This window comes from Cucurbita pepo, chromosome 1 (assembly GCF_057944985.1).
Source record: "Cucurbita pepo subsp. pepo isolate OVF chromosome 1, ASM5794498v1, whole genome shotgun sequence".
In the NCBI taxonomy this organism is placed as follows: Eukaryota; Viridiplantae; Streptophyta; class Magnoliopsida; order Cucurbitales; family Cucurbitaceae; genus Cucurbita; species Cucurbita pepo.
Window position 1 is genome coordinate 11,120,877 of NC_141798.1, and position 288,358 is coordinate 11,409,234.

Here is a 288,358-nt window from a genome sequence, read left to right on the forward strand (position 1 = left end):
CTTTAAATGCAAAGAAGCTAAATCTAGATCACAACCAAATGGATTGTACACTCGTTTGAATGTACCTAACGAACCCTGGAGTAATATATCTATGAATTTTGTTCTTGGTTTACCGCACACTACAAAGGGTAAAGATAGTATTTTTGTTGTGGTAGACAGATTTAATAAGATGGCTCATTTTATTGCATGCAATAAGACAGACAATGCAAAACATGTTGCTGGCTTATTTTTTAAGGAAGTAGTAAGATTACATGGAATCCCTAAAATAATTGTTAGGGACAGGGATGCTAAAATTCTAAGTCAGTTTTGGAAAGTATTGTGGGTAAATTGGGTACCAAATTGTTGTTTTCAACTACATGTTATCCTCAAATAGATGGACAAAACTGAGGTAGTTAATAGAACATTAGAAGCATTGCTTAAGGCTATTATTTTTTAGAATATTAAGTCTTGGATGCATGTTTGTCGTTAGTAGAGTTTGCATATAATAAGCAATTCATAATACCACTCATTGTTCTCCTCTGGAAGTTGCTTATGGATTTAATCCACTTATGCCTCTTGATTTACCCCCTATTCCTTCTAATATTTTGGTGAGTGACGCAGCTACAAGTAAGGCATACTTGATCAAAACATTGCACAACGAGGTGAAGGAGAGAATTGAGAACCAAAATTTCAAAGTTGCTTCAAGGATTAACAAAAGATAGAAAGAAATCATTTTTAAATCTGGTGACTGGGTTTGGATACATTTTCGCAAGGAGCGATTCCCATCTCAACGGAAGACAAAGTTACATCCAAGAAGGGATGACCCTTATCAAGTCCCGGAAAGAATTAATATTAACAAAGGATGAAAGTAAATCATTTTTAAACCTGGTGACTGGGTTTAGATACATTTTCGCAAGGAGCGATTCCCATCTCAACGGAAGACAAAGTTACATCCAAGAGGGGATGACCCTTATCAAGTCCTTGAAAGAATTAATAACAGTGCATATAAAATTGATCTTCCCGGAGACTTTTCAGTGATGATTTTTCTGATTCGAGGACGAATCCTTTTGAAGAGGGGAAAAGTGATTCCTAATTCGAGGACGAATTCTTTTGAAGAGGGAAAAAATGATAAGAATCACGGTGTTCCAAATGAACCTATTACACGAAATTGGTTCATTTCTAGAATTAGAAGCTGATACGATCGACTCGAAGTTGAAAAACTTTAAAAAATGTCAACAACAAAATTTGAACCTACACGAGTAAAGCCCAATAGATTTCAAATTTATTTCCTTAGCCACTCAAACATATCAATGTTTGTTGGAAGATTTTATTGTTTTTTTCGTTTTCATTTTGTAATGGTCAAATTGTCAAAATTGACTTCGTATTTTTTTGGAGATTAAAGGGGGGATCGGGATTGAATCCCAGCCACAAATGTCTTTTGTCGGGAGACTATAAATACCCACAATATGTTATATAAAATCAGATTCGTTGATGAATGTAATTCAGATCTCAAATTGAGATGTTTCCCTTAGAAATCCGAGCATCATATTTGCCATTTCTAAGTTTCAAGCAATTCTTGTGGTAGAATTGCACCCGAGCCATTCAATCAAGTCTTGATCAAGTTCGATTGTGGAGGGACTCAATTTAGAACAAGGTTTCCAAATCTTGCTTCTAGATCTTCGATCGTAGGAGGTAATCTAATTCTAGCCTTATCTCTTGGTTGATCCAAATTTCGTACAAGGGGTGTTAATTACTTTGATTCAAGGGTTCTTGCTTCAACAAAAGCTGGATCGTTGGGCTGTGGATTAGGGTTGCCTTATCAACTTAGGTCATTTTCAATATGAATGTCCAAGAATGAATAGAATTGAATTATGCAGAGTTGAAAGAAGATGAAATGCTATTAATGACTTATTGAAACAAAAAGAAGTGATGCTTGATTATTAGACTCTAGTTGCTCAAACCATATGTGTACAAATGAAGCTATGTTTTCAAGCTTAGACAATAACTTTTCTCACACGGCCAAACTTGGAAATAATACAAACATGAAAGTTACTTGAAAGAATTTAGTGGAATTAACTTTGTAGGAGGTTTGTTACACTATTAGTAATGTGTATTGGGAACTTGAACTAAAAAATAATCTCGCGTTCGACACCTACAAGAAAAAGGAATAGGAGTGTTGTTTAAAGATGGTGTATGTAGCATTTATCATCAACAAAAAGTAAAAATGATAGAGTCAATTATGAGGGCAAACCGACTACTCATTTTTTTTACTAAACTATCTACCACAACAAATAAAGGAAGATGCCTTCAAGGTATATCTGAAGAGGGTGAAGGAAATATGACATTCTTGATGATTTCAGATTATGTGAATTTTGAGGAAGTTCTCCAAAGTTCAGGAAGGAGATTGGTTGTGGATGAAGAAATTAACTCCATTGAAAAAAAAAATCAAACATGGAACTTTCTTGAGCAAAGAAAATAGGAGTAAAATGATTTTATAAGACCAAGCTAAATGACTCTGTAGAAGTTGATTAATACAAAGTAAAATTGGTGGTAAAATGCTACACACAAGAGCATGTAATTAATTGTACGGAAATGTTTGCACCCATGGCCAGAATGTATACTATGAAAATGATCATTGCTTTTTGCATCCGAAAAGGTTGAAAACTCTATTAGTTAGATGACAAATCTATTGTTCGACACGGTGAGTTAAAAGAATGGAGGAGATGGTATATTGTAACAGCTCAAGCCCACCATTAGCAAATAGTGCCCGCCTTAGCTTATTATGTATCATCGTCCATCTCATAATTTTAAAACACGTATTTCAAAGTTATGAACGGGTACTCATCCACATAATCCACGTACGGCAGGCAGGCAGACGTAATAAAGTAAAAGCAGAAATTATTATTGGAATGGATGGATATTGGGAGATAAAAAACTAATAATTTGTTTCTGTAATTCGACATTCTTAGTTTTCATTAGTTTTCATTGATAATCTCTCCAATAAGTGTTTGGTTGGAGTTTTCTAAACATCATTTGCATATTCATCCAATTTTCTAAACCATTCTTAAAAAAAAAAAAAAAAAAAAAAGAGTGTGCTTTTTCTTTTCTCTCTCTCCTAATTTGTTATTCATTTTTATTCCTAATCTTATTGTAAATATGATAATTAATTAACTAATTCATCTGGATTTACCAAAATTAATTCCATTAATTGTTTAATTATAATAAATTATTTAAATATACATTTAATACAAATAAAAGTTTATTAATAGAATGGAATTACTTTTTATTAAAATTATAATTAATTAGCTAATAATAACTTTAGCATTATTAATTAGTTAACTGGAATTTTTTAACTTCCTAAAAAGTTTATTAACATAATTTAATTGTAATAATTATTTTATTTTATTTTAATTAATTCTTCTCCAATTAATGTAATATAATTTTATGAAAATCGTTAAGCATATTATTCATAATAAAAATAAATTAACCTTTATTGAATTTAAAATATTTTTAGTAATTTCACCTAATAAAAATAAAATATAACAATTATATAATGTAATAAAATTGTTGAAAATAGTTACAAAAACTAAATAAATATATTATTATTTTTATATAAAATTTTAATAACATTATCAATATCAAACACATTTATATAATTTTTAAACATTTTATTTCCACACATCCTATTCATACATTTTAAATGAACAAAGCCTTGAATAGTGTATTGTAGAAACATGGACTTTTAGTTTCATGAAGAACAAAAAAGGAGAAGAATTAACACGGGGAGATTTTTACTTGCTGTTTTTTCCCCCTTTGGGAGGGGTATATCTGTCTAATCACACTCGGACCGAAATAAGGACTAGTAAACGATGATATATGATGATGATGATGGTACTTGGAACTCTCGACTCGAAAAGAAACTAAAACAACACCCCTTAAGATAATTGCTTCATCACTTGAAGCATTTGGCGTCCAACAAAGCCTCTCCTTCAAAAGGCTCATGATCTTCAATCATCTGGTTCACGCGTTCCTTTTGTGCCTCGTCTGATATATCCACCTTCCTCCATTCATACAGTTCCATGTCATAGCACTCGTCCAGGACGAACTTTGGGATCTCTTGCCCACGGAACAGCCACAATCCCTTCACCTTAAATGGAGGTTCGGATCCAATCACTAACATCTTCCCGAAAGCATACTTACGTGCGAGATCCATCCGCTGGAGAAAGCCACCAACCTTGTTCAAAGTCACGAACGAAACAGTATTCTCATCGTCGTACTTGTAATCACAGAACCAAAGAGAATATCCCTCTGGATCGTACATGTCCCAAAATCCTGCAACAAATTTAGGAGAATGCTTGTTTATTATATGTAGTGAAACTAAATGCAAGCAAGAGAAAGCTAACAATTACATTATCCAGATCATCAGTGGAGTAGTCAGAAAACTTGAAGAAATAAACAAGTTTGAAGAAATAAAAATTAAGTGCTAGTTACTGTAGATACGAATGCTCTAAAGATAGTAAATAAATGATTGCTTATTCACACAAAGAGAAGACAAGGTTTATTTTCCGTAAAAGTTTTGCATGCTTTCATGTCATCGAACCATTACTCAACAAATGACAATAAAGGTTCCCACTTAGATGGCGGGTATCAATCATTGATGCGATCATTCTCCAAAACAATTCACCTGAAAGGGTTCCATACCTTTGATTGCAACCTCCCGGAAGTTGGTTTTGGTATTCGAGTACAGCCGCTTCCACTCGTCCAGAATCATCTTACTGGGAGGAAGCAAATCGAGAGGATTTTTGGGTTTAGGCTTTGGTGCCTCATCCTCTCCCTCGCCAACTACCGCCTTGGGCTTCTCTTTTTCTGCTTCCTTTCTAGGTTCTTTCCTTACCTCATCTTTGTGCTTTTGCTTAGCAGATTCATCAGGTTTCTTAGCAGATTGAACAGGTGGAACTGACTCTGCCTGCTTCACCTCACCCAGAATTTTTTTGAAGTTTGGTTGATTGACTAAGGTCCAGAAGTACCTCTCAACATGTGGGAACTCTGAGGTAAAGCTCTTAGTCATTAACTTAGTAAAACCCAATAAGAGGTTGCAAGTCATGATGATGTCAGCTAATGTTACAAAATGACCAACTAGGTATGTGTTTGAAGCAAGGTGCGTATTCAAAGCTCCCAAAGCTCTCTTCAATGCAGCAATTGCAGCTTCCTCAACCTTAATACGGGAAGAAATGTTATCAAATCATATGAGATGGCATTCAATCCAGATATAACCGCATTATCAGAAAAAAAAAAAAATGATGAATATACAGGTGTTTGCACTCATAGAAGCTAGGACTTGACCAAGAAAGGAGAAAGATAATCAGCTCAATTGGCCACAAGAATTCAAATAATCCGAAAGGAAGCATTTTAAGTATGAACACAAGCGCAAAATAAACCAGAGAAATTAATCAAATGGCCACAAGAGTTACTTACAGGTGGAAGATAAGCAGCTCTCCCAATTCTAGGTCTATACCAAGTCAAAATATTAGGATCTATCTCTAATGATGCAAAATCAATCCATTGTTCAATATGCCCCTGAAACACAATCAGAAGCAACAAACATGATAATTAATAAGCATAATTCCCCACGGTCGTAAAATGTAGGTTTAATACAAAAAGAATAAAAATGTTAATGTAACTCATCTCACATAAGCTATCGAAGATGAACCAAACAGAGGACTATCAGCCTTCAAGCGCGCAACTGCATCATCAAATACACAAACAAGTCAGATTTAACACAATCAGTTAACCAACCCGAGGTCTAGAAAATGGTTCGCATCATTTACCATAACGGGCTATCGCATTGCTCTCAAATATGGGGCCATCGGGCGTTTCCAAAACAGGAACCTAAAAATGCGAGAAATTGTCATTGAATGTTGATTCATCTATAACAAGTAAGCAAGATCTTTGACAAGACGAATTTCCGCTTATCAAATCAGAAACCAACCTTCCCAATAGGGTTCATCTTGATAAACTCCGGAGTCTTGTTTGAGACTCCCATCTCAAAGTCTGGGATCAATTTCACTTCGACTCCATTGTACTCTGCAGCAATGAGAGCCTTGAAAGAATTTTTATTCGTCTTTCCTGCGTGTATCACCTGCAATCAAACCCAGGTCATATACATCAGACAACATTCGAGATAAATTTCTTTTGAATTCAATTCATTGAAAATTAGTTCAATACAAGTATCGATCACACACCAGTGCCATGGCTGAACGGAGAAATGCTCCACGCTCTGGCTTCAGATCTGGCGACATAACAAAATGAACAAAATCAAGTGAGTAATCAACAGTAAATGGAAGTTATAAGGAAGTAGTTTCCGCCATGGCAAAGAACAATGAAAACACTTTTGATTAGCAAATAGAAGGCATAGAAATCGATAATGATTACGTTGAAGATTGAAATGGAGAATTAGAGACCTGAGAGAGGGAGCTTAACTGCAGAATCACGAGAAGCAGTTGGAGGCGAAAAAGTCGAGAAGTGGAGTAGGGTTTTGCAGTTCGATGCAGAATTTCCGAAGGCAATATAAAATTTACATATATGGAATATTGGACTCCTCGTTCGTTCTTTTTATTCTTTTATTCTTTTATTCTTTTTTTCCCCTCTTCTATTAATCTTAAATAAATAAATAAATACTTATTTTAATTCCTAATTTTGATATATTTTTTTTTATTTTTTTTTATTGATGGTAAGATATGATGAAAAATGAGATCAAAAGACTCTAGTTGACTAAGTTAGGCACATTTAAAAGGTATTAATTAGTTCATTATTGTCACTAGTGCCATAATTGCATTTTCTAATGACGTTCACTCGCACTTAAATGAGTAAATCAACCAACTTAAATTTAGCGACACGAGTGACGTATACCCAAACTTCTGACTCCGTTTTGAGAAAAAATGTTTTAGAAAATTGGGGTAGTGAGATTTTCGAGAAACGTTTTGAAAGCAATTTTTAGAAAGTAAGTTATATAAGGAAGTAAGGGACAACAATGAAGCAAAACGAAGCATATAACTCTGTGTAAGAAAAATTGATGACTAGTCATATTCCCTCTAATATATTTTGAGTAATTTTATGTATGGTAGATCGTGCATATTTTATTAAATGCTTATAACATAATTGTATTTATTAAATTATTTGTGAAAATTTACATTTATGAAAATACTATCACAGTTTAAATCTCTCCTCTAATAGACTTAAAACCCATAAATTTGAAGTGTTACATCCCATCTCGAAGAATCACATCTCATTGTCATCAATTGTACCTACGTAACTTAACAAACACCTATATTTGAAGAGTTGTGTCTTATCACGAAATGAGAAAAGAAGAATTTATTTAAAAAGTCGGGTAAAAGATCAAACAAAAGATTCTCTTCCATAGCTCATCTAATGGTTCAAACATTCTAAAGCCTTTCGATCGACTCTAGTTTGTTAGCAAATTGTAACGACCTACATTTACTATATGAACGGACCATTACGATATGCATGTTATGGACGTTTTCAAACTAACTTCAGTGGAAGATAATCACTCCAAAGTCTTTACAAAAAGAATATGACAGCGAAATTCCTTAAACCAGTTAGGCTGTACAAAAGAATTTCTTCAGCAACGGAGCCAAGTGACACAATCGCACTTTCGAAGGCAGCGGACTAGCGATTGTGCGGCACTCACTTTCAAGCGACAAGTGTGCTTAAGCCAATTTGTTCTTGTGTCGCCTACGGCCAAGCGACGTATGATCGAGCCTCTAGCCTCGGTTTTAGAAAACGGGGAGAGAGAGAGATTTCAGAAAGAGAGATTTTGGAAAGAGACGTTATATAAGCAAGCAAGAGGAAGATAACAACGGCTTAGCATATATAACCTTGGGTAGGGAGAAGTTGACCACTAGTCATATCCCCCTATAGTACATTCTGAGCCATTTTAAGTCTGGCAGGCCTAGACATGATATTTTTGAGGCGTCATACGCCCTAGAATTACAAAAGGAAAAACACTAGAATGAAAAGACATGACAAGGGTTTGGCTTGTCATGGGCATGCGGCCATGGGCAACATGCCCTGACGAGCATGACCGTGACATCCTCCCCCACCTAATTGGTTGACGTCCCTGTCAACCGACTACTTTCAAACCTTGTGATGTGGGTGGCGGCGGAGTTCAGATCTTCGGCGCGTTCCCAACTGGTTTCCTCTGTAGGGAGATTCTTCCATTTGACCAGGAATTCACGAATCGTCCGTACAGGTCTTCCTATCTTCCTAACCCTGTCGGGTAGGATCTCTTCTACTTCTTTTGTTTCTTTTTGCTTCAGATCGATGCTCGGTCTTGTGGTTGATTTTCGTTGGTCGTCGTCTGGGTCAGGGTGATAAGGCTTCAAGTTGCTCACATGAATTACTGGGTGGATTTTCATCCATGCGGGTAGTGCAACTCGGTAGGAGGTAGCCCCGATCTTTTTAAGGACTTCAACCGGGCCTTCATATTTTCGAACTAGTCTCTGGTCCTTTCGGCTGCGAAATCTGATCTGTTATAGTCTCAGCTTGATAAGAACTTGATCTCCTACTCGAAATTGAAGGGGGCGACGCTTCTTGTCCGCCCACTTTTTCATATGCTTGGAAGCCTTCTCTAAATATGCCCGGGCTATATCTGTCGTCTGCTTCCATTCTCTTGTAAAGTTGTGAGTTTGAGGGTTTTTCCCTACATAAGGATGATCAATAATATGGGGTAAGGCCGGTTGTCGTCCACTTACAGATTCGAAGGGACTCTTCCCCGTAGACGAGCTTGTTTGGCAATTGAAGCCAAATTGGGCGACATCTAACAGTTGTATCTAGTTCTTCTGGCGAGCGTCGACGAAGTGACGTAAGTATTCTTCGAGCAAGCAATTGAACCGTTCTGTCTGTCCATCGGTTTGAGGGTGATAACTCGAGGAGATGTTTAAGGTTGTTCCCAAGAAGGCGAATAACTCAGTCCAGAATGTCCCAATGAATCTGCCATTCCTATCACTGATGATGCTTGACGGAATGCCCCATAACTTTACAACGTGTTTGAAAAACAGTTGGGCTGTGAGTTCCACCAAGCATAATTTGGGAGTGGGGATGAATGTCGCATATTTTGAGAATCGGTCTACGATAACCAAGATGGCGTCATATTCTCCGACTTTTGGGAGGTGTGTTATGAAGTCCAGAGATACACTTTCCCAGGATCTTGTTGGCATAGGTAGAAGTTCCAAGAGTCCAGAGACTTTGGCTTTCTCGACTTTGTCCTGTTGACAGATGAGGCACGTCTTGGTGTATTGCATGATGTCGTCTCGCATGTTTGGCCAGAAGTACCCCTTCTTTATTAGGGCGTATGTTCTTTGCCACCCAGGGTGTCCGGCCCATAAGGTATCATGACATTCCTGAATGAGCTTCTTCCTCAGTTCCCCCGTTCTTGGGACATACAATCTGTTTCCTTTGGTTATCAGGAGGTCTCCCTCAACCCAAAACTGTCGTGTCTTTCCAGCTTTAGCTAGTTCAACGACGGCTTTGGCCGATGGATCTTTGTGTAAATGTTCCTTGATGATGTCGCGCATCGATCCATCGATCTTACTTGAATGAATATGGGCTAACATGCACAGGGCCGCATGTTCGCCCTTCCGACTCAGCGCGTCGGCTGCTTGATTACTCTTTCCTGCTTTGTGTTCGAACTTGAAGTCGAATTCGGCCAACGACTCCTGCCACCGGGCTTGTTTTGCTGTTAATTTTGGTTGATCAAAGAAGTGGCAAATGACGCTGTTATCCGTCTTCACTACGAACTGTGATCCCAAGAGATACTGTCTCCAGACTCGAAGGTAGTGGACTACAACCAACATTTCTTTCTCGGAGACAGTGTATGTTCGTTCGGCATCGTTGAGCTTTCGAGTTTCGTAAGCGATGGGGTGGCCTTCCTAAATAAGGACCCCACCTAGAGCAAAGTCGGAAGCATCGGTTTCTATTTCAAATGGCTTTGTAACATCTACCAACCCGAGGACAGGACCCCTCGTCATGGTTGTTTTCAGATTTTCAAAGGCCATTTGACAATCATTCGACCACGACCAAGGGTGGTCTTTCTTCAACAGCTCTGTCAATGGGGCGGCTCGTCGTGAAAACCCTTCGACGAACCGCCTATAGTAGTTGGCTAATCCTAAGAAGGACCGCAACTCGGATACGGAAGTAGGAACTTTCCATTCTTTGATAGCTTTTATCTTGTTGCTATCCATACTAATTTGTCCACATCTGACGACATGTCCAAGGAAGTTGATGCATGTTTGTGTGAATGCACATTTCTCTTTCTTCACATACAGTTGGTTCTGCCGTAGCTTGTCAAACACCAGCTTCAACTGCACCTTGTGTTCCTCGAGGGTTGTGCTGTAAACAACGATGTCGTCGAGGTATACTATGACGAACTAATCCAAGTATTCGTAGAAAACCTGGTTCATCAACGTGCAGAAAGTAGCTGGGGCGTTTGTCAAGCCAAAGGGCATTACTAGGAATTCAAAGGCCCCATATCTTGTTACGCACGTCGTCTTGGGTTCGTCCCCTTTGGCAATACGTACTTGATAATATCCTGATCGTAAGTCCAACTTTGTGAAGTACTTGGCCCCGTGAAGTTGGTCAAACAAGTTGGATATTATCGACAAAGGATATTTGTTGCGTACTGTCTCCTTGTTTAAGGCTCTATAGTCTATGCACAGACGCAACGTCCCATCCTTCTTCTTCTGGAACAGTACGGGGGCTCCATAAGGTGCCTTTGCCGGGCGAATGAATCCCGCCTTCAGCAACTCATCCAGTTGTTTCCTCAATTCGGCTAGCTTGGGCGGAGCCATCCGGTATGCATTCTTCGCTGGCGGTTTAACCCCGGGGAGGAGTTCGATTTCGTGGTCAATGCCTCGACGAGGTGGTAGTGTTTGGGGTAGACTCTCTGGATTATGTAGGTATAGCTGTTTAGTACTTCCTTGATTTCCTCTGGGACAGTCTCTTCGGTGGTTGCTTCTTCCATCAGTGGTATGGCCATGAATGTAGGTTCCTCTTGTGCGAGTCCCCTTTTCAGCTGTATGCCCAAGATCATTCGAAGATTACCTGGTTGCTTGATGCTTGCAGGTATTACTGTGGGGTTGCGGTCGGTGATCACCAAGCATTTTGCCAGTGGCATTGGGATGACCTTGTGTTCTAGGAGGAACTCCATCCCAAGTACCACGTCGAAGTCGTCCATGCGAACCACGACAAGGTCTAGCTCTCCAGTCCAATCCTCTATTTTGAAGGGGACTCCTTTGGAAACTCCCACAATAGGCAAGGCTTCGGAGTTGACAGCTTTCATCTTCCCCGGGTCCTTTCCTATGGTGAGTCCCAATCTTCGGGCTTCTTGATCGGCAATGAAGTTGTGGGTTGCTCCAGAGTCTATCAGAGTGCTCTTGCTCGGTCGAGAATTTATTGTTGCATCTACGAACATGAGCCCTTTCTCTATTATCTCCTTCGGTTCGACTTTCCGTTGGAGGGCTGACAAGAATTTGAGTGCGCCCATTCGGGGGTTGTCGTGATCTTCCTTCTTGTCTAGCATAGTCTCGACCCTTGCCTCATTGCTCTCTTGAATGGACACTTGGAGCACAGTGAGAGAGGCCCGATGAGGACAGTAGGACACTTTGTGGGGACCTTTACACAGCATGCATTGAAAAGGCGTCGTCGGGTGGTTCTTTGGATGGTAAGGCCCTCGAGATGTCCCCGCTTGATTGTTCTGAGGAGGTCTATCCGTCCATCCGCTCGGTCTGTTGGGGCTTCCATTTCGATGACCTGGTGGCTTGTATGTTTTGCCCCCAGTGTTTGGGGCCGGTGTCATTCTTCTTTGGGATCCCGCTTCGTTCCCACAGTCTAGGAGTCTCTCGGCGTAGGCCATTGCGGCATCTAGGGTTTGGACCTTGTTCTCATGTAACTTTGTTTTGGCCCACGGCTGTAACCCATTTATAAAGAAGAACACCTTGTCCTTCTCTGCTGTGCCCCTGATATCCAACATCAGGGTTGAGAACTGTCTGACATAGTCTCGTATGTTTCCAGTATGTTTCAGGGCTACTATTTTCTCCATTGCTATCTGTCTTGCGTTTTCGGGGAGGAATTGTTCCCTCAACTCTCTCTTGAGGTCCTCCCATGAGTCGATGGTGCACAATCCATCATCGATGTCTTGCATCTTCGTACGCCACCACAGTTTGGCGTTGTCTATGAGATACATCGCGGCTACAATCACCTTCTTGTCGTCGGTACAAGCCGTCGTGGTTTTGAAGTACTGTTCGACATCAAAGATGAAGTTTTCCAACTCTTTGGCGTCCCGATTCCCTTTGAAGGCTCTAGGGTCTGGGAACCTTAGTTTGTTGGATCCTGCATTAGTTTACCCAGCCGTGACGCCCTCCACGGCTTTCATGGTCACTTCAATCCGAGTGCTCATGGCGGCCATCCTTTCTTGGAGGTCGTCGATTGTTGTTCTGAATTCATCAGCTAATCCATTGAACAAACTCATCAATGTATTTTGTAGTACGTCGAACTCTTCGCCACGTCCCTCTTTGTGCGCGACAGAGCTATCCGGACTACCAGACGATTTTGGGCTGCTCGTAGGAGCAACTCTTTCTTCGAGCGAGGTCACTCGAAACATCAGTTCTGCGATTGGCAACCCATCCAGGCGGTTGCCCATTGCGTCAACTTCTACGACTTTCTCACTCAGTTCGGTCACCCATTTTTCCAGGAGACAGAGAGTGTCAGGGACTTCTTTTAGGAACAGCATTTCCTCTTTTATTAGCGTAAGTCGGTCGGCTTGTGCTTTGGGTGTCGACTTTGTCGTCGACATGATCTCGGTCTTGATGATCTTACGGAGCTAACAAAGCTCTGATACCACTTGACACAATCGCGCTTTCGAAGGCAGCGGACTAGCGATTGTGCGGCACTCACTTTCCAGCGACAAGTGAGCTTAAGTCAATTTGTTCTTGCGTCGCCTACGGCCAAGCGACGTATGATCGAGCCTCTAGCCTCGGTTTTAAAAAACGAGGAGAGAGAGATTTTAGAAAGAGAGATTTTGAAAAGAGACGTTATATAAGCAAGCAAGAGAAAGAGAACAACGACTTAACATATATAACCTTGGGTAGGGAGAAGTTGACCACTAGTCATATCCCCCTATAGTACATTCTGAGCCATTTTAAGTCTGGCAGGCCTAGACATGATATTTTTGAGGCGTCATACGCCCTAGAATTACAAAAGGAAAAACACTAGAATGAAAAGACATGACAAGAGTTTGGCTTGTCATGGGCATGCGGCCATGGGCAACATGCCCTAGACGAGCATGACCGTGACACCAAGCGCCAAAGAGAGCTCGATCATTTTCTGCTAAAGAATCAGTCAATGGCTTTAATAATCTTTCTTCCTAAAATTGCATTAACCTTGGAACTATGCACGACTGTACCTCACAGTTTTGTTTGAGCTTCATGAACTCCCAATAGCCTTTAAGAAGCCTCACTCAGCACATGCCGTTTCTCGCATGGTGAAGCAACGACTCTGTTTGACCTTTGTTGTTGCACGTCTTTTTTATCTTAGCTTTGTCGATACGAGCCTTGTGTCACGGTCATGCTCGTCCAGGGCGTGTTGCCCATGACCGCATGCCCATGACAAGCCAAACCCTTGTCATGTCTTTTCATTCTAGTGTTTTTCCTTTTGTAATTCTAGGGCGTATGACGCCTCAAAAATATCATGTCTAGGCCTGCCAGACATAAAATGACTCAGAATGTACTATAGGGGGATATGACTAGTTGTCAACTTCTCCCTACCCAAGGTTATATATGCTAAGTCGTTGTTATCTTTCTCTTGCTTGCTTATATAACGTCTCTTTCCAAAATCTCTCTTTCTAAAATCTCTCTCTCCTCGTTTTCTAAAACCTTCTTTTAAAATCGAGGCTAGAGGCTCGATCATACGTCGCTTGGCCGTAGGCGACGCAAGAACAAATTAGCTTAGCTCACTTGTCGTTGGAAAGTGAGTGCCGCACAATCGCTAGTCTGCTGCCTTCGAAAGTGCGATTGTGTCAAGTGCTATCAGAGCTTTGTTAGCTCCGTAACATCGTAAAGACCAAAATCATGTCGGCGACAAAGTCGACACCCAAAGCACAAGCCGACCGGCTTACGCTAATAGAGGAGGAAATGTTGTTCCTCAAGGAAGTCCCTGACACCCTTCGTTTCCTGGAAGCACGGGTGACCGAATTGAGTGGGAAAGTCGTAGAAATCGACGCAATGGGCAACTGCCTGGATGGGTTGCCAATCGCATAACTGATGTTTCGAGTGACCTCGCTCGAAGAAAGAGTTGCTCCTACGAGCAGCCCAAAACCGTCTGGTAGTCCGGATAGCTCTGTCGCGCACAAAGAGGAACGTGATGAAGAGTTCGACGTGCTACAAAATACAATGATGAGTTTGTTCAATGGATTAGCTGATGAATTCAGAACAACAATCGACGACATCCAAGAAAGGATGGCCTCCATGAGCACTCGAATTGAAGTGACCATGAAAGCCGTGGAAGGCGTCACGGATGGGCAAACTAATGCAGGATCCAACAAACTAAGGTTCCCAGACCCTAGAGCCTTCAAAGGGAATTGGGACGCCAAGGAGTTGGAAAACTTCATCTTTGATGTCGAATAGTACTTCAAAGCCACGACGGCTTGTACCGACGACAAGAAGGTGACTGTAGCCGCGATGTATCTCATAGACGACGCCAAACTGTGGTGGCGTTTGAAGATGCAAGACATCGAGGATGGATTGTGCACCATCGACTCATGGGAGAACCTCAAGAGAGTTGAGGGAACAATTCCTCCCCGAAAACGCAGGACATATAGCAATGGAGAAAATAGTAGCCCTGAAACATACTGGAAACATACGAGACTATGTCAAACAGTTCTCAACCCTGATGTTGGATATCAGGGGCACAGCAGAGAAGGACAAGGTGTTCTTCTTTATAAATGGGTTACAGCCGTGGGCCAAAACAAAGTTACATGAGAACAAGGTCCAAACCCTAGCTGCCGCAATGGCCTACGCCGAGAGACTCCTAGACTGTGGGAACGAAGCGGGATCCCAAAGAAGAATGACACCGGCCCCAAACACTGGGGGCAAAACATACAAGCCACCAGGTCATCGAAATGGAAGCCCCAACAGACCGAACGGAGGTAACGACAGACTAAGCGGATGGACGGATAGACCTCCTCAGAACAATCAAGCGGGGACATATCGAGGACCTTACCATCAACCACCCGACGACACCTTTACAATGCATGCTGTGTAAAGGTCCCCACAAAGTATCCTACTGTCCTCATCGGGCCTCTCTCACTGTGCTCCAAGTGTCCATTCAAGAGAGCAATGACGCAAGGGTCGAGACTATGCTAGACAAGAAGGAAGATCACGACAACCCCCGAATGGGCGCACTTAAATTCTTGTCAGCCCTCCAACGGAAAGTCGAACCGAAGGAGATAATAGAGAAAGGGCTCATGTTCGTAGATGCGACAATAAACTCTCAACCGAGCAAGAGCACTCTGATAGACTCAGGAGCGACCCACAACTTCATTGCCGATCAGGAAGCCCGAAGATTGGGACTCACCATAGGAAAGGACCCGGGAAAAATGAAAGCTGTCAACTCCGAGGCCTTGCCTATTGTGGGAGTTTCCAAAGGAGTCCCCTTCAAAATAGGGGATTGGACAGGAGAGCTGGACCTTGTCGTGGTTCGCATGGACGACTTCGACGTGGTACTTGGGATGGAGTTCCTCCTAGAACACAAAGTCATCCCAATGCCACTGGCGAAATGCTTGGTGATCACCGACCGCAACCCCATAGTAATACCTGCAAGCATCAAGCAACTAGGTAATCTTCGAATGATCTCGGCCATACAACTGAAAAGGGGACTCGCACGAGAGGAACCTACATTCATGGCCATACCACTGATGGAAGAAGCGACCACCGAATAAACTGTCCTAGAGGAAATCAAGGAAGTACTAAACAGTTATGCCGACGTAATGCCAGAGAGTCTACCCCAAACACTACCACCTCGTCGAGGCATTGACCATGAAATCGAACTCCTCCCCGGGGTTAATCCGCCAGCGAAGAACGCATATCGGATGGCTCCGCCCGAGCTAGCCGAATTGAGGAAACAACTGGATGAGTTGCTGAAGGCGAGATTCATTCGCCCGGCAAAGGCACCTTACGAAGCCCCCGTACTGTTCCAGAAGAAGAAGGATGGGACGTTGCGTCTGTGCATAGACTATAGAGCCTTAAACAAGGTGACGATACGCAACAAATATCCGCTGCCGATAATATCCGACTTGTTTGACCAACTTCACGGGGCCAAGTACTTCACGAAGTTGGACTTACGATCAGGGTATTACCAAGTACGTATTGCCGAAGGGGACGAACCCAAGACGACGTGCGTAACAAGATATGGGGCCTTCGAATTCCTAGTAATGCCCTTTGGCTTGACAAACGCCCCAGCTACTTTCAGCACGTTGATGAACCAAGTTTTCTACGAATACTTGGATCAGTTCATCATAGTATACCTTGACGACATCGTTGTTTACAGCACAACCCTAGAGGAACACAAAGTGCACTTGAAGCTGGTGTTTGACAAGCTACGGCGGAACCAATTGTATGTGAAGAAAGAGAAATGTGCATTCGCACAAACATGCATCAACTTCCTTGGACATGTCGTCAAATGTGGACAAATTAGTATGGATAGCGACAAGATAAAAGCTATCCAAGAATGGAAAGTTCCTACTTCCGTATCTGAGGTGCGGTCCTTCTTAGGATTAGCCAACTACCATAGGCGGTTTGTCGAAGGGTTTTCACGACGAGCCGCCCCATTGACAGAGTTGTTGAAGAAAGACCACCCTTGGTCGTGGTCGAATGATTGTCAAATGACCTTTGAAAATCTGAAAACAACCATGACGAGGGGTCCTGTTCTCGGGTTGGTAGATGTTACACAACCATTTGAAATAGAAACAGATGCTTCCGACTTTGCTCTAGGTGGGGTCCTTATTCAGGAAGGCCACCCCATCGCTTACGAAAGTCGAAAGCTCAACGATGCCGAACGGAGATACATCGTCTCCGAGAAAGAAATGCTGACTGTAGTCCACTGCCTTCGAGTCTGGAGACAGTATCTCTTGGGATCACAGTTCGTAGTGAAGACGGATAACAGCGCCATTTGCCACTTCTTTGATCAACCAAAATTAACGGCAAAACAAGCCCGGTGGCAGGAGTCGTTGGCCGAATTCGACTTCAAGTTCAAACACAAAGCAGGAAAGAGTAATCAAGCAGCCGACGCACTGAGTCGGAAGGGCGAATATGCGACCCTGTGCATGTTAGTCCATATTCATTCAAGTAAGATCGATGGATCGATGCGCGACATCATCAAGGAACAGTTACATAAAGACCCATCGGCCAAAGCCGTCGTCGAACTAGCTAAAGCTGGGAAAACACGACAGTTTTGGGTTGAGGGAGACCTTCTGATGACCAAAGGAAACAAATTGTATGTCCCAAGAACGGGAGAACTGAGGAAGAAGCTCATTCAGAAATGTCATGATACCTTATGGGCCGGACACCCTGGGTGGCAAAGAACATACGTCTTAATAAAGAAGGGATACTTCTGGCCAAACATGCGAGACGCCATCATGCAATACACTAAGACGTGCCTCATTTGTCAACAGGACAAAGTCGAGAAAGCCAAAGTCTCTGGACTCTTGGAACCTCTACTTGTGCCAACAAGACCCTGGGAAAGTGTATCTCTGGACTTCATAACACACCTCCCAAAAGTCGGAGAATATGACGCCATCTTGGTTATCGTAGACCGATTCTCAAAATATGCGACATTCATCCCCACTCCCAAATTATGCTTGGCGGAACTCACAGCCCAACTGTTTTTCAAACACGTTGTAAAGTTATGGGGCATTCCGTCGAGCATCATCAGTGATAGGAATGGCAGATTCATTGGGACATTCTGGACTGAGTTATTCGCCTTCTTGGGAACAACCTTAAACATCTCCTCGAGTTATCACCCTCAAACCGATAGACAGACAGAACGGTTCAATTGCTTGCTCGAAGAATACTTACGTCACTTCGTCGACGCTCGCCAGAAGAACTGGATATAACTGTTAGATGTCGCCCAATTTTGCTTCAATTGCCAAACAAGCTCGTCTACGGGGAAGAGTCCTTTCGAAATTGTAAGTGGACGACAACCGACCTTACCCCATATTATTTATCATCCTTATGCAGGGAAAGACCCTCAAGCTCACAACTTTACAAGAGAATGGAAGCAGACGACAGATATAGCCCGCGCATATTTAGAGAAGGCTTCCAAGCATATGAAAAAGTGGGCGGACAAGAAGCGTTGCCCCCTTCAATTCTGAGCAGGAGATCAAGTTCTTATCAAGCTGAGACTAGAACAAATCAGATTTCGCAGTTGAAAGGACCAAAGACTAGTTCGAAAATATGAAGGCCCGGTTGAAGTCCTTAAAAAGATCGGGGCTACCTCCTACCGAGTTGCACTACCCGCATGGATGAAAATCCACCCAGTAATTCATGTGAGCAACTTGAAGCCCTACCACCCTGACCCAGACGACGACCAACGGAATGCAATCACAAGACCGAGCATCGATCTGAAGCAAAAAGAAACAAAAGAAGTATAGGAGATCCTAGCCGACAGGGTTAGGAAGATAGGAAGACCTGTACGGACGATTCGTGAATTCCTTGTCAAATGGAAGAATCTCCCTACAGAGGAAACCAGCTGGGAACGCGCCGAAGATCTGAACTCCGCCGCCACCCACATCGCAAGATTTGAAAGTAGTCGGTTGACAGGGACGTCAACCAATTAGGTGGGGGAGGATGTCACGGTCATGCTCGTTCAGGGCGTGTTGCCCATGGCCGCATGCCCATGACAAGCCAAACCCTTGTCATGTCTTTTCATTCTAGTGTTTTTCCTTTTGTAATTCTAGGGCGTATGACGCCTCAAAAATATCATGTCTAGGCCTGCCAGACATAAAATGACTCAGAATGTACTATAGGGGGATATGACTAGTTGTCAACTTCTCCCTACTCAAGGTTATATATGCCAAGTCGTTGTTATCTTTCTCTTGCTTGCTTATATAACGTCTCTTTCCAAAATCTCTCTTTCTAAAATCTCTCTCTCTCCTCGTTTTCTAAAACCTTCTTTTAAAACCGAGGCTAGAGGCTCGATCATATGTCGCTTGGCCGTAGGCAACGCAAGAACAAATTGGCTTAGCTCACTTGTCGTTGGAAAGTGAGTGCCGCACAATCGCTAGTCCGCTGCCTTCGAAAGTGCGATTGTGTCACCTTGCGCACCCCATGCTGCATTTGTTTCTCGTTTCTCGTGCTCCTTTAACATTTTAACATTTCCTCAAGGTTTCCACCAGCAGGCATCAGGGGTCCCCTGAGTAGTGAATTCTCATCTTTGGAGCATAACTCTGATGAAAGTTGAGAAAACCATTGAATACTTTATTAAAAATGGATTACTGGATACTTTTCTTAGTAGACTCTTTTTCAGATGACTGATCATCTATCTTGTATGAAGATTTTGGTGTGTCTAGTAAATGGTGAGACCATTCATGCTTTTCTGAAGATTCAACGCCATTGAAATGGTTATATGACACATTAAAACACTCTTCTGGCCCACAGCCGAATCATGAACCACCTCGAACTGCAATGGAATTGGAATACCTGGACAACTTTACACCACCATGCTGCACATAAGATCTTTGTTTTCTAAGTTCTGCACCTTTGGCTCCAACTGAAGAACCTCTTAGATTATCACGCTGATTCCAGTTCGTGTTTTGTGAAGAACCCAATGCAGTCGACGCCATTTGCGTTGCTTCTTTTGGGGGTTCGATGCGAAAGCCAGAGCCACCATCCTCTTCAGGAATATACTTTTCACTGAAACTTGTGGGATTATGCTGCCTTTGTTTCTTCTGAATTGCACAAATGAACTAAACTATCAGCCCACCTAAGTTTTAAAACACAAAAGCTTGTATTTAAATGCATCTGGAACCATCTAATTACCTGTATGGATGCCTGCAATTCAGCATTTGCATCTGGTGCAGGAATCGCTTTTGATTCTCTGGGACACTTTTGAGCTGCTTCATGTTCACGTGCTACACTGATAGGAGCTCTTCTTCTGGTTTCACAGATGATTTTAGCAAGAAAAGAAAGAGGCCAACTAAATATCAATAAAGAATTTACCTTCAAGATTCCTCGTCTCGGAGCTTCGCGTCAAACTCCTTGCTTGGTGGGTACTTTGGCAAAGTAGAGGGATCCGAGGGAAGCGGTTTGGTGGTAAAGAACTGAAAGAAAACATAACATTCATCAAGCACGCGACCATAAAATTAAGGGATGTAAACTATTGGTTAAATGTTTTGAAAATTATATTCTACGAAACAAAAGCATGTTTAGAAGCACTCTTCAGTTATCAAGTCTTCTGAAGTATGAATTTTAGTTGCTGATGTGTCGGAAATAAGTCATTTTCTATTGGGTCAATGCTGAATAGTCTTATTCACATCTCTCTTCATAAGAAACTCAATTGATTTAATGCAATATCCACTAAAAGCTCACCTCTTGAGGCAAGCTACAGAAGATTTTAGTGTCTGTAAATTGTTGAAAAGTGTATAATCAAGGTTGGAACCTTGAATGTATCTCAATTTTCAAGTCAGGTACGAGAGATACGGTCATGATTCCTGCACGAAACAACAAAGAGGCTGGATAGCTTTTTGGAAAGTGATATTCATTTCAAAGCAAGATAAAATTGATTTGCACCCTAAGAATCAAGGGGTTCATATTCATATTTCTTATGATATGCTTAAGATGAAAGGAAATGTCATGGATGAGGCACAAGTAAATCGCAGAGTACCGCATTAGAAGAGAGAAGGAAGGTGAAAGGAAAAGCATGAGAATTGGGTTAAGGAAGGAGAAGTGGTTGAAATTACTGGGAGTAACAATGGTTATCTTTAAGCTATGCGCTCTGAATGACGGGAAAAACACCTCCTTGGCTTTGAAGGAGAAATTTTTTAACCACCCCAAGCTCACTACGGCAGATATTGTCCTCGTTAAGAAATTTTGAAGGAGAAATAGTATCTTGTTAAGAAAACAAAAAACACGACTCGAAAGAAATAGAACTTTGAACAATGAAGAAAAACAAAACTCTCTCCTCTTCCACTTTTGGTGGCTCACAGGATGATTCATCAGCATACTGCAAAGTCACAGCTTAAGCATTCTAAGTACAGGACAAGTTTTTAACTTGTTTATCTTCAAAAACCTCAAGAAAACAGGAAACTTGTAACAAAAGGAAACATAAGATTTAGCTCATTTCCTCTTTCTTTTTCTTTGTTTTTTTACCCCATAAAACATGTCATTGAATAAAAAAAAAAATGATTACCTGACTTTGAAGGGCAGAGGAAGCTGTTCCACGGCCATCAGGTTCCACCGCAAGAAGCACATCCAAAAGCGCCAATGCAGAGGAAGGGAAGTCTTTGAATGTCTCAGCAACCGCTTGTAAGGATGTTGAGGTTTAAAGATGGTGGCATGAGGTAATCTTGACTTTTTCCAGTATTCTTCAGACGGGGAGCCACAGAGTTTGAAGATCTTATGTAGTTGCTCCACCTATTGAAGGTCACACATTTACGCCTCGTTTAATAATCTAAATTTATACTTGTTTCCTCCTCATTTTTCAATTATGATTTTCACCTTCGTTAAAAAAATACTTAGAATTCTTAGTCAAATTGTATAAACGAAAAGATCTTTTTAGTTTTTAAAACTTGACTCGGTTTTTAAAAACATTAGTAGAAAGTGGATGACAAAACATAGATTCACAGTAGAACGTTAGTAATACAATTTATAGTATCCAAATATAAAAGGGTCAAATTGTTGCATAAAAAAATTAATGTAATAAATAATTTAACATCAAACCCACTAAAGTATACATCAAAAGCTTGCACGCAAAAGAATCTTAAAACATGAATGAGAAAAAAAAAAAACTAGCAAAAATAAGCAATATACACAGCTACTGAAACATATTGGTATGAGTTAATATGCAATAAAGGTCTTTAGATAAGATAATACCTCTGTTCTTCCAGGCATGATAGGCTTCCCAGCATATAATTCTGCAAGAATGCAACCTGAACTCCACAAATCAACAGAAACTTCATAGTCCTTTGCACCAAGTAAAAGCTCAGGTGGCCGATACCACAAAGTTACCACACGACTTGTAAGAGCCTGCTTTTGACGGGAATGGAAGAAGGTTGATAGCCCAAAATCACCTATCTTTAGGTTACCATTATTGTCAATCAGAAGATTTGAGCCCTTGATGTCACGGTGCAAAACACCTTGGGCATGGCAATGTTCAAGGCCACAAAGCGGCTGTTGCATATAGCATTTAATCTGCACGTCAACACACATCCAGCATATTAGTCTAGGTTCAATCTTCTTGTATCATCATTATTGCTATACTAAATGAATCGAGCGTACAACCAGTTGATTTCAAAATTTCTCTTCCTTCTTATATGTTCAGTAAAAAGGCACCATCTGCTTGAACGTACAAGTCCTTTTCTTTTCTTATACGTTCGGTAGCCCCTTTTTTTTTTTTTTTTTTTTTTTTTCTTCTTTTCCTTTTTCTCACAGGTTTAGAAGTTGCAAGAGAGTTTACCTTTGAATGAAATCAATGATGGATTTAGCATAAGAATAGAAAACATAAATATAAGACTAAGACAGATGTGGAGGCACATCAATGGTCTTTTTCTGTATCACCTAAACACAGGATAAATATGTCCCAAGAAATTTTGAATTATACATTTCATCTAAACATGTTCTTGTGAACACCATGTCCATGCAAAAATGTCTCAACTTTCCATAGATAAAAGGATTGTATGCAGATTGACAATATTTAAATAATTATCATCTAAGAGGAAATGACTCTTTAACTTGTTTGTTGCTTCCAATTGAGATTTCCATATACGTTATTCCTTAATGATCTAAAGTTAATCACTAGCTGGGAAAAGTCAATGAGGGGTTGCTGCCAACCCTGCAAGATCATGTTCCATGTACTCAAATATGAGGTATAAACTGCCCGATACCCTTGAAGTAATAAGCCCTTCAAGCTTCATGACATTGGGGTGGTCAAGCCTACGCAGGATAAGAATTTCCCTCGCCATGAAACGAACGCTTTCAGGATCCATGTTAGAAAATTGCACCTTCTTCAATGCAACAATCTTGTTTGTTTCAATATCGTGGGCCCTGTACACACTGCTGTACGTTCCTTGTCCAATCTACATTCAAGATATCCAAAAAATTATCAGTATAAACTGAGAGTAAAGACCAAGATATATATGTTAAAGAAAACTAGTGTTACATTAAATTTAATAATTGTTTAGCAGCAAGACCTACCCTGGACAAATACGGGTTCAAATGTAAAAAAGAACGACAGAAGAACAGGTGACAAATGTTAAACTCTTTCGAGGTAATCTGATTAGAGGTGGTAGTATTCAGAGGTTTAACTAGTGAATCAGTACATGTATCAAGTTTAAACTTAGTGTACTATCGTGTATCTTAATGTAACGTGTATTGTAGATTTTATTTTATAATTAATAATTAAATTTAATATATGTATAGATAACGACAATAAAAATTAAGAAAGAAAAACAAAGGCCATCATCTCTATTCGATTTTTATTTTATATATAAGAAAACGAGGTTTCATTGAGAAATATGAAAGAAAGTAAAAGTGCAAACAAAAAGCAAACCCACCAAAGGAGCCTCAACTCCAATTACAAGAATGGACTCCAATTGTAAAACTAAATGATGAGAATGAATTTTAATAAACTGCTGGTTGCCCCTAGATTGTTTGCCAATAATTCTCAGAAGGAAATCAAGGATGTTTTAGAAGATCCTTTTAAAACTGTGGCTTCGATCAACCCGTTCATGGCAGATAAAGGCTTTGCTAAGGTTTGATGATAGTTCTATTCGAAAGAGCTTTGATGGATAATGGAGATTAGTTGGAGATTTTCATTTAAGCATTATCACCCTGAACTTACTGAAGGATATGGAGGTTGGATCTGGATAAAAAGAACTTACCTTTGAGATATTGAGAGCTTAGTACGTTTAAAGTTATAGGTGAATGTTTTGGAGGCCTTGTGAGTGTTCCCATAAGTTCTTGTAATCTAAACAAGTCAAAGGAATTTGAAAAGTCATTCAAACAAATATCACCTTTGAACAAGAGGCAAAGATATAAACTCCACGAGGGAGTGAAAAATAGAACACAAAGAACCAAAAAAGAAAAAGATACAGAAAATAACTTCCACAACAAAAACTCCAAGCAAACCGAACAAAAAGAAACTAGTAAAGAGCCTAAAGGACCAAACTCAACACAAAAGATTGCCTCTTGAAAACTTAATCAAAGGCAACATCTGAGAATCACCTAAAGACGTCTCATTAGTGATCGTAGTAGTCATCTTTGAATTTTCCTTTGAAAGATGTTGAAAATATAGTGATTGGAGTAACAAATCATCAAAAGCCAGTGAACAACTATGCTGAGGAGACTTTTCATCTTCGATTACTGAACTATTGAATAATGTCCAACAGAATCGAAAAATCTTTTAAATCCAAAGTGCTCTTATTAGACATCAAGACACAAGGAATATCAATTGGAGGATATCCCCAAATTGAAGGGAAAACAATTCTTTTGAATCAATAATTTCAATTGTAGCAAGGATGAACTCAACGTAAGTTGCGCTACAATCAAACAAATTCAGGGTCTTAGATTGAACTCGAATCAAACCACCAAATTAATGCCTTGCTGCATCAAAAGTGCATATATTCCAATATGAGGACAATGTGATTTTAAGCCAGCCTCCATAACCTCTAATTTTTGTTTAGTATGCTTGCTTATGTCCCATTTTTCTATCTTCAAACGGAAATGACCAATGACCCAATGGACCAAGACCAACTAAAAGATTTGTATCTTACAATTGAAATAATGTTTTATCATCCATAAAAGAATTAATAGAAAAAAAATGGGTTCAAAGTGGACTTCAATGTCCATTCAATCGAGAAACCACCAGCATAGAATTCCAGTTTAATTAAGAACTTATTTATCTTTATCCCAGATTGCAGATGGAGGGCTTTGGACAAAAACAATCTTTAACAAACGGAGGAGGAGGGTAGAATGAATCCACAATGTCCATGTAGGAACGAGTGTCGCATTTCAAAGGCTGAGAATCCTTCAAGCAAAGCTTCTCAAATTGCATGATATAATCTCTCAACAAATCCCAAAAAACAAGTCAACCACGCTTTAAGAAACCCAAAGGAAGACTAATCACCTTCCTCCAACCAAAATTGGCCATATAATACAATCAATAATTGCTCCAGAAGAAAACCAACGTTTCTGAATTCTAGTAGTACCAAACTCATCTCTATCTTGTTTGGAAAAATTATGAGTATCGGGACGAAGCATCATTTCAACCGCAGCTTTCTCAAACCAACGAAGGTGAGAGAATGAAAGTGGAATGGCTGACTTAAATTTCTGGTCTTCTAAAAAGAAAAACTCATTTTTGAACCAAATGCAATAGTAGCTCTTATCAATACAGCAACTACTACGATTCATTGAAAACCCAAGGCAAACTAATTACCAAATAAAGAACCAAGAACAGAAGGGTAGCCAATGTACTGACAGCTTACGAAATAAACTAACAAGGCACAAACTAGTAGAAAGTGATCTACGAACAATGACAGAAAATGACTAGTGAAGGGACCAGGTTCACAGCCCAAGAGATGCTGAGCAAGGCTAGAGAGAAGAGAAAGGGAAAGAAAAAAGAACAACCGGCAAACAACGACAGAATCCAACGGCGAACATACAACAACTAGCGGCAGCAAGCAATGACAGCTAACGGGGAGGGTTTAGGTTTTAGGGTGAGAGAAGAAAAAGGGAGGGGAAGGGTCGCAAGCTCAAGAGCTACTGAACGAGGTGAGAAGTTAGAAAAGAGGAAATAAAAGAACAATTGGCAAACAGCAACAATTTCGACAATTTTGAACCTACAACAGAGTAGAGATGCCTTGGCTAATAAGTTATATCCATGTTATTTCTATATCAGCATTATCATATCATAGCAACATCAATTTTGAACCTACAACCGAGTAGAGATGCCTTGGCTAATAAGTTATATCCATGTTCTTTCTATATCAGCATTATCATATCATGGCAACATCTTCCCTTTCCTTAATAACTAATCGCATAGGCTACTATTGGACACTATATAATTTGATTATGAGGAACTTGTACATACTTATATTTTAAATTAGTAACCACCAAAACCTGAGTTAAACCTTTCAAAAATGATGCAACTCGTAAGATCATAAGTTTATAACAAAAATAAAAAGTCCAATCTGAATAATTCAACACTTTTTTTCTTTTTTTTTTTTGTTTTAATGAAAAACTGAACTTTCATTAAGAAAAGAATAAAAGAATACAAGGGGATGCAAAACCAAGCCCACAAAAAGAAACAGTAAAAATCCTTAGATGGCTTTCTGGTGGTCACTGAGTGATTTTGTTTTATCCTTTGGAAGATCAAGGTTTCAAAGAAGGTTAAGTTGTTTGTCTGGCAGGTTGTCCATGGTTTCTTTAGATGATTCCATGGTGGTTACTTAGTGATTTTGTTTTATCCTTTGATAGAGAAGGTCCATGGTTGAGTTCACACTCTAGACCAGCTCTCGTTAAAGTGGCCATTGTTGTTTGGTCGGTTTTATTTTATCCTCTACCAAAAGGCTAAGAAAGACCTGAATCATCTCCTTTGGAGATGCACTTTGCACGCTCCGTGTGGAGCTATCTTTTGGAGGCATTCAACATTTAGTTAGCTCACCATAGAGACCTTGTTAGAACGAATCCCACGAGCTTCAAAACATTTAGAATCTAGTTGAATATATGTTTCCGTTGTTTGTTTCTTATTTTTTTCATTTTGAAATTTCCTTATTCTTTCTCATCTCATCACATTTTGCTCGATCATTTAAACAAAAAAAAGTGACAATTATTATCATTATTATTATTTTATTTTTGTGTTCTATGTTCTTATAGTCCTGTTCTAAAACTTTATATTTTATGAGATCTTGAAATTTGGTTGCATAAAGGAAATTATATGTATTTTTGATAAAGATCCAAGAAAAGATTCATTTTATTGTCTCTTTATATTTTTCCAACATGGATCAACCAAGTCTATGTTTCATCAAACACAAAAACTTGTGAGAATCATGTTAATAATTATCTATTTTGGATATTTCAAGGAAATTTGGATGAAATCCACCGATCTATGACATAACTGCCTTAATTACGCCAAGAGTTGAATTTATGGGACCAAGACCAAGTACAAGAGACATATCGTACAACCTATTCGAAAAAAAGGAAGATTGTCTTATGCCGCAAGACAATATTTCAAATGATGATATTGTTACTAATGACGTAGAGACCAGCAAAGACATTGTACAAGTATATGTTGCTCCCGACCATTGGAAACAAAAAGTGAAGAAAGTGAACAGGGAAAGAGCGTGAACAATAAATATTTGATGTGTGTATAGAGACTAAAACGAAAGAAGGTTATAAAACAATGTTGTATACACAAGGACAAATCCACAAACATAAAAGGTGAAATGACTTTCTTTCTAAGAGGAACACTTAAACAAAGTGTATCTACTTTTTCTTTGGAAATTAAAATACTTATTTAAAAACAAGATTCAATGGTCGATCCCAAGAGCCAACAATGAATTCATGGAAAAACAAGACCAATGGGCTATACAAGAAGCGACACTCCCATTCACTTTTACATTCATGCATGACCTAAAGATAAAAGTAAAGATCTCGAGAAGATTAAGACCCCGAAAAGCAAATGATTTTAAATTTGCATTATAAGGAGATCAATTGGATTTGAGGACAAATCCTCTTGAAGAACGGGAGAATGATACAAATAAGGTGTCTGAATCATGCTACAAAAACTTCATGATGGTTGAGAAGATCGTATCATACATCTTTGGATTTAGGGATGTTTCTTTATATTTTTCAATTTTAAAGCATTATTTTTTAATATTTTAAGTTACAATTAGTTAGTAATCATTAAGGGCACGAGAGTTACAACATTTCAATTGACCATAGGTTATTTTAGATTTATTTTTAAGGTTATAAATAGTCATTCATGTTGTTGTTTTAGTTCGAAGAATTTGAATATTAAAGTAAAAGTTGCATATTATGTCTTTTAGACCATGACTTTGTTCCTTTGCATTAGTTATGTTCAGATTTACATGTTAGAGTCATTCAAGTAGTCTTCAGTTTATCTTGTGAAGAGATTCGAATCACGAGTTTAGGTACAAGTTTTCTTTACTCTTGATCTTGATCATCAAGGTAATCTATTCCTAAACTTTTCCCTAAGTTGATTCCTTATTGGTTTTTCGGTGTTTTGGATAATTTAGATCAAAAGTCTTGTTCTTCAACAAGGTTGTTAGATCAAATCCCAAGAGTTACATAACAAACAGTTTGTCCCTAAGAACAGTAAATCCCCCCCGGTTAGATCAATATACTACTTGTCTTAGGAACAATAAACTAGTTCCGGTTAGACCAATATACTACCTGTCTTAGGAACAATAAACTAGTTGTTACTTCGCCTTTTCAAGCTTGTCCATACCTAAATCCCATACATTCCTCCTCTAGGGAGTGCTCTAACTCCCTCGGGGTTCATAACTTAAGGATTTTTGGGTACTCTTAGCTCTATGTTTTACGTTTTAACCTTGCACTAATTGCGCTGGGCCACTATGACCCCTAAGAAGACCTAGGGTAATTCTCATAAGTATGGAAGAGCCTTTCGTCTTAAAACGATGTTCATACTCCACACATAACTATCTATTAGGCTCTAACCGGAAGGTTCTCACTAGTGGAGGCGAGCAGTAATTGTCTGTTTCTAAGATAATAGACTACTTGTTACTTTGCATTTCTAGGCTGGAATAGTAAACTTCCTGCTCACACCCCTCTCGAATTAGAACAATATACTACCTATCTTAAGAATATTAAACAACATGTCATATTGCCTTTTGAGGCTAGGACATTAAACTAACTGCTCACAACCCTCTTGGGTAGATTTCCCAACCGATTGTATCGGAGCTACCTTAGTAGTATACCCTATATGCTAGGACCCTTTGTGGGTGACAACTAAACTCTATGTATCAAGTAAATCCTAACTTCTCTTAGCTAGTTCACGAATAAAGGTTTCGTTCTAATCGTCCCTATGATATATCTGGTCAACTCAAATGTTTTGTGGAATCCAAATCTAAGTTTTGAAACCAACATAACGTAAAATAGCAGCTTACGGTCTAACATAATCATAGCATACATTCTAGAGCACATAGCATTTCATAAGTGGGCATATACGGTTCCCAAACCCTCTATCATGCATCTAAGGTCAATAAGACACATAAATCATGTTTAACATGCTCAAATAAGAGATAATAAATCATACTAAATAATGAGCTAAACCGTAAACATTCAAGTTTTCTAGGCTTAGCTATCATGAATCTAGGTTGATTAGGCTCCTAAACATGATTTCTAATCATTTGTTCATGTTCCTAATCAATGCCTACAAGTATTTCTTAAAACTTGCTCCATATGGTCACTTACATGTCGGGTGTATTCGAGATCACTTTTCACAGGCTTCCTCAAGCTGAATTTTTCTCAAATTTCTTAGGTAAGTGCCAGATTGAGCTGGTTTCTAAAACGACAAGTAACTACTTAGATTTTCTTTCCATTAATCTAGCTGCAAATGTCAGCCCAATCTCTTATACCAGAGTATATACAAAGTCAATCTCTAATATCAATCCTATCAACCAATTCATTCCTCTTTCCAGCCTTTACCTTGTTGGCCTAGTAAGACAAATTTGCTTACTTCCTATTCCTAACCACATTTATAAGTGATCTCCAACAATTAGTCGACCTCTCTGTACTCTTCAACAAATCTATGTAAGTCAAGCCTTTCGTATCTCAAAGTGGAATCAACATTAACGTAGAGCATCTCCTTTATGAGGTCCTTCATTATAGAAACCACAAGACTTAAAAGTTGTAAATGTTTATCAACCCATTGGACATCAGAAGCAACCATAATACCAATGTGAAGCCATACGAAAAGTGTTACCCTTTAGAGTACTACTCAACTTTCATAAAAAACTACTACTACTACAAAAGTACTCATACAACTCACTGACAATTTTGAGTACTACTTGTCAATCAACTAAAAGTCAAACTAGAAACAAAAGTACTCGACTTCTATGTCTCTTTCGAGAATCTCATTCAATCTATAGCTCGGTCCTGTTTCGGGTAGTGGCGCATTTGTTCAACAGAATCAATTCAGTCAAAGGGGTGAAAAAATGTATGACAGTCCAAATTGAATTATGGAAGATGAATAAAGTATACTATGTTTAAAAATCAGTACTACATTTACGAGTGAATAGATCAATTCTCCAAAACCCAACCACCACTTGTTTTTTTGTTCTTTTTTTGCTTCTTTTTCCTCTCAAATACAGATAAATAAAAGGGGGAAAAAACTATATGGAGAAGGCCGTGGCAGAAGGGGGGAGTTTTTTTGTAGTTAATAATGGGGAAAATTATTCCTAAAGAGCAGGTGGGGGAGTTTTAGGTGCAACATTAGGAAGGCCATATTAATCTGAATAAAGCGTACAAAATGGTACGAGTTTCATACAGGCATAGGGCTTGATTATAAAAACTGAACAATTTTGGGGTAGTAGAGGAATACAGAGTTAGTCAGCCTCAAGTTCAGAGCCAAACTGCTCCAAACGAGCAGCATCGGCTTCAAGATCCCTCACCAAACCATGGTTCACTAAACCATCGTCCTCGCTTGCATGAATTTGTCTTCCACCAAACCTGTGCAATTCATTAACACTAAGCTACCTTCACAAAATATTCCCCAAAACAAGTCTGGTTTTGTACAAATCTCATTCAAGTTTCTAGACATCTAAAACCGTCTACTTTGGTCTCTCTGAACTTTCAATCTTGTTCCATTTTTCTCCAACTTTCAAAACTTTCCTTCCAATCCTAAACTTTTCAAAACAAACTATTCGGGTCTTTTTAATCTTATTTTGTTTGTAACAAAGGAATAGCATTGCTTGATTTGCTTACCCCAAAAAAGAAATCTTGATTATGTGTTTTAACTCAATAACATGAACATGTTTTAGAGACACGTAGGCAGCAAGAATTAGAATAGTATAAATTAAGGAGTATAAAGTTCAAGGATTAACATGTTTGACAACCATTTGAATTTCGATTTATTCGTTTCGGAAAAATAAATTTATAAATACTATTACTCATGAGTTCCTTTCTTTGTGGTTCAAGTCCCCTAAGCTTTCAAAATCTAAACCAAATTTAAAAATATATTTATGAAATTTAGTTAAAACTGAGAACTATAATATGGTATGGTAAAGAAATGGTGAGAAACAAGAAGAATTTTCAAAAACATAAAATTAAAAACAAAATCATTGTCAATTGAGCTTAAAATAAACATTTTGAAAGTGTAGAGACCAAGCAAGCTCTTAGAAGTAAAGTAACAAAAGTGAGATTTAAACTAAAAACAATTAGCTTTGAAAAAAAAAAGTAAAGAAACAGCAAAATGTGTTACCATCTGCCATTCATTAATTCTATACATTTCTGAGCGTCACTCCTATCCTTGAATCTTATCAGAACCACACCTTGGGGATGGTTTTCACAAACCTGTACCCAACCAAACCAAAAGAGACAAAAATCAAATATCAACAACACAGCACTCTGGTGCCTTAAACCTAAGACAACTTTATTTTTGACACGCTAAGATGCTATCATTAACTTGATCGCATTTTGTTTTTAAAAACAATACTAATTTACCTTAACTGAATCCACAGGACCAAACCTTGTGCTTTCCTCCTTGACATCTGTTTCTATTTCTGAAGCTAAATTTTCATCGGCCTACAAAAAAGATGCAACGTTCTCATTTAACAATTCCAAACAAGAACCAGAAATTGTTTCATCAATAATTACATTACATTGCGAGGTTACTAACCCTCAACTGGTGTCCAAATAGATTTTCAGTCAAATTAGAAACTACTTAACATGGAAATAGATAACACATCTACACATTGTATGTTTTGAAAAAATTAAATTAAATTAACTTCAAAAGGAAAGGCTGGCAGTATTGTGCTGGCCAACGCCATAGACCAGCTAAGCTAATAGACATAGAGGTTTGAGTATTAACAAAACTGGGTAATAATTATGTCAGACTTAAGTGTTAGAACTAATATACAAATTTATTACTAACCATTCATAAATATAATAAATAAATAAACAGAATTTTAAATTTATGATTAAGAAATTAGAATACTACACCGCAATAATGATATTGAATTCCTAAACTGACATATTATAAAATAAAATATGTTACTCAACTGAAAGAGTTATTTAGTAGAAGTCCCCTCCACTTTGACCGTAAAAAATGAATAAAATAACAAACATCTGTTATTATCACGTTAAAACCTAATTACTGCGAGAATACACATAAGATTATAGAACTTACCCTCATTTCAGCAGGTGTGAACATAAAACGGAGAATAACAGTTGCAGGAATTGAAATTTTTGCATCGTCTCGGCCGCCTTCACAACGTAAAAAGGGAAATTATTACCAAGTGTACTCTACGAGGGTTAAAAAGGGAAATTAATCCCAAACACATTTCTTTTATAAGAAACTATATATCCAAACAGATGATTAGAAGGAAAAGCTGGGCCGGGGGGCGGGGGTTCTCCAATGGTCAATGGTAAAGAATCCATCCTCAATTTGTACCCAACTTTTCTTATTCCATCCCATCCCTTTTAAACTCCTTATGAACAAATGATATAATTCATCTATTTTCCACACTCAATCTAACGGTGGTCTGATGAAATATCGACTAATTGCCTAAAACTTCAGCATGAGCCTTAACATTAGAGCATGTATCATTGGAGAATGGGTCCTAAATATGTCTATCCCCATCCAAGGATTAAAACCCCAGCTCTCAATTAATAAAAATAAGTGATCAAGCTTCTTAGAATCCAACATATCTAGCACAAAAGTAATTGTGCACAAAAAGAAACAATGATGGCTCTAACATACTACGAACAAAAAAGCATTATAAAAAAAATTAAGAATAAGAATATGAATAACCGTAATGAAGAATTTTTTGTGCATGTTTAATAACAGAAGAAAGCAAAATATTCTAGGAACTAAACACATACCCCAGCCAAGTATCTTATCTTCAACCTTTTTAAGTTTCTTTTTCTTCTTGTTGTCTACTTTTTTGGCTACAAATGTATCCCCTGCTTGTGGAAGTTCATCAAATGCAATAAAAGGTTAATAACGATGAACATGGTTGTCACGGCATTGAAAACCAAAGAATTCTAGTTATGTGAAGAAAAAAATGTAAAAGATGTTAAAACATGAATCACTAGGGAGTAAAACACTACCTTTTTGCTCAAACTTAGCTTGACTAACAGACATAAGAATTTTTCCACCTGGTCGAAGAGGTGTGCCATCCAAAATTTGCATAGCCAAAGAAACAGAGGGTTCCTATCCAAGCACACACAGAATAGACCATATGGAGACCAAACAATAACAATCACAAAGGAAAACTATACAAAGAGATTAGGAACATAAAGAGGTGGATGGTAAAAATGAGGATTAAAAAATTACCTTCAGATAGGAGACTAAAGCATCACCCTTCTTCTTCCCTGTCTCTCTATCAACATACAACTTAACACGGGGTTTTTTGGTTTCAGGATCCTGCCAAAAAAAAGTCACTTTACAGATTAAGAATAGAATATATTTGTAGGAGAACAATATATTCAACATACAAACGCATGTTTCAATCAATACCGCATACACCACTGACACTGAAGTCATAAAGAATTCTTTGCCAACCAGTGGATCACATAAAAATTATTCAAATGCCACTTCTTAATTTGAATGAACTAATATTAAGATGTACACATGAAGATTCCAGTGGGAACGGCATTGGGATGCGTCAAGATTGAGGATAAGGATATTCACCCAGTCCCCGACCAGTGACCAAGTATAAACTTCGCAATATTCCAAGGAATAAATCGATAGGATGAGTGCATATCTCCTATCCAACAAAGATTTTATTTTTCAATCAAGGATAGATTTTTAACCAAAAAAAAAATCTCATTTTCATTGTTTCAAGGTGGGTGGCACAAGAAAGCTAGTGGAGTCGAAAAATGACGATTGATAGACATTAGGTCTGAAAATGGATAAAACTGAACTTCAATCAACGTGGAACAGGGGGATCATGGGCTGGTTTTAATTTCGACCACTATGTTTCACAGATCTACACATGCATATGTCATAGCTATACAATGCGACCCTATTTACACTCTAGAGCCAGTCCCATAGAGGTCCTACAAATTTAGTGGGACCCACCCACGATTTACTAAAAGGCATGTAGCTTGATTGGTTTGAATCTAAGTCATGATCTGGTAGTGACTGAGGAAAAGGCACACACGGACACAATATAAATTATAGCAAGACCTAGGAGGAGTATCTGAAACAAACATAGATTGTTCTAGCAGCTTTGCGTAAGCACCAACTTCAAGCCTATCCGAAGTTGTGAAATTACAACCATATAAAATTTTGAAACTTTATTGAATTTGGCTTCTAGAACTTATTTGTGGAATGCTTTGATAAATGAAGTCTGAAATCTCTCTTAACGAATGTCATTTGTCAGGGAAAAAAAGGGCGATCAGTGTAATAATCCATTAAAACGGTTAATGGATGTTTGATGTTTCAATGCTATGCAGTGGTAGGGGCTTGAGACAAGGGGATCATTTGTGATCAATCGAAGCTAGGTTTTTGAGACAATGGTAAGCCGAGAGAAAGTATTCATGCCACTAGGGGGGTCTGTGGGAACATTTTGAGAAGAATGGTGTTGAGAAGTACGGACAGTAACATTCTGTAGGGTTTTCAGGTGAGAAAGATATGTTACCCTTGTCTCATCTTCAGTTTGCCGTTAATATGATTTTCTTTTCTTTGGGAAAATAGTGTGTTTCAGGTTTAAAGGTCGACGTAGGTAAGTGTTATGTACTTGGCATTAACTGTGATGAGTCGATGCTAAATAGGTGGGCGGCGTTGGTAAGTAATTTTACTTAAGAGGATATGAAACCACACTTTCATTCAGGAAAAAAAAAAAAAAAAAAAAAGTGATTCCAAAAGATCAAGCCCACAAAAAAAATCCCACTAAAGAAAGGGACTTCAATCAAGCCAAATACGCATCAAAGGATAATTACAAAAAGAATTTGACACTAACACCTAAAGAGAAACATAGAACCTAAAAATGAACCAAATGATACACTGTTCCTCACACTCTACTCTAAAAAAAGAAACTAACCCAGTCGAGGTGCCTTCTTGTGATTTTCTTTGGTGGTGGCATCCTTATTTAAAAGAAACTATGTATCAAATATGGAGTCAACACAACCAGTACAACCAAGTATTGAATTTATCTACTCGTGTAAGCATAGCCTGTCAAACAATAAATACCTCCTTGATTATTCCACATTTTGAAAAAACTTCCACAACCTGCAACATATAACAGAAAATTACAGCATCCAATGAAAACTATGCTCAAAATGCAACTATTAGTAGGTGCCTAGAACATACTTCATCAATAGTAACATCCTCTGGCAGCCCTGTTACGTAAACATGTGTATTTATTTTTAGTTCAAACCAACCATCAGAACCTTTATTTGCTTCCTGCAGAAGCAGAAAGAAAAATAAAGTTAGAATAGCAAATAATTTTTCTAGAGTAGCCCTCATCTACTCTCATAAATAAATTACAGATACAATGCAAGGAAAAACCTTTTTCTCAACTTGATTGTCACACAATTTTCTCTTCCCATTCTGTTTGGTTACAATCTCCTCACTTTTTCTGTTAGCTTCTTTTGTGACATGATCATATTCTTCCTTGATGGAGGTAGAAGGAACAGAATCACCTTCTCCTTTGATGGACGTGCAAGGAGCATCGGCTTCAAGCTGTGGAAAGACTTCTTCTTCTTGCATGAAAGTCATGTCTTCAGGCCCATATTGCTCATGTTTAAAAAATGCATCATCCTGTTGCGAGGTCAAGTCATTTCAAAATTATATCTAGTGTTTGATACTACTGAAGATCCATTCATATATATACAATGCTTCAGTAGTATCAAAGTCAAGCTTCTCAAATTCATTATTCTACACAATCCAAATAGACTACACAGTCAAGTTTCCCATTCCAGACTACACAACTCCTAGTTCCCTAACTCCAAACTACACAAACCCAGCTCGCTGAACCCTTAAACCAAACACATCCCAGTAGCTTATTGGAATTTGTGAATAATATATATAATCAAGCACATAAGTTCAACAGTGACACAAACAAATTACTTGTTGAGGAAAGAAGCCTAGAAGAATATCCATAAAACACACTTTTCTGATGAATAACATAACTTTAATTGAGGAAAAAAATGAAAGAATAAAAGGGAAAGAAAACAAATAGAACCCACAAAAAAAAGGAATCGAAGTATAATAGGGATGTCAATCAAGTAAAATGGGAATCAGGACTTAAAGGATAATTATAAAAAGCCTTCGTTAATGGAGCTCAAAGAGAAACATGGAACCTGGCGAGGGACCACACATCATTTGAAGTCCTCTAAAGATTATAACATTCCTCTCACCTCACCGGTCCCACAAAACAACACGCACCTGGCCTTGCATAAAAACCCCTCCTTATCGCAAGAGGGCAGATGAAATAAATAATTATAAAAAGCCTTCGTTTTTGTGGCAGGTTGGGGTTTGTTCTACCTTGTGGGGTCTTTGGAGTGGGAGAAATAAATAAGAGCAGGAAGATCTTATAATGATATTTGATCTCTTTTTTTAATTACCATTTTATTGGCTGGAGGTTTCTTTCCTTTTTTTTTTTTTTTTTTTTTTTTGTATGATCTTGTATTCTTTCATTTTTCTCAATGAAATTTTGGTTCATCATTAAATAAATAAAAAAAAGAGACCAGCCAAGAAAAGTAAAAAAAAAAAAACATAATAATGAGAGACTCACTAGAAGGACTAATAGTCCAGAAGCAAACATTAACCCCATGTGGGTACAAAACCAACCAAAAACGAATTGAACCATCTCACACATAGTAATGCATAAAGCAAGAGAAGTTCATCAAACCCAAGGCAATGAACTGTCATGTGCTCCTAAAATTGCTTTAACCCTATTATTTCAGACCCACTCAATAGGGAGGCAACCTTATATGCAATGATTCCATGCCACAAAGCATCAACTTCCAAAAGGAATCACCATTCTACGAAATAAAAGCAAAATGGAGTCCCAAAATTCCTTGGTGGAATATCTCGAAACTCAAAGCTTCGATGTAATTTGGGATTTCGTTCAAGGGAGGGGAAGGGCCTTGGATGATCAATTTATTGTTTTTTTAAGCGATAGCTAATAAGGTGGGCATGTTGTCTGATTGTTTGGAATGTGGTTCTTGGAAGATTACTTCTAGAAGAACTCAAAGGGGGAAAAATTTTCGAATTTAGTTTTTTGATGACTATGTTGAAGGGAAGGCTTCATACCATAAGCAGAGTCGGCAAAAGAGTTGGGGGATTATATCCTTCTAGAATGTTTTTGGTTCACTCATTTGTAAGGGCTCTCAAAAATGCTCCTTTGTTATATGCAGTTTCGTCCAAAGTTGTTGAAAGACAAAAAGTCCAAGAAGGGTAATAATTTGATTTGGATTTTTCAATAAAATGGCCAAGCAGATAGACTTCAAGAAAGAAAAAAAAAAATTGCCTCTTATGAGATTATTTCCTACAGCATGTATTTTATACACAAAGGCTTGTGAAGAACAAAAACATGATTTTCTTCATTCTTCATATGCAGAAGAAGTGTTTGCAATCCCTTCTTCGACAATTCAACATCCATTAGGTGATGATGGTGGGTCCAAGCAAATTATTTCTTCGATTTATTTGAGGATTCAAGTTAAAAAGCTAATTTAAACTGAAATGATTGAATGCAGTCAAAGCAACAACTTCAAAATTACAGTAAAGAAATCAAAGATCACGTGAAAAAAAAAATCACTAAATGGGATGAGAGGGTTGATGTAGCTAAGTATAAAGCATCTTCTTAGTTTTCAATATTCACACCATTCAGTAACATTTTTTTCCAGGATGTCGGGTGTAATTGGAGATCATTTCTATAATTTCCCCTTATTTTGGGGAGCCATTGTTTCTTTTGAATGTTTACAACCTTTTTAGGGTCTGGGTATTCCTATTGTCTAGGGTTAACTTGTATAGCAAGCGTCATACTTGGTAACTTTTCACTAATTTAATGAAAAGTTGTTTTCAATTAAGAATATATGTAACATCCCAAGGACTCCTATCACTTCCGACCGTGTCACCCAATAGCATCTTTTCCATAAACACTTTATGCCACAAAACTTCCTGTTCATTACAATTTTGATTGATTACAAAGAAAGAGTGCACCAAGATTATTATGCTACGATCATACATGAATCCATGAGAAGATAGGAAATAAAACTACAAAAAAGAATGTCGTCAGAAAAACTAAAAGACAGCCTTATGTGGAATGTACATATAAAATAAAAGATCTTTTGTTTATGGTTGAATTTCTAACAAATCAACCTTGTAAATTTCTATGCATAGAAGAAAAACAATGATAAGCGCCTACAATGCTGAAATTTGCAAAGCTAGAGGTCCTTCTAGAATCCTTGCAAAACGTTCACAGAGAAAGCTAACTTAACGGATTGATTCCAACCAAGAGCTGGTTAGAAGATGAATGACTCTTAGATCGAACTTGAAATCTATGATGGTCACTCTTAGATACCAAGACAATTCACTCCAAAATTAGCTTGATCAAAACTAATTCAATGAATCGGTTTAAACATCAAACCTAAAGCAAGGTTTGAAAAAGAATAACACCAAAAGGTATCAAGAAAACACAAAGGTTTTGTCTGTATTCAACCATACATCCAAACATGAATATTACGTGCCTTTATAAATAGGCCTAAAAGATAACCCAAACATAATAAGGTTCAGCCACCGGCTACAAATCACTAATAAATGCTATTAAATATAAATTGAAGAAAATAAGGCAATTCATAAATTGTCTTAATTGGTAATTCAACTACCAATGGTAAGTCTTCTAATCACTTTCCAATATCAGCCACTCCATTATTTTCTTGATTTGATTCTTGAATCTTCTTTGTATTACTTCTTGTAATTGTTGTACATGGAAGTGATCAGTTGTTGGATTCATATCAAACAAAGTAAAGGAAAACTAGAAAGGTGGGGGAATAAGACTTAGATCTATAGAGCTTGGCAACTGATTCACGTTTCAAACTTTAAGACTCTTTCAAGGAAAACATAAGACGCCACAAATTCACTCCTACATCATGAACAAGGTTTCACAGAAAAATACCTGAGGTACCCAGGCCCTGAGAGCCCTGTCCCACTTGTATGTAGTCCCATCATCATCGGTGAATTCCTCCTCTCCCTCCGGTGGTGTAGTAGGTCTGTCCAGATCACCTTCCACCATACCAAAATTCCTACTACCAGAAGGATTAGACACTTCAGCTGTGGCTACTTCTCCAACTCTCTTCTGATATTTCTCAAGCTCTGTTAGACAACACTCGTACAACTAAGAGAGGCAATAAACCAACCTACTCATTATTAAACTTGTTACTGAATACATATATAGACAGAATAGCCACACTAACCGCTAGTAACTACCCTTAACCGATAGTAACTACCCTTAACCGCTAGTAACTACCCTTAACCGCTAGTAATTACCCTTAACCGCTAGTAACTACCCTTAACCGCTAATTACTTCCCTCAACTGACATAATTTGAAATACAAACCGTAAATACAAATAAATTACGGTTAATACAAGATTAAATAAACTAACAAATCATCCCCTTAATCTTGTATTTCGATCTTCACATTCTTACATTCTTCAAATCAATTCTTTCAGTAAACGTCCTAACCATATTCCTTGACAAGCAGCTGACGCCGCCACAATATACTCCGCTTTTCAGGATGAAAGCTGCCGCAATTATCTCCACCTTCCTTCTTCTCTGTCTTCCTTTCAATGGGCAACTGCTTTTCATCGACAGTTTTAATTACCTGTTCTACTTGTCCGGCCAATGGCTTTTCCTCAACAGGTTTAATTACCTGTGCCACTTCAATTGCACTGCCGGAAACAATGGCCTCCTTCAACTTCTCTACTTTCGTTTCTCCGGCGACTGGTTTTTTAATAGCACAGTCATTGTTTCCGTCCTCCTTCTCCTTCTTCTCGCCGTCACAGTCCTTCTCTTTTATCTCCTTTGCTTTCGCTACCTCCGTTGTCACATTCTGGACCTCCGCCACAACGCCATTGCTCTTCTCCTCGGATTCAAACTTCACACCGCCAACGATTTTCTTGCCATCGCTCTTCTTCTCTTCTCGCTTCTCTATTTTTTTCTCCGATTCAATCTTCACATCTCCATGTCCTTTTATCTCTACAAGTGATCCATCTCCGAACTTCACCGTGTCGGTCACTGACTCGTTCAATTTCGAGAACCAACTTCGACAACCAGTCATATGATTGCTGGCTCCCGTATCTAGGAACCAAGTGTTGCTTTTCTTCTCAATTTCTTCCGGGACAACCTTCTCTTCATAAAGAGCCATCTCCGTCAACTCTGGTGAACCGAGAGTTCGGACTTCACAAACTTGTGCTGTAAGTAAGGCTGGCTCATCCTCATCACTTTGCGTCTCAGTTAAATGCGCCTGATTCTCCCTTTTCTTCGATCTACAGTGGGATGCATAATGATCCTCCCTTTTCTTCGATCTACAGTCGAATGCATAATGGCCAATCTTTTGGCAATTATAACACTTCACCTTCCGACATTCTGAGGCATAGTGGCCTAGGCCTTGACAATTGTAGCATCTTACCTTGCTCTTGTCAGCCTTCTTCTCTTGATGAAACGAGTCGTTTCCACGACCATGGCCTCTCCCTCTCCAGTGACCACTGCGACCTCGCCCTCGGCTATGGCCTCCATTGTCGCTACGTTTTTTCTCTTTCCATTCTCCTTGAGTCAATAAGACATGCTCAACATTCTCTTTGTTGCTACCGATCCGTTCCTCATATGCTTTAAGACGGCCGATGACTTCCTCCATGGTCATCACCTTTAAATCGGCAAATTGCTCTATTGCCGATGCGATATGAAGAAACTTAGGAGGTATTGAGCGGAGGAATTTTTCACCAAGTATGCCTCTTCAAACTTGTCTCCAAAAGTACGTATTTTATTAACGACTTCTGTCAACCTTCCTGCATAATCATCAATAGTCTCGGACTCCTTCATATTCATAATTTCAAACTCAATCTTCAGAGTTTGGATCTTTGCCTCCTTTACACGTTCAGCACCGAGATGAATAGTTTTTAGTGTCTGCCATGCTTCCTTTGCTGTCTCTTTCTCTGCTAACAAAAACAACATCTCCTCACGGATTGCTTGATAGATAGCTGCTAAGGCCATTTGATCCTTCCTTTCATCAAGACTATCCAGAGACTCAGTTGATTCGATTGCGTCCCACACCCCTTGAGCACACAAATAGACCTTCATCTTCATAGCCCATGCTGCGTAGTTGGTTCTCGATAACGTCGGGTATTGGAGTGTTACCAGACCTTCCTTTGTTGCAGACTTCGACGACTCTCCTCTCTCTCCAGTGTTGTTATTATTTCTCGGCATGATCTTTGGCATGTAACCAAGCTCTAATACCAAATGTTAGACAACACTCGTACAACTAAGAGAGGCAATAAACCAACCTACTCATTATTAAACTTGTTACAGAATACATATATAGACAGAATAGTCACACTAACCGCTAGTAACTACCCTTAACCGATAGTAACTACCCTTAACCGCTAGTAACTACCCTTAACCGCTAATTACTTCCCTCAACTGACATAATTTGAAATACAAACCGTAAATACAAATAAATTACGGTTAATACAAGATTAAATAAACTAACAAGCTCATCATCATCATCGTTGGCGAGAACTAAAACACTCAAAGAGCGTTAAGCAATAATTTGACTAGACTAGTTACTCATGAACATAATTAATGAGACATGAACAAGACTTCACCTGCAGCTGACGAATCAGACTCTTGTTCAAATACTTTCGTTGTCAACCCAGGAATAGAAGATAATGGCTGCCAGTCACTTTGTCCTTCAGACCAGGCCAGGGTATTTTCCAAGAGATACCCATTTAGAAAATGCTCTGCCCAGGGCGAATAAATAACTAAATAGATGTTTAAATAGCTCTTAACCAAGTGAACATGATACAGCGTGCTATTGATACTTGTACAACTGAAATTCAAGAAAGAAAGAACGAAAGTAAATTCGAGGAATAACCGGCAGTTCACAATACATAAGTAAGATTGTCATGGCATGAGGTACCAAGGTACATTTCGATTCCTGTATGTCACTCATATATTGCCCTCGCGAATAACAAAAAAACCACAAGTGATGTTTGGAACAATATCAATCAGCTATATATACAGAAATGTTTCAGTTCTTATAACTCACCACGCAATTCAGAAAATGCATATGGACCAACATGTTGCTGATCTTCACCAAGAATATACCATCCAGCTTCAGTCACCATTTCTGAGTTCCCAACAGAACTGTTATCCATGCCTACAAAAATACTGGAGACGAGCACACACACAAATCCACACCACTAAAGCAAACCTACAAAGCTCAAACATTGACAATTCAAACATTTGATCTTCAAAATGGATTTAAACATACAAGTTCAAATATCAAGCAGCAAAAAACGATTCACCAATAAAAAAACATATATTGAGAAACATACGTACGCATATATATGTGCGTGTATTGGAACGGCTTTAGCTCAAGCGGACGGGAGGAGAGAGGGAAGCGCTGAAGGAAGTCGAGAACACAGAGAGGGCTCCGGTTGTGGGTTGAAGTGGAAGAGAGGAGAATTGAAGGAGAAAAAAACCCTATGGAGGAAAAATAATCCAAATATTGCTTAATGACCATTTAATTGAACCATCACTCCCAAATGCGGATCTCACAATAGTATTATCATAAGTTCTCCTCGCTTTACTTTGGACCTCCCTAAAGGCCTGGAGATAATATTTTTCATTCGTAAACTCATGATCTTCCACTAAATTGATACTCACTCCTAATAATCCTAGGTTGTAGGAGGGAGAAGTAGTTTATCCTTTAAATTAAAATTTTGAGATTTATGTCAATTATTTATTTAATTTTTAATAATTTTTTTATAATTAAACATTATTATTTTTATGACAAATTAAATATTATTAATGTAATTTTGAATGATATTTGATTAACCTCGGTTCAAAAAATAGTTTATAGTATATGAACGAGGTTGAAAGTCTTGTCTTAATAAAACTATTGATATGACACACTTTGTAATTATTACAAATAATTTGATTTGATTCATTTAAGGGGACATGTAAGTGGAGTTATCATATAATGAGTTTTTATTAGACTAGACCACGATATTTAATCTTTCTTCATAAATATGTTAATTGAGAAGATTAATGTTTCATAGGATGATCATATGCGACTTTATAACGCCTCAATTTTCGAGAATTCGAATCTGGTTTGCGAACTCAAAAGTAAAAAGAAGGATAGTTTTTCTCAATTTCGTAAAATAGGGGAGAGAAGAAATTAAAATCAGACATAAACGGTTAAGCAAACATTAAAAAAAATTAGAGTACAAAACACAACCACCAATGTCAAAATAATTTTCAAAGTAATACAAGTCCCAATAAAAAAAAGGGATTCAAATAAAGACAACTCGATGTAGGGGTCCTCCCTACGGTCATATGTGCATCTGCTATCAAACAACGGCCTACGATTCATCTGTAAAACAAAGATTAGCAAAAATGAGTATTAAAATACTTAGGAAGCTATCTATTATTTGTAGCCTCGCATCTAAAATTCTTCTATTTAGTGTTTCTTAAGTCATGTGATAAACCAAGACCCTAAAGCTGGCCAATTCCATGACTTTAGTTCTTTTTAGTTCTATCAAACTCTTAAGGTTCATATACCCTACTTACTCTTATTTCAGGGGTGTAAACTCATTCATCACGGTGTATTTAATGAAAAGTCACTCATCAAGGTGTATTTAAGGTTTCTAGATGCATTTAGTAGCTCATTTTCTACTTTTTCATAGTTAATCTAATCATCATTCTTTCTATACATAAGTTGGGGTGAGGTGTCCTTATCTATCTCAAGCTCTATGGAAGTTTAATAGGCAAGGAGAAGTCGTCACTCACTATAGGTGGCCTCTTAGTCTCCCTACAACTCCATACGTGTCTACTACTGAGCGCTAGCTAGAAACTCCTTTAATGATGCTTAACAAACTCCATACCCTTGTATCATTCCAGGTTCTTAGATAGTGCAAGTCAAGCTCTCACTAAGCACAACCGAAGCTCCCTCAGTAGTACCTTCTAATGTGTCACGAACCCTAAGTGGGTAACGTGACATTATAATATGCTAAGTAGACTCTCACTAATCAAGGCAAGTTCACAATTAGGAGTTGTCCTCTAACTGTCCCTACATATACCTAATCGATTCCATATCACCATAATGGACCCCAAACATGATTCAAGGACCAAGGAAAGAGGAATTATTGGCTAAGGCTACTAGTAGATCATGCATATCCTCTAGATCATATGCTCCAAGGCTTTACTCGGTCACCACCTACTATGGAGGCCATGTATGCACTTCAACCACCTCTCTCTTTTTCTTTATTTTCTTTATTGAACTTACTATAACGCCCAAATCTATGGTAGATATTGTATTTTTTTTTTTTAATTTGTTTTTCTGGCTTCCGCTCAAAGTTTTTAAAACTACACCCTTACAAAAAAATGTTTTGTTCTCCTCCCCAACCAATGTGGGATCTGACAATCCACTCCCTCCCCCGGGACCAGCGGTCTCGTTGGCACTCGTTTCCTTCTCCAATCGACGTGGGATTCCACAATCCACTCCACCCTCGAGGCCCAGCGTCCTCGCTAGCACTCGTTCCCTTATCCAACCGATGTGAGATCCCACAATCTACCCCCTCGAGGCGCAGCATCCTTGCTAGCACACCGCCTCGTATCCACCCCACTTCGGGGTTCATCCGACCATTCTGTTAGTGGATCTCACCATTCACCCCCTCGGGACCCAGCGTCCTTACTGGCACACCTCCTCGTATCCACCCCCTTCGGGGCCCACCACTAGCAGATATCATCCTCTTTGGGTTTCCCCTCAAGGTTGTTATACAAGAGAGGTTTCCACGCCCTTATAAAGAATGTTTTTTTTCCTTACCAACTGATATAGGATCTCACAATCCACCCCCCTCGAGACCCAGCCTTGTTGGCACACTGCCTCGTGTCCACCCCCCTTCAGGGCTCAACTTCCTCGCTGGCACATCGCCTAGTGTCTGGCTCTGATACCATTTGTAACAGCCCAACCCCACCGCTAACATATATTGTCCTCTTTGAGCTTTCCCTTTCATGCTTCCCTTCGAGGTTTCTAAAACGTGTCTACTAGGGAGAGGTTTCCACACCCTTATAAAGAATAATTCGTTCTTCTCCCCAACCGACGAAGAATCTCACTATTTCCTCGTCTCCCCTCAAATTTCAGGACATCAAACTCATCCTTAAGAGATTTGGCAGCAACATCATTTTCTCTAATGGACTCAGAGACCCTTATAGCAGCGCGGGTAAACAAAAACCAAAGCTCCAACCTTTATTACACATAAAGAACAATCAACTTTACTTCAACTCTCTCTCTTTTTGTGAATGCAGAGTGTTGCATAACTTATCTGACAGTCTCCTTGCACTCCATACGCCTAATGGGTTGATTCAGACTCATAAATTCTAATTTCAAAGCTTTGTTCTCTTGAGCTGACATGTTTTGAACTTTCTAGGATCTCATTGTTTGGACATTTTACGAGCAAATGAAATGGATCCACAGTGGTTGGTGGAACAAAGAGAGACAGAGGTTAACATCATTAAAGGATGGATCAGTAAGTACTATGCTGATCTTGGCAGTCCAAACAATATATAAACAACACATAATGATGATGAAACACTATAAATAGGATATGAAAATCATCTTGACATGTATGCCACTGGAGATGAATTTATGAACTTGTATTGATGTTAGTGCTGAAAACATTCATTGAATAGCTAAAGCATACTGCTAACAGATATTGTCAGCTTTGACTCGTTACGTCGTCGTTAGCTTCACGGTTTTTAAACACGTATGCTAGGAAGAAGTTTCCACACTCTTATAAGATATGCTTTGTTTCCCCTTCCAATTAATGTGGGATTTCACAATCCACCCCCTTGGGAGTCCAGCAATCTCGTAGTCACACCGCCCAATGTCTGGCTCTAAAACCATTTGTAACAACTCAAGCCCACTGCTAGAAGATATTATCCACTTTGGCCCATTACGTTTCACCATCAGCCTCACTGTTTTAAAACGCGTCTACTAGGGAGAGGTTTCCACACCCTTATAAAGAATGCTTCATTTTCCTCTCCAACCGATATGAGATTTCACAGTCCATCACTTACACTTAAAATATATGAACTTGAACATTCTCATAGATACAAACTTGAAAGTTCACGAATAGTTGAATCGTTCAATAATGGCTCCTAAAAAGAAAGGTGGATATTTTGGTGCTTTTCTCATATTCTTGGAAATTGTATGAAAAGAAAAAGGGGCCGAATGAAGGGGCTTAGAACTTTATGACACCCTCACAAAGAGGTTTCAACAGCATGCACCAAAACCATTATTGAAGTTCTCCACTCAATAGCAGATGCTTAAGTTTTTTCGATGGATTTCTTAGCTTGTTCTCATTCAACCCCACTTCTCATTATCACTCCAAGTGGCTTACACAATAGTTATCCTACAAGGATCCATGATATGAATCCAACAACTGATCACGTGCATGTACCCGAAGGACCGATTACAAGAAGCAAGGTTAAGAAGATTCAAGAGGCCTATACATTGCATCTTCAAAAGCTAGCTAGTGTACCGGTTGAAACAAAGACTTTTGAGCCCAAAAATCTTTATAGCATTAGCATATCAAATCAAGAAGACAATGGAGTGGCTGATATTGGAAAGTAATTAGAAGACTTGCCTTTGGTAGTTGAATTACCAATTAAGGAAATTATTAATGCCTTATTTGCTTCATTTTATATTTAATAGCATTTATTAATAGTTTGTATGAATTGCCTTATATTCTTCAATTTGTATTTAATAGCATTTATTAGCATTTATTAGTGGTTGGTGGCTGAACTTTATTTTGTTAGGGTTATCTTCTAGGCCTATTTAAAGGCATGTAATGTAATACTCATGTCTGGGGGATTTCGTGGAATACAGAAAAAAAACCTTTGTGTTTTCTTGATAACCTTTTGGTGTTATTCTTTTTCAAATCTTGCTTTAGGTTTGATGTTTAAACCGATTCATTGAATTAGTTTTGATCAAGCTAATTCTGGAGTGAATTGTCTTGGTATCTAAGAGTGGCCATCATAGATTCCAAGTTCGATCTAAGAGTCATTCATCTTCTAACCAACTCTTGGTTGGAATCAATCCGTTAAGTTAGCTTTCTCTGTGAGAGTTTTGCAAGGATTCTAGAAGGACCTCTAGCTTTGCAAATTCCAGCATTGTAGGCGCTTATCATTTGGTATCAGAGCATTTGGTCGACATTCTTTGGCCGCTCTAGAGGTGAAATATCTTTACTGTTTTTTTTTTTTTTTTTTGTATCAATTTGTTTCTCCCTCTCAGATTCTCGAAAAAAAAAAAAAAAAAACCAGCCTTTACATTTTTAATCTAGTACCAAAAGCCCACCTTTGAGTGTTAAACACGGTGTCCCTGAGTGAAATTTTTGTGAGAAGTGTGGCGAGGCCCCTTGATAACAAAATGTCACATAATGGGGAAGGAGTACCACCAGTACCAGATCTTAATACAACCATTCTTCAAGCAATTCAAGGTATGATGCAAATGATGATGGAAGATAGACAAGAAAGAAGGGCGCAACAACAAAGACAAGAACGAACATTAGAAGATGAAGATATAGTAGTACAAGAAAGACAAGTTGTTGAAGGAAGATGGAGAGGAAGAAATAACCATGCAACTATTATGCAACCTAGAAGGATGAAAAGAGTACATGAAGATAGAGATGGAGGAGTTAAACTCAAAATCCCACCATTTTGTGGAACGGCAGATTCTGAGGCATACTTGCAATGGGAAAGAAAGATAGAGCATGTGTTTGATTGCAACACCTATAGTGAAAATAAGAAGATGAGACTTGCTATTGCCGAATTTACCAATCATGCTGGTGATTGGTACCAACATCTCAAATCCGAGAGAAGAAGAAAAGAGGAGGATCCAATAGAGACATGGGAAGAACTTAAAGAAGCCTGAGGAAAAGGTATGTTCCAAAACATTACGAAAGAAATTTGAAAACTAAATTGCAAGGTTTGAGGCAAGGAACAAAAAGTGTGGCGGAATATTATCAAGAAATGGAGACTATGATGGAAAAAGCAAATGTTAGAGAAGAAGAAGAAGATACCATGTCTAGATTCCTTGGAGGTTTGAATCGAGAAATTGCTCATTTTGTTGACAGAAATCCACTACCATATCTGGAAGACATGTATCATTATGCTCTCAAAATTGAAGACCAATTGAAGGAAGAAAAAGAGCATTAAAAAAGATACACATCACGAACTAACATCTTTTCAAATTCTAAAACTTGGAACAAGGATAGTTTTGTGAATAGAAATGAATCAATGTCACCAAAAGAAAAGTTTGTGGCTGCTAAAAGAGTGGAGGCTGAGAGTTCCAATGGTAAAAAGAATGAAGCTTCAAAGATAGTAAATGAGAAGTCTAGTTCTATTCAATGTTGGAAGTGCAAAGGGTTTGGACACATGAGCAAAGAGTGTGTTAATAAAAAAGTTATGGTGATAAGGAATGGTACACTTGATTCAGATGATGAATGTGAGGATCATGATTCACAGCTTGTGGAAGAAATTGCAGCATATGATGATGAGTATGTTGAAGAAGGTAATTCCATATCTTTGATTACAAGAAGGGTACTCAATGTTCAAATCAAGGAAGAGAAATTTGAAGATCAAAGGGAAAACTTGTTCCACACAAGATGTTTGGTTAAAGGAAACCCATGCAGCTTGGTGATTGATAGTGGAAGTTGGACAAATGTGGTAAGCAGCTTCCTTGTAAAAAGACTTCAACTTTCTGTCCATCCCCATCCAAAACCATACAAACTTCATTGGTTAACAAACAAAGAAGAAATTAAGGTGAACTCTCAAGCTCTTATTTCTTTTACTCTTGGAAGATATAAAGATGAAGTTCTTTGTGATGTCGTACCAATGCGTGCGGGGGACATCTTATTTGGCCGACCTTGACAATATAATAGAGAGGTAACATTTGATGGTTTGATGAACAAGTATACTTTTACTTTGTGTGAGAAGAAATTTACTTTACTTCCATTGTCTCCATATGAAGTATATTGTGACCAATTGAAATTAGAGAAGAAAAGAAAAGAATCTGAAGAACAACAGTGGAGAGAAGAAACTAAGGTAAAGGTGAGGAAAAAAAAAGTGGGAAAAAAAAAACAATATTCAGTTCTTGTCCGGAAAGAACGAAGAATTTGATTTGAGGACAAATCCTTTTAAAGAAAGGGGGGATGATATGAATCCAACAACTGATCACGTGCATGTACCCGAAGGACCGATTACAAGAAGCAAGGTTAAGAAGATTCAAGAGGCCTATACATTGCATCTTCAAAAGCTAGCTAGTGTACCGGTTGAAACAAAGACTTTTGAGCCCAAAAATCTTTATAGCATTAGCATATCAAATCAAGAAGATAATGGAGTGGCTGATATTGGAAAGTAATTAGAAGACTTGCCTTTGGTAGTTGAATTACCAATTAAGGAAATTATTAATGCCTTATTTGCTTCATTTTATATTTAATAGCATTTATTAATAGTTTGTATGAATTGCCTTATATTCTTCAATTTGTATTTAATAGCATTTATTAGCATTTATTAGTGGTTGGTGGCTGAACTTTATTTTGTTAGGGTTATCTTCTAGGCCTATTTAAAGGCATGTAATGTAATACTCATGTCTGGGGGATTTCGTGGAATACAGAAAAAAAACCTTTGTGTTTTCTTGATAACCTTTTGGTGTTATTCTTTTTCAAATCTTGCTTTAGGTTTGATGTTTAAACCGATTCATTGAATTAGTTTTGATCAAGCTAATTCTGGAGTGAATTGTCTTGGTATCTAATAGTGACCATCATAGATTCCAAGTTCGATCTAAGAGTCATTCATTTTCTAACCAGCTCTTGGTTGGAATCAATCCGTTAAGTTAGCTTTCTCTGTGAGCGTTTTGTAAGGATTCTAGAAGGACCTCTAGCTTTGCAAATTCCAACATTGTAGGCGCTTATCAATCCACAAACCATTATGTCAAAGAATATGGCCGGTCCCCAATTGGTCCATTCTTCTTCACTTGAAATCATCAAAATGCCTCTCTCTACCAATAAAAATAACTTTTTGGAAAAATGGTAGTGTGCTAAGTTCGGTCAAGTCAACAAGAATAAGAATCCAGGGGTTTTCGAATTTTCATCAATGTGCCAACATTTTCATGTGTTTATAAGTTCAATACGGTGATAAATGAAATATTAGTATTTCTATTATAACTTAGAAAAAAGGGTTTAAAATATCAACAAAATAGATCTAATATTAATAATAATTGTACTTGGTAAGTTTTTGAATTCTCACTTTTGTGTCTAATAGATCCACAACTTAAAAAAATATCAAATAAATTAGCGTATTACCTCGCTCAAGTTTTCTAGAGTATTTCTCTCAAACATGACCTGAGGTTCGAGCATACGTTGATATCATCCACGAAATTTGAAATTCACATCACTGATTTGTTCACTGGGTTAGAACAAGTGTCGCATAGTCGCTATCCCGCTACTGCAAAAGTGCGATTATGACAATGGACAAGTCCATTACCAACTTCTACATATTCAAGGTCTTGCTCCAATTCCGCTTCTACAAGGTCGAAATCCGAGGCCAGGTCCATGATAGGTTTCAAGGGTCAAGAATACGATTAGGTTATGGACTTGAAGTTGTCATCAACCTCGGCTTCCCCACAAGATTATCTTTAGGGAAGCGTCGTATTCGTATGGCCTGAAATTTTCCCGGCTGCCCTGTCTTTCCCGCACTCGACCAGATGCTCATTTCGTTGATTGAGCTGGGTATCCTCCATCCCCTTTTGGGCCGCCCGATTATTTTATATCTGAAAAGTTTTAATATCTAAAAAAAAGTTAATTTTTAAATAGAAAATCGAGTAGTGGCCAACATTACAATAAACAAAATGTCAAGAATCTAGCACAAAAAATATATTTTATATTTGTTTAAGGTTTCAGGAAGAAATTCTGATCTAGAAAGTTGTGCTACAAGAGACCTGGAATTATTGGTAGTTTGTAAAGATATGCAAACCATACTTGAACGCGCACTCTGTCAAAACAATCCATCGTTCAAAGTTGCTCGAGATGGGCCTACGAATGCTGGTCGACCCTCACCAAAGCAAAAGATGATGATTGCTTCGGATAGCATGTAGTACAACACTGAATCCATGTGGTTCATGAATATGTTTCCAACTCCGATGGAAACCTAAGCTACAAACCACGATTATACTGCACGAAACATAGCCTAAAATCGCGTACGTTGCTATTCTAGTCATGTCTGTTTCGATGACGTCGATTTCGAAGTTCCATCAATAGGTATGTTTCCCATTCCATTCTCCATAGCTTCTCTCTCGTCCTTCTTGCTTCTTTTAGTTGAAGCGTCCTAATCTTTGGGCTGATTTTGATGGATTGATATAGAAGATTCAAGAATTATTGGGACAGAATTCAACCACGGATGGCTGAGACATTGTGCTGCTCTTGGTCTCTTTTTCGGTGCAAAATCCAATAAAAGAACAAGAAAGTCAGCCAAGTCATTAGCATCTTGCTCGCTGAAATCTTACTTCTCAGTCAACACCTTATTAAGAGACCAAAAGCGCAATTGACGATTATGCCTCAACTCACCATATCTTTTAAAGTAGGTTAAAATAAAACTCACTAATTTGTGAAATAAATCTCACACACAGTAACGATAAAACGCTCCGATACTACTTTGTGAAAATACTACTCGCGTACTTGTGAAGGAGATATCAAGAGGGGAGAGACAAGCAGACAAAGAAGCTGAAAAAACCTTTTTCTATTACACTATACTTTTGTTTTTCTTTTCTCTTCATCTCCGTTCTTTTGCTCTGACTTAAAAGGGATGTATTTATACCTTTTATATTTCTAATAATAGGGGAGAGAACTCTTGGTCTTTTTCTTTCAACTGGCTTTTTTTCAAATTTAACTTTCGTAACCTAACAAATTTACTCGAGCTTATTTTGAACGAAAACTAACTTTTAGCATTTAAGTTTAATCCAACAAAACTCCCCCATAAACTTAAATGTTATATTCAACGACTCCATCTACGTTGTTTTCGTTTTCTCGAGCTCAGTTGTGATTTCTTCAATTTCTTCTCCTTGTCCTCGAGCAACAGACTAAGCTTGTCCTTTTCTGATGAGACTTCATTTGGAGCTTCTCGAGAACAACCCATTTGAGACACCAACTTCTCATTTTTCCCGTTCTCAGCCATGCTAGACTCGGACGTCATAACTGATGGTGTTCATATAACACATATATTAGCAATTTGGATCTTAGGCACTCCAAGTACATCAATTATAATAAATTAGCTAGCATATTCAAAAGTATTAAAACTCAATGAGTTTGAATACTAACCTTTTGTAGTTTAAATTTCTTTTTCCTCACGAACCGGTTTCGAACCACCACTAGTGTCTTCCCTACTATTCTCCGACCTTAGAACAGGATTGTGGAATCCAGTGAGTGACTAAATTTGAAAGGAATTTAGTATATGTAAAGACAGAGTTTTGAGAGAATTTCTCAAAGTTTTTCAAGAATACTTTCCATGTACTTGATCACTCTATTTATAGAGCGATATTTGCATGTTCATGCAAATTTGAGATTACCAAATTTGGACCCTCAAAATTCCACTCAAATTTGTGGGATTATGGGGCAAGCATGAAAGTTTGAATCAACCAAATTTTGTCACTCAAAATTCCACTCAAATTTGTGAGGTTTATTTGGCAAACTTGCAAGTTTGGTTAAACCAAATTTTGATACTCAAAATTCCACTCAAATTTGGAGATTATTGGCAAACATGCAAGTTACGATCTGTTACGATCGTAAGAGCTCCAGCGGGATGATCTACTTCCGCTCAGGCGGCGCGATCTGCTGGCAATCAAAAAAACAAAAGGTAGTTGCTTTGTCTTCCAGCGAAGCAGAATACATCGCCTGCTTCGACGGCGGCAACACAGGGGGTCTGGCTTGCGCGACTGATGGAAGAACTCATCGGAAGAAAAAGCGATCCACCAATACTATACGTGGACAACAAAGCTACGATTTGTTACATTAACAAATTGGTATCAGAGCTGTCTTCTTAAGGGATCAAATTGGTATCAGAGTCGTCTTCTTAAGGGATCTGTGATATCAAAATGGGAGGACAATCCAGTTTTTCAGCTGTTGCACCACAAGTCTTCGATGGAGATAATTATCAAATGTGGGCAGTTCGTATGGAGACTTATCTAGAGGCTTTGGATCTTTGGGAAGCAATATAAGAGGATTACAAGGTCCCTCCACTTCCAGCAAATCCTACTGTAGCACAAATCAAAGCATGGAAGGAAAAGAAGACAAGAAAATCAAAGGCAAAAGCTTGCCTATTTGCAGTTGTATCTCAAATGATCTTCATGCGAATAATGTCCCTCAAAACAGCAAAGAAAATCTGGGATTACCTCAAGGCTGAATATGAAGGAGATGAGAGGATTCGTGGAATAAAAGTCCTGAATTTGATTAGGGATTTCAAGTTGCAGAAGATGAAGGAGTCTGAGTCGGTGAAAGAGTACTCTGACAGACTTCTCAGCATTGTCAACAAGGTGAGATTGCTTGGTTCTTTGTTAAATAATTCCAGGATCGTTGAAAAGCTGTTGGTCACTATTCCAGAGAAGTTTGAAGCCACCATTACTACTCTAGAGAACACCAAAGACCTGTCAAAGATTTCTCTTATAGAGCTCTTGAATGCTTTACAAGCACAAGAGCAAAGGAGGTCTATGAGGCAAGAAGGGGTGATTTAAGGTGCCTTACCTGTTAAGCATCAAGACAACAACAAGTATAAACACAAGAAAATTTTCAAAAAACCAATCGACGAATGGAGATTTATTTGCCAATTATCAGAAGACAAAAGGAGGAGGTTCCAAAGAATCCTATTCACCTTGCCACCATTGTGAGAAGAAAGGTCATCCACCATACAAGTGTTGGAGAAGACCTGACGCCTTCTGCTCCAAATGCAATCAACTTGGACATGAAGCTATGATTTACAAAGTCAGAGGTCAGGTGAAAGAAGTAGATGCACAAGAAAAAAAATTTGTTGTCTTTATTGAGAAATGTTCTCAAGACCTATTGTCAATGTGAATCGAATTAATTGAAGAGTACATGATTGGTGATCAAAGGTGATGAGAAAGCTTTGTTCATATCTTCTAGTTGACATATTGGATGTCATGATCTCGAAATTAAGTATTACAAAATTCAAGAAAAATCTTATGACTAAAGCTATGATAGGAATAGTTCCTAATTAGCCATAACCGTCATAGTGGGAGAAATTTTTGAAATTACTCTGTAGAAAGAAAAATCTAAATGAAAGTAAATTTGATTTACTAGATTTTTGGTGGAGACTAGGTGACACCACCTGAATAGTTGATATAAGATCTACTATCAAGATTTGCTCTTCGTTGCATTTATATGTAATTCTTGAAAAATACTTGATGAGGTAGAATAGATTCTACTAGTTGACACTAGAAAATCAACCTCAAATGTTGAACATGGTGTTTTTAGTAACCATGAGAGAAATTCAATTTCTCGTAATTCATACGGTATGAATTACTTTGAACTATTAAAGTTTATATTTTCAAAATTGTTTGAAAATATGTTAAGCTCAAATGAAGTACAATTAGTATATGTTAAAACGTTAACACTTATTATAGATATTCATGATTGGTTTTCTTCTAGGGGATGATACTTGACTTTGGCCATTAATTTGATTAACATCAAATTGAATACGATGAAAAGACTAGTAAAAGGTAATTCTCTAAACGTTTGAGTTAATTACTTTACATGTCTATAGATTTGGCTTTTCATGCAAGATAATAATCATTGGGTTTTTATTGAATAAGGCTACAATACCAAAGACCTTAGCTTATGCATTCTTCTGACCCAAGTGGTCTCATGAATGCAAAAGTTAAAGAATATTGTTAATATTCTATCAATCTGATTGATGATTATTCAATATATAAATATCCTTACCAAAAGTAACTTTTTTTTTTTTTTTTTTTGAAAAGTGACTAGAGTTAAAATCCATTTTGGTAAATCTATTAAGACCTTATGATCAGATCATAATGAATAGTAGGAGAACATTGTGTGCTAGAATTAATTGATAGAAAGTGGAATTGATTTCCAACTCTAAGCCAAATATAATCTTGTAAAACTGTGGTGTAAGATGAGAAAACAAGACTATATTAGATGTAGTCACGTATTAAAAAAAAAAAAATTATACACCATTGTCAAACTCTTGTTAGGATATGCAATAGGACAGTGAATCCTGATTGCCTTCAAAATTGTCTATGAGACAATATTTAAGATTTTGAAAGTGTAGTAAACTTAGTTTACACCACTTCAATAATTGTAATTGAGCATATATGCTGAAACAAATATGTTCAAAATTAAGCGTAAGTGTAGGCTACTCCTAAAGAGAAACAAAATAGTCTTTTATTTAATTCTAAATAGAAAAACATATTTGTATGAAAAATGTGATTTTCTAAAGAAGTTCAAATAAAAGACATACACCTTTAATAAGGTGAGATAATGTTAATTAAATAATTTCAAGTGAAGCGGCTAATAGTTAACCAAAGTTGTTAACAATTTAATTTCACTTGAGAGTCAAGTGGATCCTAGTCATTTATTGGATAAGCTTCGTAGTGGGAGAGTTATGAGATGACTCAATCCTATTGATATCCAAATTGTCATGTTAGATGACCGAGTGGAAAGCTTATTACCCTCAAAATAGTTATGAGGAATGACAACGAAGGATGATTAAGTTAAAAGTCATAAAATCCAGGGTTTTGTAGATGTTTTTGATGAGGTTAAACTCAAAGGATAAGAATGGGTCTACAAAAGGAAAATTATATATTAAGAAGATATAGATCTTCAAAATAAGACTCATGACAAAGAGTTGAATTTAACCGGAGAAAGTAGCTAGAAGTAGACTTTCTCTCATGTTGTCCTTTAGAGTCTATTATTGTTCTCTGATTCATTTTTATATGAGATATGTTAAATGAATATTTAGAATTTTTTTGTGAAAAGAAATCTAAGAGGATGCATCTACCATACTATTATATGGATTTATTATTAAAGATAAAAAGCAAAAAGTTGGCTAAAATAGAGGTTTAAGGATAAACGTTAATATTGTCTCATATATATTATACTGACAAAATTGTTGTCAAATATTTGAGCAAGACTTCAAAGAATGATAATGATCATTGAAATATGAAGTCAGAGGAATAGTATCCTAAGTAACCTCAAATGTTGAGATTATGATTAATTATCTTTCCGGAGTAGGAGACAATTAATGGGTAGATGAGAATTAACGTTAAATATACAATTAAATTATATTAGTTAAACGAATGGTATGACCATCAAGTGAAAAAATAAAGTTTTCTCCAAGTATCGATGGATAATGAGAATTGTTTATTTTGTGTATGGAGTTAAAGATTTGATCTTTAAATGATACACTAGTTACGTAAATTTAGAAAAATTTATGTTAAGATCAATTTTACCTTAGATTGTGAAGTAAGTATACAAGCGGAATATTTTTTATGCTTTTAAAGCAACAAAATGACTTGTATGACTATAATAATTTCTTAAACATTTGAAAGGTGTTATAGATGTGATTTAGTCTGTTACTTTTCATTGTGATGAAAGTGATACAAAGACTAATAGAAGGAAATTATAAAATATCAATCTATAAAGAATGATATTGAGAGAGAAAGTATCAGTGGTGGTGACCAAGATGACCTTTAATGATAATTATTTTGATTTATATAAAATGGCTCTCTAAGCTAAAGTGTTTAAAGGTCATCTAGAATGTCCAGGATTACGAGACATGTCCCATCTTCTCTAGGGCAAGTGGGAGAACATGTTGAATATAGAGTATGCCCTAGAACACATGTCTCACCAGCTTTAGTGCAAGTGGGAGATTGTTGGGATTTATGCCCTAAAGCCTAGTAATTTTTTAAAAATAATTTTTATTATTGTATTTGTAATTTAATTGTTATCCATTGTATGAAAATCCAAGGTTATTAATGTAATCTTGAATAGTACGTGGTTGACATACAAGAGGGTTGACATACAAGAGGATCGTGGTCAAGTAATAACCTAAAGAGTCTATAGTATATGGATAAGGTTGGGTGCCTTATCCTGGTAACACTATTTGGTACGGCCCACTTTGTAATCGTTACAAATGATTTGAACCAAATCGTTCATGTGGAGACATGTAAGTGGGGGTATCCTATATAATGAGTTTGTATAAAACTGAACCAAGAAATATTTAATCTCTCTTTATAAATTCGTTAATTGAGAAGATTAACATTTCACATGATGATCATATGCAACTCGATCTTAATCCTGAGTGAGTTATGAACTCCTACCTATATGGTCTTGTCCTTTGATTTACATGGGTGAGAATGACTCTTTTAGTCGATTCAACATGCCTACCATTTTGGGGACTTAACCAAATAAGGAGTTGGGAACATAATATCATGAGATGGAATTCACTCCGTTCCATATAAGGAAAGTAGACGAGATGTTCTCTTAAGTACTGATTTCGGGACTTGAACAATGGGGCCCCACCTTCTCATTGGCTCGAGAGGGACTTGGTTTATGATTGGATCATAAACAAATTGTTCATTAGAGAATCAGGGGTACTTAAGGTGAAAGATGTAATTATAGGGGTAAAACGGACTTTTGATCAAGCTGTAATTATGAACAACTCGTGAAGGTCGACTTGCTTGTAATGATTATATCAATGGACATAATCGACTAACTCAAACATGGATTTTTTCATTAGGTGAACTCAACCTTTTGACTTTCTTTAATTTAAATAATTAATTTCAAATCAAAATAATATTAAATAATTAATTAAACCATTTAATTAATATTTAACATTAAATAAAATGTCAATCCCATTCCACCATATATTGATTATGAATCCTATTCATAATTAAAATATTTAAATCTTATTTAAATATCTTCAATTCTCTCTTTTTGTTTAATTCATAATTAAAACAAAATGCAGTTAAATATATGGTATATATTTAGCATATATTTCCTAATTTGAATTCAAACACTTCGAACTCACTCGTCACACTGTTCTAAGGTTTAGTCTGATATGAGCTAGCAGGGGGACCTAATGGACCTACAGATCATGGGCTCCAACGATCCGAGATTAACTGGCTAAACTCATTAACCTTGTTAACCAACATTCGTTAACTACTAGGACACTCCACTATAGCCTAGTAGTTGCACTCCCCTCACTATAGATATATTTTTGTCCATTTGATATAATCATGATTAGTAAGTCGATCCTTCACAGGTTGTTCGTAACTAGAGCTAGGTCAATTTACTGTTTTACCCCTAAAGTTAGTCCCACCGATCCTCTCATGAACAATTGGTTTGTGGTCCAACCACCAAACCGAATCCCTCCCGAGCCAATGAGAGGGTGGGGCCCCTTGTTCAAGACTTGGAGTTAGTACTTAAGGGAACAACCTCTCTACTATCCCTAAAAGCGGGTAGGAGTGAATTCCATCTTACACTCTATGTCCCCAGCTATTCATCCAGTATTACCCCTAAGATGGGAGGTTTATTGAGTCGGTGAACTCGGGCCACTCTCACCATGCAAATCTAAAGATAAGTCTGAATAAACAGGAGTTCATAGTTAGCTCAGGATTAAGATTGAGTTACCTAGGTTATCGAATGAAAAAATGAGTCTCAACAGTAAACGACATTATAAAGTGAGAGTGGTTTTCTTCATGGTCCGATCTTATGCAATACTCATTGCATAGGACGTCCCCACTCACATATCTCCACATGTACAATTTAGTGATCACATTGTTTATATCATATACAAAAGTGGGCCGCATCCATAGTGTCCCCAGAATAAGGTACTCAACCTTATCCCTGTACTATAGATCATTTTGACTATATACTTGAACTTGATCCACTCTTATATCTCTACATATAGTTCTAGTAATCATACTATAGCCAGAGTATTCTTAGTTTATTGGATTTGGATTAATGATCATAACATTCAGTTCATTTAGTAACAATCTTTACTGAATAAACATCAATAATAACTTTATTGAAAACATAATATTTTTTTTGTTTACAAACTATGAGTTTTAGGACATAAAACCAAGCAGAAGGATAGATTAAGACGAAGAAGTGGATGAGAGAGCTCAAAGGAGGGGAATTCAAGTGAAGAACAACAACAAAGTTTGATAACTCTCTAATCATTTACTCTCCTTTCTTATTCTATGAATTTTACATGATTAAAATGATGATTCATTTGTTTAAATAAGTTTATATGGAGAGCTAAACCTTATAAGGGAAGGGGGAGAGTTTTATGTGTTAACAGTGTAATTTTTAGTTTGTTAAAAAGTTGGTATTAGTGATTTACAAATTTGTTTAGTTAACCACTTTAGATACATAGTTCTTCTCTTATGGGAAAGAAGAGAGCAAGAAAATTCTTTTTAATACTCTAGTTTCATTGCATGGATACTTGAAGGTAATGGAAGGGTTTGAAATAATTCTTGTTAATAGAAATTACAAAACAATTAGGAAAGTAATCACCCTGCATTACCCTCAAAAGAGCACTTGAAAATTTATAAAAAAGAAGATAAAATCCACCACAAATTTCAACAACTTATCTATTTAAACTCTCCTGGCCCAACCTTCCTCATTATCATTGATTTTCTCATTGCTTTTTGTTTTTCTACCCTAATTGACACTCTGTGTAAATTTTGTTTAAATAATTTAAGCTCATCAACACACCTTTGAATGATACTAAAAAATCACTTAATTTTCAGCAACAAAAGTAACTAAACAAAATAGGTTTTCTATGCAATCAATAATTTACTTATTACTTGCTACTTGTGATAGTGGATACTTACATGTCCTCCCTTAAACCGGATGCACGAACCGCTATAGGCCCTTGGATGTCCTCCCTTAAACCCGTAATAAAATTAAAGATCTTCTTCTTTTGTTGTATCAATTAGTTCTAACGTGAACTTGCATAACCTAGTGAACTCCAGGCATACTCTTCCAATGTCTTACTTTTATGTTTGAGGCTCAGGAACTCCTCCTAGATTTGGTGCATGGCACAAAAAAAGGTGCATATGCCCTTAACTTGTAAGTGGCGTAGAACCTTGTAGATTTTCATGCAGTATAGAACCTTGTAGATTTTCATGCAGTAATTATATTGAAAGGTTGTTTCTATTGCTTCTAGCTATGTCTCGCTACCACAAGATCTACCTTACCTCTATCAAACAGGGGTGGATTGAACTTTTTAAAGGCTCTTAAGAATTATGACTCTTTAATGGTCCCTTGCACCATTTTGCATGTTCTCATTTAGATTGAATGACTAGTCGGTAAATATTGTGCTGAATCTTAACAAATTTAAATAAAAAAAGGGTAAAAAGAGAACTTCATGTTATGCTTGTGAAGTACACACGATGATATAAAAGTATATTAGTGGTAAGCGCATAGTATATATTATTCCTTATGTACACTATAACTTCAAAACTACCATCTATATAATAATGTATCAAGAAATAAAATAAAAGGAGAGAAATAAAAATTGATAAAAGGTATGGAATTATTTTTTTATTCAGCTTTGCGTCTTACTTTACTCTAAGAGGGTACTCGATTGCGAATTGCTTTTAAGCCGAGAAATCAAACCTGTACAGCATAGAGTAAACATTTCGAACAACATATATTCCTCGATAGAACCTTGTTTTTGCTGTATGAGTACTCATTTTCATACGTTTTTCCATGATCTATAACATTGTGGTTACGAGCAAACAAAAATTTCAGAGAATCGAGACCTTTAATGCTCTCCCTTTTATCTTAGAGTTAAGTTGAAACGTTAAAATGTCATATCTTTGACCACGATTAATCAAATTAGATGATTTTTTTTTTTCATTTTATGTAACTTTTTGAGATCTACACGTAGGCAAGCCGGCTTGCCTAACCCTTCATCCCAAAATATGGCCGTTTTGACCTTAAATTTTGCTTATAAAAATTTTTCTTCCACATTTCACCTCTTTGAAATTTCAACCAAAGCACTTTTTCATATCTAAGATAATTCTATTTTTTTTTTCTCTTTTTGTACGTATATGAATCTGCCATAACATATCATGGATGCACGTCAGCACTCAAAATGGCCAGTGGGGCCCATGCAGGTAAAACTGTCCATTTAATCCACAAGGAATCACCATTTACATAAAGAATCATAAAAAAAAGTTTGGAGGGTTTCTCTCTATTAGCTGAATTAGGTAAGTGCTGAAATTAGGAGGATAGCTAAATTCATGTCATTTTCCCTTGCCCAAGCACGCTTAACTGCGGAGTTCTCATGAGATCCGGTGAATTAGAACTCCAGATGTGCTCGAGGCGACGGGATCCATTTGCCCTCTGAGCGAGGGCGATTGCCATTTGTAATGAAAGGGGGCGGTTGCCATTTGTAAAGAAAGGAAGATAAGAGTGGGGAGAAATTGAAATAACAATAAACGAAATATAAAAAAGGGGTACAACACGAGGACTTTCCAAGTGGTCACCCAACTTAGTACTACAATCACCCAAGTACGCTTCACTGCGGAGTTCTGATGAGATTCGGTGCATTAGTGCTGGTATGATCACACCCGACATGCAATGCGCACAAAATTGCATTTAACGCATGCGGGGCGGCATGATCGAGGAGAGGGTGGGTGCACGCGCGTGCTCGAAATGGGCGGCGGGCATGATCGAGGCGACGGTGGGTGCACGCACGTGCTCGGAATGGCCGGCGGGGCCTACGCAAACACGTCGGGAAGAAGGACCGCGATGGGCGTGAGCGTGCGAGCGGGGGTGGTTATCATTTGTAAAGAAAGGAAGATAAGAGCAGGGAGAAATTGAAATAACGAGTAAAAGCAATTAAAAAAAAAAAGGTGCAACACGAGGACATCCCAAGTGGTCACCCAACTTACTACTACTCTCGCAAAATGGGGTGCATCACGAGGACTTCTCAAGTGGTCACCCAACTTAGTACTACTTTCGCCCAAGCACGCTTCACTACGGAGTTCTGATGGGATCCAGTGCATTAGTGCTGGTATGATCGCACCCGACATGCAATGCGCATAAAATTACATTTAACGCATGCGGGGCGGTGGCGTGATTGAGGCGACGGTGGGTGCACGCACGTGCTCGGGGAGAATGAACGCGATGGGCGTGAGTGTGCGAGCGGGGGCGGTTGCCATTGGTAAAGAAAGGAAGATAAGAGAGGGAGAAATTGAAATAACGAGTAAAAGAAATAAAAAAAAGGGGTGCAACATGAGGACTTCCCAAGTGGTCACCCAACTTAGTACTATTCTCGCCCAAGCACGTTTAACTACGGAGTTTTGATGAGATCTGGTGCATTAGTGCTGGTATGATCGCACCCAACATGTAATGCGCACAAAATTGCATTTAACGCATACGGGGTGGCATGATCAAGGAGAACGTGGGTGCACGCGCGTGCTCGGAACGGGCGGCGGGCGTGATCGAGGCGACAGTGGGTGCACGCGCGTGCTCGGAACGGGCGGCGGGCGTGATCGAGGCGACAGTGGGTGCACGCGCGTGCTCGGAACAGGCGGCGGGCATGATCGAGGCGACGGTGGGTGCACGACGTGCTCGGAACGGCTAATGGGTCCCGCGCGGACACGTTGGGGAGAAGGAACTGATGGTGTTAATATAACACATGCGGAAATAATTTGGATCTTAGACACTTTTAGAACATTAATTATAGTATATAACTAGCATGTTCATAAGTATTAAAACTTAATTAGTTTAGATACTAACCTTTTGTAGTTCAAACTTCTTTTTCCTCACGAACCGGTTTCGAACCACCACTAGTGTCTTCTCCACTATCCTCCGGCCTTAGAACGGGATTGTGGAATCCGGTGAGTGACTAAACTTGGGAGGGATTTTGTATATGTGAAGAGAGGGTTTGTGAGAGGTTTTTCTCAAGGTTTTACCAAGAAGAAGAAGACCTTCCATGTACCATGATCACTCTATTTAAAGAGTCATGTTTGCATGTTCATGCAAATTTGAGATCACCAAATTTTGACACTTAAAATTCCACTCAAATGTTTGGGATTATGTGGCAAGCATGCATGTTTGAGTTAACCAAATTTTGACACTCAAAATTCCACTCAAACTCGTGGGATTTATTTGGCAAACATGCAAGTTTGGTTAAACCAAATTTTGACACCTCAAAATTCCACTAACATGGATTTTTCCATTAAATGAAGTCAACATTTCGACTTTCTTCATTTTAATTGAACAATTAATTTGAATAATGAATTTCAAATTAAAGTAACATTAAATGATTAATTAAACTATTTAATTAATATTTAATATTAATTCAAATGCCAATCCCAATCAATTCCGACACATAATTGATTAAGATATTTAAATCTTGATTAAATATCTCAGATTCTCTCCTTTTGTTTAATTCGTAAATAAAACAAAAATGCGGTTAAATATATCGTATATATGTAGCGCATATTCCCTAATTTGAATTCGAACACTTCGAACTCACTCGTCGCACTGTTCTATGGTTTAGTCCGATATGAGCTAGCAAAGGGACCTAATGGACCTATATATCATGGGCTCCAACGATCCAAGATTAACCGGCTAAACTCATTAACCTTGTTAACCAACATTCGTTAACTACTGGGACACTCCACTATAGCCTAGTAGTTGCACTCCCCTCACTATAGATATATTTTTGTCCATTTGATATAACCATGATTAGTAAGTCGATCCTTCACAGGTTGTTCGTAACTAGAGCTGAGTCAATTTACTGTTTCACCCCTAAAGTTACTTCTTGTTCCTTATGTCTCACTAATCCTCTAATGAACAATTGATTTGTGGTCCAACCAGTAAACCGAATCCCTCTCAGGCCAATGAGAGGGTGGGGCCCCTTGTTCAAGACCTGGAGTCAGTGCTTAAGAGAACTACCTTTCTTCTATCCCTAAAAGTGGGTAGGAGTGAATTCCATCTTGCACCCCACGTCCCCAGCCGTTCACCCAGTCTTACCCCTGAAATGGGAGGCCTATTGAGTCCGTGAACTAGAGCCACTCTCACCCATGCAAATCTAAAGATAATTCTGAATAAACAGGAGTTCATGGTTAGCTCAAAATTAAAACCGAGTTACCTAGGTTATCGAATGAAAAGAAAATCAGTCTCAACAGTAAACGACATTATAAAGTGAGAGTGATTTTCTTCGTGGTCCGATCTTATGCAATACTCATTGCATAGGACGCCCCCACTCACATGTCTCCACATGTACAATTTAGTGATCACATTGTTTATATCATATACAAAAGTGGGCCGCATCCATAGTGTCCCCAGAATAAGGTACTCAGCCTTATCCTTATACTATGGATCATTTTGATTATATACTTGAACTTGATTCACTCTTATGTCTCTACATATAGCTCAAGTAATCATACTATAGCCAGAGTGTTCTTTGTTTATTGGATTTAGATTAATGATCGTAAAGTTCACTTTATTCAATAACAATCTTTACTGAATAAATAACAATAATAACTTTATTGAAAATAGAATATGTTTTTGTTTACAAACTATGAGTTTTAGGACATAAAACCCAACAGGAACGCGATGGGCGTGAGCGTGCGAGCGGGGGCGGTTGCCTTTTGTAAAGAAAGGAAGATAAGAGCGGGGAGAAATTGAAAGAACGAGTAAAAGAAAAAAAAAAAAAAGGGTGCAATATGAGGACTTCCCAAGTTGACCCAACTTAGAACTACTCTCACCCAAGCACGCTTAACTGCGGAGTTCTGATGGGATCCGGTGCATTAGTGCTTGTATGATCGCACCCGACATTTAATGTGCATAAAATTGCATTTAACGCATGCGGGGCGGCATGATCAAGGAGCCGGTGGGTGCACGCGCGTGCTCGGTGTCACAATCGCACTTTTGAAGGTAGCGGACTTGCGATTGTGCGGCGCTCACTTTCCAACGACAAGTGAGCTAAGCCAATTCCTTCTTGCGTCGCCTTCGGCCAAGCGACGTATGCTCGAGTCTCCTACCTCGGTTTTAAGAGAATATTTTAGAAAACGAGGGCAAAGAGAGATTTTCGAAAGAGAAATTTTTGAAAGAGATCTTATATATGCAAGAAAGAGAGAAATAACAACGACTCACAATATATAACCTTGGGTAGGGAGAAGTCGACAACTACTCGTCTCCCCCTATAGTATATTCTGAGGCATTTCATGTCTGACAGGCCTAGACATGATATTTCTGAAACGTCATGCTTCCAAGAAATACAAAAGTAAAACATAAGAATATGAAAAGACATAAAGGGTTGGGCTTGTCATGGGCATGCGGCCATGGGCAACACGCCTTGGGCGAGCATGATCGTGACATCCTCCCCCACCTAATTGGTTGACGTCCCTGTCAACCGACTACTTTCAAACATGGCGATGTGGGTGGCGGTGGAGTCTAGATCTTCGCCGCGTTCCTGGCTGGTTTTCTCCGTAGGGAGATTCTTCCATTTGACAAGGAATTCATGAATCGTCTGTACGGATCTTCCTGTCTTCCTAACCCTGTCGGCTAGGATCTCCTCTATTTCTTTACTATCTCTTTGTTTCAGATCGATGCTCGGTCTTGTGATTACATTTAGCTGGTCATCGTCCGAGACAGGGTGATAAGTTTTCTAGTTGCTCACATGAATTACTGGGTGGATTTTCATCCATGTGGGTAGCGCAACTCTGTAGGAGGAAGCCCCGATCTTTTTAAGGACTTCAACCGGGCCTTCATATTTTCAAACTAGTCGATGGTCCTTTCGGCTGCAAAATCTGATATGTTCTGGTCTCAACTTCATGAGAACTTGATCTCCTGCTCGAAATTGGAGGGGCGACGCTTCTTGTCCGCCCAGTTCTTCATATGCTTGGAAGCTTTCTCTAAATATGCTCGGGCTATATCTGTTGTCTGCTTCCATTCTCTTGTGAAGTTTTGAGCTTGAGGGTTTGCTTCCATTCTCTTGTGAAGTTTTGAGCTTGAGGGTTTTTTTCGGCATAAGGATGATCAATAATATTTGGTAGGGCCGGTTGTCGTCCACTTACAATTTCGAAGGGGCTTTTCCCTGTAGACGAACTCATTTGACAATTGAAACAGAATTGGGCAACATCTAGCAGTTGTATCCAGTTTTTCTGGCGAGCGTCGACGAAGTGACATAAGTATTCTTCGAGCAAGTAGTTGAACCGTTCCGTCTGTCTATCGATTTGAGGATGGTAGCTCGAAGAGATGTTTAAAGTCGTTCCCAAGAAGGCAAATAATTCGGTGCAGAATGTGCCAATGAATCTACCATCCCTATCACTGATGATGCTCGACGGAATGCCCCATAACTTGACAACGTTTTTGAAAAATAGTTGGGCTATTAGTTCAGCCGAGCATAATTTGGGAGTGGGAACAAACGTCGCATATTTCGAGAACCGATCTACGATAACCAAGATGGCGTCATATTCTCCAACTTTTGGGAGGTGTGTTATGAAGTCCAGAGACACACTTTCCCAAGGCCTTGTTGACACAGGTAGAGGTTCCAAGAGTCTTGAGACTTTGCATTTCTCGACTTTTTCCTATTGGCAGATGAGGCACGTCATGGTGTACTGCATGATATCGTCCCGCATATTCGGCCAGAAGTACCCCTTTTTTATTAGAGCATACGTTCTTTGCCACCCAGGGTGTCCTGCCCATAAGGTATCATGACATTCCTGAATGAGCTTCTTTCTCAGTTCTCCCCTTCTTGGGACGTATAATCTGTTTCCTTTAGTCATTAGAAGATCTCCCTCGACCCAAAACGGTCGTGTCTTCCTAGCTTTAGCTAGTTCGACGACGGCTTTGGCCGATGAGTCTTTGTGTAAATGTTCTTTGATGATGTCGCGCATCGATCCATCGATCTTACTTGAATGAATATGGCCTAACATGCACAGGGCCGCATGTTCGTCCTTCCGACTCAGCGCATCAGCTGCTTGATTACTCTTTCCTGCCTTGTGTTCGCATTTGAAGTCGAATTCCACCAACGACTCCTGCCACCGGGCTTGTTTTCCGTCAATTTTGGTTGATAGAAGAAGTGGCAAATGGCGCTGTTATCCGTCTTCACTATAAACTGTGATCCCAGAGGTATTGTCTCCAGACGCGTAGGCAATGGACCACAACCAACATTTCTTTTTCGGAGACGGTGTTTCTCCGTTCAAAATCATTGAGCTTTCGACTTTCATAAGCGATGGGGTGACCTTCTTGAATAAGGACACCGCCTAGGGCAAAGTCGGAAGCATCTGTCTTTATTTCAAATGGCTTTGTAACATCTACTAACCCAAGGACAGGACCCCTCGTCATGGTTGCCTTCAGATCCTCAAAGGCCATTTGACATTTATTTGACCACGACCAAGGGTGGTCTTTCTCAAGGAGCTCTGTTAATGGGGCATCTCGCCGTGAAAACCCTTCGACGAACCACCTATAGTAGTTTGCCAATCCTAGGAAGGATCGCACATCGGATACGAAAGTAGGGATTTTCCACTCTTGAATAGCTTTTATCTTGTCGCTATCCATGTCGATCTGTCCACAACTGATGACATGTCCAAGGAAGTTGATGCATGTTTGTGCGAAGGCACATTTTTCTTTCTTGACGTACAACTGATTCTGCCGTAGCTTGTCAAACACCAGCTTCAAGTGCACCTTGTGTTCCTCTTAGGGTTGTGCTGTATACAACTATGTCATCGAGGTATACTATGACGAACTGATCAAAGTATTCGTAGAAAACCTTATTCATTAACGTGGAAAACGTAGTTGGGGCGTTTGTCAAGCCAAAGGGCATCACCAGGAACTCAAAGGCCCCATATCTTGTTACACACGTCATCTTGGACTCGTCCCCTTCGACAATATGTACTTGGTAGTACCCTAATCGTAAGTTAAACTTCGTGAAGTACTTGGCAGTACCCTGATCGTAAGTTAAACTTCGTGAAGTACTTGGCACCGTGAAGTTGATCAAACAAGTCAGATATTATGGGCAGTGGGTATTTGTTGCATACTGTCACCTTGTTTAAGGCTCTATAATCTATGCACAGACGGAACGTCCCATCCTTCTTTTTCTAGAATAGTACAGGGGCTCCGTAAGGTGCTTTTGCCGGGCGGATGAATCCTGCCGTCAATAACTCATCTAATTGTTTCCTCAATTCGGCTATCTTAGGGGGAGCCATCCGGTACGCGTTCTTCGCTGGGGGTTTAACCCCGGGGAGGAGTTTAATTTCGTGATCAATGCCTCGACGGGGTGGTAATGTTTGTGGTAAGCTCTCTGGCATTATGTCAGCATAACTGTTTAGTACCTCCTTGATTTCGCTTGGAATAGTTTTCTCAGTGGTCACTTCTTTCATCAGTGGTATAGCCATAAATGTAGGTTCCTCTCGTGCGAGTCCTCTTTTCAATTGCATGACCAATATCATTCTAAGATTACCTGGTTGCTTGATGCTTGTAGGTATTACTATGGGGTTGCGGTCGGTGATCACCAAGCATTTCGCCAGTGGCAGTGGGATAACTTTGTGTTCTAAGAGGAACTCCATCCCAAGTACAACGTCAAAGTCGTCCATGCGAACCACGACAAGGTCCAACTCTCCTGTCCAAGCCTCTAATTTGAAGGGGACTCTTTTGAAAACTCCCACAATAGGCAAGGCCTCGGAGTTGACAGCTTTCATTTTTCCAGGGTCCTTTTCTATGGTGAGTTCCAATCTTCGTGCTTCTTGATCGACAATGAAGTTGTGGGTCGCTCCTGAATCTATCAAGGTGCTCTTGCTTGGTCGAGAGTTTATTGTTGCATCCACAAACATGAGCCCTTTCTCTATTATCTCCTTCGAGTCGACCTTCCGTTGGAGGGCTGACAAGAATTTGAGCGCGACCATTCGGGGGTTGCTTGATCTTCCTTCTTGTCTAGCATAGTCTCAACTCTTGTGTCGTTGCTCTCTTGAATGGACACTTGGAGTGCACTAAGAGAGGCCCGATAAGGATAGTAGGACACTTTGTGGGGGCCTCTACACAACAGGCATTGTAAAGGTGTTGTCCGGTGGTTCCTTTGAGGGTAAGGTCCTTGAGATGTCCCCGCTTGGTTGTTCTGAGGAGGTCTATCTGTCCACCCGCTAGGTCTATCGTTACTTCCGTTTGACCTATTGGGGCTTCCATTTCGATGACCTAACGGCTTATATATTTTGCCCCCAGTGTTAGGGGCTTGTGCTGTTTTTCTTTGGTAACTCGCTTCTTTCCCATGGTCTAGGAGTCTCTCAGCGCTGGCAATTGCGGTAGATAGGTCTTGGACCTTTTTCTCGTGTACTTTTTTGGTCCACGGTTGTAACCCATTTATAAAGAAGAACACATTGTCCTTCTCTGATGTACCCCTGATATCTAGAATTAGGGTTGAGAATTGTCTGACATAGTCTCTTATGCTTCCAGTTTACTTTAGGGCTATTAGTTTTTCCATTGCTAGATGTTCTTCGTTTTCGGGGAGGAATTGGTCCCTCAACTCTCTCTTGGTTTCTTCCCACGAGTCTATGGTGCACAATCCATTCTCGATGTCTTGCACCCTCATACGCCACCAAAGTTTGGCATCGTCTACGAGATACATCGAGGCTACTGTCACATTTATGTCATCGGTACAAGCCGGTGTGGCTTTAAAGTACTGTTCGACATCAAAGATGAAGTTCTCCAACCCTTTGGCATCCCGGTTCCCTTTGAAAGATCTGGGGGTCTGGGAACTTCAGTTTGTTGGATCCTGTATTAGTTTCCCCAGCCGAGACGTTCTCCACGGCTTTCATGGTCACCTCAATTCGGGTGCTCATGACGGACATCTTTTCTTGGATTTCATCGATCGTTGTTCTGAATTCGTCAGCTAATCCATTGAACAAACTCATCATTGTATTTTGTAGCACATCGAACTCTTCGCCACGTCCCTCCTTGTGCGCGACAGAGCTATCGGGGCTACCAGACAGTCTTGGGCTGCTCGTAGGAGCAACTTTTTCTTCGATGGCTCACTCGAAACATCAGTTCTGCAATTGGTTCCCCATTCAGGCGGTTACTCATGGCATCGATTTCTACGACTTTTCCACTCAATTCTGTCACCTATGCTTCCAGGAAGCGGATGGTGTCAGGTACTTCTTTGAGGAATAGCATCTCCTCCTCTATTAAAGTAAGTCGGTCGGCTTGTGATTTGGGTGTCGACTTTGTCGTCGACATGTTTTTGGTCTTTGCTATTTCACGGAGCTTACAAAGCTCTGATACCACTTGTCACAATTGCACTTTTGAAGGCAGCAGACTTGCGATTGTGCGGCACTCACTTTCCAACGACAAGTGAGCTAAGCCAATTCGTTCTTGCATCACCTTCGGCCAAGCGTCGTATGCTCGAGCCTCGGTTTTAAGAGAAGATTTTAGAAAACGAGGGCAAAGAGAGATTTTCGAAAGAGAGATTTTTGAAAGAGACGTTAAATAAGCAAGCAAGAGAGAAAGAACAGCGGCTCACAATATATAACCTTGGGTAGGGAGAAGTTGACAACTAGTCATATCCCCCTTATAGTACATTCTGAGGCATTTCATGTCTGACAGGCCTAGACATGATATTTCTGAAACGTCATACTTCCTAGAAATACAAAACTAAAACACTAGAATATGAAAAGACATAAAGGGTTGGGCTTGTCATGGGCATGCGTACATGGGAAACACGCCTTAGACGAGCATGATTGTGACACTCGGAACAGGCGGCGGGAATCGAGGCGATGGTGGGTGCACGTAAGTGCTCGAAACGGCTAGTGGGGCTCGCGCGGACACATCGGGAAGAAGGAACACGATGGGCATGAGCGTGCGAGCGGGGGCAGTTGCCATTTGTAAAGAAAGGAAGATAAGATCGAGGTGAAATTGAAATAACGAGTAAAAGAAATAAAAAAAGGGGTGCAACACGAGGACTTCCCAAGTGGTCACCCAACTTAGCACTACTCTCGCCCAAGCACGCTTGATTGCGAAGTTGTGATGGGATTTGGTGCATTAGTGTTGGTATGATCGCACCCGACATGCAATGCGCAAAAAATTGCATTTAACACATGTAGGGCGGCATGATCAAGGAGACGGTGGGTGCATGAGCGTGCTTGGAACTGGCGGCGGGCGTGATCGAGGCGACGGTGGGTGGACGCACGTGCTCAGAACGGCCAACAAGGCCCACGCGAACACGTCGAGGAGAAGGAATGCGATGGGCGTGAAAGTAAGAGCAGGGTCGTTTGCCATTTGTAAAGAAAGGAAGATAAGAGCGGGGAGAAATTAAAATAACGTGTAAAAGAAATAAAAAAAAAGGGTGCAACACGAGGACTTCCCAAGTGGTCACCCAACTTAGTACTACTCTCGCCCAGGCACGCTTGACTGCGAAGTTCTGATGGGATCCGGTGCATTAGTGCTGGTATGATCGCACCCGACATGCAATGCGCACAAAATTGCATTGAACGCATGCGGGGAGGCATGATCGAGGAGACGGTGGACGCACGCGCGTGCTCAGAACGAGCAGCAGACGTGATCGAGGCGACGGTGGGTGCATGCACGTGCTCGAAATGGCCGGCGGGGCCCGTGCAGACACGTTGAGGAGAAAGAATGCGATGGGCGTGAGCGTGCGAGCGGGGGCGGTTACCATTTGTAAAGAAAAGAAGATAAGAGCGCAAAGAAATTGAAATAACGAGTAAAAGAAATTAAAAAAGAGTGCAACACGAGGACTTCCCAAGTGGTCACCCAACTTAGTACTACTCTCGCCTAAGCACGCTTAATTGCGAAGTTCTAATGGGATCCAGTGCATTAGTGCTGGTATGATTGCACCCAACATGCAATGTGCATAAAATTGCATTTAACGCATGTGGGGCGGCATGATTGAGGAGACGGTGGGTGCACGAGCGTGCTCGGAACGGGTGGCGGGCGTGATCGAGGAGACGGTGGGTGCACGGGCGTGCTCGAAACGGGCGGCGGGCGTGATCGAGGCAACGGTGGGTGCATGCATGTGCTCGGAACGGCCGGCGGGCGTGCTCGAGGCGACGGTGAGGCCTGCACGGACACGTCGGAGAGAAGAAACGCGATGGGCGTGAGCGTGCGAGCGGGGGCGGTTGCCATTTGTAAAGAAAGGAAGATAAGAGCGGGGAGAAATTGAAATAACAAGTAATAGAAATAACGAGTAAACGAAATTAAAAAAAGGGGTGCAACACGAGGACTTCCCAAGTGGTCACTCAACTTAGTACTATTCTCATCCAAGCACGCTTAATTGCAGAGTTTTAATGTGATCCGGTGCATTAGTGCTGGTATGATCGCACCCGACATGCAATGCGCACAAAATTGCATTTAACGCACGCGGGGCGTCACAATCGCACTTTTAATGGCAGCGGACTTGCGATTGTGTTGTTAGGATCGCACAACAACGCACACGCTCGATCTAGATGAACACAAAGAACAGGATAGAGGAAATTGCATGGAGAACTCTGGCTAAAAGGATTTTTTTATTGATGACTTCAGGTATGTACAACAAGAGAGAGTACAGAGAATAGAAAGTACATTTCCAAAGCTTTACTGGACGGGATATATATATGGTTCAGTCTACTAAATATAGCTTTACCAGATTTAACCATCTACTATATATAGCTATTTACCATATATAGTTTTACCATATATGGCTTTACCAAATATAGCTTTACCGGATATAGCCATTGACCAAGCTATAAATACAGGGAGCAGACTCCATAACTTAACAATTCTCCCACTTGGAGACTGATCCTACACCATACCAATTAGGGCTTTGCATAACCTTAATTTTCCAACATCAACACATTTTGTCAACATGTCTGCTGGATTCTTTGCACCCTCTATCTTCTCCAAACACATATCGCCTTCTTCCACTAACCTGCGAGTGAAATGGTACCGTCTTCTAATGTGTTTTGACCTTGAATGATAGACTGAGTTTTTCACCAACTGTATGGCACTCTCTATCTATATAAAGGATCTTCTTGCACTGCTTCCGGCCTAATTCTTCTAGATAGTCTGTCATCATATCATCTCCTTTCCAACTTCAGCTATGGTCACGTACTAAGCTTCAGTAGATGAAAGAGCAACACATTTCTGAAGCTTGGACATCCAACTTACTGCTGTTTCATCTATAGTGTAGATATACCCAGATGTGCTCTTGCTGGAGTCTACATCTCCACTCAAATCAGCATCCACAAAACCTTGCAGAACTACTTTGCCATTGCCATAACAAAGTGTAGTATTGGATGTACCTCTCAGATATCTCAGAAGCCACTTCACAGCTTCCCAATGCTCCTTCCCTGGATTTGCCATGTACTTGCTAACTACTCCTACTGCATGTGTTATGTCAGGTCTAGTGCAGACCATAGCATACATCAAACTCCCAACTGCAGAAGCGTACGGAACTGATGTCATGTGCTCACTTTCCTCAACTGTCTTGGGAGATTGCCCATTTGACAATTTAATATGATTTGCCAAGGGGGTAGTCCTGGGTTTAGCGTTATTCATCTTGAATTTGGACAACACCTTCTCAATGTACTGCTCTTGGGATAGATTTAATGTGCCAGCAGATCTATCTCGAGAAATCCTCATCCCAAGGATCTGCTTCGCTGCACCTAAATCTTTCATCTCAAATACTGAAGACAAGCTTGCCTTCAGGTGGTTTATCTCCCTCATACTTGATCCAGCAATTAGTATATCATCCACATACAGGAGTAGAAACACATAAGAATCAGTGTATTTCTTGAGGTAGCAACACTGATCCTTTTCACTTATGTGGAAACCACTCTTGCTCATGAAGGAGTCAAACTTCTTGTACCATTGTCTCGGTGCTTGTTTCAGTCCATACAAGCTCTTATTGAGCTTACACACCACGTGCTTCTTGCCTGGAGCTGCAAACCCTTCTGGTTGTTGCATATAGATCTCCTCATCTAGATCTCCATGTAAAAACGCCGTTTTTACATCCATTTGCTCAAGGTGCAAATTCTCCGATGCAACAATACTCAGCAGAATTCGGATAGTAGTTAATTTCACCACTGGAGAGAAGATCTCGACATAATCAATGCCTTTTCTTTGTGAATATCCTTTAACTACTAACCGAGCCTTAAACCTCCTTCTGCCATCTGGTTCAACCTTGATTTTGAACACCCATTTGTTCAACAGAGCTCTCTTTCCTGTAGGCAACTCAATCAGCACCCACGTATTATTCCTTTCAAGTGAGCTCATCTCATCATCCATGGCTTGCTCCCACTTGGTTGAATCTTCCACTTGTAGGGCCTCATCAAAGGACTCTGGTTCTTCTTCGTCAGTCAGCAACAGATAATGTAATGAGGTTGAATATCTATCTGGTGCTCTAGTAGTTCTGGATGATCTTCTCAACACCTGCTCAGGTGCAACTTGCTCCACGCTAGTTCTTCAGCAATAGGATCAGGAGTTTCTTGAGCTTCTGTTGTACCATCACTGCGTGAATTTTCTTGCCACTCAAGTTTAACTCCCACTTGCTTCGTAGTCTCAGAGTTTATCTTCTCTCTATCCTTGTACATGACATTTTCATCAAAGGTCACATCACAGTGTCTTAGGATCTTCATATTTTTCTCATCCTAAAACCTGTACCCGAACATGTCAGAGCCATAGCCTATGAAGTAGCATTTCACAGCCTTAGCATCAAGCTTATCTCTCTTCTCTGGATCAACATGAACATACGCAGTACAACCAAAGGTTCTCAAGTGAGAGTACTTGAGTTCTTTTCCTGTCCATACTTCTTCGGGCAATTTGAACTTCAAGGGTACTGACGGCCCTCTATTAATAAAATATGCTGCTGGGTTCACAGCATCAGCCCAGAATGTCTTTGGCAGTCCAGAATGAATCCTCATGCTTCTTGCTCGCTCATTCAATGTTCTATTCATCCTTTCTGCAATACCATTTTGTCTTGCATTACCGGGAATTGTTCTTATTAATCTAATTCCCTCAGCTGCACAAAATATTATAAACTCTGATTTGTTGTACTCTCCTCCATTGTCAGACCTCAGGCATTTGATCTTCAAGCCCGTCTGATTTTCAACTTCAGCTTTCCACTTCTTGAAGGTGGTAAACACATCTGACTTGTGTTTCAGAAAGTAAACCCATACCTTCCTGCTGAAGTCATCGATGAAGGTGACGTAGTACCTTGATCCACCAAGTGATGAAACTGGAGATGGTCCCCAGACGTCTGTATGGACCACTTCGGTTCTCTGGCAGCCTTTGTGAAACTAACTCGTTTCTGTTTGCCCATAACGCAGCTCTCACAAAGACCCATATCAACAGATTTTAAGCCTTCTAAAGCTCCTTTCGCAGTCAGCATCTTCATTCCTTTGACGCTCATATGTCCAAGTCTATTGTGCCATAGACTTGAATTGGAAGCACTCTCAGCAGCAGCAGTCATGTTTATACACTCTGCAGTGGTGTATAAGGTTCCGGATTTTGTGCCACGTGCAACAACCATGGTGCCCTTCACAATCTTCCATGAACTCTTTCCAAACTCTGCTGCATAGCCTGTGCTATCCAACTGACCAATAGAGATCAGGTTCTTCTTGAGACCAGGAATGTATCTGACATCTTGTAATGTCCACTGATTTCCTGCTGGAGTTTGTATGAAGACATCTCCCTTTCCTTCAATCTCCAAGGTTTTGTTGTCGGCAAGATACACCTTCCCGAAATTTCCCGATTTGAAATTTCGAAATAATTCCTTACTTGGAGACGAATGGAACGATGCACCTGAATCCAAAATCCAGGATTCAGCTGAGATGTCCACACTAAGGATTAAAACGTCCTCAGCATCTTCTGTTGTATATATAGAATCATCATCATCTTCAGATTTATGATTCTGCTTCTTCTTCAGTTTTGTTCAATCTGTCCGAAAGTTTCCTTTTCCCCCACAGCTCCAACACGTTACGTTGGGTTTGTTTGGAGATTTTCCCCGGTTCTTTGATTTTGAACGCCCATGTTTGTTTGAGCTCTTTGATTTGCTTCTTCCCCTTCGATCAACACTGAGAGCATTGCCTGATGAATCTCCAGTTTCCCGTTTGCGAATACTTTCGCTGAGAACTACATCTCGAATTTCATCAAACTCCAGTTTATCAGATTCTCGGGAACTGCTGATTGCGGCAACAACAGTATCCCATGACTCGAGTAAGGATGACATCAAAATCAACGCTTTAATTTCATCTTCGAAATTAATTTCCACCGAACCCAATTGACTTATGATCATATTGAATTCATTTATATGATCAGCAACACGTCCACCTTCAGACATCTGTAGATTGAACAATCTACGCATCAAATACACCTTGTTCATAGCCGACGGTTTTTCATACATATTTGACAGTGCCTTCATCAGATCTGACGTTGTCTTCTCCTTGATGATGTTAAACGCCACGTTTCTGGATAGTGTCAACCGGATCATCCCTAAGGCTTGTCGATCCTTGAGCTTCCACTGTTCCGTGGTCATGGTTCCGGCTTCACCCCCAACAGAGGTTCGTGAAGTTCTTTCTGGTACAGATAATCTTCAATCTGCATCTTCCAGAAACCGAAATCGGATCCATTGAACTTCTCAATTCCAATCTTTGAACTTTCCATCTTCACAGATCGTGGTGAATTTCGCCTTGCTCTGATACCAGTTGTTAGGATCGCATAACAACGCACACGCTTGATCTAGATGAACACAAAGAATAGGATAGAGGAAATTGTAAGGAGAACTCTGGCTAAAAGGATTTTTTTATTGATGACTTCAGGTATGTACAACAAGAGAGAGTACAGAGAATAGAAAGTACATTTCCAAAGCTTTACTGGACGGGATATATATATGGTTCAGTCTACTAAATATAGCTTTACCAGATTTAACCATCTACTATATATAGCTATTTACCATATATAGCTTTACCATATATGACTTTACCAAATATAGCTTTACCGGATATAGCCGTTGATCAAGCTATAAATACAGGGAGCAGACTCCATAACTTAACATGTGCGGCACTCATTTTCCAACGATAAGTGAGCTAAGCCAGCCCAAGCGACGTATGCTCGAGCCTCGGTTTTAAGAGAAGATTTTAGGAAACAAGGGCAGAGAGAGATTTTCGAAAGATAGATTTTTGAAAGAGACGTTATATGAGAAAGCAAGAGAGAAATAACAACGGCTTACAATATATAACCTTGGGTAGGGAGAAGTTGACAACTAGTCGTATCCCCCTATAGTACATTCTGAGGCATTTCATGTGTGACAGGCCTAGACGTGATATTTCTGAAACATCATACTTCCTAAAAATATAAAAGTAAAACACTAGAATATGAAAAGACATGAAGGGTTGGGTTTGTCATGGGCATGCGGCCATGGGCAACATGCCTTGGACGAGTATGACCGTGACATACCGACTACTTTCAAACCTGGCGATGTATGTGGCGGCGGAGTCCAGATCTTCGTCGCGTTCCCAGCTGGTTTCCTCCGTAGGTTGATTCTTCCATTTGACAAGGAATTCACGAATCGTCCGTACAGGTCTTCCTATCTTCCTATCTCTTTCGGCTAGGATCTCCTCTATTTCTGTGCTGTCTCTTTGTTTCAGATCGATGCTCAGTCTCGTGATTATATTTCGCTGGTCGTCATCCGGGTTAGGGTGATAGGGCTTCAAGTTGCTCACATGGATTACTGGGTGGATTTTCATCCATGTGGGTAGCGCAACTCTGTAGGAGGTAGCTCCGATATTTTTAAGAACTTCAACCGGGCCTTCATATTTTCGAACTAGTCTCTGGTCCTTTCGACTGCGAAATCTGATATGTTCTGGTCTCAACTTGATGAGGACTTGATCTCCTGCTCGAAATTGGAGGAGGCAACGCTTCTTGTCTGCCCACTTCTTCATATGCTTGGAAGCTTTCTCTAAATATGCCCATACTATATCTGTTATCTGCTTCCATTCTCTTGTGAAGTTCTAAGCTTGAGGGTTTTTTCCTGCATAAGGATGATCAATAATATGAGGCAATGCCGGTTGTCGTCCACTTACAATTTCAAAGGGACTCTTCCCCTAGACAAGCTCGTTTGACAATTGAAACAAAATTGAGCGGCATCTAGCAGTTGTCCATAAAATTGTCCAATGTTTGCAGCATTTGAAACATCACGGGTTTTAGCTCAAAAGTAGTAGCTTGCATTTTTGGTATGATAATGCACGAATTTAGCTCTTCCACAGCTAGATATGCATATACTCTGATTGCTCTTTCTCTGCCATCTACTAAATGAATAGAATCAGCAATGATTCTCTCTAAATTAGCCATGCTCGATTTTCAAACTTTTGATTCATTTGGGCTCCAAAGTTTCTTTGATGTATATTTTGTTATGTCATTCTCAACCTTTGCTCCCTTAGCCCTCCCCTCCCCTAAAGGTTCTCTATTTTAAGATCCAAAATAAACTCCAAAAGGGTAGGTGGGTTCATACACCCACTTTTGTAGTAGAAAATTGAGTTGAAATAAATTCAGCTTTTTTTTTTTTTTTTTTTTTTTTTTTTTTTTTTTTTTTTGGCTAAAACTCACTGTAATCTTCAACAAGTAACTAAATTAGGTTCGGCAAAAAATTTGATTACTTGTATATAATAAAATGGTGTAAAATTCATAAGAATAAGTGTAGGTATACACTATCACAGTAGTAAGCAATAAATAAATTATTAATTCCATAGAGGACCTATTTTTTTTAGTTACTTTTGTTGTTGGAAATTAAGTAAATTTTTAGTAACACTCAAATGTGTGATGAGTTTAAACTTTTTAAACAAAATTTATGCAGAGTGACAACTGCTTTAAGAAAACAAAGAGAAATGAGAAAATCAATAATAACGAAGGAGGATGGGCTATAAGAGATAAAATAGATAAGTGGTTGAATTTGCAGTGGATTTTAGCTCCAATAGGTTCTCAAGCCTTCTTTCAAAAGTCATCCAGGGTGATACTTCCATAATCATTTTGCAATTTCTATTAACAAAACTCTAGAAGAAGAATTATTCGCAACCCTTCAATTACCTTCAAGTACCTTCAAGTTTTCTTGCACTGGAACTAGAGTATTAAAGAGAATTTTCTTGCTTTCTCTCTCGTCTTTTGAATAAGAAAACAACTATGTATGTAAAGTGACCAACTAAACAAACATGTAAATCACTAATAATAACACGGAAAGTTCCTTGAAATTAGAAAACAACACTTTTTCCCTTCTTGAGCACCTTAAGATTCCTTCAAGATAAAGAATTAAAAGTTCAGAACGTTCCATAAATATTAGAAAAATGTCCTTTTATCCTTTAGGCTCACTTTTTCCTTTCTAATCTTTTTCTAAAGGCCTTAAATCCCTAAAATTATCTTTTAGGGTATTGAAATGACTTGTTTAAGGCCTTTATTCTTTCTTGTATGCCTTGATTCCTTTTCTGGAATCCTTTAGGTTACTTTTAACTTTACTTTGGGTGTTACATGATGTGATCGAGCTAATCTTCCAGAATAGTGTTTTAAGGCTAGGACTATTTCCATGTATTGTCTATGGAGTAGAAGTGGACAATCCAATGGGATGCACTCTCTTTGAACTCGCCCAAGGGCAAAGGACGTACAAATAATGGGCTCAGAACCCAAAACATAAGAACACATGCCTACGCCCTACGAATTCAAAACCTTAGGACTAAAGTCCTCAAAATAGAAATTATGCTTAAGGACCCAAAACCCATGGCTAGATCCTAAGGACGCAGGTCCTTAAAAAAAAAAAACATGTTTAGGATTTGAGTATGGTACCCTAACATTCTCATTAATACGATTAAGAGTGTATAAGTAGGCTACTTGCTAAGTTTTATACTTATTCTAGTGTTTACATATTTTTTAGGTAACAACTAAGCATTGGAAAAGGAAGGGAACAAATCTAGAGTAGGTGCCATAGAGAGTAATCTTAAGGTTAAGAGCCTCCATTTTGTATCAATTTGTGTGACAATAATTTTGAATTTTGTTCCCTTATGTATCTAAACTTTAAAATTATATGTTTTATTTTTAAATTCTTTTAAGTCTTTTGTAGTCTTGAGACATCTATCCTAGAGAGTATATTATACACAACAATATGATCATAGTAGTTAACAAGCACAAAGATTCGATTCCTCATGATTGTAATTATTGTACAATACAGATACTGCTTTAAAAAGTTACCAACTAATATTTAGTAGTGAATTATCTTGATTGATTGGAATCACATTCGTATCAGAATTAAAACGATTACAAGGTCTTGTGATATAGTGAGCTTAGAGATTAGCTGACTAAGTCTTTAAGCATGAAAGTGGTAATGATCTAAGTTATATAAATATGATTTATGGACAATTGTGAACCTATAAATCACCTATTTACCGAGTAGTTTTACACACATTTACACTAATCTTTCTTTTTAAACGGCACTCAGCTTACCTTGACTTATCAAATGAGTTATGAAACTTAAATAGATTAGATTTTGGATAGGCTTTATAACACTGAGATCATACTGAGATCATGTGTATGTATATTACTTCAAAATTGACACATAAACATTTTATGGGATCCGTAGTGTTATTTTTTGTATTACTTGAAATTTTATTTATGTAGTTTCTTGTAAATCAAAGTTTTTTTTTTTTTTTTTTTTTTTTTTCTTTAGTAACCGTCCATGAATTAAATATTAAAAAGACACGGCGTTACAAAAAAAAAAAAAAAAAAAAAAAAAAAAAAAAGTGAAGTTTTAGGGTTTATTTCATGAAATTTCTTTACTATATATATATAACAAAATAAAGAAAATATTGGGTTCATAAACCAATTTAGAATCAAACATAGTTGAACAAATAAGAGCAACAAAGATGAACAAAATAGAACCATATCCCTCTCCACCGAGGATTAACAAAGAGAACGATCACGAGTCCCAACAATACCATGAGATACGATGCAACAAAACTCCAATAGAACGTTTCTACATATTCATTAATCTTGTCATCTTCATCTCTTATCAACTCCTCATATTGATTCCTTGGTCTCCACTTATGACTGGAGCAACCTTTTCCAGCAACCACCCCACAAAGATTAGGGTTACCTAAATAGCTGCCCTCAACAAATGTTCTAAAGTGCGGAGACATAGGGATTATGCCCGACAAGTTGTTGTAGGACACATTGAAGAACGAAAGAAAGTCAAGCTGAGATAGGTTGGAAGGGATGCCTCCACTCAACAAGTTATAAGAAAGGTCCAAGCTCTCCATTTGTTTCAATTCACAAAGGGTCTCCGGTATCCGCCCTTTCAATTTATTGTGTGAAAAGTTCAATGCATGGATCTTTTGTAAGTACCCAATTTGTGGTGGGATTGTTCCACTTAGCTCATTGTTTGATAAATCCAATCCACACATGTACTTCAAAATATTTCCTTTATATTGTTCTAATCTATTCTTGGTCATGAAATTTACTTCAATCTCCCCTTCCGAATACTTATCTTCATGACTAATTCTCCAAAACATACCTTTTCCATCAAATAAAACATCAATCTCAACGAAGAACACACTTTTAAAATCAAGTCCCATTGATTCATATGAACTTTTAGACTCTTTTGAGATCCCAAACGACATGTTACCTAGGCAGGAAGGAATAGATCCCTTGAGTTTATTACCCGAAAGATCCATAATACTCATTTCTCTTAACCCACAAACATGTCTTGGAATTGAGCCACGCAAATGATTTCCTTTTAATAAAAGGAATTGTAGACTTGAAAATTTATTAATCCAAGAAGGAATATGTCCTGAGAATCTATTTTGACTCAAATCAAATGCCAGTAGCTCCTTGCTTTTGGAAAAAGCCTTTGGAATTGGGCCTGAGAAGTTGTTGTGTTGCATGTACAAGTAGTTCAATGAAGGAACATTGAAGCAAGAGGGTATAGAGCCATGTAATTGATTTCCAGAGACGTCAAAGAATTTGAGAAATTGAAGAGAGCAAAGTTCAATTGGTAATTTTCCTTTCAAATGGTTTTGTGAGAGTTGAAGATATAGAAGATCGGTTAAGTTACCAATCCAACGGGGAATTGAACCTGAGATACGATTCTCTGATATGTCCAACACAATTAAATCAGGACTATCTTGTAATTCATCTTCAATACTCCCACTAAAATTATTGTTTCCCAATTGCAAACGACTTAGCTCAGGCATGCTACTAAATATAGACATCCTTATCTTACCCGAAAATTTATTATTTGACAAATCAAATATATTCAAGCTTTGTAATTTTCGTATTGACAAGGGAATATTGCCTTGGAAGCTATTTCTTGAAACGTTGAAATGGGTAAGACTTGGGAGAAGGAAGCCCATGTGATACGGGAGGTGACCATGGAGAGTGTTGCAAGAGAGTCGTAGGTGAAGTAAATGGTGTTTGAAAGGAGGCAGTTGGAGGGTGGCAGTGAGGGAGTTATTGGTTAAAATTAGGTACTCCAAGTTTGTGTTGTTTTTCAACAGCCATAACGGAAATGTTCCGACCAAGTTATTATGGGAAAGGTCGAGAAACTTAAGGGCATGTTGGGACATTAAAAACATGGGAATCTTGGAAGATGTCTTGCTGTTTAGGTTGCAATGGCTTAGTTTGAGGACATTTAACTGAAAAGTGGGTAAGAAGGAGGGGGTTTCGGTTTGGACTTGTAAGTTGTTGGTGTTTTTGGTTGAGAGTTGGAATACTTTGAGATTTGATAGGTTGGCTAAGAGGGCCAATGAGAAGGTGCCTTGGAAGTTATTGTCGTCCAGCTGTAAGATCTTGATTGATTTCAGGGTACAAATGGTGGATGGAAGGGTTCCGGTGAATTGGTTTGAAGAGATGTCTAGAAATTCAAGGCTGCTTATGTTCATCACACATTCTGGAAATTCACCTGAAAAATTGTTGGAGCTGATGTCCAATTTCACCAAATGCTTTGTTTTGCATAATTCTGCCCAATAAAATGCATTCAAATATTGTCCACAAATATTGCTCCAAATATCGTTAAAAAAAAAAAAAAAAAAAAAAAAAAAAAACTTTTCTTACGAGAAAAATACATTAAAACCTCTTATTTTAGTGAAATTTATGGATTTTATTAATGGAAATAAATAAGTTTACAAAGATTTTTTATATGTTTAACATTAATGGATAAAAAATATTGTTTTTTCCTTTTTTTAATAAATTTAAAATTCATGTCTCTCTTAATTAAAAATAAATAAATAAAGAAGGTTTTTAGATTTCTAGTTACCTGGTAAGAGTTTTGAATCGTTGAATCCATTATTGTTGAGCGTCAATTCTCTCAAGTTCTTCAAATCTGTTCGGAAAACAAGAAAAAAAAAAAAAAAAAGGAAGAAATTTAATAAAAGAAAGATTAGAAAATTGAAATCAGTAATTCGAGAGTACATTTGTGATTAGTGAAGGCAGAGAAGGCATTGTGGGACAAGTCGAGTGATTCCAGCTTGGGAAAAGGGTTTAAGAGAGAAGCGTGGAACAAGTAAAGCATGTGGTGGGAATGGTCGATGTCCAACAGAGTAGACAGAGAGAGGCTTAGTATGTGAGGTGTGGGAGAGTGGCATTCAACTCCCTCCCACTCGCAGCAGTTCCGCCCACTCCACGACCGAAGGGAATCGATGCTAAAATTATGGGCATTAAAGAACCGCTTCACCTCCAACAATCCCAACCTTTCTTTCTCCAAGCAACCGTTGCATGCGTGGTGCGCTAATTCAAACACCAATATCACCGCCACTACCAATCTTCCTGACATTCTCGATATCTCTCCTCCACTTCTCTCTCCTTTGCCTCCGCTTTGCTTTAACTACTCTCCCATGGAACATCCAAAGCCTGTCCTTTAGAAGTGCTTCTAAACCCCTGGTGGAGCATCCACCGCCAACGCTGGTGGAGCATCCCAACTTTTCCACCACCTCCTTTTTCTACTTTTAAATTAAACCAGATTATTAAAACTTCATATATTCTAATTTGTTCTTCATAACTAATCATGAATCCCAAAATTGTAAAAGTAGGAATTTAAGTAAAGACATGAGGCCCTTGCTGATGCCATCATTCATACATGAGGCATTGCCTCTACCTCAAAGACATAGTATGAGTATTTATAATAATACTCCATTCATGAATTGGTGGAGTAAGGTAGGGTTTAAGGCATAATACTTTTTTATACACGGTACTAAGGAGACTCATATACAAACCCCTAGACTTGACTATAGGCTAACACACACTCACGTTGCAAGACTTCAACCAAAAAAGCATTTTGATATTTTCTTACATCATGCATAACATACTCATCCATGTTGGCCAACTAGTTATTTATATCATCTTTCTAACTTTACATAATACATAAAACATGTTTCTCGAAAATTTTAAACTTAAGGGCATAATGGTAATTTTACTATAAACATGGTAATTTATTTTTTTATGTAGGAAGATTAAGATATTTAGGTAAGATTTTCAAAACATTATGACATGACTAAAAAGTTATCCCTTAAAGTTAGTCCTATTGACATAGGGTAAGCTCAATATATCAAGCAAAAAAAAATAATAATAAAAAATTCTACACTAATAAAATATATTAAGAATTCTAAGAGATCAGACAACTTATACCAACCTCACTATGATACCTTGTACTACGGGATATTTAAATCTCCAAATATAAATTTAGATTCTATACTTTTAAGTGATAAATCTTAAGTGTAAAGATCTCATCATTTTCTTCACAACTCATACTTCTTTCCTACCGTGTCTCTCCATTTCTTGAATAATGAAGTTTATACGATAGAACTAATCACAAATTGATTCTAAACTCTTCTGGTGGTAGAGCCTCAAATATGCTCAAACAATTTTCTTCACTCTATATCCACGCCCTTAAATGCTTTCTTCAATACCGCTCAAGCTTCTTGAAAAGACTTTACAAAGACGATCCACTCAAACGTGGCGTCGTCTATCCTCTATTCATAAGTAAGTTTGCGTGTGGTTCGGTGCTAATATATATATATATATTAAAATAATAAAATTTAGAGGTGGAGAATGAGTTAGGTTAGAGAGGGCATCTTCCGTCCCTACCTCGAAAGAGAAGATGTCGGGTCCCTACTCTCATTTAAATTCATACTTTCTTGTCTCAATCGAGTTTGCCCCACAAATAATTTCACACTCTATTCTAAATTAATTATGGATATTTAAATTTTACAAGTACCAAACTCTTTAATTTTTTATACATAATAATAATAAAGACAATTATTTTTTATTCACAAAAAATGTAAAATTTACATCATAGTAATTTTTTTTTTTATTATTTTAAAAAATGTTGATCTAACATAATTCAAAGATAAATATAAATTAAAAGTTTTATTGTTATTTTTATAAATAAAAAAAAAAAAAAAAGTGATTGAAAGTTTGAATAAGTGGAAAAAGAGAGAAGAGAAGTGGAAACACCTTTTTTGTTTGTGATCAAAGGACTAATAATAGTAATAGTAATAGTAAAATAGTTAACTTTTGGGTATTTCTTCAATGTGTTAATAATGTCTTTGAACCATTAATTTTTTCAAAATCATTCCTTTCTTTTTGTTTTAACACTATCATTTTGTCATTAATGTCCTTCTTAATCACTCCGACCATATTGTTCCCATGAGGTCCTGCATTAAGAATCATGGTTGAATGAGATTATGTAATGGATTGAAAAAAAATGTTAGAACAATTAACACTCGCCGAAAATCTCATAATGTTCAGTGACGGCCACGAACTACTTGCACAACCCAGCCCCCTTACTCTTCTTTTAGAACCGCCCTTGTAAATGTTTGATTAATCCACCACACCTAAATGGTGTGAAAGTTATCTTATTTATAATCAAATAAATTACAAGGATATGGAAATAGTAATAAATGGAAATAACAATAAAGGGAAAGATACCTATGAGATATTTGACTTATAATAAAATATCAAATATAATATATATGGAAAAGTATAATTTATTACTAAATATCATTAACAGCTTTCAAGCCCACTCTACCTGGTCAATAGGTTCGTGCTATCTGAGAGCATGAGATACTGAGAGAAGGTGACGGTAGATGAACGATTCTCCATCGGACTGAAACAACTAGTATGATTAAGGAACTTTGCGTTAGCACGATACGAAGGACATGACACCAAAGTAGAAACAGAAATAACTCATAACACACCACGATAAGCAGAACGACGCCTTTCTGTCATGGTTTCAACATAGTCTCATTTTCAGACTATTTATTTTCAAATAAATGGTGACGTCATGCTTCTCTATTTCATGTTACACGAACGCCCCATCGCCTTGGGTGTGAAGGAGAAGTGGACAGAGACTTAAGGCTGCGGGATTTGGATGGAGGGACGATGGAAGGGAAGTGTCGAAAGTGTGCGGAAAGAGAGAAATGAAATCGAGATTTTTGAAGAAATCAGGCGAGGAAGAAGAGATCCATCGGATTCGGATCCAAGTCGGATACCCACCTCCAGCAGCCCACGGTCCAGTGAGAAACCGAAACCCAAACGACCCTAAGCCCTTGTGCACCCACCGCGCTCGTGCTCTTAAAACGTGCATCCACTGACAAACGGCACGCACTCTAGCCCCTACACGTGCGTGATGTGTGTCGACTCCATCGGCTCACCGGGCTCGTTCGGCTTGGCTAGGCTCCAGCTACGGCTTGGCTCCATGATTCAAATTCGAATTAGATCTTATATTTGGACATCATTCCCTATGTTTTGGACCGTCCCTGAGTTGATTTTGATCTAAGGCAAGTCGTTTTTCCTAGTTTTAAATTAAATTAAGTTAGGAGTTCGACTATTACTAAGGCTATTGAGCGAATATTCAAATAGGTGAAGCCTCAACAAAAGCGAGAATAAATTCGAAGGACAAAACCAAGCTAAATTTGAAGGAGAACTTCGACTAAGGTCAACCAAGTAAATGGTCCTACTATCGGTTCAATCGAAAGACTTGTTTTACGTATAATGACACGTGTCTAGTGTTTCTTGCACGTGTCATGTATGTTGATATGATATTATGATGTGTTATGATGATACTATGATGTATGATGACGAGATTTGCTATGATATTATGATGTGTTATGATGATGATATGATGTTATGGTTATGTAATGTATTATGATGCTATGATAATTATGATGCTATGATAATTATGATGATGATGCATTGTGACATGATGACATGAGATGTATGATGATAATATGACAGAGTATGATGATATCTCATGTTACAATGATGTCCATGTATGAAATGTCGTGTTGTGTTTTGATAATAAGGAGTTTTCTGATACAAACCCCTAAACAATGTTATGAATGATGAATGTATGAAAGCTACCTAGAGTAATATGTGAAAGATGTCTGGGGTTGTGTGGCATGAATGATTTAAGATGAAAAGCATAGGGACTTCATGCATATTGTATGTACATTTACATCAGGATACTATCCATTTCATGATGAGTGCAAACACATACACTATGATGATGAACATCTCTTGCATGATATTTGAGAGTTTGTTGTACCTTCGAATGTCTGACTACTGTCAACTAGTTCGACCATGCAGATCCAGGGGGTGTGTAAACACGCCTGGTGAGCTCATGCTTGCATGTGTGGGGTGTGTGTAAGGAAGTAATACATATCCAATTTATCCGAACAGGAGGCCACCTCTATGATGGTTTTAAATCATAGATCGTTAATCATGATTGCATATGTTTGCATTCACTGACCCCAACACTGGGGCTACTTACTAAGTATTTCTTAAAATACTCAAGTCATGTGCTACTTGTATATTTCAGGTAAAGGCAAGACACCCATATACGATTGACGATGACATCACAATTGAATACCATGGAACTTGAATAGGATAGTTGCATCTAATTTTGTAGATCGTTGGTTAGTATAGTGATGACTATTTTTATATTTACTTTAAGTTATTTTAATATTTCCTCACCACTATTTTAAGATCTTTTCTTAAACATATAAGTCTATGCCATTATTTTATGAAGTCGCCTAATGAATTTTTCCGGCCTAAGAAGCTACATCATGCATGTAGACTTTAGGTTAATAGAAAATTAGGGTCGTTACATAATACTTCATGACTTATAATGACATAAATTTTCTATAAGACGTGCATATATATTCCTGATATTTTATTCATGTTTATCACACATGGTACGTTACGGTGTCTCATAGGGCACAACGTGATCCTATTAATATAGAACACATGACTCAATAAACAAAAGTACATACATCACAACAATTATTAGAATACATATAATAACCGGTAAATATGGCACAGATTACATGTTATTCATGTCATTTATGTTCATAAGTTTGCTTTGGTTGAATGTTCCTAAATTAAGCTCACATAATCCAATTTCACCTACGATATCTCATCCATACATAAATTGAGCTTAGAATCTCATCCATACATGTTATTTATGTTTATTATTGTATTTCACCCCTACTCAGATACCACAAGAAAACTCCAGCTCATACTTTTTAAAAGAAATTGGTAGGGAGTAAACTATATTGTTTAGACACTAATTATAGAGTTATAATTACATGATACCTTTTCGAAAATGAATATTAAATTTACTAAATGGCCATCACATGATGACTACTGCACTACATAACTTTATACTCATACCCCACTTAATAATTAGTTGAGTCAAATTAATTTGATGGTGGTTTTAAAAACTATTTCAACTATATCTATAAATTTCAATTTTGATTCTTAAAAAATAATGTAATTTACTCGTTTCATATTTTATTTTTTATTTATTTATTTTTGTTTTAATTACATATTCTCGGAAAATTTAGGTCACGATGTTAACAATAAAAAATCAACTGAAACTAAAATTAAAAGTTTACAAAATAAAAAATAAAAATAAACCTTTAACTTTCAACAACTAATTAAGAGACATATTGATTAAAATTCGGAGTAATTTATTATTCAAACCTAAAAAAACTCACGTGGGAAATTGAATGGAAGTTTCCAAAGTGCTATGTAGTTGTGATAGTATTCAACCATATTATTACTATCCCACTTAGCGTGGCTAGTGGAGTGATTTCCATGACCTAATTTCTTTCTCATATTTTTAATCATCTTTAATATTTTTATAGGCATAAGTAGTCGAAAATCTTATTTTAAAATATTTAGTGAAAAAATGACATATTTCAAGATATCCTACGGTATTTATCATTGACTACGATCTCTATCATTTATTTACAACGTGAGATTTATGCGAGGTTTCGTGGCGATTCTTGGACAATTCTTCCCTCTAGAATTTGTTCGCTTTTTGGCCCTTAATCTCAAATTAATTAATTTTAATTAATTAATTAATTGATGTTTTGATTACCTTCAATTATTAACAATTTTCAGTATTTTGTCCACAGTGTAAAGTTAGGAATAATGATTACAACGTCTTTTTTGGTTCATTCAAATTAGATATAAAACGAAGAAGTTTTAGTCAAAACAAGATACCCGATATGATGATGTGGCAGCAAAATTGACATCATGGACCAATCGAATTTAAAACAATATACCTGACGTGATGATGCGATGACAAAATTGATAATGTGGTGACAAAATTGACATCATGGACCAGCGACAAAATTGATATCATAGACCAATCAAAGTATGACATTTATAACTTTAATAGAGTAACAAATGGTGGAATTTTCGATTGCTTTTGAATTAAAAGAAAAGTATTTGAATTATAAAATCATTTCACTACATTTATAAAAGTTTTCAGATATTTTTAATAGAAAGAAAATTATTTGAATTATTTAAGTTATAAAATTATTTAAATTTATAAAATTATTTCAATTACATTTATAATGATCTCATAAGATTATTTGAATTACAAATGATTTGAATTATAAAATTATTTCAATTACATTTATAACGATTTCAATTAGATTTATAAAACTTTTCAATTACTTCTACACGTCGTTTTCTTTAATATTTTTTTTATTACATTACTCTATATATATATATATATATATATATATATATATATATATATATATATATATATATATATATATTAATGAAATATGTGGTCTATAGTTTTTCATGATAAATTTACAAAAATAAATAAATATTATTTTTCGTGATCCACAGTTCACGTTTTAGTGGTCTGTATCGATTCCTATTTTTACAACTTGATCACTATTTAAACTCATCACCTCTTCATATTTTTCAGAACACAACACACAATAACATTTCACAATACACAACTTTCATAGTTTCCTTGCTCTCTCCGAAGCTTCCAATTTTATTTCTGGTTTATCTTATTCTTGGGAGAGATGTCTATTGTATTGTGAGAAAATTGTAAATCTATTACTTCAGAGAGTTAGTGTGTTTCTATAAGATTTCAGACAATTGTACCGGTTTGATCCTGAGGCGTGGAAAGGATTGAGTTTGCTCTTGAACTCATAAAAAGAGCGGTGTACCGGTTTGATCCTGAACCGTGGAAAGAATTGAGTTTGCTCTTGAACTCGTAAAAGGAGCGGTGTAGTGGTTGGGCTCTGATCCGAGGAAAGAGTCAAGAAGGGTTTATTCAAATTTTCAAGAGGCGCTTGGGGAGTCGAGTAGGTCGAGTTTGACCGAACCACTATAAAACTACCGGTGTTATATTTTCTAACCATTTTCCTATTTAAGTTTTAAATTATTGTTAAATTTTGATGTATGGTATTAAGTTTTATTGTTATTAAAAAAAAATTTAATAATTATATTGTTGAAACCCTATTCACCCTCTAGGGTTGCCATATCGATCCAACAATCATTGGGAATGAGTTCGTGGGACGCTAATTTGGAGTTAGATAGAACTTTAGCTAAGACCATCAAAATAAGTGGTTTTACTATTGGCATGGTTAGAAGTTTGTTTTATGTATGATGACATGTGTCCAGTGTCTTTGTACGTGTCATATGTTTGATATGTGTGATGTATTTATAATATATTTGATAATACAATATATGGAAAGATACCTATGGTAAGAAGATGTTTGGCTATAATAAAATATCAAACATGATATATATGGTCAATTATAATTTAGTACTATATCCTAAACAATAATACATGTTATGATATGGTATGTTGCATGACATGATATAACACGATGTATGATATGAATGATACATAATAAAATGTTTTGACATGATACACAACTCTAGATATGCTTTAAAGGCTATGCTATAAAATGATATGATATGGAAAAAGAAATTGGAAGGGGTTCTTGCATGATTTAATTAATGTGAAAAATATTGAGACCTCGTATATTATTGTATGTTAGATGCATCAAGATATTATCCTCTTATGATGAGTATGGATGTGTAAATGATGAAAAGAAAAAATGATCGTCATGTTTAACATGATGCTACGTGGGTTGCAAGTTAACATGATGCATAGAGTAGCAAACATGACACGTGTCCCAGTGTCATGTTTAACATGATGCATAGTGTGGTCTACAAATCAATATGTTTCTAGTAGATCTTGCAGCCTAGGATCATGAGCGATCAGAAGCTTACCCGTTTGCATTCAGAGATTTTTTTAGCCCAAGGAGCTAACTCTGAATGTCCTAGAAACGAGAGATGTGATTTAAGCCATCTAGATGTCCCTAAAAATCTAGTAGACCTCCACGACATTTAAGAATGATAATGGTAGCCTCCGAGGCGATAGTAACTAGTATAGTATTAATGAGCTTCCATTTCTCTTTCCACTCCGATACGATACCATCGAGGTAGATGTGAGGCTGGTTAGATTTGTGTTACTCATTGGTTTGATTGATTACTCTACATGGTGTATCTTTTCTGTGCTTGGACGTTGATCACACTAGTAGTTAGTGGTTATCGTGCATTGAGGGTTCGTCCAACGAGAGGACATTAATCATGTGGGTAACTAGTGGAGCTAGCATGTATCAGGGGGTAATGTTCTCACCCTTGGGCGACTTCATGGCTTGTGGGATGAGTTCACCAGCTAACCCCTCATAGATGACGAGCAAGCTAGCACTCACCATGTTGTCCCCCACCTGGTACAAGGTTACGTGGGGTAGCGCCTCACCTCAAATACTGGTTACCGTTGCGTAGGCTAAGCTAGCTAACCAAGATTGTGCACAATAATAGCAATACACCTAGAGTCTCGAGTAAAGCATGTGGTCAAAGATGCAATGAGAGCCTACGAGTAGGTTGCTTACTGGGTATATTTATATACTCACCCATTTTTCTTTCTTTTTTCATGTGTTTGAAGGTTGTCTGTCGAGGTGGGGAAGCGTTTGAGGTGTGGTCATAGAGGAAGTCTCTGTAGATCGTTAGTCCATTTTTGTATTTGAATATTTTCTATTTTGTTTTGTAATTATATCTCAAACCTTTTTTTATTTTTTAGTTTGTAATAAATTTGAACCCCTTCTTATAATTGAATTTTATTTTAACTTTAATGATGGCCATGCTTCATGTCTTTATTTTGATTTAAATTTTATCACATTAATTTTTTATTTTATTTAAACGGCCTAGAACCCTTAAGAACCTAGTTGACCTCCATGACATCCAAGAATGACAAAAGTTCAGTTGGGTTCAGTTGAATTACCCTACATAGCACATCCATCCTATTAAGGGACGTAGGATTACGCGGGTAGCCTTAGTAGCTGGCAAGCATAGAGGGTCGCTCCCTCAATCTTGGGTCGCTAGATAGTCCTATGGGTAGGGTTCACCAGCTAGCCTCCCATGGATGATGAGAGCAGACAAACACAAACCATAATGTCTCCACTAGTAAAAAAGTCTTACAAGGTAGCACCTCGACCCAAGAGAAAAGGTCTTATAAGGGTTCACCAGTTAGGATGTTATTCCATTTTTTATCAAATAGACTCGAAAGGTCAAATTCATATACTCTCTACCAACTAAGCTCGTTGTCGAAAGAGGGATTGAAACTATGACGATGAGGTGACAAAGTGCAAGAAAATAGGGCAGACGTGGGGTAATAGAAGCTAACCACAGTCAAAGTTGACTAGGTGAACAGGCAGCCAATTAGTAGTTTTTCATGTTCTATAACCTTTCAAAATCTAATTTTCAAGACTTTTTCACCAATTTTCTTCTCTCGATTCATTTTAGGACCCACTTGGGACATTTGAGAGGATTCGAACTTCCAAAAACTAGAAAATTGAGCACCCAAACATCCCAAATTGAGTAAATGCTCATTTTAGACTATTCTATATAAGTTTATATGTAGGATCGATTTGGAATAGCGTGAATAGAGAGCTTATGACTAAATTATGGATGCTTTAATTCATTAAATACAAAAAATTTGCACTTAAAGTTGCATCTAAAGCCTCATGACCTACTATTAATTTTGCTAACATGAATTTCTCTACCTAGGCTATATATGTGAACCGAGGGCCATACGTTGACCCCCAAGGATGGATAGTTAGGAGACGACACTGTTCCAAAACTTCGAGTCTAGTAGGACCATAAATGTGCACTAGGGTGTGATGAGTAGTTCGAAACCCTAGATCAATACATACAAGTTGCTCGGGGTAACTCCCCTCAATTCTCAAGGGTTTAGTACAACTAGGGGAGCTCAAGACCCTTAATGATATTATAGATTTGAAAGATTTTCTTATCAGCTCATGAGGGGCGAAAAGGCTATGTTACCACAAACAAACCTAGATGTCTGATTTTAGAGCGTGAATACAAGTTATACCAAAGTCGACCCGTGTCTTAGCATCTAGTGTTGAGTAGATCAACAACTTACCATACAAGAACAATTAGTGGGCTCACCAGCTCACTCCTAATCATGAACTCATTTACAAGGAGGGATAGAGGTCTCAATCATGAACTCATTTACAATGAAGGATAGAGGTCTCTATGGCGATTATAGATATAGGGGTCCCTTCTCACAAGTTGTATGGCCACGTGGGGACTAACAGTCAAGAAAGTAGCTTCTATTAGTGAATCTATAATAGGAATATAGATCCGCAGATAGTGGCCACCTAGGAGCTAGAGTAGCAAGTCGTGCCTTTGAACAGTACAATGCACCATATAAAGACCTTACTTGGGTATGACTAAGGGATCCCCAACTATCCCTTGATCGGGAACTCGTCTACAAGGGTGAAGAATCACATGAGGGTAGTAGCTTGGCAAGCACGAGGATCACCCTCTCTCTCAGTTGAGATGCATTATTTGGTCTATTAGTGAGTCACCCTAACAGTTGACCAATATCGAGCGATATTTCTCATAATGTCCTAGCCGCTTAATAGTTGGGAGCAGTTAGTGGTCACACCTCACAAATACTTGACATTGGGATGCGTGACATGGGTAGGAAGTAAGCAGCATGAAATTGGACAACCAAGCGTAGGAAATGGAATATTTAATGATTTCGCTCATTTGCATGTTTTTGGACTTCTATTATACTGAATTTAATGTTGGGACTCTAACATGATATGTTGAATGTACTTTGCTAGATATGCAAGAAGGTTGGAAAACTTGATTAGGCCCTAATTTATGTATAGGCATGATGAAATGTTTCGTTCCCCTCTCCAACCGATGTGGGATCTCACAATCCACCCCTATTGGAGGCCAAGTGTCCTCCTAGCACGCTACTTAGTGTCTAGCTCTGATACCATTTGTAACAACTCAAGGCCATCGCTGGTAGATATTGTTCGTTTTGACCCGTTACGCATCGTCATCAGTCTCACAGTTTTAAAACACATCTACTAGCGATTTATTTCCACACCCTTATAAGAAATGATTCATTCCCCTTAGCACGTGCGTGCACCCACCGTCGCCTAGATCATGCCGGCCCGCATGCGTTAAATGCAATTTGTGTGCATTACATGTCTGGTGCAATCATACCAGCACTAATGCATTGGATCTCATCAAAACTCCGCAATTAAGCATGCTTGGGTGAGAGTAGTACTAATTTGGGTGACCACTTGGGAAGTACTCGTGTTGCACCCCTTATTTATTTATTTTACTCGTTATTTCAATTTCTCCCCATTTTTTTCCTTTCTTTACAAATGGCAACCGCCCCCGCTCGCACGCTCACGCCCATCGCGTTTCTTCTCTCCGCCGACCGTTCCGAGCACGTGAGTGCACCCAGTGTCACCATGATCATACCGCCCTGCAAGCATTAAATGCAATTTGTGCGCATTGCATGTCGGGTGCGATCATACCAGCACTAATGCATTGGATCCCATCAGAACTCTGCATCTAAGCGCGCTTGGGCTAGGGTAGTACTAAGTTGGGTGACCACTTTGGGAAGTTCTCATGGCAACCGCCCCCGCTCGCATGCTCACGCCCATCGCGTTTCTTCTCCCCGACGTGTCCGCGCGGGCCCCACCGACCATTTCGAGCATGTGCGTGCACCCACCGTCGCCTCGATCATGTCGCCCCACATGCGTTAAATAAAATTTGTGCATATTTCATGTCGGGTGAAATCATACCAGCACTAATGCACCGGATCCCATCAAAACTTTGCAGTTAGGCGTGCTTGGGCGAGAGTAGTACTAAGTTGGGTGACCACTTGGGAAGTCCTCGTGTTGCACCCCCCACTCGCATGCTCACGTCCATTGCGTTTCTTCTCCCCAACGTGTTTGCGCGGGCCCCATCGGCGTTCCGAGCACGTGCATTCACTCACCATTACCTCGATCATGGCGCCCTGCATGCGTTAAATGCAATTTGTGCGCATTACATGTTGAGTGCGATCATACCAGCACTAATCCATCGGATCCCATCAGAACTCCGCAGTTATGCGTGCTTGGGTGAGAATGGTGCACTTGTTTTTTTATTTCTTTTACTCTTTATTTCAATTTTTCCCCGTTCTTTTCTTTATTTCTTTACAAATGGCAACTGCCCCCGCTCGCACGCTCACACCCATCGCATTTCTTCTCCCCGACGTGTCTGCGCGGGCCCCACCACCACAAACAATTGATCTTCTTCTTCTAGATCAACCTCTTGTGCATCTACTTCTTTCACCTGACCTTTGACTTTGCAAATCACAGCTTCATATCCAAGTTGATTGCATTTGGAGCAGAAGGTGTCAGGTCTTCTCCAACACTTGTATGGTGGATGACCATTCTTCTCACAATGGCGGCAAGGTGGATAGAATTTTATAATTGACAGATGAATCTCCATTCGTCGATTGGTTTTTGACAATTTTCTTGCTTTTATACTTGTTGTCTTGATGCTTAACAGGTAAGGTACCTTCTATAACCCCTTCTTGCCTCAAAGACCTACTTTTCTCTTGTGCTTGTAAAGCATTTAGGAGCTCTGTAAGAGAAATCTTTGACAAGTCTTTGGTGTTCTCCAGAGTAGTGATAGTGGCTTCAAACTTCCCTAGAACAGTGACCAGCAGCTTTTCAACGATCCTGGAATCATTTAACACAGAACCAAGCAATCTCACCTTGTTGGCAATGCTAAGAAGTCTGTCAGAGTACTCTTTCACGGACTCCGACTTCATCTTCTGCAACTCGAAATCCCTATCAAATTCAGGACTTTTATTCCACGAATTCTCTCATCACCTTCATATTCAGCCTTGAGGTAATCCCATATTTCCTTTGCTGTTTTGAGGGACATTATTCGTATGAAGATCATTTGAGATACCGCTGCAAATAGGCAAGTTTTTGCCTTTGATTTTCTTGTCTTCTTTTCCTTCTGTGCTTTGATTTGTGCAACAGTAGGATTGGCTGGAAGTGGAGGGACCTCGTAATCCACTTCTATTGTTTCCCAAAGATCCAAAGCCTCTAGATAAGTCTCCATACGAACTGCCCACATTTGATAATTGTCTCTATCGAAGACTGGTGGTGCAACAGCTGAAAAACTGGATTCTCCTCCCATTTTGATCTTAGAGATCCCCTTAAGAAGACGGCTATGATACCAATTTGTTAGTGTAAGAGTGAGTGATTGAATGGTTGATGAGAGATTGTATTATGAAGAGCAAGAAGGCTCTCTACACAGAGAACACCTATAGATATTTAGAAAATCTACCTAAAAATCTGCAGAAAATATAGTACAAACCAGTAAACAAATCAAAAACTAAATCAAATCAAAACTAAAGAAAATTAAAACTAAATCAACTCCTAACTCTAAGGAGATTTAATCAGATACTAACGGACACCAATCTAAATAAACACGTGATCTTTAACAGAAACCACTACTAAGAAAAGAAGAGACACTTCTCCTACATAATAAAGAAAAATAGTCCACGTGTAAATTCATCATTTAGTCTGAATTCAGTAAGGCATGTTGTTATATAAAATTTTTTATACCTGTTTAAAAGTTCTCTGATTTCCCCATTATGCATATTATTCTCTTCACGAAAATAAAAGGTCTTTGAACTTCAGCTGGATGTAGCCTACCGATTAGGAGAGCCCTCTAACCAATTAGGCACATCCTCCACAAAGATAACATTTTCATGTGAAGCTCCAGTGGCATTTTGCAGATGAATATCTCCTCTATTTGTCGTACTCAAGAATTCGCCAGACCAATTAATAGTGATGCTTTCCAACTGAGTTTCCTTTATATCTTCTTCAATGTTATTTTTCCATTCATCCGGTTGAAAACCAGATGCTTGCCAATCATTTGGCTCAACTCCCAAACCTAGTTCTTCATTCAATTCCTCGTGAGAAGTAGATTCCAGCAGATCTACATTTTCAAGATCATTGTCTTGAAAACTTCTAGAATGATCTGATAATACTCCAATATCATCATTTTCCTCACGGGTATCAATTTACTAAATGGAAGATTCAACATCCGATATGCTAGTATGATCCTCGACATCAATTTGAGGAACTTCATGGTATAAAAAATTTGCAGTAGTTTCTTGTAAAATTCTTCTCATACGTTGTCCTGAATCTTCTCTCATCTCCATCGAGTTGATATCAGCTGTTTGGTTGGCTAAACCATTCTCTGCAACCTATTCTTGTGTACTTTCAACCGCATCAAGAGATGCTTCCGTACCTTTAGAAGTAATTCCTTCTAAATAATATATGACTTCAGCAATAATTCCTTCTAAATAATATCTGACTTCAGTTAGACCAATGCTGTAAGAGCCGGCGTTATGACTTTCCACATTAATTGGCCCAGAACATCCCGGAAGATCATCTAGGACCTCAAAACTCCTTGTACGATTCAGGTCAGTTAGAGAATCACCATCATCACTGTTATATGTGGTGTCAGAATGTCGGCTACTTGCTTGATCTTGAACAGAATTATCCAATCTGGAGAAGAATCCTTCCCTAATTCAAAGAAAGTCAAAATATCATTGTTATCATCAAAAGGGATAGGCCAGCATTACAGGATGGACAAGCAGGTCAAGTTGCCAGTGAACTTGAGTGAAAAACAATTGGCAAAAATTCAAGGTTGACACTGAAGGAAACAATACACGACTCTCCTTCTAAATCAAGAGAATTAGGGAATTTTTCTTCCTCAAACTTTTTGTAGTACCCAAATCCTGACCTTTTACACTTTCACAAACTCCAAAGTAGCTTACTATCGTTCAACTTTACAACATTTGGAAACTCCCAATCAAAGAATGTTAGTCTTCCAAGCAGGTAGCAAGGTTTAGACCTAAGACTTCTTGGTTAAAGTTAACGACCTTTAACCACAATGCTCAGTGATCAGATTTGTGTTTTCTTGACTATAACTGGTAATGAATTCAAGTTCAATGAGGAAAACAAACAATGTCCATCAATGTTAACATTAATGTAGAAAAAGACGTTAGTACGAAGGTTTGTTAAGGTCTAGATTTAGTTTAACCAAATTAAGACACAGTAATGAGTGACCAGATAACTTTTGGATTGAGGATATACAATCGCATATGAAATTGATCACTATTTCTCATACCTCGGTAATTCAGAAAAATTTAGTTTCCTAATAATGTAATTAGCATTAAGGATGTCGCTAGACATTAGATATTCATCTTACATGCCAATGGTGATTGGAGTGGCATTGATGAGACACTTGTAGCAATTTACATGGCAGTAATTTCACACTAGTTGTCCATTCTTGAAGTTTCTCTTATCTACAAGCAATTTACTAATGATATTCAAACGCGGCAGTATAGGTGTCCTGAGGTTTTTCTTGGATCTAAATATTCGACTCTAGCAGGTATGTGGTCATTTACTTGCATTTGTTTTGAGTTCGCCACTGGTGATGTTCTTGGTGACAACTATGAAAGGGATAAGGTATGTTGAGAGACTTTTTATTTTTTATTTTTTATTTTTTATTTTTTTATCAGTATGATTATTTTTTTCTTGCTTATACTCATTAATTCTTAACGTGTAACATTTGTTAATCGAGTCTCACCTCCCCTTGGGAAGCATTATTTCTACTCATAGTAAAGTTCCACATTTTCAATCGTTTGAAAACCATGCTGAAAAGTTATTATTATTATTATTTTTCTTTATTGTTGTTTGTTTGAGTCTCAATGAGTTATAATTTTATTATTTGACACGTTTCTTCTGTTGTAGCTGTAAGAGCGGCATAATGTGGAAGTTTACCTGATACTGAAATATTTGGTCGGTTGTTTTTTGTTTGGTTAACTGGTTGAGAAGGCTCAATTTAATTTCAACCATGTCATACACTACATATGCCAGGTGAATAATTTGAAAAGGCTGTCGGTTGGAAAATATAAAGAATTTTGCTTTTAACTTGATGCCTCTCTTTCCGTTTTTTTTTTTAAATACAATGTGGCTATTATCTTAGCTAATCGTATTCCCCTTAGCTCGTAGGATAGTGGTAGTATACATATGGTATTTGTTTCTTATTTTTTTAAAATAACTATATGTAATATCATGTCGACATCACTGGTATACGTGTTCTCGGAACATCAAAACAAGACTTTGCTATGAGTATCAGCTTATTATATGGAACTTCTCTTCTGGAAGTTGTAATTTCTACTATTTATTTTATTTTCAGGAAAATTTCGCATTGATGGTGGAGCTGCTTGGAGTGATGCTCCCAAGGTAATGTTAACATACTTGCAAATACCATGTTGTCTTTATTTTATATATTTGAAAAAATTTCACTTATTTATATTTTGCTGTTTCTTAAAATATTGTGCACAAATTGCATTACGTGGCCGCTATTCAAGGGACTACTTCGACAGATATGGTGAGTTGAGGCATATTCATCAATTGCCCTTTTGGCCTCTTAATAAGGTGCTGACTCAGAAGTATGATTTCAGCGAGCAAGATGCTAATGACTTGGCTGACTTTCTTGTTCCTTTATTGGATTTTGCACCTAAAAAGAGACCGAGAGCAGCACAATGTCTCAGCCATCCGTGGTTGAGTTCTGTCCCAAGAATTCTTAAATCTTCTCTATCAACCCATCAAAATCAGCCTGAAGATCAGGACGCTTCAACTAAAAGAAGCGAGAAGGACGAGAGAGAAGCTATGGAGATTGGAATGGGAAACATAGCTATTGATGGAACTTCGAAATCGACGTCATCAAAATAGACAGGACTAGAAATGGCAACGTACGCGATTTCAAGCTATGTTTCGTGCAGTATAATCATAGTTTGTAGCTCAGATTTCCGTCGGAGTTGGAAACATATTCATGAACCACATGGATTCAGTGTTGTCCTACATGCTATCCGAAGCAATCATCATCTTTTGCTTTGGTGAGGGTCGACCAGCATTCGTAGGCCCATCTCGAGCAACTTCGAACGGTGGATTATTTTGACAGAGTGCGCGTTCGAGTATGGTTTGCATATCTTTACAAACTACCAATATTTCCAAGTCTCTTGTAGCACAACTTTGTGGATCAGAATTTCTTCATGAAATCCTAAATAGATATAAAATATATTTTTGGTGCTAGATTCTTGTCATTTTGTTTATTGTAAGGTTGACCACTACCGGGTTTTCTATTTAAAAAATGAACTTTTTTTAGATATTAAAATTTTTTAGATATAAAATAATCCGGCAGCCCAAAAAATGATGGAGGATACCCGGCTCAATCAACGAAATGAGCATCTGGTCGAGTGCCGGAGAGACTGGGCAGCCGGGAAAATTTCAGGCCATACAAATATGAAGCTTCCCAAAAGACAATCTTGTGGGGATGCCGAGGTTGAAGATGACTGCAAGTCCATAACCTAATCGCATTATTGACCCTTGAAACCTGTCATGGAGCTGGCCTTGGATTCTGACCTTGTAGAAGCGAAATTGGAGCAAGACCTTGAACATGTAGAAGCTGGAAATGGACTTGTCCACTGTCACAATCGTACTTTTGCAGTAGCGGGATAGTGACTGTGCGACACTTGTTCGAACCCAGTGAACAAATCAATGATGTGAATTTCAAATTTCGTGGACGATATCGATGTATGCTCGAACCTGAGGTCATGTGTGAGAGAAATACTCTAGAAAACTTGAGCGAGATAATACGCTAATTTATTTGATATTTTTTAAAGTTGTGGATCTATTAGACAAACAGTGAGAATTCAAAAACATACCAACTACAATTATTATTAATATTAGATCTATTTTGTCTATATTTTTAACCCTTTTTTCTAAGACATAACAGAAATACTAATTTTTCATTTATAACCATATTGAACTTATAAACACATGAAAATGTTGGCACATCGATAAAAACTTGAAAACCCTCGGATTCTTATTCTTGTTGACTTGACCAAACTTAGCAAACTACCATTTTTTAAAAAAGTTATTTTTATTGGCAGAGAGAGGCATCTTGATGATTTGAAGTGAAGAAATGGACCATTTGGGGACATGCCATATTCTTCTGACATAATGGTTTATGGATCCTTGTAGGATGACGATTATGTAAGCCACTTGTAGTGATAATGAGAAGTAGGGTTCAATGAGAACACACTAAGAAATCCATCAAAAAAACATAAGCATCTGCTCTTGAGTGGAGCACTTCAATAATGGTTTCGGTGCCTACTGTTGAAACCACTATGTGAGGGTGTCATAAAGTTCTAAACCCCTTCCTTCGGCCCCTTTTTCTTTTCGTACAACTTCCAACAATATGAGAAATGTTGGGTTTTAGGTCCTAAAACTCATAGTTTGTAAACAAAAACATATTCCATTTTCAATAAAGTTATTATTGATGTTTATTCCGTAAAGATCGTTATTGAATAAAGTGAATTTTACGATCATGAATCTAAATCCAATAAACTAAGAACACCCTTGCTATAGTATGATTACTTGAACTATATCTAGAGACATAAGAGTGAATCAAGTTCAAGTATATAGTCAAAATGATCTATAGTACAGGGAGAAGGCTGAGTACCTTATTCTGAGGACACTATGGATGCGGCCCACTTTTGTATATGATATAAACAATGTGATCACTAAATTGTACATGTGAAGACATGTGAGTGGGGGCATCTTATGCAATGAGTATTGCATAAGATCGGACCATGAAGAAAACCACTCTCACTTTATAATGCCGTTTACTGTTGAGACTTATTTTTTCATTCGATGACCTAGGTAACTTGATCTTAATCCTAAGCTAACTATGAACTCCTGTTTATTCAGAATTATCCTTAGATTTGCATGGGTGAGAGTGGCCCGAGTTCGCCGACTCAATAAGCCTCCCATTTCAGGAGTAAGACTGGGTGAATAGCTCGGGACATAGGGTGTAAGATGGAATTCACTCCTACCCACTTTTAGGGATAGTAGAGATGTTATTCCAGGTCTTGAACAAGGGACCTCACCCTCTCATTGGCCTGAGAGGGATTCGGTTTGGTGGTTGGACCACAAACCAATTGTTCTTTAGAGGATCAATGGGACTTACGGAACAAAAAGTAACTTTAGTGGTAAAATGGTAAATTGACCCAGCTCTAGTTACCAACAACCTGTGAATAATCAACTTACTAATCATGGTTATATCAAATGGACAGAAATATATTATAGTGAGCGGGAGTGCAACTACTAGGCTATTGTGAGTGTCCTAGTAGTTAACGAATGTTGGTTAACATGGTTAATGAGTTTAGCCGATTAATCTCGGATCGTTGGAGCCCATGATCTGTAGGTCCATTGGGTCCCCCTGCTAGCTCATATCAAACTAAACCTTAGAACAGTGTGACGAGTGAGTTCGAAGTTTTCGAATTCAAATTAGGCAATATGCTTTTAGTTACGAATTAAACAAAAAGAGAGAATTAGAGATATTTAAATAAGATTTAAATATTTTAATTATGAATAGAGATTCATAATCAATATGGGCCGGAATTGATTGGGATTGACCTTTGATTTAATGTTAAATATTAATTAAATTATTTAATATTATTTTGATTTGAAATTAATTATTTAAATTAATTGTTGAATTAAAATAAAGAAGATCAAAATGTTGACTTCACTTAATGGAAAAATCAATGTTTGAGTTAGTGGAATATTGAGTGTCAATATATGGTTTAAGGAAACTTGCATGTTTGCCACCCAATCCCACAAATTTGAGTTAAATTTTGAGGGTCAAAATTTGGTAATCTCAAATTTGCACCTCCATGCAAATATGACACTATAAATGGAGTAATCAAGCTGCATAGAAATCTTCTTCCAAACTTTAAGAAAATCTCTCAAAACTCTCTCTTTACATATACTAAATTCCTATCAAGTTTAGTCACTCATCGGATTCCACAATCCCGTTCTAAGACCGAAAAATAGTAGGGAAGACACTAGTGGTGGTTTGAAACCGGTTCGTGAAAAAAAAAAAAAAAAAAAGAAATTTGAACTACAAAAGGTTAGTATTCAAACTCATTGAGTTTTAATGCTTTTGAACATGCTAGCTAATTTACTATAATTGATGTACTTAGAGTGCCTAAGATCCAAATTGCTTCCGCATGTGTTATATTAACACCATCAATTGGTATCAGAGCAAGTTTTAGGCACTTTATTTACATTAATTTGAGCATTTTGGGTACCATGAATGAAATTTTGTGGTTGCTAAAGTGGATGTTTATGGTTTTTGGCATTTTTTTATACTTTCATTTGATACAATTATTGTAATTGGCCTAATGTGTATGGGCTTTAATGAGTGAAGAAATGTTTGTAATTTTTATGGAGTCATTAGAGTCCATTTTAGGTTGTAATTGATCGAAAATGGAAGAGATAGCAAGCTAAACCGAAGAAGAAGATGGAAGGGTTGGTTCGGCCAGTTCGTAATCCTCAGGAGCGGTTCAAGTTATTTTAATTATTAATGTAATAATTTAGTTAATTGTTTGCTTTAAAATGCCAAAAACAATCCACTTTTTAGTGTGTTTATTTAATTATGCATTATGAAGGTATGTTTTAATTAAATATAGATTTAAAATCTCACCATAGGCTAAGCATGTTTCATGCATTATAAGTATGTTATAAGTGTTATAATGTATAGTATGCATGTTTAGGGTTCCATGAGTGATAGATATAAATTGTTATATTATTGCATGGAATGGAGATTATATAATGTTATATAAAGCATGTTAGATGCATGTTATAGGTTATTTTCAACGTCATAAAACGAGATAGACGTTAAAATCTATAACAAAGATAAATGCATGCTCACTTAAGGTTAATAACCAAGCACGATCAATTTTAATAGTTAAAATAGGTCAATATCTTGTAAAACTGCGATTACATGAAAGCTCACCAGGCACGATCGTGTCTAAGGCTGGAGGTACTTAAGTTGACGGTTTATGGAACACCTGCTACCTGGAGATCGGGCCAGTACTTGAGCTTAGTTAGCCCAGTTTTGAGCATGCGTGAGTGATGTAAGGATTATTTTAAAATGAAAAATCACCTAAACATCACAGGTAAAAATCTAGTATAAATGTTATACTTGGAAAAATCACCTAGACTTAGGTTATATTTAATTAGCAGGAATATACCTAAGTAATAAGTATACCCAAAAGTCTAAAATACTTAGTGGGAGGAAAAATGTATATGAGATCCATCGTTTTCTTTTTACTCTCTCTGAAAAATTCACACCGTGAGATTCATGCTCAGCCTCGTGTCGCCCTGGGAGCGGCCTCCATTCGGAAGGTATTTGCATGAGTCAATAACAAGGTGAATAGAGAAAGTATTTATAGTAGGTGGGAGAAGGAAATATATCAACACATCCTATGGTCTCCACCACTAGGTTGCACCGTGAGATTCTCATGTTCCGCCTGCATGTTGCCCTAAAGCAACTACCCATTCGGAGCGTTGTAACATGGGAGTCGAAACAACGCAAACTCCAGAAATGGATAGGATTTCTTAGGTTCATTCCCAACTTTGGCTTATTCATTCAATAGTATTGTTGGGGCTGATCTCTGAGGTCTGAAAATGGCGGGTCACACTTACGAAGAATTACTAAGAATTAGTATATTCTTGACCAAAGTGGCGATAACTAAAACCCGATAGGAAGAAGAGTTCTGGGATTAGTGTTTAAGTCAAGAATGTCTTGGTTTAGTGAAGGAGTGATTGACTGCCACTCGGTAGTAGTTGCTCTAACTCACTAAAGTATCGTTGCAAATTAATAATTTTTGGGTAAATTATTACATTTCCTAAACCTGGTTGGATTAAAAGGGATTAAGTCAATTCACTAATAGAATTTGTTTTTAAATCTCAGCATGTCAAGCTCAATAATAAAATTACTTGCTTTTAAGAAATTAAACGGCAATATTTACGCAACAAGGAAATCAAACCTAAACACAATACTTGTAAATGATGATTTGAGGTTTGTTTTAACTGAGGAATGTCCCCTAAACCCCGGCTCAAATGCAAACCGAGCAGTTTGGGATGCATATGACAAAAGGGGTAAGGAGAAAGATAAGATTCATACTGACTGCAAACGCAAGGTTCAAAATGCAGATAATGAAAAATGTTTCCATTGCAATGAAAACGGGCACGGAAAAAGTCACTGCCCAAAATACCTTGTAAAGAAGAAAGCCGAAAAGACAAAACAAGGTAAATATGATTTACTAGTTGTAGAAATATGTTTAGTAGAGTATGATAACTCAACCTGGATACTGGATTTAGGGGCCACTAATCATATTTGTTTTTTTTTTTTTTTTAGGAAACTAGTTCCTGGAGAATGCTTGCAGACGGCGAGATAACACTCAAGGTTGGAACAGGAAAAGTTGTCTCAGCAAGATCAGTAGGAAATTTAAAGTTGTTTTTCGGAGATAGATTCATTATATTAGATAATGTACTTTTTGTTCTTGGAATGAAAAGAAACCTAATAATTATCTCTTGTTTATTAGAACAATTGTATAAAGTATCTTTTGAAATCAATGAAGTGTTCATTTTCAAAAGAGGTATTCATATTTGTTCTGCAAAACTAGAAAATAACTTATATATGTTAAAATCGAGCGAAACAAAAGCTATTTTAAATACCGAGATGTTTACAACAGCTGAAACTCAAAATAAACGACAAAAGATTTCTCCTAATACCTATCTTTGACACCTAAGACTAGGCTACATTAATCTCAATAGGATTGGGAGATTGGTTAAAAGAGGACTTCTAAATGAGTTAGAAGACAACTCTTTCCCTCCATGTGAGTCCTGTCTTGAGGGTAAAATGACTAAACGACATTTTTTCGAAAAAGGTTATGGAGCCAAAGAAACCTTAGAACTCGTACATACAGATCTCTATGGTCCAATGAATGTCAAAGCACGAGGAAGGTATGAATATTTTATCAGTTTTATTGATGATTATTCAAGGTATGACAATCTTTACCTAATGCATCACAAGTCGGAAGCTCTTGAAAAGTTTAGAGAGTATAAAACTGAGGTTGAGAATCTATTAGGAAAAACTATTAAAACACTTCGATCAGATCGAGGTGGAGAGTATATGGACTTAAGATTCCAGGACTATATGATAGAATATGGTATAACGTCTCAACTCTCAGCTGCTGGTATGCCTCAATAGAACGGTGTATCAGAAAGGAGAAATAGAACTCTGTTAGACATGGTTCGATCTATGATGAGTTTCGCTTAATTACCTGATTCGTTTTGGGGATATGCAGTGGAGACTGCTGCATACATTTTGAACATGGTTCCTTCTAAGAGTGTTTCAGAAACACCTTATGAGTTATGGAGAGGGTGTAAAGGTAGTTTACGTCACTTCAGATTTGGGGATGCCCAGCACATGTGTTGGTGCAAAACCCTAAGAAATTAGAACGTCATTCAAAATTATGCCTATTCGTAGGATACCCCAAAGAGACGAAAGGTGGTTTGTTTTATGACCCTCAAGAAAATAGAGTGTTTGTATCAACAAACGCTACATTCTTAGAGGAAGACCATGTAAGAAATCATCAACCTCGCAGCAAACTAGTATTGAGTGAGATTTCTACAGATGCTACTGATAAAACAACAAGAGTTGTTGATCAAGTTGGTCCTTCAACAAGAGTTGTTGATGAAGCTCACACTTCTGGTCAATCACATCCTTCTCAAGAGTTGAGAATGCCTCAACGTAATGGGAGGGTTATAACTCAACCCGATCGTTACTTGGGTTTGGCAAAAACACAGGTCATCATACTTGATGATGGCGTTGAGGATCCATTGACCTATAAACAGGCAATGAATGATGAAGATAGAGATCAGTGGATCAAAGCCATGAATCTTGAAATAGAGTCAATGTACTTCAATTCAGTCTGGGAACTTGTAGATAAACCAGATGAGGTAAAACCTATTGGTTGCAAATGGATCTACAAGAGAAAATGAGACCAAGCCGGTAAGGTACAGACCTTTAAAGCTCGACTTGTAGCAAAGGGTTATACCTAAGAGAGAGGGTGGACTATAAAGAAACCTTCTCTCCTGTTGCTATGCTTAAATCGATTAGAATACTCTTGTCCATTGCCACATTTTATGATTATGAAATTTGGCAAATGGATGTCAAGACTGCCTTTCTAAGCGGCAATCTTGAGGAGAGTATCTATATGGCTCAACCAGAGGGGTTCATTGAATAGGATCACAAGCAAAAGGTTTGCAAGCTTAAAAGATCCATTTATGGGTTGAAGCAAGCATCTCGATCCTGGAATATAAGATTTGATACTGCGATCAAATCTTATGGCTTTAAACAGAATGTTGACGAACCTTGTGTTTACAAGAAGATAGTCAACTCTATAGTAGTCTTCTTGGTGTTGTACGTTGACGATATCCTACTTATTGGGAATGATGTGGGATTTCTGACTGACATTAAGCATTGGCTAGCGACACAATTTCAAATGAAAGATTTGGGAGAGGCTCAGTTTGTTCTTGGAATCCAAATTGTTCGGAATCGCAAGAATAAAACACTAGCATTGTCTCAGGCATCGTACATCGACAAAATATTGGTTCGATATAAGATGCAGAACTCCAAGAAAGGATTATTACCTTTCAGGCACGGAGTTCATTTGTCGAAGGAACAAAGTTCTAAGACACCTCAAGAAGTTGAGGATATGAGACATATTCCCTATGCATCAGTAGTCGGTAGTATGATGTATGTATGCAATGTTGTGTACCCGACCCGACATATGCTATGCTGTGGGAATTGTCAGCAGATATCAGTCCAATCCGAGATGTGCTCATTGGACTGCCATTAAGAATATCCTCAAGTATCTTAGGAGAACGAGAGACTATATGCTAATGTATGGCGCTAAGGATTTGATCCTTACATGGTACACTGACTCAGATTTTCAGACCGATATCGATTCGAGAAAATCAACATCAGGATCTGTTTTCACTCTGAATGGAGGAGCAGTAATATGGAGAAGCATAAAGTAAGGTTGCATTGCTGATTCCACCATGGAGGCCGAGTATGTTGCTGCTTGTGAAGCAGCGAAAGAATCTGTATGGCTTAGGAAGTTCTTAACTGATTTGGAAGTTGTTCCAAATATGCATCTACCTATCGAGGAGCAGTTGCAAATTCTAAAGAACCAAGAAGCCATAAGCAAGGAAAACATATTGAGCGCAAATATCATCTCATAAGGGAGAGTATGCAACGAGGAGATGTGATCGTCCCAAAGATAGCTCCAGGGCACAATATTGCAGATCCATTTACGAAGCCCCTCACGGCTAAAGTGTTTGAAGGGCACCTAATGAGTCTAGGACTACGAGTTATGTAATCTAGGCCAAGTGGGAGAAAATGCATGGGTACATGATGTCCTAGTTTATTGTATTTATCTCTTTCTCACTACTGAACATTATAAAACCCCACTAGAGTTTTAGTCCAAGTGGGAGTTTGTTTGGTTTAATGTCATAAAACTCATAGTTGGTAAACAAAAACATATTCTATAAAGTTATTATTGATGTTTATTCTGTAAAGATCGTTATTGAATAGAGTGAATTTTACGATCATTAATCTAAATCCAATAAACTAAGAATACTTTGGCTATAGTATGATTACTTGAACTATATGTAGAGACATAAGAGTGGATCAAGTTCAAGTATATAGTCAAAATGATCTATAGTACATGGATAAGGCTAAGTACCTTATCCTGGGGGCACTATGGATGCGGCCCACTTTTGTATATGATATAAACAATGTGATCACTAAATTGTACATGTGGAGACATGTGAGTGGGGGCGTCCTATGCAATGAGTATTGCATAAGATCGGACCATGAAGAAAATCACTCTTACTTTATAATGTCGTTTACTGTTGAGACTGATTTTTTCATTCGATGACCTAGGTAACTCGATCTTAATCTTAAGCTAACTATGAACTCCTGTTTATTCGAAATTATCCTTAGATTTGCATGGGTGAGAGTGGCCCGAGTTCGCCGACTCAATAAGCCTCCCATTTCAAGGGTAAGACTGGGTGAATAGCTGGGGACATAGGGTGCAAGATAGAATTCACTCCTACCCGCTTTTAGGGATAATAGAGAGGTTGTTCCCTTAAGTACTAACTCTAGGTCTTGAACAAGGGGCCCCACCCTCTCATTGGCCCGAGAGGGATTCGGTTTGGTGGTTGGACCACAAACCAATTGTTCATTAGAGGATCAGTGAGACTTAAGGAACTAGAAGTAACTTTAGGGGTAAAAATGGTAAATTGAACTAGCTCTAGTTACGAACAACCTGTGAAGGATCGACTTACTAATCATGGTTATATCAAATGGACAGCAATATATCTATAGTGAGGGGAGTGCAACTACTAGTCTATAGTGGAGTGTTCTAGTAGTTAACAAATGTTGGTTAAAAGGTTAATGAGTTTAGCCGGTTAATCTCGATCGTTGGAGCCCATGATGTAGGTCCATTAGGTCCCCTTGCTAGCTCATATCGGACTAAACCTTAGAATAGTGTGGCGAGTTAGTTTGAAGTGTTCGAACTCAAATTAGGGAATATGGGCTAAATATATACGATATATTTAACTGCATTTTGATTTAATTACGAATTAAACAAAATGAGAGAATTTGAGATATTTAAATAAGATTTAAATATTTTAATTATGAATAGGGATTCATAATGCACGAATTGATTGAGATTGGCATTTCATTTAATGTTAAATATTAATTAAATTGTTTAATTAATCATTTAATATTATTTTGATTTGAAATTAATTATTTAAATTAATTGTTGAATTAAAATAGAGAAAGTCAAAATGTCGACTTTAATGGAAAAATACATGTTCGAGTTAGTGGAATATTGAGTGTCAATATATGGTTTAACAAACTTGCATGTTTGCCCATAATTCCACAAATTTGAGTTGAATTTTGAGTGTCAAAATTTGATTTTACCAAACTTGCATGTTTGCCAAATAAACCCTACAAAATTGAGTGGAATTTTGAGTGTCAAAATTTGGTTTGATCAAACTTGCATGTTTGCCAAATAAACCCCACAAATTTAAGTGAAATTTTGAGTGTCAAAATTGGTAATCTCAAATTTGCATTAACATGCAAATATGATTCTACAAATAGAGTGATCAAGGTACATGGAAAGTATGCTTGAAAAACTTTGAGAAATTCTCTCAAAACTCTCTCTTTTCATATATTAAATTCCTATCAAGTTTAGTCACTCACCGGATTCCACAATCCTGTTCTAAGGCCGGAGAATAGTAGGGAAGACACTAGTGGTGATTCGAAACCGATTCGTGAGGAAAAAAGAATTTGAACTACAATATGTTAGTATTCAAACTCATTAAGTTTTAATGCTTTTGAACATGCTAGCTAATTTACTATAATTGATGTACTTAGAGTGCCTAAGATCCAAATTGCTTTCGCATGTGTTATATTAACACCATCAGCTTCCACACCCTTATAAGAAATGTTTTGTTCTCCTCTCCAACCGATGTGGGATCTCACAATCAACCCCTCTTGGAGGCCTAGTGTCCTCGCTTAGCACGTTACTCAGTGTCTAGCTCTGGTACCATTTGTAACAACCCAAGACCATCGCTAGTTGATATTGTCCGTTTTTGCCCGTTACGCATCGTCATCAACCTCACAGTTTTAAAACACATCTACTAGCGATTTATTTCCACACCTTTATAATAAATGCTTCATTTCCCTTTCCAACCGACGTGAAGTCTCACAATTTTAAACGAGAACCGACTTACTTCCACCATATGATCCACCAAGAACAATCACAGGACAATCTTTAGCATGCAACTTCATTTTAACATGTATAAGAACATCAGCATTATCTGCTATTGCTTGACCAGAGTTGAAATAGCCTAAAGTGCTTGCATTCACACTTAAAATTCCACTCAAATGTTTGGGATTATGTGGCAAGCATGCATGTTTGAGTTAACCAAATTTTGACACTCAAAATTCCACTCAAACTTGTGGGGTTTATTTGGCAAACATGCAAGTTTGGTTAACCAAATTTTGACACCTCAAAATTCCACTAACATGGATTTTTCCATTAAATAATGAAGTCAACATTTTGACTTTCTTCATTAATTCAACAATTAATTTAAATAATGAATTTCAAATTAAAGTAACATTAAATGATTAATTAAACTATTTAATTAATATTTAATATTAATTCAAATGCCAATCCCAATCAATTCCGACACATAATTGGTTAAGATATTTAAATCTTATTTAAATATCTCCGATTCTCTCCTTTTGTTTAATTCGTAAATAAAACAAAAATGCGGTTAAATATATCGTATATATGTAGCGCATATTCCCTAATTTGAATTCGAACACTTCGAACTCACTCGTCACACTGTTCTATGGTTTAGTCCGATATGAGCTAGCAGAGGGACCTAGTGGACCTATAGATCATGGGCTCCAACGATCCAAGATTAACCGGCTAAACTCATTAACCTTGTTAACCAACATTCGTTAACTACTAGGACACTCCACTATAGCCTAGTAGTTGCACTCCCCTCACTATAGATATATTTCTGTCCATTTGATATAACCATGATTATTTAGTCGATCCTTCACAGGTTGTTCGTAACTAGAGCTGGGTCAATTTAACCGTTTTACCCCTAAAGTTACTTCTTGTTCCTTATGTCTCACTAATCCTCTAATGAACAATTGGTTTGTGGTCCAACCAGTAAACCGAATCCCTCTCAGGCCAATGAGAGGGTGGGGCCCCATGTTCAAGACCTGGAGTCAGTGCTTAAGGGAACTACCTTTCTTCTATCCCTAAAAGTGGGTAGGAGTGAATTCCATTTTGCACCCCACGTCCCCAGCCATTCACCCAGTCTTACCCCTGAAATGGGAGGCCTATTGAGTCGGCGACCTAGAGCCACTCTCACCCATGCAAATCTAAGGATAATTCCGAATAAACAGGAGTTCATGGTTAGCTCAGGATTAAAATCGAGTTACCTAGGTTATCGAATGAAAAGAAAATCAGTCTCAACAGTAAACGACATTATAAAGTGAGAGTGGTTTTCTTCATGGTCCGATCTTATGCAATACTCATTGCATAGGACGCCCCCACTCACATGTCTTCACATGTACAATTTAGTGATCACATTGTTTATATCATATACAAAAGTGGGCCACATCCATAGTGTCCCCAGAATAAGGTACTCAGCCTTATTCTTAGACTATAGATCATTTTGACTATATACTTGAACTTGATCCACTCTTATGTCTCTACATATAGTTCAAGTAATCATACTATAGCCAGAGTGTTCTTAGTTTATTGGATTTAGATTAATGATCGTAAAGTTCACTTTATTCAATAACAATCTTTACTAAATAAATAACAATAATAACTTTATTGAAAATAGAATATGTTTTTGTTTACAAACTATGAGTTTTAGGACATAAAACCCAACAATATCCTCAATTTCTTGAGGTGTCTTAGTACTTTGTTCCTTCGACAAATGAACTCCATGCTTGGAAGGTAATAATCCTTTCTTGGTGTCCTACATCTTATATTGAACCTACATTTTGTGGATGTACAATGCTTGAGACAATGCTAGTGTTTTGTTTTTGTGATTCCGAACAATTTGGATTCCAAGAACAAACTGAGCCTCTCTCAAATCTTTTATTTGGTATTATGTCGCTAACCAATGCTTAATGTCAGTCAGAAATCCCACATCATTCCCATTGAGTAGGATATCGTCAACGTACAACACAAGATTCGTCAACATTTTGTTTAAAGCCATAAGATTTGATCGCAGTATCAAACCTTATATTCCAAGATCGAGATGCTTGCTTCAACCCATAAATGGATCTTTTAAGCTTGCAAACCTTTTGCTCGTAATCCTGTTCAATGAACCCCTCTAGTTGAGCCATATAGATACTCTCCTCAAGATTTCCATTTAGAAAGGATGTCTTGACATCCATGTAAGGATCGGGCTGACGAGATGGCTCTAAAAGGCGGTAAATTTTTCCTTCTTGATAAAATCATTAAAATTTAAAACATAATTTACATTATAACAAAATAGTACGCGCACATTACTAATTTAAAATACGACATAATGATTAAAACACACCCACTACGTTGAGGTATTCTCAACTCTTGAGAAGGATGTGATTGACCAGAAGTGCGAGCTCCATCAACAACTCTTGTTGAAGGACTAGCCTGATCAACAACTCTTTTTGTTTTTATCCGTAGCTTCTTTAGAAATCTCACTCAATACTAGTTTGTTGTGGGGTTAATGATTTCTTACGTGGTCTTCCTCTAAGAATAGCATTTGTTGATACAAATACTCTATTTTCTTGAGGATCATAAAATAAACCACCTTTCGTCTCTTTGGGGTATCCTATGAATATTTTGAACGACGTTCTAATTTCTTGGGGTTTTGCACCAACACATGTGCTGGACATCCCCAAATCCTGAAGTGACGTAAACTACCTTTACGCCCTCTCCATAACTCATAAGGTGTTTCTGAAACACTCTTAGAAGGAACAATGTTCAAAATGTATGCAGCAGTCTCCACTGCATATCCCCAAAACGAATCAAGTAGTTGAGCGAAACTCATCATAGACCGAACCATGTCTAACAGAGTTCTATTTCTCCTTTTTTATACACCGTTCTGTTTAGGCATTTTAGGGGCTGAGACTTGAGACGTTATTCCATGTTCTATCATATAGACCTGGAATCTTAAGTCTATATACTCTCCACCTCGATCTGATCGAAGTGTTTTAATAGTTTTTTCTAATAGATTCTCAACCTCAGTCTTATACTCTCTGAACTTTTCAAGAGCTTTAGACTTGTGATGCATTAGGTAAATATAGTCATACCTTGAATAATCATCAATAAAACTGATGAAAAATTCATACCCTCCTCATGCTTTGACATTCAATGGACCACAGAGATCTGTATGCACGAGTTCTAAGGTTTCTTTGGCTCTATAACCTTTTTTGAAGAAAGGTCGTTTAGTCATTTTACCCTCAAAATAGGACTCACATGGAGGTAAAGAGTTGTCTTCTAACTGATTTAGAAGTCCTCTTTTAACCAATCTCCCAATTCTATTGAGATTAATGTGGCCTAGCCTTAACTACCAAAGATAGGTATTAGGAGAAATCTTTTGTTGTTTATTTTGAGTTTCAGCTGTTTTCAATATCATGGTATTTAAATTAGCTTTTGTTTCGCTCGGTTTTAACATAAATAAGTTGTTTTCTAGTTTTCCCGAACAAATATGAATACCTCTTTTGCAAATAAACACTTCATTGATTTCAAAAGATACTTTATACAATTGTTCTAATAAACAAGAGATAGATATTAGATTTCTTTTTATTCTAGGAACAAAAAGTACATTATCTAATATAATGAATCTATCTCCAAAAAAAAACTTTAAATTTCCTACTGATCTTGCTGAGACAACATCTCCTGTTCCATCCCTGAGTGTTATCTCGCCTTCCGCAAGCATTCTCCAGGAACTAGTTTCCTGAAAAAAAAGAACAAATATGATTAGTGGCCCCTGAATCCAGTATCAAGGTTGAGTGATCATACTCTACTAAACATATTTCTACAGCTAGTAAATCATATTTACCTTGTTGTTCCTTTTCGACTTTCTTCTCTGCAATGTATTTTTGGCAGTTTCTCTTCCAGTGCCCGTTTTCGTTGCAATGGAAACATTTTCCTCTATCTGCCTTTTGAACCTAGTGTTTGCGGTCAGTAGGAATCTTGTTTTTTCCCTTACCCTTCTTCTTTATCAAAACATTTTTAGAAGTTGAAGGACCAAACTAATTTTTGGAGGATGATCCTCGTAGTAATTTCTTAGAGACATCAACATTTGTTTCTCTTGTTTGTCCCTTGTTCGTTAAGAGAGACTGATAAGTCTGAAGCTCATTGGGAAGAGCAGTCAAGTTATATTCTATCTTGTTCATCATCGCATTTGTGCGGAACTGGAAGAAGCTCTTCGGAAGAGACTCCATGATAAAACTGACTTGACTCTTCTCATCAATGACAGCTCCATTTACTTCTACCACATTGAAATGGACCATCATGTCCAGGACATATTCTCTAACTGAGGTCCCTTCTTTCATACAGCAGTTGTAAACATATTTTATGGCGTCATGTCTAAGGGAGAAGGACGGTTGTCCAAACATCCCTTTCAGAGATTGCATAATCTCTTTAGCAGTACCCATAACATTGTGTTTCTTAGCCAAAACATCAGATATGCTGGCTAAAATGTACACTCGGGCTTTGTCATTTGCCTTTGTCCATCTGTCATATGCATCCCGAACTGTTCGGCTTGCATTTGAGTTGGGGTTTGGAGGACATTCCTCAGTTGAAACAAACCTTAAATCATCAATTACAAGTATTGTGTTTAGGTTTGATTTCCATTTTGCGTAATTGTCGCCATTTAATTTCTCAGAAGCGACTAATTGTACTATTGAGCTTGACATGCTGAGATTTAAAACAAATTCTATTAATGAATTCACTTAATCTTTTTTAATCCAATCAGGTTTAGCAAATGTAATAATGTACCAAAAAATTATTAATTTGCAACAATACTTTAGTGAGTTAGAGCAATTGCTACCAAGGGGCAGTCAATCACTCCTTCACTAAACCATGACATTCTTGACTTATAAACACTAATCCCAGAATAACTCTTATTCCTATAGTGTTTTAGTTATCGCCACTTTGGTCAAGAATATACTAACTCTTAGTAATTCTTCGTTAGTGTGACCCGCCATTTTTCAGATCTCAGAGATCGTCCCCAACAATGATATCAAATGAAAAAACCAAAGTTGGGCATGGACCTAAGAAATCCTATGTTACGACCCTCCGAATGGGTAGTTGCTCAAGGGCAACATGCAGGCGAAACATAGGAATCTCACGGTGCAACCTACTGGTGGAGACCATAGGATATGTTGATATACTTCCTTCTCCCACTTACTATAAATACTTTTTCTATTCACCTTGTTATTGACTCATGCAAATCTTATTTAAATATCTCCAATTCTGTTTTTTTTTTTCTTTTTTTGAATTCATAATCTAAACAAAATGCGGTTAAACATATCGTATATATTTAGCGTGTATTCCCTAATTTGAATTCGAACACTTTGAACTCACTCAGTCCGATAGGAGCTAGTAGAGGGACCTAATGGACCTACAGATCATGGGCTCCAACGATTCGAGATTAACCGGCTAAACTCATTAACCATGTTAACCAACATTTGTTAACTAGTAGGACACTCCACTATAGCCTAATAGTTGCACTCCCCTCACTATAGATATATTTCTGTCCATTTAATATAACCATGATTAGTAAGTCGATCCTTCACAGGTTGTTTGTAACTAGAGCTGGATTAATTTACCGTTTTACCCCTAAAGTTACTTCTTGTTCCTTAAGTCCCACTAATCTTCCTTAAGTCCCCTAAAGTTACCCTATGTCCCCCGCTATTCACCCAGTCTTACCCCTGAAATGGGAGGCTTATAGAGTCGGCGAACTTGGGCCACTCTCACCCATGCAAATCTAAGGATAATTTCGAATAAACAGGAGTTCATAGTTAGCTCAGGATTAAGATCGAGTTACCTAGGTCATCGAATGAAAAAATCAGTCTCAACAGTAAACGACATTCTAAAGTGAGAGTGATTTTCTTCATGGTCCGATCTTATGCAATACTCATTGCATAGGACGCCCCCAGTCACATGTCTCCACATGTACAATTTAGTGATCACATTGTTTATATCATATACAAAAGTGGGTCGCATCCATAGTGTCCCCAGAATAAGGTACTCAGCCTTATCCTTGTACTATAGATCATTTTGACTATATACTTGAACTTGATCCACTCTAATGTCTCTACATATAGTTCATGTAATCATACTATAACCAGAGTGTTCTTAGTTTATTGGATTTACATTAATGATCGTAACATTCACATTATTCAATAACAATCTTTACTGAATAAACATCAATAATAACTTTATTGAAAATAGAATATGTTTTGTTTACAAACTATGAGTTTTAGGACATAAAACCCAACAATCTCAACTCTCAGCCCTTGGTATAGCCTAACAGAACGATGTATCAGAAAAGAGAAATAGAACTCTGTTAGACATGGTTCGGTCTATGATGAGTTTCGCTCAATTACCTAATTCATTTTAGGGATATGTAGTGGAGACTGCTGCATACATTTTGAACATGGTTCCATCTAAGAGTGTTTCATTAACACCTTATGAGTTATGGAGAGGGCGTAAAGGTAGTTTACGTCACTTCAGAATTTGGGGATGCCCAACATATGTGTTGGTGCAAAACCCCAAGAAATTAGATCGTCGTTCAAAACTATGCCTATTCATAGGATACCCCAAAGAGACGAAAGGTGGTCTTTTTTATGACCCTTAAGAAAATAGAGTGTTTGTATCAACAAACGCTACATTCTTAGAGGAAGACCACGTAAGAAATCATCTACCTCGCAGCAAACTAGTATAAAGTGAGATTTGTAAAGAAGCTACTGATAAAACAACAAGAGTTGTTGATCAGGCTGGTTCTTCAACAAGAGTTGTTAATGGAGCTCGCACTTCTGGTCAATCACATCCTTCTCAAGAGTTGAGAATGCCTCGACATAGTGGGAGGGTTATAACTCAACCCGATCGTTACTTGGGTTTGGCAGAAACACAGGTCATCATACCTGATGATGGCGTTGAGGATCCATTGACCTATAAACAGGCAATGAATGATGAAGATAGAGAACAGTGGATCAAAGCCATGAATCTTGAAATGGAGTCAATGTACTTCAATTCAGTCTGGAAACTCGTAGATCAACCAGATGGGGTAAAACCTATTAGTTGCATATGGATCGACAAGAGAAATTAAGACCAAGCTGGTAAGGTACAGACCTTTAAATCTCGACTTGTAGCAAAGGGTTATACCCAAAGAGAGGGGGTGGACTGTGAAGAAACCTTCACTCCCGTGACTATGCTTAAATCGATTATAATACTCTTGTCCATTGCCACATTTTAAGATTATGAAACTTGGCAAATGGATGTCAAGACAGCTTTCTAAATAGCAATCTTGAGGAGAGTATCTATATGGCACAACCAGAGGGGTTCATTGAATAGGATAACTAGCAAAAGGTTTGCAATCTTAAAAGATCCATTTATGGGTTGAATCAAGCATCTCGATCTTGGAATATAAGGTTTTATACTGCGATCAAATCTTATGGCTTTAAACAGAATGTTGACAAACTTTGTGTTTACAAGAAGATAGTCAACTCTACAATAGTTTTCCTGGTGTTGTACGTTGACGATATCCTACTCATTGGGATTGATGTGGGATTTCTGACTAACACTAAGCATTGACTAGCGACACAATTCCAAATGAAAGATTTGGGAGAGGCTCAGAGTTTGTTCTTAGCATCTAAATTGTTCGAAATCGCAAGAACAAAACACTAGCATTGTCTCAAGCATCATACATCGACAAAATATTGGTTCGATATAAGATGCAAGACTCCAAGAAAGGATTATTACCTTTCAGGTACGGAGTTCATTTGTCGAAGGAACAAAGTCCTAAGACACCTCAAGAAGTTGAGGATATGAGACATATTCCCTATGCATCAGCAGTCGGTAGTATGATGTATGTATGCAATGTTGTGTACCCGACCCGACATATGCTATGCTGTGGGAATTGTCAGCAGATATCAGTCCAATCCGGGACATGCTCATTGGACTGCTGTTAAAAATATCCTCAAGTATATTAGGAGAACGAGGGACTATATGCTAATGTACAACGTTAAGGATCTGATCTTTACAGGGTACACTGTCTCAGATTTTCAGTCCGATCTCGATTCGAGGAAATCGACATCGGGATCTTTTTTCACTCTGAACGGAGGAGCAATAATATGGAGAAGCATAAAGCAAGGTTGTATTGTTGATTCTACCATGGAGGGTGAGTATGTTACTGCTTGTGAAGCAGCGAGAGAATCTGTATGGCTTAGGAAGTTCTTAACTGATCTCAAAGTTGTTCCAAATATGCATCTGCCTATCACTCTTTATTGTGATAATAGGGGAGCAATTGCAAATTCTAAAGAACCAAGAAGTCATTAGCGAGGAAAACATGTTGAGCGCAAATATCAACTCATAAGGGAGATTGTGCAACGAGGAGATGTGACCGTCACACAGATAGCTTCAGAGCATAACATTGTTGATCCATGTACGAAGCCCCTCACGGCTAAAGTGTTTGAAGGGCACCTAGTGAGTCTAAGACTACAAGTTATGTAATCTAGGGCAAGTGGGAGAAAATGCATGGGTACGTGATGCCCTAGTTTATTGTATTTATGTCTTTCTCAATATTTAGCATTATAAAACTCCACTAGAGTTTTTGTAAGTGGGAGTTTGTTGGGTTTTATGTCCTAAAACGAATAGTTCGTAAACAAAAACATATTCTTTTTTCAATAAAGTTATTATTGATGTTTATTCGATAAAGATCATTATTGAATAAAGTGAATTTGACAATCATTAATCTAAATTCAATAAACTAAGAATGCTCTGGCTATAGTATGATTACTCGAACTATATGTAGAGACATAAGAGTGAATCAAGTTCAAGTATATAGTCAAAATGATCTATAGTACAGGGATAAGGCTGAGTACTTTGTCGTGGGGACACTATGGATGCGGCCCACTTTTGTATATGATATAAACAATGTGATCACTAAGTTGTAGATGTCGAGACATGTGAGTCGGGGCGTCCTATGCAATGAGTATTGCATAAGATCGAACCATTTAGAAAATCACTTTTACTTTATAATGTCGTTTACTGTTGAGACTGATTTTTTCATTCGATGACCTAGGTAACTCGATCTTAATCTTAAGCTAACTATGAACTCCTGTTTATTTGAAATTCTCCTTAGATTTGCATGGGTGAGAGTGGCCCGAGTTCGCCGACTCAATAAGCCTCCCATTTCAAGGGTAAGACTGGGTGAATAGCTGGGGACATAGGGTGCAAGATAGAATTCACTCCTACCCGCTTTTAGGGATAGTAGAGAGGTTGTTCCCTTAAGTACTGACTCTAGGTCTTGAACAAGGGGCCCCACCCTCTCATTGGCCCGAGAGGGATTCAGTTTGGTGGTTGGACCACAAACCAATTGTTCATTAGAGGATCAGTGGGACTTAAGAAACTAGAAGTAACTTTAGGGGTAAAAACGGTAAATTGACCCAGCTCTAGTTACGAACAACCTGTGAAGATTCGACTTACTAATCATGGTTATATCAAATGGACAGAAATATATCTATAGTGAGGGGAGTGCAACTACTAGGTTATAGTGGAGTGTCCCCTTGCTAGCTCATATCGGACTAAACTTTAGAACAGTGTGACGAGTGAGTTTGAAGTGTTCGAACTCAAATTCGGGAATATGCGCTAAATGTATACGATATATTTAACCGCATTTTGATTTAATTACGAATTAAACAAAAAAAGAGAATTAGATATATTTAAATAAGATTTAAATATTTTAATTATGAATAGGGATTCATAATCAATATGTGCCGGAATTGATTGGGATGCATTTGATTTAATGTTAAATATTAATTAAATTGTTTAATTAATTCTTTAATATTATTTTGATTTGAATTAATTATTTAAATTAATTGTTAAATTAAAATAAAAAAAGTCAAATTAGTGAAAAAAAATCCAGGTTTGAGGTAGTGGAATATTGAGTGTCAATATATGGTTTAACCAAACTTACATGTTTGCCACGTAATCCCACAAATTTAAGTGAAATTTTGAGTATCAAAATTTTCTTTAACCAAACTTGCATATTTGTCAAAAAAAAAAAAAAAAAAAAAAAAAAAAAAAACCAAAATTTGAGTGGAATTTTGAGTGTCAAAATTTTGTTAATTCAAACTTGCATGCTTGCCACATAATCACAAATTCGAGTGGAATTTTAAGTGTCAAAATTTGGTAATCTCAAATTTGGATGAACGTGCAAATATCACTCTATAAATAGAGTAATCAAGGTACATGTAAAGTCTACTTGAAAAACTTTGAGAAATTCTCTCAAAACTATTTTTAAGTATACTAAATTCCTTTCAAATTTAGTCACCCACGATTCCACAATCTCATTCTAAAGCCGGAGAATAGTAGGGAAGACACTAGTGGTGGTTCAAACCGGTTCGGAAGGATAAAGAACTTTAACCTATTTCAAATTTAGTCACTCACTGGATTCCACAATCTCATTCTAAGGCCAGAGAATAGCAGAGAAGACACTAGTGGTGGTTCAAACCGGTTCGGAAGGATAAAGAAATTTAACCTACAAAAGGTTAGATTCAAACTCATTGAGTTTTAATACTTTTGAACATGCTAGCTAATGTATTATAATTGGTGTACTTAGAGTGCCTAAGATCCAAATTGCTTCCGCATGTGTTATAACAACACCATCATATCGACGCCTGCCGAGTCGCGCTCTGTCCCTTGTCGATTTGTGCTCTGCTGCCCGCCGCCCTTTTTTTCTTTTTCTTTTTCTTTTCTCTCTCTCCTGCAATCCGCAGTTCTTTTCTGATCCACCATTTTCTGATTTTCATATCTTTTGAATCGGAGCTCGGATCGATATGGTTCTTCCGGTGAGGGCTACGTCTTGGTATTTTTTCGTGATTTTAGCCTCAACATAGAACGAGATTTGAACCACAAAAGTTCGCTTACCGTCTCGGACGATTCCCAATTTTCTGACAAGTTTCTTCACAAAGTCAGCTTCCCTAGATGAACGTATTCAAACATTAGGTCCCAATTCGTAAAGGTTAGTCTCGAATATGGGAAACATTCAAGAACTCACCTCGATTCTAGACGAAGTCACGGCTACGACTCCTGGATTCTCCCAAACCCTCTCTCAATCTTACCTTTCTTTTATTTGGTGGCCTCTAGGGTTCCACTTGGACCCCTGTAGTCGGTGGAGAGGCAAAGGGGTGAAATGATACATTTTCCCCTCTATGGGCTTGGGCCGATTTATTTATTTATTATTATTTTTATTTCGGCGTTACACTACCACATCTGGATTTGAAACCACTACCTCCAAACTTTAAATGTGTATTTAGGTGACAAGGAGACACTACCCATCATCATCTCAGCAACATTATCCTTGACCGAAGTGGATATGCTCCTAGGAATGTTAAAGAAGCACAATGGGACAATAGGTTGGACATTGATGGATATAAAAAGAATTATTCCTTCACTATGTATGCACAAGATTCAATTGGAGGGAGGACAATTTAAATCCTTTGAAAAACAAAGACATTAAATCAAATGATGAAAGAGGTTGTTATTACAAGAGATTATTAGGTGGTTAGATGTTGGAATAATATATCCAATTGCAAATAGCAGATAGTCAGTTCTATTTAATGTGCTGATAGCAGTAATGGCAAATGAATTCAATAAGTTGATCCTCACTAAAATAGTGAATGAACAGAGAGTTTGTGGATTACAAAAGATTGAACAAAACTATATGCAAGGACCATTTTTCCCATTCATTGATCAAATGCTTGATAGACTTGTTAGAAAGTCACATTACTGCTTCGTAAATGGTTATTTGGGATACAACCAAATTATAATTAGTCTAGAAGATCAAGAGAAGACCACACTTACATGCCCATATGGAATTTTGGCCTTTAGAAGGATGCCCTTTGGACTATGTAATGCTCCAGAAAAATTTTAACGATGTATGATAACCATCTTTATAGACATGGTAGGAACATTCATGGAGATATTCATGGATGACTTCTCGATTTCTGGAGAATCTTTTGTAACTTGTTTATGAAATTTGGAGAAGGTTCTGCAAAAGTGTGAAGAGAAGAATCTTGTATTCAATTGGAAAAAGTGTCATTTCATGGTAGGATAGTGCGAGGCCACAAGATCTCAACAAGAGGAATACTCTGTGAAATGAGTAAAAAGTTTCTTAGGACCTACACGATTCTAGAGTAGGTTTATTAAGGATTTCTCATTGTATTGTGAGGCAAATAGACAATTTTTTATTTTTTTTATTATAAATAATGCAGGACAACCTTTCAAGCAAGGATCCCATTCCCTTTACTTTACTGTAATATCAAATCCTTATAGGAAGAAAAAAAAAAAAAAAAAGAAGCACTCCATCCTAGGAAAAAAAGGAAAGGTATTTCATCCTATCTATTATGCAAGAAAAACATTGAATGTGACTCAAGTGAATTGTACAACAACTTAAAAAGAGTTTTGCTATAGTATTGTTGTTGAGAAATTCAGAGCTCCCTCCTTCTTACTCATAATAGAATAGTAAGAATAACTATGTATTTAAAGTGGCCCACTAAACAAATATGTAAATTATTAACAACTATACTCTAAAATCACACCTAGACTGCATAACTTTATGCCTCCCCCATAAGTTTTAGCTCTCCATACAAGTTGAATTAAACAGAAGAACCCACATTTCAATCATGTAAAATTGATAAAATACGAAAAGAGGGTAAAGAATTAGAGAGTTATCAAGCTTTATTGTTGTCCTTCAGGAAGTTCCTTTCCTTTGAGTTCTCACGTCCACCTCTTTACCCTAATCTATTCTTCTTGGTTTTCTTTTCCTTCTATTGTCAACTGTTGTTGTATTGGGGTTCTTCTTCTTCCTTCTCTTTGGTTTCACAGCAGTAGAACCCTCAGTTGCCTATTCCATGTTTTCTATTTAGTGGATCTCCTCATTTTTCAAGTCACATTTCCTTGTTTCTTCCCATTTAGAGCTGAGAAAGGATAAGTTGTCCACCTAGAATGTTCTTAATTGGGTAATCAATGACCCACGGGGGTGGATTAAAATTTTCATGTCATGCTCAAAAAGTTTGATTTTCGAATTACTTCAGCATTAGGGTCAACAATTTGTTTCTACGAGTAGGGTTGTTTCCAGATTTGCTACAACATCATGGTTCAGTATAAATGTTCTAGAATTTTACTAATTAATTTTACCAATGAAAAGAATATTGATTATTTATATTCTTTTCATGTTGAACCGCAATTGACTATTTCATGTTTATTAATTAGAACTAATGGAGCAAATAATAAGAAAATGTTTTGTATGAGTGCATCATTACCTACAAAAGAAGACTTAATATAACTCTACTTTTGGGGAGTTATTGACTTATCTTTTTTTTAACCCTAAGAAAGAAACAATATAAAAGTTAGAGAATTTACTTAAATATGAGAGCCACCAAAGGAGAAAAACGGAAAAGACACAGTTATGCTGCTATAAAAATAAGAGAAAATAATTCTGATAGCAGAAGGAAAAGAATATCAAGAAGGATAGATTAAGACAAAGAGGTGGATGAGAGAGCTCAAAGAAGCGGAATTTAAGTGAAGAAGAACAACAAAGTTTGATAACTCTCTAATCATTTACCCTCTTTTCTTATTCTATGAATTTTAGATGATTAAAATGATGATTCATCTGTTTAAATAAGTTTATATGGAGAGCTAAACTTTATAAGGGAAGTGGGAGAGTTTTATGTAGTTTAAGTATGTTAACGGTGTAATTTTTAGTTTTAATTTGTTTAGTAGGCCACTTTAGATACATGATTCTTCTCTTATTCGAATCTCTTATTCGAAAGAAGATAGCAAAAAAATTCTCTTTAATACTCTAGTTTCATTGCATGGATATTTGAAGGTAATTGAAGGGTTTGAAATAATTCTTGTTAATAGAAATTACAAAACGATTGTTAAAGTAATTACCAAGCATGACCCTTAAAAGAGCGCTTCAGAATTTATCAAAAGTTATAAATTATGGATTCTAAATTCTTATTCAGAAGATATTGATTTGAAAGATATTGGTACTAAAGTTCTCAGAAGAGTAGATCCCACCAAACTATAAGTTCTAAGGAGAAAAAGTAATCCCATAAAATAAAATATGACTAAAAAATCTAAATCTAGTTGGATAACATCGTATACGAAACAGTTTTATATTTACTCCAGGTTCAGCCATATTTTAAGTAAATATTGTGCTGAATCTGAACAAATTTAAATAAAAAAGAGTAAATAGGAAATTTCATGTTATAAAGTACACATGATATGTATATTAGCAGTAAGCATATGAAAGAAAAAGAAAAAGAAAAAAAAAAAAAAAAATCCTACATAGTATATATTATTCTTTATGTACACTGTAACTTCAAAATTACTGTCTATAATAGAATGTACCACAAAATAAAATAAAAGAAGAAATAAAAAATTTATAAAATTCGCTGCTCCATTTTGCCTCTTATTTTACTCTATGTTGTACCGGTTTGAGCAATTCACAATCGAGTACCCTCTTAGAGAAAACATTTTGAACAACATATATTACTCGATCCAACCTTATTTTTGCTGTATGAGTACTCGTTTTCATACGTTTTTCCACGATCTATAACATCATGGTTATGAGCAAACAAAAATTTAAGTGAATCGAGACATTTAATGATATCCCTATTATCTTAGAGTTAAGTTGAAACTTTGACACGTCGTAACTTTGACCACGATTAATCAAATTAGATGATTTTTTTTTCATTTTATGTAACTTTTTGAAATCTACGCGCTGGCAAGACGCCGATGGCGGCTTGTCCAACCCTTCAACCCAAAATATGGCCGTTTTGACCTTCAATTTTGCTTACACAAAATTTTTCTTCAACATTTCACCTCTTTGAGATTTCAACCCAGCACTCTTCGAGCTCTATGATAATTCTAATTTTAGTTCATTTTGTACGTATAAGAATCAGCCATAACATATCGACATGGATGCAGGTCAAAACACAAAATGGCCAGCAGCGGGGCCATGCAAGTAAAACTGTCTATTTAATCCACAAGCAATCACAATTTACCTAAAGAATCAAAAAAGAAATTGAAGGGATTTCTCTCTATTAGCTCAATAAGGCAACGGCTGAAATTAGGAGGATAGCTAAACTCATGCCCTTCGCCCTCGCCCTCGCCCCAAGAAACAACATCATGCAAGTAATCAAGCATGTGCGAGAACGCACGCTTAACTGCGGAGTTCTGATGGGATCCGGTGCATTAGTGCTGGTATGATCGCACCCGACATGCAATGCGCACAGATTGCATTTAACGCATGCGGGGCGACATGATCAAGGCAACGATGGGTGCACGCACGTACGGGGAATGGCCGGCGAGGCCCGCGCGGACACGTCGGGGAGAAGAAATGCGATGGGCGTGAGCGGGGGCGGGGGAGGTTGCCATTTGTTGAAAAGACAGGAAGAAAAGAACGGGGAGAAATTGAAATAACGAGCAAAAGAAATAAGAAATAAAAAATAAAAAAAGGGGTGCAACACGAGCAAAAGAAATAAGAAATAAAAAATAATAAAAAGGGGTGCAACACGAGGACTTCCCAAGTGGTCACCCAACTTAGTACTACTCTCGCCCAAGCACGCTTACCTGCGGAGTTCTGATGAGATCCGGTGCATTAGTGCTGGTATGATCGCACCCGACATGCAATACGCACAAATTGCATTTAACGCATGCGGGGCGGCATGATCGAGGCAACGGTGTGTGCACGCACGTGCTGGGAACGGCCGGCGGGGCCCGCGCGAACACGTCGGGGAGAAGAAACGCGATGGGCGTGAGCGGGGGCGGGGGAGGTTGACATTTGTTGAAAAGACAAGAAGAAAAGAACGGGGAGAAATTGAAATAACGAGCAAACGAAATAAGAAAAACACGAGGATAAAAAAAGGGGTGCAACACAAGGACTTCCAAAGTGGTCACCCAACTTAGTACTACTCTCGCCCAACCACGCTTACCTGCGGAGTTCTGATGGGATCCGGTGCATTAGTGCTGGTATGATCGCACCCGACATGCAATGCGCACAGATTGCATTTAACGCATGCGGGGCAGCATGATCGAGGCAACGGTGGGTGCACGCACGTGCTGGGAACGACCGGCGGGACCCGCGCGGACACGTCGGGAGAAGAAACGCGATGGGCGTGAGCGGGGGCGGGGGAGGTTGCCATTTGTTGAAAAGAAAGGAAGAAAAGAACGGGGAGAAATTGAAATAACGAGCAAAAGAAATAAGAAAAACACGAGGATAAAAAGAGGGGTGCAACACGAGGACTTCCGAAGTGGTCACCCAACTTAGTACTACTCTTGCCCAAGCACGCTTACCTGCGGAGTTCTGATGGGATCCGGTGCATTATTGCTGGTATGATCGCACCCACCATGCAATGCGCACAAATTGCATTTAACGCATGCGGGGCGGCATGATTGAGGCAACGGTGGGTGCACGCACGTGCTGGGAATAGCCGGCCGGGCCCGCGCGGCCACGTCGGGGAGAAGAAACGCGATGGGCGTGAGAGGGGGCGGGGGAGGTTACCATTTGTTGAAAAGACAAGAAGAAAAGAACGGGGAGAAATTGAAATAACGAGCAAAAGAAATAAGAAAAACACGAGGATAAAAAAAGGGGTGCAACACGAGGACTTCCCAAATGGTCACCAAACTTAGTACTACTCTCGCCCAAGCACGCTTGACTGCGGAGTTCTGATGGGATCCAGTGCATTAGTGCTAGTATGATCGCACCCGACATGCAATGCGCACAGATTGCATTTAACGCAAGCGGGGCGGCATGATCGAGGCAATGGTGGGTGCACGCACGTGCTGGGAACGGCCGACGGGGCCCGTGCGGACACGTCGGGGAGAAGAAACGCGATGGGCGTGAGCGGGGGCGTGGGAGGTTGCCATTTGTTGAAAAGACAGGAAGAAAAGAACGGGGAGAAATTGAAATAACGAGCAAAAGAAATAAGAAAAACACGGGGATCCGGTGCATTAGTGCTGGTATGATCGCACTCGACATGCATTGCGCACAGATTGCATTTAACGCATGCGGGGCGGCATGATCGAGGCAACGGTGGGTGCACGCACGTGCTGGGAACGGTCGGCGAGGCCTGCGCAGACACGTCGGGGAGAAGGCGATTGGCGTGAGCGGGGGCGGGGGAGGTTGCCATTTGTTGAAAAGACAGGAAGAAAAGAACGGGGAGAAATTGAAATAACGAGCAAACGAAATAAGAAAAACACGAGGATAAAAAAAGGGGTGCAACACAAGGACTTCCCAAGTGGTCACCCAACTTAGTACTACTCTCGCCCAACCACGCTTACCTGCGGAGTTCTGATCTGATCCGGTGCATTAATGCTAGTTTGATTGCACCCGACATGCAATACGCATAGATTGCATTTAACGCATGCGAGGCGGCATGATCGAGGACACGGTGTGTGCACGCACGTGCTGGGAATGGCCAGCGGGACCCGCGCGGACACGTCGGGGAGAAGAAACACGATGGGCGTGAGCGGGGGCGGGGGAGGTTGCCATTTGTTGAAAAGACAGGAAGAAAAGAACGGGGAGAAATTGAAATAACGAGCAAAAGAAATAAGAAATAAAAAATAAAAAAAGGGGTGCAACACGAGCAAAAGAAATAAGAAATAAAAAATAATAAAAAGGGGTGCAACACGACGACTTCCCAAGTGGTCACCCAACTTAGTACTACTCTCGCCCAAGCACGCTTACCTGCGGAGTTTTGATGAGATCCGGTGCATTAGTGCTGGTATGATCGCACCCGACATGCAATACGCACAAATTGAATTTAACGCATGCTGGGCGGCATGATCGAGGCAAAGGTGGGTGCACGCACGTGCTGGGAACGGCCGGCGGGGCCCGCGCGAACACGTCGGGGAGAAGAAACGCGATGGGCGTGAGCGGGGGCGGGGGAGGTTGACATTTGTTGAAAAGACAAGAAGAAAAGAACAGGGAGAAATTGAAATAACGAGCAAACGAAATAAGAAAAACATGAGGATAAAAAAAGGGGTGCAACACAAGGACTTCCAAAGTGGTCACCCGACTTAGTACTACTCTCGCCCAACCACGCTTACCTGCGGAGTTCTGATGGGATCCGGTGCATTAGTGCTGGTATGATCGCACCCGACATGCAATGCGCACAGATTGCATGTAACGCATGCGGGGCGGCATGATCGAGGCAACGGTGGGTGCACGCACGTGCTGGGAGAAGAAACGCGATGGGCGTGAGCGGGGGCGGGGGAGGTTGCCATTTGTTGAAAAGACAGGAAGAAAAGAACGGGAAGAAATTGAAATAACGAGCAAAAGAAATAAGAAAAACACGAGGATAAAAAAGGGGTGCAACACGAGAACTTCCCAAGTGGTCACCCAACTTAGTACTACTCTCGCCCAAGCACGCTTGACTGCGGAGTTCTGATGGGATCCGGTGCATTAGTGCTGGTATGATTGCACCCGACATGCAATGCGCACAGATTGCATTTAACGCATGCGGGGCGTCATGATCGAGGCAAAGGTGGGTGCACGCACGTGCTGGGAACGACCGGCGGGGCCCGCGCGGACACTTCGGCGAGAAGAAACGCGATGGGCGTTAGCGAGTGCGGGAGAGGTTGCCATTTGTTGAAAAGTCAGGAAGAAAAGAACGGGGAGAAAGTTAAATAACGAGCAAACGAAATAATAAAAACACGAGGATAAAAAAAGGGTGAAACACGAGGACTTCCCAAATGGTCACCCAACTTAGTACTACTCTCGCCCAAGCACGCTTACCTTCGGAGTTCTGATGGGATTTGGATCATTAGTGCTGGTATGATCGCACCCGACATGCAATGCGCACAGATTGCATTTTACGAATGCGGGGCAGCATAATCGAGGCAACGGTGGGTGCACGCACGTGCTGGCAACGGCTGGCGGGGCCCGCGCGGACACGTCGGGAAGAAGAAACGTGATGGGCGTTAGCGAGGGCGGGGGAGGTTGCCATTTGTTGAAAAGACAAGAAGAAAAGAACGGGGAGAAATTGAAATAACGAGCAAACGAAATAATAAAAACACGAGGATAAAAAAAGGGGTGCAACACGAGGACTTCCCAAGTGGTCACCCAACTTAGTACTACTCTCGCCCAAGCACGCTTACCTACGGAGTTCTGATGGGATCCGGTGCATTAGTGCTGGTATGATCGCACCAGACATGCAATGCGCACAGATTGAATTTAACGCATGCGGGGCGACATGATCGATGCAACGGTGGGTGCACGCACGTGCTGGGAACGGTCGGCGGGACCCGCGCGGACACGTTGGGGAGAAGAAACATGATGGGCGTGAGCGGGGGCGTGGGAGGTTGCCATTTGTTGAAAAGACAGGAAGAAAAGAACGGGGAGAAATTGAAATAACGAGCAAAAGAAATAAGAACAACACGAGGATAAAAAAAGGGGTGCAACACGAGGACTTCCCAAGTGGTCACCCAACTTAGTACTACTCTCGCCCAAGCACGCTTACCTGCGGAGTTCTGATGGGATCCAGTGCATTAGTGCTGGTATGATCGCACCCGACATGCAATGCGCACAGATTGAATGTAACGCATGCGGGGCGGCATGATCGAGGCAACGGTGGGTGCACGCATGTGGTGGGAACGGCCGGCGGGCCCCGCGCGGACACGTCGGTGAGAAGAAACGCGATGGACGTGAGCGGGGGAGGTTGCCATTTGTTAAAAAGACAGGAAGAAAAGAACGGGGAGAAATTGAAATAACGAGCAAAAGAAATAAGAAAAACACGAGGATAAAAAAAGGGGTGCAACACGAGAACTTCCCAAGTGGTCACCCAACTTAGTACTACTCTCGCCCAACCACGCTTACCTGCGGAGTTCTGATGGGATCCAGTGCATTAGTGCTGGTATGATCGCACCCGACATGCAATGCGCACAGATTGAATTTAACGCATGCAGGGCGGCATGATCGAGGCAACGGTGGGTGCACGCACGTGCTGGGAACAGCTGATGGGGACCGTGCGGACACGTCAGGGAGAAGAAACACGATGGGCGTGAGCGGGGCGGGGGAGATTGCCATTTGTTGAAAAGAAAGGAAGAAAAGAACGGGGAGAAATTGAAATAACGAGCAAACGAAATAAGAAAAACACGAGGATAAAAAAAGGGGTGCAACACGAGAACTTCCCAAGTGGTCACCCAACTTAGTACTACTCTCGCCCAACCACGCTTACCTGCGGAGTTCTGATGGGATCCAGTGCATTAGTGCTGGTATGATCGCACCCGACATGCAATGCGCACAGATTGCATTTAACGCATGCAGGGCGGCATGATCGAGGCAACGGTGGGTGCACGCACGTGCTGGGAACAGCTGACGGGGACCGTGCGGACACGTCAGGGAGAAGAAACACGATGGGCGTGAGCGGGGCGGGGGAGATTGCCATTTGTTGAAAAGAAAGGAAGAAAAGAACGGGGAGAAATTGAAATAACGAGCAAACGAAATAAGAAAAACACGAGTATAAAAAAAGGGGTGCAACACACGGACTTCCCAAGTGGTCACCCAACTTAGTACTACTCTCACCCAAGCACGCTTACCTGCGGAGTACTGATGGGATCCGGTGCATTAGTGCTGGTATGACCGCACCCGACATGCAATGCGCACAGATTGCATTTAACGCATGCGGGGCCGCAGGATCGAGGCAACGGTGGGTGAACGAACGTGCTGGGAACGGCCGGCGGGGCCCGCGCGGACACATCGGGGAGAAGAAACGTGATGGGCGTTAGCGAGGGCGGGGGAGGTTGCCATTTGTTGAAAAGACAGGAAGAAAAGAACGAGGAGAAATTGAAATAACGAGCAAACGAAATAATAAAAACACGAGGATAAAAAAAGGGTGCAACACGAGGACTTCCCAAGTGGTCACCCAACTTAGTACTACTCTCGCCCAAGCACGCTTACCTGCGGAGTTCTGATGGGATCCGGTGCATTAGTGCTGGTATGATCGCACCCGACATGCAATGCGCACAGATTGCATTTAACGCATGCGGGGCGGCATGATCGAGGCAACGGTGGGTTGACGCACCTACTGGGAATGGCCGGCGGGGCCCGCGTGTACACGTCGGAGAGAAGAAACTCGATGGGCGTGAGCGGGGGCAGGGGAGGTTGCCATTTGTTGAAAAGACCGGAAGAAAAGAACGAGGAGAAATTGAAATAACGAGCAAAAGAAATAAGAAAAACACGAGGATAAAAAAGGGTGTGCAACACGAGGACTTCCCAAGTGGTCAACCACCTTAGTACTACTCTCGCCCAAGCACGCTTACCTGCGGAGTTCTGATGGGATCCAGTGCATTAGTGCTGGTATGACCGCACCAGACATGCAATGCGCACAGATTGAATTTAACGCATGCGGGGCGACATGATCGATGCAACGGTGGGTGCACGCACGTGCTGGGAACGGTCGGCGGGACCCGCGTGGACACATCGGGGAGAAGAAACATGATGGGCGTGAGCGGGGGCGTGGGAGGTTGCCATTTGTTGAAAAGACAGGAAGAAAAGAACGGGGAGAAATTGAAATAACGAGCAAAAGAAATAAGAACAACACGAGGATAAAAAAAGGGGTGCAACACGAGGACTTCCCAAGTGGTCACCCAACTTAGTACTACTCTCGCCCAAGCACGCTTGACTGCGGAGTTCTGATGGGATCCGGTGCATTAGTGCTGGTATGATCACACCCGACATGCAATACGCACAGATTGCATTTAACGCATGCGGGGCGGCATGATCGAGGCAACGATGGGTGCACGCACGTGGTGGGAACGGCCGGCGGGCCCCGCGCGGACACGTCGGTGAGAAGAAACGCGATGGACGTGAGCGGGGGAGGTTGCCATTTGTTAAAAAGACAGGAAGAAAAGAACGGGGAGAAATTGAAATAACGAGCAAAAGAAATAAGAAAAACACGAGGATAAAAAAAGGGGTGCAACACGAGAACTTCCCAAGTGGTCACCCAACTTAGTACTACTCTCGCCCAACCACGCTTACCTGCGGAGTTCTGATGGGATCTAGTGCATTAGTGCTGGTATGATCGCACCCGACATGCAATGCGCACAGATTGAATTTAACGCATGCGGGGCGGGATGATCGAGGCAACGGTGGGTGCACGCACGTGCTGGGAACGGCTGACGGGGACCGTGCGGACACGTCAGGGAGAAGAAACACGATGGGCGTGAGCGGGGCGGGGGAGGTTGCCATTTGTTGAAAAGAAAGGAAGAAAAGAACGGGGAGAAATTGAAATAACGAGCAAACGAAATAAGAAAAACACGAGGATAAAAAAAGGGGTGCAACACGAGGACTTCCCAAGTGGTCACCCAACTTAGTACTACTCTCGCCCAAGCACGCTTACCTGCGGAGTTCTGATGGGATCCGGTGCATTAGTGCTGGTATGATCGCACCCGACATGCAATGCGCACAGATTGCATTTAACGCATGCGGGGCGGCATGATCGAGGCAACGGTGGGTGCACGCACATGCTGGGAACGACCGGCAGGGCCGACGCGGACACGTCGGGGAGAAGAAACGCGATGGGCGTGAGCGGTGGCGGGGGAGGTTGCAATTTGTTGAAAAGACAGGAAGAAAAGAACGGGGAGAAATTGAAATAACGAGCAAACGAAATAAGAAAAACACGAGGATAAAAAAAGGGGTGCAACACGAGGACTTCCCAAGTGGTCACCAAACTTAGTACTACTCTCGCCCAAGCACGCTTACCTGCGGAGTTCTGATGGGATCCGGTGCATTAGTGCTGGTATGATCGCACCAGACATGCAATGCGCACAGATTGCATTTAAAGCGTTGCGGGGTGGCATGATCGAGGCAACGGTGGGTGCACGCACGTGCTGGGAACGGCCGACATGGCCCGCGCGGATACGTCGGGGAGAAGAAACGCGATGGGCGTGAACGGGGGCGGGGGAGGTTGCCATTTGTTGAAAAGACAGGAAGAAAAGAACGGGGAGAAATTGAAATAACGAGCAAAAGAAATAAGAAAAACACGAGGATAAAAAAATGGGTGCAGACTTCCCATATGGTCACCCAACTTAGTACTACTCTCGCCCAAGCACGCTTACCTGCGGAGTTCTGATGGGATCCGGATCATTAGTGCTGGTATGATCGCACCCGACATGCAATGCGCACAGATTGCATTTAACGCATGCGGGGCGGCATGATCGAGGCAACGGTGGGTGCACGCACATGCTGAGAACGGCCGGCGGGGACCGCGCGGACACTTCGGGGAGAAGAAACGCGATGGGCGTGAGCGGGGGCGGGGGAGGTTGCCATTTGTTGAAAAGACAGGAAGAAAAGAACGGGGAGAAATTTAAATAACGAGCAAAAGAAATAAGAAATAAAAAATAAAAAAAGGGGTGCAACAAGAGCAAAAGAAATAAGAAATAAAAAATAATAAAAAGGGGTGCAACACGAGGACTTCCCAAGTGGTCACCCAACTTAGTACTACTCTCCCCCAAGCACCCTTGACTGCGGAGTTCTGATGGGATCCGGTGCATTAGTGCTGGTATGATCGCACCAGACATGCAATGCGCACAGATTGCATTTAAAGCGTTGCGGGGTGGCATGATCGAGGCAACGGTGGGTGCACGCACGTGCTGGGAACGGCCGACATGGCCCGCGCGGATACGTCGGGGAGAAGAAACGCGATGGGTGTGAACGGGGGCGGGGGAGGTTGCCATTTGTTGAAAAGACAGGAAGAAAAGAACGGGGAGAAATTGAAATAACGAGCAAAAGAAATAAGAAAAACACGAGGATAAAAAAATGGGTGCAGACTTCCCATATGGTCACCCAACTTAGTACCTACTCTCGCCCAAGCACGCTTACCTGCGGAGTTCTGATGGGATCCGGATCATTAGTGCTGGTATGATCGCACCCGACATGCAATGCGCACAGATTGCATTTAACGCATGCGGGGCGGCATGATCGAGGCAACGGTGGGTGCACGCACATGCTGAGAACGGCCGGCGGGGACCGCGCGGACACTTCGGGGAGAAGAAACGCGATGGGCGTGAGCGGGGGCGGGGGAGGTTGCCATTTGTTGAAAAGACAGGAAGAAAAGAACGGGGAGAAATTTAAATAACGAGCAAAAGAAATAAGAAATAAAAAATAAAAAAAGGGGTGCAACAAGAGCAAAAGAAATAAGAAATAAAAAATAATAAAAAGGGGTGCAACACGAGGACTTCCCAAGTGGTCACCCAACTTAGTACTACTCTCCCCCAAGCACCCTTGACTGCGGAGTTCTGATGGGATCCGGTGCATTAGTGCTGGTATGATCGCACCCGACATGCAATGCGCACAGATTGCATTTAGCGCATGCGGGGCGTCATGATCGAGGCAACGGTGGGTGCACGCACGTGTTGGGAACGGCCGGTGGGGTCCGCGCGGTCACGTCGGGGAGAAGATACGCGATGGGCGTGAGCGGGGGCGGGGGAGGTTGCCATTTATTGAAAAGACAGGAAGAAAAGAACGGGGAGAAAGTGAAATAACGAGCAAAAGAAATAAGAAATAAAAAATAAAAAAAGGGGTGCAACAAGAGCAAAAGAAATAAGAAATAAAAAATAATAAAAAGGGGTGCAACACGAGGACTTCCCAAGTGGTCACCCAACTTACTACTACTCTCGCCCAAGCACGCTTAACTTCGGAATTCTGATGGGATCCGGTGCATTAGTGCTGGTATGATCGCACCTGGCATGCAATGCCCACAGATTGCATTTAACGCATGCGGGGCGGCATGATTGAGGCAACAGTGGGTGCACGCACGTGCTGGGTGTCACGGTCATGCTCGTCCAGGGCATGTTGCCCATGGCCGCATGCCCATGACAAGCCAACCCTTGTCATGTCTCTCTCTCCTCGTTTTCTAAAACCTTCTTTTAAAACTGAGGCTAGAGGCTCGATCGTACGTCGCTTGGCCGTAGGCGACGCAAGAACAAATTGGTTTAAGCTCACTTGTCGCTGGAAAGTGAGTGCCGCACAATCGCTAGTCCGCTGCCTTCGAAACCGCGATTGTGTCAAGTGGTATCAGAGCTTTGTTAGCTCCATAACGTCATAAATTCCGAGATCATGTCGACGTCAAAGTCGACACCCAAAGCACAAGCCGACCGGCTTACGCTAATAGAGGAGGAAATTCTGTTCCTCAAAGAAGTCCTTGACACGCTCCGGTTCCTGGAAAAGCGGGTGACCGAACTGAGCGAGAAAGTCGTAGAAGTCGATGCAATGGGCAACCGCCTGGATGGGTTGCCAATCGCAGAACTGATGTTTCGAGTGACCTCGCTCGAAGAAAGAGTTGCTCCTACGAGCAGCCCAAAACCGCTGGTAGTCCGGATAGCTCTATCGCACACAAAGAGGGACGTGGCGAAGAGTTCGACGTACTACAAAATACAATGATGAGTTTGTTCAATGGATTAGCCGATGAATTCAGAACAACAATCGACGACCTCCAAGACAGGATGGCCGCCATGAGCACTCGAATTGAAATGACCATGAAAGCCGTGGAGGGCGTCACGGCTGGGCAAACTAATGCAGGATCCAACAAACTAAGGTTCCCAGACCCTAGAGCCTTCAAAGGGAATCGGGACGCCAAAGAGTTGGAAAACTTCATCTTTGATGTCGAACAGTACTTCAAGGCTACGACGGCTTGTACCGACGACAAGAAGGTGACCGTAGCCACGATGTATCTCATAGATGACGCCAAACTGTGGTGGCGTACGAAGGTGCAAGACATCGAGGATGGATTGTGCACCATCGACTCATGGGAGGACCTCAAGAGAGAGTTGAGGGAACAATTCCTCCCCGAAAACGCAGGACATATAGCAATGGAGAAAATAGTAGCCCTGAAACACACTGGAAACATACGGGACTACGTCAGACAGTTCTCAACCCTGATGCTAGATATCAGGGGCACAGCAGAGAAGGACAAGGTGTTCTTCTTTATAAATGGGCTACAGCCGTGGGCCAAGACAAAGATACATGAGAACAGGGTCCAAACCCTAGCTGCCGCAATGGCCTGCGCCGAGAGACTCGTAAACTGTGGGAATGAAGCAGGATCCCAAAGAAGAATGACACCGGCCCCAAACAATGGGGGCAAAACATACAGGCCACCAGGTCATCGAAATGGAAGCCCCAACAGACCGAGTGGATGGACGGATAGACCTCCTTAGAACAACCAAGCGGGGACATCTCGAGGGCCTTACCATCAAAAGAACCACCCGACGACGCCTTTGCAATGCATACTGTGTAAAGGCCCCCACAAGGTATCCTACTGTCCTCATCGGGCCTCTCTCACTGCGCTCCAAGTGTCCATTCAAGAGAGCAATGAGGCAAGGGTCGAGACTATGCTAGACAAGAAAGAAGATCACGACAACCCCCGAATGGGCGCACTCAAATTCTTGTCAGCCCTCCAACGGAAAGTTGAACCGAAGGAGATAATAGAGAAAGGGCTCATGTTCGTAGAAGCAACCATAAATTCTTGACCGAGCAAGAGCACTCTGATAGACTCTGGAGCAACCCACAACTTCATTGCCGATCAAGAAGCCCGAAGATTGGGACTCACCATAGGAAAAGACCCGGGGAAGATGAAAGCTGTCAACTCCGAGGCCTTGCCTATTGTGGGAGTTTCCAAAGGAGTCCCCTTCAAAATAGGGGATTGGACTGGAGAGCTAGACCTTGTCGTGGTTCGCATGGACGACTTCGACGTGGTACTTGGGATGTTGTTCCTCCTAGAACACAAGGTCATCCCAATGCCACTGGCCAAATGCTTGGTGATCACCGACCGCAACCCCACAGTAATACCTGCAATCATCAAGCAACCGGTTATTCTTCGAATGATCTCGGCCATACAGCTGAAAAGGGGACTCGTGCGAGAGGAACCTACGTTCATGGCCATACCGCTGATGGAAGAAGCAACCATCGAAGAGACTGTCCCAGAGGAAGTCAAGGAAGTTCTAAACAGCTATACCGACATAATGCCAGAGAGTCTACCCCAAACACTACCACCTCGTCGAGGCATTGACCATGAAATCGAACTTCTCCCCGGGGTTAAACCGCCAGCAAAGAACGCATACCGGATGGCTCTGCCCGCTAGCCGAATTGAGGAAACAACTGGATGAGTTGCTGAAGGCGGGATTCATTCGTCCTGCAAAGGCACCTTCTAGAGCCCCCGTACTGTTCCAGAAGAAGAAGGATGGGACGTTGCGTCTGTGCATAGACTATAGAGCCTTAAACAAGGTGACTGTACGCAACAAATATCCTCTGCCAATAATATCCGACTTGTTCGACCATATTCACGGGGCCAAGTACTTCACGAAGTTGGACTTGCGATCAGGGTATTATCAAGTACGTATTGCCGAAGGGGACGAGCCCAAGACGACGTGCGTGACAAGATATGGGGCCTTTGAATTCCTGGTAATGCCCTTTGGCTTGACGAACGCCCCAGCTACTTTCTACACGTTGATGAACCAGGTTTTATACGAATACCTGGATCAGTTCGTCATAGTATACCTCGACGACATCGTTGTTTACAGCACAACCCTCGAGGAACACAAAGTGCACTTGAAGCTGGTGTTTGACAAGCTACGGCAGAACCAACTGTATGTGAAGAAAGAGAAATGTGCCCTCGCACAAACATGCATCAACTTCCTTGGACATGTCGTCAGATGTGGACAAATTAGTATGGATAGCGACTAGATAAAAGCTATCCAAGACTGGAAGGTTCCTACTTCCGAATCTGAGTTGCGGTCCTTCTTAGGATTAGCCAACTACTATAGGCGGTTCGTCGAAGGGTTTTCACGACGAGCCGCCCCATTGACAGAGCTGTTGAAGAAAGACCACCCTTGGTCGTGGTCGAATGATTGTCAAATGGCCTTTAAAAATCTGAAATCAACCATGACGAGGGGTCCTGTCCTCAGGTTGGTAGATGTCACAAAGCCATTTGAAATAGAAACCGATGCTTCCAACTTTGCTCTAGGTGGGGTCCTTATTCAAGAAGGCCATCCGATGGCTTACGAAAGTCGAAAGCTCAACGATGCCGAACGAAGATACACTGTCTCTGAGAAAGAAATGCTGGCTGTAGTCCATTGCCTTCGAGTCTGGAGACAGTATCTCTTGGGAACAACCTTAAACATCTCCTCGAGTTATCACCCTCAAACCGATGGACAAAAAGAACGGTTCAATTGCTTGCTCGAAGAATACTTACGTCACTTCGTCGACGCTCACCAAAAGAACTGGATACAACTGTTAGATGTCGCCAAATTTTGCTTCAATTGCCAAACAAGCTCGTCTACAGGGAAGAGTCCCTTCGAAATTGTAAGTGGAAGACAACCGGCCTTACCCCATATTATTGAACATCCTTTTGCAGGAAAAAATCCTCAAGCTCACAACTTTACAAGAGAATGGAAGCAGACGACAGATATAGCCCGGGCATATTTAGAGAAGGCTTCCAAGCATATGAAAAAATGGGCGGACAAGAAACGTCACCCCCTTCAATTCCGAGCAGGAGATCAAGTTCTTATCCAGCTGCGACCAGAACAGATCAGATTTCGCAGCCGAAAGGACCAGAGACTAGTTCGAAAATATGAAGGCCCGGTTGAAGTCCTCAAAAAGATTGGGGCTACCTCCTACCGAGTTGCACTACCCGCATGGATGAAAATCCACCCAGTAATTCATGTGAGCAACTTGAAGCCTTATCACCCTGACCCAGACGACGACCAACGGAATGCAACCACAAGACCGAGCATCAATCTGAAGCAGAAAGAAACGAAAGAAGTAGAAGAGATCCTAGCCGATAGGGTTAGGAAGATAGGAAGACCTGTACGGACGATTCGTGAATTCCTTGTCAAATGGAAGAATCTCCCTACAGAGGAAACAAGCTGGGAACGCGCCGAAGATCTAAACTCCGCCGCCACCTACTCGCCAGGTTTGAAAGTAGTCGGTTGACGGGGTCGTCAACCAATTAGGTGGGGAAGGATGTCACGGTCATGCTCGTCCAGGGCATGTTGCCCATGGCCGCATGCCCATGACAAGCCAACCCTTGTCATGTCTTTTCATTCTAGTATTTTTCCTTTTGAAATTCTAGGGCGTATGACGCCTCAAAAATATCATGTCTAGGCCTGCCAGACTTAAAATGGCTCAGAATGTACTATAGGGGGATATGACTAGTTGTCAACTTCTCCCTACCCAAGGTTATATATCCTAAGCCGTTGTCATCTTTCTCTTGCTTGCCTATATAACGTCTCTTTCCAAAATCTCTCTTTCGAAAATCTCTCTCTCTCCTCGTTTTCTAAAACCTTCTTTTAAAACCGAGGCTAGAGGCTCGATCGTACGTCGCTTGGCCGTAGGCGACGCAAGAACAAATTGGCTTAAGCTCACTTGTCGCTGGAAAGTGAGTGCCGCACAATCGCTAGTCCGCTGCCTTCGAAATCGCGATTGTGTCACTGAGAACGGCCGGCGGGGCATGCGCGGACACGTCGGGGAGAAGAAACGCGATGGGCATGAGCGGGGGCGGGGGAGGTTGCCATTTGTTGAAAAGACAGGAAGAAAAGAACGGGGAGAAATTGAAATAACGAGCAAAAGAAATAAGAAAAACACTAGGATAAAAAAAGGGGTGCAACACGAGGACTTCACATATGGTCACCCAACTTAGTACTACTCTCGCCAAGGCACGCTTACCAACGGAGTTCTGATGGGATCCGGTGCATTAGTACTGGTATGATCGCACCCGACATGCAATGCGCACAGATTGCATTTAACGCATGCGGGGCGGCATGATCGAGCCAACGGTGGGTGCACGCACGTGCTGGGAACGGCCGGCGAGGCCCACGCGGACACGTCAGGGAGAAGAAACGCGATGGGTGTGAGCGGGGGCGGGGGAGGTTGCCATTTGTTGAAAAGACAGGAAGAAAAGAACGGGGAGAAATTGAAATAACGAGCAAACGAAATAAGAAAAACACGAGGATAAAAAAGGGATGCAACACGAGGACTTCCCAAGTGGTCACCCAACTTAGTACTACTCTCGCCCAAGCACGCTTACCTGCAGAGTTCTGATGGGATCCGGTGCATTAGTGCTGGTATGATCGCACCCGACATTCAATGCGCACAGATTACATTCAACGCATGCGGGGCGGCATGATCAAGGCAACGGTGGGTGCACACACGTGCTGGGAATGGCCAGCGAGACCCGCGCGGACACGTCGGAGAGAAGAAACGCGATGGGCGTGAGCGGGGGCGGGGGAGGTTGCCATTTGTTGAAAAGGCAGGAAGAAAAAAACGGGGAGAAATTGAAATAACAAGCAAAAGAAATAAGAAATAAAAAATAAAAGGGGTGCAACACGAGGACTTCCCAAGTGGTCACCCAACTTAGTACTACTCTCGCACAAGCACGCTTACCTGCGGAGTTCTGATGGGATCCGGTGCATTAGTGCTGGTATGATCGCACCCGACATGCAATGCGCATAGATTGCATTTAACGGATGCGGGGCGGCATGATCGAGGCAACGGTGGGTACACGCACGTGCTGGGTACGGCCGGCGGGGCCCGCGCGGACACCTCGGGGAGAAGAAATGCGATGGGCGTGAGCGGGGACGGGGGAGGTTGCCATTTGTTGAAAAGACAGGAAGAAAAGAACGGGGAGAAATTGAAATAACGAACAAAAGAAATAAGAAATAAAAAATAAAAAAGGGGTTCAACACGAGGACTTCCCAATTGGTCACCCAACTTAGTACTACTCTCGCCCAAGCACGCTTACCTGTGGAGTTCTGATGGGATCCGGTGCATTAGTGCTGGTATGATCCCACCCGACATGCAATGCACACAGATTGCATTTAACGCATGCGGGGCGGCATGATCGAGGCAACGGTGGGTGCACGCACGTGCTGGGAACGGCAGGCGGGGCCCACGCGGACACGTCGAGGAGAAGAAACGCGATGGGTGTGAGCGGGGGTTGGGGAGGTTGCCATTTGTTGAAAAGACAGGAAGAAAAGAATGGGGAGAAATTGAAATAACGAGCAAAAGAAATAAGAAATAAAAAAATAAAAAAAGGGGTGCAACACGAGCAAAAGAAATAAGAAATAAAAAATAATAAAAAGGGGTGCAACACGAGGACTTCACATATGGTCACCAAACTTAGTACTACTCTCGCCCAAGCACGCTTACCAACGGAGTTCTGATGGGATCCGGTGCATTAGTACTGGTATGATCGCACCCGACATGCAATGCGCACAGATTGCATTTAACGCATGCGGGGCGGCATGATCGAGGCAACGGTGGGTGCACGCATGTGTTGGGAACGGCCGGCGGGGCCCGCGCGGACACGTCGGGGAGAAGAAACGCGATGGGCGTGAGCGGGGGCGGGGGAGGTTTCCATTTGTTGAAAAGACAGGAAGAAAAGAACGGGGAGAAATTGAAATAACGAGCAAAAGAAATAAGAAATAAAAAATAAAAAAAGGGGTGCAACACGAGCAAAAGACATAAGAAATAAAAAATAATATAAAGGGGTGCAACACGAGGACTTCCCAAGTTGTCACCCAACTTAGTACTACTCTCGCCCAAGCACGCTTCACTGCGGAGTTCTGATGGGATCCGGTGCATTAGTGCTGGTATGATCGCACCCGACATGAAATGCGCACAGATTGCATTTAACGCATGCGGGGCGGCATGATCGAGGCAACGGTGGGTGCACGCACGTAAGGGAACAGCCGGCGGGGCCTGCGCGGACACGTCGGGGAGAAGAAACGCGATGGGCGTGAGCGGGGGCGGGAGAGGTTGCCATTTGTTGAAAAGACAGGAAGAAAAGAACGGGGAGAAAATAAAATAACGAGCAAAAGAAATAAGAAAAACACGAGGATAAAAAAAGGGGTGCAACAAGAGGACTTCCCAAGTGGTCACCCAACTTAGTACTACTCTCGCCCAAGCACGCTTACCTGTGGAGTTCTGATGGGTTCCGGTGCATTAGTGCTGGTATGATCGCACCCGACATGCAATGCGCACAGATTGCATTTAACGCATGCGGGGCAGCATGATCGAGGCAACGGTGGGTGCACACACATGCGGGGAACGGCAGGCGGGGCCTGCGCGGACACGTCGAGGAGAAGAAACGCGATGGGCGTGAGCATGGGTTGGGGAGGTTGCCATTTGTTGAAAAGACAGGAAGAAAAGAATGAGGAGAAATTGAAATAACGAATCAAAGAAATAAAAAATAAAAAATAAAAAAAGGGGTGCAACACGAGCAAAAGAAATAAGAAATAAAAAATAATAAAAAGGGGTGCAACACGAGAACTTCCCAAGTGGTCACCCAACTTAGTACTACTCTCGCCCAAGCACGCTTGACTGCAGAGTTCTGATAGGATCCGGTGCATTAGTGCTGGTATGATCTCACCCAACATGCAATACGCACAGATTGCATTTAACGCATGCGGGGCGACATGATCGAGGCAACGGTGGGTGCACGCACGTGCGTGGAACGGCCGGCAGGGCCCGCGCGGACACATCGGGGAGAAGAAATGCGATGGGCGTGAGCGGGGGCGGGCGAGGTTGCCATTTGTTGAAAAGACAGGAAAGAAAGAACGGGGAGAAATTGAAATAACGAGCAAAAGAAATAAGAAAAACACGAGGATAAAAAAAGGGGTGAACCATAAGGACTTCCCAATTGGTCACCCAACTTAGTACTACTCTCGCCCATGCACGCTTGACTGTGGAGTTCTGATGGGATACAGTGCATTAGTGTTGGTATGATTGCAACCGACATGCAATGCGCACTGATTGCATTTAACGCATGCGGGGCGGCATGATCGAGGCAACAGTGGGTGCACGCATGTGCTGGGAACGGCAGGCGGGGCCCGCACGGACACGTCGGTGAGAAGAAACGCAATGGGCGTGAGCGGGGGCGGGGGAGGTTGCCATTTGTTAAAAAGACAGGAAGAAGAGAACGGGGAGAAATTGAAATAACGAGCAAAAGAAATAAGAAATAAAAAATAAAAAAAGGGGTGCAACACGAGAAAAAGAAATAAAAAATAAAAAATAATAAAAATGGGTGCAACAAGAGGACTTCCCAAGTGATCACCCAACTTAGTACTACTCTCGCCCAAGCACGCTTAACTGCGGAGTTCTGATGGGATCTGGTGCATTAGTGCTGGTATGATCTCACCCAACATGCAATACGCACAGATTGCATTTAACGCATGCGGGGCGACATGATCGAGGCAACGGTGGGTGCACGCACGTGCGTGGAACGGCCGGCAGGGCCCGCGCGGACACATCGGGGAGAAGAAACGCGATGGGCATGAGTGGGGGCGGGGGAGGTTGTCATTTGTTGAAAAGACAGGAAGAAAAGAACGGGGATAACGAGCAAAAGAGATAAGAAATAAAAAATAAAAAAAGGGGTGCAACACGAGCAAAAGAAATAAGAAATAAAAAAATAATAAAAAGGGATGCAACACGAGAACTTCCCAAGTGGTCACCCAACTTAGTACTACTCTTGCCCAAGCACGCTTGACTGCGGAGTTCTGATCGGATCTTGTGCATTAGTGCTGGTATGAACGCACCTAACATGCAATGCGCACAGATTGCATTTAACGCATGTGGGGCGGCATGATCCAGGCAACGGTGGGTGCACGCACGTGCTGGGAACGGCCGGCGGGGCCCGCGCAGACATATCGGAGAGAAGAAACGCGATGGGCGTGAGCGGGGGTGGGGGAGGTTGCCATTTGTTGAAAAGACAGGAAGAAAAGAACGGGGAGAAATTGAAATAACGAGCAAAAGAAATAACAAATAAAAAATAATAAAAAGGTGTGCAACACGAGGACTTCCCAATTGGTCACCCAACTTAGTACTACTCTCGCCCAAGCACGCTTGACTGCAAAGTACTGATGGGATCCGGTGCATTAGTGCTGGTATGATCGCACCCGACTTGCAATGCGCACAGATTGCATTTAACGAATGCGGTGCGGCATGATCGAGGCAATGGTGGGTGCACGCACGTGCTGGGAACGGCCGGCGAGGACCGCGCGGACACGTCGGGGAGAAGAAACGCGATGGGCATGAGCGGGGGCAGGGGAGGTTGCCATTTGTTGAAAAGACAGGAAGAAAAGAACGGGGAGAAATTGAAATAACGAGCAAAAGAAATAAGAAATAAAAAATAAAAAAAAGGGGTGCAACACGAGGACTTCCCAAGTGGTCACCTAACTTAGTACTACTCTCGCCCAAGCATGCTTACTGTGGAGTTCTGATGGGATCCGGTGCATTGGTGCTGGTATGATCGCACCCGACATGCAATGCGCACAGATTGCATTTAACGCATGCGGAGCGGCATGATCGTGGCAACGGTGGGTGCACGCAAGTGCTGGGAACGTCCGGTAGGGCCCGCACAGATACGTCGGGGAGAAGAAACGCGATGGGCGTGAGCGGGGGTGGGAGAGGTTGCCATTTGTTGAAAAGACAGGAAGAAAAGAACGGGGAGAAATTGACTTAACGAGCAAAACAAATAAGAAATAAAAAATAATAAAAAGGAGTGCAACATGAGGACTTCCCAAGTGGTCACCCAACTTAGTACTACTCTCGCCCAAGCACGCTTAGCTGTGGAGTTCTGATGGGATCCGGTGCATTAGTGCTGGTATGATCGCACCCGACATGCAATGCGCACAGATTGCATTTAACGCATGCGGAGCGGCATGATCGTGGCAACGGTGGGTGCACGCAAGTGCTGGGAACGTCCGGTGGGGCCCGCACGGATACGTCGGGGAGAAGAAACGCGATGGGCGTGAGCGGGGGCGGGGGAGGTGGCCATTTGTTGAAAAGACAGGAAGAAAAGAACGGGGAGAAATTGACTTAACGAGCAAAATAAATAAGAAATAAAAAATAAAAAAAGGGGTGCAACACGAGCAAAAGAAATAAGAAATAAAAAATAATAAAAAGAGGTGCATCACGAGCAAAAGAAATAAGAAATAAAGAATAATAAAAAGGGGTGCAACACGAGCAAAAGAAATAAGAAATAAAGAAAAATAAAAAGGGGTGCAACACGAGCAAAAGAAATAAGAAATAAAGAAAAATAAAAAGGGGTGCAACACGAGGACTTCCCAAGTTGTCACCCAACTTAGTACTACTCTCGCCCAAGCAAGCTTGACTGCGTAGTTCTGATGGGATCCGGTGCATTAGTGCTGGAATGATCGCACCCAACATGCAATGCGCACAGATTGCATTTAACGCATGCGGGGCAGCATGATCGAGGCAACGGTGGGTGCACGCACGTGCTGGGAATGACCAGTGGGGCCCGCGCGGACACGTCGGGGAGAAGAAACGCGATGGGCGTGAGCGGGGGTGGGAGAGGTTGCCATTTGTTGAAAAGACAGGAAGAAAAGAACGGGGAGAAATTGACTTAACGAGCAAAACAAATAAGAAATAAAAAATAAAAAAAGGGGTGCAACACGAGCAAAAGAAATAAGAAATAAAAAATAAAAAAAAGTGGTGCAACACGAGGACTTCCCAAGTGGTCACCCAACTTAGTACTACTCTCGCCCAAGCACGCTTGACTACGGAGTTCTGATGGGATCCGGTGCATTAGTGCTGGTATGATCGCACCCTACATGCAATGCGCACAGATTCCATTTAACGCATGCGGAACGGCCACCGGGGTCTGTGCGGACACGTCAGGTAGAAGAAATGTGATGGGCATGAGCGGGGGCGGGGTAGGTTGCCATTTGTAAAGATAGAAAGAAAAGAACGGGGAGAAATTGAAATAACGAGCAAAAGGAATAAGAAATAAAAAATAAAAAATAAAAAAGGGTGTAACACGAGGACTTCCCTAGTGGTCACCCAACTGGTTGATCTACAAGTTCCCAGACTGAATTGAAGTACATTGACTCCATTTCAAGATTCATGGCTTTAATCCACTGATCTCTATCTTCTTAATTCATTGCCTGTTTATAGGTCAATGGATCCTCAACGCCATCATCAGGTATGATGACTTGAGTTTCTGCCAAACCTAAGTAACGATCGGGTTGAGTTATAACCCTCCCACTACGTCGAGGCATTCTCAACTCTTGAGAAGAATGTGATTGACCAGAATTGTCAGCTCCATCAACAACTCTTGTTGAAGAACCAGCTTGATCAACAACTCTTGTTGTTTTATCAGTAGCTTCTTTAGAAATCTCACTTAATACTTATTTGCTACGAGGTTGATGATTTCTTACGTGGTCTTCCTCTAAGAATGTAGCGTTTGTTGATACAAACACTCTATTTTCTTGAGGGTCATAAAACAAACCATCTTTCGTCTCTTTTGGGTATCCTACGAATAGACATAATTATGAACGACGTTCTAATTTCTTGGGGTTTTGCAACAACACATGTGCTGAACATCCCCAAATTCTGAAGTGACGTAAACTACCTTTACGCCCTTTTCCATAACTCATAAGGTGTTTCTGAAACACTCTTAGTAGGAACCATGTTCAAAATGTATGTAGCAGTCTCCACTGCATATCCCCAAAACGGATCGGGTAATTGAGCGAAACTCATCATAGACCGAACCATGTCTAATAGAGTTCTATTTCTCCTTTCTGATACACCATTTTGTTGAGGCATACCAGGGGCTGAGAGTTGAGACCTTATTCCATGTTCTATCATATAGTCCTGAAATCTTAAGTCCATGTACTCTCCTCCTCGATCTGATCGAAGTGTTTTAATAGTTTTACCTAATAGATTCTCAACCTCAGTCTTATACTCTCTGAATTTTTCAAGAGCTTCGAACTTGTGATGCATTAAGTAAAGATAGCCATACCTTGAATAATCATCAATAAAACTGATGAATATTCATACCCTCCTCGTGCTTTGACATTCATTGGACCACAGAGATCTGTATGCACGAGTTCTAAGGTTTCTTTGGCTCTATAACCTTTATCGGAAAAAGATCGTTTAGTCATTTTACCCTCAAGACAATACTCACATGGAGGTAAAGAGTTGTCTTCTAACTCATTTAGAAGTCCTCTTTTGACCAATCTTTCAATCCTATTGAGATTAATGTGGCCTAGTCTTAAGTGCCAAAGATAGGTATTAGGAGAAATCTTTTGTCGTTTATTTTGAGTTTCAGCTGTTCTAAACACCCGGTATTTAAAATAGCTTTTGTTTCGCTCAGTTTTAACATATATAAGTTGTTTTCTAGTTTTGGAGAACAAATATGAATACCTCTTTTGAAAATGAACACTTCATTGATTTCAAAAGATACTTTATACAATTGTGCTAATAAACAAGAGATAGATATTAGATTCATTTTCATTTCAGGAACAAAAAGTACATGATTTAATATAATGAATCTATCTCCAAAAAACAACTTTAAATTTCCTACTGATCTTGCTGAGACAACCTCTCCTGTTCCAACCCTGAGTGTTATCTCGCCGTCCGCAAGTATTCTCCAGGAGCTAGTTTCCTAGTAAAAAGAACAAATATGATTAGTCGCCCCTGAATCTAGTATCCAAGTTGAGTTGTCATACTCTACTAAACATATTTCTACAACGAGTAAATCATATTTACCTTGTTGTGTCTTTTCGGCTTTCTTCTCTGCAAGGTATTTTGGGCAGTTTCTCTTCCAGTGCCCGTTTTCATTGCAATGGAAACATTTTCCTTTATCTGCTTTTTGAACCTTGTGTTTGCGGTTAGTAGGAATCTTATTTTTCCCTTTACCCTTCTTCTTCATCAAAACACTTTTAGAAGTTGAAGGTCTAGACTTATTTTTGGAGGACGATCCTCGTAGTAATTTCTTGGAGATAGCAACATTTGCTTCTCCTGTTTGTCCCTTGTTCATTAAGAGGGACTGATAAGTCTGTAGCTCATTGAGAAGAACAGTCAAGTTATATTCTATTTTGTTCATAACCACATTGGTGCGGAACTGGAAGAAGCTCTTTAGAAGAGACATCATGATAAAACTGACTTGACTCTTCTCATCAATGACAGCTTCATTTTTTTCTGCCACCTTGAAATAGACCATCATGTCTAGGACATGTTCTCTAACTGAGGTCCCTTCTTTCATACGGCAGTTGTAAATGTATTTTATGGCTTCATGTCTAAGGGAGAAGGACGGTTGTCCAAACATCCCTTTTAGAGATTCCATAATCTCTTTAGCAGTACCCATAACATCGTGTTTCTTAGCCAAAACATCAGATATGCTGGCTAGAATGTACACTCGGGCTTTATCATTTGCCTTTATCCATCTGTCATATGCATCCCAAACTGTTCGGTTTGCATTTGAGCTGGGGTTTGGAGGACACTCCTCAGTTAAAACAAACTTTAAATCATCAATGACCAGTATTGTGTTTAGGTTTGATTTCCAAGTTGTGTAGTTGTCGCCGTTTAATTTCTCAGAAGCGAGTAATTGTACTATTGAGTTTGTCATGCTGTGATATAAAGAAAATTCTATTAGTGATTTGACTTAATCCTGTTTAATCCAATCAGTTTTAGCAAATGTAATAATGTACCCAAATCATTATTAATTTGCAACGATACTTTAGTGAGTTAGAGCAACTGCTACCGAGTGGCAGTCAATTACTCATTCACTAAATCAAGACATTCTTGACTTAAACACTATTCCCATAATAACTCTTGTTCCTATAGTGTTCTTAGTTATCGCTGTTTTGGTCAAGAATATACCAACTCTTAGTATTTCTTCGTAAGTGTGACCCGCCATTTTCAGACCTCATAGATCGGTCCCAACAATGCTATCGAATGAAAAAGCCAAAGTTGGGAACGGACCTAAGAAATCCTATCCCATTTCTGGAGTTTGCGTTGTTTCGACTCCCATGTTACGACCCTCCGAATGGGTAGTTGCTCTAGGGCAACATGCAGGTGGAACATGGGAACCTCACGGTGCAACCTAGTGGTGGAGACCATAGGACGTATTTGACATAATTCCTTCTCCCACTTACTATAAATACTTTCTCTATTCACCTTGTTATTGACTCATGCAAATACCTTCCGAATGGAGGACGCTCCCAGGGCGACACGAGGCCGAGCATGAATCTCACTGTGTGAATTTTACAGAGAGCGTGAAAAGAAAACGATGTATCTTATACACCTTTTTCCTCCCACTAAGTATTTTAGATGGTTGGGAATACTCATTACTTAAGTATATTCCAGCTAATTAAATATAACTTAAGTCTAGGTGATTTTTCTAAATCTTACTTAAGCATGCTCATAAAACTGGGCTAACTAAGCTCAAGTACTAGTCCGATCTCCAGGTAGTAGGTGTTCCGTAAACCGTCAACTTAAGTACCTCCAGCCTTAGACAAGATCGTGCCAAGTGAGCTTTCTCGTAACCGCAATTTCGTAAGACATCGACCTATTTTAACTATTAAAATTGATCGTGCTAGGGTCTTAACCCTAAGTGAGCAAGCACTTATCTTTATTATAGATTTTAACGTCTATCTCGTTTTATGACGTTGAAAATAACCTATAACATGCATCTAACATGCTTTATATAACAATTAATCAACCATTCCATGCAATAATATAAAAATTTATATCTATCACACATGGAACCCTAAACATGCATACTATACATTATAACACTTATAACATACTTGGAATGCATGAAACATGCTTAGCCTATGGTGAGATTTTAAATCTATATGACATACTTTATGCATATACATTTTCTATTTAATTAAAACATACATTCATAATGCATAATTAATTAAACACACTAAAGTGGGTTGGTTTTGGCATTTTAAAGCAAGCATTTAACTAAATTATTACACTAATAATTAAAAATAACTTGAGCCGCTCCCGAGGATCATGAACTGGGCGATCCAACCCTTAATAACGTTGAATCGGACCCCAACGGCAGAAAAAATACCCGAACCGCCTCTTCCATCTTCTTCGGTTCAGCTTGCTATCTCTTCCATTTTCAATCAATTACAACCTAAAATGGACTCTAATGACTCCATAAAACTTACAGACATTTCTTCATTCATTAAAAGCCCATACACATTAGGCTTATTACAATAATTGTATCAAATGGAAGCATAAAAAGAAAATGCCAAAACCAAAAACATCCACTTTAGCAACCACAAATTTCATTCATGCGGAAGCAATTTGGATCTTAGGCACTTTAAGAACATTATTATAGTATATAACTAGCATGTTCATAAGTATTAAAACTTAATTAGTTTAGATATTAACCTTTTGTAGTTCAAACTCCTTTTTCCTCACGAACCGGTTTCGAACCACCACTAGTGTCTTCTCCACTATCCTCCGGCCTTAGAACGAGATTGTGGAATCTGGTGAGTGACTAAACTTGGAAGGGATTTTGTATATGTGAAGAGATGTTTGTGAGAGGTCTTTCTCAAGGTTTTCCACCAAGAAGAAGAAGACCTTCCATGTACAATGATCACTCTATTTAAAGAGTGATGTTTGCATGTTCATGCAAATTTGAGATCACCAAATTTTGACACTTAAAATTACACTCAAATGTTTGGGATTATGTGGCAAGCATGCATGTTTGAGTTAACCAAATTTTGACACTCAAAATCCCACTCAAACTTGTGGGGTTTATTTGGCAAACATGCAAGTTTGGTTAAACCAAATTTTGACACCTCAAAATTCCACATGGATTTTTCCATTAAATGAAGACTTTCTTCATTTCAATTCAACAATTAATTTGAATAATGAATTTCAAATTAAAGTAACATTAAATGATTAATTAAACTATTTAATTAATATTTAATATTAATTCAAATGTCAATCCCAATCAATTCCGACACATAATTCATTAAGATATTTAAATCTTATTTAAATATCTTCGATTCTCTCCTTTTGTTTAATTCGTAAATAAAACAAAAATGCGGTTAAATATATCGTATATATGTAGTGCATATTCCCTAATTTGAATTCGAACACTTCGAACTCACTTGTCACACTGTTCTATGGTTTAGTCCGATATGAGCTAGCAGAGGGACCTAATGAACCTATAGATCATGGGCTCCAACGATCCAAGATTAACCGGCTAAACTCATTAACCTTGTTAACCAACATTCGTAAACTACTAGGACACTCCACTATAGCCTAGTAGTTGCACTCCCCTCACTATAGGTATATTTCTGTCCATTTGATAAACCATGATTAGTAAGTCGATCCTTCACAGGTTGTTCGTAACTAGAGCTAGGTCAATTTACCGTTTTACCCCTAAAGTTACTTCTTGTTCCTTATGTCTCACTGATCCTCTAATGAACAATTGGTTTGTGGTCCAACCAGTAAACCGAATCCCTCTCAGGGCAATGAGAGAGTGGGGCCCCATGTTCAAGACTTGGAGTCAGTGCTTAAGGGAACTACCTTTCTTCTATCCCTAAAAGTGGGTAGGAGTGAATTCCATCTTGCACCCCACGTCCCCAGCCATTCACCCAGTCTTACCCCTGAAATGGGAGGCCTATTGAGTCGGCGAACTAGAGCCACTCTCACCCATGCAAATCTAAGGATAATTCCGAATAAACAGGAGTTCATGGTTAGCTCAGGATTAAAACCGAGTTACCTAGGTTATTGAATGAAAAGAAAATCAGTCTCAACAGTAAACGACATTATAAAGTGAGAGTGGTTTTCTTCATGGACCGATCTTATGCAATACTCATTGCATAGGACGCCCCCACTCACATGTCTCCACATGTACAATTTAGTGATCACATTGTTTATATCATATACAAAAGTGGGCCGCATCCATAGTGTCCCCAGAACAAGGTACTCAGCCTTATCCTTATACTATAGATCATTTTGACTATATACTTGAACTTGATCCACTCTTATGTCTATACATATAGTTCAAGTAATCATACTATAGCCAGAGTGTTCTTAGTTTATTGGATTCAGATTAATGATCGTAAATTTCACTTTATTCAATAACAATCTTTACTGAATAAACAACAATAATAATTTTATTGAAAATAGAATATGTTTTTGTTTACAAACTATGAGTTTTAGGACATAAAACCCAACAGAAGGTTGCCATTTGTAAAGACAGGAAGAAAAGAACGGGGAGAAATTGAAATAACGAGCAAAAGAAATATGAAATAAAAAATAAAAAAGGGGTGCAACACGAGGACTTCCCAAGTGGTCACCCAACTTAGTACTACTCTCGCCCAAGCACGTTTAACTACGGAGCTATGATGGGATCCAGTGCATTAGTGTTGGTATGATCGCACCCGACATGCAATGCACACGAATTTCATTTAACACATGCGGGGCGGCATGATCGAGGCAACGTTGGGTGCACGCACGTGCTGGGAACGACCGGCGGGGCCCGCACGGACACTTAGGGGAGAAGAAACGTGATGGCCGTGAGCGGGGGCGGGGGAGGTTGCCATTTGTAAAGACAGGAAGAAAAGAACGGGGAGAAATTGAAATAACGAGCAAAATAAATAAAAAATAAAAATAAAAAATAAAAAAAGGGGTGCAACATGAGACTTCCCAAGTGAGTGGTCACCCAACTTAGTACTTCTCTCGCCAAAGCACGCTTGACTGCGGAATTCTGATGGGATCCGGTGCACTAGTGCTTGTATGATCGCACCCGACATGCAATGCACACAAATTGCATTTAATGCATGTGGGGCGGCATGATCGAGGCGACGGTGGGTGCATGCACGTGATGGGAACGACCGGCGGTGCCCCCGCGGACACGTCGGGGAGAAGAAACGCGATGAGCATGAGTGTTCGAGCAGGTGTTTTTTCCATTTGTAAAGAAAGGAAGAAAAGAACGGGAAGAAATTGAAATACGAGTATTAAAATAAAAATAATAAAATGGGATGCAACACGAGGACTTCCGAAGTGGTGACCCGACTTTGTACTATTCTCCCTCAAACACGCTTAACCGCGGAGTTTTGATGGGTTCAAGTGCATTAGTGTTGGTATTATTGTACCCAATATGGAATGCGCTCAAATTGCATTTAACGCATGTGGAGCGTTATGATCTAGTTGGTGATGGGTGCACGCACGTGCTCGTAATGGCTGGCATGTTCCGCGCGGACACATCGAGGAGAAGAAATGCGATGGACGTGAGAGTAGGAATAGAGGTAGTTGCGGTAAAGAAATGATGAAAATAGTGTGCCATAGATAGTTTGAGTTTGTTTGTTTCCTTGTATGGTTGATTAAAAATTACGGGAAAAAATGTCTTTGAATAGAGAGTTTTAGTTGAAGGAATTATGTTGATTCAAATTTTATATAAAAAAATATAAACAAAAGAACAAATTAGTAAAACTTGTAAAATCTGAAGATAATTTTAAAAAACGTTAAGAAGACGAACTGCTGGTGTTTGGGTGTCACGCGAGGGGAGAGGAGATGCATATCATCCATTGAAGAAGACACGCATTACGCAACGGGGGTCGGGAACACGTTCGATTGAGTGTTTACATGTGTCGATCGGAGAGTGGAGCAACGTGTCTAACGATGAGTAGAGACATGTATTGCAAGGTTAGATCTGACTCGACTGATCGATTTTACCCTACGTGACTTGGGAATCGTGCATCTAATCCAAGAAACCAACCGAATTCGACACATATCGCCATTCAACATGCACCTTGTGTCACACTATGAGTGGGGGACTCCCTCCCAAGCACGCGCGTGGGGGATCGATTTTACCCTTAACTATCTTTGTACGCGCGTGGGGGACTCCCTCCCAAGCACGTGGAAGCACATGAACACACATGGTGAGCTCCCCATTTAACCACCATTCAATTGTTTTTAATCCCATTTTTTATACTCACCCTATTACAACTTGATATTACCGACCACAAATTTTGAAAATTTTAAAACCCATAACACATAGAAAAGCTAGCTCGAAAAGGATGCGACATCCAAATAAGTAGTCGTTTGGACTTTCCTTAAATAACACTTATACCGATGTGCTAGCATGCGAGTATTTATTACCTTAAGTTATTAAATTATGCATTTCTAAGACCTCAAAAGGACATTTTTTTTATGAGTAAGCAATATATTTATAGAAAATTACCGAAATGCTCTTAGGATAAAATTATGAGATGCATGATTACTTTTATGCTATCCACCGAGCTAGGGAATATGCATATTTATAACTCAAGTAGAAAAATTTGGTCGAGTAAGTTATGCATGATGTGGATAATTACTAAAATGCCCATAAGTCGAGATTTTGAGTCATGTTATTTTATGTGCTCATTGTGGAGCTATAATGCAGGATGGTTATTGTTAATTGTGCTATGAGAGATTGATGATGTTATCTCTTCATTGAGATTGTATGTTTAGCTTCAGGTGATTGATTGTGTGTTCTCCCTATAGAGTGTGTTTATTTGCACCGAGCTAGAACTAGGGCTCTAGAGTTAGGTTGGCTAGACGATGACCTAGTTTAGGACACCTCCAATAGATTGAGCACTTTAGGATCATAAGTAGCGGCCAAAGGGTCTAAACCCTAATACTCCTAGACTAAGAAAGACTCGAGGAGTTAAATTCGGGTACCTTAGAGTCCAAAGTTTGCATTAAGCCACCCACCCACCTTTGGAATCCAATAGACCTCTTCATTACTAAGAGATGACTAAGGTGATGATTAGAATTTATGTCTCGTGCTTTAGGTAATCGATAGGAATATCTCCTTAACAAGCATGCATGAGCCAACCAAGTTAGGTTTAGGGTGCTGCAGCTCGAGCGATTTACATGTAGACCTAGGTCAGTACGTTTCTAGTAGACCTTACACCCAAGATCGTGAGCAACGATCAAGGGTCTACACCTGTGTGCACCCAGAAAATGGATTAGTGCGAGGAATTGGCCCTAAACATCCTTGAAACAAGAGACAAATTTAAATCGTCTAGACTCTCTTAAGGACCTAGTAGACCTCTACGACATCTAAGAAGGACAAAGGTAGCTCTCTTAGTCGTTAGCAGTATGTACGGTGTCATCAGACCCTCTGCTAATAGATCTCCACGGTGTTAGATGTCTAATGGTGCCATCAGAATCTCCGATACAATTTTCACTCTTATACTAATACTACCGAGCTAGGCCTAGACTAGTTAGGGTAGTGCACAAGGTGACTTCGCCCAACCTTGTGGAAGTGACAAAGCAGTAAACTCGCCTTGAGAGGGGGGTGGAAACACACAAGTTGACTCACTAGCTGGCCGGGTGTCGCACCCCCAAACTAGGGTGACTTTATGGTTTTATGGAAAGGTTTGCCAACAAATCATCCATGGATGATATGTAGGCTAGCTAGCAATCACCTTAGTGTCCTACTAGAACTTGTTAGGTTATGGAGCCTGCTACTTATTTATAGCTTGGTCAATGGTTATATCCGATAAGCTATATTCGGTAAAGCTATACTTGGTAAAGTTATATCCGGTAAAACTATATATGGTAAATGACTATATATAGTAGATGGTTAAATCTGGTAAAGCTATATATAGTAAATAGCTATATATAGTAGATGGCTAAATCTGGTAAAGCTATATATAGTAAACTTAACTATATATATATATATCCCGTCCGGTAGAGCTTTGAAAATGTAGTTTCTATATTCTCTGTATTCTCTCTTACTGTACATACTTGGAGTCATCAATATAAATCATTTAGCTAGAGTTCTCCTTGCATTTTCTCTAACCTGTTCTTTGGTGTTCATCTAGATCGAGTGTGTGCGTTGTTGTGCAATCCTAACAACTGGTATCAGAGCTAGGTGGAAGTCACCACGATCTGTGAAGATGGAAAGTTCCAAGATTGAAATTGAGAAGTTCGATGGATCCGATTTTGGTTTCTGGAAAATATAGATTGAAGATTATCTGTATCAGAAAGATCTTCACGAACCCCTGTTGGGAGTGATGCTGGATACCATGACCACGGAGCAGTGGAAGCTCAAGGATCGAAAAGCCTTAGGGATGATCCGGTTGACGCTATCTAGAAACGTGGCGTTTAACATCATCAAGGAGAAGACAACGTCACATCTGATGAAGGTGTTGTCGAATATGTTACGAAAAATCGTCGGCTATGAACAAGGTGTATTTGATGCGGAGATTGTTCAATCTACAGATGTCTGAAGGTGGATCTGTTGTGGATCATATAAATGAATTCAATATGATCGTAAGTCAACTGAGTTCGGTGAAAATTAATTTCGAAGATGAAATTAAAGCATTGAGTTTGATGTCATCTTTACCCAAGTCGTGGGATACTGTTGTTGTCGCAATCAGAGTTCCCGAGGATCTAATAAACTGAAGTTTGATGAAATTCGAGATGTAGTTCTCAGCAAAAGTACTCGCAAATGAGAAATTGGAAATTCATCTAGTAGTGCTCTCAGTGTTGACCAACGGGGAAGAAGTAATCCGAAGGGCCCAAACAAAGGGCGATCAAAATCAAAGAACCGAGAAAAATCTCCAAATAGACCAAACGTAACGTGTTGGAATTGTGGAGAAAAATGTCACTTTCGGACAGGTTGTACAAGACCAAAGAGGAAGCAGAATCACAAATCTGGAGATGATGATGATTCTATAAATTCAACAGAAGACATTGGGGATGCTCTAATCCTCAGCGTGGACAGTTTGATTGAATCCTAGATTTTGGATTCAGGTGCATCTTTTCACTCGTCTCCAAATAAAGAGTTGTTCCGAAATTTCAAGTCTGAAAATTTCGAGAAGGTGTATCTTGCCGACAACAAAGATTTGGAGATTAAAGGAAAAGGAGATGTCTACATAAAAACTCTGGTAGGAAATCAGTGAACATTAAAGGATGTCAGATATATTCCTGGTCTCAAGAAGAACCTGATCTCTATTGGTCAGTTGGACAGCACAGGTTATGCAACACAGTTAGGGAAGAGTTCGTGGAAGATTATGAAGGGTGCTACGGTGGTAGCATGTGGCTCAAAATCTGGAACCTTATACACCACTGCAGGGTGTATGAACATAGCTGCTATTGCTGAGAGTGCTTCAAATTCAAGTCTATGGCACAATAGACTTGGACATATGAGCGTGAAAGGAATGAAGACACTGGCTGCGAAAGAAGTTTTAGAAAGTCTGAAATCTGTTGATGTGGGTCATTGTGAGAACTACGTTATGAGCAAGCAGAAATGAGTTAGCTTCACAAGAACTGCCAGAGAGTTGAAGAAAGTGCGGTTGGAAATGGAACCAGATGTGGAGCAAGGTTCGACGAAGCAAGTGGGAGTTGAGCTTGAGTTGCAGGAAAACTCACTTAGTGATGTTGTAGCAGATACTCATGAAACTCCTGAGACTACTGCTGAGGAACCAGATGTGGAGCATAGTTCCAAGACAACGAAGCAAGTGGGAGTTGAGCTTGAGTTGCAGGAAAACTCACTTAGTGATGTTATAGCAGATACTCATGAAACTTCTGAGACTACTGCTGAGGAACCAGATGTGGAGCATAGTTCCAAGACAACGAAGCAAGTGGGAGTTGAGCTTGAGTTGCAGGAAAACTCACTTAGTGATGTTGTAACAGATACTCATGAAGCTCCTGAGACTATTGTTGAGGAACCAGATGTGGAGCAAGGTTCCAAGACAACGAAGTAAGTGGGAGTTGAGCTTGAGTTGCAGGAAAACTCACTTAATGATGTTATAGCAGATACTCATGAAACTCCTGAGACTACTGCTGAGGAACCAGATGTGGAGCAAGGTTCCAAGACCACGAAGCAAGTGGGAGTTGAGCTTGAGTTGCAGGAAAACTCACCTAGTGATGTTGTAGTAGATACTTATGAAACTCCTAAGACTACTGAAGAGGAATCAGCAGTGGAGCAAGTGACACCTGAACTGGTGTTGAGAAGATCATCCAGTACTATCAGAGTACTAGATATGTATGTACCTTCATTACACTATCTGTTGCTGATGAAAGGGAATCACAACCCTTTGAGGAGGCCCTACAGTTGGAGGATACAACCAAGTGGGAGCAAGCCATGGATGATAGGAAGTCTAGGCTTCAAAAATGCGTTGTACTGAGGCTGAGTACGTGGCAATAGCTGTCACGCTGGAAAGAAGACGATATGGATGACTGACTATCTGGAAGAATGGGCAAGAAGTAGCACGAAGATATTCTTTATAGAGATAGTCAGAGTGTCATACAGTTGGCGAAGGAACCCGGTCTACCATTTAAGAAGAAAACACAGAAGACGATACCATTTCACTTGCAGGTTAGTGAAAGATGGTGATGTGTTTGGAGAAGATAGAGGGTGCAAAGAATCCAGCAAACATGTTGACAAAATGTGTTGATGTTGGAATATTGAGGTTGTGCAAAGCCTCAATTGATATGGTGCCATGAAGATGCTCATGGTCGTTTGAGAATGAAATTCTTGGTTGACTAGATCAGTCTCCAAGTGGGAGAATTGTTAGGTTATGGAGTCTGCTACTTATTTATAGCTTGGTCAACGGTTATATCGGGTAAAGTTATATTTGGTAAATAGCTATATATAGTAAATGGTTAAATCTGGTAAAACTATATATAGTACTGGTAAAGCTATATATAGTAAACTTAACTATATATATATCACATCCGGTAAAGCTTTGAAAATGTACTTTCTGTATTCTCTGTATTCTCTCACTGTACATACTTGGAGTCATCAATATAAATCATTTATCCAGAGTTCTCCTTGCATTTTCTCTATCTTGTTCTTTAGTGTTCATCTAGATCGAGTGTGTGCGTTGTTGTGCAATCCTAATAGAACTTTATGAGGTAGCGCCTTAACTTAGGACGTCAATCTTTCACCGCGTAGGTAGAGCACGCTAGCTAAATCAAAGAACAAAAAAGTGGTAGAACCTGCAAATATCCCTAGGAGATAAGATTCAAATAAGAGATCTGCTCAAAACTTCAAGCCACTTCAATGCTCTAGCAATAAAGATTAGATCCAAATTCCTAGATCCCATAGTAAAACTTATGGATACCTACTAGGTTAAGGATGTTAAAAGAGCCTACAAGTAGATTATTTATCGAGTATTTAAACTCACATCTTTCACTTTTTCTTTTTTTCCCATGAGTTCGCAGGCTATCGAACAAGGTGGGGGATTGTTGGAGAGCTGCGTAGTCACAGAGATGATGGTTTTCGAGCGTTAACATGTTTTTATATTTTGAGTAATTTATATTTCGATTTATAATTGTTTCGTGAACCCATTTCTACATTTATTTGTATTTAATCGCAGTGTTGTTTACTTCTATTTGGATTTAAATTTTGGCTCAATTTTATATTATATATTTTTTTTAGTTACGGTCCCAAATTTGAAGTGTTGAAAATGGATAATGACAAGTCTAAAGAAAGGTTCCAGCTATGTTATTAAGAAATCAATTAATACACCGTAGAACAACGGTAGTTGGAAGTTGCCTGTCATAATCCCTTTAGCCTGCGCCTATTACCCCTTAATATGTTTTCTCATTTTCTTCTTGAAGTTACGAAAAATTTTAAACAATATAACACCTCCATCACATATTAGTAGCCATTTAACCTCACTTAAAACCTGAGAAATTGATACAATTCTATAAAAATGGGGATTCGATATCTATCCTTTGCTACTTGCGTATACTTGTATATATCTTTTTGAATTATATGTAATTATATAACACTTTTATAACAATACCACAATGACTGTCATTGCTATTTCAACATACTCTTATTCATTACATATATGAGCTTAAGTAGTGATTAATGTTGACAAATGACCTGTCTTTAATATTTTTGGCTTACATAAAACACGTCAGCTAGGTAGAATACCTGGATCATTAACAATGAGAGATGCACCATTATCAGCATTGGTAAGATTGAGAATCATTGGAGCCGCCTTCAAAGCCCTAGCACAATTTAACAAATAAATAAATAAATCATGGTAAGAATGGTTAGGAATCACGACTCTCCACAACTGTATGATATTGTCCACTTTGAATATAATCTTTCATGCTTTAGGCTTTCCCAGAAGGGCTCGTACCAGTGGAGATGTATTTCTTTACTTGTAAACTCATGATTATTCCCTAAATTAGACTCACTTCCAATAATCTGAGTCACCTGTGTTCTAAAATTTTCCATATTTGTTATTATTTTTGTAATAACTCTTATCTATAAAAAATGTATATATACATGTTTATAATCTTACCATTCTTCGGGAGATTGGTATTGAGAAGCTAAATCGCCAAAGCGGAAGGCAAGCATCTCTGTATTTATAATACCAGGATCTAATGCCACAATCGCCATTCCATCGGGTAGCTCTTTTGCAACTGATTTGCTTAACCCTTCAATCGCCCACTTTGACACACTATATGCGGAAGCCTAAATAATAATCATTCAATATCAATCTATGATTTCAAAAGCTTAAAACTCCATTTTTGATATAATTTTGAAGCTTTCCATTTAGGATGATATGCATACATACCAAGGCAGCTCCTGTTCTTCCATAGATGGAAGATAGATTAACAATGACACCTTGGTTCTTAGGAATCATTAGAGGAAGGAAGTGACGCAACACATTCGTGGTTCCTTTTATATTAACATCAATAACGTAATCAAACTCTTGTTCAGGAACCTCCCACATCTTTAAATGGTCATGGTACACAGCTGCATTATTTACTGTGGATAACCAAATTTGAGTACACTTCAATTAACAGGAATTACAAAAGAACCATAACATGAGCATACCAATTATATCAGGCGCGCCAATCTTTTGCATGATTGTGTGTGCCATCTCTTCGATGCAGCTACTTGATTTCTGCAAAACCCAATTTCGAAATTAATGTTTAAATAGAAAGCGTTGGTGAAGAAAAATGTGATTACAAACCACGTCGATGTTAAAGAGCAAATGGTTGCAGGGGGAAGCCTGGAGGAGCTCTGTGTGAAGCGAATCCAATTTGTTTTTATTGCGAGAGCAACCAGCAATGATGTGACCACGCTTTGCCAACTCTAAGGCTAAAGCTCTTCCTAGTCCTTGGCTCACTCCAGTTATGAGGATCGTCTTGTGGGGATCATTTGAACTTGCCAACGCCATTAAGTTGCAATGAAAACAGCTGCTGCTTACTTTGAAAATGGTAGAGATAGATGCAGAAATACAATTTTTTGAAGAAAAGTAAACATCGTGCATCTATTTAATTGGTGTCTCTTAGAGTGGCGGCAATTTCGAAGTTAATAATACTTTTTCTGTAAAGATAAAGTTATTTTCAAATGCTATGAACCACACCTTTTCAACATGAATCCAAGTTAAATAAATGAATACGTCATATCTCAATAATTTTGAAATTTTTCAAACAAACTTTTCAAAACACAATGATTGAAACGACATACAGGTCCATGTGACGTGGGAATAAAATGGAATGAGAGTATTCATGAATTTGTACCAGAATGAACTACGATTTTAATTTTGGATGCTAATATTTTTTTTTTTTTTTTTTTTTTGTCTTTAATCTCAAATTAGTTAATTAGTTCATATTTTAAAAATAATAATTTTGAGAGTAAACACCATGGACTAATCAATCTAACACATGACATCGGCCATAGGTGGGCTTTGGGATGTTTTAAAATAAAAAAATAATTAATTTATTATTATTATTATTAAAAAGAAAACATGACCGTTCTGAATTGTGACAGTATTCGAAAAAAAGAAAACAAAATTTCAAAACCTCATTTCCGTTACTCACTTTTTATATTATTGTATTATTATTATAATTTAATATTTTAATACTTTAATAATTTAAAATTGCTCTATTTATTAATAAGCATAAAATACTTCATTATGGTTCAACAGGAAAAAAAAAATATCAATTTGCATGAATCGAGCCTATTTATACATGTACTTGAGCTATTTGATAAAATTCTAGAACATTTATTTTGAACTATGATACGGTTACAAATCTGGAAACAACCGTTATGTCAAATCTGGAAACAAATCGATGATTTTGATGCTGAAGCAATTCGGAAAGTAAACTTTTCGGGGATGACATGAAAATTTTAATCCACATCAGCAATCCATGTGGGTCATTGACTACCTAATTAGGAGCATCCTACGAGAACAAATTATCCTTTCTCAATCCTAAATGGGTAGGAATACCTGATATAGAAGGAAAAGGTGACTTAAAAAGAGGGGAGAGCCACGTTTGGGAAGAAAAATTGAAATAGACATCAGAGGGCTCTATGCTGTGAAACCAGAGAGGAAGAAGGAGAAGAATCCTAATCCAGCAGTGGTTGACAGCAGAAGGAAAAGAAGACCAAGAATGATAAATTAGGGCGAAGAGGTGGACGTGAGAGCTCAAGGTAAGAGAATTTCCATTGAAGAACAACAACAAAGCTGGATAAATCTCTAGTTTCTTACTTTCTTTTCTTATTCTATCCGTTTAATATGATTGAGATGTGGGTTCCTCTATTTAATTCAGTTTGTAGGGAGAGATAGACTCTACAAGAGAGACGAGAGAGTTTTATGTAGTTTAAATATGTTGATGGTGTGATTTTAGTTTATTAAAGAGTTGTTGTTAATGATTATATTTGTTTAATTAGCCACTTTACCTACGTAGTTGTTCTCTTTTCAAAAAAAAAAAGTAGTAGGGTTAGAAATAATTCTTTTACTAGCCTGGTTAATAGAAATTAAAAAAGAATTATGAAAGTAATCACATGATCCTATTTATTAAAAAAAAACCAACATCTACTACAAAACTCAACCACTTTATCTATTTAATCTCTGCTATGATTTATTTTCTCGTTATTTTCTATTTTTCGACGGGAGTGCACTCTGCAGAATTTTGTTTAATTAGTTTACAATTATCAACACCCATTTAAATAATACCCAAAAACTCAATTAATTTTCAGCAATAAAAGTAAGCAAAAGGATAGGTACTATGTGCAATCAATAATTTACTTGTTACTTGTAATAGTGTATACTTGTATTTTTTTAAAAAAAAAAAAATTTACATCATTTTATTATATACATTCACAACAGATTAGCAACATAGTCTGAACTCACATCTAGGGCTTCATGCATTCTTTGTGACACAGTCTGAAAACCTATGCTCAAGCCTTCATGCCTTCTAAGTGGCAGAGTCTGAATACCTAAGCTCAAGGCTTCTTAGCTCCAAGCAGCGTAATCTGCAAACCTACATCCAAAGTTTTTTACATTCCAAGTGATATAGTCTGATCCTACATCCAGGATTTCATGTGTTCCCTGCGATATAGTCTGGCTACATATGCCCAAGACTTTACAGTTCCAAGTGACATATTCAGAATGCCTACGCTCAAGGCTTCATACGTTCCAAGCAGTGTAATCTAAAAACAAACATCCAAAGCTTCTTACGTTCCAAGCGATGTAGTCTAAGTAATGAATATGTTGTACTGTGAGAGGTCTTAGAAGTTTCTTAAGTTTCTGAGTTTGAGGACCTTAGTCCTTTATCCTTGAGTGGTACTTAGCATTCTGTTTATCTTGAAAGTTGTAGAGTTTGCTTAATATTTTTCTTGGTTCTCAACCTTAAACACTTTATAATTTCTAAGGTTTGTAATTTTTGGAAGCATAAGTCGTATCATGCATTCTTAAGCTCTACATAACTTAGTAACATGCATGAGTCATTCAAAATGCCATGAAGTCATAATATATTCTTTAAACAATTCTAGAAGAGTCTTGATTCTTCGGTAAGAGTTACTTGAGGTATTTTCTCGAGCAATGGACCATTATGCAGTGACGTGAAAAAAATAATAAAAATGCATAAAATTTAAAACATTTAAACACATGCATGCAATTTGAAATTTAATTAAAAATAGTATTGAAAATTTTACTTTTACAGAGAGACAGGAAAAGATCACTAAAATACATTAGTACGACGTGAAACGATTTAAAATACATGAAATGTAGGATTTAAAGGTAAAGTACAAAGAGGACTACAGACTCAAATGTGGTGGGACTCTCTATAGCCAACCACCCATGTATGCCTTCGTCTCGACCGCTACGTCAAACTCCACCTAAAAAGAAAGTTGAAGCAGCACGAATGAGTATATAAAATATACTCAATAAGCAGCTTGCTAGTAGTTCATATTTCATTGTTAAGTCTTATTGGTCTTATTCATCATTCGGTATCTTATTCTCTTTTGGGAATTTGTTCTCCTCGTGTAGGCTCTTTCTAGGACCTAGCTCTCGGAACATTCTTAAGTCCTCTAGGTCTCCTGGTTAGTCGTTTCTGCTAGTCTCTCATCATCATCATCATATCTCAAAGCCCTCAAGGCGCGACCTCGGTACTTAGGGTTCATGCATTCTAGGAATCGACCAACTCTCAAGTGTACTACTGTAGACCCCGGCCACTCGTGACATGTTCACTTAAAGGCAACTAACTGGAAAACTTCCTATAAGTCATGCAAACTACCATCAACAATAAAATGGGCAGTTCTATAGTTATGCGGACACCTGATAATCGAGTCAAGTTTACGATTAGAGGTTAGTTGGTGAACCTCTATCGTTCCCGGATAACTACTAACTCATATGCATGAACAATAAATCTCGACTAACTCTAATGTATCAACGTGGACCCCTGTCACTCGTGATAGGTTCACTAATAGAAAATTAACTGGCAAACTTCCTGTAAATTCCCACAAGGTACCATCAACAATAAAATGGTCAGTTCTATAGTTACGCAGACCCCTGACAATCAAGTCAAGTTTACGATTAGGGGTTAGTTGGCGAACCCCTAATCGTCCCTGGATAACCGCTATCTCATACGCAAGAGCAATAAATCTCGACCAACTCTAATGTACCAACGTGGACCCCTATCACTCGTGACAGGTTGACTAGTAGAATATTAATTGACAAACTTCCTATAAGTCCCCACAAGGTACCATCAACAATAAAGTGGTCAATTCTATAGTTGCGCAGACCCCTGACAATCGAGTCAGGTTTACGATTAAGGGTTAGTTGGCAAACCCCTAATCGTCCCCGGATAACCACTAATACTGTAACATATGTGACGGAGGCATAACATAATGATCTAATCATGATAAAGCTAGTCATCAATCTCGGTTCATAAGGTAGTGCGTACGCGTTTAAGTAACGTTTCAGTAAACATACATAATCACATTCAACATGTGTCATCTCTAACTCATTCTATGCTCAAACTTCTAAAACATACTTCTCATATCATACTTTCATGCATACTATGAGCATAGCTAAATCCAAGGTTCTGAGGTGACACTTACCTGAAAAGCATGACACTTTTTGTTTAGATTTGCGCTCCGGAGGGTTCCAAAATTTGCTAAACTCCTCAGATAATTCCTTGCATTGGTGCAAAATGAGAAATACCATGAAAACGGAGTTTCTGGCCGATGTGGACTTGCAACGGTTCTTCCAGCGGTTGGTCTCCGAGAGTTCGTGAGCTCCTCCTCCATTTTTGACGTCTCTCAAACCGTCTTCTTAAGTTCTCATGGTTTTAAATTGAAAGAAATTATGGAAAATTATACTCAAATGACAATTTTGAAAGAATTAAACATCGTGGAGTAGAATTGAAAATTACTAAATAAAATAAAATGGTATGCGTGGTAATAAATTCTGTATTTTTTTTTTTTTTTAAACCCTTTCCTTTTACATTTACCTGGTCCTGCCCTAAGCCTATAGCCCAAAACATGTCCATCCAGTTTTTCAACAATGCCCAGCCCAATTTTTCCTTGCCGGCCCAGTTTATTGGCCCAGAAACTTTGCCCTAAATTCAGTCCCTTTCCTCTCCCTCGAATAACCAAAATATTATTCTCCTACTCAGGCTTTCATATAACGTATTACCGCCATTTCAACAATCTCTTGTTCGCCTCTGCAGAAGCTCTACCTCTTTCCAACTTCGTTTTGAGGATATGGTCAGTGGATCTCTTTATCAACTCTTCTCTTTTCTCCTTTGGTTTATGTCTTCATTGTCCTTTAAGATGTTCTATATTGTTGTTTCCATATTCATTTGGATTTTTTTTTAACCCCCTGTAATATGAGATTTGTGAGCCTGCTCATTTGTTAGTTCTGGATTTTTCAAGTGTCTCGTTGTTATAAGAGTGATGCTTATTGTGAGGTACCCTGTGAAATGGCCACAGCAAAGGCCTCGGCTAATTCATCCATGATACACCAACTCCTCCACTCTACTTCTTTTGGGTCTGATTTTTTTTTTTTTTCATATAGGAATTATGTGTCCTAGAGAGTGTTTTGAGTTTGGTTCTGGAACCGTCCATCATAAAATTTAATCGTGTTGTGTCAAAGGCTGTGACGGAAAAAAGGCATGGAAGCTGTTTAGTAAAAAAGAAAAGAAAATTACAAATAGTTTGGTCGTCCTACAATCCCAGAAATATGCACAGCATAATAGTTTCTGCAAGATGTTCATCCACATATTTTTGTTTACTTTCATTTTCTTATTCAAAATTGATAACTTCGCCATGAAATTAATGTCGGCTTTGATAGGCAAGAGGATTGAAGAAGCATTTGAAGAGGCTCAATGCTCCAAAGCATTGGATGCTCGACAAACTCGGTGGTGCATTTGTGAGTGAAATTTCTAGTTTCCATTTCAGTTTACATTTTTATTTTTGGGACAAACTTATTGATGACATTTAGTTCGACCTTTTTTATTCCTTTGTAGGCCCCCAAACCTTCATCTGGACCTCACAAATCAAGGGAATGTCTCCCACTGATTTTGATATTACGTAACAGATTGAAATATGCTCTCACATACCGTGAGGTAATTTCAATTTTGATGCAACGACATGTTTTAGTTGATGGGAAGGTGAGGACAGACAAGACGTACCCTGCTGGGTTCATGGGTATGCTTTCCTCAAACTTTGCATGCATACTATTATTTCAATTTCGATACTTATTCACCATTGTTCATAAGTCCCACAAATGCACATATCTTTCTAGGCAAATTACTATTTGCAAACGAGATACATAACAGTGTCCTGATAATAGAATGTGTTCCAATGACTTGATTGTCTGCTCTTATCTAAATCATTCTCTTAACCATGTTACTGCTTTCATCCAATGTCTCTTAATTGCTTAATATGCAATCCATTCATTATTTTTTTATGTACATTTCAAGCATGATACTTTTGTTTTTTTAGATGTTGTGTCGATTCCCAAAACAAATGAGAATTTCCGGCTTCTCTACGACACAAAAGGCCGATTCCGTCTTCACTCAGTCAGGGATGAAGAGGCTAAGGTTAGCTTTTGTTCTTTCATGACGAAGTTTGATATGTTTGTTACGACAATTCCTGTTGTATAGAATGTGTACTGTCAGGATTCAGAGGAAATTAGATGCAATTGCAATCAGAGGTCTTACAACTTGTCCAGACAGAAAATATCATATTTTTAAAACCATTGTGCATTTTTTAGATGCTGTTTTTCACCTTGATTATTATCATGTGAGGTTCATGAAGGCAAATTAATTTCCAAATCCTCTGAAGTAATAAGTTTGTCTGTTGTCCATGATAAATGGAATGGGATGATTGGTGATGACTGATTGATTTCGCAGTTTAAGCTGTGCAAAGTCCGATCGGTGCAGTTTGGGCAGAAGGGAATTCCTTATCTGAACACTTACGATGGACGAACAATCCGATATCCCGACCCCCTGATCAAGGCAAACGACACCATCAAGCTAGACCTCGACTCGAACAAGATTGCTGATTTCATCAAGTTTGATGTGGGAAACGTTGTGATGGTGACTGGTGGAAGAAATAGAGGACGAGTTGGAGTAATTAAAAACAGGGAGAAGCACAAGGGAAGCTTTGAGACAATTCACATTCAGGATGCTACCGGGCATGAATTTGCAACTCGGCTGGGCAATGTGTTTACGATTGGGAAGGGGACAAAGCCATGGGTGTCCCTTCCCAAGGGCAAGGGTATAAAACTATCCATCATTGAAGAAGCCAGGAAGAGGCTTGCCAACCAAGCAGCCGTTACGGTTTAAGAGTTGAGTATTGTAGTCATGATTCTAAGACTATTTTTGTTTAATATTTGGTGTTCTAATATGATTATAAATTAGATGTTGAGACTATTTCTGTTGCTTCTATAATTTTTTGATACAACACTGTTCCAATGACTCGATTTATTTATTTTTTTTTGAATATGGAGATGGAAATATTAGCATCTATTAGGAATCTATAATTAACATTTGACCAAAGCTGTTAAATTTTATAAGATTTAGGTTTTAAGTTTTACATATCGACCATTATTGGTCATAGGTTGTTAGGCCTAGCTTCTTCTTATTCTATGTTTGTTCACTCGTCTCCATCAAGGATTACTAGGTATTCTCGGCACGCCGATGATCTATTAGAAAACATTTTCAATATGTTTCCTCTTTTACTTGTTGATCTGGATTTCTTAAATTAAGAATTTTCGAACTCGACAATAACCTAAATTTTTTTTCTTATTCAGAGTCTCTACTAACGTCAAATACTTAACTCATATACTTTTGAACACTTAGCTCATGTGCGGAATATACTTTTAAAAACGACATCTGGTCTTATGTGTTTCATACAAAATAATGAAATTTAAACTAAAAACAAATATGAAATAATTAAAACATATAAAATGCAAGAAAACTTATTCTATACTAAGCATCTATCCTACATGGTCTTATGTGTTTCATACCCAATACTGAAATTTAAACTAAAAACAAATATGAAATAATTAAAACATATGAAATGTAAGACAACTTATTCTATACTAAGCATCTATCCTATGTACGTGTCATGGTCTTTGCTTGTGATGCCACGACCTGAGTATTTCAGAGAATACTCAGTAAGTGACCACCATAGGGGTCATGCTAAAATGCAAACACAAGCAATTATGCTCTAGGGACCTATTTGTATTTCCTACTAAGGGTGGCCTCTAGTCCGGACTAACTATGGATGTGCAATACTTCCCTATACACAACCTACACGTGCGAGTGTGAATCTCCAAGCGATTCGCACCCTCCTGGATCCATCATCGTCGAGCTAGTTGTCTGTAGCGACGTTTGGAGGTTAGCAGATCCCTGTGTGTCATGATCAACATGATCATCGTCATCATCATAACGTGCGTGTCCACACTCATCATCATAAAGGGGAAGTATCATGATGCTTATGTACACACAACATGCATGAGGTCCATCTATTTCTCATCTTAAAACATCCTTATGGCACAACTATAGTCTCATCTCTATATTACATTTAAGTAATACATGCTCATTATTTATCATCATATTAAGGTAAATGTCATGCATCATAAACATTATAATCATCGTAATTTCATCAAATGCATCAAGTACATCAAGTACATCAAGTACATCATCATATAACTCACGTACGTCATCACACATCATTATACATCATAGTTCATGCATCATCACATAATTCACGTATGACATCATACGTCACAACTCATACACCAAACATCATATAATTCATATATGTCATCATCCGTCATAGCTCATCCAAGTTTTCTAGTCTATCCTATAGTAAGACCATTAACTTGGTTGGCCTTAGCCGACATTCTCCTTAAATTATAAGGTTAGCTCTTGTTTCTCGAAAGCTTTTTCCAAACGTCGCCGGAGTTCGTTTCCTATTACACCATTTGTCACCATTCGTTACTCTTTTATAATTAATTAATAATCCAAATGATAACTATGAAATACGGCACTAAAATGGCCTCAATTACCTTAATCGAGGCCAAAAACAGGTTCCGGAGGTCGGAACGGTGGGAAATGGATTAAATTTGGGATTCCCAGCTGAATAAGCCGAGGGAGCTGCGGGTCGACACGTGTAGGCTAGGACGTTGTGTGTAGGCATTTTCGGGTCGAGGCACGGGTCGGGTCAGCTCGCGGGTCGCGTCGGGTTATTGGGCTTCCGAAGGTGTAGGTTGCAGGCCGGCTGCAATCACGAATTGGGTCGTGAGGCAATTTGGGCCTCAGATTTTGCGTGGGCTACAGACGCAGGTTGCAGGCGTGGGCCGCTGCAGATGGATTGGGCCTTGGGCTCTCGGGTTGCTGCAGGCGTGGGCTGCAGTTTGGGTTTCAGTGCTGCAGGTGGGTCGGTATGTGCGGGTGGGTCTCGGTTGCAGGCGCGGGTTGTGGGTTGAGTCCAGTCTGGATCCGACGGATTCGTCTTCTTCGCCTGGTTCAGCGCATTTTTCCGATTCTGTTTTCTGTCTCCTTCCCACGACTATTTTCGACGTTCTTCATCGCCGTTCTCCTCCTCAATCCCTCTGTTAGACCTTCTACTCCTCTTCCACGAAGCTTCGTGGCTTGTAAGTGCCTAAGATGATAGATCTACAAGGTTCTCAAAGGCTCGGACTTTCGATCTCTTTTTCCGACGACAATTCGTTTAGAAGGATCACAAAACATATCGCAGATGGCTATAGGGTCGTCGAGGATCTGTTTAGAGGTGTAACTCGGGTGTTGATCGTTTCGTTTAAGGGTTCATGGTTCAAATCTCGCCCGAGTTTTTTGATTCTCTCTTCTCGGTTTTCCTTTCTCTTTTCTCTTCTTTACAGGCGTTCGGGCTGTGTGAAGCATTGGCTGAAGGGTTGGGGGTTGTTGGTGATCCGTGGAGGCATGGTCGCAGGAGAACTCTGGTGCCTTTCTAACCGTACGTTACAAAAATTCAAAGAAACTTTACTCGAATTTTCAAAATGAAAAGTTTCCTTTAAAGTATTTGCAACAAGTATTACTACAAGTAAATGATTCCTACCTGTATTATTTTCTACAATCCATGTCGTTATGTACTTGGATGACACATGCTTTTGTGAGCTAGGATGTAACAAACACAAACTTACACGCGAGAGGAGGGCTCACAATGCTCAACCATCACGCTTGAATACCACGAGCTAAGGGAGGGATACTTGACATGCTGTGCCCGCGGATTGGCTGCTTTGCGTCCCGCGTCCCACTTCCCACGATTGGCTGCTTTGCGTCCCGCGTCCCACTTCCCACGTCTCGGTTGAAACATCCTCACGTGATTTTCTTTTATCTTTCCTTTGCACGCCGCGAGCCCCCTCTGCCTGATGCGCATCCTAATCGAGGGTCGGCACGTGTCAAATCTCATCGCTATACACATTCATCCTCTTTGACGCTGATGCATGTCAATTTCTTCATCAATTTTTCAAATTTTCCATCCAGTTTTGTGTTAATCATATTTTCTTCCTATTTCTATATCCCAACTCGAATTAACTTAGTTCTTTCATGAAAATTATAGAGCTTAATCCATCTATACATATGTGTTTTTCTTGTAATTTATTTTCTACTCTACACAAAAATAAATGCGTCCAAGGATCATCCAAAATTTAAAACTTACCATCGTGTAGATTCTTGACGTTCCCAAAAATATTATCTTTCAATCCAGATCAACTCTAATTTCGTTCATGAATCTGGTTTAATATTCCTCCAACAACAACCTATTTAAAAATCAAAACCTAATTTCAAGAAAAACTATGGGATGTGGAGGAAAGTCAAATTAAAAAACCTAAAACGCTTACCTTGCATTCTTCCTAGATTGTTCTCTCTCAGGCCAATGAAGGAACTTTGGCAAAATTATGAATCCAAACTACATATTTCTACTCTCTTTCTTCTCTTAAAAACCCTACTTTCACATAACTAAGCGAGAAACATAAACGATGATATTATTGAATACTGAACAGAACAGCCTTCCAAATAAACTAACCACAAATCTTGAAAGGAAACAAATCTGAACAAATATTTAAATACTCGGACTATTTTGACCTAATCAAATTCTTCTAACAATCCCAACCTATTTTTTTTTTTTTTTGTCGAGAATTAGTTCAAGTCAGAAAAACTCTGCACACCAAGTTCTTCACGCAACTTTCGAAATGCTTCTCTTTGAGTATCCTTCTCATCCAAACAGCTTGACATGCACAGGTAGCAGCAACAAACTCAGCTTCTGTGGTTGATAAGGTGACTATAGACGGCTTACGAAAAGACCAAGCTATTGCTCCTTCACTCATCATAAACACATTGCTTGAAGTACTCTTGCTATCTTCCATGTCTCCAGCATAGTCACTATGAGTAAATCCATTTAAATCACTAACTCCTCCCTTTCTATAAAATACACCATAATCTACCGTTATCTTTCAAGTACCTTAAAACCCTTTTAGCTGCTGCAAAATGTTGTTGTGTTGGACATGTCATAAAACGACTAACCAAACTTACAACAAACATGAGATCCAGACGAGTAGCTGTGAGATACATCAGACTTCCCACTATTTGTTTATACAAAGTTACATCTACTTTTGCACTATTTTCATCTTTGCCAATTTTCTGTCCTCCCTCTTGATGAAGAGTGTTTGCTCACTGGAACTGCTTTTGAATCCTTCGTTGATGAATTAGGATTCTATTCGACTAAACCAGGTTCTAGGTGCTTGTTTTAATCCGTAGAGAGCCTTTTGGCATTTGTACACCATCTCCTCACTTCCCTTTTTCTCATAGCCTTCACCGGAATCTGCTAATCAAACAGGTGGATGTCGATTTCTCCCCCCCCCCCCCTATTCTGGTGCAACAGTTACTGAAAAATTGTTTTCAGCAACTGGTTTAATTGTTTCAGCAACCGATTCAGTCGTTTCCTCTGTGATTCCTCCTCCTTCGGCTGTGTTCTTATCAATTTCAATATTTTCCTCCAGTCCAATTTTTTCGTTGCTCTCCATTTACCCATTTTTGGAAATGGAGTCCAATGTTGCTTGCCTTTCATACATGCCTCACAGGTGGTGTTTGGAGATCCAATTTTCGGCAGGCCTTTCACCATGTTCTTGTGTTTCAAGGTGCACAAGCCTTTGTAGGCAAGATGACCATATCGATGGTGCCAAAGTGTTGACTGATCCGTATTTGAAACTTGGAGGCATCTTTCTTCATTTGTTGTAGTAGATGGTTCAGTACCCAAAATAAACGGCCGATTTGAGCTAATAATTGACTCTGCTATTTTTCCTCTTTGTGGATGATCAATGGACATGTTATTAGTATCTTTAGATTTCTCAATGGATACTACATAAGTAATTTCAGTCATGGTACGCATAATTTTTTCTACAATTTTCTTGTCTGGCATATCTTCTTCATTGCTTCTCATCTTGTTGGAGATTATCATCACTCTTGCAAAATGTTGACATTATCATCACTCTTGCAAAATAATTTGTGATACTTTCATCATTCTTTATCTCCAGGATCTCAAATTCTCTGCTTAATGCATTAAGAAGAGATTTCTTCACTTATTTGTTCAAAGACAGTACGATTAATTGCGAGCTTCCGGTTTCAGGTTACGAAGCCGGGAAGTGTTCCCAAGACAATAATTGCTCTAAAGGCTAGGAAGTTGATTTTCATGATGCTTGGCATTCCTGGCTAGTGTGGCAAAAGTGAGACAAGTTGATACAAATGTATCAGCTGTACCTGCGATGAATGAGTTCCTGGATGTCTTCCCTGATGAGTTACCTGGTTTGCCACTAGAGCGGGAAGTCAACTTTGACATTGAACTTGAACCAGGGATGACACCTATCTCTAAAGCTCCTTATAGGATGGCCCCCCACGGAATTGAAAGAGTTGAAATTGCAACTGTAAGAGTTGTTGAACTAGGGGTTCATACGACCTAGTGTGTCACCGTGGGGAGCTCCGGTGTTGTTTGTGAAAAAAAAAAAGGGACGGTACACTCTGTCTCTGTATTGATTATAGGGAGCTGAATAAGGTAACAATTAAAAATAAGTATCCATTGCCGCGAATTGACGACTTGGTTGACCAGCTTTAAGGGGCAGCAATATTTTCGAAGATTGATCTTCGTTCTGGTTATCACCAGATAAGAGTCAAAGAAGAGGACATACCGAAGACGGCTTTTCGTACTCGGTATGGGCATTATGAGTTTGTCGTGATGTCCTTTGGCTTGACTAATGCCCCTGCAGTGTTTATGGAGCTGATGAATCGGGTATTCCAGGATTTTCTGGATTCTTTTGTCATCGTGTTCATTGATGATATCTTGGTTTATTCCAAGACAAATGATGAACATGTAGAATATGTGAGGAAAGTTGTGTTGGTTCTACGTGAACAAAAACTATAGGCCAAATTCTCGAAATGTCAATTTTGGTTTCAGAAGGTAGTATTCCTTGGTCATGTGGTATCCAAGGATGGTATAGCTGTCGATCCAGCAAAGGTGGAGACAGGTATAGGTTGGGCTTGACCAACTACAGTTATTGAGGTGAGAAGTTTCCTGAGTTTAGCAGGATATTACAGGCGCTTTATTAAAGACTTTGCAAAGGTTGCAATGCCTTTGACTCAGTTAACCCGAAAGGGAAAGAAATTTGATTGGAGTCGAGCTTGTGAAAGTAGCTTTTAGGAACTCAAGGAAAGACTAGCGTCAGCCCTGATGCCTAATGTACCCGACAGTATCGGGAATCTAGTAATTTTTAGTGATGCCTTTAAGAATGGGTTGGATTGCGTACTTGTGCAGAACAAGAAAGTTATCATTTATACCTCTCGACAGTTGAGGGATGATGAACGCAACTATCCAACTCATGATTTAGAATAAGCTGCTGTGATGTTTGCCCTAAAAATATGGAGACATCATCTGTATAGTGAATACAAGTATATACAGATTATAAGAGTCTCAAATATCTATTCACACAGAAAGAACTTAACATGGGGCGGCGTCGATGGTTGGGATAGTGAAAAATTATGATCTGGAGATCCTACATCACCCTGGTAAAGCTAATGTGGTAGTTGATGCCTTGAGTCGTAAGACAGCTCACTCATCTGCAATGTTGATGAGCCAACCCAACATTCAGATGGAGTTTGAACGAGCTCAGATAGCTATGTTAGTCGGGGAAGCGACAGCTCAGCTAGCTCTTATGACTATCTGTTTGACGTTGCAGCAACAAATTATTCAGGGTCAGCAGAGGGACCCTTATTTTTCAAAAGTTGTGAAGCAACTTGAGACTGAACAAATCAAGGATTTCTTGATAAGGGGTGATGGATGTTTGAAGTGGCGGAATCGAACTTGTGTGCCAAACGATGTAGAGATCAAGAGAAAGATTCTATCTGAGGCACATGAGTCTCCCGATACCGTACATTCCGGTGTCACTAAGATGAATTAGGATCTAAAAACATGCTTTTGGTGGCTTGGGATGAAGAAAGACGTTGTTGAATATGTGAGTAGGTGTTTAATTTGTCAACAAGTTAAGGCACCTAGACAGTAACTCTTGGATTAATTAAGACCGCTCATTTTATATGAGGGAAGTCTACGTATTCAGTTGACAAGAGGTACACAATTGAAGTTTATTACAACGTTCCATCCTCAAACAGATGAACATACTGAGAGATTAAATCAAATTCTTGAGGACATGTGTACATGATTTTGCTGGCGGCGGTTGGGGCACCTATCTATATCTGGTGGAATTTGTCTATAACAATAGTTCTCAGGCAACCATTCCGATGATTCTTTTTGAGACACATTATGGACGGAGGTGTCAAACTCCGATCTATTGGGATGAGGTAGGAAGAAAATAGTAGTTGGGTCCAAACTTGCTACGAACGACCAATGAGACGATACAGAAGATTAGGAAAAGAATTCTAATCATTCAAAGTCGTGAGAAGAGTTATGCTGATGTTAGAAGGAAGGACCTAGAGTTTGACGTGGGGGACCACGTGTTCCTGAAGATCGCACCTATTCTTGAAAATCTAGAGTTTGATATGGTAAGAGGGGAGAACTTAGCCCACATTTTATTGGACCTTTTGTGATTCTCGAAAGAGTTGGGCCAGTAGCCTACATACTAGCATTGTCACTAGCATTAGAGGCTGTACATAATGTTTTTTATGTTTCAATGTTAAGTAAATATACTGAAGATCCTATGTATGTTCTTTGTTATAAAGATTTACCGTGGAAGAGAATCTAAGCTACGGAAAACAGACTATTAAGATTTTGACACGGGAGATGAGATTTTTGCGTAGTAGAGACATACCTCCGTTAAAGTTTTATGAAAGAAACAATAATTTTGGAAAGCTACTTGGGAACAAGAAGAAAAGTTAAAACTCGAATATTCACATTTGTTCCTAGAGTTAGGAACTTTGGAGGACGAAAGTTTTTAAAAGAAGGGTAGAATTGTAATAATCCGAAAATAATAATAATAATAATAATAAAGAATAAATAAATAAATAAAAAAAAGAAGACAGCAGCAGCTTGAAACTGCTGCCATGGAGAAAGGAAGAATGGACAGGTGGATTGAAGGGAAAAGAAAGAAAAGAGAGGAAGATGGAGGTGTGGGATGAAGAAGGGTGGTTTTATTTTGTGTTAGTGTTATGGATGGTGGCGGTGGTTGGTGTTGGCAAGGCCGACGAGGAAGCACCAAATAATATCGAAGAAAGAGAGGAAGAGGGAAACAGAAAACAGAGAATGTTCTAATCCGTGTTTTCCGGCAAAACCTTAAGGTTTTTTGGCGTTTGTTGTGACAACGTGCAAACGTGAGGATGGGGAGACGATTGTGAAGGCTTTTCAGCTATTGAAGCTCTGAACTAAGCTGATTTAAGCGGTTGTCGCAAAGGTAACGAAAAACCCATATCACCGAACCTTTAAATCTCGATATCTTGGTTCATATTGTATAATAAGTTATGAAATAGGGCTTGTTAGAATCGTAATAAGGAGATCTATAAATTTGTAGAAGGAATCAGGATGAAATTCGAATCGTAGAAGGAGGATATGACTTCGGGATATAGTAGGTATTAACAGAAAAGATGGGAAAATTTCAGAAAATGCAAGGAAGAAGAAGAAGCGCGTGCACTACACGCAGGTGCGTGAGGGGCGTGCGACTGGGCGTGCTCCTGGCGCGTGGGACAGACACACCGAGGATGTGAGGGCGCGTGAAGCATCATTTCGGTTCTCGGTTTGTCCGGTTCGATTCGTTTTGACCTGTCCTATTAAAATTGGCCTATACTTACCTTGAAAATGGTGAAATATAGGTCTAATTGGAAGGAATTGTGTTGAAATACCCTACTAAACGTACATTCAAGAGAGAAAGGGATTCGAAACCAGGTAAGTAGCATATCGATCTTTGAACTAGTTCTTGACTTGTTTTACAACATATGAGTATGTTGTTTACCTGATTAAGAGCTTAGTATGTTATGATGAGCTTTGATGATATTGAATGTTTATTGTATATTGTGACTGCTTGCCTGTGATGTAAGCATGATATAAATGATTGCCTGAATGTTCTATGTGTTGAACATGATACATGTATGAAAGAATACAGTAAATGTGAATATGTTATGCATGTTAATGGAAATGTTATGATTCTAGGATATGCTTATTGGTTGTTGAGCTATGACTTATTTATATGAGTATGATAGTCTACTAATTCCCGCAGAGTTCCTGGCCAATGCGCTGTGTGCTAAGTCAGGGAGCATGAGTACTCCTGACCGTTGGTATATGAGATAAACAGGCCGCCAGAGAAATTAGTAGACGGGCCGTATTTGACCAAGAGCGAGTCTTACATACGAGTCCGAAAATTCTAGATAAGCATATCAAAAGAGAGTCAGTAACCTAAGCTGGAGGTAGCTGAGATACCTCATTAATGAATAGATGACCCTAGTAAGAGAAACTAGGAGTCAATGACGAATAAAACTTAAAAACATCTACTTTGCTAAGCTCGAGGTAGCTGAGATACCTCATTAATGAACAGATGACCCTAGTAAGAGAAACTAGGAGTCAATGACGAATAAAATTTAAAAACACCGAGAAACATTAGTTATGAATTCATGAAAGATAAAGTTGGCTACTTACTGGTTAATTTAATTACTCATCAAAATTATTTTTAACTTTTCTTTTCAGATTTAGTTGATGCAGGCCAACCGAGGACGAGGACGAGACCAGCGGGCTAGAGACTATTTGGGAATTCATGTCTGTGTCTGTTTTGTGTACTTATGCTTTCGCTTTCAAGAATTTACTTTGGTTGTTTTAAGTTTAAATAGCACTGGTTTTAAATGTTTTACTTGATGTTTTTGGAAATATTTTTGAAATTTATCATTGGTTGTCGGAATTTATTATCGAGGTCAGTGGTAGTTCCTGTGAATCGCGTTGACGATGAGCGGGTGTTACAAGTGCTTTAATTGGTGATCTTTGAGTCTAGCATCATCAAGATGCTTTACTTGGTGATCTTTGAGTCTAGCATCACCAAGATGCTTTACTTGGTGATCTTTGAGTCTAGCATCATCGAGATGCTTCGCTTGGTGACCTTTGAGTCTAGCATCATCGAGATGCTTTGCTTGGTGATCTTTGAGTCTAGCATCATCAAGATGCTTCGCTTGGTGATCTTTAAGTCTAGCATCATCGAGATGCAAGATGCCTCGCTTGGTGATCTTTGAGTCTAGCATCATCAAGGTGGCCATTTTGTACCTCAGTCAACATTATTCATTCATCTGGTATGAGAAACCATTCTCCACCACACTCCAGACCTTTTACTCTAAGCAAATTTTCAACTCACTCGAACGATCATAGTGACCATTGAAGTGAAGGATCTTAGTTAAAGTTTTGTCTTCACTCATACTCTCTATTTGATCACTAAAAAATTGTGGCTCTTGTACAATTGTTAGGTTTTGACATAACTAAGCCAGAAACATAAACTAACCACAAATCTATCAAATATGGTAAACAAATCTTAAAAAATATTTAAACTAATCCCTCAAAATACTCCGAATATCTTGATCTAATCAAATTCTTCTAATATAAACTTCCCTTCTTTCCTCGACCTAATCAAATTCTTCTAATATAAACTTCCCTTCTTTCCTTTCTTCTAATATAAACTTCCCTTCTTTCCTTTCCTTCCTCATTATAATTTAGAAATGGTGGGTCAAAAGGACCAATTTACCCTTCGGGTGATTTTGGACTAATTTTCTTTTATATATATATATATATATATATATATATTTTTAGGTTCCAAGAATATTTATAATCATTTTTTCTCTTCTTTATCATCCAACAAAATTTCAGAAGTTTTAAATTTAAAAAGGAAAAAATTAAGTTTTTTAATATATATAATATATAATATATAAAATATAATTTAAACATTTGAAGTTAAAAACTATTTTAACTCTCTTTAATATATGAATATATTAAATTTTAATTTGAACCCTTTAAATTTTTCTTATTTAGTATTACTATGAGCTAGCAACGACGCTTACAAATTTAAGTTATATTCATTGATATAATCCTTACCAATAAGGATTACAAACCAGTCAATCTTTTATGGTTGTTTTCGTTTTATTCACATTGTTATTGTTTAATTTTAATCTTCACCTTCCATTTCTCTTTTAACACAATCCAATGATGCATATTAATCTTTACTTTTTGCCACATTTTTTTAATGGATTTACACTTATGTATTTCACTTTATTTTTTTAACACAACTTCGATAACAATTCTAGTTTTCTACTTATTCTAAAGTCGCTATAGTATACATATCATAACCATTTTATACGAAAATAATCATTTAAAACATTTATCATAAAGACATTGTCATGGACTTACATGCTTATTAAAATGTCCTTAAAACAATTTACTAGAAATTAATATAACATAAGTAAAATAAAACATAAATGCCCTGTACTAACCTGTAGCCTACAAAATTTCAATACTTGTAACGTTTTGATCCTGAGTTGTGGAAAAAATTGAGTTTTCTCTTAAACTCGTAAAAAGAGCAATGTAGCGGTTGGACTCTAATCCGAAGAAAGAGTCAAGAAAGTTCTTTGTTCAAATTCCCAAGAGACGCTTGAGGAGAGGGTGGGATAGGTCGAGTTTGATCGAGCCACTATAAAACTATAAAACTATAGTATTATATTTTCTAACTCTTACCTATTTAATTCAAAATTTGTTTATTGTTTTGAATTGAATTATTTTTTATATACTTTTTGTATTAGTTATCATCTTATTTCAAAAAAGTTTAATAATTAGAAAATTTAAGCGCTTAAATAATTTAATTGGTAAAAATCTATTCACCCCGTCTATGGTTGTCATATAGATCCAACATTGTTCGTAATTACACGTGGGTCGAAAGTCCGTTTTACCTTTGTAATTACATCTTTCACCTTAATACCACCTATTCTCTAATGAACAATTTGTTTATGATCTAATCATAAACCAAATCTCTTTTGGGCCAATGAGAGAGTGACCGCATTTTTCAAGTCATCACCATTTAATAGAACAACTCATTACTTTCCTAGCATGAAAATGAGTGAATTCCATCTTGTGATATTATGTACCGACATTATGCAGGAAGTATCCCTTGCCATATCTTTTGCACTACTACTTATATGAACCAAAAGACATCAATCATACAATATACTTCAATGAAGATGCGAAGAAAGGTTGTCAAAATTATCAAAAGATGTTTCAATTCATGCCACATTGAAGAAGAATGAAGTTTGATTGCTAAAATTTTGGGTGGGTTACAATTTAGAGTTATTGTATTGTAAGACATTTTATTTACTTTAGGTTACATTTACATAATGACTAATTATAGTCATTAAGTATGAATGTTACAACTTTTGGAATGCTTTTAATAGTTTCATTTTGGGGCTATATAAAAAAAAAATGCAAAGGAGACATATATCCGATCTTGAGCCTGAAGCTCTGATACCAAATGATAAGATAAGGAATCAACTACAAGGGGAATAAGATTCGGATTACCTTGTTGATCGAATATCTCAAGGCAAGAACATTGTTTGAGATTCGAATCACTCCACAAGCAAGATCGATCATGTCTAGCTTGAATGATTCTTGTTGATCAAATATCTCAACGCAAGAACACTTGCTTGAGATTCGAATCACTCCACAAGCAAGATTGATCATGTCGAGCTTGAATGATTCTACATGTATGAACCAAGAGACATCATTCATACAATATACTTCAATGAAGATGTGAAGAAAGGTTGTCAAAATTATCAAAAGATGTTTCAATTCATGCCACATTGAAGAAGAATAAAGTTTGATTGTTACAAATTTTGGGTGGGTTACAATTTAGAGTTATTGTATTTTAAGACATTTTATTTACTTTAGGTTACATTTACATAATGACTAATTATGGTCATTAAGTATGAATTGAAACATCTTTTGATAATTTTGACAACCTTTCTTCACATCTTCATTGAAGTATATTGTATGATTGATGTCTTTTGGTTCATATCAACTACATTAGTAACTTGTACTAATTTCGACCCTAGAGTTGTTGTGTGTGCCTACTTCCTCTAGAATATTGGTGTCTAACACTTATGCCTACATAAAACCTCAAACAGCGGCATCTAGATAGTCGTTTCGTAGTTGTTATTATTGGCAAACTCCATAAGAGACAAGTGCTCGTACCAACATGTGAAATCCATTACACAAACCTTCAACATGTCCTCTAGGATTTGATTAAACCTTTTGGCTTTTCTGTCTATCTAGGGATGGAAAGTCATACTAAACCGAAATTGCATACCCAACACTTTTTGTAGACTCTTCCAAGAAAGCTAGGTCAACCTTGTATCTCAGTCTAACACAATGAAAATTGACTCATTGTGAAGACGGACTACCTCTCTAGCATATGATGAGCCTACTGATCTACACGGTATGTGGCCTTGTTAAGAATAAAGTGAGCTATAATGGTAAGCCTATCCCACAACAACCTAGATAATGTTAAAGCCCTTCTTTGGTGCTTAACAAATATGTTATAAATTCATGCTTATTTCCTCCCACTCCTATTAATGTAGGTTTAGTGGTTGTAATACTCTACAAGTCATTGGTTTGAGGCTTTCATCTGTTGATAGATCAAATATCGACTTACCTCCTTTATTCTCCGCCAATAATAATAGCCCTTCAAGTCTTGGTACATTTCCGTACTTTTAGGGTGGAATGTATAAAATGTATCGTGGGCTTCCATCAAGATTTCATTCGATATCTCCACATTCTTCGGCACACACAAATAGTCTTGCCCCATTAACTCACCATTTGATGAAAATAGAAAATCCAAATGGTGCCTTAGGCTCATGCTATTCTCAGACCTTGTTGAGGTATGTATCTACTTTCTAAGCATCTACAATACACTTACGGAGGGTGGGTTGGATTGTTAATTGTACTAACCATGTGGTGATGTCTTTTACCACAACCTCGATTCTGCCCCTCTAATTCTCTCTGCTTGGTGATCAGTATTAAACTGTGAGCCATTTTCTGCTTACATCATCTGTCACAACATTAGTTTTAGAAGGGTAGTAGAGGATCTCGATGTGATAGTCTTTCACCAGCTCCAACCACTTTCTCTATGTCATATTCAACTTCTTATATGTGAATAGATACTCCGAGACTCTTGTGATCAATGTACACCTGTACCTTTTCTCCATATAGGTAATGCCGTCATGTCTTCAACACAAACACCATGGCTTCAAGCTCAAGATTTTAGGTGGGACAGTTGGAGTTGGACTCCTTAAGTTGTCCGAAGGCATAGGCTATTAAGTACGTACCCAGTCCCTTTCCTAAGGCGTCATTGTATACCACGAGATTGTATGTTTCATTCGGTACTTAGAGGACTAGTGTCACCACAAACCGTTCTTTTAGCTCTTGAAAACTCTGCTCACATGCTGGAATCTAAACAAAGAACTCCTGAATGAACTTTCAGTAATAACCAACTAACTCCAGAAAACTTCGTACTTCAAATACTCTGGATAGCCTTGGTCATTTCATTATTATATAGCCTTGGTCATTTCATTATTACTTCTATCTTAGCTAGATCCACATTGATTCCTTTACTAGATACCACGTGACCTAGAAAAGCTATTTCACGCAACCAGAACTCGCACTTAAAAAATTTGACGTATAGTTGATGAACTCTCAACACTGGCAGAACATTCCTTAGTTATTTCTCATAATATGCCTTTGTCCTAGAGTAACTAAGATGACATCGATAAACATGATAAAGAAAGTATTCAAATCTCCTCCCCACAAAAGAAACATCCAACCCTGAAAATGCCCACTAAAAACATTATGCTCAATAGTTCCATGAATATTGAATGGGCATTGGTAAAATAAAAAAACATGAGAGAGTCCATAGCGGCTCTTGAAGCCCATCTTAGATATTTCTCTCTCTGATCCTCGTCAGATTGTAACTTAACCTCAAATTGATTTTAGAGAACACTGTTGCACCCTACAACTGGTTAAATAGATCATCTATTCTCAAGAAAGGATATTTATTCTTGATAGTAACCTTATTCAACTCTATGTAATCTAAATACAATCTTTATGGATCTTTTTTCTTTATGAACAACACAAGAGCTCCCCATAGCGGAACACTAGGCCGAATGAAGTCTTATCCAAAAGCTCTTGTAATTGATCCTTCCATTCCTTTAGTTTTGTGGGTGCCATTCTATAAGGTGATTTGGAGATCGGCACAATTCGTTGTTCCAGGTCGACTCCCAAAGTTGACTTCTCTGATTGAGGTCAGGCAACCTTGGCAACTTTGTGGAAAAACATCCGCAAACTATTAACTTGTCTTTCAACGCTGTAATAACTCTTGGGGTGTCCTGGGAAGCAACCTCCTTATACACTAGGGTTTTACTTAAGAAGAGTTTGAAGCTCACTAAGCCGACTTCACAATCTATTAGGGCATGGTTCTCACCTAGACAATCCATCCCTAGAATGACATCAAAGTTTTGCATGTATAGAACAATTAAAGTATCATCCATCCGTAACTCATCTGACACCGTCACATGACTTGCCTTAACTGTGTGGGTAGAGGACAAGAACTTGTCCTCAGGTTTGGATATTGTAAGGGTGTTCTCTAACTGTTTTAGATCTAAGTGTGCGAGCTCAAAAAACCTCTTAGAGATGAAGGAGTTATGGACTCAGAGTCAAATACTGTAAAAGCTAATTGACCAAAGCTGGAAGATGTCTTGTCACAATTGTTTTCTTCTCGCCGATCCTCTTGGTCATGATCACATGGGCTACAACGGGCTTCTGTTGTTGACGACCTCCTCGACCTCCCTAATTCTGCCCTGGAGCACAACACCACCTTGGATCTCATCCAATGTGCGGTGAATGACAACTAACTGAGCCATAGAAGTTTATGACTCTCTGCCATAAATGTCTAGAGGACCTAAAATTTGACTGATCTTATGCCATTCTATCTCAAGCTAAATTTTAAAGGCTTCAAAAATTAGATCGAGACTAACATACTATGTAACAAAAACATGTATGAACGAAGTCAACCAAATATACGTTTAAATTTTGTGCAATTTAAAATTAGTTCACTGCACATTAAAACAATGGTAAAACAAGTACCCAGGTATTAAGCTTTTTAACAAAGAAGGAAGTGGTTGGGATACCAAAAAAAAAAGTAATAATAAAAATAAATAAATGATATGACACCCTATGGAATGCATATATATAATAGACCCGTTGGTGAACATCCCTTAGTGGTTGCAGAGCTCCCAAGCATCCCATCACGACGACTAGAAGTGTCATGAATGGAATGAACTCTTCATCTAGTAGAAGAATTGGGAATCGTTTTATTTTGATTTTATTATGAATTAAAACCAAAGCAATAAATACGAGAGCAAGAACTCTACCTTTGTAGAAACCCTAACTTGCAAGACTTCTTGAAGTATTCCAACCATGCAAAAGTTATTCATATTCCACGAGTTTTTCCTCGCTATAACTCGAACACAGAGTCAAGGTTTGTAGGAGCAGCCACTTGAAAGAAAATCTCAAAGGGATTGGAGAAAGAATTTCTAGAATTATTTAGTTTTCTTCTCGGGAGAAAGTGGGAGAGATGTTTTTGGCTACTTCAAGGTCTTAATAGAGATTCTGATAGAATCTTTTTTTAAAGAATATATTACATATCTAATATATCAGATATAATATTTTATATAAATCATATTTAAATATTATAAGATATTTTAATATATATTTAACTAATTTGAATCTCATTCAAATTTTAAATAATTTTTATGGTAGGTATCAAAATACATTAATGGTATCAAAAACAATCCATATATTTTTCTTTTAATATATCTAATATATTAAATATTAATTCGAACCCTTTAAATTAATATATTTTTATCCGTTTATATTTAACGTATCTATTATATTAAATATTAATTTGTACACTTTAAATTAAATATATTTTCTCTATTTATTTAATATATCTAATATATTAAATATTAATACGAAGCTTTCAAATTAAATCTATTTTCTCTTTTGTATTTAATATCTAATATATTAAATATTAATTTAAACACTTCAAAAAAAAAAAAATTAAATTGAACCTTTTAGAGTTTCTATAAACTAGCAAGGGGACGTGATGGACCTACCAGTTATAAGGTCCAATAATATAAAATTAGTTAATTAAACTCTTTAGTTAATCAATTTCCATTCATTAACAATAGGTCCGCTACTAATTTAGAGTTGCACTCTTATGCATTGTAGGACAAGCTATGTCCATTGATATAATCATTACAAGTAAGTCTATCCTTCACGAGTTATTCATAATTACAGCTAGGTCAAAAATTCGTTTTACCCCTGTAATTACATATTTCACATTAAGTACCACTAATCTTCTAATGAAATATTTTTTTATGATCCAATCATAAACCAAGTCCCTCTCGAGCCAATGAGAGGGTGAGACCCCATTGTTCAAGTCTCGAAATCAGTACTTAAGAGAATAACTCATCTACTTTCCTTATATGGAAATGAGTGAATTCCATCTTATGATATTATGTTCTCAAACTCCCTATTTGATCAAGTTCTCAAAATGGCAGGCATATTGAATTGGCTAAAAGAATCATTCTCACCCATGTAAATTAAAGGACAAACCCTCACAGGCAGGAGTTCATAACTCACTCAGAATTAAGATCGAGTCGCATAAGATCATCACGTGAAATATTAATCTTCTCTGTTAATGGACTTATAAAGAGTGATTAAATATTTCTTGGTCCAGTATTATAAAAACTCATTGAATAGGATACCTCCACTTACATGTCTTCACATGAACGATTTGGATCAAATCATTTGTAAGGATTAGAAAGTGGGTCGTATCAATAGTGTTACCAGGATAAGTCACCCAACCTTATCCATATACAATAGACTCTTTAGGTTATTACTTGAACACAATCCTCTTGTATGTCAACCACATACTGTTCAAGATTACATTAATAACCTTGGATTTTCATACTATGAATAAAAATTAAATTACAAACAAAATAATAAAAATTATTGATAGAAACTAAATAATTAATTATAAGGCTTTAGGGCATATATCCTAACCTGTCATTCACTTGAAAAACAATATATAAGAAGGAGTGAGTATAAAATTATATTCATTAAACAACCAATATATAGGTTCTCATCACATTCTTGACCTAGCAGGTGATTACAAGCTTTTTTTCTCTAGGTTTCATGTGTACAACTTTTGTTACTCACAGACTTAGGTAGCTAGCTTAGCATATGCAATAGCTAACCGGTGTCCTTTGTTGAGGCACTACCTCATAGAACTCTCTCTGGTGTAGATAGTAAGGAGTATGCTAGTTCACTCATCATCTATGGAAGGTTAGCTAGCAAACTCTTCACACAAGACCATATAGTCACTCAAAGTTGAGGGAGCGACCTCCTATGCATGCCAACTTCTATGACTACCTGCATTATCCTACGTCCCCCAATAAGACGGATTTATTGTGCAAGATAATCCAACTAACCTATTAGGTTACACATCCCTAATTGAACCATGCTAGGCTAGAGGTCCTGAAACTAGAGCAGAAAGGAATGTGGAAGCTCTTTAGACATCGTACCAACTACTATTGACCTAGGAGGCTACCTTTGTTTTTTTAGGTTGTCGTGGTTGTCCTCTAGGTCCCTAGGGCGACTTGGCAACTTTGACATGAATTCACGTCTCCAAAAATCTCTATTTTGACTCCTTGAGCCTAGCTTGGTCGAGAAGCACTAGGGACTAAACCCGTTGATTGTTGCTTACGAGCCTAAGGTGCTCCGACTATTGGAGATGTTCCATCCTAGATTATCGTCTAGTCAGTTTGTGTTTAATGTCGTAGTCTTATTTCGTTACATCTACTTACACTCTACAAGGAGATCACACATTTAACCACCTAGAGCTAATGTACATTAAATCATGCAAAGAGTCACACATGCTCAACGAGGTAACATCCATTAAACACCTGGAACGCATATCAGAAAATTTCATCCCCCATACCAGCATATTTATGTATTTGGTAGTGGTATATGGTCCATAACAATAATCAAGGAACAGTTCTGAAATTCTTACATCAAGTGTGACTACTATTCACAAAATTAACTAATCACCCTTGTGAATGTTTGATTAATCCACCACACCTAAATGGTGTGAAAGTTATCTTATTTATAATCAAATAAATTACAAGGATATGGAAATAGTAATAAATGAAAATAACAATAAATGGAAAGATACCTATAGTAATAAGACAAATATTAGATATTTGCCTTACAATAAAATATCAAATATAATATATATGGTAAACTATAATTTATTACTAAATATCCTTAATACCCCACCGCAAGCTGAGCGTTGGATTTGAACGAACATGAAGCTTGGATCTGAAAAATTCAAAGAGGTTGAGAAATACTTTTCGTGAAGATGTCAACAACCTGGTTCAGAGGAGGTGTAGAGAAACACTTTCTTGGCCATCGAAAATTGCAGAGGGATCGCCGCTCAGCGGCGATGCTGCCTTGGCTTCGACGAGAATATGTCTAACCCATGAAGAGGGATTCTCGCTTAGCGATGATGCTGCCTTGGCTCTGGTGAGAATATGTCTAACCCCAAGAAGTAGAAGGGGAAACCTAGAGCAAGGGACAAAGACAATGTTGAAGTCGAAAGAGTCGCCACATTGGGCGAAGGAGCCAATTTTGGCAAGAACGGCAGCCGGAAGAGTCGCCACATTGGGGCAAAGGAGCCAATTTTGGCGAGAACGGCGGCAGCAACTTGGTTGGCGAAGATGCCAGTGCGGCGCCTAGATTCCAAAGGTAAATCTCTGCAAAAGGTCGATAGGCTTATCGAGATTCTGTATATTTCTGAAGAGGAATGCTGCTGAAGATCCTACGATTAGGGTTTCTATGAAGGATGAAGATGAAGGAAAAATTGGGAAGAAAACAGAGGCTATGTTTGGAAAAGGTGAGGTTGTATGTACAGAGTATGGCGAAGGATAATTTGGAGGTCAAAAGGGTGGAGTCGAACAATAATTAATCAGCTTTGCATGTGGCAGCCATGACGACTGCCCCTGCGGCGTCAAAGACAGCAGTGGTGGTGGAGAAGAACAGTCGAAGATTTCAAAAGCCATTGAAAAGAAAGGATACAGGTTGCTAAACCAAATGGCTCTGATGTGAATGTTTGATTAATCCACCATACCTAAATGGTGTGAAAGTTATCTTATTTATAATCAAATAAATTACAAGGATATGGAAATAGTAATAAATGGAAAGATACCTATAGTAATAAGACAAATATTAGATATTTGCCTTATAATAAAATATCAAATATAATATATATGGTAAACTATAATTTATTACTAAATATCCTTAACAACCCTAAGTTTCAATCGTGCTAAAACTATTCACTTAAGGTTTATTTTACTAGCATGCATGCAAACAAATGATCCTTACAAGCATTAATTGCCTAAAATTTGTGTAGCTACTTACATGGTTATCGCGAGTCTTCCCAAATTCAATTACTTTCTAGAAAAGTCTCCAAAAGTTTTAGAATTTCCATCTTCTTCTATCGCGAGAGGGGCTGATTGAGATTTTCTGAGCAACTCACATAATCGTTGACCTCTTGCCAATTGATTCTGAATAGCTTTATCGAGATCAGAAACGAATTGCACAAAGGCTTCACATACGCGCCCACACACTATAGGGGAGTTCTACATGTATTTTCACATGCGCATACCATGTGCGCATAGGGGTTATGTAGTCGCAGGTTGCAAAACTCGGTTGGGTCAACTAAGTGGATTTGGGTTGTGGTTTCGAGTCGGTTACAAGGGTACAGGTCAGATGGATGGCTTATCTTGCGACACGTGTACCGCTGGTATGTCAATGCACTGCCCTGCTTGACTTGCGAAATGTATTAGTGGCGTACTTGGACACGCTCTCTGCCTTAATGCTCAACACGCGCCCATTGTTCCTTTAGCCTACGTGTTAGAACCTAGATTCACGTGATTTTCTAATTTGAACCATTTTCTTTACATTTTTTTTAATCTTCTTGCACAAGACTCGGCTCAGTTTCTTTTCTAAAGTCGTATAGTTTCTATCCACCTCCATCACGGTATTTTTCTTATAGTTTGAAATCCATCACAGGCTAATATATTTATAATCAAACTTATTGAATCTTATGACTTCAGAAGACTCTGATTTTCGGCTTGAATCTTTACCGAGTTTTTTCATAGAACTTATGAGGAATCCTTCTTACGGAAAAATAACAAAAAAATTAAACTCTAACTTGTCACAATATCTCACGCTCAAAGGTGTGAATAAATATGAAATTATTATTACTCAAAGAAGATAATATAGAGACAATTGAAATAATGAACTGACTATGCTGTGTTTTATTCGGGTGAGGCTTCTATTTAAACTGAAATAAATTCAACTCCTACAAAGACTCACCTGAAATACACATTCACGTTGACTCCTAATAAAAATGAATAGCTTAACACTTGACTAATTTCATCTAACAATAAGTTGCACTAACTGTGACAGCCTCCCTTAGTGCAAGCTTATTTCTTAATAACTCCGAGAGACTTACGAAAAGCTTCAAACTTCACTTTGGCAAGTGCCTTAGTGAATATGTCTGCAACTTGCTCATTAGTATGTATTTTATGCAATTCAACATCCTGCAATAATACTTTCTCTTGAACAAGATGATAATGAGTTTCAATAGGTTTCAAACGAGCATGAAACATCGGATTTTCAGCGAGTTTTATTGCACTTTAGCATTATCACAATTGATTTGAAGTGACTGATTGAGAGTAGTCACAATTTCTTGAATAAGCCTTCTGAGCCACAAGCATTCTTGAGTAGCCATTGTAGCAGCTACATATTCTGCTTCATAACTTGACAAAGCAACGGTACTTTGCTTTTTACTGCACCATGAAATTGCAGCAGAGCCTGCTGTAAAACAAAAACCTGTTGTGGAGCATCTGTCATTCACGTCACCAGCCCAATCAGTATCCTCAAAACCACTCAATAAAAATGACTTTGATTTCTCATACATTAATCCATAATTTATAGTGCCTTGATGTAACAAAGAATTCTTTTTGCTGAAATTAAATGAGTCTCATGTGGTTGATCCATAAATTGAGACAGAACTCCTACTCAAAAGGTAATGTCTGGCCTTGTGATAGTTAAATAGAATAAACTACCAACAAGTTGACGAAAGAATGTCGCATTGCTAACTTCATTTCCAGCTAATTTTAGATTTGGTTCCATAGGAATAGTTTTTTCTCTTAAATTCTCCATACGAAACCTCTACCATAAACTTGATGCATATCCTTTTTTAGACCGAAAATAACCATCATCACATTTCTTAATTTCTAAACCCAGAAAACAATCCGCTTCACCTAATCTTTTCATTTCAAAACGAACAGACAAGGCATCTTGAAGACTATTGATTTCAACACTATCATCACCAGTAATAATCATGTCATCAACATAAAGTAAGAGCAAGATGCATCCAGTTGTTGTTTTCTTAACAAATAAGCTCGGATCAGCACATGAAGACTTAAAACCACAAAAATTAAGATATTGAGCAATCTTACCAAACCAAGCACAAAGAGCTTGTTTGAGTCTGTATAATGCCTTCTTAAGTCTGCACATGTAATCAGGATACTCCTTAGAGGTAAATCCTTGTGGCTGCTCCATAAAAATATCACGATCCAACTCTCCGTAAAGGAAAGCATTTTTCACATCAAGCTGCCATAATTTCCAGCCTTTACTAGCAGCTAAAGAGATAATTGTCCGTAATGTTACCATCCTTGCGACCGGACTAAAAGTCTCGACATAGTCTCGACCATATTGCTGAGAGAACCCACGAGCAACAAGGCGAGCTTTGTGTCTATCAATTCTACCATCAGCTTTTTTCTTCACCTTGTAAACCCACCTATAAGTAATTAAATTGGCATCATGAGGCTTTGGTACAAGCTCCCAGGTGTCATTTTTTCGGAGTACTAAAATTTCTTCCATCATTGCATTTTCCCATTTTGAAATTCCTTTAGCTTCACTGTACAACCTCGGCTCATTTTCACTTGTATCTCCCATAAAAAAACATGACAAAACAGAAAATTGATTAATGTCAACTACAAATCAGACAAATGACCTGGTAACTTTTTCTGTCTTTGAGGATTTTTTCTTGTGGCAACTTCAATATTTGTAGTGGCTTCTCTGTTCTCTTCAGCTTGAATGTCTGTCGTAATTGGAAATTCTTTTCTCCTTGATGTAGAATCGTCAGGAAAAAGTGCAACAGTAGTTGTACTTTTGCTGTTATCTGCATCGTCTCTGTAACTTGAAATTTCATCAAACATCACATCACGAGACACAATAACCATCTTTGTTTCCAGATATCCTCCAACCCTTTCTATGAGTATCATAACCAACAAAAATGCATTTTTTGGCCTTTAGGTCAAGTTTAGTTCGATTATGTTTCAGTACATGAACGTAACAAATAGACCCAAAAATACGAAAATAACTTACATTGGGTTTACGATGATAAATCAGCTCGAATGGTGATGATTCTATCACTGGCCATGGAGGCAGCCGATTTACAACATGGCAAGCTGTTTGAAAAGCTGACGCCCATAACTCTCTTGGAAGACTCCTCGCATGCAGCCAAGACAAGCAAACTGATGTAAGATGAGCTAATTTACGCTCAGCCACCCCATTTTGTTGCGGGGTTTCTGGACAAGTTAGTTGACGCTGAATCCCATGCTCCTTACAGTATTCCATAAAATCATTTGAAAGATATTCCCCACCATTATCAGTGCGCAAGCACTTGATTTTCAATTCAAATTCTTTTTCTACAGCATGCTTAAACTGAATAAATTTTGAAAAAGCTTCCCTGTTGTGTTCTAAGAAGTATACCCAACTGAAGCGAGAGAAATCATCCACAAATACCATCACGTAATGAAAGCCGGAATAGCTTGCTGTTCGCGTCGGTCCCAAAAGATGAGAATGAATTAATTCTATTACTGTTGAAGCTTACTCTTTGAGCTTGTGAAAGGAAGACGATGAGACTTGTCATATTGGCAGCCTGGACAAATCTCATCATGTTGAATATCTTTAAAGATAGGGACACCATCAAGAAGTTGTTTTGTGGATATTTTCTGCAACAATTGGAAACCCACATGACCCAAACGAGCATGCCAAAGAGTTGAGCTTGCATTATGACCAACTTTCTTGATATATTCATCACCAACTGATAAAACATACCAAGATTGTTTTCTTTTTCCACAGAATATGATATCAGCAGCAACATGTTTCACATTAGATAATATTTGAACATCTTTAGGACCAAAAAGAACATACCTTCCTGAATCTGTTATTTGTGATACAGAAGCAAGGTTTTTTTTCAAACCCGGAACATGATAAACGTCCTTGAGTAGGACACTCTCATCATTCAAATCTCCTTCTTTCGTCAGAGGATGCATTGAATTATCGGCTGTCATAATGACCTTCTTTTGAAAATGTGGACGAAAACATCTGATAGAAGAGTTTCGTTTCTAGTTGCATGATGAGAACAACCAGAATCAACGATCCATTCTTCATTGTAGTCTATAAAGGCATGAGCACTTGCAGAAACACCATCTTGATGTACAGCTGAGATCACATTTGTTGGCTGGTCAAGAACCTCAGTAGTTAAGCAAAGTTCCCAAATTGGATCTGAAGAACTTTTACTTTCATGTACAACATTTGCTTCTGATTCCTGCATTTTAACTCGGCAATTTGGCTTAATATGACCTGGCTTTCCGCAACGATGACACACCACTTTCACCCGACAATCTCCTTTAAAATGGCCAGGTTTTCCACACTTGTAACAAGCTTTAAATGGCTTCTTTGACGACTCCTCACTTCTGAATTGTTTCCCATTGGTTGATGAATGCTTTGACTGATAATTTTGTCTCCTTTGATCTTTGACATACAACACCTCTTCTGACTTTGGGAAAAACTCGTTGCTGCTGTCATTTGTTTAACCAAGGCTTCCTAATTTGAAAGAAGATTCTCCAGTTCAATTACTGTAGGCTGATTTTCCACCCTTGTATTGAGGAAACAAAAGACATAAATTCTTTTCGTAATCCACTAATAAGATAACGTCGTAATCGAGCATCACTTACTAGCTCCTCAGCATCTAATTCTGAAATTTCAGAACATAGATTTTTCACTTTCAAGAAATATTCTTCAATAGAAAAATTAACTTGAGTTACCACAGCCAGTTTATTCTCTAGAAATTGCAATCAAGCTGTATTTTTCTTAGTGAACAACTTTTGAAGGGTTTCCCACACTTGCTTTGGTGACTTTAAATCACGAACGTGATCAATATATTCCTTGCTAATAAGAGTTCGCAAGGTAAATACGGCTTTTCCACATTTGATCTTCCATTTTTGTCGTAATTCAGCATTCTGTGGAGTGTCCGCTAGTATTTCTGTGTCATCACCTTCAATTAAATCCCACAAATCTTGTCGATGTAGATAAGCTTCATACATAACTTCCAATAATTGTAATTATTGCCAACAAGCTTTTCCATAGATACCCCCATAGAAGCACTTCTATCATTCATCTCGTTGAGTAATAATTTCAACCGTATCAACTTGGCTCTGATACCAACTGTCACAATATCTCACACTCAAAGGTGTGAATAAATATGAAATTATTATTACTCAAAGAAGATAATACAAGAACTAAAATAATGAACTGGTATACTGTGCTGTCTTTTACCAAGGGTGAGACTTCTCTTTAAACTGAAATAAATCCTATAAATAACTCATACAAAGATTCACTTGAAATACACCTTCAGGTTGACTCCTAATAAAAATGAATAGCTTGACAACTTGACTAATTCCATCTAACAATAAACTAATTTTGACACAACTCTAGAGATTACTCTCAGATTTAAGGAAAATAAGTGACTAAAGACCCATAAACTTTACTTAATGTTCTTCCTTGGTTCTGGACAGATATGGTCGACCCAACCGCCTATAACTTACCTCCTAAGTCCAAGAAAGAATTCTTGTGAAAAGATTCCGGCCAGGTCTCCAACAATCGATTGAAACATTCTCCTTTTTGGTCTTCCTATTCTTTCTTCAAACCCTAATCTCCCTTCCTATTTTCCCTTTCCTTTTCTCTTTTCTTCTTCCTGTCCTATACTTCTATCTATCCTTCTATCTAAGACACTGACAGACCCATAAAGGGACCATTTTGACCCGGTTTAGTTTGAACTGCTTTCTTTTTAATTGTCTACTTTACTTTATTTTATTAAGTTCTTGCACTATTTGGAGCATTTTTCTATTATGTACCTTCTTGGAAGATGGCCTTGAAGGTCTTCAATAAAATCCCATAATTTTAAAAGATTTAAAGAGAAAATTAAGAAAGGTTTACGTGCCTTTCGTTACATAAAGTTTGGTTGAATCTCCTCTACATAAATGTTCTTGCTACGACTCAAATACTAACCTAAAGGCTTGCAGAGCATCTTGAACTTGTTAGCCTCTTGAAAAAAATTCAAAAGAAATGGAGAAAAAAAGTTTTAAAAAATATTACCAAGGAGAAATTGTAGAATGTTGTAACGACCCAAAATTTTCTACTTAATTTAAGGTCGCTACGGTATACGTACCATAAACATTGAATGTGGAAAACTTCATTTAAATTCCATAAAACATAACCTTTATCTTAAAACACAGACATGGACTTACGTGTTTCGAAAACATCTTTAAAACGACACAACAAAAGACTAAATAAAATAAATGAGAGTTTAAGTTAAAAACATCCTTTTCTAGCTTAAGTTTAAGAAAATAAATACTACTATCCTTTGCATGTGCCATGGTCTTGAATTACGATGCCGTCGTCAGCCGTACAGGAATGTCTTTCCTTAACCTGAAAAATATAGTAGCACATGGCTTGAGTATTTAAAGAAATACTAACTAAGTCACCCTACTATTGGGGTTAAATGCAACAATCACATGCAATGAAATGATGGGACCTATCTTTTCATTTCGTTTTCCCTATGGTGCTGTCCTAACAGGTAATTTTGGACGTGTACCATATACTCTACACACAGCCCATACGTGCGAGTATGGGCTCGCCAGCTAGTTCGCACACCGCTGGGCCACGTTCCTTATCCGGTGGGCATATTCTGGGAGATCCTTAGGCCGGACACCCGCTAGAACTGGTAACTGTCACGTCAGCGCTATGCAAAGCATAACGATCGTTGTCCTGCCATTGGATGTACGCGTCCGTACCCTCGTGATGGGATAGGAGTATCCCCCCAAATGCATGAGCACACATAATGCACGAGGTTCCAAAACTTTTCCATTTTTATTATCCTTTAATACAACCCCGCTAGTATTATGTACATATCATATCATTTTTCATATCGTTTCAGATATTGTTCATCATTCATGCCATATCGTTTCTCATTCTTCAGTTCTCAAATCATACATAATTCTAACGGGGTTATACTTCATGCCATTTATCGTAATTTCATGTCATTCATATCATGCTGTACACACACAATTTAAGAGACCTAACATAACGTTCTATGCTTTTAACATAACATTTCATCATATACACATCATACCATGACATATTGCATCACAATGTATCATATCATAAACGAGTCATAACGTAAACACTTCATAGTCATATCGTTCTCTAACTTATCATAGCCTTAACGTTCTTATACCTATCACAGACATATCATTACATGAACGTACCTTAGTCATCTCATCACAAGAACTTAACCTAACGCTATCGTTCTATCAATCTATCACAAACCTATCCCTTTCTACCCGTAGCCTAACCGTATTCTTCCATCAATCTCTCTTATCCATATCACTCGAGTATGTAACTTAACCTTAACATTTCATGAACGTATTTTACTCCTATCATTACATTTTGTTTTGTGCATCCTTCTTGTATCCTATCTCAAACATATCCTTGAACACATCGTACCGTAATTATTATCATACAATTCACATATTATAACATATACATAACATATAGGAAGCATATAGATCCACAGAAAATTCACACATATCAAAATATGACACGTGCAGAACCACAGGGCACGTGTCAACATCAAATATAACCATGCCGATAGTAAGGTCACTTACCTGGCTAGCTTAAATTGTTGTCACGAATATATCTTTAATGAAATTTCGATTCCGTTCTTTGAAATCCGAGTCAACCTATATGAGCCTATGACATTAGTTTCAAGTTTGAACTCTACAACATTATTTCTCTCATTTACATTGGTCGGTCGTTCAAAGTCTTGAAATGTTATATATCTATAATTATATTTTTATTAGAAATCTTATTTTTCATGGTTACTATTGTATAAGAAAGTAGATACACCTATTTCAAGTTATTCTGGGCTTTACTATTCTCTGTATTTACCGTGTATTTACCTTTCCCTCTATATTTAGTTTGTGGTTTTTAATTCCCTAATCTCTTCTTTTTATCGGTTGCCTTTTCATTTGTTCTCATGTATTCCAAATTTCTAGTGGATCTCTTTCCAAATCTTTCTTATCTCAATGTTTCCTATTCAAGTTTTTTTTTGCCATTCTATCTTTAATCTATTCATTTAGATAAAAATTTAATATAATATTACTAATCTGACTTGATTTACTAGGATCGTATAAATGATTGACATTTAGTTTCTCACTCAGAGCTAGACCATTGTAATAATTCAATGAAGATCTAACTATAATTGGTTCTCATTTATAAACAATAGGATAAAAAAAAAACAGGATAGAAGAAAATGAAGATTTAATATATACCTTATTGTCAGATCTATCTTAACGTAAATTTCCCGCAAATCCCAACTGGGTAAAGGCTTTTTTTTTTTTTTTTTTTTTTTTTTTTTTTTTTTTTTGTCTCAAGTAAATTCGAGATTATTGTTTTTCTGTTTTTTTTTTTTTTTTTTTTTTTTTTTTTTGTTGCTACTGTTATCTGGGTAAGGATGGGTTGAGGAGAGATAATTGTGGGAAGGGATAAGAAGTAAGTGGAGAGAAGTGGGGAACTATGTATTTTTGTTTATTTATTTATTTATTATTATTATTATTTTAACTACAATTTTATAATTATTTTTATTTATTTATTTCTTTATTTATTTTTGGGCTATTAGAAATATTCAACCTAATAGTCTGTTTCAAAGAGATTTTTAGAGAGCTTTGTTAAATAATATATTTGAATATCAATTAAATTTAGGATATAATATCATATTCTCAATATACATTTAATTAATTTCAATCTCATTTAAATTTTAAATGTATATTAATTATTTTAATATTTAAGATATTTTATTGAGTTAGATTTAATATATCTCATATATTAAATATTAATTTAAGCACCTTAAATTAAATATATTAAATATATTTAATACTAATTAACAGTTCAAATTAAATATATATTTTTATTTTTGTATTTACTATATCGAATATATTAAATATTAATTTAAATACGTCTAACTTTTCTTTCAAATCAATCGGTTAATATGTGCTAGTAAGGAATGTTATGAACCTATAGATTATAAGCTTTAATTATACAAAGTTAATTAACTAAGCTTCTTAAATAATATGGACCTGTAGTTAAGCTCTTATGTACGGTAGAACAAGTTATGTCCATTGATATAATCATTACAAGCAAGTCTATCTTTCACCCGTTGTAAATAATTATAATTAGGTTAAAAGCCTATTGTACCTCTATAGTTACATCTTTCATTTAAGTACCACTAGTTCTCTAACCAACAATCTTTATATGATCCAACAAACAATAAGTTCCTCGGGAGCCAAAGAGATGGTGAGACTCTACTATTCAAGTCTTGAAGTCAACATTTAAGAGACTTGCTCATCTACTTTTCCTATATCGAAAGTAGCGAGTTCAATCTCGTAAAATTATATTTTCATCTCCCTATGGTCAAGTCCCCAAAATGGTAGGTCAGCTATAAAACTCAGTATCACCCATGTAAATCACCGGACAAACCTTGACAAGCAAAAGTTTATAACTCACTCAACATTAAGATGGAGTCGCACACGATAGATCTTGTGAAATATTAATCTTCTCAATTAATGGTTTATAAAAAGAGATTAAATATTTTATGGTCAATTCTTATACAACCTCATTTTTTAAGATACCTCCATTCACATGTGTCTACACTAATGATTTAGACCAAATCGTCGGTAACAATTACAAGGTGAGTCATATCAATAGTGTTACTGAAATAAGACACCCAACCTTATTCATGTACTATAGAGCCGTTAAGTTATTACTTGAACATGATTCTCTTGTATGTAACAACGTACTGTTATAGTTTATACTAATAATCTTCCATTTTTCATATAATGAATAATATTCTAACATCAACTTGCGTTTTTTGCGAGGGTCCTATTAAAATTTGAGAATGATCCAAGGGTTAGATCTCAAAAAATCAGTTTTTCTTTAGCATTCCAATATGAAATGAATATGCACGTTGGATTTACTTACGAAGACCATTTTACCATTTCTAGAAAATTCAAGGGCCTTTTGTTAATTTTCCATATTTTTAATATTTTATTTAGAAAAATCTAAATTTCTTTTTAAATTTTCTTACCTTATTTTTAGTTTCTAATACTCCTAGATGGGTCCAGATTTCTTCTCTAATATTAATTAAAAATTGAAGAAAATTGGTAAAAAAAAATATATATATTTTGTCATTTTTACTTAATATATCCTTTTTAAATTTATTTAAGATCTTATACCAGTTTTAAGCATTACATTCATCTCTTTGATCACATAATAACCCTCGGGTGTTAAAATTATATTACCCTTAGGTGACGGAAATAAATTTAGTTGACTGCACTGCATATATTTCTTATTTGCCCTTCCATTCCTATTAGAGGCTGAATGTCTCCCATTTTGATCATTGCAGTGGCAAAGTCAGATTTGAATGCCGTTGGATCTCTACTGTATTCGGTAACAATATTATCGGTTGGTCCTCCACTAAAAAGGATTTGATCCGTTTCAAGCAAACCCTTCTTTTGTATAAGGTTTTTGAAATAGTTATTGTCAAAGGAATTGGGTGTGACCAAATCTAGAGGTGCCAAATTGCTATTTCCATCTGATGCTGGACATTTCTGACGGCGAATTTTAGCAAATCCTGCATCAATGTTACTTTGATTGTATATTCTATTCTTGAAAAAGAAGCATCGGGCTTGTCCTAGAGTATGAGAACCTGCAATAAAGTTAACGTGAAAATGTTTAATAAAGGTCGATGCATATATTATATTTTGTAGGGGTACTCAAAAAGTTTAAATCCGATTACCTGATAGTGCAACCATATCTCTTCTACTAAGACATTTGTTTGCAAAAATTGAGATAAGTCCTTCAAGATTCACTTGAAAAATTGAAAACTCTCTCTCGGAAAGAGTTTTGCTTGCAGTGGTAGAGTCTCTTCTTCCAAGTTTTACTTTCCAAGATGGACCACCAACCTAATTTTTTTTTTTAACGATATATGACAATATTAGTAAAATAACCCAATATTTGAGCATAAACCATGAAGAAACAAATGAAGAAATACTCACAGCAAACGAAGCATCTCTTGCAGCCACAGCAAGAATATCGGCACAAGATACAACGCCAGGACAAATCTTCTCAACTTCACTCTTGGCGTCGTGAATCACCTCATAACCTCTAATAGAATTTTTGTTTGCCGCTGCATTTTTTTCACCAATCATAGATGGAGTATCATCAAGTAATATTGATGCATCACACCCTTGAACGAAGCAATCATGAAAATGAAGGCGAATGAGATATGCTGCCATTCGACGTTCATGAGAAATTGCTCGCCTAATAACGGTTTGAATTGTGGTGAGTGCATTAGGACAAGTTTGGTCGTAAAAGGTAGACGAAAGTTGGGCGTTGCATGCTAAACAAAGAAGCAGCACGGTGAACAAGGGAAGAGCTAGTTGTGGCATTTCCATTTTCTTCTACTAGGAGGGAAAGAAGCCTTTGATTTGGTGAGAAAAAGGATGGTTGGAAGGCTCTTATTTATAGATCAAGGGATAACGCGTTTGTGCATGTAGGCTGTAGCTGTCTTGTTTAACCAAGTAATTTAAGGGGAAAGCGCTGATTCTTCTCAGTAAGTTTAACTATACACTTCTTATTAAATAAATGATATCTAAAATAATAAAGTTTTATAAATTAAGAATGGCTTCTAAGTTTTATAAATTAAGCATCACGTTAATTTCTATCTTATTTTAATAAGATATTTTTTAAATAAATTTCTAAGTCGATGATAAAAAAAAAAAAAAAAAAATTGAGGAGATATTGTTGTGATCTTTGGAGACTCTAGAAATATTTGGTATAGTTTGACTTTTCTTTAAATTTAGTTTATGTTTTATTTTATTTTATTTTTAATTACAGCATAAATCTAGTATAAATCTAGTAGTAAACACTATAAATAAAAAAGAGTAATAAAGGAACAAGCAATTAAAAGCCTTACTAAAAATATTGGATATGGACTCTATAATAACCCAAAAATTAAAAAAAAGAAAAAGAAAATGATCGGACGTCGACCTAAATTGAGAAGTGGAGAGTTGACCTTTAGTATAAAAGAGAGGTCCCTCACTTCCTTTTATCATCCACTTGAGCGGTTCGAGCTAATCAGAGAATACACTTTTTTATGGCTCAAAGCCAGCGTTTTGGTTTGATATGGTGAGACAATTTCCTCATAATTTCAATTTTTTGGAAGCATTCAAGGTCAAAATGACTATCTGGTTTAAAATTTTAGTCAAGTTTAAATTATTTACACATAATTATGCAATTTTTCGAAAGATTTAAGGTTAGTATGACTACGTTTTAGATAGTTTAAATTTTTGGAGTTAAGGTTAAAGTATTTGCACATAATTGAACTTTAACTAGTTTAAATTAGTAGGAGTAAGTTTAAATTATTTTATGCAAAACTAAGTGAGCCAATTCTCATAGTAGAATTCTAATTTACGATTGTTGGACTCCTTAGACAGAATTAAATTTCAGAGATCAACATTAAGCTAGCATTAAGGGGTCGTAGTAGCTTCGGCCTAAGTCAATCAAGCAAGTGACCTGACTATCGGTATGGTTAGAAATTTATGTTTTGTATGAGGACACGTGCCCCGAGGTTCTACACGTGTCATATGATTGATATGTGTGATATGTTTATGAAATGATATGACTAATATATTTATGAAATGATATGAAAGGATAAATCCATGATGTGTCCACGATATGATGCGACTATGAGATGATACGTGAATGTTATGACACGTGTTATGATGTGTGTACTGATGATATGATAAATATTATGTTGTAACACGTTTAACTATAGTATATAATGTTACAAGATATTTGGATGATATGAGATACGTAGGATATGACATGATATGACAGGATGCATGATATGAATGATATAAGATAAGATGTCTCGATATGATGCACAACTCTGATTTATGCATGGAAACCTATGATGAAAATGATATGATAGGAAGGAAAATGGAAGGAGTTGTCTTACATGATAATGAATAAAAGTGTTGGGACCTCGTGCATCATTGTGTATTCATTCATTGGAGAAATACCCCTTTTATGATGGTACAGACGAGTACACTACAAGGCACAGAAACGATCATTATATTTATTATAATATTGCAGCTGTCACTAGGGTGTCCGACATCAGCAGCTCCTAGAGAATGCTCACTCGACTATGAAAGGAGCCGAGGAAGTGCGCAAAATGACTGGTGGATCTATACTCCCACGCGTTAATTGTGCGTAGAACTGTAAATACACATCTAATCAACCCATTTAGGACAGCCGCCTAAGAAATATAAACTGGTATGATAGGTCTCACTCACAATTGTATGTGTTTGCATCTAACTTCAATAGTGGGGTCACTTATTGAGTATTTCTTAAAATAATCAAGCCACGTGCTACTTCTATTTCTGGTAAAGGCAAGACAATCTTGTATTATTAATTAAGACTTGAGATTTTCATAATTAAAATATTTCCTTTGGTCATACTATCCTTAAGACCTCTTTACATGATACTACAAGTACTTATGAAACGAATCAAGCAGTATGTAACAACCTCCCATCAAATAGTTGCTAACGAGACCCTTAATTCCTCTTCTAGGAGGGATGTCTTTCACCATGTCTTAGCATGATGTCATGATGGGGTCTCATGTTTTCTCACCTAAAGAGATGTCCCGCATCATGTCATGACCATGTATTTTCAACTATGTGAGTTCATCCGTCTTTCATGGAGAGAGTAATTTAGAGTCACTTTAGAGTCACTTAAAGAGGTAGTTAACAAGTTGACCATATGCCAAGCTATATATTAGGTCCCAGGTTTCTCAAGAATACCCAAGGCAATCGTAAAGTTATAGGGTTACTATTTAGGATGAAAGTTAAGACAACACTAAGTGTCTTACATAATAAGTAACCCTAATTATTCTTACAGGAAGTATGTCTCTTGAGAGAAGGACAACCACAAGACCTAGAAGGCAAAGGATGGCTTCTGAAAACTTTACAAAAAAGGCACTAGAAGTAGGAATGACCCAATCTTGAGTCCAAATTCTAGAAATGGAGAGACAACAGAAGCCTACACCAAGGCACACTACGCCCCGAAGATAACCCACTATCACATTTACCCTAGAGAAGTTACCAACTTTTATAAGGAAGAAAATTGAGCCACAAACAAGTTAGATTGTGCAAGATATCACTACCACTCACGGTATGCAAGCATAAACCGTTGGAAGCTTAACAATGTAACAATAGAGAGAAAGTAGATTTGTAACGACCCTAAATTTCCACATATCCAGAGTCGTCATTAACGTCTCATACTCATCTCTAATGCAGAATAAAAATCTAAGAATGCTCATCTTTATTAGCGGAAAAATTTAAAATTTCAGAATACATTTAAACATTGGAAAACACTGCCGGACTTACGTGTTTCAAATATCGTGCTGGAGTTCAAAAGATAAAATAAAACGATTACAAATTAATTAATATAAATGAATGAAATGCAAACGCCCTATCCTAACCAAGACTAAGAATTTTAAATATGCAACTATTCTATGCACGCGCCATAGTCTCTGATCACGATGCCACTGTCAACCGTACATGGGAGCCTTGCCTTTACCTGAAAAACAATATGGCACACGGCCTAAGAAATACTCAGTAAGTGACCCTACTATAGGGGTCATGCTAATGCAAACACATGCAATCATGAATAGGGACCTATCTCTAATCATCTTAGAGGTGACCTCCAGTCTCGGACAAATTGGATGTGTAGTACTTCCCTACACACGACTCACACGTGCGAGTGTGAGTCCCTAGGGCGCTTGCACACCCCCTGGACCCTCTGGTCAAGCTAATCTGTAGCGACGTCCGGAGGTCAGCGGAACCCCATAGTGTCATGCGCTTCATGAACACCCTCATCTGTGTGCTTTCGCACCTGTGCGCATTCGCGCTCATCATAAGGTGCGCGTCCGCACTCATCATCTCTAGGGGAAGTAGCCCTATGCTTATGAACATACAAAATGCATGAGGTCCCTCTAAATCCATCGTAATGTCTCTTCTAACACAACCCTCTAGTCTCATCTCTTTGTTACTCTAGGTAACGCATACTCGTGGATATTTATATTAATATCATTTTCGTGCTCTTAGGGTTGTGTCCTATGTCGATCTAACGACATGATGCAATATGGCACTCATCATCATCTAGCATGCTCAATATGGAAAACATCATCATATTAAGGTAAAAATCATGCAATCATCATGCTCATTATAATGCCACAACGTGCGTCAAACATATCAAGCGTCATTCAACAAAAATATGTATATACGACACATATCATCAAGCATCATAATTCACACATCATCATAACTCATACAATTTATTTAGCCTATCCTATAGTAAGGCCACTTACTTGGTTGGCCTTGGCCGAAGTACTCCCTAAATAGCTAAACGTAAGCTCCCGTTCCGTGAGAGCTGCTTCCTACGTCGCCGGGGTTTGTGGTATCACACCGTTCACCACTTTCCGTTAGTATTTCACAATTAATTTACCTATAATTTAATAAATGTGAAATACGGCTCTAAAACGACCTCGGATACCTTAATCGGGGCCGAAAACAGATCCAGGAGGGTCGGAACAGTGAAAACCGGGCTGAAAACAGGTGAGCCGAGCCGCCGGAGGAGCCGCCGGAGCGTCGCCGGAGGGAGCCCGAGCCGTTTGCGCCGAGGGACCGCCTGCACCGCTATGTGACACGTGGCAGCAGCAGAGCGAGCCACGTCGCGCGGTAGCATCGGGTCGAAGCGCGGGTCGCAGTCCGGTTTGGGTCGTGGTCCGGGTCGCGGGCTGCGGAGGCTACTGGGCCAAGACTATAGTTGGGCCTCGGCTTATTGGGCTGGGCCGAAAGTTTTTTTTTTTGGGTTGCAGGCCGGCTCGATTGGACCGTGGGTCTGGTCTCGGGTTGGTTCAATTGAACCGTAACTTCTGGGCTGGTTTGAGGTTTGGGCCGCTGTAGTTGGGCTGGGTCGAAGGCAGAGGCCGAGGAAAGAATGGGCTGACCCTCTCGGGTTCTGGGTTCGGGTTGACCCGGATCCGTGGGTCTCGTCTTCCTTATCCGATTTCGGCCGATTTGCCGGCGAGCTTTCTCTCTCTCCTTCCCACGGCGTTTCCGTTGCCGATTTTGGTCCTCTCTCTTCCTCTTCCTCTTTATTTGTCGTTCTTCTTTCTTTTCTGGAAGTCTTGCGGCCTAAAGGTTCCTAAAACCACAGATCTATGAACGATTAGGAAAAACCCAATTTTCCGACCTTAGTTACCGACGACGGCGTTTACGAAGAAGCACAGAACGCACCTTGAGTTATCATGCTTTCGTTAGGGACCCTTCTCGTGGTGGTAACAGGTCATTTGGTGTCGATTTGAGGGTGGTTTGAGGGTTCGTCGGAGAAACTGGACACTCGCCGATTTTTTTTTTCCGAATTATCTCTCTCTCTCATAGTTTCTGTCTTTTCTCTTTTTTGCAGGTATCCTGATGGTGCTGGGTGTCGTGGGCTGAGGGCTGGGCGTGCTGTGGCCGTCGTTTCGTGTGGGTTCCGCGAAACTCGGCGGTCGCTGGAAAACTCGCGGGTTTTCTGAATGCTCTCTCTCTCTGTTCTTCCCTCTTCGCTGTCATGTCTCTTAATTCCAAAACTCGCATCGGCACCGTTCCCAATCGCCTGTTCAATCCAGAATCCTTCTTCGATTTTCTCGTCTCTAATATCGCGATTTCGCCAAATCCACTGCATATCCCCTTATTTCCAACGGCTTCCACCGTCTCACGACCACCGCCATCGTCTTTCGTACCGCCATGTTCTTTCGCTTTCAGAACTTCATTTTGAGCCATCAAGAGAAGACCTTTGTTTGTTGCGTCATCCAAGGCTAGGTTGATTGTTTCTTCCACCCTTTTATCGGCTCGGCAATCTTTTGCAAAATGTCCCACTCTGCCACAATTGTAACATTTTTCGGAGTTACAATAATTTGCATAGTGACCATATTTGTGACATTTGTAGCACTGAATGTTGGAATAAGTTGATCGGCCCCCTCTTCCTCGACTGTGTCCTCTACCACGTCAATTTGCTTGGCTCGACTGTCCCTTCTCCTTATAATATCCTTCATGACTGTCCCTTCTACCTTGAAAATTTTGAGAGTAGAGTACCTTTTCATCTTTGATTGACGCCTTGGTTTGAAGTGCTAGATCGAGTGTTTCCTCCTTTTTCTTACGTTGCTCGTGTGCCTCGAGAGAACCGATGAGCTCATCAACAGTGAACGTCGCTAAGTCCTTTTACTCTTTTATCGCACATACAACATTCTCAAAGTTGTTGGTTAATGACCTCAAAATCTTCTCCACAACCCGCATCTCGGCTAACATTTTTTCGTTTCGGTTGAGTTGGTTTACCACGGTCTGTACACGCGTGATGTAGTCAGATACACTTTCTGACTCCTTCATCTTCATGCTCTCCAACTCGCCACGAAGAGTTTGGAGACGCACTTGCTTGACTCGGTCGGTTCCTTTGAACACTTTTCCTAAAGTGTCTCACGCTTCTTTTGAAGTAGTTGCACTGGAAATCTTCTCAAAGTCTGACTCGTCAACGGCTCGGAACAACATGTATAATGTCGCCTTATCCTTTGATCGGACCTCTTTTAACGCTTTGTTTTGTGTCGCCGTATAACCCGTGGTATCTTTTGGTTCTTCGAAACCTTCTTCCATCACCTCCCGTGCATCTTGAGAGTCAAGAAGAGCTTTCATTTGAATGCTCTAATTCTCATAGTTTGTCTTCGTTAGTCGTAGTAGCGGCATTTGACCCGTCACATACGCCATTGGCTCTAATACCAATTTGTTAAAGAAAACTCACTAATTTGTGAAATAAATCTCACACACATTAACGATAGAAGGAGATAAAGAACACTTTGTTTGTTTGAAAAAACTCCTCTTTTATTACTTCTTAGTATTTTTCTTTTTTCTCTGTTGTGCTTTATAGGAGAAAGAAATGATGTATCTATAGATATTCACTTGCCCTCCTAAAACTAATTATAGCTACTGCCACTATTTCCTAAAATAAATCTTAGTCTTTCATTTTCAACACTTTGGCCTTCTCGTTTACACTGACTCTTGAATTTAAAATCTACTAACAAATTAATTGAAAATGGCATTTAATGTTTATTCAACCGTCAATAACGTTAACAAGGTTTTGAAATAGGAATTATTGAAAGGCTACTCATGGAGGCCCACGACTCACCATTTACTCTCGGCCTAGGAAGTACCAAGATGTACCATGATTTGATGTCTTGTTACAGGTGGCAATGAATGAAACATGATATAGCTGAATGAATACATAAGTCGATGTTTGACCTATAAAAAAGATTAAGGTACCAAGGCAACACCCATTAGGACTCTTGCAACCACTAAGTGTTGCCCATTGGAAATGGGAAGACATTACTATAGAATTTATTTCAGGGTTGCCTAAGACTAATCAAGTCTGCCTATTTCATCCCAGAAAAGACAATGTACTCAGTAGACAAGTGGCCCAACTCTACATGAAGGAGATAATATGACTGTATGGACTACCTGTATCGTAGTATCAAATCGAAAAAACCAAGTTCACGTCTTGCTTTTGGAAGAGTGTGCAAAAAGCATTATTATAATGTTGTGCATATTTGAAAATAATATTTTTAGAAGGTGGGACCTGCTAAAACCACCACATATAAAAGGGTTGTAAGAGTTTCCTACCTATAATCATAATAGAATAAATAGATTACAGGAAGGGAAAGAGTAATAAATGGATATAGTATCAAATATAATACATATAGTAAACTGTAATTGAAGGCTCACTATCTTCAACAATACAAGATATTAACCTATAAATAAGAGTAAAATATGATACCTATCGTAAACCATAATGGAAGGCTAAGTGTCCTCAACATCCCCCGCAAGCTAAGCAATAGATTTGAACAAACATGAAACTTGGATCTGAAAAATTCAAAGAAAGGTCAAGAAACACTTTTGGTGAAGATGTTAGCAACCTAGAAATGGAAGGGTACATATTATATGCGAAGTTTGCCAATGACAACAATTTGAAGGAAATGATAATTTAATTCAACATGTTTGGCCCACTTGTGAGAAAGGAGATTGGAGCTAAAAAAATAATTTCATTGTCACATAAGAGTTAGGGTTGCTATGGAATGGGGACCTTGAGGTCATGCAGAAGATGCGTAAACTAAAGAAGTACAGTAGTAGTCATAGTAAGAGCATGATACTCAGATTCATAGCTGGAGCGTGAGAAAGTAAGTTGTTTCTTGACACTCTAACTAATGAGATTGGTACCAAGATAAATGAAATAGTCGGGTGTAGAACGTCGAGTATCGGGATAGCCAACCCAGTCAACATCTGAATAAGCCACTAGTGAACTAGGAAAAATGGATGGACGAAACATAGGCCAGAGTAGAGTGCGACCTTAACATTGTGAAGAATACGCTTGACAACAAGATGGTGACATGTTGGCGCGTAATAGTCAAGTCCTGAAGGGTGTCAACAAGAGATCGATAGAGAGTAACATCATAGAAAGGAGAACCATCAGCAGTCATGTATTAAGAAATAATCATAGGGTGTGGACTAGTTTGCTATCGAGCAATTGAGCACGAGTAAGAATATCTCAAATATATTTTAACTGACTAATAAAGAGACCATCAAGAATGGGTGAGCTTCAAGAACAAGAAAGTAACTTGGAGAGCCCAAATCCTTGGTAGTAAACTCAGAATGAAGCTTGTGAGTAAAACTGTCAAGAAGAGATGAGTTGTTGCCAATAATAATAATAATGTTATCAACATAAATAAGAAAATAGATAAGGTTAGCCTTGAAACGCTTGAAGAATCTATTGAGCAAATATTTAGTGCGAAACACCCATTTAGAGCCCACGGTCTTGGTGTGAAGAAACAAAATCCAACTGTCATTTTGTTGTAAATCTCAAATTTCCTCATCTACAGCAGCAAGTCAAGAAGAATTCTTAGCAGCAAATTTGAATCCTCTTTACTCAATGGATGTAGAAAGAGCAGAAAGAAATCCAGATGAACTCACAACCTCAATATTTTTTGGATGACGAGTCTTGAAACTATCAGCTTTAGCTATGTCATAGGATGATAGCCCAAAGAAGAAGAGGAATCAACAACAAGTTCAGTAGAGAAGTTGGATCGAGGAATTTTCAATAAAGAAGGGGTAGAAGGATGAATCGATATGGTAAAGACGCAGTTCCAAGAAGTTTAAAATACGAAGAGAGGAAAGAGGTTAGGTTTGGGAGATGAGAGATATCAGGGAAGTAAGTTTCATCAAATTCCGAGTGTCAGGAATGTACACCTAATAGTGGTGGGATCAAGATAACAAAACCTTTTATGATAGGGACTATAACTCAAGAAAATGCAAGGAGTGCTACGAGAAAGTTTGTTAGGCATATATATAATCATGCAAGCAAGAATAAATACTACAACCAAAGGGATGAAATGAGGGTTTTAATAAAATGTAAGGAATGTTGTGAGAAGATGTTGACCCCACATTCGGAAAGTGGGTTGATTTTAAGCACCTCCCGCCCTTTGAAAAACCTTAACACAAGCAGAATGTTGGCTTTCCACAAATTTTTGAAATTGAAGAAAAATATCAAAAAAATTATTTAAATTTGTAAGAGTTTAGCCAAGTGAATCGAAAATAATCATCAATAAAAATAACATAGTAAAGAAAATTCGAGTTGGAATTGAAGGGGGAAGAACCCCAAAGATCACAATGAATAAGATTTAACACATGAGACGACCTACGTTCGTTGTGGGAATAAGACAATAAAGACGTAAGAGAAATGTCTTTTTTTATGTAAAAAGAATAACATAAATTCACATAACCCAAGCAAGCATGCCATAAATCATACTAAGCGAGGAGATTTATTGTTAAGAATAGAAATAAAGGCAAAGTTGCTGCACTTCAGTGCATAAAGCCGTTCATCCCTTCTACCGGTTTTCAACACCCTCCCTTTTTGACGATTCTAGGCAATAAAAAGATTTTTTAGTAAATGTAATTAAAACAAAGACTTTCAATGAGATAAGGGACAACCAATACCTCTAATAAGTGAATATTTGGAATATGAGAAAGAGTACCACTGTGAATAATGGATAGAGGCATCATTTCCAATGATCACAAACTCCTTACTCTTGTAATTTTTGGACTCATCCAAAATAGATGGATCGGTGGTCATATGGGTCAAAGCTTCAATGTCCAAAAACCAATTAGTAATCTCGGATCCACCAATTGAATAGGATTCACTGAAAGCTTCGGCAAGGTTAGCATGAGTAGAGTCAGTCCGAGCGTATCGTTGGTTGAAACGGTCAACATAATGGCCCTCAGTGCGACATTTTGGCAGCGAGGTAATCGACGACCCTGACCCGAGTGGGTTCGTCCTCAATTGGAAGAGATGTTATCTTGGGAATGAAAACGATATCGCTGGTTCCTACGAGAAGTAGGTTGACTTCCGTGGGTGCGACTACAATTAGGGGTTGTGAATGTCGCAGGAATGGAGTCAAGCACTAAATCCGCAAAACATGTGAGAGGGGTGAGAGCCATCTGAGCAGTAGAAAAAGTTCAAAAATCAATGTCGAGTCCACAAAGTAACCAATGCACTTTATTAATGTCCTCAACGAGTTTGCCAATGGCATGAAGCTTGTCACATATTGTTTTAAAGGTATGGGCATACTCCACAACAGGTTAGGTTTCATAATTTAGTCATCCTTGAGTCTTAGTTCACAGGCTTTCGAATGATGGCTAAACATAGTCTTCAATGTGAGCCAAACGTCACGAACAGTGGAAAGACCAACGACGACAACAACACTTGATATGTGGAAATCACTACAAGGGGAGTAAGATTTGGATTACCTTGTTGATCGAAATATCTCAACGCAAGAACATTGTTTGATTCGAATCACTCCACAAGCAAAATCAATCCTGTCTAGCTTGAATGATTCTCTTTTATCAAATATCTCAACGCAAGAACACTTGTTTGAGATTCGAATCACTCCACAAGCAAGATGGATCATGTCGAGCTTGAATGATTCTACATGCAACCTAAACTACATACAATTGCAAAGAAACTTAGTCACTGACTAAAGAAAGTACAAATGCTCCTTTTACTATATTTTCAAGTCTACTTACAAATACAACATACATGGCTTTATATAGCCTCAAAATGAAACTATTAAAGAAATTCTAAGAGTTGTAACATTCATACTTTATGGTCGTAATTAACTTGTAAATGTAACCTAAAGTATATAAAATGTCTTAAAATACATTAATCAAATACAATAACTCTAAATTACTTTAAATTGTAATCCACCTAAAATTTATAACGATGAAACTTCATTCTTCTTGTGGCATGAATTGAAATATCTTTTGACAATTTCAATCGTATTTTCCTCGCATCTTCATTGAAATATAAATATATTGTATGATTAATGTCTCTTGGTTCATATCAGCACTCCTTTACCGAGTTTCTTCTCTGAACTTCTGAGAAATCCTTCTTCGAGAAAAATAACAAAAAATTAAACTCCAACTCTCAAGATTACTATCAGGTCTAAGGAAAAAAAAAGTGACGGAAGACCCATAAACTTTACTTAATGTTCGTCCTTGGTTCTGGATGCAAATGACCGATCCAACAGCATATAAGTAACCTTCCAAGTCCAAGGAAGAATTCTTGTGAAGAGATTCCAATGGGATTCGGTCTCCGACATTCGATTGAAACATTCTCCTTTTTTTTTGTTTCTTATTTTTTCTTCAAACCCTAATCTCCCTTCCTATTTTCTATTTCCTTTTGCTTTTCTCTTTTCTTCTTCCTTTCCTATCTTTCTATCTAACACATTGATAGACCCCAAAAATAAAGGGAACCATTTTGACCGGTTTACTTTGACCTACTTTCTTTTTAATTTTTTACTTTATTTTATTTTATTTTTTCCAAGATCTTGGGGCTATCTTCAGCATTTTCCTATTATGTTCTTCAAAGTTAGCAGTGTTCAATAAAATCTCATAAAGCTTTACGTACCTATTAGGCATGAGCGTTACATAAAGTCTAGTTGAATCTCCTTCGCATAAACTTTCTTGCTATGATTTAGACACTAACTCCAGGCTTGTAGAGCCTCTCTTGAACTCGACAATCTCTTATAAAAAAATTCAAAAGAATTGGAGAAATGAAGTTTTAGAGAAAATAAGAGAAATGGTGAGATTCCTTCTCTATTCAACCTAATTGTATTTTTTAAAGAGATTTTTAGAGAAGGTCAAATAATATATTTAGAATATAATATCATATTCTTAATATATATTTAATTAATTTGAAATATATACTTTTATTTAAATTTTTCCTTCAAATTTTAAATATATATTTTTATTTAATGTATCTATGTAAGGTATCAAATACAATAAATTTATTTTTGTTAGTTAGGTTTAATATATTTAATATATTAAATATGAATTTAAGCACCCAAATTAAATATATTTAAATATTAAATACTAATTTAAACATTTCAAATTTAATAATTTTTTTATTTTTGTATTTAATATATCTAACATATTAAATATTAATTTCAACTCTTTAAACTTTTCTTTCAAATCGGTTACTTTTAGGGTTAATATGTGAACTTATAGATTATAAGCTTTAGTTATACAAAGTTAATGAATTAAGCTTTTTAATTAATTAATTTTCATTCATTAACTCCATGCTACTTCAATGTGTACTTATAGTTAAGCTCTTATGCACGGTAAAACAAGTTGTGTCCATTGATATAATCATTAAAAGCAAGTCAATCATTTATGACTGGTTAATAATTATAGTTAGGTCAAAAGTCTATTGTACTCCTGTAAAGTCCCTCTCGAGCCAATGAAATGGTAAGCTCTACTATTAAAATCTTGAAGTCAACATTTAAGAGAATTGCTCATCTACTTTTCCTATATCGAAAGCAGTGAGTTCAATCTCGCAAAATTATGTTTTCAGTTTCATATTTGGTCAATCCCCAAATTGGTACACATATTCAGTCAGCTATAAAACTCATTATCACCCATGCAAATCATACAAATCATAGGACAAACCCTCACAAGCAAAAGTTCATAACTCACTCAATATTAAAATCGAGTCGCGTATGATGATCTTGTGAAATATTAATCTTCTCAATTAATTGATTTATAAGGAGAGATTAAATATTTCATGGTCAATTCTTACGAAACTCATTTTTTTTAGTATACCTCCATTCACATGTCTCTACCTGAACGATTTAGACCAAATCGTCTGTAACAGTTACAAAGTGGGACATATCAATAGTGTTACCAAAATAAGGCACCCAACCTTATCCATGTACTATAGACCCATTAGGTTATTACTTGAACATGATCCTGTTGTATGTTAAAACAGTTGAGCAACTGTCGGCCAGCAACTTTCGTGCACAGAAATAGATATTTAGAAAGGTAAATTCTCATTAATGTTGATTATGATTTGATTGAGATTCTTCTTTCTAAAGGGCAGACATCGACACAATAGGCTAAAAACGTATTGTTATATATTATACTAATAATTTTGGATTTTTCATATAATTAATAATATTAAAATGTAAATAAAAACAATAAAATTTATTATTAAAAATTAAAAATTAATTAGGTTTTAGAGAATAAATTCAAACCAGGAAGAATATACGACTTCACTAACATCAACTTACATTTTTGTGAGAGTCCTAATAAAATTTGTGAATGATCCAATGGTTAGATCTCAAAATATCTCAAAGTTTTTCTTTGGCATCAGAATATGAAGTGAATTTGCATGTTAGATTTAATTACAAAGACATTTTACCATTTCTAGAAAATTTAAGGGCCTTTTCTCAATTTCCATATTTTAAATATTTTATTTAGAATAATTCAAATCTATTCTTAAAGTTTCTTACCTTGATTTTAGTTTCTATATTAAGCGTAGATGTTGAGATTTTTTTCTCTTTAATTAATTAAAAATAGAAGAAATTTGGTAAAAAACTTTTTAAAAAATGACTATTTTGCCATTTTTACTTAAAATTTCCTTCTTAAACCCTAAACTTTGATAAAGCACTCCATCCATCTCTTTGGTCACAAGGCACCCTAATCCTTTAGCCCAAGGATCCAAACTTTTGTTGAAGCGAGAACCCATGAATTAAAGAAATTAACCCCTCCTTATACAAAATTCGGAGCAACCAAAAGATAGGCTAGAATTAGATTATTCGTAAGATCGAAGATTTAGAAGTGAGTCATTCCACCATCGAACTTTATCTAGACTTGATTGAATGGGTCAGATGCAATCTACCACAAGAATCGTACGAAACTTAGAAATGAAAAAGATGATGCTCGAATTTCTAAGGGGAACGTCTCAACTCGAGAGAGCAACCAAAAGATAGGCTAGAATTAGATTACTCGTAAGATCGAAGATTTAGAAGTGAGTCATCCCACCATCGAACTTTATCCAAACTTGATTGAATGGGTCAGATGCAATCTACCACAAGAATGGTAGGAAACTTAGAAATGACAAAGATGATGCTCGAATTTCTAAGGGAAATGTCTCAACTCGAGAGATGAATTTCATTGATGACAGATATGATTTTTACCTAATAATTTGTGGTATTTATAGTCTCCCCATGAAAAAAGTTAATGTTCTCATTTAATTCTGATCCCCTCAAATAAAAATGGAGTGAAATTGACCATTACAAACTTTATGAAATTAAAAAATAATAAATAAAGTTTTCTAACAACTCATGAAATGATGCTTGCAAATATTCACTTTTGAAGCTCCAAATGGTCCTTCCTTAATCGAATCAGCTTGTAACACATGAAATGTGGTTGAACCGAGCTTATCCAATTTTGTAGATGAAGAATGAATGCTTGTTGAATTTTCTTCGCCTTAGATCGTGTAATAGATCTAGTTTGAGCATTTGAAACACTGTGATTCTTATCTCTTTCCCCTCTTCAAAAGGATTTGTCCTCAAATCAATCATCACCTACATGAAAAGGACTCTTGAAAGTAGAATGTACTGAAAATTTTCGTGGAAGATCAATTTTATAGGCATTGTTATTAATTCTCTCAAACTTGATAAGGGTCATCCCCTCTGGGATATAACTTTGTCTTCCTTTGAGATAGGAATCGTTCCTTTCGAAAATGTATCCAAATCAAGTCACTAGGTTGAAAAATAATTTCCCTCCGTCTTTTGTTAATTCTTTCAGAAACTTTGAAATTTTGTTTCTCAATTCTCTTCTTCATCTCTTTGTGCAATGTTTTGATCAAATTTGTCTTGCTTGTGGCTGTTACCCTCACAAAAATAATAGTAGAATAGGAAGCAAATCAAGAGTCATAAGTGGATTAAATCCATAAACAACTTCAGAACAAGAATAATGAGTGGTACTATTAATTGCTCTATTATATACAAACTCTACAAATAGCAAACATTCGACCCCATACTTAATATTCTTAGAAATAATAATCCTAAGCAATGCTCCTAATATTCTATTAACCATCTCAGTTTGTCCATCAGTCTCAGGATGACATGTAGTTGAAAACAACAATTTGGTACCCAATTTACCCATAATACTTTACAAGAGACTTAAAAATTTAGCATCCCTATCACTAACAATTATTTTAGGAATTCCATGTAATCTTAGTACTTCGAGGAGAATGAAAGAAGAAGAAAGAACGAGAAAAAGAATGAAGAGAATTTCTTGAACGAGGTAAAGCAACTCTCAAGGAATTTACTTCATTTTCGCCTTACTCTTTCATTTTCATTGCCAAATCTCAAGTAAAGGAAGAAATAGAAAAAGAAAGAAGAGAACGAAAGGAGAATCAATATCAAAAGAATTGGAAGGCGAATCGAAATTGAGTATAAATAGAAAAAAAACCCTAGATTAAAACACACTACTTTGCGACTACAGACAGACAATATAAACAAAAGAGTGGACTCTTCTAGTGTGGATCGTGGGTGACAGCTTGCACTATGAGTGCTTGCAGCTCTACCAGAAAACGCGTCGAGAAGTCAGCAACATATTTTGCATCATTCGTCTTGTTGCATGCAATAAAATAAGTCATTTTACTACATCTGTCTACCAAAGAAACAAATTCATAGATATATCCGTCCAAGGTTCGTTAGGTACATTCAAAGGAGGATATAATCCATTTGGTTGTGATCTAGATTTAGCTTATATAAATTTAAAACATTGGCTACAAAACTTATGAACATCATACTTCATCTCGTCAAACAGAGTGTTCATGCAATATATTATAAGTTTTATTAATCCCACAATGAAACACATAATAATCATCACAGCTTTTTTTTTTTTTTTTTTTGGAAGACAAGATGCATAAATAATTTCAAAATCTTTGTTTTATATAATTCTTTAATATATTCAAATCTTGAATATATTCAAATCCAAGAATTTTTGTATCATGTGCTTCTTTTACAAACAAATCTCTTATAGAGCATTTAGAAATACAAAGCTTACTTTTCTTAAATAAAAATTCATGAAATACATAATAATTATCCACAGCTTTTTTTTTTTTTTTTTTTTTTGCGAGACAAGATGCATAAATAATTTCAAAATGTTTGTTTTATATAATTCTTTAGTATGCTCAAATTCAAGAATTTTTGTACTAAAAGAAAGAAGTAAAAAGACTGTACCTTCTAGATAATGCATCACCTATCACATTATCCTTATCTTGCTTATATTTGAGGACATACGAAAATTTTTCAATAAACTCCACCCACTTTGCATGTCTATGGTTCAGTTTGCTTTGACCCTTAAGATACTTCAAGCTTTTATGATCAGAGTGGATCACAAATTCTCTCAGCCATAAGTAATGACATGATCAGAGTGGATCACATTCTCTAGGCCATAAGTAGTGTTGCCCTTATCATGAGCGAACTAAAGCAAACAATTCTTTATCCTAGATAGGATAGTTCAATACTGCCCCATTTAGTTTTTCACTAAAATATGTTAAGGGTTTTTCATCTTGCATCAAAACAACACATATGCTCAAACCACTTGCATTACACTCAATTTCAAAAGTTTTATCAAAGTTAGGCAAGACAAATATGGTGCATTGGTTAATTTCTTCTTAAGCTCATTGAATGCGTTCTCTTGCATATCTCCCCATTTAAAAATAACATTCTTTTTCACTAAGTCATCCAATGGTGCAGCTATGGTACTAAAGTCTTTTATAAATCTTCTATAGAAGCTAGTTAACCCATGAAACATACAAACTTCACTTGCATTTTTTTGTGTTAGCCAATCCCTGATTGATTTAACTTTCTCTTCATCTACTTCTACTCCATTTTTACCAACTATGAAGCCAAAAAAAGTTGACTTTTTCCATGAAAAAAACTACACTTATTAAAATTAGCTATGAAGTCAAGAAAGCTAACTTTTTCCATGAAAAAAAACTTGCAACGCCAGGAGAAAAAAAATGGGGGGGGGGGGGGCTAAGTCAACCGAGGGGCAAAAATGTCATTTTGCCCCTTCAGTCCTAATAGGGGTCCAAGGAGAACCCCGTCAGATCCCCTGCAAAAGAAGGAGTTAGAGAGAAATTGGAGAGAAGTCAGCCGTGAAGATTAACAGACCACCGCCGGAATCCATCTTCAGACGAGACTCGTACAAGGATTGAGAGGCTAGCGAGGCCGACGCTCCTTCAAGACCCAAGAACACTTCGCGAGGTAAGGTTCTGAACGACATTTCTCAGATCTGAGTTTTTCCTATGTGAATCGATCCTAAAATGCTGTAATATTCACCTAGGAACAACACATGCACGGTCTGTGAAGAAGTTTGGCCGAGACCTCAACCCGAAGGCGGAGATCCGAGAGTCGTCTGAGAACGGTGAGCGAACTTTCGACATTCTTAACTCGTCCGATAGTCAAGCAAAAATTACAAAAAAAATACTAGGATGTAGTCCGTAACACGATCTAGAACTTTGCCGAAGGAATCATATCAATCCGATCTACGAATCGAAAGATATGAAAATCAGAAAAGGGGACTGTGTTTCGATTTTCAGAGGACAGAGAAGAAAGAAAAAAAAAAGGGTGGCCGGCGACAGGCACCGGACACGCGTCGACCGTCGGTTGGAGCAACGCAGCTCCAACGAGGTGACGACACGTGTCACCTGCAAGCCAGGCCGAACTGCAAACGCGAGCCGAGTCGAGCAAGATCGGATCGGCCGACCCACGACTACACAGAAGCGGGTGCGCGTGGTAGGCGCGCGTGCAGCCTGTGACTGGCGCCTTCCCGCGCGCGTGACCACGCACTCCCAGCGCGCTACTAACGCGTGAGCGTGCGTGGAACGGCCATTTTGGCCCGGTTTCTCTCTGTTTGCCCGTTTTTTGTCCCGGTTCCAGTTCTAATACTGTTTTTACGTGAATAGGGACCTAAGTTAAAGAAATCAGTATTTTTGGTCACCTCAGAGGCAAAGAAACACTAGCAAAAAGGGCACGCGTCAACCAGGTAAGTCACCACCAGGTATTTAGGAAGAAATACTTGTAGGATTCGCTTTAAGTACTTCATCTTGGAACATGTTCTCAAATTTCTGTAAAAGAGATTGAAACATATTAAGCAAAGACAAATTTTTATGGTTAGAGACCAAACATCCTTCTTGTACATAAGAACAAAGATGGTTTTTTTGTGCAAACATTGCCCTTCTAACCTCTCCAACTCTAGCCAAACAACTCACTTTTTTTTTTTTTCAATTTCATTCTTTTTTTCACTATTTTTTTCTCTCAACTCTTCTTCCTCAAACTCTTTCTTTTTTTTCTCTAACTTTTTTTTTTTTTTCAATTTCATTCTTCTTTTCACTATTTTTTTCTCTTAACTCTTCTTCCTCAAACTCTTTCTTTTTTTTCTCTAACTTTAGTTGATCAGCAAATACATCTATAGAACTCAAAGGTACACGAGTAGTTTTTCTAACATCTTTTACAAAATAATACCTATTCATATAACCATCATCCATACCTTCCTATCAAATTGTCAAGGACGGCCAAACAATATGTCTCAAGCAAGCATTGGTAGCACATCACAAAGAACTTCATCTTTAGGCAAAAGAGATTAAAGCTTGAGAAACTACCTTCATTGTTCCACTGTCATTAAGCCATTAAAGCTGGTAAGATTTAGGATGATGTTGGGTTGGAATTTGCAACCTTTTGATCAGCATGGTGCTTACTATATTGGTGCAACTTCCACTATCAATAACAAGATTACAAAGAGTCCCCTTGACTAAACACCTTGTGTGAAATAGGTTGCCTCTTTGATCATCAACACCATTCTTCGTAGCTTCAGTTTTAAGAAGTCTTCCTGTAACAAGTGCCAAATGACTCCAGTCTTCCAATTCCTTCCCATTCTCTTGGATTTCTTCTTCAACTAGCTCATCTTGGTCATTTTCCTCACTATTTGTGACAACTTGTCCATTCTTGATGATCATGACTCTCTTGTTAGGACAATCACGACTAATATGACCAATTCCTTGACATTTCCAACATTTGATGTCTCTATTTCTTTCTCAAACCACCTTGTATTACTCTACTTTCTCTTTCCCATTGGAGGTCTCAACTTTGTTCTTTTTGTCAAGCTCATACTTGCTTCTAACCTTGAAATCTATCTTTTCAATATTTGCATTCTTTTTCCAAGGGTTGGAAGTAGTAGACTTAGAAATAATATACCTCTTGGAGTTCTCCTTCTCCCTAACTAGTTGCCCTTCGATTTTGACAGCAAGGTAACAATTCTTGCATATCAAAGTACGCTTGCCTATCCATTTGATGAGCAAGTTGTCGCTTCAACCCACCAAGGAATCTAGCCATTGCATCCTCCTCATCTTCATTAATGCATGCTCTATTCATAAAGGCCTTCATTTCTTTGTAATATTATTCAACACTTTTGGATCCCTGTTGCAAAGTATAGAGTTTTTGCTTGAGTACTCGAGAATAATCCTTAGGAATGTATCTTTCTCTCATTAATGTCTTTAATTCCTCCCACGTTTCAATTGGTTCTTCCTAATTTCTCTTCCACTATGATTTCAAAGATGTCCACCATATAATTGCGTAATCACAAAATTCAGCCATAGCAAGCTTCAACTTTCTTTCTTCACTGAAATTGTTGCAATCGAAAACATGCTCAATTTTGCTCTCATGTTGCAAATACTCCTCTGGATCAGATCTCCCATAGAAACTTATAATTTTAAGCTTTACTCCCCCAACTCCTCTTTCTTCTCCTCTCTCATGTTGGTACTCCCGCTCAATTCTTTTTTGTGCTAAAATTTGTCTACCCCTTCTTCTGACTCTTCCTCTCCCTCGACTGACATCTCTCCCTCCCCTAGGACTATGTCCCGCTAAAAGGGTGACATTGTCATCTTCTTCATTTTCAACTCCTTCTTTCAAGAGTACTTCCCTTCCTTGAAGATTACCTAATGCTATTTCAATTCACTACATTCGGTCTGTCAATGTACTAATAACTTGATTCAAACGAGTAATAGTTCCGACTTGTGCTTCTCTCCACCTAGCTTCATTTATCTCCCCTCCATTTCCTCCATCTTGGTTCATGATTGTACAAACCATAGTTAAAAATGTTTAGAACCTCACACTCAACTCACTAATTTGACACTCGAGGACACTCGTATTTATTACACACAAAAGTAGGCTATTTGGGAAAGTGATTAAATTTTGATCAAGGTAGACTAATATATATGGACAAAAGAAATTTTGATAGTAGCAATCTATTCAAGGAAATCAAAATAAGTTAATTATGAAATAACAACAAAAATAAAACAAGAAATGAAATAAGGGACACAAAAAAAAATATATATTTTTTATAGAATTGCTCAAAGAAAAAAATAAATCCCAAAAGGAAATGTTGTTAAGATTTTGAGAACAAGAACTTTCTTTTTTTACAAAATTTGTATTCCATGTAAATTGTGAATGAACATTATCAAACCCAATAGTTCCAAATTTGAAAAAATGTGAATCGGAGTTTATTTGATTTTCAAATAAACATGCAAATTGTCTAATGATAAGGATTTATAGTCATAATCTTAAGATCAAATATTATAAGGATTTCTTTTTTTTTTTCATGATCTAAATATGATTTTTAGGAAGAAAATGAGAATGAGGTGAGAAGATGACCCTCAAAAAAAAAAAAAAAACAACAAAACAAAACAAAAAAAAAAAAACAAAAATGGAAGAAAAGAAAAACAATTACATAAATGAAATAACATTGAAAGACAAAATCGATTGTAGAATACGCCACAACTATGCAACCTAGGCTCTGATACCAAATTGATAAGTCAACCCTACTTCTCAACCCAACGATCTACATTTTTGTTGAAGCGAGAACTCTTGAATCAAAGAAGTTAACCCCTCTAGTACAAAATTCGAATCAACCAAGAGATAAGAAATTAACACCTCTTATACAAAATTCGAATCAACTAAGAGATAAGGCTAGAATTAGATTACCTCTTAAGATCGAATAAGAACGAAGATCTAGAAGCAACATTTGGAACCTTGTTCTATATGAGTCATTCCACAATCGAACTTGATCAAGACTTGATTGGATGACTCAGATGCAATCTACCACAAGAATTGCATAAAACTTAGAAATAGAAAAGATGATGCTCGGATTTCTAAGGAGAAACATCTCAACTTGAGAGATCAATTTCATTCATCCAAATCTGATTTTTACCTAATAATTTGTGGGTATTTATAGTCTCCCCACAAAAGAAGTTAGTCTCCGTGATTTAATCCCGATCCCCTCAAATCTACACTAAAGGCGAAGTCAGTTTGACCATTACAAACTTTATAAAATTAAAAAAATAATAAATAAAATTTTCTAACCACTCATGAAATGATGCTTGCAACTTCATCCGCTACTTCAATCGTGCAAATATTCACTTCTGAAGCTCCAAATCATTCTTTCTCAATCGAATCAGCTTGTAACACATGAAATGATGGTTGAACCAAACCTATCCAATTTTGTAGATGAAGAATGAATGTTTTTTCATCTTATTGCCCTTGGATCGTGTAATGGGTCCAATTGGAGCATTTGGAACACCGTGATTCTTATCATTTGGTCACATAATAACCCTCGGGTGTTAAAATTATTTCACCCTTAGGTGATAGAAATAAATTTAGTTGACGGCATCACATATATTTCTTATTTGCCCTACCATTCCTATTAGAAGCTGAATGTCTCCCATTTTGATCTTTGTAGTGGCAAAGTCAATTTGAATGGGGTTAGATCTCTGTTGTATTCTATAACAATATTATCGGTTGATCCTCCATTAAAAAGGACTTGATCGTTTTCTAGCAAACCCCTCTTTTGTATAAGATTTTTGAAATAGTTATTATCAAAGGAATTGGGTGTGACCAAATCTAGAGGTGCCAAATTGTTTTTTTCCTATGATGTTGGACATTTTTTTAGGTGAATCTTAGCAAATCCTATTACTTTGATGGTATATTCTATTCTTGAAAAAGAAGCATTGGGCTTGTCTTATAGTATGAGAACCTGTAATAAAGTTGACATGAAAATGCTTAATAAAGGTCTAGTAGAGGTACTCAAAAAGTTTAAATTTAACTACTCGATAGTGCAACCATATCTCTTATACTAAGACCTTTGTTTGCAAAAATTGAGATAAGTCTTTCAAGGTTCACTTGAAAATTTGGAAGTTCATTCTAGAGTTTTGCTTGCAATGGTAGAGTCTCCTCTTCCAAGTTTTACTTTCCAAGATGGACGGCCAACCTAATTTTTTTTAACGATATATGACAATATTAGTAAAATAACTTCATAATATTTTAACATAAACCATGCATACAAATGAAGAAATATTCAAGTAAAAGAAGCATCTTTGGCAGCCACAGCAAAAATATCGACACAAGATACAATGTCAAGACGAATCTTCTCAACTTCACTCTTGGCCTTGTGAATCACCCTATAACCTCTAGCAGAATTTCTATTTGGCGCTGAATTTCTATAACCTCAATCATAGACGGATATCATCAAGTAATATTGATACATCACAGCCTTGAACAAAGCAATCATGGAAATGAAGGTGAATGATAGATGCTGTCATTCGACGTTCTTGAGAAATTGCTTGCCTAATAACGGTTTTAATTGTGGCGAGTGCATTGGGACAAGTTTGGTCGTAAAAGGTAGACAAAAGTTGGGCGTTGCATGCTAAACAAAGAAGCAGTAACGTGAACAAGGGAACAGCTACTTGTGGCATTTCCATTTCCATTTACTCAAAGGAAAAGAAGCCTTTAATTTGGTGATATTGAAAAAGAATGTGAGAAAAACGATGGTTGGAATAATTCCTAGCGGTGAATTTGAATCCCCTTTACTCAATGGATGCAAAAAGAGCCTAAAGAAGTCTAGATGAGCTCAAAACATCAAATATTTGTTGGATGACGAGTCTTGAAACTATCAGCTTTAGCTCTACCATAAGATGAGAGCCCAAAAAAGAAGAGGAATCAACAATAGGTTCCGTAGAGGGTGGATCAGAAGTCAGTGGCAAAGAGAAATTTGCAAGAGAAGTATCAACATGCATACACTTATCCACAAGGTCAGAACAAATATTATAAAAAGAGAAGCTGGATCGAGGAATTTCCAGTGAAGAAGGGGTAGGAGGATGAATCAATATGGTAAAGACGCGGTTCCAAGAAGTTTGAAATACGAAGAGAGGAAAGAGGTTGAACTTGGGAGATACGGACATCAAGAAAGTAAGTTTCATTAAATTGTGTGTCGGGTGATGTATAGCCTAATAGTGGTGGGATCAAGATAATGAAACCCTTTATGATAGGGACTATAACCTATGAAAATGAAAATACAAGGAAGCCTACGAGAAGAAAATTTGTTAGGTATATATATAATCACGCAATCAAAAATAAACACCACAACCAAAGGGATGAAAATGAGAGTTTTAATCAAATGCGAGGAATGTTGTGAGAAGAAGTGCTTGTTGACCCCACATTCAGAAAGTGGGTTGATTTTAAGCACCTCCATCGCTTTTAAAAACTTTGACACAAGTAGAAGGTTGGTTTTCCACAAGATTTTAAAATTGAAGAAAAATATCAAAGAAATCAGAGTAAAGAAAAATCATCAATAAAAATAACAGGTAAAGAAAACTCGAATTGGATTTTAAGGGGGAAGAACCTCAAATATCACAATGAATAAGATTTAACACATAGTACCAACTATATTCATGGTGGGAACCAGGCAATATATGACTTTTCATTAGTTGACAGGTACTAACAGTACAAAATAAAATAAAATAGAATACATAAATAGTATAAAATAAAATAAAATAGAATAAATAAATAGTATAAAATAAAATAAAATAGAATAAATAAATAAATAAGTAATAATAAAATTGTAACTGATACTATATCTCGACCAATATGATGCAACTTCTTCCCTAAATATCTCTCCTTAACTCTGAGATAATTCTAATAAAAAAAAATGGTAAATTTCCATGAGAGATGTTGCCATTCTTAGAAAAAGAAGACAGAACAGAAAAGATAGTCAGATTTACTAGAGAAGAAGAAAGATAGGTGTTTAAGCAGATTCAACAGAAAGAGATAGGAAAGAGATAGAAAAGTTATTAGATCTTCCTGATCTTTTTTATCGTGTTTCAATTATTTAGATTTTTGCTGTCATTTTACTAGTTATAGAAAAGCAGGCCCAACATTAAAATTGTGTAAGATTAAAATTGGTCAAAGATAATTGGGTACAAAATGGGAGATGTGAAATTCTTTCTTTTATTGTCTTGTGTAGTTCTAGAATGGATTAAAATTGGCCAAAAGTAATTGTAAACCTAAAAGAGCAAAACAGAGGAGAGGAACAGAGTGTACAAGAGAAAAGGAAAATGGAAGATGATTTGGAAGATTTGCGAAATTATTATTATTTATACCTCGAAATTATGATATTATAACAAACTATACTTGGATTGAATGATGAAGCATCACGAAATAATATTGGTACATTTTTAATTTATACCAAAGACAATTTAAAAACAATGAAAATGTGGAATTTGATTTTTTTACTCAAATAAATTTATGTTCAAAATAGGTGAAGACTCCATATAAGTGAGAACTAATTCGAAGAAGGAAAGCAAGCAAATTTGGAGTTAGATAGAAATTCGGCTAAGGCCAACCAAGTAAGTGGCCTTACTATCGGCTCGGTCGAAAGACTTGTCTTATGTATGACGTCACGTGCCCAGTGGCCCTTGCATGTGTCATTTATGTTTTATGTTATGTGATGATGTGATGACGTTAGATGATGATGTGTTGTTGTTGTATAATGATGTGACGACGTTAGATAGTGTGATGTTGTGATGTTATATGATGATGTGATGTTGTTATATGATGATGTGATAATGTTATGTGATGACGTGATGACGTTAGATGATGATGTGATGATGTTATATGATGACTTGATGACGTTAGATAATGATATAATGATGTTATTTGAATGATGTACTTGGTATGCTTGATGCACTTTATGGCAATATGATGAGTATGATAATTGCGTGATGTTTACCTTAATATGATGATGTTTTCCATATTGAGCTTACTATATGATGATGAGTGCCATATTGATCATGTCATTAGATCGACATAGGATACAACCCTAAGAAACATGAAAATGATATTAATATAAATATCCACGAGTATGTGTTACCTAGAGTAACAAAGAGATGAGACTAGAGGGTTGTGTTAGAAGATGAGTGGGACCTCATGCATATTGTAGATTCATAAGCATAGGTAGCTTCCCTAGTGATGATGAGCGGGAAGCCCATAGTAAGTGCAACAAATACCATCTTTTATAGATATTTTGTATATCATTTTTTAAAAGATGTTATAAATTAGAAAGAAAATAAAGGTGGTTTTTTTTTTCTTTGTTTTTTTTTTCTTTTTTAATGTTATCCCTGAAAACCTAATCACGGGGATAAAAAGCCTTCCTTTCCTTTTCTCTCCTTCTCCCTCTAGGCACCCATATTCTCTCAGACTCTCGGGCAAAACCAAATCTCGCCTTCTTTCTCTCCCGCAACAATCCATTCTTCTTTCTTTAATGCTTCAAAATTTTCCCTTCAAGATCCATCCTTCTTTCTTTCGGTGCTTCAAAATTTTTCCTACCTCACTGCATTGAGAGGATACATGGAGTTTACCGTTGATGCCTTGCTTATGAAAAACCCTATTTTCCTACCTCACTCTAAATCTGTAAATTGAACCATCCAAAATAGAGCGAAGTTAGGTATTTTTTTTTCCTTTTATCTTCTTTGTTGGCTCACTTTGTAAAGAATTTCTTTTGTGAGTTCGGTCTTTTGATCCTTCATTAAGTAATGTACTTTACTTTTAAGTGTGTATTTTCCTAGCGGTAGAATTTTTCTTTGAATGTAGATGGGTGAATTCTGTGAGATAGATGTGGTTGTTGTCTTGTGTTAAAAAGTTGAATGTAGTTTTGTGAGTTAGATCCACGAAATAAAAACATAATTCATGAAACTATCTTTATTTTTTATTCAATCAATACACATGCCCAAATTGAGGAACCACACCAAGATTACAAACCAAAAAAAAAAATAAGTCTAAGAGTACAAAGAAATTAAGTTTAGAGAAATTTATTAATTCATAGGTTATTTCAAGCACATTCTACCGATAGGAATGATTTATGTTAACGGGCTACATATTCTACAAGTATCAAGTAGTAGGAAGAAGTTAGGTGTGTATTGATGGGCTGCATATAAATTCTTTGAGCAAAATAATACCTTTTGTAGGAAGAAGTTATGTGTGAATCAAAAAACATAATGCTAGCATTCCTCATAAACTTTTAGTGGACAATGCCCTCTCCTTTCGATTCTAATTGAAAGCTGTAATGCAAGTATTTGAACTAATGTTCTATTCTCTGTTTTTAAGAAACCTGCTTCAAGAAGAAGGGAAAAAATGAAACGTGCTTATATATATAAGATGAACAATAATGTTCTATCCTTTTTTTACTTTTATATGATATTTAGATTTTGTTGCTTTGGTGTTTGATAGAGGAAGAGCTTGAAATAACTAGAAAAAGAAAGGAACAAGAAAAAAACTCCAACATATGTCAAACCTTTTGATACTATTCTAATAAATATATCTTTTTTGCACTTCTCTTCGAATCATTGATATATATGCTTCCATAATGTTGTAGGATTCTTTGAAAGCACTAATTAGCAAGCAACAACGAACATTTTATCAATTGACATTGCCTAGAGTCGGCCACAAAGATGCAACCTAGGCTTTGATACCAAATTGATAAGGCAACTCTAATACTCGGCCCAACGATCAAGCTTTTGTTGAAGCAAGAAAGCACTAATTGGCTAGCAACAACGAACAATTTATCAATTGACATTGCTAAAAGAGTGGAACATAGAAGATATTGATGTCGGTTCGAATATCTTTAGAATTGGTAGACTTGATTTTATCAAAATCAAAGATATCACATATTGTGGATAATGAGTTTTTGTTCTATTTATATTGTATTGGATGAGGAAGAACTCATTTGAAAATTGTGACAGTGTAACGAGTTTGATATTCTTATATAGATCGAGTTGAATACTTTATTTTGTAATGTATTAGTAAATTATTAAATTTCAATTATGAATTGAAGTGATAGGGCAAAGTAAATTATATTTTTGAGAAAAATTAAAAAAAATAAAAAAATAAAAAAATAAAAAAGAAAAAAAAAAGAAAAAAGGGTGCTTTCAAACTACTAAATAAATTTGTTATTACATAAGATAAATATAGCATAATTTATTTTAGGTAGGTTTACATATTATAACTTTCATACCTTTGCATATAAGCAATATTTAGGTACTATATTATAACATTTATTATAGTTATACAAAAACGCTATAAAAAGTTCCAGACTTTTAATAATATGGACTGTCACGACGTACGAAAAACGCTATAAAAGGTATCTATGATAGTCTTTTTCGGGAGCTATCTAATCCAATATTTGTTGTAGTGCTTGTACGGAGGACGGCGACATCGCGAGCAGACACTATGGCACGTGTATAGGGTAGACTCATATTTAAATTTCTAGTCTTAAGTTAGAATAAGTGGTTTTTCATTTCATTGTTTTAATTTCTAGTCTTAAGTTAGAATAAGTTATTTTTCATTTAATTGTTTTAAACTGTTTTGTATTTGTTTTTATTTTCTCTAAATTTCAGTATTTCGTATTTAAGCACGTAAGACCATGGCTGTGTTTTCCAGAGAAGAAGTTGTTTTAAGCGTTTTTCGAAGTTTAAGTTATAAATAATATTCATGTAAGAGTTATATTTCCGCATTAGAGATGAGCATGAGACTATAGTAGCAACCTTGAGTACGTGGAAATTTAGGGTCGTTACATACATACGAGAAGACACTAAAGACGTAAGAGAAATGTCTTTTTTTATTATTATTTAAAAAGAAAATAACATAATAATTCGCATGACCCAAGTAAGCATGTCATAAATCATATGAAGCACGTAGATATTTATTTTTAAGAATAGAAATAAAGGCAAATTTGCTGCACTTCAGTGATTATAGCCCTTCATCCCTTCTACCGGTTTACAACACCCTTCCTTTTTTATGATTCGAGCCAGTAAAAAGATTATTAGTAAATGTAACAAAGAGAGGAAGTTAGACGTTAATTAAAAAAATATTTTTAATGAGATGAGGGACAACCAAGACATCTAATGAGTGAATCTTTGGAATATGAGAAAGAGTACTAGTGTGACCGATGGATAGAGATGCGCCGTTTCCTAGGATCACAGAGTCCTTACCCGTGTAATTTTTGGACTGATCCAAAATAGATGAATCGATCTTCATATAGGCCAAAGCCCCAATGTCCAAAAACCAATTAGCAGTCTCGAATCCACCAATAGAATAGGACGTGCTGAAAGCTTCGGCAAGGTGAGCATGTGTAACGACCGATCTTCGAAAATACCAAATCATGGGTCGCCATATGGACTCAAGAGAAAAAAAAAACTTTTCAATACTTCTTCTAGTTTGAACAGGGGACTAAAAGTTAAAAGTTGCCTGATATACGTTTAAAAAAAATACTACAAAACACATAACGAGAATCCGCGAAGTCACGTAAAAAGAAACGGTTATAAAATATCGCAGGTTTTCAAAAAACGTCAAAATCATAACCAAAACGACATGGGAGAAGAGGATTCAATCTAAGGGCTCCCTTCTACAGCTGCACGACTCCACACGTCCCCGCCACCGACCCAGATCTACTTTTCTCCTGAAAAATAGAAACAACACAGAATGAGTATATAAACAATACTCAGTAAGCAACTTGCTCGTAAGCTCTTGTCGAATTTAGCCCTATTCACGGGATCCTAAGTTTTGCGCTTGAATAGTCACTAGTCAGAGACCTAGTGGTGCCTGGCAACATCTAACTGTTCCTAAGATCAGTAACTACCTGCCACTGTGCCTCGCTAGGCCGGGTCAATCACTACCTGTCTTACGCCCTTATCGACTCAGATTAGTAAAACTACCTGTCTTAGGAACAGTAACTACCTGTCACTATGCCGCTCGGCTGGATTAGTAAAAGGCCATGGCTCGTCCCACTAAGCACCTCTTACGTGTTACCACAGTAATATACTATGATTACCCTCAACCCCTTGTGGGTGATTACGAAAACGGTACACTATCATCTATGTGCTTCATAACTTATGATAACTAGCACCTAATAAATGATCCAACTCACAAAGTGTAACAATGGGCTACCCAAGTCCCACACCTAATGCCTAACAAAGAACCACGGCAACAACACGTCGCCATGCTAAGTCACGTAATAACCATCTAGCTCAACATAAAAAACATACCATCCCATACGCCTATACGAAATTTCACATTCAAGCCAACGAAACTATATAACCATAACGGCAATCAAAGTACAACCACACACATTATTGAAGTACCACATCCATGAACTAACTTTATCCATTCCTAAATACGGTACTAAATTGTTTGGCCACAAATCCAAACCGACTCCTACAAGCAATTACTTAAAAATTTGCTCTAGATGGTTACTTACCTGATCGTAGACTTCCTAAAACTTTATCGAGTCTTCAAGTGTCCCCTTGACTAAGCTTGAAATTTTCCTATAATAACGCGTTATGGAATGTGTGAGTCAAGTACCTAAATCTGAATAAAGACGAATCAAATGGTGTGAAATGAGAAAAATCGGGTTTCGATTCTGTATAGGTGGGTCGGGTCGGGTCAGGTCGTGCCCCCTCAATTTTCGGCCTCTTCTTCCCACCTTCTTCTTGATCTTTCTTTCCTCTCAGCACCCCATGCCTTCTTCTTCACAAGGACTCACCAACTTCCCTCGACAATAACCTAGGTACACCGTTCTAGTAAAATGTATTAGGGTTTTGGAAAGGAACAACAAAAATCACACCACTAGGACTTACCGTCGGCGTTCTCCCTTCCCCAACTGTTCGGCCCACCGTTGCTGACAAGCGCTTCAAGCTCCATCGTTCGTCTCCTCCGCTCCACCCTCTCCTCTGTCTTCTTCTTCTTTCTTTTTTTTTCTTTCTTCTTTTCTCTTTTCCTTCCGGCCGACCTTTCTTTTCTTTTTCTTTTTCTTTTTTTTTTAACCATAAAAGAGTAATACAGTTGGCCTTTCTCTCTCCTCACTTATTGCCAGCTGTACAGCTCTTTCAGCATGAGTAGAGTCAGTCCGAGCATACCGTTGGTAACGATCAACCTAATGGCCCTCAGCGCGACATATTTGGCAACGAGGTAACCGACGACCCTGACCCGAATGGGTTCGTCCTTAGTTGGAAGAGTTGTTATCGTGGGAATGAGAATGATCTCGCTGGTTGCTACGGGAGCAGGATGGTTTCCATGGGTGTGACTACGATTAGTGGTTGCGAATGTTGCAGGAATGGAGTCAAAAGGCTTAAGGGAGTGCTGAATTAACTCAAAACTTTCAACTTTAGAGGTTAAATCTGCAAAACATGAGAGAGGGGTGAGAGCCACCTGAGCAATAAAAAAAGTTGAAAAAATCAATGCCGAGTCCACAAACCAACCAATACACTTTATCAATTTCTCAATGGGTTGGCTAATGATATGAAGTTGGCCACATATTGTTTTGAAGGTATGGGCCGCATACTCAGCAACATATTAGGTGTCATATTTTATCAGCGGCAAGTCATCCTTGAGTCTTAGTTCACAAGCTTTTGAATGATGGCTGAACATAGTCTTCAATGCGAACCAAACATCACAAACAGTGGAAAGACCAACGACGACAACAATGGATTTCTTAGTGAGAGAGGAGAGAAAGAGAGAAAAAAATCGTTGATCAACTGCTTTCCACGTCAAATATTTGGTGTTGAGTGTTGAGGAGATTTCTGGTTCGAAACGAGATGGTGAAACCAAAGTCTCATCATCGTAGCCCAACATATCTTAACTCTTAAGGAGAGGGAGAAATTGACTTTTCCAAAGAAGATAATTGGAGGAAGAAAGCTTGATAGTGATCGTATGGATTAGAGTGTTGAAAAGAAGAAGATGAGAAGAGGTTCAGAAGCCATTGAGAATAAAGGATCGGGGTTGCTAAATCGAACGGGTTCTGATACCATGAAAATATTTGCTCAAACCACCCCACAAAAAGAATGGTGAAAGTTTCCACAAAAAGAATGGTGAAAGTTTTCTATTTGTAATCATTTACCGAATCAAGTAGATTACAAAAGAAATGGAAAGAGCAGTAATTGGATACAATATATTAGCCTATAATCAAAGGTTAAATATAATACATATGGTTAACCGTAATCGAATGATGAGTATCCTCAACAATACAAGATATTAGTCTATAATTAAGAGTGAAATATGATACATATGTAAATCATAAGGGAACACTAAGTGTCCTCAACCAGACCTTTGTATGCATGAAAACTTAAGATAAATTTTTGTTTGTGAATGAGAAGTGTAATAATTACCTATGTGTGCATGAGAATATACTACAAGGTAAGACAATTACTTATTTTTATGTATGAGAATTGCAATAATTACCTATTTTAGGCATGAGATGTGTTGTATGGTATGTTATGGCCATTGGTCAATTATTTAGACGTGTGCATGAGAATTGTACCATCTCTTTTATGATATGAGAATTGTACCATCTCTTTTATGATCTGACCTTGTGACAACCACTCTTACGTGTATGAGGATTGTACCATTATCTTATAATTTTTACTTATAGCAATTATTCATCTGCGTGCGTGTATAAGAGTTGACTAATTTTAAATGGTTTGGGTTCTTTATTCAGTCTTTCAAAAAAAAAAAAAAAAAAAAAAAAAAAAAAAAAAAAAAAAAATCATGTAAAGGTAAAGGCGTGTCAAGGTCATGACGGGAGGTACTCCTCGTTGTCATGGAAGTTACTACCTTAAAGTCTTAGTTACTCGATTAGCCTCTCCTATTTGCACAATTTTATATTTGCCCATTGCTGTCAAAAGTAGAACAAATACTTTAATAAATATGAAACAGTGAATATAAATGTGGTTAGGGAAGATTATAAAAAAAATATATATGTGTTTTGGAGAATACTATATTTTTCAAAATAACTTGTTACATAATGATTAAAAAAGAGGGCATAAATTATAAAAAAATATAAAAACGTTGGTAAAGAAAAAAGAAGAAAGAATTGAGTTATCAATCATGCCAATTTCTTTGAAAAATTAATTATAAAAATTTTAAAAAATTGCGTAATAATTATGAAACGTTACATGTAGTAATTAAAGTACTATATAGACTATAAATGTATGAAATAACTCCAAAGAAATACGTGTGCTAAGAAATTACAAATTAAAAAATAGAAATTTTGATATGAAAAAATTATTAAATAATTAGAATCGTAAGAAAAAAATAAAAATAAATAAAGAGAAAACCTGCGGCCCTTTTAAAGTCCGGCCCGTATTCGTATGACAGGCCTATACATGGCGATTATCATGAGTCTGTTCTTCAACTGAGATATTCACAGTCAAGCTCACGAACCGGAGACGACAGCCGAAGAAATCAGATCGATATGGAAGTCCAGGGATCCTCGAAGAAGATGATAGCGACGCAGGCTGAGATGGTGGAGGCTAGGGTTCCAATTCCTTATAGAGACCAGTGCGCTCACTTGTTGATCCCTCTTAATAAGTGCCGCCAATCCGAGTTCTACCTCCCATGGAAATGCGAAAACGAGCGCCATTCCTACGAGAAATGTGAATATGAGCTCGTTATGGAGAGGATGCTTCAGATGCAGAAGATCCGTGAGGAGGAGGCCAAATTCAAGAAGGGTATTCCTCTCATTCCCAAGACTGCCAATGTATGACGTCATTCCTTAATCAGGTTCGTTTCTCTTGCTCTCTAATCTTCTTAAACGTTATCGATTCTATTGATTTCTTGTTATTCTTACCGTGTCATCGATTTCTCATGATCTTGGTTCGAGTGTTCAAAGTTCTATGTTTTCTTTTTCTCCTTTCATATTAGGGCTATGATCTTTCTGAGCTGACACCGGATCGTGGATTGACCCCTATAGCATGATTAGAATATATTTTTCACCTTGATTTATGTTGGAACGGATAAGAAAACGCATAAACTTATGGATGAAGGCGTTTATGAAATTCTAGTATGACTTACACGTAGCAATATGTGTGCAATATACGCCAGAATTGGAGAAATGAAAAAATTTGGGAATTTTTATAAAGGAAGAGCTGTTCTTCTGGGCTACCTAAAGTCGAGTAAAATAATAAGATCATTATTTCCCAACCTCGGGTGCTCGGGAACTACTTAGGGAACCAGTTATTTCCCCACCTTTGTCAATGAAAATAGAAACTCCTAATTGGTGGAAACAATTGGTCACATCATAAATCTTTCTCTAAAAGACCAAGGACCTATAGTGGGGTCTTTTTGTATTCACTTGTGCTTTATGAAATGAACCTACTCGATTGACTACTTGAGACAGGTCCATTCATCATTTCTTATGGTCTGCCTCAAAACTCTCAAAGTTCACTTGGAACTTCTTATTGTGAGAGGGTATGTTCTCTTTTAGTTCTACTACTATGCTGCATTTGTTCAAATTTCTAAGGTCTTATAGTAGTATATTGTGTAAGGTTGTGCTGTAGGAAATTCTGTTTTCTAGGATAGTTAAAAGAAAATTATAAATGATTCACATCCCCCACAAGCATAATATTCTACCATTTTAAATTAGAAACTTTCACCATCCTAAGTGCAAACGATGCTCCAAAGTTACAACTTATGTGAGTCTATTTTTCAACGGTAAAAGGATCATTATCATTTATCACAGCGGCCACACAAGCTTTCCCATTATTTAATCTATGCTCACAGTGCTTGTTCTTATTGTGTATTAGGAAATTTCTAAGAATTCCTCCCTCAGACGGGTTGAAAGAGTGCTTGTTATATCAAATAGGAGATTATCAAATTTACTTGTCTACTTTTTTAATCTTCACTACTTATTTCTTGATTTGGGAACTCTAAAATTTTAGTGATGAAGCTTCATATGAAACTAAATTTTTATGATGTAGTAGAAAGTTACAAATAGTAAAAAACAACCCCCATTGCACAATGTTTAAGAAAAGATTGCATCATAGCAGTTTCTGCAAAAATTATCTCCAAATAGACAACTTCCAACCCAGACCCAGTCCCTCTAGGAAAAACTTTCCCATCTTGAATTTATTATAGTATAGAGAAAGAATAACAACAGAACTCTCTTTCTGAAGAAACCCGAAATGAACGATTTTCTTTGCAACATTGTACCACCTCCAGTCTACAATCAATGCCAAAAAAAACCTCAATAAATGATCTATTATTCCTTTCCAACCAAATATTTAGTTTGAGGGATTGTACAGCATTGATCGAAAGCTTCTTTACTATTCCTTTGATCCATATTCTTAAAAAAAAAAAAAATTGCTTCTCATGTTTTCTTTATTAAGAAATGATGAAAAAAGCCCAAGAGAACCCCAACATTAGAAATAAAGAGTTACACATTTTCTTGCTAAAAGAGCGTAAAACAAATAAGAGCAATGTATCCACATTGAAAATTGAAGAATGACATTTTTTTTTAAGTTCTCAGACAGTGTACTCAGGGTACACTCATGTGATTGCACATAGCAAGAGGTTATGTAAGGCATATGTCAATTGCTTGAGTGATATCTTAAGCGAGCATGTTCAATAAAGCACTTCTTTTCACTCACAAATGAAGAGGAATCAAATAAAGAAGAAAAGGGGGAGAGGAGGAGGAGGAGGAAGAGTTAGAAAAAGAAGAGTGGGAGGCTGAAGAGATGGGAAAAGAAGAAGAAAAGAGGGAGGTGGAGACAAAGTCAAAAGGCTGATTCTTACATTTGCTAGAAGCACTAATGAAGTGCTAACTACATGGCATTTGAATTATCAAATGGCAATATTCCTCGAATAAATGCACGTGTTTTTATTTATAACTTTGTTGAAATGGTTGCTTGAGGCACAAGACATGAGGTTGTTTTTATACAAAATAAAAGACCTATTGCTTATTTTAGCGACGTTCTTTTGGAGTGGTACACCGAAAACTAACTTATGAGAGCTTGTTGTCATTGCTTTAGAAGTACAAAAAATGGAGATATCTTTTTTGGGTAGGAGCATTGGATGATTTATCAAGTTCATCTTCATTGTTTTCTTTTTCAAGCTTTTCAATCAACCATTCTTACTTGACCTCATTATCATTAAAACCTTTATTCTTTTCTAATGAAGAATCAAACTTTCTCTGAGGAAAAAATGAAAGAATACAAAGGTTTCCTAAAAAACAAGTGTGCAAAAGAAAGATTTGCTAAAGGAAAGGATTCAAAATGTGTGACCCTAACAAATAGTTACAAAAAGACTTCATCATCAACCCCGAATGAGAAACATTGAACTTATCTAGGGATTAGAAATCACAAGGGCCTCTCTCCACTCTAAAGATTCTATTGTTCCTTTCGTCCTCACATAACCCATAATAAATCACACGTTGGCTTGCCACAAAAACCTCCATTCCTCTCAAAAAGGCAAATGAAGAAGGAACTTTTCAATCATCTCCCTGTAATCTCTGGCCTCCTAAAGGCCAAACAGTTCAACAATAAAAATACTCAATATAGATTGAGAAAAGTTGCAATTTCTTAGATATGATCTAAGCTTTCCTTTGCCTTCTGACAAAGAATGTAACAGAATGATAATTTGATCAAAGAAGAAAACTTGATAGAAGCCAATTTAACATGCTTTGATAAGGCAACCAAGCCAATTTAACATGCTTTGATAAGGCAACCCTAATCCTCAGCCTGACGATCCAAGCTTTTGTTGAAGCTAAAACCCTTGAATTAAAGAAATTAACACCTTCTTATACAAAATTCGGATCAACGAAGAGATAAGGCTAGAATTAGATTACCTCTTAAGATCAAAAATCTAGAAGCAAGATTTGGAACCTTGTTCTAAATTGAGTCGCTCCACAATCGAACTTGATCAAGACTTGATTGAATGACTCGAATGCAATCTACCACAAGAATAGCATGAAACTTAGAAATGACAAAGATGCTTAAATTTCTAAGGGTGAAAATCTCAATTTGAGAGCTTAATTTCATTCATAAAAAATTTGGTTTTTACCTACTAATTTGTGGCTGTTTATAGTCTCTCCACAAAAGAAACTTCCAACTCTAAAAATGTTCGCTAAAAGACGTTAGTGGCCATGATTGGTAAGTTACTCCCCATTACCCTTCAAGTGCCCACTAAAAAAGAAGTTAAAGGCCTTTTGATGAGTAACTTCCTACCCTTTTGCCCACTACAAGAAGTTATGGAAAATAATAAATAAAGTTTGCGAATAAATTATCAATCAAGTGTAGCAACTCCATGCTCCACTTCAATTGTGCATTCACTTTCGATGCTCCAAATGTTTCTTCCTCAATCGAATCAGCTTGTAACACATGAAATAAAGGTTGAACCGAGCTTATCCAATTTTCTAGATGAAGAATGAATGCTCGTTGAATCTTCTTGGCCTTGGATCGTGTAATAGGTCTAGTTGGAACATTTGGAACACCGTGATCCAAGGCCAAGAAGATGCATTTGCTTTTGGAAATTTTCCCTTCTATGAAGATAAGAAAACATACTCACTAGACAAACCCCTTCTAGGATCAGTCTCCAAAGGCAAAAATCCAAACTCTCCAATCAATGATAAGAGAGCCATGTCATTCATCGTTTTCTTATTGGACAATGAACGCTAGAAACCAAGTGATAAAAAAGGAGAGCTCATAGATTGAACGACGTCAACCACAAAATAGTTTATGTAGATGTCAAATAATACAAACGAGGAAATGTAATGCAAAGTGCTCAATCCCCCCATCCATTTATCATCCAAAATGTATGTTTCCTTCCGAACATAAGAAAAAGTGTACCAAGTGAGAAAAGAAGGGAGCTCATTGGATATTTCTTTCTACAAGTTTGGTACCTCCCAAGCTTCTCTAAATTATTGCGAACAGAATAGGGAAGCTTTAAAAAGGAGAAAAAGTATAAACCATAGTAGGTTTGTCACCGTCAACAAGCCTTAAAACAAAAGTTAAGGGTCTTGGTGTCTTTAAACTATGCACAACTGAGTATCTAAAAGATGATATCAAAACAGTGTCAGCTGCTTTCTTACCCTTTGGTTCCTTTGCCCATCTACAACTTGTCTATATTTGCTATGAATATTTGCTAGTGTAAGATGAGGTCACAAAACAGGTAGTAGTTCGTCTTATCAATCTACTGTGATTTGTGGAACTCTCTCATCTTGTTTAGCACATACATGTGGTGATAAATAGGACTACTAAGTGCCACAACTCTTGTAAGACACCTTTGGTCCTTTCCAACATCTTCCATAATTAAATCTGAATAATGAACGACACATTGCTTCCACTACATAAATAAATGGGGCCGTTTTGCTTTTAAATATTTTCTAGCTCGGTTGAGATCTATAGCAATGCAGATTACATTTTCTTCTCCAATTTTCTCCACCATGCCATGGCATCTAAGCTTCAAATCTATTTTCATCGAAATTGATGTTGGAAGATGCATCAATGGATTTCAAAAATTGTTTCAGCAGAAAGATAAACTAAAAAGGTTATTAGAGTTTTGTCCTTCCAATTAGTTCTGACTCATCTGATCAATGAACAACCATTTTTTTCCTTTCAACCTCATGGCTAGTTAATAGATCATTTGTGAGTTCTACTTTCTTTTCCAAATAGGTTACTCTAGCCTCATAGTAAGAAGGAGATATCAGACTGAGACCAAATTGCCCCACAACTTCTAGCATCACATGAAAACTTCTTTAAGCGAATAATACTTCTAGGATCAAATGAAAACTTCTTTAAGTGAATAATGCTGCTTGATAAATACGACATGTGATGAATTGTATTGTTCTATCCTCCCCTCTTAGTTCTATAAAATGGTTGATTGCTCAAGCTTTTTCAATCTATTTCTATCATTAACAAGTTTAGTCGAATGTGGACAAACAAATTTATGCAAAGCCCCACTTCGCCATGGTGGCTTTGCTTTTGATCAAGATTGACATTCAGAGATGGAACTAGCTCTTTCTCTTCTTCCTTAACACATTGCAACTCATGGTTATTTTCTTTCTAGATGTTCCACATTTTTAACCCCCAACCACTTTCATCACATCCTCCTTTATCTTCTTCATCGCATCCTCCTTTAAGTCAATAAGCATCATAGTTTGGGAGGGCATTACTCTCTTCCCTCTTTGCTTTTGACCTTATTTGGTACTGTTTCATTTCATCTCTTACACTTCAAACATGCTTTTATACATTCCTATTTCCTCCAACTAAATGTTGTGCTGCTCAACAAGTGCTACGTTTGAGAATTTGTTTGTAAATGTAAATTAACAAGTGCTTGTATCCTATTCATTTTCCCAAAGGGCATGTTTCTCATCAAGAAGTTTGCATTTTTACTCCACTTCTCCCATCTCACTGTAATAGTATATTTTTATAATTTAATTATTTAAATAAAGGATTCAATAAATTGTCTCAAAAAAAAAAAGTATTGAGGATTCAGTAACAACCTTAAAAAAACGCTCAAGAGAGATCCTTTGGGGATGTGATTTTCCCGATGGCATTTGGACTGGTTGTTTTTAGGCATTTAACTTTCGTACTACCTGCTCTTATAGTTGTAAAGAGACAATTGAGGAGCTTCCTCTTTGTTTTTTTTTTTCATGAGAAAAGGTTTTTCATACATCTCCTTTTTGTATGGCTTGCTCGTTAGGCCTCGCCAGTTGGTGAAAGAGGGTGGACTGGTGCCCTATTTCCTTTGAGGACAGAGTTTTGCTCAAGGCACTTTTCTCTTTAGAGGAAGTTAAAAAGGTGGTTTTTGGGTTGGATAGAAACTAAGCTCGTGGACCAGATAGTTTTTCTTTGGCCTTTTTCCAAGACAACTGGGAGTGTATGAAGATGTTTGTGGAAAGTATGTAGCGAGTTCCATGAGAGAGACAGTTTAGATAAATCGTTACATGAAACTTGATACGAAATAAGACGTCTTAATCATGTCACAAGGACTTTAAGGTGGATGATGGAGTTGTACCCTACTTGCTGTTCCTGATGACAAAATAGAGTTGCATTTAGTGAACTCAATTGCAACTCATGCTTCATTAAAAACAAATCAAGTTTCATTTATGGAAATAGTACCCGAATCTATTGCAAACCACTTCAAGAAAAGCTTTAATTACTTTCAGATAGGTTACAAACTTTTGGTTGACTGGTTAACATATTAACTCTCGGACTTAGTGAGGTTTCATTGTATTTTTCAATGTTAAAACATTATTTTCAATGTTTTAGGTTATAGTTTTGCTGGTGGCCATAATGATATTGATGGGCATGAGAGTTACAACCTTTCAATTGACAATGAGTTATTTCAAGGTGGTTATAAATAGTCATTTCTGTTACTTTATAGATTTGGATATTGTAATGAAAGTTGTATATTTTGCTTCTTAGAGCCAGAGTCTTTGTGGCACATGATTGTTGCATGTAAATGTGTCTGTTTCTAGGCTGGTCATTCCTGTGGGATCCAGATGCACATTTAGAAGTCCTTAGAAAATCACCATTGCTTACCTTGTTTTATTAATGAATTCAAATTCTTGGTGGTTAATGGGGCTTGCATTCCGCTGTGGAAAGATTTGTGGTTCAATTAGTGCTATGGATGATTTCCTCCTTCATTTTGATTTTGATTTTAGAGTGCCTCTTTGAGATGCTGTGTTTGAAGAATTGTCTTTAACTTTTTGTGTTACAAGCTATATGTCTCGTGTTATGAACATTAGACTCATGTAGGTGGGTCTTGAGTCTTCGACGTTTCTTCTTAAGTCTCCTTTTCACTAAATTTCACATCCCATTTACCTTGCCCCCACCCTTCTTTCAATCTGATTGGTTGGCTAGAATTCCAAAGATCAAGTTGTCTGAATGTCTATTTCCTTGGTATGTCAAACATTGTGGACTTTGTCCGAAAATCTTCTTGGTCTTGGGTCCCTAGTGGTATGGTTCTGTGCAGATTTATGGCAAGGATTTAGATCATTTGTTTAGGCATTGTACTGGGTCTTGAACAGTATGTGGGACATGTAGAGTTAGTTTAGCTCCTCCTGTTGGTTTGTAAAGGATATGTTGGAGAAGTGCTTGTTGACCCCACATTCAGAATGTGTTAGTTTTAAGCAACCGGCTTTGATTTTTTATTTTATTAATTTAAAGTTATTATTATTTATTTATTTATTTATTATTATTATTATTATTTTGCATCTCATGAGACACTGGACTTGAGAGAAGTAGGAGAGCTTTTAAAAATATAAGAAGTCGAGAGACTGTTTGGAGTAGGTGCATTCCATGTCTCTCTTTGGACATGCTCATCTAATGATTTTGATTATTTTTTATCCTTGTATTCCTTTTCATTTGTTCCTTTGTTTTGGCCCTTCTATTTTGTAGACCTCTCTACGTTATTCTTCCGTATGACTTGGTAAAAGCTAGTTGCTTATAATAATTTTTTTTTTAGGCATTTAACAATTTTTTTTATAAATCTTTATGTAGTTTCTGATTTCACAACCAAAACTATTTTTATTGCCTATGGTATTTATGTAGTTGGGAAAATCATGAGATTTATCCATATGTCAATTATTTTGTGTGGATAATTCAATCTATGTTCTCTTTAGGTGTTTGTGGTTGCCCTTGCTTTCTTATATTTGGATTAGGCTGTTGTGTAAAATATGTAATTGCTAAATAAGTGATTCAAGAGTCTTGAGGTATGGAAGTAATTTCCTTGGTTGAGGTTCTCAGCAGCGTGGGTTTTCCCTGCTTCATTACCTGACCTTCCATTTGAGTTGTTTGAAGGGATGCTTTTCTTAAAATGTTACTGTTGAATCTCTTTGTTGAAAACCACGGAGGGTGGAAACATGAATTTGTTATGATTGGAGAAGAATATTCTTTAGGATGGTTTTGCTCCATATTTGGGGTGCAACATTGAAAATATGTTTTAACCAGTTATATTATGCTTAAGTTAAAAAAAAAAAAAAAAAAACAAGAGGAATTTTGTAGCTTTTGTCTATTTCACTACAGTGATTCAAAGGTTATATTAAATTCTTCAGAGGTGTATCACCACTTCTCTTGATGAGACCCGTATGTCTGACATGTTGATTCTAGTCGACTATTCTTCTAGGAATTCATTTTACAATTATTTCGAATGGTTTTATGTACCTTGATTTATCGAGCACATTGAAGATCATAAGATTAGAAGTTGATCTTTCAACTTTGTTGCTTAGAGAAAATGGGCTTGGATTTTTGCATTAATGTGAAAATTCAAAATTTCTTGATTTATTTTGCATGCATCATGTGGAGTTACCTATTAACCGTTTCACGTAAATCTGACAGGAAGCCGTAAACTGCTGAGACGTGTCAGGTTCACTATTTTCCGACGCCAGCAATTAGTTTCGAATATCATCTTTCCAAACATTAAATCTGTTGAGCATTTGGAATAAAGTTATCCCTTACCAAAAAAACGTGTAAACTTGATCCTTTGATTTCTTTGTTAAAATATCATCATGTTGATGTGTATTGAATCTTGAATATCATTTTGCTTTGTGGATTTAGTCTGATGTCTCAAATTTTGAAGCTTTTAGTCGAGGTATTAGCCTTAGCACCTGATCCTACTCAGGTCGATAATCTGAAATGAGATTGGAGGGGTTCACATTTTCACATTTTTCTTCCCCTGAAACTTTATTTAATTGATTATGTTTTAAATTTTTTAGGGTCCAGGTTCAACATCTTAAGCTTAGGGGCTTAAAATGGGGGTTTAGGTAGTCTAGATTTAAGAGATTTAAGAGAATTTTTTTAGGGTTAAGTTTAAGAAGTCCGGATTTGGAACGTAGGATCAGAGTCTAGATTTTTAATGTAGATCTTGAAAGCTTTGGAGTCCGTGATATATTTAATTGTATTGAATAAATAGTTTGATTTTATATCAGTTTGTAAATTAAATATTATTTTTATCTACATGACATACATGAAGCATCACATTAAAAATACTTATAGTACTTTCGTTATGAATTTTTCATGAGACGTGCGGACACGTTAGCGGTTCTATACATGCTTAACTATGGTAGGCTTGAACATAATCATAACATTATAGCAAACATGATCAACCCTTTAAGAAACTCATGCATTCTAATGACTTTTTCTATCAAAATATAAAACATTTCATAAACATCGTGTCAAGGACTTAAACATTCATAATAAATTCATTTGAAACAATATATTATCAATAACATAGCAGAAAAATAGATAACATTAACTTAATTAATGTCTTGATCTAACCAAGTGCTACAAAACCAAATATGAATGCAACTAAACCAACTTCTCTTCTATGGCCTTCATAGCGATGTTGTCATGCGTACTACTGTTCTTCACCTTTACCTGAAAAAAGTAAAATGTGGCACCTACCTTTACCCGGAAAAAGTAGCATGCAATAATGATGAGATCTATTCTTTCATAAAACATCATGCCTTTGGTCTCTACTTTACAGTCTAGGTAGAATTGGATGTAAAGTACTTCTCTACACATGGCTCATGCAAGCGCACATGGACCACAGGCAGACACGTATACGTATCCTATAAACTTGGCCTGTGGCTAGTGTACACTCACATTGCAAAAAACCGCAGAGGGAAAGGAACACACATAATATTATGGTGTATATAATATCCTACTGTACTTGTCCATACTAATCATAAGAGAGAAGTATTTTAATGCATGTGACATACAACATCCATGATGTCCACATAGTTTTAAATCATGACATATATGTATGATATAGACCATACGTTTGTTCTTTAAGTAAATATAAATTTCATGAATAATATATGCACCTTAATAGTATCTCATAAACCTGGAGTGAACATTTCTTACACAGTGTGTAGAATAACATATAGAGGCTTTATGCATCATACAACATTGATTTCACGAAAAGATCCAGGACATAGCATAATCGTTTCATGTATAACTTATAATATTTCAGGACAAAGTGAGGGCAAAGGATGAGTGAAAACCAAGAGAGAAAAAAAAAATGATTTTGAAGAAAAGAGAGAAAATGTGAGTTTGGTTATAAGAATGGGAAAACTGAGGAATATGTTAGCCCAAGAACCAAAATTTATACTTATGTGCAAAGGAATATGTTTAGCAATGGAACCAAAAACTGATGATGCTTTGCCAAGTGCTTTTAAGTCTCTTTTGCAGGAATTCAATGACATATTTCCACATGAAGATGCATGTACGGGGTTACCCCCTCTAAGAGGGATTGAACACCAAATTGACTTCGTACCTGGGGCAACTCTTCCAAATATGGCTGCCTATAGGACCAATCCCACCGAGACTAAGGAGATTCAGAGACAAGTGGAAGAACTCATGGATAAAGGATATGTTAGAGAAAGCATGAGTCCTTGTTCAGTTCCTGTGATTTTGGTACCCAAGAAAGATGGCACGTGGAGGATGTGTGTTGATTGTCGAGCCATCAACAAGATCACGGTAAATTATCGACACCCTATTCCTAGATTGGATGACATGTTGGATGAATTATATGGTGCTAATCTGTTTTCAAAAATAGATCTTAAAAGTGGTTATCATCAAATTCGAATGAATGTGGGAGATGAGTGGAAAACGGCTTTCAAAACAAAGTTTGGGCTTTATGAGTGGCTCGTTATGCCATTTGGCCTTACAAATGCACCAAGTACTTTTATGAGGCTAATGAATCATGTTTTGAGAGACTATATTGGAAAATTTGTTGTTGTATACTTTGATGATATCCTTGTTTACTCAAAAAGCTTGAATGATCATATTTTGCACGTTAAGAAAATTTTGTTTATACTTAGAGAAGAGAAGCTTTATGCCAACTTCAAAAAGTGCAGTTTTTGTCTAGACCAAGTCAACTTCCTAGGGTTCTTAGTTGGAAAGAAGGGAGTACAAGTTGATGAAGAAAAGGTAAAAGCTATTAGAGAATGGCCAACACCCACAAATGCAACCGAGGTAAGATCTTTTCATGGTTTGGCTAGTTTCTATAGGAGATTCATTAAGGATTTTAGTAGTATAGCATCACCATTGAATGAACTTGTTAAAAAGCATGTGAAATTTGAATGAAAGGAAAAACAAGAGAATGCATTCAATGAACAGAAAGATAAATTAACCAATGCACCTTGTCTTGCTTTACCTAACTTTGATAAATCTTTTGAAATTGAATGTGATGCAAGTGGGATAGGCATAGGGGCTGTTTTAATGCAGGAAAAAAGGCCAATCATGTTCTTTAGTGAAAAGCTTAATGGAGCACAACTCAACTATCCGACTTATGACAAAGAGTTATATGCACTTGTGAGGGCTTTGCAAGTTTGGCAACATTATTTGTGGCCAAAAGAGTTTGTTATTCATACGGACCATGAAAGTTTGAAGCACCTCAAAAGCCAAACAAAGCTAAATAGGAGACATGCTAAATGGGTGGAATTCATTGAGACGTTTCCTTATGTAATCCATTACAAAAAGGGGAAGGATAATGTGGTCGCAGATGCATTATCAAGAAGGTATGCTTTATTTTCTTCCCTTACTGCAAAAATTCTTGGTTTTAAACACATGATTGAATTGTACAAAGTTGAAAAATCTGAATTTTATGATGTGTATATGCAATGTTTAGAAGGGAAACATGTGCAAGATCATATGGTGTTCGATGATATGCTTTTTAGGAAGGGTAAACTTTGTATCCCTAGATGTTCTATTCGAGAGTTACTTGTGAAGGAGGCTCATGGGGGAGGACTTATGGGACATTTTGGAGAATTTAAAACATATAGCATGTTGTGTGAACATTTTTATTGGTTGAAAATGAGGAAAGATGTGAACAAAGTATGCAAGCAATGTTTTAAATGTAAGGAGGCTAAGTCTAAGACACAACCACATGGTCTTTACACACCTTTAGATGTTCCTAGTGAACCATGGGTTGACATTAGCATGGATTTTGTTCTAGGATTACCAAAGACTAGAAGACACCATGATAGCATTTTTGTGGTGGTTGATAGGTTTAGTAAGATGACACATCTCATTCCATGTAACAAAACAGATGATGCTACCAATATAGCTAATCTATTCTTTAAGGAAGTGGTTAGATTGCATGGTATTCCCAAAACCATTGTTAGTGATAGGGATGTAAAATTTTTAAGCCATTTTTGGAAGGTTTTGTGGGGAAAGTTGGGAACTAAGCTTCTATTTTCTACAACATGTCACCCCCAAACCGATGGACAAACTGAGGTCGTTAATAGAACATTAGGAGCCTTACTTAGGTCACTAATTTCTAAAAATCTTAAGTCTTGGGAAGAGACTCTACCTTTTGTGGAATTTGCATACAATAGAGCATTACATAGTACCACTCAGTGTTCACCGTTTGAGGTTGTGTATGGATTTAATCCTTTAACTCCTCTAGATTTATCGCCTTTGCCACCTAATATGTGTTGGATCGGTATGGCAACCCTAGAGGGGGGGTGAATAGGGTTTTAACGATAAAAGTGTTTAATTTTTCTAATGATAAAACTTTTTTACAAATAAGTAGAAGATGATAATTACTAGAACAAAATAATTAAAGTCAAAACAATAATCAAGTAGAACATACAATAACTCACAATAATAATTTTGAAATTAAATAGGAAAGAGTTAGAGAAAATGACACCGTAGTTTTATAGTGGTTCGGTCAAACTCGACCTACTCCACTCCCCAAGCGCCTCTTGGGAATTTGAATAAAGAACTTTCTCGACTCTTTCCACGGATCTGAGTCAAACCGCTACACCGCTCTTTTTACGAGTTCAAGAGCAAACTCAATCCTTTCCACGGCGCAGGATCAAACCGATACAAGTATTTGAGTTTGATAATAACACACCACAACTCTCTCAAAGAGTAGATTTACAATTTGGGATACTCACAACTATTTCCTCACAATACAAAAATAATCCCTCTCAAGAATAAGATGAAAAGAAATAAACTTGTAAGCTTGGAGAGAGCAACAAACAATGGAGACTTTGAACAAATGAGGATTGGAGAATGTATGTAAGTTGTGTTTTTTTAAAATGTGGGGAAGATGAGTTTATATAGAGGAGAAAAGTGGCAAAATGTAGGATTGAATATTGACCATTGGATTGTGTTAGGAATAATGGAAGGTGGAGATTAAAAGTAAATAAATAAGAAAATTTTCTAAATTCATTTATTTCAAAATTTTAATATAATAGTAATATAATATAATAATAATAAAAAGTTATGTGAGTAACGGTCAAATGAAATTCAAAATTTATTATAAATATAATAATATAATAATAATAAAAACTATGTGAGTAACTACCAAAATTTTAAAATATAGTAATATAATAATATAATATAGTAATAATAAAAATCGATGTGAGTAACGGTTAGATTCAAATTTATATTTTGTAAAAATAACTTTATTTAAAAATATAGTAATAAGAAAAACTCCACCATTTGTTACTCTCCCAAAATCATAAATGTCATACTTTGATATATTTTGATTTGTCCATCATTTTGATTTTGCTGCCACATCATCACGTCGGGTATGTTGTCTCGACTGTAATTTCTTCGTTTTAGCTCTGATTTGAGTGATTGAAAAGTCGTTGAAATTGTTATTCCCGACCTTATACTGTGGACAGTTCAAAATACTGAAAATAATTAATAATTAAAAAGTAGGTTTGTTATCATCAAAACATCAATTAATTGATTGAAATTAATTAAAGTGAGATCAAGGCCAAAAAGCCAACAATCTCCCCCTTTTTGATGATGACAAACCATTTCAAGAAAAATTCATAAAAACCAAGGTAATACACCATCCATGTAATAATACTAATACATGCTAATATATTATCATAAATTTTACTCATGCATATTCTCCCCCTATATTAATGCCTCAAGAAATTATGAAACATCAAACAAGTAAATGATTCATAAATAATAAAACAACAAACTTAGAGCATATTTTTCTTAATTTTCTCCCCCTTTGTAATCATCAAAAACAACAATTGAAAGAGAATACATTTAAGAATGACGTAATGGCTCCCCCTAAAAACATGCATTAAAAAATTATAAAATTCAAGATATATCACAACGAATAATACCAAGCTCAAGCCTATTTTTGCAAAAATTTTCTTCATTTAATGGCTTGGTAAAAATATCGGCTAGTTGATTATTAGAGTTTACAAAATCAAGAATAATATGTCCATTTTGCACATGCTCTCTAATAAAATGATGTCTAATGTCAATATGTTTAGTTCTAGAATGATGAATAGGATTTTTAGTTAAATTAATAGCACTTGTATTATCACAAAATATAGGCACACTATGAAATTTTAATCCAAAATCACAAAGAGTTTGTTTCATCCAAAGAATTTGAGCACAACAACTAGCAACCGCAATATATTCCGCTTCGGTAGTAGATAAGGCAACCGAATTTTGCTTTTTACTAAACCAAGAAACTAAGGAACTACCAAGAAATTGACAAGTTCCACTAGTACTTTTACGATCAAGTAAGCTTCCGGCAAAATCCGCATCAGAATATCCTACCAATTTAAATTCAACATTTCTAGGATACCACAATCCTAAATCAATAGTTCCAAGCAAATATTTAAATATTCTCTTAACCGCATGTAAATGAGATTCCTTAGGAGAAGATTGAAATCTAGCACAAAGACACACACTAAACATAATATCGGGTCTACTAGCGGTCAAGTAAAGTAAAGATCCAATCATACCTCGATAAGTTTTAATATCCACACTTTTACCTTTTTCATCCTTGTCAAGCTTAGTGGATGTGCTCATGGGAGTTCTTGCAATCTTACCTCCATTGAACTTGAATCTTTTGAGCAAATCTTTAGTGTATTTCTCTTGATTGATGAAGATACCATCCTTGAGTTGTTTGATTTGAAGTCCAAGAAAGAAACTAAGTTCTCCCATCATACTCATCTCAAACTCATTATACATACATTTAGCAAATTCTTCACATAAAGAAGGATTAGTAGAACCAAATATGATATCATCCACATATATTTGCACTAATAGCATATCATTTTCTTTAATCTTAATAAAGAGTGTAGTGTCGAGTTTGCCCATTTTAAAATCATTCCCGATAAGAAAATTACTAAGTCTATCATACCAAGCTCTTGGAGCTTGTTTTAAGCCATAAAGAGCCTTTTTCAACTTATAGACATGATGAGGAAATTCTACATTTTCAAATCCGGGAGGTTGTTCTACATAAACTTCCTCTATAATATAACCATTCAAAAATGCACTTTTCACATCCATTTGATATAATACAAAATTTTTGTAAGAAGCAAAAGCAAGTAACATTCTAATAGCTTCTAATCTAGCAACGGGTGCAAAAGTTTCTTCATAATCTATGCCTTCCTCTTGACAATAACCTTGAGCTACAAGCCTAGCTTTATTTCTAATGATATTCCCATTTTCATCCATTTTATTTCTAAAAACCCATTTGGTTCCAATAATAGATAATAGAAGTATTAGATGGCCTCGCCAATAATTCCCAAACTTTGTTCCTTTCAAATTGATTTAGCTCTTCTTGCATGGCTAAAATCCAAAACTCATCATTTTCGGCATCCTTAAGACTTTTTGGTTCAATTTGAGAAACAAAAGCAAGATTATTAAATAAATTAATAGAAGAGCGAGTTTTCACACCTTGTTCGAGATCACCAAGAATCAAGTCTTTGGGATGAGACAAGGCATACCTCCATTCTTTTGGCATTGATGAAGAACCTTCTTCCTTTAAGCTCACCTCTTCTTTACTCGTAACCATTTCTTTGCCGTTGTCACTAACGAGTAAATCTCCAAAATTTCTTTCTAAATCATCACTACAAATAGACTCATTAGAAATATTATTGCAAGATTCATCAAATACCACATGCATAGATTCTTCAATAACTAGAGTTCTCTTATTGAAAATTCTATAAGCTTTACTAGTAGATGAATAGCCAAGAAAAATACCAATATCCGTTTTTGAATCAAACTTTCCAAGCTTTTCTTTGTTGTTCAAAATAAAACATTTACAACCAAAAACTTTGAAATACCCAACATTCGGAATTTTGTTATGCCAAAGTTCATAAGGAGTTTTATTTAATGAAGGTCTAATTAAAACTCTATTTAAAATATAACAAGCGGTATTAACGGCTTCCGCCCAAAAATATTTAGGTAAGTCATACTCATTTAACATTGATCTAGCAAATTCTTGTAAAGTACGATTTTTTCTTTCAACCACACCGTTTTGTTGAGGAGTCCTCGGAGAAGAGAAGTCATGAGAAAGACCATTATCTTCACAAAATTTTTCAAAGGCAACACTATCAAATTCTCCTCCATGGTCACTCCTAATTTTAGTAATTAAAAATCCTTTTTCATTTTGAACTCTTTTTACAAAACTAGCAAATCTTTTCAAAACATCATTCTTATGTTTTATCATCAAAACCCAAGTAAATCTTGAAAAATCATCCACTATAACAAAAGCATAATAATTTCCTCCATAACTAGCTATTTTAGAAGGGCCAAATAAGTCCATATGGAGTAGTTGAAGAGGTCTAACAGTAGAAATCATATTTTTAGATTTGAAAGAAGACTTAGTTTGCTTACCCATTTGACAAGCGTCACAAATTTTATCTTTTTCAAATTTAAGTTGAGGAAGACCTCTAACTAATGAATTTTTTGAAATATTTGAAATCAAGTACATACTAGCATGTCCTAGTCTTCTATGCCATAGCCAAGAGTTATCAAGCAAAACCGAAAGACATTTATCATTTGTAGGACAATCATTCAAATCAATAGTATACATGTTATCATCTCTATTTCCTACAAACAAAACTTTTCTATCACTAGCATTTTCAATTATGCAATTATTCTTATCAAATACAACTCTAAAACCTTTATCACATAATTGACTAATGCTAAGTAAGTCATGCTTTAAACCATCAACTAATAATACATTTTCAATGAGAGTACAAGAGTCATTACCTATAGTACCCTTACCAATTATTTTACCCTTCTTGTTATCACCAAAAGTTACTAAGCCACCATCCTTCTTGGAAAGATCCACAAACTTGGATGGATTACCCGTCATGTGTCTTGAGCAACCACTATCCAAGTACCACTTATTTTTCTTGGAGGCTTTCAAACAAACCTAAAAACAAAGATATTCAAAATTGACATTTTGGTACCCATACTTGTTTGGGTCCTAGAAAGTTAGTGTTCACAAATTTAGGAATCCATTTCATATTTGCATTCATATTAAAGATATTGTATTTGGATAAGTAACAAGAATAATCTTTATGTCCAAACTTACCACATGAAAAACAAACAACATTATGCAATAATTTATTTCTTAGACTAAATTTGTGTATTCTATTTTTATTCGAAAAATTATTTTCTAAAATATTGTTAAATTTTGTATTTTGAGAAACTTTTCTTCCTAAAGGAATGTTTTGAGAATTTTTCAATTTAAAGCACTTAGGTCTAATATGACCTTCAACACCACAATAATGACATATAGGCACAAATCTAGATTTATCATAGTTAGATACAAATTTACTGTTAGATTTAGACAAGATAGGGGATGCTTTAACAAATATTGTTTTAGAACTTGAAGGTGTAGAACATTCATCAATATAGCCTAATCCTCTTTTATCACCATATGACTTACCTCCTTCAAGTATTTTATCTAATTTTTGAGCACCTATTGTTAACATTTTAATAGACTCCTTAGCCCTACCAAGTTCTTGCAAATTATTTGATTCATTTTCTGTGAGCAATTTAATTAATTTATCTTTTTCACAACAATCATGCTCAAGAGACTTGACTTTATCAATTAATGCATTTTTCTCATCACAATCAAATACATGCTTTTCACAAGGTACATCAATTTTAACAATATTATGATCCTTCTCTTTTAAGCAAGAAATTTCATTTAGTAAAGACTTATTTTCAATAATTGAAGTCTTATATTTCTTTTTAAGCACAATATACTTTGAACTAAGTTTCTCTAAATCAATTTGCATCTCATCAACAAGTTTAAATAATTCATGATAAGAAAGAGATTCAAGAGTTACCTTATCTTCTTGCTCATCTTCTTGTTCATCCTCTTTGTCACTATGAGCCATGAAGCAAATATTTGCTACTTCTTCATCACTTGCACTTTCATTACTATCATCCATTTTAAATAGTTCATAATTATGAACTAACATGCTACTTTTTGTTTCTTTAACTTGGTTTGTTCCCTCATGAGTTACTTCAAGAGTTTTCCATATTTCATATGCCGAACAACACATAGATATTCTATTAAACTCATCATTACTTAGGGCACAATAGAGAACATTTATAGCACTAGCATTAAGAGAACATTTTTTTTTATCATGCTCATCAAATTCCTCTTCTATTTTAGGCACCTCAATATTATTAACAATTTTTATTGGTATGTAAGGACCTTTACTAACATTTAACCACAATTGATAATCAATATGTTGCAAATAAATTTTCATCCTAGCTTTCCAATATATATAATTTGTTCCATCAAAATAAGGGGGCCTAGAGATTGATTGTCCTTCACTAAAACAACTATTAACACGTAGGTTTGCCATATGCTTAAACAATAAAGCTTATATGAAAAATATATAAAGCAACCTGCTCTGATACCAATTGTTGGATCGGTATGACAACCCTAGAGGGGGGGTGAATAGGGTTTTAACGATAAAAGTGTTTAATTTTTCTAATGATAAAACTTTTTTACAAATAAGTAGAAGATGATAATTACTAGAACAAAATAATTAAAGTCAAAACAATAATCAAGTAGAACATACAATAACTCACAATAATAATTTTGAAATTAAATAGGAAAGAGTTAGAGAAAATGACACCGTAGTTTTATAGTGGTTCGGTCAAACTCGACCTACTCCACTCCCCAAGCGCCTCTTGGGAATTTGAATAAAGAACTTTCTCGACTCTTTCCACGGATCTGAGTCAAACCGCTACACCGCTCTTTTTACGAGTTCAAGAGCAAACTCAATCCTTTCCACGGCGCAGGATCAAACCGATACAAGTATTTGAGTTTGATAATAACACACCACAACTCTCTCAAAGAGTAGATTTACAATTTGGGATACTCACAACTATTTCCTCACAATACAAAAATAATCCCTCTCAAGAATAAGATGAAAAGAAATAAACTTGTAAGCTTGGAGAGAGCAACAAACAATGGAGACTTTGAACAAATGAGGATTGGAGAATGTATGTAAGTTGTGTTTTTTTAAAATGTGGGGAAGATGAGTTTATATAGAGGAGAAAAGTGGCAAAATGTAGGATTGAATATTGACCATTGGATTGTGTTAGGAATAATGGAAGGTGGAGATTAAAAGTAAATAAATAAGAAAATTTTCTAAATTCATTTATTTCAAAATTTTAATATAATAGTAATATAATATAATAATAATAAAAAGTTATGTGAGTAACGGTCAAATGAAATTCAAAATTTATTATAAATATAATAATATAATAATAATAAAAACTATGTGAGTAACTACCAAAATTTTAAAATATAGTAATATAATAATATAATATAGTAATAATAAAAATCGATGTGAGTAACGGTTAGATTCAAATTTATATTTTGTAAAAATAACTTTATTTAAAAATATAGTAATAAGAAAAACTCCACCATTTGTTACTCTCCCAAAATCATAAATGTCATACTTTGATATATTTTGATTTGTCCATCATTTTGATTTTGCTGCCACATCATCACGTCGGGTATGTTGTCTCGACTGTAATTTCTTCGTTTTAGCTCTGATTTGAGTGATTGAAAAGTCGTTGAAATTGTTATTCCCGACCTTATACTGTGGACAGTTCAAAATACTGAAAATAATTAATAATTAAAAAGTAGGTTTGTTATCATCAAAACATCAATTAATTGATTGAAATTAATTAAAGTGAGATCAAGGCCAAAAAGCCAACAATATGTTTGCTAATGATGCAGCTTCTTCAAGAGCCGAATACATAAAAAAAATTCATTGAATTGTCTTGGTATCTAAGAGTGACCATCATAGATTCCAAGTTCGATCTAAGAGTCATTCATCTTCTAACCAGCTCTTGGTTGGAATCAATCCGTTAAGTTAGCTTTCTCTGTGAGCGTTTTGCAAGGATTCTAGAAGGACCTCTAGCTTTGCAAATTCCAACATTGTAGGCGCTTATCATTTGGTATCAGAGCATTTGGTCGACGTTCTTTGGCCGCTCTAGAGGTGAAATATCTTTACTGTTTTTTTTTTTTTGTATCAATTTTGTTTCTCTCTCAGATTCTCAAAAAAAAAAAAAAAAAAAAAAAGCCAGCCTTTACATTCTTAACCTAGTACCAAAAGCCCACCTTTGAGTGTTAAACACGGTGTCCCTGAGTGAAATTTTTGTGAGAAGTGTGGAGAGGCCCATTGATAACAAAATGTCACATAATGGAGAAGGAGTACCACCAGTACCAGATCTTAATACAACCATTCTTCAAGCAATTCAAGGTATGATGCAAATGATGATGGAAGATAGAAAAGAAAGAAGGGCGCAACAACAAAGACAAGAACGAACATTAGAAGAAGATGAAGGTATAGTAGTACAAGAAAGACAAGTTGTTGAAGGAAGATGGAGAGGAAGAAATAACCATGCAACTATTATGCAACCTAGAAGGATGGAAAGAGTACATGAAGATAGAGATGGAGGAGTTAAACTCAAAATCCCACCATTTTGTGGAACGGCTGATTCTGAGGCATACTTGCAATGGGAAAGAAAGATAGAGCATGTGTTTGATTGCAACACCTATAGTGAAAATAAGAAGATGAGACTTGCTATTGCCGAATTTACCAATCATGTTGGTGATTGGTACCAACATCTCAAATCCGAGAGAAGAAGAAAAGAGGAGGATCCAATAGAGACATGAGACAAACTTAAAGAAGTCATGAGAAAAAGGTATGTTCCAAAACCTTATGAAAGAAATTTGAAAACTAAATTGCAAGGTTTGAGGCAAGGAACAAAAAGTGTGGCGGAATATTATCAAGAGATGGAGCATATTATGGAAAGAGCAAATGTTAGAGAAGAAGAAGAAGATACCATGTCTAGATTCCTTGGAGGTTTGAATCGAGAAATTGCTCATCTTGTTGACAGAAATCCATCACCATATCTGGAAGACATGTATCATTATGCTCTCAAAATTGAAGACCAATTGAAGGAAGAAAAAGAGCATTCAAAAAGGTACACATCACGAACTAACACCTTTTCAAATTCTAAAACTTGGAACAAGGATAGTTTTGTGAATAGAAATGAATCAATGTCACCAAAAGAAAAGTTTGTGGCTGCTAAAAGAGTGGAGGCTGAGAGTTCCAATGGTAAAAAGAATGAAGCTTCAAAGACGGTAAAGGAGAAGTCTAGTTCTATTCAATGTTGGAAGTGCAAAGGGTTTGGACACATGAGCAAAAAGTGTGTTAATAAAAAAGTTATGGTGATAAGGAATGGTATACTTGATTCAGATGATGAATGTGAGGATCATGATTCACAGCTTGTGGAAGAAATCGCAGCATATGATGATGAGTATGTTGAAGAAGGTAATTTCATATCTTTGATCACAAGAAGGGTACTCAATGTTCAAATCAAGGAAGAGAAATTTGAAGATCAAAGGGAAAACTTGTTCCACACAAGATGTTTGGTCAAAGGAAACCCATGTAGCTTGGTGATTGATAGTGGAAGTTGCACAAATGTGGTAAGCAGCTTCCTTGTAAAAAGACTTCAACTTTCTGTCCATCCCATCCAAAACCATACAAACTTCATTGGTTAACAAACAAAGAAGAAATTAAGGTGAACTCCCAAGCTCTTATTTCTTTTACTCTTGGAAGATATAAAGATGAAGTTCTTTGTGATGTCGTACCAATGCATGCGGGGGACATCTTATTCGGCCGATCCTAGCAATATGATAGAAAGGTAACATTTGATGGTTTGATGAACAAGTATACTTTTACTTTGTGTGGGAAGAAATTTACTTTACTTCCATTGTCTCCATATGAAGTACATTGTGACCAATTGAAATTAGAGAAGAAAAGAAAGGAATCTGAAGAACAACAGTGGAGAGAAGAAACTAAGGTAAAGGTGAGAAAAAAAAAAGTGGAAAAAAAAAAAACAATATTCAGTTCTTGTCTGGAAAGAACGAAGAATTTGATTTGAGGACAAATCCTTTTAAAGAAAGGGGGGATGATATGAATCCAACAACTGATCACGTGCATGTACCCGAACGAACAATTATAAGAAGCAATACAAAGAAGATTCAAGTATCAAATCAAGAAAATAATGGAGTGGCTGACATTGGAAAGTGATTAGAAGACTTTCCTTTGGTAGTTGAACTACCAATTAAGACAATTTATGAATTGCCTTATATTCTTCAATTTATATTTAATAGCATTTATTAAAGTTTTATGAATTGCCTTATATTCTTCAATTTGTATTTAATAGCATTTATTAGCATTTATTAGTGGTTGGTGGCTGAATTTTATTTTGTTAGGGTTATCTTTTGGGCCTATTTAAAGGCATGTACTACTCATGTTTGAGGGATTTTTTTTTAATACAGAAACAACCTTTGTGTTTTCTTGATACCCTTTTGGTGTTATTCTTTTTTTCAAACCGTGCTTTAGGTTTGATGTTTAAACCGATTCATTGAATTAGTTTTGATCAAGCTAATTCTGGAGTGAATTGTCTTGGTATCTAAGAGTGACCATCATAGATTCCAAGTTCGATCTAAGAGTCATTCATCTTCTAACCAGCTCTTGGTTGGAATCAATCCGTTAAGTTAGCTTTCTCTGTGAGCGTTTTGCAAGGATTCTAGAAGGACCTCTAGCTTTGCAAATTCCAGCATTGTAGGCGCTTATCAACATAACTTATATCATAGCATAAACATAACACGACACGTACAGGGGTCGTAAGGCACGCACCACATACTGCATACAATTCATTCAACCAAGTCAACCGTAAAGCCTTTTACTTAGTTGGCCTAAGCCGAGGTCACTGTGCTCCCTTAATACTAGCTTAAAACTGCTATTTGAGATGCAACTTAGAGTCTCAGCTACCAATAAAATTCAATACACAGACGCGCAACATATCTTCCAAAGTTTGGTTCAGACGTTCAATTTGATCGTTTATTTGAGGGTGGAAGGAAGAACTAAAGTCAAGGCGGGTACCCAATGCTTTCTGGAGTCTGCGCCAAAATGTTGGCGTAAAGCGTGGGTCTTGATCCGACATTATCATCATCAGAAATCCATACAACCTTACAATTTCTTTCATGTACAACTGTGCCTAGTTATCTACTGTAATGTTGTCTTGCTAGGTAGGAAGTGTGTCGACCTATGGACTACGATGAAACCCATAGCGATGTTTTTCCACTTCCATTTCAACACACTGAGGGTTGCAATAATCATGTTGTCCTCTATTTAGGAGCTTTCACTTATTGACATACCAAACACTTGCTTACTAAATCTGTGATGTCCTTTTTCATACTTCGCCACCAGAAATGTAGTTTCAAGTCTTGATACATCTTAGTACTGCTTGGATACATAGAGAATAGTGAGTTATAAGCCTTAATTAGTATCTCATTCCTCAGTTCCTCCACTACTAGGACGTATAGTCGTTCTTGACATAGTAACCTGCCATTTGATGATTTTGAGAAACTGTCCACCGAGCTCACTGTTAACTGACCAAAAATCTTGGCTAATATGGGGTCCACTCGTTGAGATTCAGTAATCCGCTATTGAAGTGTGGGTTGAACTGTGAACTGAGCCATCTGAGCTACAACTCCTTCAGTTACTACTACTATATTGGCTCATTCGAAGTTCGCCTACACCCATAACTCTCTGGTGTGAGGAATGGCGAGTGTGTTGTTTTCTGGCTTAGAGCATTGACGACTATGTTTGCTTTTATAAGGTGGTATTGAATGTCTATGTCGTAATCCTTCACCAATACTAACCATCTTTGCTATCGCATATTTCAATTCTTTCTGGGTGAAAAAATATTTCAAGCTTTTGTGGTTCGTATAAATTTGAGTCTTTTCTCCATACAGGTAGTGTCACCAGATTTTAAGTGCAAACACCACCACGATTAACTCTAAGTGATAAGTAGGGTAGTTTGCTCAAGTCCTTCAATTGACGGGACGCATATGCTACAAACTTCCCATGTTGCATCAATACACATTCTAGTCCCTTCTTAGAGGTGTCACTAATCACATATCCCTCTAAGCTCTCAGGAAGTGTGACTACTGGGACCGACACTAGCCTTTGTTTTCAGCCTTGAAAGCTTGCCTCAAGCACGAAACTCCATAAAAATGAAACACCCTTCTTCCGTCAATGGTGTGAGCGGTGAGGCTATCTTGGTGAAGTCTTACACAAAGCGTCAGTAGTACCCTACTAGCCCCAAAAAACTGCATACCTCGATAACTGTAGTCGAGCAATTCCACTTAATGACCGCTTTGATTTTGGTGGGATCTACTGAAATTCCATCATGCGACACCACATGCCCTAAGAATAAGACTTGTCGTAGCCAAAATTCGTATTTAGAGAAATTTTCGTACAACTTATTCTCTCTCAAAATTGTTAGGTCTTTTTGAAGGTGCCTAATGTTCTTGATGTCTTTGAGTACACTAGGATGTCATCTATAGACACGATGAAAAATGTGTCTAGACACTCCTTGAATACTCATTTCATTAGTTCCACGAATACAACAGGGGCGTTAGTGAGACCAAAAGACATGACTACAAACTTAGAGTGGTCGTACCATGTTCTAAATGTTGCCTTCGGTACATACCCTCTTTAATCTTAATATGGTGATAACTTGGTTAAAGATCTATCTTGGAGAACACGGCTGCTTCTCTAAGTTGGTTGAAAAAATATTTGATACAAGGGAGTGGATACTTGTTCTTCATTGTTCTCTTGTTTAACTCTCTATAGTCGATGCATAGACACATCAAGTCATCTTTCTTTTTAGCAAATAACATTGGTGCACCCTAAGGAAATACGATAGGCGAATGAAACACTTGTCTAGTAGATCTTGTAGTTGCACCTTGAGTTCCTTTAGTTTCGCTGGTGCCATGCAGTAGAGGACTTTAAAAATAGGTCCAATACCCGACTCAAGTTCTATACCGAAATCCACAGCTCGGGAAGGGGGTGTGTCTGGTGAATCCTCTGAAAAGACATCCAAAAATTTATTCCCTATTGGTACCATATCCAAGGTCTTCTCTTTTCCTTGATACCTACGACACTAGCTAATATGGCCCAACCTCCTAGTTGGATCGATTTCTTGGCCTTCATCATTGAGATCACCTAAGGGGCAACTCCAGTGCAGGTGCCCTTGAATTTAAAGTTGGATAGAGGGTGAGAATACCATTTACTTTTTATGACAATCTATGCTAGCGTGGTTTTCAACCAACCAATTCATTCCTAGTATTACGTCGAAGTCCGCCATACGAACAACTATTTGGTTTACGTCCAAAATTCTTCCCACCACTATTACCTATCCACCCTTTACCCTATTCTTAGAAACTAGGTCTACCCTTACTGAGGTGCTGATAGTCAATACATGCAATAAGGGTTCTAATTGGAACCCTACTTGTCTAACAAATGGTATAGATATAAACGAATGTGTAGAGCGTGAGTCACATAAGGTTAAAGCATAATGTTATGGGATAGATAAAGTACCTGTCACTCATGTCTTTTGACTGAGCAATTTGCCGTGAGAGGAAATCGTTGGAGGACAAATAACCGAAGAAAATTGTTGGAAGAAGAAAAGAAAAACATAAAGTGCAAGAAAATAACAGAAGTAGGAAGAGAACCAAAGATTTGGGATTTATTGTTGCTGAAACACCGTGCTAATGTTTCTCATTTAATTGCACTGTTTAAAACAAATTACATTCTAAAAATGGCCGGAGTGGCCAGCTAAAAATATGCTCTTCCATTCTAAGTGTATGCGTTAATTCATATAGCCAAAAAACAATATTCAACTAACTAATTTTAAGGAAAACGTGAATAACCTAAATAAAGAAAACCACATGCTTTTATCTAACAATCTCCTCCTAAAAGCTGTGGTAGATCTACTTTATTATTTGAACTCCGATCTTTGAGCGAAATTCCTCAAATTTTACCTGCGCCAGAGACTTGGTAAAAATGTCTCCAAGTTATTCCTCTGTTTGGATGAAATCAATCTTGATAAGCCCCCAATATGCACACTCCTAGATGTAATGGAACCTGATCTCTATGTGCTTGCTCCAGTCATGCAAAACTGGATTTTTTATCAGGGAGATCGTAGCTTTGTTGTCCACGTATAGCATTGGTGGATCACCTTCTCTTCCAATGAGTTCTTCCATCAGCCATGCAAGCTAGACCCCCTGTGTGGCCGCCGTCGAAGTGGCGATGTACTCTGCTTCACAAGAAGACAAAACAACTACCTTTTGTTTAGTTGATTGTCAGCAGATCACGCCGCCTGAGAGGAAGTAAATCATCTCGTTGGTGCTCTTACGATCATCAACATCACCGGCCATGTCACTATCAGTGTAGCCGACCAGCTCAAGCTTCTCCTTTCCTCTCCCTGTACAGTATCTCACACCCCAGCCTCTAGTTCCGGCCACATAAAGCAGGATGCGCTTGACAACCACCTCCTTTCCTCTCCCTACACAGTATCTCACACCCCAGCCTCTGGTTTCGGCCACATAGCAGGATGCGCTTGACAGCCACCCAGCCTCTGGTTCCGGCCACATAACGCAGGATGCACTTGACAGCCACAAGATGCTTCTCCCTAGGTGCTTCCATAAACCTACTCACGTATTCAACAAAATAAGCAAGGTTAGGGCGTGTGTTTACCAGATAGCGTAGACTCCCGACAATGCTACGGTAATTGGTGGCGTCTGTTAGGTTATGTAGCCTACTCTTTATTTATAGCTTGGTCAACGGTTATATTCGGTAAAGCTATATTTGTTAAAGCTATATATAGTAAAGCTATATTTGGTAAAGCTATATATAGTAAAGCTATATATGGTAAATAGCTATATATAGTAGATGGCTAAATCTGGTAAAGCTATATATAGTAAACTAAACCATATATATATCTCGTTCGGTAGAGCTTTGAAAAGTACTTTCTATTCTCTGTACTCTCTCTTGTTGTACATACCTAAAGTCATCAATAAAAAAAACAAAAATTCTTTTAGCTAGAGTTCTCCTTGCAATTTTCTCTATCCTCTTCTTTGTGTTCATCTAGATCGAGCGTGTGCATTGTTGTGCGATCCTAACAACTGGTATCAGAGCTAGGCGAAATTCACCACGATCTGTGAAGATGGAAAGTTCAAAGATTGGAATTGAGAAGTTCGATGGATTCGATTTCGGTTTCTGAAAGATGCAGATTGAAGATTATCTGTACCAGACAGATCTTCACGAACCTCTATTGGGGGTGAAGCCGGATACCATGACCACGGAACAGTGGAAGCTCAAGGATCGACAAGCCTTAGGGATGATCCGGTTGACGCTATCCAGAAACGTGGCGTTCAACATCATCAAGGAGAAGACAACGTCAGATCTGATGAAGGCGCTGTCAAATATGTATGAAAAACCGTCGGCTATGAACAAGGTGTATTTGATGCGTAGATTGTTCAATCTACAGATGTTTGAAGGTGGACGTGTTGCTGATCATATAAATGAATTCAATATAATCATAAGTCAACTGGGTTCGGTGGAAATTAATTTCAAACATGAAATTAAAGCGTTGATTTTGATGTCATCCTTACCCGAGTCATGGGATATTGTTGTTGCCGCAATCAGCAGTTCCCGAGGATCTGATAAACTGAAGTTTGATGAAATTCGAGATGTAGTTCTCAGCGAAAGTATTCGCAAACGGGAAACTGGAGATTCATCAGGCAATGCTCTCAGTGTTGATCGAAGGGGAAGAAGCAAATCAAAGAGCTCAAACAAACATGGGCGTTCAAAATCAAAGAGCTGGGGAAAATCTCCAAACAAACCCAACGTAACGTGTTGAAGCTGTGGGGGAAAAGGACACTTTCGGACAAATTGTACAAAACTGAAGAAGAAGCAGAATCATAAATCTGAAGATGATGATGATTCTATATATACAACAGAAGATGCTGAAGACGTTTTAATCCTTAGTGTGGACAGCCCAGCTGAATCCTGGATTTTGGCTTCAGGTGCATCGTTCCATTCGTCTCCAAGTAAGGAATTGTTTCAAAATTTCAAATCAGGAAATTTCGGGAAGGTGTATCTTGCCGACAACAAAACCTTGGAGATTGAAGGAAAGGGAGATGTCTCCATACAAACTCCAGCAGGAAATCAATGGACATTACAAGATGTCAAATACATTCCTGGTCTCAAGAAGAACCTGATCTCTATTGGTCAGTTGGATAGCACAGGCTATGCAGCAGAGTTTGGAAAGAGTTCATGGAAGATTGTGAAGGGCGCCATGGTTGTTGCACGTGGCACAAAATCCGGAACCTTATACACTACTGCAGAGTGGATAAACATGACTGCTGCTGCTGAGAGTGCTTCCAATTCAAATCTATGGCACAATAGACTTGGACATATGAGCGTCAAAGGAATGAAGATGCTGACTGCGAAAGGAGCTTTAGAAGGCTTAAAATCTGTTGATATGGGTCTTGTGAGAGCTGTGTTATGGGCAAACAGAAACGAGTTAGTTTCACAAAGGCTGCCAGAGAACCGAAGAAAGTGCGGTTGAAAATGGTCCATACAGACGTCTGGGGACCATCTCCAGTTTCATCACTTGGTGGATCAAGGTACTACATCACCTTCATCGATGACTTCAGCAGGAAGGTATGGGTTTACTTTCTGAAACACAAGTCAGATGTGTTTACCACCTTCAAAAAGTGGAAAGCTGAAGTTGAAAATCAGACCGGCTTGAAGATCAAATACCTGAGTCTGACAATGGAGGAGAGTACAACAAATCAGAGTTTATAACATTTTGTGTAGCTGAGGAAATTAGATTAATAAGAACAATTCCCGGTAAGGCAAGACAAAATGGTATTGCAGAAAGAATGAACAGAACATTGAATGAGCGAGCAAGAAGCATGAGGATTCATTCTGGACTGCCAAAGACATTCTGGGCTGATGCTGTGAACATAGCAGCATATTTGATTAATAAAGGGCCATCAGTACCCTTGAAGTTCAAATTGCCCGAAGAAGTATGGACAGGAAAAGAACTCAAGTACTCTCACTTGAGAACCTTTGGTTGTACTGCGTATGTTCATGTTGATCCAGAGAAGAGAGATAAGCTTGATGCTAAGGCTGTGAAATGCTACTTCATAGGCTATGGCTCTGACATGTTCGGGTACAGGTTTTGGGATGAGAAAAATATGAAAATCCTAAGACACTGTGATGTGACCTTTGATGAAAATGTCATGTACAAGGACAGAGAGAAAATAAACTCTGAGACTACGAAGCAAGTGGGAGTTGAACTTGAGTGGCAGGAAAATTCACGCAGTGATGGTACAACAGAAGCTCAAGAAACTCCTGATCCTATTGCTGAAGAACCAGACGTGGAGCAAGTTGCACCTGAGCAGGTGTTGAGGAGATCATCCACCAGATAGATATTCAACCTCATTACATTATTTGTTGCTGACTGACGAAGGAGAACCAGAGTTCTTTGATGAGGCCCTACAAGTGGAAGGTTCAACCAAGTGGGAGCAAGCCATGGATGATGAGATGAGCTCACTTGAAAGGAATAATACATGGGTGCTGACTGAGTTGCCTACAGGAAAGAGAGCTCTGTTGAACAAATGGGTGTTCAAAATCAAGGTTGAACTAGATGACAGAAGGAGGTTTAAAGCTCGGTTAGTAGTGAAAGGATATTCACAAAGAAAAGGCATTGATTATGCTGAGATCTTTTCTCCAGTTGTGAAATTAACTACTATCCGAATTCTGCTGAGTATTGTTGCATCGGAGAATTTGCACCTTGAGCAAATGGATGTAAAAACGGCATTTTTACATGGAGATCTAGATGAGGAGATCTATATGCAACAACCAGAAGGGTTTGCAGCTCCAGGAAAGGAGCACATGGTGTGTAAGCTCAATAAGAGCTTGTATGGACTGAAACAAGCACCGAGACAATGGTACAAGAAGTTTGACTTCTTCATGTGCAAGAGTGGTTTCCACATGAGTGAAAAAGATCAGTGTTGCTACCTCAAAGAATACACTGATTCTTATGTGTTTCTACTCCTGTATGTGGATGATATACTAATTGCTGGATCAAGTATGAGGGAGATAAACCACTTGAAGGCAAGCTTGCTTCAGTATTTGAGATGAAAGATTTGGGCGCAGCGAAGCAGATTCTCGGGATAAGGATTTCTCGAGATAGATCTGCTGGCACATTAAATCTATCCCAAGAGCAGTACATTGAGAAGGTGTTGTCCAAATTCAAGATGAATGATGCTAAACCCAGGACTACCCCCTTGACAAATCATATTAAACTGTCAAAGGGGCAATCTCCCAAGACAGTTGAGGAACGTGAGCACATGGCATCAGTTCCGTACGCTTCTGCAGTTGGGAGTTTGATGTGTGCTATGGTCTGCACTAGACCTGACATAACACATGCAGTGGGAGTTGTTAGCAAGTACATGGCAAATCCAGGGAAAGAACACTGGGAAGCTGTGAAGTGGCTTCTGATATATCTGAGAGGTACATCCAATACTTCACTTTGTTATGGCAATGGCAAAGTAGTTTTGCAAGGTTTTGTGGATGCTGATCTGAGTGGAGATGTAGACTCTAGCAAGAGCACATCTGGATATATCTACACTATAGATGGAACAGCAGTGAGTTGGATGTCCAAGCTTCAGAAATGCGTTGCTCTTTCATCTACTGAAGCAGAGTACGTGGCAATAGCTGAAGCTGGAAAGGAGATGGTATGGATGACAGACTATCTAGAAGAATTAGGTAGGAAGTAGTGCAAGAAGATCCTTTATACAGATAGTCAGAGTGCCATACAGTTGGTGAAAAACTCAGTCTATCATTCAAGGACAACACATTAGAAGACGATACCACTTCACTCGCAGGTTAGTGGAAGAAGGCGATATGTGTTTGGAGAAGATAGAGGGCACAAAGAATCCAGCAGACATGTTAACAAAATGTGTTGATGTTGGAAAATTAAGGTTATGCAAAGCCTTAATTGGTATGGTGCAGTGATCGTTTGAGAATGAAATTCTTGGTTGACTAGATCAGTCTCTAAGTGGGAGAATTGTTAGGTTATGGAGCCTGCTCTTTATTTATAGCTTGGTCAACGGTTATATTCGGTAAAGCTATATTTGGTAAAGCTATATATAGTAAAGCTATATATGGTAAAGCTATATCCAGTAAAGCTATATATGGTAAATAGCTATATATAGTAGATGGCTAAATCTGGTAAAACTATATATAGTAAACTAAACCATATATATATATCTCGTCCGGTAGAGCTTTGAAAAGTACTTTCTATTCTCTGTACTCTCTCTTGTTGTACGTCCTGAAGTCATCAATAAAAAAAACAAAAATCCTTTTAGCCAGAGTTCTCCTTGCAATTTTCTTTATCCTGTTCTTTGTGTTCATCTAGATCGAGTGTGTGCGTTGTTGTGCGATCCTAACAGCGTCGACTACCGTCATAGTTGTAAGGACCGGGCTAGCTCGATGACTAAAAAAGGTGGGTAAATTTTTCGCAAAATAAAACAAAGAAATTTAAAATATTATATTTACATTATTATCAAAATAGAGTTTATACGTAAGTATTCAAAACACAACATACTAATTAAAACACAAAATAATAGTTAAAATACAAAACAAGGAACTGACACAAAACACTTTGAGACAAAAGGGTCGACGATGACAGGTGAGGTTAGTCTATGGCACCTGCTCCAGAGTCCGCTCCCAACCTCGACCAGCTCCTTATCACCTGAAAAAAAATGGAGAATAAGGAATGAGTATAAGACTCAGTAAGTAGCCTACTTGTAGGCTCTTAATCGTGTCCTTGATATGCTAGGGTACCACATTATTTGTTCTTGTCTTGTTCTTGTTCTTATTCTTGTGGTAAGTACTTAGGCCGTCTAATTCTTGTTCTTGACTTGGGGTTCTTATCTTGATCTTTCTTGAGGACCTTGGTCCTTGAATTCTAAAACCTTGGTTTTCCTTTAAGAGCCTTAGTACTATGGTTTTTGGTTCTTGGTTCTTGGTTCTTTGTTCCTGGTTCTTGTCCTTGGAACTAGGATCTTGATCCATGTTCTAGTTCTTGATCTTTCTCTTGTTCTTGGTACTTTCTAGGTTCTTGTTCTGTTCTTGGTTCGTTCTCCAAGGCACTCCCCCAGGATTTACGGTACTAGACATGCACCTGACAGTTCTGTGTCTAAGGCTTCATGCATTCCAAGCGACACAGCCTTAACCTACGCCCAAGGCTTCATGCGTTCCAAGCGATGTAGTCTTACCGCATCATAGGGCTTGCCCTTCGATACGGTCTGCTTACCTATGCCCAAGGCTTCATGCGTTCCAAGCGGCATAGTCTGAAAACCTACATCCAAGGCTTCTTATGTTCCAAGCGATGTAGTCTTAATACTGCATCAAGGGCTTGCCCTATAATACAGTCTGCTTAACCTATGCCCAAGGCTTCATGCGTTCTAAGCGGCATAGTCTGAAAACCTACATCCAAGGTTTCTTACGTTCCAAGTGGCATAGTCTGAAAACCTACATCCAAGGTTTCTTAAGTTCCAAACGATGTAGTCTTAATACTGCATCAAGGGCTTGCCCTATAATACAGTCTGCTTAACCTATGCCCAAGGCTTCATGCGTTCCAAGCAGCATAGTCTGAAAACCTACATCCAAGGCTTCTTAAGTTCCAAACAATGTAGTCTTAATACTACATCATGGGCTTGCCCTATAATATAGTCTACTTACCTACGCTCAAGGCTTCATGCGTTCCAAGCAGCATAGTCTAAGTCATGAGCATGTTGAACCGTGGGAGGTCTTAGGAGGTTCTTGATTCGTGGCTAAGATAACTTACTCCCTTCTTGCTCTTCTGTGACCTTAGACTACTCCCCTTGATAGGCCATAAAGGTCACTTGCTCGGTGCATACTTGAACATGGCATCCTACAAATCTGCAAGGCATCTCTTCTAGGTGAGGGAAACTTGAGGCATGACATCCTGCAAAGGAAACATGGTGCAGGGAATCCCACCTAGAAAAGGAATTCTTGGGCAACGCTTAGTGGGAGGTCATGGGTCACTTTGGAATGACTAGAGTATTACCTAGCATTCTTGAGTTTCTGAGTTTGGGGACCTTAGTCCTTCGTCTTTGAGTGGTACCTAGCATTCTTCTTACTTGGGTAGTTGTAAAGCTTGTGTGTTGTTGTTCTTGGTTCTTAATCTTGTAATTTTGAAGGACATGAATATATTTAAGTTGTTCTAGAAGATCATAGATTCCTAGGGAATTCTTTAGAGGGTTCTAGAAGAGTCTTAATACTTGTGGTGTTTCCTTTAAGTGTTTCTTGGGTCCTAACTTGGTTAGGTTCCAAACTTACTCCAATCAACTTGAGACCTCAAACATATCTTCATGTCCTTCATAATAGACCTTATAAGAAGTAGCAAATCATTTGGAGCACGTATAGACCTTGAATTTCCATAAGTAGTTCTAGGGACATTTTGGTCATTCTACCCCTAATTCATGGTTTTGCTACTTAACGTATTCCAATGGCTTCCAAACTTCACCACATCATCAAACACAATAAAATAAGATGTACTACAGAGTTTCATAGAATTTGGAGGTTATCTAGATCAATAACCATAGGTAGATATCCTTAGGGGCATTATGGTCATTTTGCAATGTTTCTTGGTTTTCCTACTTATTCTTATCTAATGACCACCAAATTTCATATATAACCTAAAAATGCTATAATATGCTCAGTATTAAAATTTCATAGGCAGCGGAGTTCATCTAGTAGGTTATTTTTAACGTTACCTAAATCCCAAGCGATTTCTTCGATTAAAGGCCTTAACTCACGGTTCCTAGGGTTTTTCTTTCATGTATCCTTAGTTCATACTTGGTTTAGGGTTCATATGGAAATACAAGTGATTCCTACAAGTATTTCTAAACAAAAAGTCCAAGGTGGCTACTTACCTCGTTGTCGACGTTCGGGACTTCCGTTCTTGAGCTTCCGGTATCCTAATTACCTCAAATTTCCTTCCATAGACTCCTTATTGTGTTTACTTTATGGAACCATAAAGTTTTTTTTTTTATGAGAACTGGTCTATAAAGAGGTTAAAATTGAGAAAACCCGAGGGAAGGTCGAGTTTTGGGTTGACATGGCCGTTTCAACTGAACCGGCCACGTCATCGTCTTCTTCCTCCAGGCACGAAGAAGACGCAGCCGGCATATAGCGCCACCGTCTGAAACTCGCCCTCCCCAACTCCGATCACGCTGTTTCTCTCCTCGATTTCTTCATGAAACTTAAAGATGGTGTTACAAGGAAGAGCTAGGGATTGATTTTGTAACTTTTTGTGGATTGTAGCCTAAGATATTCGCTTCCAAAAGTCGTCCAAAATATGATTTCTCGCCGCAGTAAAAACAAAGGATTTCTTATTGGGTAGCCGATTCTAGAGGTTTTTTAGGCTCGATTTCTTCATGAAACCTCTTCCTTATTCTTCCCTCAAGATAAAGGAATTGATTTGGAGGAACGACTTTGAGTGTGGGATCTTAATTTTGAGAAACCACTCTCGGTCTGCAAGTTACCCGATGCCTCTGATTTTCAATCTCTTGGGTATCTTGTTCTAAGACATTTCAACTTTTGATTGGTTTTGGAAAGTTACTCGACTTCTTCCTATGAAGCTAAACGAATCCTTAATTTGAAGGAAAAGAGGCCGTAGATAGGAATTCGACACCTACCCCCAATTTGAACCCGAAACGGATTTTCTTCAATTGGGCATGCTCCTGAGGTTATTTCTCTTTGTGATCTTCTATGAAAACATTCCTTGGAGGTGCAGAAACTTATTGGGATCGTCCTTGATCGGCGAATCTTGTGTATCCTTGGATTGAAATTTTGAGTTTTCCTTGAAGCTCTTTAATGGCGGATTGGATTGGGGGAATGGTTTCTGGGCACTTTCAAGACTCTATTCCTTCATAGAACTTGTGGGTAATCTTGTTTAGAAGCTATGAGAACATGTTTGAAAGAAAATGGTAGAGAATTGCTCTCGAATTTGGTAGAAACCCGAGAGTAGGAGACCCAAAATCTAAACGCTTATTGCCAACGTCTGGGAGCTCGACCTTACTCGATTCTTGATCCAAACTATTGCCCCAACTTCAGAATATATAGGGGAAACTTAAATTGACATTGAAATCTCCGTCATGAACTATCGATTGGATTTTCTGGAAATCTGACAGAAATATCTACTCCGATCAGAGCCTCACCGACTTTGGTTTTGAATCCTAGCCGTTGGATGTGACGATCCATGAGTGTTCTAGAATATATACAAGTTTGGAGGAGATCCAACGGTTGAGAGTCGAGATTCGAAGGATTTTGTGCAGAAGGCACTGTGAAGGTTCTGATTTTTTTAGCAGAATGGCAAATCCATAATTATCCTTAACTTCAAGGGTATTTTGGTAATTTGTCACTTTCCGAATATTTTATTATTATTTTCTCGAATAATCCATAATTTTCCTAAAAATTCTTCATCCCTTGTTGGTCACTTTTCCCTTCTTGAGGATCTTAAAATTCCTTCTAGATAAGGAATTAAAAATCTAGGAAGATCCTCGATAATTGAAAAAATGACATTTTCGTCATTTTCGCTTACGTTTTCATTCTCAATCCTTCTCCAAAGGTCTTAAGTCCTTAAGATTACTTCTTAGGGTATAGAAATGACTTACTAAGACACTTCTTAATCCTCTTAATTTTCTTCCTTGGATCCTTTGGGTCTTGCATAGGTGGCTTTCCTTCATTTTTGGGGTGTTATAGTACTGCTTGGCGTCCTTGTAGGGTGTTACTGTCCGCTAGCTTCTTCACGTATGCCACTTGATAGATGGTGATGTCGACAGTACTCTGTTGTACTTCGATGCTGAGGTAGTAGCTGAGCACGCCGAGATCGCTCATCTTGAAGTTCTTTGACATCTCCCTCTTGAATGCCTTGTCAGGGTTGTCGTTGTCTAGGAAGCCAGGAGCCCTTCGCCACCAGACGAGCCTTGTACTTCACAACTTCTCACTCTTCGTTACGCTTCAGTTTGAATACTCATTTAAGCCCTATGGCTCGGTGTCCCGGTGGCAGCACGGGTTCTTCTCTGCTTCGGCGAAAGAGTTTGGTTCATCCACGTTGATGATATGCAGTAAGTTCGGCCACCTCTTATTCGAGCTCGCGAGCCACTAGTCCTCCTTCTAGTAGGTCTTCAATCCTCTAGTACCTGGCCGCTAGACCATCATCATGATTGGCATCCAGCGTCGAGTCCAAATAACGTGGTGTTGCGAACTCCACTAGTTTAGGGGTCGTAGCATGAGATGTGGTTAGTGTTGGCGTAGGCGTAGTCCACTAATATAATTTAACTAAGCAATTTTCCGTGAGAGGAAATCGTCGGAGGAAAAATAGCCGAAGAAAATTGTTGGAAGAAGAAAAAAACAGAAAACGCAAGAAAATAACAGAAGTAGGAAGAGAACAAAAGATTTGAGATTTTTTTTGTTGCTGAAACACCGTGCTAATGTTTTTCATTTAATTGCACTATTTAAAACAAATTACATTCTAGGCCGAACTGGCCAACAAATCTTGTGCCTAAACATGGCCTAAATGGCCAGCTAAAAATATGTTCTGCCTTTCTATGTGTATGAGTTAATTTAGATAGCCTAGAAACAAGATTCAACTAACTAATTTTAAGGAAAACATGAATAACCTAAATAAAGAAAACCATATGCTTTTATCTAACAGTCACCACTATGTCGGATTTTCCAGCTTCCTTACTAGTGGATGCATATGCTCTTGCCTGAGAGTGGGTCTACATAGGTCTCTTTGTATCACCAAATCCCCTTGGTTGGTTAACTGGGTTTTTCATCCTCCTTATGGTGCAATGCTTAGCAAGGTGGCCTTCAGGTCACATCTAAACACAAGCTCTAGATCTGGCCATACACCTTCCCCAATATTGCTTTTCACATTCGTGGTATTGTGGGTTCTCATTTCCTTGGGCCCTGTCTTGGTCCCTACGATATCTATTCTTTTGTTGTGGTCTGCGCGCCAATGATGAACGATTTGCCTCCCTCTGTTCATACTGTTGTTTCATTCTTATAGTAATGATCGACTAGACGTTCCTCATCCCTAGGCTCCTCCATAGTCTTAGCTGGCCTTAGGACAACATCATAAGTGGTAGGGTATGTGGCCTCCACAGTACGATGAATCTTTGCGTCCAAGGCCAGGATGAATCTCTTAGCCATCTTCAATTTTGTGTCCACTAGCTCTGGTGCGAACCATTTCAACCTCATAAATTCTCTTGCATAGGTGTCAACAGAACGTCCACCCTATGTCAGATGGGTGAACTTCTGTTCCTTCGAAGTTGGGTTGTCTTCGGGTAGTACTCCCTAAAAAATACTTCTTTAAATTGGGACCATGGTATCACATTTCCATCTGGGTTGAGAATCTCTCGATTATCCACCCACCATAATTCCAGATCATTTTTCAACATAAACGATACGCATGATACCTTCTAATCATTCATATAGTTCATTAACGAGAAGATCGTCTCCATTTTGTTAGCCACAATTGTGGCTCTGTTGGGTCTCCTGAGGTCCCATTAAGGTATGTGGATCATACCACTTTAAATCCCGCAGATACCTCGCTTCTCACATGGACTGGGTACTGTTGGCTTGTTGGGTAGCCACCACCATTTGCATCATGGTCTAAAATGATTCCCACATCAAGTACGTTGCGGGGTCTATTCCAGTTGTCGGTGCTGTTGGGGGTGACACTGCTACATTTGTTCGAGTTACTGATCCTTCATGAGTTGGACTCTCTGTACCTCTACCCTGTCCTTTAATAGGACGTAGACTCCTTCCTCAACGTCCTCTTCTACGTCCTCTAGATGGCATGATTCTAAAACCAACATATATTACAGTCAAGGGTGACATATTCAATCATGAATTATATCCGACAATGACAAAGCAACAACAACATATTTAATCAGTGGCATTTACCCTAATTCTTTTATTATCTTATGCATGACAAACCTGACAGTGATGGAGCATTAGCGGATGGAGCCATAGAACATGCTAAGTGTTACAATCGCGGTTTCTAGGCAGCGGATTTGGCGATTGTGCGGCACCCACTCTCACCACTGAGTGGGTCAAGCCTACTTCGAGTTTCGTTGCCTACGGTCGGGCAACGTAAATACAAACCTCGAGTCTCGATTTCAAGAGAAGATTTTTGAAAGCGGGGGAGAGAGGTTTCAGAAAGAGAGTTTTGAAAGCAAGAGAGAGAAATTGAAATTGGTGTTATATGGGAATGTAAGCAAAAAGGCAACAACAACGGCTCACGGCATATAACTATCGGGTAGGGAGAAGTTGACAACTAGTCATATCCCCATATAGTACATTTTGAGGCATTTCATGTCTACCAGGCGTAACCATGACATCGCGAAACATCATACTCTTAAAGAAAACATAAAAGAAATAATATAACATGAAAGCGGTAAAAGAAAGCAGTAAAGAAAGCAATAAAGTAGTACAAGGCAAAGGTTTCGGAGTGTCACGGGCATGCGACCATGGGCAACATGCCTTGGACAAGCATGATAGTGACATCCTCCCCCACTTAATTGGTTGACATCCCTGTCAACTGTCTCATTTGTTCGAACTTTGCAATTTGAGGTGCGGTTGTTTTTAGGTCGTCAGCATGTTCCCAGCTAATTTCTTCTTGTAGAATTTCTTTCCACTTGACTATAAATTCCTGTAAGTTGTGCTTAGGTTTGCCAATGCGATGGGTACGCTCGGCCAAAATCTCTTCTACTTCTTTCGTATTCGGGTCCTTCAACGTCACTGATGGTCGTGTCACTTGGTTGCGTTGCTGGTCGTCATTGTCTGGATGGTATGGTTTGAGGTTACTTACATGGATGACAGGATGAATTCTCATCCATGTAGGTAGTTGGAGACGATATGAAGTCCTTCCGACTTTCTCAATGACTTCAATTGGTCCCTCATATTTTCGCACTAGTCGCTGATCTCAATTCCCTTGGAATCTAAATTGTTCTCATCTCAGCTTGATCATAACTTGGTCACCAGCTTGAAACTCTAATGCTCTTTGTTTGCGGTCTGCCCACTTCTTCATTCTTCGAGAGGCTTTGTCCAAGTATACTCGAGCTATTTCAGAGGTTTGCTTCCACTCTTTGGTGAAGTTGTACGCTTGAGGGCTTCTCCCAACATAGGATGGTCAATAACATGGGGCATGAGTGGTTGTTTACCGCATACTATTTCAGAAGGGGTTTTTCCTGTCGACGAGCTTTGTTGGCAATTGAAGATAAAGTCAGTGACATCAAGCATCTGTACCCAATTCTTCTGTCGCACATCGATAAAGTGACGTAAGAGCTCCTCAAGCATACTGTTGAACCTTTCGGTTTGTTCGTCAGTTTGGGGGTGATAACTGGAAGAGACGTTTAGGCTCGACCCAAATAGCTTGAGCAGTTCAATCCAAAAGGTCTCGGTGAATCTCGGATCCCGATCATTGACAATGCTGGTGGGAATGCCCCACAACGTGACTACATGTCGGAAAAATAATTGTGCGGTCGCTTCAGCTGAGCATGACTTGCGGGTTGGGATAAATGTGGCATATTTGGAGAATTTGTCAATGATGACCAAGATAGACTCCATTTCTCCTACCTTGGGAGGTGTGTGATGAAATCTAGAGAAATACTTTCCCACGGTCGGGACGGGACCGGTAGAGGTTCTAGTAGTCCCCGCAATTTTTTTTCGTTCAACCTTGTCTTGTTGGTAGATAAGACAGGTCTTTCTGAACTGTACCGCATCATTGCGGAGGTTAGGCCAATAATACCCCCTTTTTAGGAGGGCATAGGGTCTCTGCCACCCATTGTGGCCCGCCCATGGTGTGTCGTGACATTCTTTTAGTAGGAGTCTCCTCAAGTTCCCCGAACGGGGGACATAAAGATGATTTCCTTTGGTGAAGAGTAAATTTTCTTCCCCTCTCTGGCTAGCTGCATGATGGCCTGAGCGGCCGGGTCTTTGGCTAGGAGTTCCTCGATACTTTTTCGTATTGTTCCGCTCAACCAACTTGCTTGTAGACGAGCTAACATGCATAAGGCCACATGCTCGCTCTTCCGACTTAGGGCGTTTGAAGCTTGGTTTGCTTTACCTGGCCTATGTTCAAACTGGAAGTCAAATTCGGCCACAAATTCTTGTCAACGCGCTTGTTTCGACGATAACTTGGGTTGATCAAAGAAGTGACATATGGAATTGCTGTTTGTCTTGACTAAAAACTTGGCTCCAAAAGGGTACTGTCTCCAAGATCGTAAACAGTGGACCACTGCCAGCATTTCTTTCTCGGATGTTGCGTACCTTCTTTCAGCCTCGTTTAGCTTCTGACTCTCATATGCAATGGGGTGTCCCTCTTGCACTTGAACGCCCCCTAGGGCGAAGTCTGAGGCATCCGTCTCGACTTCGAAAGGTTTCTTCACATCAGCAATCCCCAAAACTGGCACTTCCATCATGGCGTTCTTAAGGTTGTCAAAGTCTTCTTGACACCGTGAAGTCCAGTTCCACTTGTTTCCCTTCTTTAGTATTTCGGTCAAGGGCTCTGCGTGCTTCGAGAATCCTTCAACGAATCACCAGTAGTAATTTGCCAACCCAAGGAAGAAGCGCACTTCTGTCACTGAGGAGGGGTCTTCCACTCCTTGATGGCTTTGACTTTCTCCTCTTCCATACCTACCTTGCCTACCTTCTATTACGTGTCCAAGGAAGTTGTTTGTTGTTGCGCAAACGCGCATTTTTTCCTCTTCACATATAGTTAGTGTCCTCTCAGCTTTTCGAAAACTAACCGCAGGTGGTGTTCATGCTCTTTCATGATGGAGATGTAGACCACTATGTCGTCCAAATAGACAACCACGAACTTATCGAGATACTCGTGGAAAACTTGGTTCATCAAGGTGCAGAATGTGGCAGAGGCATTAGTCAACCCAAAAGGCAAGACTAGGAATTCAAAGACCCCATATCTAGTGACGCAAGTCGTTTTGGGTACATCTCCCTCAGAAATCTGAACTTGATAATATCCCGACCTTGGGTTGAATTTTGAGAAGTACTTAGTGCCATGTAGTCGATCGAACAAGTCGGTGATGATGGTTAGAGGCTATTTATTCCTGACAGTGATTTTGTTTAGGGCGCGGTAGTCTATGCATAGGCGAACACTCCCATCCTTCTTCTTCTGAAATAACACTAGGGCTCCGTAGGGGGCTTTTGCAAATCTAATGAACCCGACAATAAGTAGTTCATCCAGCTGCTTTTGTAGATCAACTAACTCAGGTGGAGTCTATAAGCGTTCTTCACCGGGGGATTTTGAACCCGGTGTCAGTTCAATCTCGTGGTCTATGCCTCGACAAGGTGGTAAGGTTTTTGGTAGACTCTCTAGCATTACTTCGCAATACTCTTCTAGTACACGTTGTATTTCTACGGGAACAATGTCAACCGTTCCTTCAGTTTCCACCGCAGGGATGGCCATGAACGTCAATTTATTACGTGCAAGACCACGTTTAAGTTGGAGCGCCGAAACCATCTTGATTCCATCGGGCTGCTTGATGCTTGTCTGGACAACAGTTGGGATTGACCCTATTATGACTAGGCAATTTGCTAAGGTATGGGGATCACCTTATGCTCCAATAGGAATTCCATCCCGAATACCACATCAAAGTCATCCATTTTGACGATTACAAAGTCCACCAAGTGATGGTGTTACTATAACACGTGCCGAAGCAATTTGGATCTTAGGCACTCTAAGTACATCAATTATAATAGATTAGCTAGCATGTTCAAAAGCATTAAAACTCAATGAGTTTGAATACTAACCTTTTGTAGTTTAAATTCCTTTTTCCTCACGAACTGGTTTCGAACCACTACTAGTGTCTTCCCTACTATTCTCCGGCCTTAATTACTCTATTTATAGAGTCATATTTGCATGTTCATGCAAATTTGAGATTACCAAATTTTGACCCTCAAAATTCCACTCAAATTTGTGGGATTACGTGGCAATCATGCAAGTTTGAGTTAACCAAATTTTGACACTAAAAGTTCCACTCAAATTTGTGGGGTTTATTTGCCAACATGCAAATTTGGTTAAACAAAATTTTGACACTCAAAATTCCACTCAAATTTGTGGGATCATGTGGCTAACCTGCAAGTTTGGTTAAATCATATATTGACACTCAATATTCCATTAACTCAAACATGGATTTTTCCATTAAGTGAAGTCAACATTTTGGCTTTCTTTATTTTAATTCAACATTGATTATGAATCCCTATTCATAATTAAAATATTTAAATCTTATTTAAATATCTCTAATTTTCTCTTTTTGTTTAATTCATAATTAAAATAAAATGCGGTTAAATATATCGTATATATTTAGCGTATATTCCCTAATTTGAAATTGAACACTTCGAACTCACTCGTCACACTGTTCTAAGGTTTAGTCCGATATGAGCTAGTAGGGGGACCTAATGGACCTACAAATCATGGGATCCAACGATCCGAGATTAACCAGCTAAACTCATAAACCTTGTTAACCAACATTCGTTAATTACTAGAACACTCCACTATAGCCTAGTATTTGCACTCCCCTCACTATACATATATTTCTGTCCATTTGATATAACCATGATTAGTAAATCGATCCTTCACATGTTGTTTGTAACTAGAGCTGGGTCAATTTACCGTTTTACCCCTGAAGTTACTTCTTGTTCCTTATGGCCCACTCATCCTCTAATGAACAATTGGTTTGTTGTCCAACCAGTAAACCGAATCCCTCTCAGGCCAATGAGAGGGTGGGGCCCCTTGTTCAAGACCTGGAATCAGTACTTAAGGGAACTACCTCTCTTCTATCCCTAAAAGTGGGTAGGAGCGAATTCCATCTTGCACCCCCATCCCCAGCCATTTACCCAGTCTTACCCATGAAATGGGAGACCTATTGAGTCGGCGAACTCTAGCCACTCTCACCCATGCAAATCTAAGGATAATTTCGAATAAATAGGAGTTCATTGTTAGCTCAAGATTAAGATCGAGTTACCTAGGTCATCGAATGAAAAAAAATCAGTCTCAACAGTAAACGACATTATAAAGTGAGAGTGATTTTCTTCATGGTCCGATCTGATGCAATACTCATGGCATAGGATGCCCCCACTCACATGTCTCCGCATGTACAATTTAGTGATCACATTGTTTATATCATTTACAAAAGTGGGCTGCATCCATAATGTCCCCAGGATAAGGTACTCAGTCTTATCCCTATACTATAGATCATTTTGACTATATACTTGAACTTGATCCACTCTTATGTCTCTACATATAGTTCAAGTAATCACATTATAGTCAGAGTGTTCTTAGCTTATTAGATTTAGATTAATAATCGTAAAATTCACTTTATTGAATAACAATCTTTACTGAATAAATATCAATAATAACTTTATTGAAAATAGAATATGTTTTTGTTTACAAAGTATGAGTTTTAGGACATAAAACCCAACAAACTCTCAACTAAACTCTAGTGGGGTTTTATAATGTTGAGTAGAGAGAAAGACATAAATACAATAAACTAGGGCATCACATACTCATGCCTTTTCTCCCACTTGCCCTAGATTACATAACTCGTAGTCCTAGACTCACTAGGAGCCCTTCAAACACTTTAGTCATGAGGGGCTTTGTAAATGGATCAGCAATGTTGTGCTCTAAAGCTATCTGTGTGACGATCACATCTCCTCGTTGCACAATCTCCCTTATGAGATGATACTTGCGCTTAATATGTTTTCCTCGCTTATGGCTTCTTGGTTCTTTTGAATTTGCAATTGCTCCACTGTTATCACAATAAAGAGTGACGGGCAGATGCATATTTGGAACGACTTCCAAATTAGTTAAGAACTTCCTAAGCCATACAGATTCTTACATTGCTTCACAAGCAGCAACATACTCAGCCTCTATGGTGGAATTATCAATGCAACCTTGCTTTATGCTTCTCCATATTATTTCTCCTCCGTTCAGAGTGAAGATAGATCCTGATGTTGATTTCCTCGAGTCTACATCGGTCTAAAAATCTGAGTCAGTATACCCTGTAAGGATCAGATTCTTAGCGCCATATATTAGCATATAATCTCTTGTTCTCCTAAGATACTTGAGGATATTCTTAACGGTAGTCGAATGAGCACGTCTTGGATTGGACTGATATCTGCTGACAATTCCCACAACATAGCATATATCGGGTCGGGTACATAGCATGGCATACATCAGACTACCGACTGCTAATGTATAGGGAATATGTCTCATATCCTCAACTTCTTGAGGTGTCTTAGGACTTTGTTCCTTCAACAAATGAATTCTGTGCCTGAAAGGTAATAATTCTTTCTTTGAGTCCTGCATCGTATATCGAACCAACATTTTGTCGATGTACGATGCCTGAAATAATGCTAGTGTTTTGTTCTTGTGATTCCGAACAATTTGGATAACAAGAACAAACTAAGCCTCTCCCAAATCTTTCATTTAAAATTGTGTTGCTAGCCAATGCTTAATGTCAGTCAGAAATCTCACATCATTCTCAATGAGTAGGATATCATCAACGTACAACACTAGGAAAACTACTGTAGAGTTGACTATCTTCTTGTAAACACAAGGTTCGTCAACTTTTTGTTTAAATCCATAAGATTTGATCGTAGTATCAAACCTTATATTCCAAGATCGAGATGCTTGCTTTAACCCATCAATGGATCTTTTAAGCTTGCAAACCTTTTGCTCGTGATCCTGTTCAATGAACCCCTCTAGTTGAGCCATATAGGTACTCTCCTCAAGATTTTCGTTTAGAAAGACTGTCTTGACATCCATTTGCCAAATTTCATAATCATAAAATGTGGCAATGGACAAGAGTATTCTAATCGATTTAAGCATAGCAACAGGAGAGAAGGTTTCTTCATAGTCCACCCCCTCTCTTTGGGTATAACCCTTTGCTACAAGTCGAGCTTTAAAGGCTTGTACCTTACCGGCTTGGTCTCATTTCCTCTTGTAGATCTATTTGCAACCAATAGGTTTTACCCCATCTAGTTGATCTACAAGTTCCCAGACTGAATTGAAGTACATTGACTCCATTTCAAGATTCATGGCTTTGATCCACTTATCTCTATCTTCATCATTCATTGCTTGTTTATAGGTCAATAGATCCTCAACGCCATCATCAGGTATGATGACCTATGTTTCTGCCAAACCCAAGTAATGATCGGGTTGAGTTATAACCCTCCCACTACACCGAGACATTCTCAACTCTTGAGAAGGATGTGATTGACCAGAAGTGCCAGCTCCATCAACAACTCTTGTTGAAGGACCAACCTGATCAACAACTCTTTTTGTTTTATTAGTAGTTTCTTTAGAAATCTCACTCAATACTAGTTTGCTACGAGGTTGATGATTTCTTACGTGGTCTTCCTCTAAGAATGTAGCGTTTGTTGATACAAATACTATTTTCTTGAGGGTCATAAAACAAATCACCTTTCGTCTCTTTGGGGTATCTTACGAATAGACATCGTTTTAAACAACGTTCTAATTTCTTGAGGTTTTGCACCAACACATGTGCTGGGCATCCCCAAATCCTGAAGTGACGTAAACTACCTTTACGCCATCTCCATAACTCATAAGGTGTTTCTGAAACACTCTTAGAATGAACCATGTTCAAAATGTACGCAATAGTCTCCACTACATATGCCCAAAACGAATCAGGTAATTGAGCGAAACTCATCATAGACTGAACCATGTCTAACAGAGTTTTATTTCTCCTTTCTGATACACCGTTCTGCTGAGACATACCAGGGGCTGAGAGTTGAGACGTTATTCCATGTTCTATCATATAGTCCTAGAATCTTAAGTCCATATACTCTGCACCTTGATCTGATCGAAGTGTTTTAATAGTTTTTCCTAGTAGATTCTCAACCTTAGTCTTATACTCTCTGAACTTTTCAAGAGCTTCGGACTTGTGATGCATTAGGTAAATATAGCCATACCTTGAATAATCATCAATAAAACTAATGAAATATTCATACCCTCCTTGTGCTTTGACATTCATTGGACCACAGAGATCTGTATGCACGAGTTCTAAGATTTCTTTGGCTCTATAACCTTTTGCGGAAAAAGGTCGTTTAGTCATTTTACCCTCAAGACAAGACTCACATGGAGGTAAAGAGTTGTCTTCTAACTGATTTAGAAGTCCACTTTTAACCAATCTCCCAATCCTATTGAGATTAATGTGGCCTAGTCTTAAGTGTCAAAGATAGGTATTAGGAGAAATATTTCTCGTTTATTTTTAGTTTCAGCTGTTTTAAACATCACAATATTTAAAATAGCTTTCGGTTTTAAGTTGTTTTCTGGTTTTGCAGAACAAATATGAATACCTCTTTTGCAAATGAACACTTCATTGATTTGAAAAGATACTTTATACAATTGTTCTAATAAACAAGAGATAGATATTAGATTTCTTTTTATTCCATGAACAAAAATATATTATCTAATATAATGAATCTATCTCCAAAAAACAACTTTAAATCAACTTTAAATTTCCTACTGATGCTGAGACAACTTCTCCTATAACAACCCTGAGTGTTATCTCGCCTTCCGCAAGCATTCTCCAGGAACTAGTTTCCTGAAAGAAAAAAAAAAAAACAAATATGATTAGTAGTGTAACAATCGAATTTTTAAATAAATAAATAAATAAATGATGGACTCTCTCTCCACCTTCCCAAAATATCTCCCCCAACACCTCCTACCAACCATGATGTGCAAAAAAAGAGAAACAAAACATAAAAAAGGGTCAGATTTTGGGAAGGGAAAAATCCTAGAAAGAAACAAAAGGAAAGATAGCAGATTTTGGGAGAGAAAAATTGGAAATGACCTTCACTTCCAGATTTAACCGGGAAAGAAATAGAAAAGTTATCTGTAAAGTTAGATCTCCTCTTCTTTTATCTTTTACAAAAAGATAGAAAAGTTATCTCAGATCTCTTCTTCAATTATTTAGATTTTAGATATCTTTCAAAAAAACTCAAACTTGGTTGAAAATGGCCAGAAGTACATAATTAAAAAAAAAAAAATCCTTCCTGATATTTTTAGGAAAGAAGAGGAAAAGCAAAATCTTTTATCCAATTAATTAGAATTAGATCTCCTCTTCCATTACCCAATTATTTAGATTTTAGTCCGTCTTTGGAAATCATTTCTTTATACAATTATATCTTTGAATGAAATCATAGATCTTTTCCTTTATACAATTATTTAGAATCAGATCTCATCTTCGTTTACTAAACTCGAATTAAACAGAGAGAATAGAATTAAACAGGGAGGTTTGAAAAGAATTTAAAGAGGGAGAAAAAGGAAAAGAAATAATAATAATGGAGGGGAAAAGAATTAAACTCAAAATTAAAAAGAGAGGAAAAGGAAAAAAAATAATAATAATAGAACGGAAAAGAATTAAACGGGGAGACTCGCAAAAAAAAGTAAACAGAGAGGTAAAGGTATATATATATTAAATACAAAAAAGAAAAGAGAGATGGGGGAGGAGGAAAAAAGGAAGGTTTGGTGAGCCGAATTAAAAACAATTTGACAGAATAAATACATAGAGTAAAAAGGATAATAAGAAATATATATATATATATATATATATATATATATTTAATACTCATAAAGTCTCTAATGCTCACATGAAGTTTAACCCATGGACCATGGTAAAATTCAAAGAATTGAAATTGAAATTGATGTCATGGTTCATATAGGTTGCTTGGATACAAAGAACAAAACCAAACTTGATAAATTGGTAATACCTGTCTAAGCTAATCAGATAAGTGACCTTATTATAGGATAGGCTAAAGATTGTTTGGTTTATGATGTATGAGTATGATGTATATTAAATGTACGTTATTTATGTTTCGATACATGACGTACATGTTATATTTGATGCACTTAATGGCTTCTATGATGAGTATGATGTATGCATGACGATGTTATTAACATGACGATGATTTCCATGTTGAGCATGCCTTATGATGTTATTTTTCATATTGCATCATGTCGATAGATCGACATAGGACAACACCTTAAGAGTATGAAAATGATATTAATGTAAATATCCACGAGCACGTGTTACATAGTGTAACCAAGAGATGAGACTAGAGGGTTGTGTCAGAAGAGATGTATAATTGAACTTAGAGGGACCTCATGCATATTGTATGTTCATAAGCATAGGGCTACTTCCCCTAGAGATGATGAGTGCGGACGCGCACCGTATGATGAGCGTGAATGCGCACAGGTGCGAATGCACACAGATGAGGGTGTTTATGAGGTGCATGACACTATAGAGTTCCGCTGACCTCCGGACGTCGCTATAGATTAGCTTGACCAGAGGGTCTAGGGAGTGTGCGAGCGCCCTAAGGATTCACACTCACACGTGTGAGTCGTGTGTAGGGAAGTACTACACATCCAATTTGTTTAAGACTGGAGGCCACCCTTAAGATGATTAGAGATAGATCCCTAATTCATGATTTCATGTGATTTCATGTGTTTGCATTAGCATGACCCCTATAGTGGAGTCACTTACTGAGTATTTCTTCGAAATACTCAGGCCGTGTGCCATATTGTTTTCAGGTAAAGGCAAGGCACCCATGTACGGTTAACGGCGGCATCGTGATCAGTCTTGGCGCGTGCATAGGATAGTTGCATGTTTGAAATTCCTAGTCTTGGTTAGGATAGGGTGCTTGCATTTCATTTATTTAAATTATTTAATTTGTAATTGTTTTTATCTTATTTTGAACTCCAGCATGATGTTTGAAACACGTAAGTCCTGTTGGGTTTTATGTCCTAAAACTCATAGTTTGTAAACAAAAATATATTCTATTTTCAATAAAGTTATTATTGTTGTTTATTCAGTAAAGATTGTTATTGAATAAAGTGAACTTTACGATCATTAATCTAAATCCAATAAACTAAGAACACTCTGGCTATAGTATGATTACTTGAACTATATGTAGAGACATAAGAGTGGATCAAGTTGAGTATATAGTCAAAATGATCTCTAGTATAAGGATAAGGCTGAGTGTCTTATTCTAGGGACACTATGGATGCGGCCCACTTTTGTATATGATATAAACAATGTGATCACTAAATTGTACATGTGGAGACATGTGAGTGGGGGCGTCCTATGCAATGAGTATTGCATAAGATCGGACCAGGAAGAAAACCACTCTCACTTTATAATGTCGTTTACTGTTGAGACTGATTTTCTTTTCATTCGATAACCTAGGTAACTCGGTTTTAATCCTGAGCTAACCATGAACTCCTGTTTATTCGGAATTATCCTTAGATTTGCATGGGTGAGAGTGGCTCTAGTTCGCCGACTCAAAAGGCCTCCCATTTCAGGGGTAAGACTGGGTGAATGGCTGGGGACGTGGGGTGCAAGATGGAATTCACTCCTACCCACTTTTAGGGATAGAAGAGAGGTAGTTCCCTTAAGCACCGACTCCAGATCTTGAACAAGGGGCCCCACCCTCCATTAGCCTGAGAGGGATTCGGTTTACTGGTTGGACCACAAACCAATTGTTCATTAGAGGATCAGTGAGACAAAAGGAACAAGAAGTAACTTTAGGGGTAAAATGGTAAATTGACCCAGCTCTAGTTACGAACAACCTGTGAAGGATCGACTTACTAATCATGGTTATATCAAATGGACAGAAATATATCTATAGTGAGGGGAGTGCAACTACTAGGCTATAGTGGAGTGTCCTAGTAGTTAACGAATGTTGGTTAACAAGGTTAATGAGTTTAACCGGTTAATCTTGGATCGTTGGAGCCCATGATCTATAGGTCCATTAGGTCCCTCTGGTAGCTCATATCGGACTAAACCATAGAACAGTGTGACGAGTGAGTTCGAAGTGTTCGAATTCAAATTAGGAAATATGCGCTACATATATACGATAGATTTAACCGCATTTTTGTTTTATTTACGAATTAAAAAAAAAAAAAAAAAAAAAAAAAAAGAGAATCTGAGATATTTAAATCAGATTTAAATATCATAATCAATTATGTGTCGGAATTGATTGGGATTGGCGTTTAAATTAATATTAAATATTAATTATATAGTTTAATTAATCATTTAATGTTACTTTAATTTGAAATTCATTATTTAAATTAATTGTTGAATTAAAATGAAGAAAGTCAAAATGATGACTTCATTTAATGGAAAAATCTATGTTAGTGGAATTTTGAGGTGTCAAAATTTGGTTAACTCAAACACGCATGCTTGCCACATAATCCCAAACATTTTAGTGGAATTTTAAGTGTCAAAATTTGGTGATCTCAAATTTGCATGAACATGCAAACATGACTCTTTAAGTAGAGTGATCATGCTACATGGAAGGTCTTCTTTTTCTGGGTGAAAAACCTTGAGAAAAACCTCTCACAAACACTCTCTTCACATATACAAAATCCCTCCCAAGTTTAGTCACTCATCGGATTCCACAATCCCGTTCTAAGGCCGGAGAATAGTGGAGAAGACACTAGTGGTGGTTCGAAACCGGTTCGTGAGGAAAAAGGAGTTTGAACTACAAAAAGTTAGTATTTAAACTCACTAAGTTTTAATACTTATGAACATCCTAGTTATTTACTATAATTGATGTTCTAAAAGTGCCTAAGATCCAAATTGCTTCCGGATGTGTTATATTAACACCTACAAGTCCGACAGTGTTTTCTAATGTTTTAACGTATTCTGAAGTTTTAAATTTTTCCGCTAATAAAGATGAGCATTCTTAGAGTTATATTCTGCATTAGAGATGAACATGAGACGTTAGTGGCGACTCGAGATATGTGGAAATTTAGGGTTGTTACAAGTGGCCCCTAAATTCAGTATCAGGTTGAGTGATCACACTCTACTAAACATATTTCTACAACTAGTAAATCATATTTACTTTGTTGTGCCTTTTCAACTTTCTTCTTTGCAAGGTATTTTGGGCTGTCACTTTACCTGTGCCTGTTTTCATTGCAATGGAAACATTTTCCATTATCTACATTTTGAATCTTTTGTTTGCGGTCGGTAGGAATCTTATCTTTCCCCTTACCCTTTTTGTCATATGCATCCCAAACTATTCGGTTTGCATTTGAGTCGGGGTTTAGGGGACATTCTTCAGTTAAAACAAACCTCAAATCATCATTTGCAAGTATTATGTTTAGGTTTGATTTTCTTGTTGCGTAATTGTCGCCGTTTAATTTCTCAGAAGCGAGTAATTGTACTGTTGAGCTTGACATGCTGAGATTTAAAACAAATTCTATCCATGAATTGACTTAATTTTTTTTTTTTAATCCAATCAGAATTAGCAAATGTAATAATGTACCCAAAAATTATTAATTTACAACGATACTTTAGTGAGCTAGAGCAACTGTTACCGAGGGGCAGTCAATCACTCCTTCAATAAACCAAGACATTCTTGGCTTAAACACTAATCCCCGAATAACTCTTATTCCTATAGTCCTTTAGTTTCCCATAGTCCTTTAGTTATCGCCACTTTGGTTAAGAATATACTAACTCATAGTAATTCTTCGTAAGTGTGACCACCATTTTCATACCTCAGAGATCGGCCCCAACAATGCTATTGAATGAAAAAACCAAAGTTGGGAATGGACCTAAGAAATCCTATCCATTTCTGGAGTTTGCGTTGTTTCAACTCCCATGTGTACGACCCTCCGAATGGGTAGTTGCTCTAGGGCAACATGCAGGCGAAACATGGGAATCTCACGGTGCAACCTAGTGGTGGAGACCATAGGATGTGCTGATATACTTCCTTCTCCCACTTACTATAAATACTTTATCTATTAATTTTGTTATTGACTCAAGCAAATACCTTCCGAATGGAGGCCGCTCCTAGGGCGATACGAGGCCGAGCATGAATCTCACGGTGTGAATTTTCCAGAGAGCGTAAAAAGAAAACGATGTATCTCATATACCTTTTTCTTCCCAAATTATTTTAGACGGTTGGGTATACTTATTACTTAGGTATATTCCGGCTAATTAAATATAACCCAAGTCTTGGTGATTTTTTCAAGTATAACATTTATATTGGATTTTTACCTATGATGTCTAGGTGATTTTTCATTTTTTTAAAAAAATCCTTACATCACTCACGCATGCTCATAAAACTGGGCTAACTAAGCTCAAGTACTAGCCCGATCTCCAGGTAGCAGGTGTTCCGTAAACCGTCAACTTAAATACCTCCAGCCTTAGACAAGATCGTGCCAGGTGAGCTTTCTTATAACCGCAGTTTTACAAGATATCGACCTATTTTAACTATTAAAATTGATCGTTCTTGGTTGTTAACCTTAAGTGAGCATGCATTTATCTTTGTTATAGATTTTAACGTCTATCTCGTTTTATGACGTTGAAAATAACCTATAACATACATCTAATATGCTTTATATAACAATTATATAATCATCCATTCCATGCAAGAACA

The 288,358-nt window shown here is 38.1% G+C and overlaps 10 protein-coding genes, 1 long non-coding RNA gene, 18 other non-coding genes and 34 pseudogenes across 36 annotated transcripts; 5 read left to right on the plus strand and 58 right to left on the minus strand.

The window, feature by feature from the left end:
• Positions 1-3,703: 3,703 nt before the first annotated feature.
• On the minus strand, positions 3,704-6,553 carry LOC111793031 (elongation factor 1-gamma). Of its 3 annotated transcripts, none has more exons than XM_023674735.2 (8): positions 6,459-6,553; positions 6,222-6,268; positions 5,969-6,118; positions 5,808-5,868; positions 5,670-5,722; positions 5,455-5,556; positions 4,681-5,194; positions 3,704-4,311 (listed from the first exon to the last, which is right to left on the minus strand). In XM_023674735.2, the coding sequence occupies exons 2-8, from the start codon at positions 6,228-6,230 to the stop codon at positions 3,932-3,934; spliced, it is 1,269 nt and encodes a 422-aa protein (XP_023530503.2). In that variant the 5' UTR covers positions 6,231-6,268; positions 6,459-6,553; the 3' UTR covers positions 3,704-3,931. The 3 variants fall into 3 exon arrangements, with proteins under 3 accessions (XP_023530503.2, XP_023530487.2, XP_023530496.2); XM_023674719.2 differs by having other exon boundaries at positions 6,441-6,553; XM_023674728.2 differs by having other exon boundaries at positions 6,412-6,533.
• An 8,889-nt stretch (positions 6,554-15,442) lies between these two features.
• On the plus strand, positions 15,443-15,988 carry LOC147794703 (uncharacterized). Its single transcript, XM_087117508.1, has one exon. It carries the CDS (start codon positions 15,443-15,445, stop codon positions 15,986-15,988), a length of 546 nt encoding a protein of 181 aa, XP_086973634.1.
• Positions 15,989-18,703: 2,715 nt separating this feature from the next.
• Positions 18,704-23,279, minus strand: LOC111793025 (putative serine/threonine-protein kinase At1g09600; annotated as a pseudogene). The gene is made up of 6 exons (XR_015412028.1): positions 23,147-23,279; positions 22,137-22,454; positions 21,454-21,677; positions 20,265-20,365; positions 20,085-20,199; positions 18,704-19,993 (listed from the first exon to the last, which is right to left on the minus strand). The product of XR_015412028.1 is annotated as a putative serine/threonine-protein kinase At1g09600 (transcript).
• LOC147794704 (splicing factor U2AF-associated protein 2-like) lies at positions 23,207-43,171 on the minus strand. 4 transcript variants are annotated; one of them, XR_015412029.1, is made up of 16 exons: positions 43,030-43,171; positions 42,737-42,901; positions 42,294-42,428; positions 39,590-39,786; positions 35,977-36,228; positions 35,779-35,871; positions 35,659-35,697; positions 33,799-33,888; positions 33,573-33,675; positions 33,345-33,425; positions 32,650-32,726; positions 31,965-32,045; positions 31,723-31,814; positions 30,844-30,971; positions 24,143-24,228; positions 23,290-23,338 (listed from the first exon to the last, which is right to left on the minus strand). XR_015412029.1 is itself a non-coding variant. In XM_087118297.1 (15 exons), exons 2-14 carry the CDS (start codon positions 42,843-42,845, stop codon positions 30,848-30,850), a joined length of 1,473 nt encoding a protein of 490 aa, XP_086974423.1. In that variant the 5' UTR covers positions 42,846-42,901; positions 43,030-43,171; the 3' UTR covers positions 23,207-23,338; positions 30,844-30,847. The 4 variants fall into 4 exon arrangements, 2 of the variants coding, with proteins under 2 accessions (XP_086974423.1, XP_086974422.1); XR_015412030.1 differs by having other exon boundaries at positions 43,026-43,171; XM_087118297.1 differs by lacking the exon at positions 24,143-24,228 and having other exon boundaries at positions 23,207-23,338.
• A 19,077-nt stretch (positions 43,172-62,248) lies between these two features.
• On the minus strand, positions 62,249-62,367 carry LOC111782787 (5S ribosomal RNA; annotated as a pseudogene).
• A 339-nt stretch (positions 62,368-62,706) lies between these two features.
• LOC147794705 (5S ribosomal RNA) lies at positions 62,707-62,825 on the minus strand (annotated as a pseudogene).
• Positions 62,826-63,022: 197 nt separating this feature from the next.
• On the minus strand, positions 63,023-63,141 carry LOC147794706 (5S ribosomal RNA; annotated as a pseudogene).
• Positions 63,142-65,466: 2,325 nt separating this feature from the next.
• Positions 65,467-65,583, minus strand: LOC111784902 (5S ribosomal RNA; annotated as a pseudogene).
• Positions 65,584-68,854: 3,271 nt separating this feature from the next.
• Positions 68,855-69,658, minus strand: LOC147794707 (uncharacterized). The gene has a single exon (XM_087117567.1). It carries the CDS (start codon positions 69,656-69,658, stop codon positions 68,855-68,857), a length of 804 nt encoding a protein of 267 aa, XP_086973693.1.
• Positions 69,659-71,687: 2,029 nt separating this feature from the next.
• On the minus strand, positions 71,688-71,806 carry LOC147794708 (5S ribosomal RNA; annotated as a pseudogene).
• A 278-nt stretch (positions 71,807-72,084) lies between these two features.
• On the minus strand, positions 72,085-72,203 carry LOC147794709 (5S ribosomal RNA). The gene has a single exon (XR_015413402.1). It is a non-coding gene; the product is annotated as a 5S ribosomal RNA (ribosomal RNA).
• A 276-nt stretch (positions 72,204-72,479) lies between these two features.
• On the minus strand, positions 72,480-72,598 carry LOC147794710 (5S ribosomal RNA; annotated as a pseudogene).
• A 366-nt stretch (positions 72,599-72,964) lies between these two features.
• On the minus strand, positions 72,965-73,083 carry LOC147794711 (5S ribosomal RNA; annotated as a pseudogene).
• Positions 73,084-81,559: 8,476 nt separating this feature from the next.
• Positions 81,560-84,585, minus strand: LOC111784890 (receptor-like protein 15). The gene is made up of 3 exons (XM_023665431.2): positions 84,180-84,585; positions 84,025-84,090; positions 81,560-83,727 (listed from the first exon to the last, which is right to left on the minus strand). Exons 1-3 carry the CDS (start codon positions 84,538-84,540, stop codon positions 81,605-81,607), a joined length of 2,550 nt encoding a protein of 849 aa, XP_023521199.2. The 5' UTR covers positions 84,541-84,585; the 3' UTR covers positions 81,560-81,604.
• An 11,040-nt stretch (positions 84,586-95,625) lies between these two features.
• Positions 95,626-95,744, plus strand: LOC147794712 (5S ribosomal RNA; annotated as a pseudogene).
• Positions 95,745-96,215: 471 nt separating this feature from the next.
• Positions 96,216-96,334, plus strand: LOC147794713 (5S ribosomal RNA; annotated as a pseudogene).
• A 31,494-nt stretch (positions 96,335-127,828) lies between these two features.
• LOC111784892 (5S ribosomal RNA) lies at positions 127,829-127,947 on the minus strand. Its single transcript, XR_002813594.2, has one exon. It is a non-coding gene; the product is annotated as a 5S ribosomal RNA (ribosomal RNA).
• Positions 127,948-128,190: 243 nt separating this feature from the next.
• On the minus strand, positions 128,191-128,309 carry LOC111784905 (5S ribosomal RNA; annotated as a pseudogene).
• A 242-nt stretch (positions 128,310-128,551) lies between these two features.
• Positions 128,552-128,670, minus strand: LOC111784906 (5S ribosomal RNA; annotated as a pseudogene).
• Positions 128,671-128,913: 243 nt separating this feature from the next.
• Positions 128,914-129,032, minus strand: LOC111784907 (5S ribosomal RNA; annotated as a pseudogene).
• A 506-nt stretch (positions 129,033-129,538) lies between these two features.
• Positions 129,539-129,657, minus strand: LOC147794714 (5S ribosomal RNA; annotated as a pseudogene).
• A 287-nt stretch (positions 129,658-129,944) lies between these two features.
• Positions 129,945-130,063, minus strand: LOC147794715 (5S ribosomal RNA; annotated as a pseudogene).
• Positions 130,064-130,306: 243 nt separating this feature from the next.
• Positions 130,307-130,425, minus strand: LOC147794716 (5S ribosomal RNA; annotated as a pseudogene).
• Positions 130,426-130,633: 208 nt separating this feature from the next.
• Positions 130,634-130,752, minus strand: LOC147794717 (5S ribosomal RNA). Its single transcript, XR_015413113.1, has one exon. It is a non-coding gene; the product is annotated as a 5S ribosomal RNA (ribosomal RNA).
• Positions 130,753-130,994: 242 nt separating this feature from the next.
• On the minus strand, positions 130,995-131,113 carry LOC147794718 (5S ribosomal RNA; annotated as a pseudogene).
• Positions 131,114-131,356: 243 nt separating this feature from the next.
• Positions 131,357-131,475, minus strand: LOC147794719 (5S ribosomal RNA). The gene has a single exon (XR_015413418.1). It is a non-coding gene; the product is annotated as a 5S ribosomal RNA (ribosomal RNA).
• Positions 131,476-131,718: 243 nt separating this feature from the next.
• On the minus strand, positions 131,719-131,837 carry LOC147794720 (5S ribosomal RNA). The gene has a single exon (XR_015413412.1). It is a non-coding gene; the product is annotated as a 5S ribosomal RNA (ribosomal RNA).
• A 237-nt stretch (positions 131,838-132,074) lies between these two features.
• Positions 132,075-132,193, minus strand: LOC147794721 (5S ribosomal RNA). The gene has a single exon (XR_015413514.1). It is a non-coding gene; the product is annotated as a 5S ribosomal RNA (ribosomal RNA).
• A 242-nt stretch (positions 132,194-132,435) lies between these two features.
• On the minus strand, positions 132,436-132,554 carry LOC147794722 (5S ribosomal RNA). Its single transcript, XR_015413515.1, has one exon. It is a non-coding gene; the product is annotated as a 5S ribosomal RNA (ribosomal RNA).
• Positions 132,555-132,796: 242 nt separating this feature from the next.
• On the minus strand, positions 132,797-132,915 carry LOC147794723 (5S ribosomal RNA; annotated as a pseudogene).
• A 242-nt stretch (positions 132,916-133,157) lies between these two features.
• Positions 133,158-133,276, minus strand: LOC147794724 (5S ribosomal RNA). The gene has a single exon (XR_015413278.1). It is a non-coding gene; the product is annotated as a 5S ribosomal RNA (ribosomal RNA).
• Positions 133,277-133,519: 243 nt separating this feature from the next.
• LOC147794725 (5S ribosomal RNA) lies at positions 133,520-133,638 on the minus strand (annotated as a pseudogene).
• Positions 133,639-133,881: 243 nt separating this feature from the next.
• Positions 133,882-134,000, minus strand: LOC147794726 (5S ribosomal RNA). The gene has a single exon (XR_015413279.1). It is a non-coding gene; the product is annotated as a 5S ribosomal RNA (ribosomal RNA).
• A 237-nt stretch (positions 134,001-134,237) lies between these two features.
• On the minus strand, positions 134,238-134,356 carry LOC147794727 (5S ribosomal RNA; annotated as a pseudogene).
• Positions 134,357-134,598: 242 nt separating this feature from the next.
• On the minus strand, positions 134,599-134,717 carry LOC147794728 (5S ribosomal RNA). Its single transcript, XR_015413277.1, has one exon. It is a non-coding gene; the product is annotated as a 5S ribosomal RNA (ribosomal RNA).
• A 243-nt stretch (positions 134,718-134,960) lies between these two features.
• Positions 134,961-135,079, minus strand: LOC147794729 (5S ribosomal RNA; annotated as a pseudogene).
• Positions 135,080-135,722: 643 nt separating this feature from the next.
• On the minus strand, positions 135,723-135,841 carry LOC147794730 (5S ribosomal RNA). The gene has a single exon (XR_015413556.1). It is a non-coding gene; the product is annotated as a 5S ribosomal RNA (ribosomal RNA).
• A 644-nt stretch (positions 135,842-136,485) lies between these two features.
• Positions 136,486-136,604, minus strand: LOC147794731 (5S ribosomal RNA). The gene has a single exon (XR_015413468.1). It is a non-coding gene; the product is annotated as a 5S ribosomal RNA (ribosomal RNA).
• A 287-nt stretch (positions 136,605-136,891) lies between these two features.
• Positions 136,892-137,010, minus strand: LOC147794732 (5S ribosomal RNA). The gene has a single exon (XR_015413466.1). It is a non-coding gene; the product is annotated as a 5S ribosomal RNA (ribosomal RNA).
• A 4,907-nt stretch (positions 137,011-141,917) lies between these two features.
• On the minus strand, positions 141,918-142,036 carry LOC147794733 (5S ribosomal RNA; annotated as a pseudogene).
• Positions 142,037-142,278: 242 nt separating this feature from the next.
• LOC147794734 (5S ribosomal RNA) lies at positions 142,279-142,397 on the minus strand. Its single transcript, XR_015413462.1, has one exon. It is a non-coding gene; the product is annotated as a 5S ribosomal RNA (ribosomal RNA).
• A 237-nt stretch (positions 142,398-142,634) lies between these two features.
• On the minus strand, positions 142,635-142,753 carry LOC147794735 (5S ribosomal RNA). Its single transcript, XR_015413476.1, has one exon. It is a non-coding gene; the product is annotated as a 5S ribosomal RNA (ribosomal RNA).
• Positions 142,754-142,992: 239 nt separating this feature from the next.
• On the minus strand, positions 142,993-143,111 carry LOC147794736 (5S ribosomal RNA; annotated as a pseudogene).
• Positions 143,112-143,399: 288 nt separating this feature from the next.
• Positions 143,400-143,518, minus strand: LOC147794737 (5S ribosomal RNA; annotated as a pseudogene).
• Positions 143,519-143,805: 287 nt separating this feature from the next.
• On the minus strand, positions 143,806-143,924 carry LOC147794738 (5S ribosomal RNA). The gene has a single exon (XR_015413474.1). It is a non-coding gene; the product is annotated as a 5S ribosomal RNA (ribosomal RNA).
• Positions 143,925-144,166: 242 nt separating this feature from the next.
• On the minus strand, positions 144,167-144,285 carry LOC147794739 (5S ribosomal RNA; annotated as a pseudogene).
• A 287-nt stretch (positions 144,286-144,572) lies between these two features.
• LOC147794740 (5S ribosomal RNA) lies at positions 144,573-144,691 on the minus strand (annotated as a pseudogene).
• A 649-nt stretch (positions 144,692-145,340) lies between these two features.
• LOC147794741 (5S ribosomal RNA) lies at positions 145,341-145,459 on the minus strand (annotated as a pseudogene).
• Positions 145,460-145,737: 278 nt separating this feature from the next.
• LOC147794742 (5S ribosomal RNA) lies at positions 145,738-145,856 on the minus strand (annotated as a pseudogene).
• A 241-nt stretch (positions 145,857-146,097) lies between these two features.
• Positions 146,098-146,216, minus strand: LOC147794743 (5S ribosomal RNA; annotated as a pseudogene).
• A 241-nt stretch (positions 146,217-146,457) lies between these two features.
• LOC147794744 (5S ribosomal RNA) lies at positions 146,458-146,575 on the minus strand (annotated as a pseudogene).
• A 241-nt stretch (positions 146,576-146,816) lies between these two features.
• LOC147794745 (5S ribosomal RNA) lies at positions 146,817-146,935 on the minus strand. Its single transcript, XR_015413548.1, has one exon. It is a non-coding gene; the product is annotated as a 5S ribosomal RNA (ribosomal RNA).
• Positions 146,936-147,363: 428 nt separating this feature from the next.
• LOC147794746 (5S ribosomal RNA) lies at positions 147,364-147,482 on the minus strand (annotated as a pseudogene).
• A 287-nt stretch (positions 147,483-147,769) lies between these two features.
• Positions 147,770-147,888, minus strand: LOC147794747 (5S ribosomal RNA). Its single transcript, XR_015413386.1, has one exon. It is a non-coding gene; the product is annotated as a 5S ribosomal RNA (ribosomal RNA).
• Positions 147,889-154,365: 6,477 nt separating this feature from the next.
• Positions 154,366-154,484, minus strand: LOC111782765 (5S ribosomal RNA; annotated as a pseudogene).
• A 243-nt stretch (positions 154,485-154,727) lies between these two features.
• LOC111782718 (5S ribosomal RNA) lies at positions 154,728-154,849 on the minus strand (annotated as a pseudogene).
• A 6,851-nt stretch (positions 154,850-161,700) lies between these two features.
• Positions 161,701-163,353, minus strand: LOC111807157 (NADPH-dependent pterin aldehyde reductase). Its single transcript, XM_023692750.2, has 5 exons — positions 163,039-163,353; positions 162,900-162,969; positions 162,637-162,830; positions 162,361-162,533; positions 161,701-162,061 (listed from the first exon to the last, which is right to left on the minus strand). Exons 1-5 carry the CDS (start codon positions 163,336-163,338, stop codon positions 161,968-161,970), a joined length of 831 nt encoding a protein of 276 aa, XP_023548518.2. The 5' UTR covers positions 163,339-163,353; the 3' UTR covers positions 161,701-161,967.
• A 4,570-nt stretch (positions 163,354-167,923) lies between these two features.
• On the plus strand, positions 167,924-170,303 carry LOC111781990 (small ribosomal subunit protein eS4x). The gene is made up of 5 exons (XM_023662748.2): positions 167,924-168,065; positions 168,652-168,729; positions 168,827-169,007; positions 169,305-169,402; positions 169,715-170,303. Exons 1-5 carry the CDS (start codon positions 168,063-168,065, stop codon positions 170,147-170,149), a joined length of 795 nt encoding a protein of 264 aa, XP_023518516.1. The 5' UTR covers positions 167,924-168,062; the 3' UTR covers positions 170,150-170,303.
• A 21,662-nt stretch (positions 170,304-191,965) lies between these two features.
• On the minus strand, positions 191,966-192,462 carry LOC147794748 (secreted RxLR effector protein 161-like). Its single transcript, XM_087117725.1, has 2 exons — positions 192,178-192,462; positions 191,966-192,082 (listed from the first exon to the last, which is right to left on the minus strand). The coding sequence occupies exons 1-2, from the start codon at positions 192,460-192,462 to the stop codon at positions 191,966-191,968; spliced, it is 402 nt and encodes a 133-aa protein (XP_086973851.1).
• An 8,707-nt stretch (positions 192,463-201,169) lies between these two features.
• On the minus strand, positions 201,170-202,506 carry LOC111795436 (lignin-forming anionic peroxidase). Its single transcript, XM_023677906.2, has 3 exons — positions 202,013-202,506; positions 201,754-201,919; positions 201,170-201,663 (listed from the first exon to the last, which is right to left on the minus strand). The coding sequence occupies exons 1-3, from the start codon at positions 202,409-202,411 to the stop codon at positions 201,278-201,280; spliced, it is 951 nt and encodes a 316-aa protein (XP_023533674.2). The 5' UTR covers positions 202,412-202,506; the 3' UTR covers positions 201,170-201,277.
• A 21,665-nt stretch (positions 202,507-224,171) lies between these two features.
• LOC111795291 (lignin-forming anionic peroxidase-like) lies at positions 224,172-225,272 on the minus strand (annotated as a pseudogene).
• A 5,809-nt stretch (positions 225,273-231,081) lies between these two features.
• Positions 231,082-232,614, minus strand: LOC111811662 (uncharacterized). 2 transcript variants are annotated; one of them, XR_002817583.2, is made up of 3 exons: positions 232,479-232,614; positions 232,100-232,404; positions 231,082-231,301 (listed from the first exon to the last, which is right to left on the minus strand). It is a non-coding gene; the product is annotated as an uncharacterized LOC111811662 (long non-coding RNA). The 2 variants fall into 2 exon arrangements; XR_002817582.2 differs by having other exon boundaries at positions 232,100-232,614.
• Positions 232,615-234,996: 2,382 nt separating this feature from the next.
• On the plus strand, positions 234,997-244,200 carry LOC111811047 (NADH dehydrogenase [ubiquinone] 1 beta subcomplex subunit 7). Its single transcript, XM_023697817.2, has 2 exons — positions 234,997-235,398; positions 243,954-244,200. The coding sequence occupies exon 1, from the start codon at positions 235,091-235,093 to the stop codon at positions 235,379-235,381; it is 291 nt and encodes a 96-aa protein (XP_023553585.1). The 5' UTR covers positions 234,997-235,090; the 3' UTR covers positions 235,382-235,398; positions 243,954-244,200.
• The last annotated feature ends 44,158 nt before the right edge of the window (positions 244,201-288,358 follow it).

Coding starts and splice junctions, on each gene's coding strand:
- LOC111793031 (XM_023674735.2), bottom strand. Junction 5,869..5,968: donor AGATGAACCCTATTGGGAAG/GTTGGTTTCTGA, acceptor TCGCATTTTTAG/GTTCCTGTTTTGGAAACGCC. Junction 5,723..5,807: donor CAATGCGATAGCCCGTTATG/GTAAATGATGCG, acceptor TTGATGATGCAG/TTGCGCGCTTGAAGGCTGAT.
- LOC147794703 (XM_087117508.1), top strand. CDS start 15,443: ATGGGCGCACTTAAATTCTTGTCAGCCCTCCAACGGAAAGTCGAACCG.
- LOC147794704 (XM_087118297.1), bottom strand. CDS start 42,845: ATGGATAACAGTTCTGTTGGGAACTCAGAAATGGTGACTGAAGCTGGA. Junction 35,698..35,778: donor AGGATGTTACTATTGATGAA/GTATGTTCTAGG, acceptor TATATGTTGCAG/GTTGTGGAAGTTTTTTCAAA. Junction 33,676..33,798: donor CTTTAGTCTCCTATCTGAAG/GTAATTTTTTAA, acceptor GTGCTTGGATAG/GAACCCTCTGTTTCTTTGGC.
- LOC147794707 (XM_087117567.1), bottom strand. CDS start 69,658: ATGGTCGCGCTCAAATTCTTGTCAGCCCTCCAACGGAAGGTCGACTCG.
- LOC111784890 (XM_023665431.2), bottom strand. CDS start 84,540: ATGTCAGGAAGATTGGTAGTGGCGGTGATATTGGTGTTTGAATTAGCG. Junction 84,091..84,179: donor TGCCTTCACTAATCACAAAT/GTACTCTCGAAT, acceptor TTTTCCGAACAG/ATTTGAAGAACTTGAGAGAA. Junction 83,728..84,024: donor CGATTCAAAACTCTTACCAG/GTAACTAGAAAT, acceptor TTTATTGGGCAG/AATTATGCAAAACAAAGCAT.
- LOC111807157 (XM_023692750.2), bottom strand. CDS start 163,338: ATGCACGATGTTTACTTTTCTTCAAAAAATTGTATTTCTGCATCTATC. Junction 162,970..163,038: donor TGCTCTTTAACATCGACGTG/GTTTGTAATCAC, acceptor TGGGTTTTGCAG/AAATCAAGTAGCTGCATCGA. Junction 162,534..162,636: donor GAAGAACAGGAGCTGCCTTG/GTATGTATGCAT, acceptor ATTATTATTTAG/GCTTCCGCATATAGTGTGTC.
- LOC111781990 (XM_023662748.2), top strand. Junction 169,008..169,304: donor GTACCCTGCTGGGTTCATGG/GTATGCTTTCCT, acceptor TTGTTTTTTTAG/ATGTTGTGTCGATTCCCAAA. Junction 169,403..169,714: donor TCAGGGATGAAGAGGCTAAG/GTTAGCTTTTGT, acceptor TTGATTTCGCAG/TTTAAGCTGTGCAAAGTCCG.
- LOC147794748 (XM_087117725.1), bottom strand. CDS start 192,462: ATGTATGAGAAATCAAAGTCATTTTTATTGAGTGGTTTTGAGGATACT. Junction 192,083..192,177: donor TCAATTGTGATAATGCTAAA/GTGCAATAAAAC, acceptor GTATTATTGCAG/GATGTTGAATTGCATAAAAT.
- LOC111795436 (XM_023677906.2), bottom strand. CDS start 202,411: ATGGAAATGCCACAACTAGCTCTTCCCTTGTTCACCGTGCTGCTTCTT. Junction 201,920..202,012: donor CAAGAGATGCTTCGTTTGCT/GTGAGTATTTCT, acceptor AAAAAAAATTAG/GTTGGTGGTCCATCTTGGAA. Junction 201,664..201,753: donor AGATATGGTTGCACTATCAG/GTAATCGGATTT, acceptor ACTTTATTGCAG/GTTCTCATACTCTAGGACAA.
- LOC111811047 (XM_023697817.2), top strand. CDS start 235,091: ATGGAAGTCCAGGGATCCTCGAAGAAGATGATAGCGACGCAGGCTGAG.